Below are 277,676 nucleotides of genomic sequence, written 5' to 3'. Positions count from 1 at the left end.
CGGCGGTGCCTTATAACAGCCCAGATGGTCAAGAACCGGATGGAAGTTTGGACGAGGTGCCGGATTGGGACAACTCGAGGTGGTGCGTCTTTTCCAGAAGGAAGAGTTGTGGTTCTTGATCCCTCATGTTCTCGAGCTGGGGATCAAGGTCCCTCAGGAGGAGTCAGATCAGGAGGGAGTGGACCCCGTCATGAATGGCCTGAGGGATCCAGCGAAAGCCTTCCCTTTTCATAAGTCTGTTATAAAGCTGGTCATCAGGGAGTGGGACACTCCGGAGATGGGCCTAAAGGTAGACTGGGCAATGGCTAAGCTGTATCCTTTGCCTGAGGACACGCTTGAATTGTTGGCACTTCCTAAGATGGACGCGTGGGTGGTCACTAAGAAGACCACTATTCCGGTAGCTGGCTCAGTGGCTATTTTTCAGCTCATTGTTGCCAGAATGTCTCAGGAATGCAGGAAACAAATGGTGATAGTGTTATGCCTTTGTACAGTCCCTGCACTCAAATCACATGCAATATATTGATTCATACTCATCAATCATTAGAGCCTGTTCTGATCCATACCTGTCTATTTGCAGTACAAAGTCTTCCGGAGATCTAGCTAACTTGCCTAAAATTATCTTTCCACAGCCTGGGAGTTGATTCTCTGGGCAGAGCAGCACTTGGAGCAGCTGGCAGCATCTCACATCACTGGAGTGAACAACGTTCAGGTGGATTTTCTCAGTTTGAGAAAAACCCGGGGAATGGGAGCTGTCGGAAGCAGCAATGTGTCTCATTCACAGAAGATGGGGGTATCCCGACCAAAAAAAATACCAAGGCGTCACGGTTTTACAGCTGCTGAACAGAACACGGTACAGAAGGAATCAGAGCTCTGGTGCTGCCGTGGACTCGAGGCATTCTTTTTCTTCCCTCCGTAGACTCTGGTGGACAAGGGATTACAGCGATTAGAGAAACATCTGGGCAATGTGATCCTGGTAGCTTCAGAGTGGCCACATCGACCATGCTTCCCAGATATGATCAACAGGGTCATAGAATAGGCCCTTGAGGTTCAGACATCGTCGACTCTCTTCCACCAGGGCCCAATATGTTTGGTTCAGGTGGCTCACTTTTGTCTCGCGGCTTTGCTGCTGAGAGGAGACGAATGAGCTAGAGGGGATATTATGAAGTGGTTATTTCCACCTTATTTCAGGCTAGATGACCTTCTACATCCTTGACGTATGTGTGAATTTGGAGGATCTTCCAGTCCTGGTCTGCTTTTGGCAGAGCCTCAGCCTGTTCAGGTTACGATGTCACATATTTTGGCTTTTCTACAGAAAGGTTCTGGTCAAGGGACTGGCCTTTAACTCTGAGAGTTCAGGTAGCAACATTGGTTTGTTTCTGGGGGTAAGGTGCAAGGGTATCCTCTGTCCTCACATCCGGGTGTTATACGCTTCCTTCGGGGAGCTAAGAACTTGCGTTCTCAGATGTGGAACATTTTTCCATCTTGGAATCTGAATCTAGTCCTTAGAGGATGTGTGAGGCTCAGTTTGAACCACTAAAGAGAACTGATTTCAGAGCTTCAGGCGCTGTCGTATCAAGATCCCTTCCTACAGATGTCAGATTTGGGGGTATCTTTATGGATGGTGCCTTCTTTTCTGCCTGAGGTAGTCTCTACATTCCATCTTAGACAGTGGAACATCCAGCTTTTCTGGATTTGGATTCCTCTACGCCTCACACAGGAGAGCTTAGGCTCTTAGATGGGAGGCGTGCATTATTGAGGTATCTAAAGGTCACTTATGATTTCTGTAGATCGTATCACCTTTTTGTAGGTCAGATCCCTTCTTTGTACTGTGGAGTGGTCCAAAGAAGGGGGAAGTAAGGCGTCTAAGGCTACAATTGCGTGGTTGCTGAAGGAAGCAATCGAGTCGACACATTCTTCATCGTGGATTTGACTCAGGAACTTCTTATATTTACACTTTCTTAGATCTCTCAGCTACATTTGACACTATCAACCATGACATACTTCTTTCCTGCCTCACCAATATCTGATTAACGGGCACTGTACTTCAGTGGTTCAAATCATTTCTCCTTAACAGAACTCAAGCTGTCATAGTCAACAATACCCCCTCAACCTGGTTTCCATTAGACTGGTGTTCCACAAGGATCAGCACTCTCTGCAATCTTGTTCAATATATACCTTTCTCCTCTATGTAAACTTCTATCTACTCTGGGTGTTTCCTACTGTCTCTACGCAGATGACATAAATTTGTTTTTTCCCCACACGCCATGACTGGTCCTCCACAGAAATATTTTTTATAATGTGTTTATCATACATCAAAACCTAGTTATTTCACCGTAAACTCAGCCTAAATCTATCCAAAACAGAAATCATGAACCTAGGAAATCCTTCATTTACACATATTCCCACTCTTATCACTGTTGACATCATTATCAATATTACCAACAAAGTTCGTAATCTTGGGGTATATTTCGACTCTCAAATCAATATGAAATCCCACATTCAATCAGTAGTCAAATCCTCTTTCCCCAAGATCTGCCTCCTAAAGCACATAAAACCCTTGCTTGAACATGATGCCTTTCGTACCAACCTTCAATCCCTCATCCTAACTGGTCTTGACTACTGTAATTCCCTCTATATCGGTCTCCCAATTTCTTACTTATGTCCATTACAACTGGTTCAAAATTCTGCCACCCATCTACTTTCAGGTTCCAAATTCTCTGACCACATCACTCCTGTTTTACACAATCTTCATTGGTTACCCATTAGCTGGCGCATTCATTACAAGCTACTTACCATTATCCACAACTTAATTCATAACACAAACTTCTGGCTATCTTCCACTTTGCACTTATATACTCCAACCCGGGTCTTACAGTCCCAGAACCAAATGGTATCTTACAGCTATCCTCTCCAAAACTCATTAGACTAGCAACCCCTTGCGAACAATCTTTCTCCATAGCAGGCCCCATCATTTGGAATTCCCTTTCCACACAGATCCGTCTTCTAACTTGACCCCAAGGACTTCAAAAAGGCACTAAAAACCCATCTATTCAAATGTGCCTTCCCAGAATAACATTTTTTCAACTCTCCCCTTATTCATCTTCCTCCTACCTCCTCTCCACATTCTCCATTTCTTTTCTCAACCTCATTTTTATTCCTACTCCTTTTAAACGATTTTTGTATTTGCTCTTATTTATTTATTTTTTTCTGTTTTTATTATGCTTGCTTTATATCATGTTATTGTTTGTCCTTATTAATTTTATGTATGTTTTTATTGTAAACCGCCCAAACCTTGGAGGGTGTGGTATATACGTATATTTTAAATAAATAAATAAAGGGCGCCTGTTGCCAGGGGGTTTAGCGGCGCACTCAACGCATTCTCGGGCGACTTTCTGGGTTGAGTCATAACAGGTGTTTCCGCATGAAATTTGCTGGGCAGCTACTGGGAAGTCGTTGTATGTTTTTTCCTAGGCATTATTGCTTGGATGTCAGGGCTCGTAATGTTGCTTTGTTTATAGTGCGGAATTGTTGGAGGTTTTCAATCTTGATCGCTTATGTTAAATTTGGGAAACAAGTTTTCCGTTGTCTTTTTGGGCAACTTCACTTCCTTCCGGTTCATTGGAGGGGAGGGAGTTTACTTAGAAATTTATAGTTGTTGCTGTCATCTTTTTCCTGGGTGGTAACTCCAAATATGGAACGTAATATCGTAACTACAGGATGGGTTATTTTTCCCTATATGCAACACCTTGCACTTGTCTACATTAAATTTCATCTGCCATTTGGATGCCCAATCTTCCAGTCTTGCAAGGTCCTCCTGTAATGTATCACAATCCGCTTGTGATTTAACTACTCTGAATAATTTTGTATCATCTGCAAATTTGATAACCTCACTCGTCGTATTCCTTTCCAGATCATTTATATATATATATATATATATATATATATATATTGAAAAGCATTAGTCCAAGTACAGATCCCTGAGGCACTCCATTGTTACCCTTTTCCACTGAGAAAATTGACCATTTAATCCTACTCTCTGTTTCCTGACTTTTAGCCAGTTTGTAATCCATGAAAGGACATCGCCTCCTATCCCATGACTTTTTTTAGTTTTCCTAGAAGCCTCTCATGAGGAACTTTGTCAAACGCCTTCTGAAAATCCAAATACACTACATCTACCGGTTCACCTTTATCCACATGTTTATTAACCCCTTCAAAAAAATGAAGCAGATTTGTTAGGCAAGACTTCCCTTGGGTAAATCCATGCTGACTGTGTTCCATTAAACCATGATGGTGCAGCAATTACTACCCTTAGCAAAAGGCATGGAAATTACTAATCTTAACCGTTAAGCCTCTATGCTTTTAATGCAACTGCAACATTGCTCCCTACTTCGGTAGGGGGAAAGGGAAATTGAATTCAGACAACAATCAAGAGGGCCCCAACTTCTATGGTCTGGGATACTGATACGCAGACATGAGGGAAAAAACACAGGACTGCTTCTACGGCCAAGTCCATAAGCAAAGCACGTCAAGTAGCACTGTTTGATTTTTCAAGAAAGCTCATCACCCAGTAAAAAGATGTTGCTAGCTGCAATGTTTATAGGTTATCATAAGGCTAGGGATAGCTGCACGGAGCAGCAGCTACTACCTTAGGAAGTTTGCTGGGCAGACTGGATGGATCATTTGGTCCTTTTCTGTCGTCATTTCTCTGTTTCTATGTCTCTCTTTGCAACTGCTCACCTTGAAAACAGTTTTTCTGGTAGCAATCTGTTCTGCAAGATGGGTCTCCAAGCTGCAAGCTCTTTCTTGCCCTGAGCTGTTTCTACAAAATGATGCTGTGGGGGGCGGTACAGCTTAGGACTGTATCTTCCTTTTTGCCGAAAGTGGTTTCGGAATTTCATTTGAATCAGTCTAGTTCCCTGTCCACGCTGGACAGGGATAGGGATGAGTGTGATTATCATCTGTTGCATTCCTTGGATGTCAAGCGGCATCTGGTGTACTTGAAAATGACTTGCTCTTTCAGTAAGTCTCATCGACTGTGCTCCATGGTGGAGGTAAACGAGGAGAACCATCGATGCAGGCGACTGTAGCCCATTGAGTGAAAGAAGTCATCACGGCTGCCTATGTGGATGCAGATGTTCCATTGCCTTGACAGGTCTGGGCGCATTCCACTAGAGCTCAGGTGGTTTCGTCGGTGGAGCTTCGGTGATTGTCTCCCGTTGAGATTTGCTGAGCAGCGATTTGGTCACTGTCTCCAAGCATTACCGCTTGGACACTAGGCTTGGGAGGGCGCGGCTTTCGCACGTGCCATGTTGACGGGACCACAGATCAGAATCCCACTCTTTTCGGGAGTAGCTTTGGTACATCCCACCGGTGTGGATTGGCCTGCCTGAGTGCAGAGGAAGGAGAAATGACTTCTTACCTGATAATTTCCTTTCCTCAAAGGAAGGCAGGCCAATCCACAACCCACCCTGGGCTGCCTACTTGCTTTTAGTGTGTCCCTTATATGTGGACAATGAACAGTATTATTTCTGTTCATTTGTTTGAAGGACTGGTGACATAACCAGCCCCTCAGATTAGTTGGTGTTAATGTTTTTGCTGAGCTCAGTGTTTCCCGGTAGGAAGCATGAGTGATTGACTGTTAATGGTCATGTTCAAATATAAATAGTTTGTCTACAGTTTGGCTTTTCTAGAGATACTTACAGGCTGATGTCAGGGCAAGGCTATATGTCAGTGCATCAGCTTTACTCTGCCCTCATCTGCTGGTAGGAGTGCATAACCCACTGGTGTGGATTGGCCTTCCTTCTTTAGAGGCAGAAATTTATCAGGTAAGTTGCAATTTCTTTTTGTCCAAGATCACACAGAGTATCTGTGGTTGAAGCAGGACTGGAACCTTGGTAGCCCAATGCTGTAATCACAAGGCCACTCCTGCCATTCCTTAAAGCGTCTTGCATCTTGTATTCCCCAGATCAGTCCAGATGTGTGCGTTTTTCCTCCACGTCAGCAGATGGAGACAGAGAAGAAAAGCTTTTACTGTAGCAGTAGTTCATTAGTGTGCACCTGCAGTCACTTCCTCTCTTGGTGCTATGCCATGGCTCCCAGCTGGCTTTCCCCTCCATGCTTCTCCGTGGATTTCCAGGATTGTTTCGACTTCCACTGAATCCTCTGGAAAGCTATTCCATGCGTCCAGCCCCCTTTTCCTCAAAGAAATAAGGAGTGGTTCCATGGGACTGGAGAAGGGTGGATAAAGTGCTTCTTCATGAAAGTGGTAGCGGAGAGGCGGTTGGAAACTACAGGCTGGTTAGTCCTCCACCCCCACTCCCCTTTCATAGTGGGAACATTTAATAGAGACTCCTGAAGGAAAGGATGGTGAACCATATACAATGCAGTGGGTAGCATGGTTTTTTACCAGAGGCCGATCATGTCAAGTGAACCTGATTCTTCAATTGAGTTACAAAGGAATTAGATCAAGGTCATGGGCTGGAATGTGGTGTAGTTGGATTTCAGCAAAGCTTTTGAGACAGTCCCACATAAGAGGCTCATGAATAAATGAAGCAGCTTGGGGTGGACTCAAATGGTTGCATGATAGGTGACACGAGGATGGTAGTAAATGGAATTCACTCTGAGGAGAGAGTGGTGGTGGTTGGCCTGTTTCAGGGATCTGTTCTAGAGCTGGTTCTGTTCAGTTATTTTTTTTTTTGTGATTATTAGATGACACTGGCGAATACAGGCAGATTCAGTGGGCCCTGCCAGTGGTGTGGACTGATGCAATGCCGTTTTTGGTGCACAGAGAGGGAGCAGGCAGAGCTGCAAATCTTCACCGAGAGTGCTTGGGGCCATACTGGGCCTAAGGAGCCCTCTCCAAAAAAAACTCCAGGGGGAGGATGCATTGGTTCCGGCACGCCCCCACAAAGAAGAGACCCGAACCTGATTTGCATCTGGATTTTTGGGTTGGAAGTACTGGGGAAGGACAGTGTAGCAGATTTCCCGGATAGCCCTCTGGAGGATCTCCCCTGGGGTTGAAGACATGGATCGGGAGCCCTTGGAAGAGGGGGGAACTTCCTGCAGCTGAGGGGGGGTGACGGTGGTTCATCTTTTTTAAGAGGGAAGAAGCGTCCACTATAATTGCTCAGGTCCTGGTAAAGCTCGGGATAAAGGACAAGCAGCTGGAGTCTGACCGTGAAGGAGAGGATCCAGTTTTGGAGGGTCTCGGGTCAGCAAGACCATCTGTACCCTGAATTACAATCAGTTTGGTTTTGGCCAGATTCGGTTCCGGTTTGTGAAATGTGATCCAGTGTTTCACTGTGGAGAAACATACTGATCTCAACGAACTGGTTCTGGACCCTGCGATGTAAAAGTGGATAGCGTCAGCTAGGCTGACCTGGCTTTTATAGCTGATGCCTTGTATGATTGGATGTTGGCCAGGCCTATGATTTCAGTGGTTTCGGCTAGGAGACTGCTCTGGCTGCAGATATATGATGCAAGTCTTAGCTTGGTAATCGTCCCTTTCGAGGCCAGCTACTTTTTTGGAGAAGATGTGGACAAGTTGGTTAAGCACCTTGGAGCGTTGAAATCCCATAAATTGCCAAATCCCAGAAGGTCTGAAAATCTTTCCCTAAGGGGTTCTTCGCAGCGTCTGCATCCAACTTGCTCTCTTGGTCCACTCTCTGGAATAAGTGCAGAAAATCCTTAGGGGTGAGGGGTAAAGCTTGAGCTCAGCACAGGAACAGCCTTCGCTATGGAGGGGTAAAGCCAAGATAAGCACAGAGGATCCTTAGGGGTGAGGGGTAAAGCTTGAGCTCAGCACAGGAACAGCCTTCGCTATGGAGGGGTAAAGCCAAGATAAGCACAGAGGATCCTTAGGGGTGAGGGGTAAAGCTTGAGCTCAGCACAGGAACAGCCTTCGCTATGGAGGGGTAAAGCCAAGATAAGCACAGAGGATCCTTGGGGTGAGGGGTAAAGCTTGAGCTCAGCACAGGAACAGCCTTCGCTATGGAGGGGTAAAGCCAAGATAAGCACAGAGGATCCTTAGGGCAGCTTTCAGTAGGTAAACTGGCAGTCAGCTAAGGTACCACAATTTTGAGAGTGGAAATCCCGCCCCCCCCCCCCCCCCCCCCGGAAAATTTCAAATGCTGCTTACCCACTTATAAAGTATAGATTTTTAAGAGACAGGACAGGAAGCAGAGTGCATGGAGAAGTGGTGGGGAGAAGGCGTTGAACAGGTGAGGAAGATCCGGTGCGAGGATTTTGGTCAGGTAGCGGGTGCAGACAGAAGATGCTGGGTATTGCAAAATGCCTGGAGTGAAGGGGAAATGCTGGAGAGAATATACTGGGCACGGTGGACATGGGCGCAAAGTGAGAGGGATGCAGAACTTGGCCGAAGGTGAGGGTGGATGCTGTGCAAGGTCTGCCACTGGATCGGCAGACGTATAAAACTGAAGCTTTGCCTAGGGTGCCTGATCCCCTCGGACTGGCTCTGATCCTTAGATGGGAGGTGGGGTAGGGGGCAGGCCCTACGGTACTGTAATAAGAAGAGATGCCATGGACTTCCTCTGCTGCTGCCCATTTGTAAGAACATAAGAAAATGCCATACTGGGTCAGACCAAGGGTCCATCAAGCCCAGCATCCTGTTTCCAACAGTGACCAATCCAGGCCATAAGAACCTGGCAAGTACCCAAAAACTAAGTCTAGTCCATGTAACCATTGCTAATGGCAGTGGCTAATCTCTAAGTGAACTTAATAGCAGGTAATGGACTTCTCCTCCAAGAACTTATCCAATCCTTTTTTTAAACACCGCTACACTAACTGCACTAACCACATCCTCTGGCAACACATTCCAGAGTTTAATTGTAGCTGAGGTTAAAGGCAGACGGTGCTGATTCCACCTGGCTGGAAAAACCTTGAGGTGGAACCTTGTGTGCAGAGGAAGGGGCCCCCACCTGCCTGCTTTTCCGTTGCTTTCCCTCCACCCCTGGCTGTGATCTGTCTCCGCGCCCAGGGCCAAGAAGCAGACATGGCGACAACCAAAGCGTAGGTGGGAGCTGGAGCTGTGCCATCTGATCCTGAGTATTGCGTGTGGGTGCCAGAGGTGTAAATCCCAGTCCAAGGCCACAGCAGTGTCAGCTGTGCTCCTTTGGTCTCCTGCCTTGCAAGGGGACTGGATTTAAATTCAACATCAAAATAAAAATGATTAAATAATTTCTTGGCGTCCCCTCTCTCCTGCTCTATAACGTTGCCAAAATCTGTCCTTTCCTTTCTGAACACACTACCGGATCCCTTAGCCAGTCTTTCATTTCCTCCCGTTTACACTATTGCAACCTGCTCCTCACAGGTCTCCCAGAGAGCGAGCTCTCCCCACTGCAATCTATCCTAACTTCAGCTGCGTGACTGATCTTTTGCCAAAGTTGCTATGCTCACACAACTCCTCTTCTGAAGTCCCTGCATTGGCTCCCACCTACTGTTCAAGTTCCTCTTTCTAACCTACAACTGCCTTCCCTCTGCAGCACCTCACTACCTCGCCTCTCTCTCTCTCTCTTTCCCCGCCTCCTGGTGAACTCTGCTTGTCAGATAAGTCACTCCTATCTGTGCCCTTCTCCTGGGCTGCAAATGCCTGACTCCGTGCTTTCCAGCTGGCTGTGCTGTGTGCTTGGAATAGTTTGCCTGAAGTGGTGCGTCCTGCTCCCTCTTGCCATGTTTAAATCCCAGCTTATGCCACACCTTTTTGAAACTGCTTTTAAATCTTATGCCTGAATGTCTGCTTTTAGTCTTGTACCTAACCTTCTTTTCTACCACTGTCTTGCATTATGAAATACCCCAAGTCTCTTGCCCTGTATGTATGTTTCTTATTAGGTTGTAAGCTCTACCTAGCAGGGACTGTCTTTTGTATGTTTGTATGGTTCTGTGTATGTCTGTAGTGCTATAGAAATGTTAAGTATTAGTACTACTGAAGTGGGGTGGGATAGCTGCATGGGTGGGGGGTGTCTGATTTATAATCAATGGTACCTTGCCCCCAACCAAACTTAAAATCATCAGTAGTTAAGCAAGGGAAGCTCTTACAGATGACATAAAAATTGCTCTTTCTGTTTGTAATGCTATGAACTGTCCTCTAGCTCTTGCCGTGGGCTGGAGGCTGGGGCCCTGGTGTGGCCCCTCTTCCCCTGGTTATTTTCGGTATAAGAGGCTTCTAACAAAACTAAAAAGTCATGGGATTGGAGGTGATGTCCATTTATGGATTGCAAACTGGTTAAAGGACGAAACAAGAGAAGAGGATTAAATGGTCTGTTTTCACAGTGGAAAAAGATAAACCGTGGCATGCCTTAGGAAGCTGTACTTGGACTGGTGCTTTTTAATATATTTATAAATGATCTGGAAAAGGGTATAAGGAGTGAGGTGATCAGATTTACGGATGACAAAATTATGTAGAGTAGTTAAATCTCAAGCGGATTATGATGAATTGCAGGGGGACCCAATTTTAACATGGACAAGTGCAAAGTGATGCATATAGGGAATAGTGCATATAGGGAATACCGTTTCCCTTACCCCTGCCTCTAACGCAGGGGTAAGGGTAAGCGGTAAGTTAGCAGGTTAAACGCGCGGCAAAACTGCAGGTTAAAAAAGCGATAGTTGGGGCGCGCGTTACTGTATGGGAGGGAATAGCTAATTCGATCGTCTACATCTAATATATATGCCGCGGGCGGAAGAGGTTACCCGGTGATTTAAAGAGGCGGTAAGAATGGGTTAAAGGGGATAGTGTATCGCGGGTTGGACTAACGCGGCCGAAAAGTGAGTAGAAAGCGGGTTAGAAGCAGGGTAACCGCGGCCGCACTTTACTGTTTTGACCTGAATGTTAGGTTCTATCTTAGCAGTTACCACCCAGGAAAGAGATCTAGGTGTCATAGTGGATAACACATTGAAATCGTTGGCCCAGTGTGCTGTGGCCATCAAGAAAGCAAACTGAATGTTAGGAATTAGCAGGAAGGGAATGGCGAATAAAATGGTGGCTGTCAAACTGCCTCTCTATTACTCCAGGCTGAGACTGCATCTTGTATACTGTGTGCAATTCTGGTCACCGCATTTCAAAAAAGATATAGTTGCACTGCAGAAAGTGCAGAGAAGGGTGACCAAAATAAGGGGCACAGAATCTGCCCTATGAGGAAAGGCTAAGGAAATTAGGGTTGTTCAGTTTGGAGAAGAGATTTGGGGGGAGGAGGCTATGATACACAATCAAGAAAGGACTTGAACAAGTTAATATAAAGCAGTTATTTACTCTCTCAGAATAGGAGGAGGGGGGCCACTCCATGAAGTTAGCAAGTAGCTCATTTAAAACAAATGGAAGAAAATTATTTTTCACTCATCATATAGTTAATCTCTGTAATTCATTGCCAGAGGATGTGCAACTGGGTTTAAAAAACGTTTGGTTAGATTCCGTGTGGGAAAAAAAAAAATCCATAAACTGCAATTAATTAATTAATTAATATACAGACCTTCATGACAGGTGTCATATCAAATCGGTTTACATGGAACAAGGGGAAAAAAACATTATTATCAATCATTTAACAGTAAAATAATCAGAGGAGGTAAAAAAGTTACATATAACAAGGAGATCGAACTTGGGAATAGAAGAAAGAGAATGACAGAGGGATAACCATTGTGATAAAAAGGGTATCACTATGTAAGTTGTCCTGTAGGCTTGAGATGTGGAGTTCCGAAAGTGAATAGATTAAGGGAAAGCTTGGCTAAATAGCCAGGTTTTAAGTTTTTTTCGAAATGTTTGTAGGCAGGGTTCCTGAGGTAAATTGTTCCAAATAGAGGGACCTGCTATCGAGAATGCTCTTTCTTTGGTTGCGGTGTGGCGTGAAGTTTTGTTAGGAGGTACATGGAGAGATCCTTTGTATGATTCTCTGATGGGTCTGGATGAGGAATGAAGTTTGAGGGGGAATTGGAGGTCCAACAGGTGTTGTTTGTGGATTATGGTAAGGGATTTGTGTAAGATTCGATAGTTTATTGGCAGCCAATGTAGGTTCTTTAAGATGGGGGAGATGTGATCTCTGCGATTTTTTATTAATTTTATTAATATTAATTAAACAATAGTACTGTGAGGTTTATTTAATGTTTGGGTACTTGGGACCTGGCCTGATCCCTCTTGGAAACAGGATACTGGGGTTGATGGACCCTTGGTCTGACCCAGTATGCCATATCTTATGTAATCTGGGCCCCGTGTGCACCGCTGTAAGCACGAGCATCAGCTTCTTGGAGGGTTTCCACTTATTAGGCTGATGGGGGAGGCCAGGAAACGGCGGGACTCTCCGCTATGAATACGCATCGGGGGGCAATAGCTATGCTTTGCCTATTGAAAAAGTGGTTCGGTCGCCTGCGGGGGCTGGAGCCGATCCCTCGGGACCTCAGCATGAATATGCATCACATATCTTTACATACGCGTGCTCCGCAATGTGCATGCTTTGCGTGACCTTGAAAAGCCGCCTTGGAACCGGTTTCTATTTGTTAACCTTTATTTCCGGGCCTGCGATGAACAGCCACTTATTATCCGCCCGGCGTGCAAATACGGTTTTACGCCCCACGACGTCATGCCCTATCTCCAAACCTGCACAAGAATCTTCGCCCCCCCCCCCCCTAATGACGTCACGCTCCCTTGACGCCCCTACCATTCTCTCCAGCTCTTGCACAATTACCCCCTCCCTGGCTGCACGTAGTCCATGCGCCTCCCGCCCCGCCTACCCCGCGCCAGCCCATGATCTATCAACACTCTCGGCCATGGACGCCGGGCACGCTGACTCTGGCCAACCGCGATCGAGCTTCGACCTCCTGATAGCCAATCAGCGCTCGGCCCACCGCGCGGTTCTCAGGCCTACCTTTCGGCAGCCTGCCGCCAATCAGCCCGGCGGCGTGAATGAGCGGTGGCGGCGGCAGCCAATCCAAAGTCGACGGGACGTATCTGTGGGAGTCTTCCTGACGGAGGAACCAGCAGCCAATGGGCTTGGCGGGAAGTCAGTGGCGGGCGCGGCTCCCCGAGGCCCCGCCCCATCGCTGAGCTGTGATTGGATGGTTACATTGTAACGCTGGGCTCAGTGTTACAGTGTAGCTGCGGCCGTGTTAAGAGAGCTGGGAGAGGAGCTTGGGACGTTGCAAGGACGCGGGTGCAAGAGGGTCCTAACCTTGCACTGACTGTGGTGCAAGGACCCCTTCCCCCCCCTCCACTGACAGTGCACAGAGGAGCAATAAACCTCCCTGAGTCTAGTGGAAAAGGGCCCTCTCCCTCACCGATTTTAGTGTCCTAGTGCAAGAGGGATCCTGCACACCTCCACTCCCCATTGACACTAGTGCAAGAGGAGCTGTACCCACCCACCCCCTTCCCCTAGTATTGGTCCAAGAGGGTCTCTGTCCCTCTCTCCCTCTACCTCTGTCCCCTCTCGGACTCTCTAGGGTCTCAGGCAAGGGCTTATCCGCCGCCATGCCCCTGGCTCGCAGCCTGTCCGTCACCTCATTGACTGGCCTGGAGGACTGGGACGATGACCTGGACCTGGAGAACACCGTGCTCTTTGAGGTGGCCTGGGAGGTGGCCAACAAAGGTCAGTGGAGGGAAAGGAGGAGGGGGTGTAGATGCCAAGAATAGGGGAATATCTTCATTATTAGGGTTTTACATTGGTGGTGGGGGAGTATTTGCATCATTAGTCTCTTAGATTGCAGGGATGGGGAGTATCTGCATTATTACTTAGATTGGAGTTGAGGCATTATTACTGTCTTGGGATGGGGAGTATCTGCACTATTACTGTCTCAGATTGGGGGATGGGGTGCAGGTCCCACTTGTGAAGGAGGACGTAGGGGTAGAGATTTCTGGTGATATGGGCATAATGCTGAGACGTGGTTATGGATCCTGTAGATCTTTTGCACCTATCACATCATAGGGAAGTTGGACATTTATGCTCTCCTCGGAGGTGCACATGCTGGAGCTCGGGCCCCTACACCCTACCAGGTGTGACTAGGCACAACTGGTTTTCCTGTCTCCAGTGCTTTACCCTTTCTCTGCACCCAGTATTTTGCTGTTACAGGTAGAGCAGATGAAAGCCGAGAACAGACCCTGCGGGAAGGCAGTGGTGTGGATAGTAGAGTTTGATTCTCAGCAGAATTTAAATGGAAAAGCCAGAGGGGGATGCCAGCAGTGCCCTGTCCTAGTGCCAGAGAGGGGACTCCGGCAGTGTGAGCCTGCTCCCAGCAGTGCCCTGTCCTAGTGCCAGAGAGGGGACTCCGGCAGTATGAGCCTCCTCCCGGCAGTGCCCTGTCCCAGTGCCAGAGAGGGGACTCCGGCAGTGTGAGCCTCCTCCCGGCAGTGTCCCGTCCCAGTGTCAGAGAGGCAGTGTGAGCCTCCTCCCGGCAGTGCCCTGTCCTAGTGCCAGAGAGGGGACTCCGGCAGTGTGAGCCTGCTCCCAGCAGTGCCCTGTCCTAGTGCCAGAGAGGGGACTCCGGCAGTGTGAGCCTGCTCCCAGCAGTGCCCTGTCCTAGTGCCAGAGAGGGGACTCCGGCAGTGTGAGCCTCCTCCCGGCAGTGCCCTGTCCCAGTGCCAGAGAGGGGACTCCGGCAGTGTGAACCTGCTCCCGGCAGTGCCCCGTCGCAGTGTCAGAGAGGCAGTGCCCCGTCCCAGTGCTAGAGAGGCAGTGTGAGCCTGCTCCCGGCAGTGGCCCCGTCGCAGTGCCAGAGAGGCAGTGTGAGCCTGCTCCCGGCAGTGGCCCCGTCGCAGTGCCAGAGAGGCAGTGTGAGCCTGCTCCCGGCAGTGCCCCGTCCCAGTGCCAGAGAGGGGACTCCAGCAGTGTGAGCCTCCTCCCGGCAGTGTCCCGTCCCAGTGCCAGAGAGGGGACTCCAGCAGTGTGAGCCTCTTCCCGGCAGTGCCCGGTCCCAGTGCCAGAGAGGGGACTCCAGCAGTGTGAGCCTCTTCCCGGCAGTGCCCCGTCCCAGTGCCAGAGAGGGGACTCCAGCAGTGTGAGCCTCCTCCCGGCAGTGTCCCGTCCCAGTGTCAGAGAGGCAGTGTGAGCCTCCTCCCGGCAGTGCCCTGTCCCAGTGCCAGAGAGGGGACTCCAGCAGTGTGAGCCTCCTCCCGGCAGTGTCCCGTCCCAGTGCCAGAGAGGGGACTCCAGCAGTGTGAGCCTGCTCCCGGCAGTGCCCTGTCCCAGTGCCAGAGAGGGGACTCCAGCAGTGTGAGCCTCCTCCCGGCAGTGTCCCGTCCCAGTGTCAGAGAGGCAGTGTGAGCCTCCTCCCGGCAGTGTCCCGTCCCAGTGCCAGAGAGGGGACTCCAGCAGTGTGAGCCTGCTCCCGGCAGTGCCCTGTCCCAGTGCCAGAGAGGGGACTCCAGCAGTGTGAGCCTCCTCCCGGCAGTGTCCCGTCCCAGTGTCAGAGAGGCAGTGTGAGCCTCCTCCCGGCAGTGTCCCGTCCCAGTGTCAGAGAGGCAGTGTGAGCCTGCTCCCGGCTGTGCCCTGTCCCAGTGCCAGAGAGGGGACTCCAGCAGTGTGAGCCTCCTCCCGGCAGTGTCCCGTCCCAGTGTCAGAGAGGCAGTGTGAGCCTCCTCCCGGCAGTGTCCCGTCCCAGTGTCAGAGAGGCAGTGTGAGCCTGCTCCCGGCAGTGCCCTGTCCTAGTGCCAGAGAGGGGACTCCAGCAGTGTGAGCCTCCTCCCGGCAGTGTCCCGTCCCAGTGTCAGAGAGGGGACTCCAGCAGTGTGAGCCTCCTCCCGGCAGTGTCCCGTCCCAGTGCCAGAGAGGGGACTCCAGCAGTGTGAGCCTCCTCCCGGCAGTGTCCCGTCCCAGTGTCAGAGAGGCAGTGTGAGCCTCCTCCCGGCAGTGTCCCGTCCCAGTGTCAGAGAGGCAGTGTGAGCCTCCTCCCGGCAGTGTCCCGTCCCAGTGTCAGAGAGGGGACTCCAGCAGTGTTCTGTGCAGGGATGTGCAAAGTGTTTTTCTTTTCCTATTTTGTTCTCTCGGCCCTCCTATTCCCAGTTGGTGGCATCTACACTGTGATCCAGACGAAGGCTAAGATCACCTCGGACGAGTGGGGGGAGAACTACTTCCTGATCGGCCCTTACTTTGAGCATAATGTGCGGACCCAGGTGGAGCTGATTGAGGCCCCAAACCCGGCTATCAGGCGCACCCTGGATGCCATGAACTCCAAGGGCTGCAAGGTAAGAGCAGGCCTGGGGCCTATCCCCCCCCCCCCCCCCCTGTGCTCTGTCCCTGCTGGGATGCTTCCCCTGTCGTTGCCCCCAGCCATAGTGTGGACAGGGGCAGGAGCTGCCCCGTCCCTATCTAGGGGAGCTCCTAAATATAGAGCCGGCTGGTGAGCGGCAGTGCGCGTGAGCCAGGGATCTGGTTACTGCACAGCGTCCCTGCTAAAGGTCAGCCTGCCACCCCTACGCTATTTCCACTCCCCCCCCCCCCACCAGCACCACCACCACTGGGGTGGAGGGCTGCCAGCGAGGTAGCAAAGCAAGAGGGGAGGCCTGGACGTGACTCAGCTAGTCAGAAGCTTCTTGGATATACCCCGCCCAGGGCAGGATGAAATCAGCTTGCTTTCTATGCTGTCACTCATTTAGTGGCTCCCCCCATCTTGTGCCCAAAAGGACCCAGGGGCCCCAGGCCTCTGTCTGCGATGTGCTGCCAGGCCACCATATTCCCCCCCCCCCCCCCACACTTACCTGATCTAATACAGGGGCCCCAGCCAGTCTAAAGGGGCCCCGGGCGCACATCCCGCCAGGCCGCCTTCCTCTTCCCCCACACTCCAATAGCAAGGCTCCAGCGGGTCCCTTCAGGCAAGCCAGGGGGGGCCCCAGGCTTCTGCCAGGCCCCCCCCCCCCCACCCCAGACTGGCACATGGGACCCAGCTGCCGGACGTCCAGCTGTGACCTGCTCTATGCCCCCCCCCCGTCAGCACAAGGTTCCAGCTCTCTGGGAGGGCCTTCCCCTCTTGCCACCCCTGATTTGGTGTAGGGGCCCCAGGCTTCCTCTAAAAATGCCGCCAGGAAGGGGCCTGGCCAGGGTACTGCGGCAGCTCCTAGGGGCCACTGCAGACCTTCCCTCTTCCGGACCGGGGGGGGGGCTGGCTGGGATCTGAAGGCTTTTTTTTTTTCCCCTCCACCCTCTCTCCCGGTCTGGGTGCTGGCAGCTGTACTTTGGTCGCTGGCTCATCGAGGGCAGTCCCTACGTGATCCTGATTGACATCGCAGCCACGGCCTGGAACCTGGACCACTGGAAGACGGAGTTCTGGGACAGCTGCACCATCGGCATCCCCTGGTACGACCGCGAGGCCAACGATGCAGTGCTCTTCGGATTCCTCACCGCCTGGTTCCTGGGAGAGGTGGGTATGGAGTCCGTCCGTCCGTCTCGTCCGACTCCGCTGCCTCACTTCCCCTAGACCTGCTGGGCTTCCCAGGCTCTGGGCTCATCTCTCTCCTGGCCCCGTACTGCACCCCCCCCCCTCCCTCCAGGCCCGGATTCCTGTATTTCCCCAGGCTTTCCCTCCCCTCCCTAGCCCCAGGGTCCTTGCTGTCAGCCAGAGGAGGGCATTAATCATCTCTCAGGAGGGAAGTTGCACAGCAGCAGCGGTTGGCATATAGCTATAGGAAGTGGGCATTGTGTCATTCTGGCTGACACCAAGGCTGTCTCCTTTGCGCCCCCCCCCCCCCCCCAGCTGTCTCTGCCAAGGAGAGGTTGCCCGTCAACCCTTCCTGCCGTGTGTTGTCCCCCCTGGTCTTGTGTTTCCAGCTGAGAAATTGGTTTTGGTACATGAAGCGGGCACTGCCAAGGCACGTGCCATGGTGTGCCCACGTGAATAACCTGGCCCAGCCCTCCTGGTCACAGGAGTCCCAACTCGGCTGCGCCTGGTAGAAGGCGGACTTAAGGCCGGTTCAAACTGTCCTGTTGCATTTCCAGTATGCAGCTCAGAGTGAAGATGACAAGCCCTTCATCCTGGCTCACTTCCACGAGTGGCTGGCCGGCGTGGGCCTCTGCCTGTGTCGGATCCGGAAGCTTCCGGTGGCTACCATTTTCACCACCCACGCCACGCTTCTGGGACGCTACCTGTGTGCCGGCAGCGTCGACTTTTACAATAACCTGCAGAACGTAAGTCCTCTCGTTAGCCCCCGCCGGCCTGGCAGACGACGGGATGGAGCTCTGCGTCTTTGGGGATCTGGTGGGTGCCATCCTCGTCTCTACTGATGCTCCATTTTCTGTGCCCCCCACCCCCCTGCAGTTTAATGTTGATAAGGAGGCAGGAGACCGACAGATCTATCACAGGTACTGCATGGAGCGAGCAGCTGTCCAGTGCACGCATGTCTTCACCACAGTGTCGCAGATCACCGCCGTGGAGGCGGAGCACCTCCTGAAACGCAAGCCCGGTGAGAAGGGGGCGGGGTTGACCGAGAGTCTTCACCAGCCTGGGGGATGGTTTGCTGGAGGATGTTCACGAGGACGCTTCCAGAGTTGAAACTTGCATGGCCAGGGGAGCGGGAGCGGCAAATTATTGATGGGAGCGTTCAGAAGGGTTAAAATGAAATGCTTTTAATCGTCATGGAAGGGGGGGGTCTCTGGGATGGGGTTTCCATAACCCTTCCTGTCCCTGCTCTCCCAGCTCCTGGCATGGTTGAGCTTCCTTCGGGCCCAATAGACACAGAATTAGAAGAAAACCGTCAGTCTATAATAATAATAAAACCTGTATCTCATCTGATTTGTGACCCGAACAAGAGAAGCCTCCGGCCTTTCCTGAGTTGTAGATGAGGGCTGCTAGCTCTCTGAGCAGGCCAGGAGGGTAACCCACGTGTCTGTGTCTCTCCTCCCTCTCTGCCCAGATGTGGTCACGCCCAACGGTCTGAATGTGAAGAAGTTCTCTGCCATGCACGAGTTCCAGAACCTGCACGCTCAGAGCAAGGCCCGGATCCAGGAGTTCATTCGGGGCCACTTTTACGGGTGAGGCTTGGTTGCGGGTCTCTTGACCTTCGCTGGCGCGGGGCCGCGCCTTCCAGCCCCGCGCTGGCTGGCGGCAGCAGTGCGCTGTGTCTTTGAGGCCCGCGGCTCTGCGGTGGGAATGGGCTCGCCTGGCCCCCTTGTCTCGCCTTCTCCCGGGTCTGTGCCTCGCGTGCTTTCGCAGCGCGGGATGGCGGATTGTTATCCCCAGCATCCAGCAGAGAACCTGCAGCGGGGAGGGGAGGGATTGGGGTGATAAATGCTACGGGGGCCTGAGAGCTGCTTCTCTCTCTCTCTCTCCCTTTCACAGTCACCTGGACTTCAACTTGGATAAGACCCTGTTTTTCTTCATCGCCGGACGCTACGAGTTCTCGAACAAAGGGGCCGATATCTTCCTGGAGGCCCTCGCCCGTCTCAACTACCTGCTGAGGGTGAGAAGGGAGGGAGAACGGGCACCAAGACGCAGGACTCTGTAAGAGGGGTGGGGCAGACAGAGATGATGTCCCTGTTAGGGGGTGAGATGGACAACATCGCTCTTGTCCTGAGCCCGGCCTGCAAAGCTCCCCTGATGCTCTGTTCTCCCTCCCGCAGGTGAATCAGAGTGATATCACGGTCGTAGCTTTTTTTATCATGCCAGCCAGGACCAACAATTTCAACGTGGAGACTCTCAAGGGACAGGCTGTGAGGAAACAGCTCTGGTGAGTGCTCCTGCTTGTGCGCTCTCTCGGGAGGAGACCATTGTGTGATGACCCGGCTTGTGTGGCGGGGGAGGAGGAGGCCCAGGATAACGGCCTGCCCACTCCCTCTTGGGTGGGTGCCTGGGTTGCTTCCAGCCTGTGCGCTTTCAAGGGCCCCCTTTCAGCATGGAGCCAGTTACTTCTTCCGGGAGCCGAGCTATGGGCCCAGCAGTGTTGTTGCTTCACTGGGGACTCAGCTGACCTTTTGCCCTGCAGCTTTAAAGCCCCCTCTGCTGGTGAGCCCCCCCTCCCCCCCCCCAAGCAATGGTGCCCAAGCAGGAGTTTTTATGCTGTCCACCCTGGGGTCTAAAATCTTGGACCTGCCCCCTCTCTCCTCACCTGCTCTCATCCGTGTTACGATCCCCCTCACACCAACAAGAACCAGTGAAGCTGCCTCCGCCTCCTTTATTCATAAAATCTCTCTCTCTTTTTATTAGGGATACAGCCAATGCGGTGAAGGAGAAGTTTGGGAAGAAGCTGTATGAATCCCTCCTGGTGTGAGTGTCAACACTGCCCCCTATTGGAATGGGGGGTGTCTGCATACAGGTTTCCTTGTCCTCCTCTCACTCCCCCACACCTGCCCACCCAACATACTCATTTCTCATGCAATTTCCATGCTTCTCTTCCCAGCTTTTCCAGCCCTCTATTCTAGGGGGAACGAGCCCTGGGAAAGGGCTCCCCCCACACTCCTCAGAAATAAACGTGGGGACGAGGACAGGTACCCAAGCTTAAAGGGCTGGTACGAGAAGCACTCCTGAGTGTCCTGTGGGTTCTCTTCACCTGGCATGAGGAAGATTAAGGCGTACATATTTGGCTCCCCCAAAGAGACCCTCCCTCATTAGGATAATGCCAGCTATGGCATGTAAGGGTTCCCCCTATTAGACACTGCTCCCTGAATGGGACGGATAACCTTGCCCCAGGGAACCTCCAACCCCACTCCGGAAGGACAGCTTAGGACAGCTCTGTCCTGTAGGAAGCCGTGACTCTTCGGCTGTCCTGCTCTCTCTTGCAGTGGTAACTTGCCAGATATGAACAAGATGCTGGACAAGGAAGACTTCACCATGATGAAGAGAGCCATCTTTGCAACACAGGTGCGACATGTCTTGCTGGGGTGAAGTGGGGGAAAAACTAGGCAAGACAGACAGACAAATTGCTCACACCCCTCCAGCTCTGAATTGGGTCTCCATGCTGGTGAGGAGTAGCATGTCATGCTTGAGGACATGGTGGCAGTGTGTCAGGGTGATTAGTTGGTTGCATGGTCAAATGTTTGGCCTATTGAGTGAATGGCTTTGTGTTTGGGCTATTGAGTGAAAGGCTAGTAGTTAGGTTGAATAGGCGATATAGTCAAGTGTTTTGGGTGTTGAGTTAATAACTGGTGGTTGGTTGATTGAGTGGCTGGTTATATGGCCAGATATATGGTTGGGCGGTTGTGTGTTTCAGTTGTTGAGTGACTGGCTAGCGGTTGGTTGAGTGGGTTGCATTGTTAAGTGTTTGGGTGATGGGATTGTTGGCTGGTGGTTGGTTGATTGGGTGGCTGCTTATTTGGGTTGTGAGGTGAGTGGCTGGTTGGTTGGTTGGGTGACTGTAGATTCCTGTTCAGCTTCACTGAACATGGCTGGAGGGGCTCAGTTCTTCCCTTTTCCCTTTCATATTAGTACAATCCAACTCCTGACAAAATGTACCCTGTGGATAAAGCCTAATTAGGTGATAAAATCCCTCTGCCCCTTTGTCGAAAGTCATCATCCCTTACATAAGAATCTGAGAGTGCTAACGGTGTCTTCCCTGGTTCCTAATTAATAATGGTTACGATCTCCTGTAGTTCAGAGCTGCCTTCCTTCCCAGGCAAGAAAGCAGCACTGAGAACTGACCCTAAAACTCTCCTCTTCCAGCGGCACTCCTTCCCCCCTGTCTGTACCCACAACATGCTGGACGACTCCACGGACTCCATCCTCACCACCATCCGGCGGATCGGTCTCTTCAATAGCAGTGCCGACCGGATCAAGGTGAGAGGGGACGGGGTGGACGGAGCCAGAACAGACCGTGCCGGGGGTGCAGGCTTCCTCGCTCACGTGCTGACTTGGCCTTTCTTCCATCGAACAGGTCATATTCCACCCCGAGTTCCTCTCGTCTACCAGTCCGCTCCTGCCTGTCGATTATGAGGAGTTCGTCCGGGGGTGTCACCTGGGAGTCTTCCCTTCCTACTACGAACCCTGGGGCTACACGCCAGGTAAGGTACCAGCCGTGCAAAGGGAACATAAACATCCATTCCCTCGCCTCTCCCTCTCTCTCCTCCCTTCCCCCATCACCTTCTTATCTCTGTGATGTGGTGGGAAAATGATTTTCTTTTTTTTTTTTTTTTTTCCCACCTCCTCTCCCCGCACCCCTTCACCCAGCTGAGTGCACTGTGATGGGGATCCCCAGCATCTCCACCAACCTGTCTGGCTTTGGCTGTTTCATGGAGGAGCACATCGCTGACCCCTCGGCCTACGGTGAGTGTCGGAGGACTCCTGAGGAAATGCAGGTTCAGATTAATTAGCAAGGCTCCTTCCCCCATCAGGCATCACAGGGAGATGGTGGTCTTAGACTAACTGGGCCCGTTAATACTATCAGGGATGTGTCAGTTACAGCAGGTATTACAGACGGGAGGGTGAGGGAGAAAGTTCTGAATTCTTTGTGTTCTGTGTTTTATACAGGGACAAATCACAAATGTCCTTATCTACTTCTCCATACATGGTACCAAACTGTCAGATTAGCCAATTCTGTGACATCACTCCATTGATCTAATAGTGATTGGTGGATAAGACTGGAGAGTTAGAATGTATGGCATTGTATGAGGTTCTAGGCATCTCAGCAGTGTGGTGGAAGGAAGATTAACCAATGGGACACTGATACCACAGTGAAAATTATATTGACATGGCAGGGCAGATCACATTGTGTGGGTTGCACTATATGGAAAAGATGGCATAGTAATGAGCAGAATAAGTCCTGCAGGAAACAAAATACACTTGTTTTGAATTCTTATGGATAGAAATTCCATGTGTGGTGAGTTAAGAGTACAGCAGTGGGTGTTTCCCTGTACGTACCAGGATCAGTCCAGACGGTGGGTTATGTCCCCCGTCCAGCAGATGGAGTCAGACAAGGCTTCGGAGGGTGCTGGCATATAAACCAGTGCGCACCCTCTGTGAGACCTCAGTATCTTTCTGACTCCAGCAGATAGGAGTAGGGGAACCTTGGCTTCCCCTGTCTGGAGGATAGTTCCTTCTCTTTGCTATTTCTCTTACTTTTACTCTCTCTGAGGTTGGATCAAGTTATTTAAAAAAAAAAAAAAAAAAAAAGTTGGAGGTTAGGGAGGTTCTATTGGTTTGCAGGCAGTGCTGTCCTGTCTCCTCTCCCATCCCTTTCTCCGAGGGGTAAGTTCTCTGATTGGAATTTCCATCTGGACTGATCCATGGTACTACAGGAACGAAAATTAGCAGGTAAGGAATAATTTTCTTATACTACCAATCACCTGGCCACGATGAAGAAACAGACTGTGAAATGCTAGTTGAACTTAGAAAGGCAAATACATCTGGCAACACAATAATAATGGGAGATTTCAATTACCCCAATATTAATTGGATCAAATTTCTCATCAGGACAAGCCAGAAAGGTTAAGTTTTCTTGATGCCTTAAATGATTGTTTCATGGAGCTACTGATCCTAGAACCGATGAGATGGGCAGCTACTTTAGATCTCATCCTGAGTGGATCTGGTGCAAGGGGTTACTGTGGTGGGGCCGCTGAGCAATAGCACTCATAATGCAATTAAATGTGATATAATCACCGGAAGGAGGGCATTAAGTAAAGCTGCTGCAGTAGCATAGAATGAGGAAATTAGTTAGAAAAAGAAAACCTAAAAGGAATGGTTGCAAATGCTAAAAGTTTGCATGAAGTGTGGATGTTGTTTAAAGATACCATTTTGAAAGCCCTGATAAAATATATTCCATGCATTGAAAAAAAAGAGGGAAGGAAGCGCAAATAAGTTAATGTGGTTTAATGGTGAGGTAAAAGAGGCAGTTAAAACTAAGAGCATCATTCAAAAAAATGGAAAGCAGACCCAAACGAAGAAAGCAGATAAGAGCATAAGCACTGGCAAGGTAGATGTAAAACAGTAGTAAGAGAGAAGTTGAGAAGAAGCTTTCCATAGATGCAAACATTAATAATAAAATCTTGTTCAAATACATTTGAAGCAAAAAGCCTGTGAGGGATTCAGTTGGGCCTCTAGCTGACCAAGAGATAAAAGGGGTGTTTAGAGAGGACAAGGAAATAGGGAAAACCTGAATGAAGTCTTTACTGAGGAGGATGGTGGGGCCGTTCTCATGCCGGAAACATTCTTTAATGGTGGCGATTTCTGAGCAACCAAAACAAAACTGTGGGATAATGGAGGATGTCATAGATCAAACTGACAAACTAAAGCTTGGCAAATCACCAGGGCCTAATGGTGTTCGCCCCAGAGTCCTAAAAGAACTCAACAGGAAATTACTAGCAATCCCTAACCTCTCGCTAAAAGCAGCCAGGATACCTAAAGAGTGGAGGGTGGCCAGTGTGACGCCAGCTTTTAAAAAGGGCTCCGGAGTGATCCGGGAAACTATAGACTGGCGAGCCTGACGTTTGGTGCCAAGCAAAATAGTAGAACTGTTCTTAAAAGCCAAGTCACTGGCTATATAAATAAACCTGGTTAATGGGGAGCCTGCTTGTAACAAGGGGAAGCCTTATCTTGCTAATCTTTTAAGCATTTTTCAAGGTGTAGATAAAGGCACTCCATGAAGTTAGCATGGGGCACATTTAAAACTAATTGGAAAAAGTTCTCTTTTACTCAACGCACAATTAAACTCTGGAATTTGTTGCCAGAGGATGTGGTTAGTGCAGTTAGTACAGCTGTGTTTAAAAAAGGATTGGATAAGTTCTTGGAGGAGAAGTCCATTACCTGCTATTAAGTTCACTTAGAGAATAGCCACTGCCTTTAGCAATGGTAACATGGAATAGACTTAGTTTTTGGGTACTTGCCAGGTTCTTATGGTCTGGATTGGCCACTGTTGGAAACAGGATGCTGGGCTTGATGGACTCTTGGTCTGACCCAGTATGGCATTTTCTTATGTTCTTAAGATGTAGTGTAGTTTGGATTTTCAGAAGGCATGTGACAAAGTCCCCAGCGAGAGAGACGTCAGGAAATTGAAAAGTTGTGGGCTGGTAACTGGTTAAAAGACAGGAAACCGGGTGGGACTAAATGCTCAGCTTTTCCCGATGGAGCAAGGTCATTAGTGGAGGACCGCAGGTCACTACTGGGACCTGTGCTGTTTAACATTCATTGATGAGCTGGAAAAGGGATTGGTAAGCGAGGCGGTCACATCTGCCAATGACACACAAAAGTATTCTAAGGTGTTAAAACTGGAGGAATTAGAGGGACTCTGGGAGTCTAGGAGGCTGGGCATGTAAATGGCAAATACAATGTCCCTGCATGCACCTAGATCGATCCAGACTCCTGGGTTTTGCCTGCCTTCCAGCAGATGGAGACAGAGAGAGTTGCACTGGCACATAACCTGGTGCACCGCCTGCAGTCCCTCAGTATTTTCTCTGTCTCCAGCAGATGGTGGAGGTGCAAAACCTGCAGACTGAATATTAGTTTACTAATATTTTCTCCCTCTTTTTCTTTTTTTTTTTTTAAGTTAGAGAGGAGATTAGGAAAGAAGAGGAAGTCCTCCCAGGAGGTTGGCAGGTCCTGGTGAGGCCATCCCTTCTGGTCTTGAGGTGGACGAGCAGGGGGTTGGGAATCCTTGTTGGCTCGGTCCTTTTCGCCGCCGGGGGTGGATAACTGGCCAGTTTCCTCACCCCTAGGAGGATGGTCCGGAGCCTCCTGCCCAGCTTCAGGGAAGTGTTCTTAGCTTTAAAGTTTACAAAAAGGAAAAAGAGGATCTCTCTTTTTTTTTTTCTTTCTGTGGTGGTGTCCGTGCAGCGGAACAGATCGCGGGCAGCCCGCTAGGTGCTCAGTGCGTGGTGGCGGCGGTGAAAAAGCAAAGAGAACGTTAGGAATGATCCGAAAAGGAATGAAGAATAAAACAGAAATTCCTGTTCATACCTCAGATCAGTCCAGACTCCTGGGTTTTGCCTCCCTGCCAGCAGATGGAGACAGAGAGTTTCACTGACACTGTCTCCAGCAGATGATAGGAGTAAAACCTGCAGTCTGGAGTTTAAAAATAAATAAATAAATAAATAAATAAATAAAGATAGAAAGATGAGGAGAATGCAGAGGACAATCCACCTGATAGAGCAGGGGATTGGTGGCTGCTCTTTTGATTCTGCCCAGGCCTTTAGGAGGGTTTGATAGCCAGTGGTGCTGGCTTCCTCATACCCTGCCTCTTCCCCCCCCCCCCCCCCCCAATGGTAACTCTATTGCTACATTATTTACATGGAGTAAATAAACGTGGATAAAGGTGAGCCAGTTATTATACCGGTAGTTTATCTGGATTTCCAGAAAGCATTTGACAAAGTCCCTCATGAGAGACGACTTAGGAAATTACAAAGTCATGGGATAGGGGGCAGTGTCTTTATTGTGGATTGCCCACTGGTTAAAAGATAGAAAGCAGAGAGTAGGGCTGAATGGTAAACTTTCCCAATGGAGAAAGGTGAATAGTGGAGGGCCCCGGGGATCTATTCTGGGACCAATGCTTTTTAATATATTTATAAATGGCTTGGAAATGGGAACAAGTAGTGAGGTGATTAAATTTGCCGATGACACAAAATTATTCCAAGTTGAGAAATTGCAAGAGGACCTTGCAAAACTGGGAGACCGGGCATGCAAATGGCGAATGAAATTTAATGTGAACAAGAGCAAAGTGATGCACTTAGGGAAGAGTAACCCAAATTATAGTTACGCAAAGCAAGGTTCCATATTAGGAGTCACCATTCAAGAAAAGGATCCAGGCATTGTCCTTGATGATACGTTGAAATCTTCTGCTCAGTGTGCAGCAGCAGCAGCCAAGAAAGCAAATAGAGTGCTAGGGAGTATTAGGAAAGGAATGGAGAATAAAACAGAGAATATCATAATGTCTCTATATCAATCCATGGTTGAGTACTGTGTGCAGTTCTGGTCCCCACGTCTCAAGAAAGATAGAGCAAGAATTAGAAAAGGTACAGAGAAGGGCGACCAAGATGATAAAGGGAATGGAATGAGTCCTCTGCAGAAAGGGTAAAGAGGTTAGGACTCATCAGCTTGGAGAAGAGACGGCTGAGGGGAGATAGGATAGAGATTTTTAAAATAATGAGTGGAATGGAAGGAGTAAACATTAAGCAGTTGTTTACTCTTTCAAAGAAGTTACTGAGTAATACATTTAAAACTAATGAGAGAAAATATGTTTTTACTCAATGTATAATTACATTCTGGACTTCATTGCCAGAGGATGTGGTGAAAGCTGCATTTAAAAAAAGGTTTGGACAAGTTCCTGGAGGAAAGATCCATTAACAATTATTCAGGTAGAGCTGCAGAAATCCACTGCTTATTCTTGGGATAAGCAGCTTGGAATCTTATCTACCTCTTGGGATCCTGCCCAAGTACTTGTGACCTGGCTTGGCCACTGTTGGAAACAGGATACTGGGCTTGATGGACCCTTGGTCTGACCCAGTATGGCAAGCCTTATGTTCTTATGAACATGGGAGAAGTTTATAAAATCAGGAGTGGGGTGGAACAGGTTAATAGGGAAAGGTTATTTACCCTCTCAAATAATACTAAAGCAAGGGACACCCCACGTAGCTAATGAGCAGCAGATTCAGAACGGATCAAAGAAAGCGCCTGGAGTGAAAAAAGTTATATCAGGCTCTATTGTGGGATCTGTTGCCAGAGACTGTGGTCAAGACATAAACCTATTATTAGCCAGGCAGAGTAAAGAAAGCCATTGCTATCCCGGGGGAGCGAGTGTTTTAGGATCCGTTGGATCGTTTCACAGTCACTTGGTCTGTTGTGCCACCTAATGGATGGAAGCTCACACAGCAACCAAGTCTGAATGAACCCTTCGGGCTTTGGCGCGGCTGAACTGCGGCATACGTAATACTACTTCAGGAACCCCCAGTGTATAGTCGTATGGATAGAAAAATGGCTGGTGTGTATTCATCTTTATAGCGACTGCAATAAAGCATGGTTTTTATCCAGCCACTTTTCTATCCCTACGGATAATGCACATCTCCCGGACGCTTAGCATCGGAGCCCGAGGGTTTGCAGCTCCCCGTGAGTCTCTCGCTCCTGCCTGGTCTCCCCTGACAGTACAGGGTGTCGCCAAGGCCTTTGATGAGAGGAGAGGGTGAGACGCTCCCTGGCCTGGACATGGTCAGGGGTGTATCTCTTTCTTTTCTTCACATGCAGCTCGGTGTGTCTGTCTCTCTCAAAGCTGACTGTCTCTTCTCCCCCCTCCCCCCCACAGGAATCTACATCTTAGACCGGCGCTTCCGGGCGCTCGATGACTCCTGCACGCAGCTCACCTCCTTCCTGTACAGCTTCTGCCAGCAGTCGAGGCGTCAGCGGATTATCCAGCGCAACCGCACCGAGCGTCTGTCAGACCTGCTGGACTGGAAGTACCTGGGCAGGGTGAGGGGTTCTTTTTCTGCTTTGCAGCGGAAGGTGGGGGTGGGGGGCGGGTTGCACCCTGGTCTCTCCCGACTGTCCAGGATGTTTTGGGCGGAGCCCACAGAGTCTGCTGCTCTCGAGGGGCCGGCAGCCTTACTGCCCTCCCGGGGGGAGAATTCTCCTGCCCTCGAGGATCTATTGCTGCCTTTCCCCTGGCACCTTCCATCCCCTGTCCTTGCCCAGCTGCTCCGGGCAGGGACGGTTGAGGATAGGTAGGAAGTGGTCAACCGCAATGTGGTCACCAATGCCTGCTTTTTTTTTTTTGTCTTTCTCTTGCAGTATTACATGTACGCCCGGCACATGGCACTTGCCAAAGCTTTCCCTGATAATTTCTTCTACGAGCCCCACGAACCCACAGCAGTAAGTACCAGTGGGGGCAGGGAAGAGAGGTAGACGTTGCCGCTCCTGTCCCGAGCCTACTGCTGGGGGGGGGGGCCCTCTCTCTCGCATGCGGCGGTGGAGCTGCTGGTTGGTGCCACGAGCAGCTGCTCCAGGCTGAGGAAGCAAGGGAGAAAATGGATGGAATCCAGCAGGCCGGAGCCTAACCCTGCCCAGTCCCAGGCCATGCGGCTCCCAGAGAGCAGGGAGAAGTGGACAGAGGGAAAGAGGGGTTGTCTATTAGCTCCAGCTTCTAATTCCCAGGCTACTGTGTGACCCTGGTGGATTCACTTTATCTCCCTCCGCTCTAATCCCCGGCTCTGTCACTGACTCTCTGTGTGTGACCCTGGGGGAGTCACTTTATCTCCCTGTGCCTCAGCTCTAATCCCCGGCTCTGTCACTGACTCTCTGTGTGTGACCCTGGGGGAGTCACTTTATCTCCCTGTGCCTCAGTTCTAATCCTTGTCATCCTTACTGACTTATTTTCTTTTTTATTACGCTCTTCCAGGCCCAAGGCTTCCGCTACCCCCGCCCAGCTTCTGTCCCCCCTTCGCCTTCCCTCTCCCGCCACTCCAGCCCCCACCACAGTGAGACGGAGGAGGATGATGAGCGCTACGACGAGGAAGAGGAGGCCGAGAAGGATCGCCAGAACATCAAGCCCCCGGCGATGGCCGTGGGCAACGTGCCGGAGTGGCGTAAGCGCTCCAAGAAGGGCTCGATCGATGCTAGCACTTCCAGCAATGCCAGTACCCCCACCAATCCCAGCAGCCCCAGCGACCTCAGCAGTGCAGCCAGCTCCCTTACAGAGGAGCGCAACTAGGCCTCACCTGCTCCCCAACGCCAGCACTTGCCCTGGCCCCTACTCACCCCCCCCCCTTCTGTTTGGGTTTGAGGCTGTCCACACACCCCCCCCCTCCTCCCTCCAGGCAGCCACGCTCCTGCTCTGCGGGCATGGACTCTGCACCTGGCGCAAACCCTCTGGGCGTGGGTCACCCAAGCTCTGTTCAGCAAGCTAGCATCTGCTAGAGGCTGGGCAGCAGTGGACCCTGCCTCTTTTCTCCCTCTGGTAGGTCTTCCTTCTCAGTCCTGTCCTCTGCCCTCCTGCCATCCCATTTCTCTCCTATGGGTTGGGTCTGGGGGACGACAGAAGGGGTTTTTAGTGATGGCTGCCAGGGCCTACACTGCAATGCATGGTCTGATGTCTGTGTGCTGCAGGTTGACTGGAACTGTGCCCCCTTTCTGAGCTGCAGTGGAGGTGCTGGGAGGGCCACCGGCGGGGGAGGGTGCAGCCTGGGCACGCACCTGCAGGCGGTGGTGGACTTGGTGAGGGACTGAGAGGGGCAGAGCCCAGGCTGCACTAGGTGGTCCCAGGCGGGTGGCGTTCTTACCTTTCCACCATGGCTGCTCTGGTGTGCCTTGAGCTGAGGTTTACATCTATCCAAGTGCGTGGATGAAGTCCCGTTTGCTGCTGTCTCTGCACTGGGCACTCGTGTGTGGCCTGGCGTAGGGTCCTGGGCTGCTGGGGGGGTGGTAAGAGGCACTGGTTGTGCTACCCTCACTGCTGTGTTTGCACTGTCGATGAGTCCCGGAGCCTGTGGCACTATCCTACCCCAGGCTGCTGTAGTGGATGCTGTAAAAGGAGCTGGGGCCTTTTTCCCCCCTCCATGGCCAGAGACGATTTCCTGCAGGGCAAGCTTTGGTATCCCAGTTCCACTGCCTGAGTGGTGACCTGGGCACCGTTAAACAGAAATCTGGTGGGGGGGGGGGGGAATGAAAAATAAAATTATTTAAGAATACGTGTTACAAGCTGGCTCAGTGCTTTCTGGTTGGTTACCTGCCTGTGTTTCTCTCCACAGCCTCTGTCTGGGTGGGGGTGGGGCTGGGTTCATCTGTTCCCATCGGACTTTATCCCCCGGGGGGGGGGGGGGGTGCCCGCTTGCCCCATGGGAGAGCAGGGGGGGGGGGCAATGGCAGAAGAATGGCCTGGAGCTCTAGGCTGGGGTCACAGGGTTCAGCTGGCATTTGGCATGGCCTAAAACAAAGATACACGCATGCCTCCCCCCCCCCCCCCTCCTTGTGCAGGGCTGCAGCTGCCAGAGAAGTCCCATTTCTATGGTGGTGGGGGGGGGGGGGGAAGGGAGAGGTGCTCTGCATCTAACCTGTCGTGGGGTGGGGGCTAGTGCTACTGCAGGAAAGGGAGCTGGGATGAGTGCCTGCTCTAGATGCGAGGAGGTACTCGGCCAAGCAGGGACTCATACGAGGGAGACTGCAGCTCCCTCTCACTGGGATAGAGCTGGGACTAGGACCCAGGATCCCTGACTCCTGCTCCTGCAAGCAAAGGCAAGGTGGCCCTTGCAAAACTCTGGCTCTCATCAAAGCAGCATTTCAGTGGCTTCTGGCAGCTGCTGGTTTAGAAAGCAGAAACGATTCTGACAGCGCAAGGGGAAAATGAGATGGACAGACCAGGCCAAAAGAAACCCACAAAACGGGGAGACCTGAAGGCATGGAGACAAAAGGAAAACCATCTCAGGGAACATCCTGATCTGGGGGTCTCATAGGAGGAGGAGGTTTATCACTGTCCTGGTGTTAGGGGCAGGGAATGTCCTGATCTGGGGGTCTCATAGGAGGAGGAGGAGGTTTATCACTGTCCTGGTGTTAGGGGCAGGGAATGTCCTGATCTGGGGGTCTCATAGGAGGAGGAGGTTTATCACTGTCCTGGTGTTAGGGGGCAGGGAATGTCCTGATCTGGGGGTCTCATAGGAGGAGGAGGTTTATCAGTGCCCTGGTGTTAGGGGGCAGGGAATGTCCTGATCTGGGGGTCTCATAGGAGGAGGAGGTTTATCAGTGTCCTGGTGTTAGGGGGCAGGGAATGTCCTGATCTGGGGGTCTCATAGGAGGAGGAGGTTTATCAGTGTCCTGATCTGGGGGTCTCATAGGAGGAGGAGGTTTATCAGTGTCCTGGTGTTAGGGGCAGGGAATGTCCTGATCTGGGGGTCTCATAGGAGGAGGAGGTTTATCAGTGTCCTGGTGTTAGGGGCAGGGAATGTCCTGATCTGGGGATCTCAGAGGAGGAGGAGGAGGTTTATCAGTGTCCTGGTGTTAGGAGCAGGGAATGTCCTGATCTGGGGGTCTCATAGGAGGAGGAGGTTTATCAGTGTCCTGGTGTTAGGGGCAGGGAATGTCCTGATCTGGGGGTCTCATAGGAGGAGGAGGTTTATCAGTGTCCTGGTGTTAGGGGGCAGGGAATGTCCTGATCTGGGGGTCTCATAGGAGGAGGAGGTTTATCAGTGTCCTGGTGTTAGGGGGCAGGGAATGTCCTGATCTGGGGGTCTCATAGGAGGAGGAGGTTTATCAGTGTCCTGGTGTTAGGGGGCAGGGAATGTCCTGATCTGGGGGTCTCATAGGAGGAGGAGGTTTATCAGTGTCCTGGTGTTAGGGGGCAGGGAATGTCCTGATCTGGGAGTCTCATAGGAGGAGGAGGTTTATCAGTGTCCTGGTGTTAGGGGCAGGGAATGTCCTGATCTGGGGGTCTCATAGGAGGAGGAGGTTTATCAGTGTCCTGGTGTTAGGGGCAGGGAATGTCCTGATCTGGGGGTCTCATAGGAGGAGGAGGTTTATCAGTGTCCTGGTGTTAGGGGGCAGGGAATGTCCTGATCTGGGGATCTCATAGGAGGAGGAGGTTTATCACTGTCCTGGTGTTAGGGAGCAGGGAATGTCCTGATCTGGAGATCTCATAGGAGGAGGAGGAGGTTTATCACTGTCCTGGTGTTAGGGGGCAGGGAATGTCCTGATCTGGAGATCTCATAGGAGGAGGAGGAGGAGGTTTATCAGTGTCCTGGTGTTAGGGGCAGGGAATGTCCTGATCTGGGGGTCTCATAGGAGGAGGAGGTTTATCAGTGTCCTGGTGTTAGGGGGCAGGTAATGTCCTGATCTGGGGGTCTCATAGGAGGAGGAGGTTTATCAGTGTCCTGGTGTTAGGGGGCAGGGAATGTCCTGATCTGGGGGTCTCATAGGAGGAGGAGGTTTATCAGTGTCCTGGTGTTAGGGGGCAGGGAATGTCCTGATCTGGGAGTCTCATAGGAGGAGGAGGTTTATCAGTGTCCTGGTGTTAGGGGCAGGGAATGTCCTGATCTGGGGGTCTCATAGGAGGAGGAGGTTTATCAGTGTCCTGGTGTTAGGGGCAGGGAATGTCCTGATCTGGGGGTCTCATAGGAGGAGGAGGTTTATCAGTGTCCTGGTGTTAGGGGCAGGGAATGTCCTGATCTGGGGATCTCAGAGAAGGAGGAGCTTTATCAGTGTCTTGGGGTTAGGAGGCAGGGAATATCACTGGGCCCCAGGCAAAAATTCTTTCTGATGTCAAATGTGATTTGTGATGACAGTGGACAACTTATCATCTACTGGGTAAAATGTTTTATGAAGGTGGCAGTGGCATAAGCTCTTTTGTGATGTGACCATAGTATCACCCATGGACAAAGATGGCAGTGGGGTAGGTGTGTGTTGATGTCATCACCCACTCACAAAGCGGCCTTTGGCTACTCCCTTTAGGAATTCCTTCCTCTTGTAGAGTCCCAAGGCCAGCAGCAGTGGAGTTGCAGAGGACTTTTAGCCATCATTACTTCTGTAGTCCTACCCCCAACCCATAAACAATATCTTTCAAAAAAAAAAAGATACTATGGTCAACTGAAGAAAACTAAAAGGAGCAGCTGTAAAGGGGAAGAGTTTACATGCGGCATAAAAATAGTTTAAACACACCATCTTGGAAGCTCAGAGCAAATGTATTCCATACATTAAAAAAGGTGGAAAGAGCCAAACAACTGCCACCATCAGCAGCTGAGAGAGGCTATTCTAGCCCCAAGAACATCTTCCAAAGCCCTGGCAAAGGAATCTAAATGAAGAAAATAGAAAACAGCATAAACACGGGCATGTGTGAAAAAAAGTATTGAGAAGGAAGGCAAGGACAAGAGTGTGGGGTTTTTTTTGGGGGGTTTTTTAAGAGAAGCTTATGGAAGCAAAAGCTCCTGTTAAAAATGTTTGCCCAGCTCCTTTTGAAGCAAAAAGCTTGTAAGGGAGTGAGCTTGAACCTTAGAGGATGGAGGAATAAGAAGGGGCACTCACGTAGGAAGAGGTCATAGCTTCAACCTTCACTCAGACAAGAGAGAAGGGACATACCCAGGCCAGAACTGATCTTTAAAGGTGCTGATTAAGAGGAATTTAAACAAAGTGCAGTGAACAGGTGGTGTAAAATAGGACAAGCCTGACAACTAAAGAATAGCAGATCAGCTGGACAGGATTGCTTACCTGCCAGAGGACTGAAAACTGAAGTTACAGATGTGCTCTTATTATTTGTAAGCCATCTTTCACACCATTTTTTTTTTTAATTTAGATTCCACTTTTTCAGTCATTTCAAGTAGATTGTAAACACTTTGCATTCAGGTACTAATCTAAATTTGTACTTGAGGCAATAGAGGAAGGGACCTGCCCAAGGTTACAAGAAGCAGGAGTGGGATAGAACCCTGGTGTGCAAGCCCCTCCTCCTCCAGGAACCTCCAGACTGGTGAGGATGCTGTCAGCAGCCAACATAGTTTCAACTATTATAAAAGAAACACAGTTACTAAATCTATATTCATATGTTAATAGGACAGAGTCAACAGAGATGTCTTACCCCAATCTGCCCTTTCTATGAAGGTAAGCTAGTTGCTCTGCTCCTTGAGAGCCGCACACAGGCCAGGTTTTCTAGACTGCCCTCCTGAATAGGCCCGAGACTGGATATTCAGAAAAGCTGGGCTGTATGGTGCTGTTGAGAGCTGGAGTTGGCCACCCTTGTGTATCTGGCACATGACAGATACACATGGGTGAGAGGAGAGGATCACCTTGCTGGTGACTGAAAGGAATCAGTAAGTTTTTGCTTGGGACATTGCCCCAATACTTTTAAAAAAAAGACAAAGTTAACTAATTTGGGAATATTATTTAATGTGTTTATTCACTGCCTGACTATTAGAGGCACAAACAAGTTAGACTGTTTGTATTTTTAAATAATCAGTCAATAAGGTAGCAGTAGGTAGTGTGTTTATTTTTAAAAGGCTGCAGAACTGAGTGTTCTCCAGCCTTTTAAAGAGCTGAGTGGTTGTATTTAACACTAACTAACTGAGTGTGTGTAATGAAAAAACACACCCCCACAAAAAAATAAACCACCCAAAAAGTAGCCAGAAGCTAGAAATAAGCTAGGAGCAGTGTATACTAAGTAAAAAAGTTGAATAGTTCAGCTCAGTTACTCACGTTGGAAAGGTGTTGAGGTAGTGTGATTTGGTTTGAATAGGTACCAACATTTGTTAATCAAGAGAGCAGTGAGTCACTCAGGCTAACTAACTGAAGGTAGACTGTATTTCCCAACCTAGCTCATCCCTTAATTTATAGGTAGGTGCTACTTTCACAAAAAAAAAACAAAAACAAAAAAAAACCACCAAAAACTTTGAGAATTCAATCAGACCCCAGTTGGCCACTACCAGACACATAGTGAATTCACTAATACATTTAAAGGACGTTAGACACATTCCTACTCCCATAGCAACCTAAAACTTAAACTAGGAATTTATCAAAATTGAGATGAAGGCAGCAGTCCAGCAGCAAGAGGGGGGCTTCCCAGTCTTTTGCATCGAGTGTCACATGTATGATTTTTTACCCACCCGTGAGAAGTTGCACATGTGCATGCGATGCAAAGAGCTCCTGACCCTCAGAGAACGAGTCCGATCTCTGGAGGCTAGAGTGGCAGACCTAGAGGAGCTGAGGCAGACAGAGAGGGATATAGATGAGACCTTCAGGGACATAGTAGTCAAGTCCCAACTTCAGACTGGCAGCCCTGGTGCTGCCTTGGAGGAAGGTGGTCTCATGATGGGAGAGCACCAACCAGGTGCAGCAGGAAAGGATCCTGTAGCAAGGACCTGCTCTCCAGATGATGCATTGTCCTTTCACACTGAGGATCTCCCCCCCCAAGGCCTACTGCCCAGGAGGGAAGGGTTAGGTCAGCCGTTGTAGGTGGTGATTCGATTATTAGGAATGTAGATAGATGGGTGGCTGCTGGGCGTGAGGATCACCTAGTAACATGCCTACCTGGTGCGAAGGTGGCGGACCTCATGCGTCACTTAAGATAGGATTTTAGACTGTGGTGGGGAGGATGCGGCTGTCATGGTACATGTGGGCACCGATGACATAGTAAAGTGGGGGAGGGAGGTTCTGGAAGCCAAATTTAGGGTCTTAGGTAGGAAGCTGAAATCCAGAAACCCTAGGGTAGCATTCTCTGAAATGCTCCCTGTTCCACACGCAGGTCACCAGAGGCAAGCAGAGCTCCGGAGTCTCCATGCGTGGATGAGACGATGGTGCAAGGAAGAGGGATTCAGTTTTGTTAGGAACCTTTTAGGAAGGGGGGGGGGGGGGGGGGGGGGGGGGGGGGAGTCTCTTCCAAAGGGATGGGCTCCACCTTAACCAGGGTGGAACCAGATTGCTGGTGCTAACCTTTAAAAAGGAGATAGAGCAGCTTTTAAACTAGAACAAAGGGGAAAGCCGACAGTCACTCAGCAGCGCATGGTTCGGAGAGAGGTATCTTCAAAGGATACTAATGATGCATTAGAATTAGGGCATCCCGACAGTGAGGTTCCAATAATTAGAAAAGTAGTCCAAGTGCCTGTAACTAAAAACTCAGCTGAGCTAAAAAAGTCTAACTTATCCCTATCAATTAAAAAGCAGAATGAAAATACAAACAAAAAACGTTGAAATGTTTGTATGCTAATGCCAGAAGTCTAAGAAGTAAGATGGGAGAATTAGAATGTATAGCAGTGAATGAGACTTAATTGGCATCTCAGAGACATGGTGGAAGGAGGATATCCAATGTGACAGTGCTATACCGGGGTACAAATTATATTGCAATGACAGAGGAGCACCCAGGAGGCGATGTGGCGCTTTATGGCCGGGATGGCATAGAGTCCAACAGAATAAACATTCTGCATGAGACTAAATGCACAATCCAGTCTTTATGGGTAGAAATCCCGTGTCGGGGAAGACTATAGTGATAGGGGTATACTACTGTCCACTTGGTCAAGATGGTGAGACTGACAGTGAAATGCTAAGAGAAATTAGGGAAGCTAACCAAATTGGTAGTGCAGTAATAATGGGAGACTCCAATTACCCCAATATTGACTGGGTAAATGTATCATCGGGTCTCATGCTAGAGAGATAATGTTCCTGGATGGAATAAATGATAGCTTTATGGAGCAATTGGGTCAGGAACCAACGAGCGAGGTAACCATTTTAGATCTAATTCTCAGTAGAGCACAGGACTTGGTGAGAGGTAACTGTGGTGGGGCCGCTTGGCAATAGTGATCATAATATGATCAAATTTGATTTCATGACTGGAAGAGGAACAGTGTGCAAATCCAAGGCTCTCGTGCTAAACTTTCAAAAGGGAAACTTTGATAAAATGAGAAAAATTGTTAGAAAAAAAAAACTGAAAGGAGCAGCTACAAAAGTAAAAAAATGTCCAAGAGGAGTGATCATTGTTAAAAAACACCATTCTAGAAGCACAGTCCAGATGTATTCCACACATTAAGAAAGGTGGAAAGAAGGCAAAATGATTACCGGCATGGTTAAAAGGGGAGGTGAAAGAAGCTATTTTAGCCAAAAGATCTTCATTCAAAAATTGGAAGAAGGATCCAACAGAAGAAAATAGGATAAAGCATAAATGTTGGCAAGTTAAATCTAAGACATTGATAAGACAGGCTAAGAGAATTTGAAAAGAAGTTGGCTGTAGAGGCAAAAACTCACAGTAAAAACTTTAAATATATCTGAAGCAGAAAGCCTGTGTGAGGGAGTCAGTTGGACCATTAGATGATCGAGGGGTTAAAGGGGTACTTAGAGAAGATAGGGCCATTGCGGAAAGATTAAATGATTTCTTTGCTTTGGTGTTTACTGAAGAGGATGTTGGGGAGGTACCCGTAATGAAGGTTTTCATGGGTAATGATTCAGATGGACTGAATCAAATCACGGTGAACCTAGAAGATGTGGTAGGCCTGATTGACAAAACTGAAGAGAAGTAAATCACCTGGACCGGATGGTATACACCCCAGAGTTCTGAAGGAATTAAAAAAATGAAATTTCAGACCTATTAGTAAAAATTTGTAACTTATCATTAAAATCATCCATTGTACCTGAAGACTGGAGGATAGCAAATGTAACTAATATTTAAAAAGGGCTCCAGGGGCGATCCGGGAAACTACAGACCAGTTAGCCTGACTTCAGTGCCAGGAAAATTAGTGGAAAGTGTTCTAAACATCAAAATCACAGAACATATAGAAAGACATGGTTTAATGGGACAAAGTCAGCATGGCTTTACCCAGGGCAAGTCTTGCCTCACAAATCTGCTTCACTTTTTTGAAGGAGTTAACATGAAGATAAAGGTGAACCGGTAGATGTAGTGTATTTGGATTTTCAGAAGGTGTTTGACAGTTCCTCATGAGAAGCTTCTAGGAAAAATAAAAAGTCATGGGATAGGTGGCGATGTCCTTTCGTGGATTGCAAACTGGCTAGAAGACAGGAAACAGAGAGTAGGATTAAATGGACAATTTTCTCAGTGGAAGGGAGTGGGCAGTGGAGTGCCTCAGGGATCTGTATTGGGACCCTTACTGTTCAATATATTTATAAATGATCTGGAAAGAAATAAGACTAGTGAGAAATCAAATTTGCAGATGACACAAAAAGGTTCAGAGTAGTTAAATCACAAGCAGACCTTGTGAGACTGGAAAATTGGGCATCCAAATGGCAGATGCAATTTAATGTGGTTAAGTGCAAGGTGATGCATATAGGGAAAAACAACCCATGCTATAATTACACAATGTTGGGTTCCATATTAGGTGCTACAACCCAAGAAAGATCTAGGTGTCATAGTGGATAACACATTGAAATCGTCGGCTCAGTGTGCTGCAGCAGACAAAAAAAGCAAACAGAATGTTGGGAATTAGAAAGGGAATGGTGAATAAAACGGAAAAGGTCATAATGCCTCTGTATCGCTCCATGGTGAGACCGCACCTTGAATACTGTGTACAATTCTGGTCATCGCATCTCAAAAAAGATAATTGCAATGGAGAAGGTACAGAGAAGGGCTACCAAAATAAGGGGAATGGAACAGCTCCCCTATGAGGAAAGATTAAAGAGGTTTGGACTTTTCAGCTTGGAGAAGAGATGACAGAGGTGTTTAAAATCATGAGAGGTCTAGAACAGGTAGATGTGAATCTGTTATTTACTCTTTCGGATAGTAGAAAGACTAGGGGGCACTCCTTGAAGTTAGCATGGGGCACATTTAAGACTAATCAGAGAAAGTTCTTTTTCACTCTATGCACAATTAAACTCTGGAATTTGTTGCCAGAGGATGTGGTTAGTGCAGTTAGTATAGCAGGGTTTAAAAAAGGATTGGATAAGTTCTTGGAGGAGAAGTCCATTACCTGCTATTAAGTTCACTTAGAGAATAGCCACTGCCATTAGCAATGGTTACATGGAATAGACTTAGTTTTTGGGTACTTGCCAGGTTCTTATGGCCTGGATTGGCCTCTGTTGGAAACAGGATGCTGGGCTTGTTCTTATGCTTTCTGAAAACGCCAAAAAGAGTACCTCAGGAGACACTAAGGAAATTAAGATCAGGATAAGCAGCCATGTTCTATTGTAGATAGGGTAAAAACCAGTTCCTAACCCACTCCTGGAGGAGTTGCAGCCAGTGGTGGGTTATAGGACATCCAGAATGAATATAAGATCAGTTTGCATGCACTACCTCATCCCATACATATGCATTGTGGACAGCCTGAAAACAGACTGGCTGGGGCTGCCTAGGCCCCCTGGCTTTTAAACCATTTTCTACAAGACTGGCTAACTTTATTCCCCCCCCCCTAGAGAAAGCTGAAATATCAGATAATGGAGGAACCCCCCCCCCCCAGGATCTGTTCTGCAACTGCTACTTAAACATTTATAATTGAGGTAGAAATGGAAACAGAGGGAGATGATCAAACTTGCTGATACAAAACCTATTCAATGTTAAGTCACAAGGAGCATCTAATCTGTCAAATTAAGTTTTGTGAACAAGTGCAAAGTGATGCACTTAGGGAAAAGCAACCCAAATTCTAGCTACAGAACACACAGTTCCCCCTTAGAGTCACCACCCCCAGAAATGACGTAGGCATTATGGTGAAGCTCTCCTTGGTGGGCAGTAGTGACCAAGAAAACAAAGTAGGATGGGAAGAATGCAATAGAATAGGATACCTCTTGTATCACTGCTGTGGAAACTTGCCTATTGTGTGCAGTTCTGATCTCTGCCTCAACAAAAAAAAAGTAGTGCATGTCAGAATTAGAGGTAGCAAGAAGAGGTCAGAACTCTTCAAATTAGAGGAGATAGGATAGAGGTCTATATAATGGAGTTGAATGCATTAAAAAAAAATCAGTTTACTCTTTCAAGAGAGACTAGGAGACATTAAAAAAAAACTAATTTTTTGTTCTCAATGCATAATTAAGCTCTGGAATTTGTTGCTGGAGGATGTGGTGAAAGCTATGGGTATAACTGGGTTTAAAAGGCTTAGACAAGTTCCTGGAGGAAGGAGGCCATAAGCCATTGAGGAGGACTTCTTCCTTATCCCCGAGATAAGGAGCATGGCCTTAAGGTTTTGGGGGATCCTGCCAGGTACTTGCAACTTGGATGGGCTGTTGTCAGAAACAGCATACTAGGGTTGGATCGACCTTTTGGCAAATTGTATATGCTTAAGGTGTTCTCCTGGGACACCTGGAGCCCCATATCCAGGTTTAGCCAAAAGCTGTGCTGAGGCTAGGCAAAGTCCTACAGTAATGCACTGCAACCACTAGGGGCACTCACTCCAGGAGAGGATGTGGGGGGTAAGTTCAGAAAGGGGACTTAAGACTAAATTAAGTGACCTTATCTCACTGTTTACATCTAAAGCAGAGAAGGTTATGCAGTGGAAGGAGAGAAGCTAAGCCTGTCTTGGATTTCCAGTAGTTGGACTGTTGCATTCAAAGAGAATAAGAATGCAAGGCCCAGCATGTTCTGGCAAGTGAATTAAACCCCAGGACTGGGCAGTGGTCTCTGCAGATACCTGTTGGATATAGCTGCATGTCCAGCATCTCACAGGAGCAGTTCAAATGTTTGTGATATTCTCCTCCTGCTTTATATGGAAAGACATCCCTCCGGCTTGCACGAAGGATCCCCTTCACTACAACTAGAGGAAATTGGCCCTGCTTTTCCTCCCAACTCCACAGAAGCAGACAGACAAGACTGTGCCAGAATTTCTTTTATTGTAATTCAGTAACAGCTCCTTACCCCCACCACTGTGCAGGGGAAGGGGGACACTTATACCCCTCCCATCTAGTCGCTGTCCTCGCCCAGTGTCAGCTTGTCAAAGAGGTACTCCCCCATGCCCACTTCTGCCGCCTTCAGCCGGGCCAGATTGGTGCGGTGGTCTCCCAGCTTCTTGATCAACTTCACCTCTTTGTCCAGGAAGTGGGACTCTAGGAAGTCACACATCTGTCCAGAATTATAAAAGATGAAAAAGGAGATAAAGTCAGCCAGATGGCATGGAAGGCTATAGCTAGGGTCTCCAGTCACCCACCCCTGCAGTAGGGCAAACCCCTATATGCTCCATAACATATGGACTGCGTTCAAGTCCAATTAAGTGGCTCCAAATCCCTCTGAACTGAGCACATGACTAAGTTTAGAGTTCAGGCCCTTCCTACATGTCCCTTTGCTTAGGCACATCTGGGCTATTGTGTGCCTAGTGGTGTCCGCTGCATTTGTCCCTTGGTCAAGTACCTTTACCATAGCTGGCACCAAAGAGATACATACGTGGGGATCAGCATGGTCCATGGCAACCTTGTGCAGGTCCAGCAGTGCCTGGTTCAGAGTCCTCTCCAGTTTCAGGGCATGCTCCATGGCCTGGGTCCCATTCCCCCATGCATCCAATTCAGGCTTCTGCAACAGAGCATCTTCGTAAGCAGCAGCACAATCCCTAGATAAGCAAAACGCTGCTGCCCAGGCCTATAGAGTCAGCCAAAAGCCAAGACAAGCAGCAGCACCACAAGAGGTCCTGGATGGCTGCAGCCATTTTAATATTGCACCCAATCTAGTGGCACTGAGTTAGTAATGGGCAGAAATCAAAAGGGTCACCAAGAGCAGGAAACATTTTTTGCTCCTGTTAAGATCAGACTGGGTTTGGCAGCCCCAATCCTGTCCTGAAAGGGTAGAAGTGCATGACATGGCATCACCCCCCTCCCCTTGTTTTACCTTCACATCTTGCAGGACCACTCGCCCCCCACGCTTGTTCTGGAACTTCAGGAATTTCTCTGACTGCTCTCGCTTCTCCTCAGACTGCTCCCGGAAGAAGCTGGAGAACTTAGCCAGGGCCACATCATCCCGGTCAAAGTAATAGCCCTACAAGAGATGAGAACAGCAGCAAGTCAGCAGCCTCCCCATAGAGCATTAAGAGCCCTCCAGCAGCAGCACAGGCCCAGCCTCCCAGGAGCTCCCCCCACTTTTCAGGTCTAATACCATCAAAGGGGGATGGGGAAGGAGGAGCCATTACAGGCCTGGCTGGCTTCCAAACTACCCCCAGGAAAGTGGCATAGAGCTGGAGACTGAAGTTAAACACCCCTCCCCCATTCTTCTAAATGGCAGAAGAGCTACATAGACATGCGGGGGGGGGGGGGGGGGGCAGCCCTTCCCCATGCACTCTACTTCAATAGATTGTTTCACTCTCCAAAAGAAGAAGAAGAAGAAGATTTCCACCCTTGCATTGGAGCCTCCAAGGTCAAGAAGCCTTGTGTATGAAGGTATGACCCCCATAGCAGCCACACTCAGATGGACGTTTAAATAGCTAAACTAACAATCCAGCAGCACCTCCCAGGAACAGAAAAGCACTGAGTTTCCCCAATCCTGGGGAAGGGGGGGGGGGGGGGGGAAGACGAGAACCAGCTAAAACCTTACCACAAGCTGAAGTGGGAGGCAGTGCAGAGGTGTGCAAGGGGCCCTTCCCAGTCCCATCTTCGTGGGGGGGGGGGGGGGGGGGGAGAAGGAGAGATCACACTTACAGGTTGGCAGCTTTAATTTCTCCGTCCTCCCCAGAGGAGCAGCACTGAACCTTGTTTACAGCCTAAACAGAAGGCAAGACGAGGAAGCTCATCCCCTCCCAAACTGCTACCTTCAGAAGAGGGCGGGACCAGAGCAGCCTCAGCCCTCCCACCCACCACAGACTACACGATCGCGAGCTAAACGCGTGAGCTTGGAAGGGAGGGGGGGGGGGGAACAGAGGCTCCCCAGAGGGGCCTGACCCCCACAACCAGCAGTCTCCTCGTGCACGCGCTGCACGCACCCGCGGACAGCGCCCTCGCCCCGCTTACCAGGGCCAGGTAGGTGTAGGAGGCCTGCAGCTGCAGGCTCACCAGGCGGTTCACGCATGCCTCGCTCTCCTGGTGGTAGTTCTGGCGGATCTGGGAGCTCATACTGGTGGCTGCTGGGAGAGACGGTAGGAAAGCTGCAAAATAAAAAAGTGTGGGGACCCCGGTCCGTCCAATCACTGTTGAAGCAAGACTCGGGGAGGCTCTCTCTGGAAGGGCACCCTCTGCTGGGTCCCTTTATAGCCCAGGGAGGAGGTGGCTGTTCGCAGTCCCTCCCCTCTGTCCACCCTCGAAACGTTTCCTTTAAAGGGGCGGGGCGGCTTTCGGCTGCCCCAAAACCAGTGAGCCTTGAACATTGAACCCCCTTCCCCACTAGGGGCACCGGAGAAGAGAACGATGTTCCCCAGCCGAGCTTTGGAAATAGCCCCCCCCCACCCCCTTACCCCTGCTAGGAGAGCCAATGAAATCCCCAGAGCCGCAGGCAGACACAGGCTCCCCAGGAAATCAGAGAGCAAATGACTTTTATGTGTGATACATGTAAAACTGGCATGCAAATAAAGTTCATCTGAATCGGACTTTCAGAAGAACACAGCCTGAGCTTGGTGCTCCCTTTCGCCTCTGCAGTACCTAGAGCTGTAAGTGTGTGACAGGCAAGCAGCAGCTGGGAGCAGGGAGACAGAGAGACACTCTGAGGTGACTCCCTACCGGAGGTGTCTCTGCTCTGTATCTCCCTGCTGGGAGAGAGAGAGAGTAAGTGTGTGAGTGAGAGAATCTCTGCCCTCTGACTCCCTGTGGATGATGTCTCTCTCTCACTCTCTCTGCCCTGTAACTCCCTGCGCATGATGTGTGTGTGTGAGAATCTCTGCCCTCTGACTCCCTGTGGATGATGTCTCTCTCTCACTCTCTCTGCCCCGTAACTCCCTGCGCATGCTGTGTGTGTGTGTGTGAGAATCTCTGCCCTCTGACTCCCTGTGGATGATGTCTCTCTCTCACTCTCTCTGCCCTGTAACTCCATGCGCATGCTGTGTGTGTGTGTGTGTGTGTGAGAATCTCTGCCCTCTGACTCCCTGTGGATGATGTCTCTCTCTCACTCTCTCTGCCCTGTAACTCCCTGCGCATGATGTGTGTGTGTGAGAATCTCTGCCCTCTGACTCCCTGTGGATGATGTGTCTCTCTCACTCTCTCTGCCCTGTAACTCCCTGCGCATGCTGTGTGTGTGTGTGTGTGTGTGTGTGAGAATCTCTGCCCTCTGACTCCCTGTGGATGATGTCTCTCTCTCACTCTCTCTGCCCCGTAACTCCCTGCGCATGCTGTGTGTGTGTGTGTGAGAATCTCTGCCCTCTGACTCCCTGTGGATGATGTCTCTCTCTCACTCTCTCTGCCCCGTAACTCCCTGCGCATGCTGTGTGTGTGTGTGTGTGAGAATCTCTGCCCTCTGACTCCCTGTGGATGATGTGTGTGTGTGTGTGTGTATCTCTCTCCCGGCTGGTGCTTTGTTTGTATATGTTGAGGGGGGGGGGGTCACTTCTCTCTGACTCCATTCCCCCCCCCCCCCCCCCGGCTCACATTGGCACAGTTTTACTGTTTACAGTTTCCCTTCCTGGAGAGTGGCGGTGGAGCAGTAAGCTCAGGCTGTGGGCAGGCGGGCTGAGGTTTTAGCTCTGCTGGACATTGCCAGATGTCTGCATGTGACTGTACTTCCTCGCAGTATAGTGAGGGGGCGCAGGAACAGCTTTACTTTGAGGTTCAGCTTGCCTCCGCCCCTCCCCCCCTCCTCCTCCTGGGTGGATTTTTTATTTTATTTTATTTTTTTGCTGCGTTATGTCACAGGCAGGAGGAGGAGGAGGAGGGAGTGGAGCCCTGGATCACAACAGCTCGGGTTTTGTGCTTCCTGATGGGCCATGAGTCAGCAGGTTAGGAGGACCCGTGCAAGGGGCATTTGGCACCCTAGGCAAACCTTGCTTTTTGCATCTCCTCTCCCTACCCCCTCCTACCGGTGGCACCCTCTAGATCTTGTAACCTCTGCCCAACATCACCTCTTTCTCTCTGATTCCTGCCCATAGTGCCTGCATTTCGTCTTTCCTCCACTGCATTGTTCCCCCCTCTCTCTCTCTGTCACCGTCCCTCCACACCCTCCACTAAAGCTGCAGCTTCCGGTTTCCTCCTGCATTCCTCGGCCCGCTGGCAGGATGGGCTCCGCCAGTGTCCCAACTGGCCTCAGACTGCTGGCGTTTTGCCCCTCTCAAAATGGTAGCCCTTTTAGCTGAGCGCCCAATTCACCTAATGGAAGCACCAGCCCTAGCTTTGGGGCTCCTTCAGGGGTACCTGGCTGGGTGCGAATCCTCTTTTAGGTGTTTGTGGGTTTGAGATGCCACAAGGAGAGCTCGGGGGGGGGGAGGAGGGTAACCAAGAATCAGAGGTGGGGCATTAGGAGCGGATTCCAATCTCCAGGTGCCAGGAATGTGGGCTGACAGCATGCCTGGGGTACACACACTGGAGCAGCAATAAGAGAAAGGGCCTGACAGACAGGCAGCTGGTGTGCAGGGCCCCTCCCACAGGTCTGACAGTAACATTACTGATGGGGGAGGAGGAGTAAGGGTACCCTGAAGGTGAATGTGTCTCTGGTCCCTGCTGAGCAGGCGAGGCTCCCAGCCTTGCACGCTGGGACAGCTCACAGCACTAAGTTCGTGCCCAGTCACTGGAGGCAACAAAAAATCCCCTGCTTTATACCTTCTGCTCTATTGTCTTTTGTCAAGGGCAGGCAAGGGGTGTTAGCAGCACCAGTAGTGCCTAGGGGCATCCAAACCTTAAATCTGTCACTGGGCGGCAGGTGTATCCTGTTTGTACACAAACCCGCCAAGGTGACACCCTGGGCGAGGGGTGCCGTCCAGAGCCAGTTCTCTTCTGCCCAGGTGTGGCTGCTGCACGACAGCCCTGCTCTAGCCACAGTCAGACCGGTCTGGGGGAGATCAGCTCTTCCCCTCGGCAGAAGGAGTCGTCCCCTGTCCCAAGCAGCTGACTCTGCTAGTGATCCAGCCAGGATCTGGGTCAGCGAGCACTGGTGGAGTGTGAGCTGGGGGGGGGGGGGCGGGAAACTGGGCACCATTGGATTAAACCCAGGCCTGGCTCGACCCAGGGGGGCACCCTTCCAGGAGGCAGTTGGTGCTATTTATTTGGATTTAGCGCAAGCCTGGTTCATGATCTGTTTTGTACAGGAGCTGAGCCATGGGGGGTCCCCTCACTAGAGAACAGATCTGGGATTGTGGTGCTACAGACTGCATGGCGAGGGCGAGGGCAGTCAGAGAGCAGGAGGGTAAGTTCAGGTGCGGGTAAACTCCAAATTCAGGAGGCCCAGAGTAGCCCAGTACCCCGCCCCAACACACACCCCCACCCCTGGGGGACACCCTCCCTCCTCCATGGATCACAGTTTAGCAGTTCGGAGAAAGCAGAAGTGGCGTGGCTGAGAGGGCTGAGAGTCACAAGGCTGCAGAGGGAGGAGTGGCGGGGATTGACTGCTGACACCATTTTTTTCCAGGGCCAAGGTGCTGATTCAAACAAAAACATAGAAGTTCTCCCGCCCCATAGAGAGTTTATCTGCTGCTCTGTGTACAAGGTCATCCTTAAAGACAAGGGGAGAGGCTGTGGGGAGCTCCTGAGGGAGTGTGCAATGCTCTTCCTCGCCTGCCTCTAATGATTGACTCAGGGCATGGCTGTGGGGGTCTCCTGGGGTAGGTGATAAGCTTTGGGGCCCCCCATGCTGATATGTGACCCTGGGCATGGCAGTGGAGAACTCCTGGGGAAGCATCTGGCACTGCTGGGTGACCCAGGGCATGGCTGCAGGGGACTCCTGAGGGAGAGTGCTAAGCCGCTCTCCCTCACCCCGTCTGGACCAGTCCTAGGGTAGAGCTGTGGGGCACTCCCAAAAAGTCCCCTACCCATCTGTTCTCACACAGGACCAGCTTTACCGCCTTCCAGCTGGCACTCACCTTTCCCCACCCCAGAGTCCCACGCAGGCGCCAGTGGTTGAATTAGCACAAGGAGCTAGCCTTGTGAGCGGTAACGCCGCATCAAGGCTTCAACCCAGTTTCCGTCCATTCACACCGCAAGCATTGCGCATCCCAGGCATACAGAGAATGAGGACACGAGAGGCGAAGCAGGGGGCCCTAGGGAGTTTATTGGGGAGGAGAGAGGCAGTAATTCAGGTGGAAGGAGCCGCCGGAGCAGCTCAGCCATTGAAGCTCTTTTATGGGGCGGGGCACTGGGACCCGCAGACCCCAGGAAGGGCAGTCCGAGCCACCACTGGCCGAGAGGCCGAGTCCCCGCCAGCCACCCCTCTGCTGGCCGAGAGTCTGGGGGAGGGAGTCTGCTGCGCCGCCAGCCTCAGCCTCTTCAGCTCCTCCCTGACCAGAAGTGGACCCCCAGGAGCCCTGTATATACCTGCTCCCCTACTCTGATTGGTCAGTTACTCGAGTGGGGGGTCTTAGATTATGTAGTCCTCCAATCATCCTCGAGGAAAAGGTAAACAGCTCGTGCCAGCTACAAAGGGAACAGGTGATGGGGGGGGGGAAGATTCTAGAAGGTCTGCTTGTTCCCGCCACCCAATTTTGTCAGGAAAGGGTCCGTCAGGGAAGAGAGTCCCCTCTTCCAACAGCCAAAACCCTCATGTGTCCCCCCACCCAAACACACACACACGCACGGGGCAACACGGTCACGGCAAGGAGCGCCTCCGAGGCCTTCCCCCACGGGAGAAGCGCAGCAAAATGGCTGCTCAGATCTGGCTCCTGCTTTCAGGGATTTTAATGCCACACACAAAGGAGAAAAGGTGTGAAAGAGGATGCTGGGCTTGATGGACCTTCCCCGCTCACCCTTATGAGGCTTTCATTTCCTTTTGGTGGGGGGAGGGGATCATCCCACCCAGAGGTATTTAAGGTTCAAAATATTTCTGCCTAGCCTAAAAGAAATGTGCAACTGTAAGTAACTGGTCCTTTCCCCTGCTTGAACATAGAAATTCAGAAAAAGAAATGGCAGGATACTTGCACACTTAAGACAATGTAAGTCTACAGCAAACTTCGGTCTTTATTAATAAATTGTAGCTGGCTTGAGGCTGAATTGTCACACTGCAAGTCCCAGAATGCAGTGTGTGTGTGTGTGTGGAGGGGGTTTGTCATAGCTGGCTGATCTCCCCCCCCCCTGTAAATAACCTGAATTTAGGGGTAGGGGCATCTCAGTGTCTAGATCCTGCTGGAATCCAAGGCTAGGGGCATTGGGTGCTGTGTAAGGGGGGTGCAGGGCCCAGCCCACATAGCTCCAGGATATGCAGTGAGATTGTAACAGGATAGGTGACAATGACAAGGTAACATTATAGAACTGGACTAAGGCGGAACAGGATAGGTACCAATGATACGAGGTAGCAGCAGTGTTGGGATACAGTATAACAGATCACAGCACCATAACACAAAGGGCAGATGCTCGCACTAGCCCAGGACAGCCAAAGCTAAATGTGAGCCAATGAAGCCCAGTTTCACCATGTGGGGGGGAAGGCTCAGGATTTAAATAACTGCAGCAGATAACCCTGGGTGGAGGCTGTGAGGCAGAGCCCACACATCGCCAGAAGTAGACTGCTACAGGTAGGTTTAGCCACCACCGGTACCTGTTTGCCAGTAGGGACTGTGGGCAGGTGTCCAGGCCATATTCTGTGACCCATAGTCAGTTCCCCCTAACCCTCACCTGAAGCAGCTGCTGTCAGCCCAGTTCTTCCCTGATTTGGTGTTACGCATAGGCAGAGTACTTAGTAGGGTCCTCAGCTGATGGAGGTGCCTTGCTTGAGGTCTTGTTTTATGAGTGAGTACTGGATGCCAGTTTACTGTCTCTGCACTTCTGGGCAAGATGAGGCTTCCTTGCAGAGGCAGGCACAGCTTCTGGCCCTTAGGGGCTGGTCAGTCTGTCAAAGGAGGTACAGGGAGGGGATTGCTGTGGTCATGTACTCTATGCCCATCTCCTTAACAAAAAGGACAGCAGAGCAGGACAACAAAAAATGAAAGAGGAAGTTGAAGTGCTGAGTGGGGTGCATGGGTAACTAAAGGACAGTTAGCAGCAGGGCTGGTGCCCATGCACAAATAAACTGGAAGCAGGTCAGGTGATACTGAAGGCAGCTAGCAAAGCAGAGTCTAAGAAGAGTGACCACAGCTTGGCGTTTGACATGCAGGTCCTACTCCTCCAATTGTGATCTGCCTTCATCTGCAGAGGTGGGGAAAATAGGTAAAAGCCTCCTAAGCCAAGCCAAGGGGAATCTTAGCACCAGCAAGGCTGCAGCTTCCCTACCGCAGGGCACAACATGAGAAGCAGTTTTGTGTGGTCTGCCTCCTTCTCAGGGGGGGGGGGGGGGGGGGGGGGGAATAGGGTTGGAGTAGAGGACCTTGACTGATAACCAAAGTGCAGCTTTAAGATAAACTCACCCCCACCATGAAGAAAAAAACCCCAGCCAAGTTTAAATGCTAAACACACAACTTTATTGGAAAAATCATGTTTGACAAACAAGCCGTCACCATAGATAGAGCTGGGGGATGACGGGTGCATCCACCCCCCCTCCTCCAGAACCAGGCAAGGCCACTTTAGCTGCTCTTCATGCTGTGCTTGTCAAACAGGTACTCGCCCATGCCATTCTGGGGCACCCCCAGGAGCTTCAGGTTGGTGATGTAGTCGCCCAGCTGCTTGATGGCCTTCACCTGCTCCTCCAGGTACTCATTCTCCAGGAAGTCACACAGCTGCAGTAAGAAGGACAGAGAAAGTTGTTACTGTGTGCTCATTACCCCTGGAAGAGCACTGTGTGAAAGCTTAGTCCCCGTCATCTCAACTGAGTATTCCTGCAGTGCCCCCATCTATGCTGATCTATAGGAGAAGATTTCCCCCTCACACCTGGTGCCCTGGGCAAGCCTGAAGTGCTCCACTATATCCTCCCCCCCTAGTAATGCAGGAAGCAGCTTGATACTCACTTGGGGGTCAACCTTGTCCGAAGCCAACTTGTGCAGGTCCAGCAGGGCCTGGTTCACAGTCTTCTCCAGCTGAAGGGCAGCTTGCATGGCCTCCAGGGTGTTACCCCACTCGTCACGCTCTGGCTTCTGCAAGATAGAGGGGGGGGGGGTGGTAGCCATAGATCACCCTTCAGATATAGGCAACGTATACAGGTGTTGCAGCCATGCCCACCGCCAGCGGGTTTACACCTCCCACTTTTTTTTTTTTTTTTTTTTTAACAGACAAACACCACTCACCTTGACGTCCTGCAGCACGGCCCGGCCTCCTCGCTTGTTCTGGTACTTGAGGAACTTCTCTGCATGCTCCCGCTCCTCGTGGCTCTGCTCCTTGAAGTACTCGGCCACGTGGTGCAGGGCCACATCGTCCCGGTCAAAGTAGAAGGACTGGAGAGAAGACAGAGAGGAGGTTGTTAGTGCCCGAACCCCCTTACCCAGTCCCGGGGAGGTGATACCCAAGATCAGGAGGGAGCCCTAGACCGGGAGTTAGTTTTACTGCCTCCCCGCCCCCTAGGGCTAGCACCCGCCCCCTGTTTACAGAACAGGAAGACACCGACCTCAAACCTTACAAACCAGAATAATCGGTAGCCGAGGGCGCTTCCCTGACCTTTGGGCAGCCCCGCCTCCCTGGAGAGGCTCTCCCAACAGGTTCAGACAGGTAAGGGGAGGTGGGGAGGAGCCCGCAGAGAGCAGGCTCCGGTAAACAGCAGCTTAGGGGAGGAAATCGGGTTCAGGCCAGCAGCTATTTAACTCCTGCATGGCGCATCCCCGCTGCAATGGGACCAGGAGAAGGCAGAGAGAGACCCTAAAAGCAGGGGTCGAGAACCCCACCCAGGAGCTGCTGCAGCTCGATCTCTAGAGACCCACCCCACTCAAAGGAGGGCACAGGGACAGACCACCCTTCCGAGCCTAAGCACCATGGTAGAGAGCAGCCTGCGGGAGACACCATGGAGGGGAAAGAGGCAGAAGCCAAACTAAGCCTAGAGGCGGAGCCCACCCCCCTGCAGAAGGCAGGTAATAGGTGTAGAAGGCAGGCGGGGAAGATACCTTATCCCCTGGGGTAGAGATAGGAGGAGAGGGGACATCACGCACCATGAAGATGTAGGGATCGGAAGATCACCTGCACCCCCGGCTGCTCGGATGGGGAGCCAGGAGCACCCAACCCCCCGGGGCACTTACCATGGAGAGGTAGGTGTAGGAGGCGTACAGCTCCAGGTTCACCATGCGGTTGATGGCTGCCTCGCACTCACGGTGGAAGTTCTGGCGCACCTGGGACTCCATAACGGCGTTTCGTTGGTTCGGGTGGCGAAGAAAGAAGACAAAGAGCGGAGGGCTGCGGGGAGGACTCGGAGGCGGTTCCGTTCAATCACTGTTGAAGCAAGAACACAGCTCAGAGCCGGAATCTGGGAGAGAGACAAAGGAGCCCCTGCTTATATAGCCCGGGAGGAGAGGCGGGGCCAGGGCTCCCACCAATCGCAGAGCCCCACGCCCTGCACCCTTTCCCTTCCCTCTGGGTGAGATCACCCCCAGGCTCTTCCGTCCATCTGCCTCTCCCCCTCCGCCCCCAGTTGTGTGCAGAGCAATAAACAAAAAGAGAGCTCCAATCCCCACCGATCCTAGGCCTTTTGCCATCTCATCACTGTGGCATTGCCTCCCCACTCCTAGCAGGAATGGGGTCAAAGTCAGAGGTGCACAGGCAGCTTGCAAGGGAATTGTGTGAGCCTCAGGCCTATTTCAGACCATACGAAAGTGCCCGGGAGAGGGGCACCAGCCCGCTCTCCCACCGAAAGAGACAAAGTAACTGTGCCCTGCATCCCGCAGGGAGCACAGAAGAGAAGGCCTGAAGAAAAATCACACGAATGTGATGCAGCTGACAAGGAAGGTACACTCCCTGCGCAGAGGCTAGGGAGAAAGACGAGGGGACCACTGCCAGGCATGCACCTGTGCACTGATGGGAAAGAGGGAAGGAGGGAGGGGAAACCGTAACCCTGGCGGGGGGGCTGTGGGGTTTGTGTGAGCCTCAGGCTGGTGCCGCTAGCCAGAACGACAAGTCCCACAATGCACCCAGGAGGTCGCTCAGCATCCGAGGCAGATCATTTTCTTGGCATTACAGTTTTACACTTGATACCAAAGTACCACTCATAACTAGTAAAATAAATAAGGCGAAAAAAAATGACCAAAAAAAATTAAAATAAAAGTAAGGCCACTGGGTTAGTGACAGCTCTGTGTGTGCTGCAGGAGGCATTTCTTGAGGGGGGAGGCAGAGCCCCTTCCAGTGGCCCAGAGGGGTGGGGAGCGCTGACCCTGCAGAATAACTCACAGAGAGCAAAATATCAGAAGTACAGGTGCCAGGGCATCAAACCCAAGTCTAATGGCCACTGACCAGGCACAGGTGACAGCTAGCCCTCATTCCCTCACTCCAAGGAGTGAGGGAATGAGGGCTAGCTGTCCCCTCACTCCCCCACCACTGAGGATCCTCTGTACCTGCTTCTCCCACATATCTCTGGTCCACCTGGGGGTGAGAATCCCCAAAGCACCGTCAGCCCCAGGATTCCTCCAGGTAGACAGGGTTTTAGGTCAGGGTTCCCCACACCCCATAGGCAGGGCTGGAGGCCCACGCAATGGCTCCTTCCAGGACAGTGAGGCGGCTCTCACAAGGTAGTCAAGTCACTGTGATGCAGCAGAAAAGTCCGAGGCGCACGAGGGCCAGTGCAAGCCCGACATGACTCAGCAGGATGGAAGCCACGTGGAGCAGGGACAGAGCAATCCTCGACCTGAAGGCCAGGATCCCGAGAGCCACAACAGACCTTGACTGTGGCTCCTTTTGTAAAAGGAATTTACTGAAGGCAGAGCTGCCTGCTAGAATGGCACGCCGGTCCCTCCCTACACACAGCACGCTACACTCACCAGACACACAGCCACATACAGTCATGCATAGTGCACTACACCCACACACACTATAGACCCAGCCACAGAAAAGCTACTGAAGAGCTAGCAGCGGAAGAGAATTTGGGAAGTCTATTCAATGGTGTCTTAGCCTCACTGATGGGGAGAGAGATGCACAAGTAACACCGAGAAACACGCACGAGCCACAGACACAAGGACCTGCCCACGCAGCCCCTGCCTGCGCTCGCTGCCCACTATTGGCTTTTGGTTTCTGAGCCTCCAGAAAATGTCTTCAGGACAATTCCCACCCAGACAATGAAGCATTTCTGAGCCGGGCTCATTCTGTCCGTACTGGAGGGGTGGGCTCGGAGGTCTGGGTGGGGAGCTATGCCGTTTATACTGGAAGGGGCAGATTGAGAGACTGGGGCGGGGAAGGGTTGTGGCTCTGAATGCTGAGCAGGTTTAGGTAAGGTGGGGATGGGGATGGGCAGAGAACTGAAAGGACTGCAGGTGCCTACAGCACTGAAAACTCATTTGTTTCAAATAGCTTTTAAAGAGATGGAAACTCCTTAGTTTGGAGTAATAATACTAGATGGGCTGTTTTTCTTTAGTTATGCTTTATTAATGTTTTAATTAATACCTTTACATGATTTTCTGATCTTTGAAGTTTTAATAATGTAGCCGCCAATTCTTCTCTCATACCATCCTAATTTATGTTATTGATAATTATTTCATTGTATTTTTATTCTTACTTTACTGCATTTCTGTTTTATTTCGGTTTATTTTTAATTATTTTATTTTACTTTTATTTTATCATTGTAAACCGCTTTGAACAGTCTTAGTACTGGTAAAACGGTATAGAAATGTGTTAAATAAATAAATAAAGGGAGGGCCATAGGCAACGCCCAGTGGTGGTGGCAGTGTTGGGGGGGGGGGGGGGGGTTCAAGGATGCGAGAGATCCACCAAGGTATCACAGGGCATGGGCAGGGCAGAGAGAGCATGGGGGAGCCCCTATTCTCCAGCCCTGCTGCGGAGGGGGTCGTGCAGTGAGGAAAACAGGGGTGCGCCAAGACAGCGGTGGGCCCTGTGCTGGGGGCCTCATTACGCGGTATCATCCCACAATGAGGGCTGGGAGCTGAGGCCCTTGGAGCTCCTCAACACGGCAAGCAAACCCCCAGCCCTGGCTGCAGGCGTTTCAGGATCCAGCAGGCTTAAGCGCCATCATTTTTAGCCCCCCGAGGAGCCCCCTTCAGTCACGCAACCCAAATCAGCAAAGCCTTCAACCCAGGAGGTGCACGGTGTATCCTCATCGAGCAGACTGCCTCACTTCGGTCCCCAACGCAGCAGCTAAGAATAAAAAGGCCAGAAAATATCCATAGAAAGGGTGCAGAGGACAAAAAATAAAAACGGAACTGGAAACCACTAACGCCCAAGAAGAAATAAGAACAAAATCATCCATCACAACAGCAAGTAAAACATACTAAGAAAAAGAGGACTTCAACTCAGACAAATAGAACAATATCTAATCATTAAGAAGAAGAAGGATTGAAAAAAAAGGTTTCCAAAAATCAACTATTTCAAAACCACAGACATATCAAGCACCCAATAATTAAAGCTAATAGGATTAACCCAAAGCGTCCCCCCTCCATAGCTGGAAACGTTTGCTTTCCAGTCACCCTTTCGCTCTCACTGACACACACATTTATTCACACGCACTCACCCTCACGCACCCTTCTACTTCCTCCCTCCCCTCTCACTCAACCCCCTCCCTATCATTCAACCCCTTTCTCTCTCAGTCACTCAACCGCTTACCCTCTTCCCTCCCCTTTGTCACTCCCCCTCCCACTCAATCCCCTTCCCTTCCCTCTATCACTCGCCCCTCACTTCCACTCACCATTTTCCCTTGCCTCATTCCTACCCCTTTCCTCTCAGTCACTCCCCCCTCACCCCTTCCCCTCCTACCCCTCAATCACACCACCCTTCCAATTCACTCCCTTTATTTCCTTCCCTCCCCTTCCTTCTTGGTCACTCACTCTCTTGCTCCTATTCAATCCTTTCTCTCTCCTCTGTCACTCACCCTCCCATTCCCTGTCAGTCACTCACCCCCTTCTGTTTCTCATTCTCACCCCCTTCCCACTCACTCCCACTCATTCCCTTCCCTCTGTCACTCACAGCCTCCCCCCCACCCCCCCGCTCTTTCCCCTCCCCTCACTCACCCTTTCCCTCCCACTTATTCACCTCTTCCCTTTCAGTCACCCCTTTCCCCTCCTTCCCTCTCTCTTCCTTTCCATGCCTCCCTTTCACCCCCTCATTCATTCCCTTACTCATACCCCTTCCTTTTTAGTTAGAACCCATTATTACCCACCACTCCTCCCCAGGATGTCCTACTCAGCCTGCTGCCAGGTTACCATCACACCTACAGCAGCACAGGGCCTCTCCTCACTGGCAGGGAGGGAATCTTGCCGGCACACTGTCACACCGGATCTCTCCTTCTTGCTGATGGGGGTGGGAACCCCATTAGTGTGCCATTGAACATGGTATCTCCTCACTGGTGGGGGGTGGGAAGACCTCCAGTGCACCATCGCACATGGTATCTCCTCACTGGTGGGGGATGGGAAGACCTCCAGTGCACCATCGCACATGGTATCTCCTCACTGGTGGGGGGTGGGAAGACCTCCAGTGCACCATCGCACATGGTATCTCCTCACTGGTGGGGGATGGGAAGACCTCCAGTGCACCATCGCACATGGTATCTCCTCACTGGTGGGGGGTGGGAAGACCTCCAGTGCACCATTGCACATGGTATCTCCTCACTGGTGGGGAGTGGGAACCCTGCCAGCGTGCCATCGCACATGGTATCTCCTCACTGGTGGGGGGTGGGAACCCTGACAGTGTGCCATCGCACATGGTATCTCCTCACTGGTGGGGGGTGGGAACCCTGCCAGCGTGCCATCGCACATGGTATCTCCTCACTGGTGGGGGGTGGGAACCCTGCCAGCGTGCCATCGCACATGGTATCTCCTCACTGGTGGGGAGTTGGGAACCCTGCCAGCGTGCCATCGCACATGGTATCTCCTCACTGGTGGGGGGTGGGAACCCTGCCAGTGTGCCATCGCACATGGTATCTCCTCACTGGAGGGGGGTGGGAACCCTGCCAGTGTGCCATCGCACATGGTATCTCCTCACTGGAGGGGGGTGGGAACCCTGCCAGTGTGCCATCGCACGTGATATCTCCTCTCTAGTGGGGGTGAGAACCCCACCATCGCGCCATCGCACATGGTAGCTCCTCGCTGGTAGGGGGTGGGAACCCTGCCAGTGCGCCATTGCATAGGGTCTCTCCTTGTGATCAGCCTGCTTAATTGCTTGATGTTTTGTGTCATCAAGGGGGACAACTTGGCCTTTGATGACGTCGGGCAGGCAGATCAGAGCATCAGCAGGCCACACATAATGCAGCATTAGCAAGGGACAGGTGGGCCTGAAGAAAGGTCTTAAGGGCCCAGATTTGACCCATAGGCTGTAGTTTGCCCACCACTGCTGTAAGAGACATTCCTGGCAGTGCTGAGGAGCTTTATGGGGTGTGTGCAGAGACAGCACATGCCAATATCAGGGGAGTGGGAAGGAGAGGAGGTGGTGCTATACACATGATAAGAGACAGCCCGCCCTCCTCAGGGTATTTCTGGCCCTTTGTACTGGGTGCTGAGTGAAATCTTCCGCATGGTCTGTCCTTCATACGTGGGCTTGGGTGGCACAGCGTGCTCTATGGCAAAGCCCCACACTGCCAGATGCTGCAGGTTGCAGGTGAGTGGAGCGGACAAGGCAGAAGGGTGCCATGCTATGAACCTGGTGCTATTTAAAGCCATAAACCCATCCCGGACTCCTGAAAGGTCTGAGCGACAGAGAGGGAACCACGCTGGAAAAATCGGGCAAAGGGCAGTGCGCTTTGGGCAGGGATGGGGGTGGCAAGGCACAGGGTGGGGCTGGAAGGTTGGCACTGAGCCAGGACTGGAGTCACAGGCCTCAGGTCTCACATCACTGCAGTGCCAGACACAGGGGATTACTGGAGGTCTCTCGGAAGTGCAACAAATCAAGAGAGAACAATTGGAAAGCAATGACTACAAATGCGCAACAAAATCCCAGGCCTGCAGGCCCTAATGGTGGAGGCGGACTTGGACATTGTTGCAATTACAGAGACTTGGTTCACAGATTCTCCAGACTGGGATACGGCCATACCGGGCTATAACTTGTTAAGGAAGGACAGAGAGGACAGAAGAGGGGGAGGAGTAGCTCTTTATGTCAGAAGCAATATCCAAGCAGCTGAACTGCAAGGGAAGTGGGATAGGGAAGAAGCATTATGGGCCATCCTAAAACAAGATGATGTGGCATCCATTTTTACCGGAGTGGTTTACAGGCCTCAGACTCAAACAGAAGAACTGGACAGAGATCTGGTCGAAAACATCCAGAGGGTGGGAAGGAAGGGAGAAGTGGTGATTGTTGGAGATTTTAATCTGCCGGACATATACTGGAGAATCCCTTCTGCGTAATCTAACAGAAGTAGAGAGATAGTGGATGCCCTGCCAGGGGCTCTGTTCAAACAAATGGTAACGGAACCCAGGAGGGAGGGAGCTGTACTCAACCTAGTGCTCACTAACGGGGGGAATGTCTCTAATGTCCGGGTGGGTGCCCACCTCAGCACCAGGGATCATCAGACGGTATGGTTTGATATCGCAAATAGGATATGGAGAAGTCACACGAAGACCCGAGTTTTGAATTTCAAAAATACGGACTTTGTAGAAATGGGGGCATATCCGGAGGTAGGACTAGAAGACTGGGAGAAAATGGGCGAGGTGGAACAACTGTGGGCCAAACTAAAAGGAGCAATTACAAAGGCAACAAATACTAACAGGCCGATACAGTACAGTGCGCTCTGGTGGAGCGCACTGTTAACCCGCGATTGGACGCGCGTTTTCGATGCGCTAGCTTTACCCCTTATTCAGTATGGGGCAATAGCACGTCGAAAACGCGCGTCCAACCCCCCCGAACCTAATAGCGCCCGCAACATGCAAATGCAAGTTGATGGCCCTATTAGTTATTCCTGCGCGATTTAGAAAGCAAAATGTGCAGCCAAGGCACACATTTTACTTTCAGAAATTAGCGCCTACCCAAAGGTAGGCGCTAATTTCTCCGGGCGCTGGGAAAGTGCCCAGAAATGCAGTAAAAACTGCTTTTCTGTGCACCCTCCGACTTAATATCATGGCGATATTAAGTCGGAGGTCCCGAAAGTTAAAAAAAGTTAAAAAAAAAATAAATTTGAAATTGGCCTGCGGCTCGCGGGTTGAAAACCGGACGCTCAATTTTGCCGGCGTCCGTTTTCCGAACCCGTGGCTGTCAGCAGGTTTGAGAACCGACGCCGGCAAAATTGAGCATTGGCTGTCAAACCCGCTGACAGCTGCCGCTCCTGTCAAAAAAGAGGTGCTAGGGACACGCTCGTGTCCCTAGCATCTCTTTTTGCCGCGGGCCCTCATTTAAATACAGAATCGCGCGCACAGGAGAGTGGCCTGTGCACGCACCAGGAGAGTGGGCGTTCGCCCGCTCTCCCGCAACTTTTACTATATTGGCCCGTATGTTAGAAAAGTAATCAAAAGCAAAAGAAATAAGAAACCGATCTGGTTCTCAAAGGAAGTGGCTGATAAAATAAAAGAACAACGTTCAAGAAATATAAAGGATCCGAAAGGGAGGAGCACAGGGAAGAATATCTGGTGAAACTGAGGGAGACGAAGAAAGAAATCAGGAAAGTAAAAAGTCAGGTGGTAGGAAGGATTGCCAAAGAGGTAAAGAGAGGTGACAAAGCCTTTTTCAGATACATCAGAGAAAGGAGAAAGCTCCGAAGTGGTTTAGTGAAACTGAAAGGTAACAAAGATCAATGTTTGGAGAGAGACAAAGAAATGGCCGAAATATTAAACAAATACTTCAGTTCGGTGTTCACTAAAGAAGTCCCCAGAGAAGGACCGTCACTTGTTATCAAAATCGTAGAAGGGGGGTAGAGTAGATGAAACTCCATTTATGGAGGAAGGGTTAGGAAAACTGAAAGTGGACAAGGCCATGGGGGCAGATGAGGTTCATCCCAGGATACTGAGGGAGCTCAGAGATGTGCTGGCGCCGCCGCTGTTCAATAGATCTCTGGAAACAGGAGTGGTGCCGAGTGACTGGAGAAGAGCGGTGGTGGTCCCGCTTCAGAAGAGTGGGAGCCGAGAAGAGGCGGGAAACTGCAGGCCGGTTAGCCTCATCTCAGAGGTGGGAAAATGAATCAAGACTCTGCTGAAGGAAAGGATAGTGAACTATCTACATTTAGAATTGCTGGACCCAAGGCAACATAGATTCACTACGGGAAGCTCCTGTCAGACAAATCTGATTGATTTTTTTGATTGGGTGACTAAAGAATTGGATCGAGGAAGAGCGCCTGATGTGATCTATTTGGATTTCAGCAAAGCTTTTGTTACGGTCCCGCATAGGAGGCTTGTGAATAAAAGGAGAAGCTTGGGAGTGAGCGCCAAAGTGGTGGTCTGGATTGCAAACTGGTTGATGGAGAGAAGACAGCGTGTGATGCTAAATGGAACCTACTCTGAAGAGAGAGCAGTGTTAAGTGGAGTGCTGCAGGGATTGGTGTTGGGACCGGTTCTGTTCAATATCTTTGTGAGCGACGTTGCAGAAGGGATAGAAGGTAAAGTTTGTCTTTTTGCAGATGATACTAAGATCTGCAACAGAGTGGACATGCCGGAAGGAGTAGAGAGAATGAGAAGAGATTTAAGAAAGCTTGAACAGTGGTCAAAGATATGGCAGCTGGGATTCAATGCCAAGAAGTGCAGAGTCGTGCGTCTGGGGTGTGGTTATCCAAAAGAGCTGCATGTGATGGGGGGTGAAGGGCTGATGTGCACAGACCAAGAGAGGGACCTTGGAGAGATCTGAAGATGGTGAAGCAATGTGACAAGGCGATAGCTAAAGCCAGAAGAACGCTGGGCTGCATAGAGAGAGGAATCACCAGTAAGGAAAAGGAGGTGGTGATAATCCCCTTGTACAGGACCTGGGTGAGGCCTCACCTGGAGTTCTGTGCTCAGTACTAGTGCCCGTATCTCAAAAGGGACAGAGACAGGATGGAGGCGGTCCAGAGAAGGGCGGCCAAAAGGGTGTGGGGTCAGTATGAGAAGACTTATGAGGAGAGGTGAAGGATCTCAATATGTAGACCCTGGAGGAGAGGAGGTGCCGGGGAAATGTGATACAGACCTTCAGATACCTGAAAGGTTTAATGATGCACAAACATCAAACCTTTTCTGTTGGAAAGAAATCAGAAGAACTAGGGGTCACGAAATGAAACTCCAGGGAGGAAGACTAAGAACCAATGTCAGGAAATATTTCTTCACTGAGAGGGTGGTGGATGCCTGGAATGCCCTTCCGGAGGGGGTGGTAAAAACCAAAACAGTGAAAGATTTCAAAGGGGCACGGGATAAACACTGGGGATCCCTAAAGGCTTAGAGGATGGGAATGAGGAAAAGCGTGCATGGGGGTAACTCGCTGGTGCGGCGGTTACTGCCCTTAATCAATAAACCTTCTTACTGCTGACGCAACTCCATCAGTGCTCTCTGCTTCAACGGCAGGGGGGAAAGGGGAATTGGGTTTGTACAGCAACCAATGAGCGCCCCGACTTTGACAGTCTGGGAAACTGATACGTATGCGGGTGACTTGTATGGTGTGGCAAAAACTACCATAAGCTTGCTGGGCAGACTGGATGGACCATTGGTCCTTTTCTGCTGTCATTTCTGTTTCTATGACTCCACCTCACCTTAGGCAGTATTTCTCTCACCCTGGGCTCTTCCACTGCCCACCCCCACACACTGCATGTTGGGCCTGAGACTTGCGCATATGAAAGCCATGGCAGCATAGGAGTGGCACACGGCACATACAGGAGCCATGGCAGTATACAGGAGGTACACGGGACACAGTGCTGGCCTTTGGGTAGGGCATGGTAGGCAGTCGTTTGTGGTGCTGGGAGGTGATGGATCCCACGGGTGCCAGTGGCATCCCCTGTTATATGGAAGAGCCACCAGGGTGCAATGTTTTGCTTGGGGCACCTTTTGTGCTAGAGCCGGCGCTGACAGCACGTACGAGAGCCATGGCAGCCACACGGGAGGTACACGGCACACCCAGTGCACAGAGAAGATGCTGATGTACTTACTTGGGATATTCTCAGAGGAGGGAGGAGAGGCAGGTGCAGGCTGATGAAACCTTGCTGTAAGCTGAGCCCCTGACACCTGAGCAGGCCAGGGGGGTCAGGTAGACCTTGCCAAGTCACGGTGACAGCAGGAGAGTGGGGAGATGGCTCTTCTCCGCTTACACGGGCAACCACGCGTGTTCCTGGAAATCCTGGGGCGGTGGAGGAAGGGGAAGCAGAGGTTCCAGAAGATTCCCTCCTCGCGCTCCCATTCTTGGTATTATGATGCAGCTGGCGAGCGGCTTGTGGGAAAGGACTGGGGACTGGAGGGGTTACCATGGCCCTTTTTCAAGGGTTCCCAGTAGTCAGGATCTTTCTCTTGCTTCCTGTTCCTGCACAGTGGCAGTTGCTGCTGAAGCTCTGGCTGTGTTCTCACCGATCGCGCCACCTGCAGCCAGTCACTGTCTGCTGGTGTCATGGGTAAGGAGAAAGAGCCTCGGGTGGGCAGCCGCCGGAGCAAACAGTGCCCAGGGCAAGGGTGAATTTCGGTGCCCACCTCCCCTTTTCGGCCTTGATGTTCGCATACTCACAGACTGACATTCAAAGGGCAGTGTGGACCCCCCCCCCCTTTCCCCCCCCCTAGCTGGGCAGCCCGGCCATTGCCTGTTTCCCCCTACCCCTTGCATCATCTCTGCCTGGAGATAGGGGCCCAGCAGAACAAGACTGGGCCTCCCTGACCCAGATCAGCCCAGTCAGGATCTGTTCAGATGGCATGCCCCCCCCCCCCCCAGGTATGACCGGGGGGTGGTAATTCTTATTTCGTTATAAACAGCAAGCACATAATATACAATCTTTCCATTATTTATTTCTTTATTTGTTGAGTTTTATATACCGTCATTTGGTAGAGCCATCATAACGGTTTACGAAAATATACATTACAAGAACAGACATAAAGCACAGGGCGGGCCAGGGATGCAGCAGGAGCTGAGCTCACCTGGGCAAGGTGAGTCAGCAGAACCTCCCTGCTCCGCCTCCCTGCCCGGGGACTTGGCTCCCGGAGGCTGGGATTGGAGGATGCAGGCGTCAGTCACCGCCCACGCCCTGTGGCTTCAGGTATATATAGGGGCTCCCACCAGCCCCCTGGCTTGTACTCTCTGAGTTTGTCTTCTTGCTTCAACAGTGTTTGAACGGAAGCAGCCTCAGGGTGCTCTCATTAACTTTTTGCTCTTTCTCTCTTTTACCAATTAAAACTGTTCCCTGCTGACATGGAGTCCCAGCTGCGCCAGAACTTCAGCCATGACTGTGAAGCTGCCATCAACCGTATGGCGAACCTGGAGCTCTATGCTTCCTATGTCTATCTCTCCATGGTGAGTATGTCTTGTTTTTCCATGCTACCTGCTTTTTGGGGGTGTGCATGTACCTCTTATCTCTTTCCCTGTATGGGTGGGGAGAGACTGTATCTTCTGTATTTCTCCTGGATGCCCCCTGGGGAAGACTGCATTTCCTATGTTTCTCTCTCCCTGGAGAGAGCATGTGGAGGGCTAGGTGCTGTCTGTTTTCCTCTCCATGGTGACTGCCCCAGGGGGAGCCTGTATGGGAAGGGGGAGGGGCTATATGCCTTCTATGTCTTCCTCTCCATGGTGACTGCCCCAGGGGAGTGTGTATGCTTTCTATGTCTTTCTCTCTATGGTGACTGCTCCTGGGGGAGCCTGTATGGGGGGGGAGGGCTATGTGCCTCCTATGTCTTCCCCTCCATGGTGACTGCCCCAGGGGAGTGTGTATGCTTTCTATGTCTTTCTCTCTATGGTGACTGCTCCTGGGGGAGCCTGTATGGGGGGGGAGGGCTATGTGCCTCCTATGTCTTCCCCTCCATGGTGACTGCCCCAGGGGAGTGTGTATGCTTTCTATGTCTTTCTCTCTATGGTGACTGCTCCTGGGGGAGCCTGTATGGGGGGGGAGGGCTATGTGCCTCCTATGTCTTCCTCTCCATGGTGACTGCCCCAGGGGAGTGTGTATGCTTTCTATGTCTTTCTCTCTATGGTGACTGCTCCTGGGGGAGCCTGTATGGGGGGGGAGGGCTATGTGCCTCCTATGTCTTCCTCTCCATGGTGACTGCCCCAGGGGAGTGTGTATAGGGGGGAGGGGTAGGTGCCTCCTACGTCTTTCTCTCTCTATGGTGATTGCCCCTGGAGAGGCAGGAAGTAGTAGAATTAGGGGTCATGAAACTTAAAATCCAAGGGGGGAAAACTCTGAACAAACATCAAGATTTTTTTTTTTTGGTGGATGCCTGGAATGTCCTTCTGAGAGGCGATAGGGTGCATGGAGTAGCAGTTACTGCCATGGGATACTGGATGGACTCTTGTGTGTTTTTTTTTCTACTGACAATACTATACTATGTTCTTGCTCGCTATGAGCTACTAATAACTCAATGCTATCTTCTCTCCAGTCCTATTACTTTGACCGGGATGACGTGGCCCTGCACCACGTGGCCGAGTTCTTCAAGGAGCAGAGCCACGAGGAGTGGGAACATGGGGAGAAGTTCCTAAAATACCAGAACAAGCGAGGCGGCCGGGCCGTGCTGCAGGATGTCAAGGTGAGGGTCACAGGGAGGAGTACCATGTAGTCCAGGATCTGGGGAGCAGCTATGCTGGAGGCTTAGGGAGGTCTGAAGCTGGAAATCAGAGGCTAGACTTGCTCTTATCCTGCTGGACCTGACACTGTTCTCCCCTCCTGTCTTGCAGAAGCCAGAGCATGACGAGTGGGGTAACACCCTGGAGGCCATGCGGACTGCCCTTCAGCTGGAGAAGACTGTGAACCAGGCCCTGCTGGACCTGCACAAACTGGCCATGGACAGGAGTGATCCCCATGTGAGTATCCTCTAGAAAGAGGATGGTGGAGGGAGCCCCACACCTAACTCACCAACCTGATGGGGGAACCCCCAGCCTCTTGCCTTAACTTCTGGCTCAGGCTGCAAGGGTCTCTACTTTCCATTTCTCCCTATTCTTGCTGGGGGGGGGGGGGGGGTGAAAGGTCAAAGTGGGCTACAGGGGCAGAGTTGAGAAGGCTCTGGGCTTCTGGAGGGAAGGGCAAGCTACCCCAAACCAATTGGAGGGGGTGGGGCCTGACCTGAAGCAGTCTAGAAGCCATTACTGGTGGGAGGGGGCCCATCTACTGGGCCAGACCAGGGAAGGGATTAACCCTTCTCTCTCCCTCTTACTGCAGCTGTGTGACTTCCTGGAGAATGAGTACCTGGAGGAAAAGGTGAAGGCCATCAAGAAGCTGGGCGACTACATCACCAACCTGAAGCTCCTGGGGGTGCCCCAGAATGGCATGGGCGAGTACCTGTTTGACAAGCACAGCATGGAGAAGAGCAGCTAAATCCAGCCTGGGGGGGCTCACTGTGTCCCTGCTCTGGTATGGTAAAGGGGGTGGCATCTGACTGTAAAGCTTCCAATAAATACTCTGGCATTATTCTGGTCTCTGTCCTCTTCCTCTGGTGGGGTGAGTCTCTATGGGTGCAGCCTTTAGTCCTGTCCTCTGCTGAGGGGGGAGAGCCACTCATACTGGCTCTTGAGTTGACAATCCTACTAACGCAACAGCATTCTCTACCCCTGCTAAACTATATTTATGTTGCAATCCACTACATTAGCCTACCCTGTCCCTCTGTTCAGAATTTGGCACACAGGCCAAGGTGTGATCTATAGCCAGGGTGATGGAGGTAAATAGCCCCTGGATCCATTACTTCACAGCCCTGCACCTCAGTCTCCTTTCAGGCTGTCAAGAAATCAGTTTTGGAATGGTGCTGTCGTCATGGCAATAGGTGGGAGTCTAACCCTGGGATTGTCCTCATTTGTAACAAAATTATCCCCCTTCTTGGTAACACTTACAGGAGATACATACAGACCATGGCTGGAGAGAGGAGGGTCCCATGCATGCTGCACCACCAACCTCATGGGCAGTAGATGCTAACAAAGCTGTGCCTGCTGGCAGGCACAGTGGAGCTCACTGTGGCCGCTTGGCTTGCTGGGCAGCCTGGATGGCCCAGATTGAGCTTCCATTGTAATGGGAAGGAGGCAGATCTAGCTGTGGAGGTACCTGACTTCAGGGATGGTATGAAGGGGGTGTGCCCTATCTCGGCGTCAACCCTGGGCAGGAGAAGCTTAAAGTGCTGTGCCAGCAGCTTTTTTTTGTCTGTGCTCCAGTGCTAAACAAGAGGTAGGTAGGATGATTTGGGTAGCTTCACCCCTGCCAGCCTTTTCAATTAAGCTGGCAAGAAGTTAACACTTCTGTATAACTAGGACTCGGGAGATGAACAGGCTCCTATTGAGGGGAGCCCTAGCTAGTACCTGGGCATCTTCCTGATGGAAGGGGTTGGTAGGGCTCACCTTTCCTCCTGCTCCCTTCCCTCTATCTTCTGAAACAGAAGAGAAGTGACACCTGATCCTGGTGTTTGACAGATGTGTGGTCTGGCAACCATCCAGGGGCTCAGCCCTGTCCCTCCATCAGCCACAGAGGGGGCACCCACTGCTCCTCCCTCTAGGCTGTCTCTGGTTTAGGGGGCTGGGTGGCTCGTGTCTGAGAAGCCCTCTGGTGGGTTACTTAAGATGTGATCCTGTCTGGGGGTATTATGAGAGGCAGTCTCAGACTTTCAAGCCTCTAGGGTCTGAGGTAGTGTGCGGGGATGTCTTGAGTTCAGAGGCTGGGTTTCTCTGGTGCTCTATAATGGGGGTTTTCAAGGCTTTACAGCTATCATGATGGAAGGCCGCTGGCTTTAGAGGGGCTGTGCCAGTCTCTCTGCAGCACTGTGGCATCTTTTGAGCCACTTAAGTGATGGAGCAGAGGGAGTAGCTTTGGGTGTACTGGGCTACGGTGTCTCTAGGATTGGAGCTGCTCCAGCCTGTCTGGTTGACAGTCGCTGTGTCCATGAACCCTGCCCACAAGTCCTGATCGCTGTGCTTGCTCAGGCATGCAGGTATCTCTGCTAGTGTCACACAGACAGGAAGGGGCACCACAACTCCCAGAATGCGTGTTCTTTATTTTATTTACACATGAACAGGACCTCCTCCATTCCCAGCACACAATCAACCTATGTTAAGACATTATCCCAAAAATCTGCAAGGAAGCCTACCAAAGGCCTCTCCTCACACGTTAAAGGTACATGATATAAAGCAGCACTCCACCATCCCAGGATGCACTGGGATTAGCTTGTTCCATCACAGAGGCCACACCCTCCTCCTGAGAAGCTCCTCCTGGGCTGGATCCTAGCTTGTTGGTTTTAGAGAGAGGTGGGGCTTGAAGGATTCCCACCTGTGAGTGCAGCACCCTAAACCCCAGGAGCGGCCCACGTGGGAGTGCTGTGCCGAAATCACCAGGAGCATCCTCTGTGTATCTGATCTGTTGTGGTAATGATACAGGAATTAGCTAGCAAACCCTCGCAGGTACTACTTGGCACGTGGGACCTGGGGTGTTCTAGTGATCCATGTCTGATAGTAGTAGATTCTTGCTCTTGCTGATCGGTGTCCTCCCTAGTGGGATCTGGTGCTGTGCTAGTGAGCCAGGTCTGGTAGCAAACGGATTCTTTCCTGCTGAATAACTACTTGGTTTTGAGTTTCCCGCCCCAGAATTAGACCCAGAGGGTGCTCCTGGAAAAGTGAATGAGGCAAGGTGTTCCACACGAGGCAGCTCGTGCATCCCTTGGGCTGGAGCTGAGTGCCACATTTCTGTATGATTCCCCCCCCCCCCCCCCCCCCCCCGTGTGCCAGGCTCTGCCACGTGGCCCCCTCCTGTCACCTACTCGCACATCCTGCCACAGAAAACAGTGCCAACAATTAAACACAAAATGCAAAGGGAAGCCCTCCACAAAATGAGGGCAAGACGAGACAAGACATCTTATGCTGATAATAACGCCACTCGTCCAGACTGGGCTGTGGGCTTGGTCCTCCCACAGTCTTCTGCTGCTGAGGTGCAGAGGGCAAAAGGTAAAATGTAATCCATTCTGGGAATTCTGCCAGTCACCTGCACGGTAGAAAAGAGAGGGAAGAGGGGATCAGCACCGCCAGCTGCTGAGGGTACAGGGTGTGTGCCCTGGGGAGGGAGGTGGCTGGAGGAGGGGCTCTCGGCTACAGTTTGTATGGTTCTGGGGTATTTTGTCCCTCTGGGATCCCCAGAAGTCACAGTGTCTTAAGCATGAGGGTACAGTGCAGCCACTCCTGGGGAGCATTCCTGAGCTAAAACAGGAGGGTCGAGGAATTGCTGCTGGGGCTCGGGTGTTAGGATGGCGCTGAGAAGCGGTGGGTTAGTTCAAGGGCTCAGTGAGTCAATGCTGGGAGACAGGAGATTGATCAGGGTCAGGGGCTGGGAGGCAGTGGGTCTGTATTGAAAGATCAGAGGGTCAGCACTGGAGGGTCAGGGGGTCTGTATTGAAAGATCAGAGGGTCAGCACTGGAGGGTCAGGGGGTCTGTATTGAAAGATCAGAGGGTCAGCACTGGAGGGTCAGGGGCTGGGAGTCAGTGGGTCTGTATTGAAAGATCAGAGGGTCAGCACTGGAGGGTCAGGGGGTCTGTATTGAAAGATCAGAGGGTCAGCACTGGAGGGTCAGGGGGTCTGTATTGAAAGATCAGAGGGTCAGCACTGGAGGGTCAGGGGGTCTGTATTGAAAGATCAGAGGGTCAGCACTGGAGGGTCAGTGGGTCTGTATTGAAAGATCAGAGGGTCAGCACTGGAGGGTCAGTGGGTCTGTATTGAAAGATCAGAGGGTCAGCACTGGAGGGTCAGGGGCTGGGAGGCAGTGGGTCTGTATTGAAAGATCAGAGGGTCAGCACTGGAGGGTCAGTGGGTCTGTATTGAAAGATCAGAGGGTCAGCACTGGAGGGTCAGGGGCTGGGAGGCAGTGGGTCTGTATTGAAAGATCAGAGGGTCAGCACTGGAGGGTCAGTGGGTCTGTATTGAAAGATCAGAGGGTCAGCACTGGAGGGTCAGGGGGTCTGTATTGAAAGATCAGAGGGTCAGCACTGGAGGGTCAGTGGGTCTGTATTGAAAGATCAGAGGGTCAGCACTGGAGAGTCAGGGGGTCTGTATTGAAAGATCAGAGGGTCAGCACTGGAGGGTCAGTGGGTTTGTATTGAAAGATCAGAGGGTCGGCACTGGAGGGTCAGTGGGTCTGTATTGAAAGATCAGAGGGTCAGCACTGGAGGGTCAGGGGCTGGGAGGCAGTACACTTACTTACCTCTCTTTCATCTCAGCTGGTGGCACGGGGTGTTACTGGGGCACTGTGGGGGGGAAAGAGAGAGAGAGAGTGCATGAGATGGGTGGGGGAGAGTGCAAGCCTGGCATTGTCTGGTGGGGTCTGCCCCCCTCTCCCACCTTGACATTGGAGTATCTCTGACCTCCAGCTGTGCCCTTACCTCTGACCTCCAGCTAGTAGACCCCCACCCCCCCTGCTGTACCTGACCTTTGACCTCCAGCCGACAGTCCTTGCCCTCATCTGTACCCCTACCTCTGCCCTGCAGCTGACAGTCCTTGCCTGCTGCTGTACCCTTACCACTGACCTCCAGCCAACAGTCCTTGCCCTCATCTGTACCCCTACCGCTGACCTCCAGCCAGTAGGCCTTGCCCCCTGCTGTACCCTTACCTCTGACCTCCAGTTTGCAGTCCACCTCTGCCTCCCCCAGGTCATTAATGGCTTTGCAGGTGTAGGTGCCCCCATCAAAGGGACTCGGTTTCCGGATATTTAGGGTCAGCACCCCCTGGTTGTGCTTCATCAGGAATTTGGGGTCATCTCTGATCTCCATCTTGTTCTTCATCCAGATCACCCGAGGCTGGAAGAGCAGGGGGAGGGAGGGAGGAACAGTGAGTGGGAAGGGGAGGCATGAGAGCAGGAAATGACCCTACTGGCCCATCCAGTCTGTCCACACTTCTGAGGAGAGAGCCCGGCTGCCAGCCCTAGAGTGTGCCAGCCCACAGGATATCCTGGGCAGATCAGCCCCAGCTCCCCTCCCAGCCACAAGATCCCCCAATCATCCAGTCCTCTGGGTGAAGCCTCACCAATGGGGGCGGGGAGGGGAATCATCACCTTCCCTTTCCCTGCTGGTTAGGCCTCTCCTTGACCACCCCAGCATCCCTCCGGCTCTGGCCACAACCGCCTCAGTCTCGAGATCACCGCCTGGTCTCTCTTCTGGTTTCTCACCCCCAATCCTATACCGCACCTTCAGCCTTCTGTGCCCCAAATACAAAGGGGGGGAGCGCAATCACATTCACAGTTTATGCTCTCCTGGCTGTGCTCCTAGGGGGGGGGGAGAGGGGTGACACTCACCTTGGGGTGTCCTCGGACTGCGCAGTTCAGAGCAGTGGAGTAACCTGCCACCACAGAGCGATCCACCAGAGGCGTGAGGAACTTCGGAGCCATGCTGAAATTGTGTTCCTGGAAGTCTGCAGGCTTGTAGATGAGACCTGGGAGGAGAAATATCTCATTTCAGCCTCTGGGGGGAGTCACTTTATCTCCCTGTGCCTGAGCTCCAATCCTCGGCTCTGCCACTGACTCTCTGTGTGTGACCCTGGGGGGAGTCACTTATCTCCCTGTGCCTCAGCTCTAATCCCCGGCTCTGTCACTGACTCTGTGTGTGACCCTGGGGGGAGTCACTTTATCTCCCTGTGCCTCAGCTCTAATCCCCGGCTCTGTCACTGACTCTCCATGTGACCCTGGGGGGAGTCACTTTATCTCCCTGTGCCTGAGCTCCAATCCTCGGCTCTACCACTGACTCTCTGTGTGTGACCCTGGGGGGAGTCACTTTATCTCCCTGTGCCTGAGCTCCAATCCCCGGCTCTGTCACTGACTCTCTGTGTCTGACCCTGGGAGGAGTCACTTTATCTCCCTGTGCCTCAGCTCTAATCCCCGGCTCTGTCACTGACTCTCTGTGTGTGACCCTGGGAGGAGTCACTTTATCTCCCTGTGCCTCAGCTCCAATCCCCGGCTCTGTCACTGACTCTCTGTGTGTGACCCTGGGGGGAGTCACTTTATCTCCCCGTGCCTCAGCTCTAATCCCCGGCTCTGTCACTGACTCTCTGTGTGTGACCCTGGGGGGAGTCACTTTATCTCCCTGTGCCTCAGCTCTAATCCTCGGCTCTGCCACTGACTCTCTGTGTGTGACCCTGGGGGGAGTCACTTTATCTCCCCGTGCCTCAGCTCTAATCCCCGGCTCTGTCACTGACTCTCTGTGTGTGACCCTGGGGGGAGTCACTTTATCCCCTGTGCCTCAGCTCTAATCCCCGGCTCTGTCACTGACTCTCTGTGTGTGACCCTGGGGGAGTCACTTTATCTCCCTGTGCCTCAGCTCTAATCCCCGGCTCTGTCACTGACTCTCTGTGTGTGACCCTGGGGGAGTCACTTTATCTCCCTGTGCCTCAGCTCTAATCCCCGGCTCTGTCACTGACTCTCTGTGTGTGGTCCTGGGGGGAGTCACTTTATCTCCCTGTACCTCAGCTCTAATCCCCAGCTCTGTCACTGACTCTCTGTGTGTGACCCTGGGAGGAGTCACTTTATCTCCCTGTGCCTGAGCTCCAATCCTCGGCTCTGCCACTGACTCTCTGTGTGTGACCCTGGGGGGAGTCACTTTATCTCCCTGTGCCTGAGCTCCAATCCTCGGCTCTGCCACTGACTCTCTGTGTGGGACCCTGGGGGGAGTCACTTTATCTCCCTGTGCCTGAGCTCCAATCCTCGGCTCTGCCACTGACTCTCTGTGTGTGACCCTGGGGGGAGTCACTTTATCTCCCTGTGCCTCAGCTCCAATCCCCGGCTCTGTCACTGACTCTCTGTGTGTGACCCTGGGAGGAGTCACTTTATCTCCCTGTGCCTGAGCTCCAATCCTCGGCTCTGCCACTGACTCTCTGTGTGGGACCCTGGGGGGAGTCACTTTATCTCCCTGTGCCTCAGCTCTAATCCCCGGCTCTGTCACTGACTCTCTGTGTGTGGTCCTGGGGGGAATCACTTTATCTCCCTGTACCTCAGCTCTAATCCCCGGCTCTGTCACTGACTCTCTGTGTGTGACCCTGGGGGAGTCACTTTATCTCCCTGTGCCTCAGCTCTAATCCCCGGCTCTGTCACTGACTCTCTGTGTGTGATCCTGGGGGGAGTCACTTTATCTCCCTGTGCCTCAGCTCCAATCCTCGGCTCTGCCACTGACTCTCTGTGTGTGACCCTGGGGGAGTCACTTTATCTCCCTGTACCTCAGCTCTAATCCCTGGCTCTGTCACTGACTCTCTGTGTGTGACCCTGGGGGAGGAGTCATTTTATCTCCCTGTGCCTCAGCTCCAATCCCCGGCTCTGTCACTGACTCTCTGTGTGTGACCCTGGGAGGAGTCACTTTATCTCCCTGTGCCTGAGCTCCAATCCTCGGCTCTGCCACTGACTCTCTGTGTGTGACCCTGGGGGGAGTCACTTTATCTCCCTGTGCCTGAGCTCCAATCCTCGGCTCTGCCACTGACTCTCTGTGTGGGACCCTGGGGGGAGTCACTTTATCTCCCTGTGCCTGAGCTCCAATCCTCGGCTCTGCCACTGACTCTCTGTGTGGGACCCTGGGGGGAGTCACTTTATCTCCCTGTGCCTCAGCTCTAATCCTCGGCTCTGCCACTGACTCTCTGTGTGTGACCCTGGGGGGAGTCACTTTATCTCCCTGTGCCTCAGCTCTAATCCTCGGCTCTGCCACTGACTCTCTGTGTGTGACCCTGGGGGGAGTCACTTTATCTCCCTGTGCCTGAGCTCCAATCCTCGGCTCTGCCACTGACTCTCTGTGTGGGACCCTGGGGGGGAGTCACTTTATCTCCCTGTGCCTGAGCTCCAATCCTCGGCTCTGCCACTGACTCTCTGTGTGTGACCCTGGGGGAGTCACTTTATCTCCCTGTGCCTCAGCTCTAATCCCCGGCTCTGTCACTGACTCTCTGTGTGTGGTCCTGGGGGGAGTCACTTTATCTCCCTGTGCCTGAGCTCCAATCCTCGGCTCTGCCACTGACTCTCTGTGTGGGACCCTGGGGGGAGTCACTTTATCTCCCTGTGCCTGAGCTCCAATCCTCGGCTCTGCCACTGACTCTCTGTGTGTGACCCCGAGGGAGTCACTTTATCTCCCTGTGCCTCAGCTCTCATCCCCGGCTCTGTCACTGACTCTCTGTGTGTGACCCTGGGGGGAGTCACTTTATCTCCCTGTGCCTGAGCTTCAATCCCCGGCTCTGCCACTGACTCTCTGTGTGTGACCCTGGGGGGAGTCACTTTATCTCCCTGTGCCTGAGCTCCAATCCTCGGCTCTGCCACTGACTCTCTGTGTGTGACCCTGGGGGGAGTCACTTTATCTAGTCTCTGTCTCCGTAGCTCTGGCAAGTCACAGCCAGGCCCCCTTCTCCCCCGTCTTACCTGTCTTATGAATGTAAGCGGTGTTCTTGGACACGCCTGGTAGGTCGCTGAGACCGCACACGTTCTCGCTGAACACCCGGAAGTAATATTCATTGCCCATGATGAGGTCAGAGACCGTGCAGCGGGTCTGGCGATTGTGCTCATAGACGGTGAACCATTCCTGGATGGGGGTGGTGAGGAAGGGGAGAGGGACAGTGAGGCGAGGAGGCCATTAACCAGAACCGGACTGCAGCGCGCCCCTGCACCAGCAAGGCCAGAGATTGCAGGCCAACCCGCTGCCTTCTCCTTCTGAAATCCCGGCTACCATCGTGGCTACATCCATCTTGGAAATATCCTGGTGGGGGGGTCTTGGCAGGGCGAGCGAGAGCCTCAGAGCCCATGCAGGTCCTCTCTCTAGCTGTGGCTGCAAGGCTGGTGGAGGATTTATGGGGTGGTCAGAGGTGTGGCGTGGAGGAGAGGCAGGAGACTTGAGAAGGGGGGGGGGGGGGGGATACTGGTCTGGGCTAGAGCGACTTGGGAATCCTGCGTCGTCTTTATTTTAACATCTTGTACGTTATTGTATTTCCCTTCCTGCAAGGACTGGCCTGGATGCACTGGAGACAGAGTCGGCGCTGCCTGCCCCATCTCCTGGCAATGGACGAGGCGCACCCCACTGCTGAACTGGCAGGTGAGGGAAGTGGTTGCTTTCCTAAGGTTTGTGGAGGGCTAGGGCTCTCCCTGCCCCATTCCCACCTCCAGCTGTCAAGCTCCTGCCAGTTCTCTCCAGCTGAGGCTTAATCTCCACTCCACACCTCCTGAGGTCGCCTTCCTGCCTTTGGCCTCGCAGCCGCAGCTGAAGAAACTGCTGTGGTCTCCGAAGCTCCTGCATTCCCAGAGGCCTAATGCATTCTGGGATCCGTAGTCCTGCTTTTCCAACCACTTAGAGCCAGCAAAATGCACTGGGATGCAGCCCCCACCCCCCCCCTTCCCTGCTAACTTCACCCCAAGGCTTTATGCAATCTCACGGGTCCTGCTTGAGCTGAGAAGCACAATGATCAAAGTCCATAGTGGCCCTCCCCTCCCCATGCACGGGTGGCCTCGCCCTCCCCTCCCTTACCATGGTTTTCTTGTCTGCCTTCTGGATGGTATAACCAGTGATCTCTGAGTTGCCGTTGTCCTTGGGGGGCTGCCACTCGATCAGCGCATTAAAGCCCCAGACCTCCTTCACGGTGACCGCAACGGCAGGACCGGCCTTCTCTATGGGGGGGGGGGGGGGAGAGAATAAACCAGAGTGAGGAGGAGAGGGAGACACAGGCAGAGATTGAGAGAAGGATTGAGAAATACAGGGTGAAGGGGGGGAGCGGACAGGGCCGGACCCTCTGTAACATCCTTATAGAGAGCGAGCGAGGCCGATGGATACGGGGATGTGAGGGAGCAGAGTCAGTCTCCGTGCTTGGGGAGAGAGAGGGGGGTGTCCGTCTGATCCTGCTCTATGGCTTGGGGGGGGTCCATAAATTCTTGGGATGTGCTCTGCTGCGTGTGTCAGCGCTGGCCCAGCACACAGACGTCCCACTTGGGCCTGAGGGCTGCCCTGGAGCCCCTCCCCCCCCTTCCCCCCCCGAATTCGGCGGCCGGCACTCACCCACCACCCGGATGTTCACGGTGGCCTCGTCCTGCATGTTCTCGATCTGCACGCGGAGCTGGTACTTTCCGGAGTGCGAGCGCTCGGCGGATCTGATGAAGAGGATGGTGTCCACCTCCGAAGTCCTCAGGTTCACCTGCTTTGGGTCCAGTGGCTTCTCTTCCTTCGTCCAGGTGACCTTTGGCCTGGGCTTCCCCTGTGGAGCAGTAACACGCACTCAGACCTTTTTTTTTTTTTTTTTGGCGTCGAGGACACCACCACCACCACATCGTACACTGGGGTTTATCTCATGAAAAGGTTGTGAATACAGCCCTTGGCATCGTGAAGGCGCACTGGGTTTCCAGCAAGGTTGGACATCTGTCAGCTAAGAGCGTAAGGAGGTGCCACGCTGGTCCACGGAGCCCGCCATCCTGTCTCCTAGGTTGCCCGGACTCACCCAGCACACTCGGCTTCAGCTCTGTCCGTCCAACACGCTCTGATCCTCCAAGTGCATTTCTCTAGGAAGGACTGCGCCTTCCACGTCTTACAGACGAGCTTTTAAGGACCAGGGAGACGAAACGCATTCTCAATTTCATGTTCCAGGCGGAAACGCCTTCCCGATTTGCAATCGATTTCCAAAGAATCCTTTGAAAGAAAGCTGCCCCTGGAGACTGAGAATATCTTCCAAGCTTTCCCCATGAGCGCTGTCCTTCTGTTTAGCACAAAGGAGACCATTCGGGCTGGCGACTTTCTCTCTGACCCGACCCTGTGAGCGAGGGGCAGGGACGAGGAAACCCGGCATTGCCCTGGAGGAACCCCCGCAGTGTGAGCTTCCTCCCAGCAGTGCCCTGGAGGGACCCCGGCAGTGTGAGCTTCCTCCCAGCAGTGCCCTGGAGGGACCCCGGCAGTGTGAGCTTCCTCCCAGCAGTGCCCTGGAGGTACTCCAGCAGTGTGAGCTTCCTCCCAGCATTGCCCTGGAGGAACCCCCGCAGTGTGAGCTTCCTCCCAGCAGTGCCCTGGAGGGACCCCGGCAGTGTGAGCTTCCTCCCAGCAGTGCCCTGGAGGTACTCCGGCAGTGTGAGCTTCCTCCCAGCAGTGCCCTGGAGGTACTCCAGCAGTGTGAGCTTCCTCCCAGCATTACCCTGGAGGAGACTCCAGCAGTGTGAGCTTCCTCCCAGCAGTGCCCTGGAGGTACTCCAGCAGTGTGAGCTTCCTCCCAGCAGTGCCCTGGAGGGACCACCGCAGTGTGAGCTTCCTCCCAGCAGTGCCCTAGAGGGACCCCCGCAGTGTGAGCTTCCTCCCAGCAGTGCCCTGGAGGGACCCCCACAGTGTGAGCTTCCTCCCAGCAGTGCCCTGGAGGGATCCCATCAGTGTGAGCTTCCTCCCAGCAGTGCCCTGGAGGGACCCCGGCAGTGTGAGCTTCCTCCCAGCAGTGCCCTGGAGGGACACCCCCCCCCCCAGCAGTGTGAGCTTCCTCCCAGCAGTGCCCTGGAGGGACCCTGGCAGTGTGAGCTTCCTCCCAGCAGTGCCCTGGAGGGACCCCGGCAGTGTGAGCTTCCTCCCAGCAGTGCCCTGGAGGGACACCCCCCCCAGCAGTGTGAGCTTCCTCCCAGCAGTGCCCTGGAGGGACCCCGGCAGTGTGAGCTTCCTCCCAGCTGTGCCCTTGAGGGACACCCCCCCCAGCAGTGTGAGCTTCCTCCCAGCAGTGCCCTGGAGGGACCCCGGCAGTGTGAGCTTCCTCCCAGCAGTGCCCTGGAGGGACACCCCCCCCCAGCAGTGTGAGCTTCCTCCCAGCAGTGCCCTGGAGGGACACCCCCCCCCCCAGCAGTGTGAGCTTCCTCCCAGCAGTGCCCTGGAGGGACCCCGGCAGTGTGAGCTTCCTCCCAGCAGTGCCCTTGAGGGACACCCCCCCAGCAGTGTGAGCTTCCTCCCAGCAGTGCCCTGGAGGGACCCCGGCAGTGTGAGCTTCCTCCCAGCAGTGCCCTTGAGGGACACCCCCCCCAGCAGTGTGAGCTTCCTCCCAGCAGTGCCCTGGAGGGACCCCGGCAGTGTGAGCTTCCTCCCAGCAGTGCCCTGGAGGGACACCCCCCCCCAGCAGTGTGAGCTTCCTCCCAGCAGTGCCCTGGAGGGACACCCCCCCCCCAGCAGTGTGAGCTTCCTCCCAGCAGTGCCCTGGAGGGACCCTGGCAGTGTGAGCTTCCTCCCAGCAGTGCCCTGGAGGGACCCTGGCAGTGTGAGCTTCCTCCCAGCAGTGCCCTGGGCTTCCCATTACCTGGAATGGAATCAGCAGATTAATTTGCTCTCCCACTTTCCTGATGTAGGTTTGCCTGAGCTGCCGAGGCAGACGGATCTTTGGTTGTTCTGAAATTGAAAGCAGAGAGAGAATGAATTACACAGACAATGACAGACAGGGACAGAGAGGGGCCGATGCAAAAAGACGTGCGCTGAAAACAGGCGCGCGTATCGCGCGCCCGCTTCCCTAACACGCAGGCAGCCACATCCCCCGGGCGCCCGCTGCAGTATTTAAATGAGGGACTGCGTAAAAAAGGCCGCGCGAGGGGAGAATTGTGCATCCCTGGTGCTCAAATGCATCAGGAGCCCACAGTACGCGCGATGGTTTTCCTCCCGCTTCTTCAGGCTGATTTTGCTGAGGTTGCTGAAGACGCTAATTGCCCCTTGCTCTGGGCGCCTGAACTGTGCGTCCAGAAGAATTTTTATTTTTTAAATCAAGTCAACATACAGTTACTTTTCAACGTCACAAGTAGTACATTTAAGGGTCACAATGATACTGAGCAGGAGGAACCAGAGAGGACCGTGTTTTTAATTTTCTCACAACCCTTGACGCGCGGATTGACTCAACGCCACCTCCGGGGCTGCAGTTAATTTCGCTGCGTTAAAAAGCGCGTGTTGGGGGCCCAGCAATTTCCTGCATCAAGGGGGTAATAGCTAATAGCCTCGTCTACATGAAATTTACACGTGATGGGCGCTATCGGCTACGCATTTGTTTGGGCACGCTGACCTCCTTATTGCATTGGGTGCTAATCTAGCGCGCCCAAAATGCGCGTCTAACTGCGTGTAAACCCGTGAGTTAGGCTGGGCGCTCTTTATTGCATCGGCCCCAGAGTGAAGAAGGAGACAGACAGACAAAGGATGTGGGGCATACAGCTGGAGAAGGCAGTGGAAGCGAGACAGACAGATGGGAGATGGGCAGACAGACAGGCTGAGGCAGGTAAGGATGTAGGGTAGGTGTCAGAATAGAGGGGTGGATACGGAAGGATGGCAGGGGATACTCACCCAGGATCTCCCGGATGGTCACGGGCTGGGCTAGGGTGGCAGGCTCGCTCTTCCCGGCAATGTTCACTGTCCGCACCCGGAAGGTGACCTTCTGTCCTGTGGGCAGACCCTTCACCGTGAACCCGCAGCGTTCCACCAGCTGATCATTGCCCACGATCCACTCCGAGGCTGCACAGACAGAGAGGGAGACATCAGGGTGAGATCCTGCCCTTCCACCTCCCCGGGCATCTCAGCACCAGAGGAGGACAGACATCAGGGTGAGATCCTGCCCTTCCACCTCCCCGGGCATCTCAGCACCACAGGAGGACAGACATCAGGGTGAGATCCTGCCCTTCCACCTTCCCGGGCATCTCAGCACCACAGGAGGACAGACATCAGGGTGAGATCCTGCCCTTCCACCTCCCCGGGCATCTCAGCACCACAGGAGGACAGACATCAGGGTGAGATCCTGCCCTTCCACCTCCCCGGGCATCTCAGCACCAGAGGAGGACAGACATCAGGGTGAGATCCTGCCCTTCCACCTCCCCGGGCATCTCAGCACTAGTGGGAGGGAGGGAGAGAGGCCAGGAGCAGCCTGCTTGGCAGGAAGAGCCACATGCCTCCCTGTTTCTCTCACTGTGATGGTGGTGATGGGGACAGGAAGGGCATTGGGTCTGGTTCCTTCCAGTGTGTCACAGTTGCCCCTGAGGTTGAAACCCAAATTCTTTTTCCAGAGGGTCCCACTGGTCTCTCCTCCTCCCCTGGTCCTGAAAGGCATAAACACTGCACAGGAAGCAAAAGCTTTTCCCATGTAAATAAAGATCTCAAACTCGAGGTCATGGCACGAGGCTCCAAGGGGGGCAGACTGAGGGCCAGCGTTTCCCGGAAAGGGTGGCGGATGCCTGGAATGCCCTCCCGGGGCAGCTGCTGGAGGGATGAACCCAGAGGTGCATGGGGTGGGCGGTGGCAGGGGGTCGCCAGGGGTGAGGGTGGCAGTGCAGGGCCATCAGTGGGAACCTGGTGCCTTTCAGAAACCTTCTGGGTCCCAGTCTTGAGGAAGCGTCAGCAATTAGCACAAAGACGGTTTATGCTGCATGCGACATTTATGCTTCTCTGGTTTGGGTTCTGCTTTACAGCTTGGTTTTTTTTTTTTAAATATTTTATTTTTAAGTGTAAAGAAATAGCCTCGACACAGGCATACGGCTGACACAGGGCCAGGGTGGGGTTTTAATTCCTATATATCTGAGTAGAACTTTGCCTTGATAATATAATTCCTGTACTCCCTGTACTTTTTAATGTAGACATCATTCGTTGTTTTCTCTAGAACATTCCTAATCCTAACTTTCTGCGGTTTCCTGAAGCTCTGGTTTTTGAATCACAGGTCGGTGGAGGTTAGCTTGGATCTGCGGCCGCACCTTCGTGTTTTGGGGCCAGGAAGCCAGCTCTGGAGAGGAGACGGTGAGCGTGTTTAGGGTAAGAACTAAAAGGGGACCACACGAGCAGAATGAGAGGGGAGCAATCCATGCCAGCTCTTATGTATAAGGGAGACCCTGCTCCCCTCCACATCTTATTCCGATTTACCCAGCCGGTGTCGAGCTCATAGTAAGAAGTAGGAAAGACCTGGGTACCAGCTTTATTCCATCCCGCTCCTGCCACTGTCTGGTTGGATATCATCCCAAGGAGCATATGGGGAAATGAAATGGGCACGAAAGAGAAGAAGCGAAGACAAAAGCAGGTAAATTGGAAGGTGTGTAAACTTTTTTTTTAGGGAGCAGAGCCTAGGATGTGGACATGGGCTGCAATTAAAGCAGCTGGGTCTGTCTGGCAGGCTGGGAGTACAGTAATAACTTTAAGTGCTAGAGCAAATGCAGGCGCTCAGGGAGCCGGGTCTGTCTGGCAGGCTGGGAGTACAGTAATAACTGGATGTGCTAGAGCAAACGCAGGCACTCAGGGAGCCGGGTCTGTCTGGCAGGCTGGGAGTACAGTAATAACTGGATGTGGTAGAGCAAACGCAGGTGCTCAGGGAGCCGAGTCTGTCTGGCAGGCTGGGAGTACAGTAATAACTGGATGTGCTAGAGCAAACGCAGGGAGCCGGGTCTGTCTGGCAGGCTGGGAGTACAATAGTAACTGGAAGTGCTAGAGCAAACGCAGGCACTCAGGGAGCCGGGTCTGTCTGGCAGGCGGGAAGTATAGTAGTAACTGGGTGTGCTAGAGCAAACGCAGGTGCTCACATAGCCAGGTCTGTCTGACAGGAGACCATGGAGGAGATATTTGCAAGTCAAGCTTTGTGATTTAACATTAGAAGGGAGGGGCACTGGGGGTGAACTAAACAGTGGAACTTGCACCCTCAGTTACCTAACGTCATGCAGAGAATGAGGATCTCAGAAGCTGTCCTGGATAAGGAGCTAGTGGTCACCCTCTGAACTCTGTCCTTAGAAGTGTGGACAGAGAGAACTGGGCAGACTGGAGGGACCATTTGGCCCCTTTTCTGTTATCATTGTTAGTATGAACACTCACAGCCCTCCACGCAGTACTCGATCAGGTATCCATCGATGCCACCAGCTCCAATGCGGTCTGGGGGTCTCCACTTTAGGGTGCAGGTGGTGTCGGTCACATCTTCCACTGTTAAGTGCTGGGGTGCACTGGTGGGGGCTGTAAGACAGAATGCCATGAAAAGGGAGTCAGTAACCAAGAGAGACTCTTTCACCCCATGCCCACAGTCTCTCCAATAGAGAGCTCCTGCCCCAAAGCCCACAGTCTCCCCACACCTCCTGAAGTTTCCCAGAACTAGGGGACATTGCCATGCTCCAACGTTTCATGCCAACAGTAAAGGTTCCTGAGCAGGAGGTTTACAGTGATGCCCTCCTACCGCCTTTCCCACTTCCACTTACAGCTCACCCTCATTTCTTACCACGCCACCATTTGTAAGTCCCCAGCACCAAATGGTTTCTTCCAGAGCAAGTGGTGCATGGGACTGTGATCAGTCTGACTGTAATAACCACCTCCGGCAACTTCCTCTGGTCCTTCTAGTGACCAGTTCCTGGCACTGTGCGTGTGACAGCAAGTCCAGCTCAGTACACCAGTGATGAGATTAGCGGCCGGGGGGGGGGGGGGGGTGAGCTGCTGGTCTACCTCTGACGGCTGCTCCGACTCACCAATTGGCATGAAGGGCTTGGAGACCTGGCCCTGCTGGGAAATCCCGATTGAGTTGACAGCAAATACCCGGATCTCATACATGATCCCCTCAATCATCTTGGTGGACTCGTACGAGGTCTCAGGATAGACTTCAAAGTTCATCTTCATCCATCGTTGGCTTCCTTTCTTCTTCCTCTCAATCAGATAACCTGAGGGAAGAAGGGAGGGACGTTAACCCACCTTATCTCAAACCAGCTCTTAGACCCAGGCCTCCCCCCACCCCCCCAACCAACAGTGTACCCCTCAGTGACACAGATTAGCAAAGGCTGGGCACCCAGGCCTTCAGGAGGTGGTGTAACCTGGGCAAACTCACTCTCCACTGATGCGTAACTTGAGGAGTCAATCTGTATTATACAAAGAAATGTGACGGCAGATGAAGACAAACCATATTGGCCTATCTTGTTTGCCCAACTGATTTAGTAAGGACTGCTTGGCTGGGTGAGGTCTCTGCCGAGAGGAGCGTTTAGGTCTCTCTCAGTGGTCTGTCTCTTCAGTCTGGTGAATCTGAGATCATACAGGATGGACTTACCTGTTACTGGTTGGCCGCCGTTGAATTTTGGAGGGTCCCAGACAACACTGGCCCAATCCTCACCAACGCTGGTGATTCGCACTGCTTCAGGGGGATCAGGGACATCTGCAAGAGAAGGGAGAGGGGGGATGCATTGGATCAGAGTCAAGGAGGGTTCAGTGGGTTCAGGTGTATGAGCTTCCGTGGTGGGCTCCACAGATCCTCCTATGTGAAAACTAAGGGTTTCCACAGGGAGGTCTGATGAACAGAGGCAGCAGGAGATGGCCCTCAGATCCAGCTCCCAATTCAGGGTAACCGCAGTTTAGTAAGGTCTGTGCACAACCCCTGCAGACCCCCTCCCCCCCACCGTCGTCTCCTACTCCCCCACCCCCCCAACACCACACACACTACACTTCTGCCCTTACCCACGACCTTGATAATAATGGTGGCTTTGTCCTCTCCCACAGGGTTGGTCACCACAATATCATATTGTCCTTCATCTGCTCTCTCTGCTCCCTCAATCACAAAACTGCTCAGCTCCTTACGGATCTCCACGCGCACCCTGCCCTCGATTTCCGTGAATTCCTGGTAGAGAGAGGAGAGGTGGGGAGGGGGAACATGAGACGGAAAGGTTAAAAAGATGAGGAAGAGAGAGCAAACAATGGGCAGGGGGAAGAGAGGTGGAGCAGAAGCACCTCACAGAGTAACCATGGGAGGGGAAGGAGGAGGGGGAGGACAGAAGGAGCATTAGGGGGGGGGGGGGATGAGGAGCAGGGGAAGCTTGCAGTCATGGAGGGTGCTGTAGCCTACCTTGGATGCTTTAAACCACTGGATGGTGGGGGCAGGCTCTCCGGTGATGGGCACGTCCAGACGCAGCTTGTTGCCCGCCACGACCACGATGGTGTTGGTGTGAGTGCTGCTTGAACAGTCCAGGTGGATTTTAGGAGGCTCTGAGTTTCAGGAGATGGGGGTGAAGTGATTCATTAAAGAAGTGGGAGATCCCTAGAACTCCTCAGCAACTCTCATCCAGCCCAGCCCACACCTGCCTTCTCCATAGCAGAGACGTACGCCTAAACTCCTGACCAGGGTACGGCGGTAGGTGGGAGCTCCCACCTGGGGCACGGTGTCAAACAGGGCTCCAGCCCGTGTCACTGATAGTGACAAGGCCTAATGTAGCTCTGTTTACAGAGGTGGACTTTATTCAATAGATTTAGGTGCAGAGCAGGGAAGGACCCTTTGACATAAGTGATGCAAACAGAAGATCCTTAGGTGTGAGGGGTAAAGCCTGGGATAAGCACAGATTATGCTTAGGTGTGAGGGTAAAGGCAGGGATAAGCACAGAGGATGCTTAGGTGTGAGAGGTAAAGCCTGGGATAAGCACAGAGGATGCTTAGGTGTGAGGGGTAAAGTCTGGGATAAGCACAGAGGATGCTTAGGTGTGAGGGGTAAAGTCTGGGATAAGCACAGAGGATGCTTAGGTGTGAGGGTAAAGACTGGGATAAGCACAGAGGATGCTTAGGTGTGAGGGGTAAAGTCTGGGATAAGCACAGAGGATGCTTAGGTGTGAGGGGTAAAGTCTGGGATAAGCACAGAGGATGCTTAGGTGTGAGGGTAAAGCCTGGGATAAGCACAGAGGATGCTTAGGTGTGAGGGGTAAAGCCTGGGATAAGCACAGAGGATGCTTAGGTGTGAGGGGTAAAGCCTGGGATAAGCACAGGATGCTTAGGTGTGAGGGTAAAGCCCGGGATAAGCACAGAGGATGCTTAGGTGTGAGGGGTAAAGCCTGGGATAAGCACAGAGGATGCTTAGGTGTGAGGGGTAAAGCCTGGGATAAGCACAGAGGATGCTTAGGTGTGAGGGTAAAGCCTGGGTTAAGCACAGAGGATGCTTAGGTGTGAGGGTAAAGCCCGGGATAAGCACAGAGGATGCTTAGGTGTGAGGGTAAAGCCTGGGATAAGCACAGAGGATGCTTAGGTGTGAGGGGTAAAGCCTGGGATAAGCACAGAGGATGCTTAGGTGTGAGGGTAAAGCTTGGGATAAGCACAGAGGATGCTTAGGTGTGAGGGGTAAAGCCTGGGATAAGCACAGAGGATGCTTAGGTGTGAGGGTAAAGCTTGGGATAAGCACAGAGGATGCTTAGGTGTGAGGGGTAAAGCCTGGGATAAGCACAGAGGGTCCTTAGGTGTGAGGGGTAAAGCCCGGGATAAGCACAGAGGATGCTTAGGTGTGAGGGTAAAGCCTGGGATAAGCACAGAGGATGCTTAGGTGTGAGGGGTAAAGCCTGGGATAAGCACAGAGGATGCTTAGGTGTGAGGGGTAAAGCCTGGGATAAGCACAGAGGATGCTTAGGTGTGAGGGGTAAAGCCTGGGATAAGCACAGAGGATGCTTAGGTGTGAAGAAAAAGCCTAGGATGGGGACAGGTTTTGTGGTGTTTTGTCAGGAATGGGCAGAATACACAGGTACCATGGTCCTTATCGTCTTCATATTCTGCATTTATATGGGACTCTCTGCCTCCTTCATCCCCACCTGCATCTTCCCTCCCACAGCATGCCTCTGTCCTGACATTTGGAATAATATCTCCCCCCTCTGCCAGCATACAACCTGTTGGTACCCTGCAATAAGGACATTGTGCAATGAGAGAGGGGAGGAGGAAGGAAGTGCTGTACAGACTGACGAGTCTTACCTTGACGGGGTACAAAGTCAATTTTAACCTCTGGAGAAAAAGAGAGAAACTGAAAGTTACGTGTTTACAAAAACAAGCAGGAATCATTGAATTTCCTGTTTGAACAGGCCAGGAAACGCAAACTGTGGGACTGCTCTCGGATATGGTGAAGTATGCTAGGGTCGGTTTCGGGTATGGTGAGGTGTGCCAGGATCAGGTATAGTGGTGTTTGGCTGGTTCAGTGTGAGCTGGGCTGAGGACAGGAGGTGTTGTAGTTCATTCAGGGGGAACAATTCCACACATGGTGAGATATGGTGGGATCAGTTTCAGGTGGGATGAGCTTTCTATATATAAAGCTTGAACTTGAGTACATTTACTAGGGTTTGCAGTAAATGAAGTGGGACTGGTTACAGTTAGTGGCTTTGCAGTGGATATGGTGGGATTGGTTACAGTTAGTGGCTTTGCAGTGGATATGGTGGGACTGGTTACAGTTAGTGGTGTCTGCAGTGGATATGGTGGGACTGGTTACAGTTGGTGGCTTTGCAGTGGATATGGGACTGATGACAGTTAGTGGTGTCTGCAGTGGATATGGTGGGACTGGTTACAGTTAGTGGCTTTGCAGTGGATATGGTGGGACTGGTTACAGTTAGTGGTGTCTGCAGTGGATATGGTGGGATTGGTTATAGTTAGTGGTGTCTGCAGTGGATATGGTGGGACTGGTTACAGTTAGTGGTGTCTGCAGTGGATATGGTGGGACTGATGACAGTTAGTGGTGTCTGCAGTGGATATGGTGGGACTGGTTAGTTAGTGGCTTTGCAGTGGATATGGTGGGACTGGTTACAGTTAGTGGTGTCTGCAGTGGATATGGTGGGACTGGTTACAGTTAGTGGTGTCTGCAGTGGATATGGTGGGATTGGTTATAGTTAGTGGCTTTGCAGTGGATATGGTGGGACTGGTTACAGTTAGTGGTGTCTGCAGTGGATATGGTGGGACTGGTTACAGTTAGTGGCTTTGCAGTGGATATGGTGGGACTGGTTACAGTTAGTGGTGTCTGCAGTGGATATGGTGGGATTGGTTATAGTTAGTGGTGTCTGCGGTGGATGCATTGCGATTGGTAATAGTTAGTGGTGTTTACAGTGGATAGGGTGGTTTGGTTACAGCGAGCTCAGTTTGCAGTGGACATATGGGATTGAAAATTACCCAAGAAGTTGAGTTTAGCAGAGAGAGACAGAGCATAGCCGTCAGGGATAAATGTATAATCGGCTTCATCCTCTGGCCTTACATCATCAATCACCAGGGTGTGGAACCTACGGGGAAAGCACACAAGCTGTTACCCATGTTCAGCAGTGCAGCCACCACATCTCACCAGGATAGCCACAGAGAGAGAGGCCGAAACGGGCTCAGTTATGAAATGTGATTTGATATTCAACAGGAATCCAGCAGTGCCCCATCAATGGTGGAGGGGGTTCCCAGAAGTTTGTTTTCTCCCAGCAGTGCCCTGCCAGTAGTGGGGGAGGGGTATCAGGCAGTGGGAGCTTCCTCCCAGCAGTGCCCTGCCAGTAGTGGGGGAGGGGTATCAGGCAGTGGGAGCTTCCTCCCAGCAGTGCCCTGCCAGTAGTGGGGGAGGGGTATCAGGCAGTGGGAGCTTCCTCCCAGCAGTGCCCTGCCAGTAGTGGGGGAGGGGTATCAGGCAGTGGGAGCTTCCTCCCAGCAGTGCCCTGCCAGTAGTGGGGGAGGGGTATCAGGCAGTGGGAACTTCCTCCCAGCAGTGCCCTGCCAGTAGTGGGGGAGGGGTATCAGGCAGTGGGAGCTTCCTCCCAGCAGTGCCCTGCCAGTAGTGGGGGAGGGGTATCAGGCAGTGGGAGCTTCCTCCCAGCAGTGCCCTGCCAGTAGTGGGGGAGGGGTATCAGGCAGTGGGAGCTTCCTCCCAACAGTGCCCTGCCAGTAGTGGGGGAGGGGTATCAGGCAGTGGGAGCTTCCTCCCAGCAGTGCCCTGCCAGTAGTAGGGGAGGGGTATCAGGCAGTGGGAGCTTCCTCCCAGCAGTGCCCTGCCAGTAGTGGGGGAGGGGTATCAGGCAGTGGGAGCTTCCTCCCAGCAGTGTCAGCAGGGATTAGGTGGTTACCTGCCCTTGTGGGTCATGGTGATCCGTTTGCTGGGCTTGATCTCTATTCCATTCCGGTACCATTTGCCAGTCACTTTCTCGTCAGAGACCTCACACTTAAACACGGCCTGTTCCGTGGCCTTCACCGTCAGGTCGGCAATGTCCTGTAGTACCTCCAGCTGCTTTTCTGCAGGCAGAGAGGGAGAGAGACAAGGGTGAGGGAGGGAGAGAGGGTGGGATAGAGAGAGAAGCAACTGTAATGGGAGAGAGAGGGACAGAGAAGGGAAAGAGAGAGTGAGGGGGAAAGACACAGAGAAAGGGAGCAAAAAAGAGAGAGGTATTGAATAAAGGGGAGATAGGGGAAAGAGTGAGGAAAGGATGGGAGGGGGAGAGATAGATGGGGAAGGAGAGAGAGAGAGAAGGGATGGGGGGGGAGATGCTTTGGGTGGGATCCCGTGAGGCTTTCCTCCTGCTCTGTCTCATGGGAGCAGACCTGGAGGAATCGGGCCCCTCGCCGTCATTTCCCAACCCTTAGACACAGGCACCCAGAGAAGCGGCCGTCTCACCTACCTTCCACCACCACATCCGCTTCGCACTGCCCGCCGTTGGTCATCACCTTGTAGCGCCCGCTGTCCTCCAGGTTGGCTTCGTTGATGATCAGGATGTGCTTCTGCCCGTCCTTCTTGAAGCGGTACTTCAAGGTCTCCTCACGGGTCAGCTCCACGCCGTCCTTCATCCTACGTGGCAGGAGAAGGGGAAGAGGGGGATGGAACCAGGCTCCTCGTGGCAGCTGCCATCAAGGATGGGTGGGGCATGACTTGTAGAGCAAAATACCCCGCTATAGTGCGCCAGACCCAGAGCCTTCCCACAGGAATACCCCGCTATAGTGTGCCAGACCCAGAGCCTTCCCACAGGAATACCCCACTATAGTGTGCCAGACCCAGAGCCTTCCCACAGGAATACCCCGCTATAGTGCGCCAGACCCAGAGCCTTCCCACAGGAATACCCCGCTATAGTGCGCCAGACCCAGAGCCTTCCCACAGGAATACCCCCGCTATAGTGCGCCAGACCCAGAGCCTTCCCACAGGAATACCCCGCTATAGTGCGCCAGACCCAGAGCCTTCCCACAGGAATACCCCCCCTATAGTGCGCCAGACCCAGAGCCTTCCCACAGGAATACCCCGCTATAGTGCGCCAGACCCAGAGCCTTCCCACAGGAATACCCCGCTATAGTGCGCCAGACCCAGAGCCTTCCCACAGGAATACCCCGCTATAGTGCGCCAGACCCAGAGCCTTCCCACAGGAATACCCCGCTATAGTGCGCCAGACCCAGAGCCTTCCCACAGGAATACCCCGCTATAGTGCGCCAGACCCAGAGCCTTCCCACAGGAATACCCCGCTATAGTGCGCCAGACCCAGAGCCTTCCCACAGGAATCCCCCGCTATAGTGCGCCAGACCCAGAGCCTTCCCACAGGAATACCCCGCTATAGTGCGCCAGACCCAGAGCCTTCCCACAGGAATACCTCGCTATAGTGCGCCAGACCCAGAGCCTTCCCACAGGAATACCCCGCTATAGTGCGCCAGACCCAGAGCCTTCCCACAGGAATACCCCGCTATAGTGTGCCAGACCCAGAGCCTTCCCACAGGAATACCCCACTATAGTGCGCCAGACCCAGAGCCTTCCCACAGGAATACCCCACTATAGTGCGCCAGACCCAGAGCCTTCCCACAGGAATACCCCCCTATAGTGCGCCAGACCCAGAGCCTTCCCACAGGAATACCCCCCTATAGTGTGCCAGACCCAGAGCCTTCCCACAGGAATACCCCGCTATAGTGTGCCAGACCCAGAGCCTTCCCACAGGAATACCCCGCTATAGTGTGCCAGACCCAGAGCCTTCCCACAGGAATACCCCGCTATAGTGTGCCAGACCCAGAGCCTTCCCACAGGAATACCCCGCTATAGTGTGCCAGACCCAGAGCCTTCCCACAGGAATACCCCGCTATAGTGTGCCAGACCCAGAGCCTTCCCACAGGAATACCCCGCTATAGTGTGCCAGACCCAGAGCCTTCCCACAGGAATACCCCGCTATAGTGTGCCAGACCCAGAGCCTTCCCACAGGAATACCCCGCTATAGTGCGCCAGACCCAGAGCCTTCCCACAGGAATACCTCGCTATAGTGCGCCAGACCCAGAGCCTTCCCACAGGAATACCCCGCTATAGTGTGCCAGACCCAGAGCCTTCCCACAGGAATACCCCGCTATAGTGTGCCAGACCCAGAGCCTTCACACAGGAATACCCCGCTATAGTGTGCCAGACCCAGAGCGTTCCCACAGGAATACCCCGCTATAGTGTGCCAGACCCAGAGCCTTCCCACAGGAATACCCCGCTATAGTGTGCCAGACCCAGAGCCTTCACACAGGAATACCCCGCTATAGTGTGCCAGACCCAGAGCGTTCCCACAGGAATACCCCACTATAGTGCGCCAGACCCAGAGCCTGCCCACAGGAATACCCCGCTATAGTGTGCCAGACCCAGAGCCTTCCCACAGGAATACCCCACTATAGTGTGCCAGACCCAGAGCCTTCCCACAGGAATACCCCGCTATAGTGTGCCAGACCCAGAGCCTTCACACAGGAATACCTCACTATAGTGTGCCAGACCCAGAGCCTTCCCACAGGAATACCCCGCTATAGTGTGCCAGACCCAGAGCGTTCCCACAGAAATACCCCACTATAGTGCGCCAGACCCAGAGCCTGCCCACAGGAATACCCCGCTATAGTGTGCCAGACCCAGTGTTCCCACAGGAATACCCCACTATAGTGTGCCAGACCCAGAGCCTTCCCACAGGAATACCTCACTATAGTGCGCCAGACCCAGAGCCTTCCCACAGGAATACCCCGCTATAGTGCGCCAGACCCAGAGCCTTCCCACAGGAATACCCCACTATAGTGTGCCAGACCCAGAGCCTTCCCACAGGAATACCCCACTATAGTGTGCCAGACCCAGAGCCTTCCCACAGGAATACCCCACTATAGTGTGCCAGACCCAGAGCCTTCCCACAGGAATACCCCACTATAGTGTGCCAGACCCAGAGCCATCACATGGAAATATGGTGCCTCATCAGTTCAAAGCACGAGGAACCCTTACCACAGGGGTGTATCACTCACCACATAACCTGGGCTCCCTCCTCTGACACTGTCACCTCCAACTCCAGCTTATCTCCCACAAACACCTGCTGGTCATCCAATGGCTTTTCAATCGTCACTGGGGGCTCTGGTTGGAAACAGAGAGACTCGGGGTGGATGAGCCATGCAACTCACTACCTGTTTGTGCAGCAGTCTCTCTGCCTTCAGAGTGAGCAGCTCCCCCTTGCCCTCCCCCATCCTCCCACTTACCTCTCACAAAAAGCTCGGTGTAACACTTCTCTTCCCCACAGACACACTCATAGGCTGCATCATCTGCCAGTGTACACTTGTTAATGGTGAGCACCCGCTTCAGGCCCACATTCTCATAGACGAACCTGAGAAGGGACAGAGAGTGTGGCCGTGAGTGGAGAATGAGGGGGAAAGGCAGGGCCTGCCCCCAAGCAATCCACCAAACCTTCTCTAAGACAAATTCACTCGCTGCTACTATCCCTGACCTCTCCCACTGCAATGGAGTCTCACTCAGTCCTCCCATCCCTGACTGCACACACTGCGACAGTCTCACTCACTCCTCCTATCCCTGACCTCACACACTGCAGTGGAGTCTCACTCACTCCTCCCATCACTGACCCCAGTCAGTCTAGTGGACTCTCACAGTTTGCCTTACTTGGCACTGGGACGGATCTCCTGCCCGTTCTTCAGCCATTTTACATGGACGTCCGGGTTACCGATCTCCACATGCATCTTAATCCTTTGACCTTTATCCACCTGGTAGCAGGAATCCAGCCTCTTAGTGAAGGCTGTGGGCGGAAGACAGTGCCATGCTCATGTCAGGCTTGGATCCTCTTTCCTGGCCTACCCCCCTCCTCTTCCCCCTCCCCCAGGACTCATCTCAACTCAATATGCTGCTCCTTTCACCTCCAATGTAATCAGAGCACTGATACCTTTATCACATGGATGGAAGAATTATCCAGAGCACATGGATTATCCTCGCTTTGGATCATTTTTGCTTTGGCCCTAATAACAAAACAAATATACCAACCATGTCTGCAAGGAATCCCATTTCCTCCAGGAGCAACCAGGACTAGCAGGGTGGGATGAGGGAGGGGAAAAGGCGACTAGACGTTGCCTTTCAGAGCCCCAGCAGACATCGTTTTCCTGGGGTTTAATTTTGATGCAGACCCTTTTACCAAACTTGGCTCTTCCTTGTCTTCGCGCCAGTCTCCCTCGACTGTCTGGGGCGATGTGAACGTTAATGTCAAGAAAACCAGGACGTTAACTGGGAGGACCATGACCAGGGCTGCCACATACTTGTAAAAGACAAGCTACTTTGACTACCAAGGATGTGGTCGTGCTGCTACATTATTAGCCCAGAAACGTTTGCCTCATGAAACGTCAGCTAACCCAATCAAGGTGCCTTCTCTGCCCAATCACTTTGATGACATTCCCTTGGGGGGGGAGGGGTTTGGCTAACGTTCTGCTCTTTGGCTGCCCTCTACCAATGAACTGGCGGATGTGCGCTCCTGCCCACTCACCGTCGCTCTTCTTGACCACCACCTTCACCTTCTTGAGACGTTTCAGCATGCCTCGGAGGTCGGTGACGCCATACTGGAAGGCGATCCGCTCGTACTCGCTGGGCTTGGCATTCTTCAGCATCTCCCAGACATCCGGGGGTATCCCTTCCATCCCTTCCTCCTCCTGCTTTTTCTTCTTCTCCACCTCCCTGCGGCAAGAAAGAGGCTCAAGGTTTTCCGGGAGAACGGCCATGCCACCGCGGTAACACCTGCCTCTGACTCATGCAGCGACTGGAGATGGTTGGGGTTGACCAGAGTCTACGATGCTCCTGACACACTGAATCAGTGAGAACGCCGGCCTGGTTCGGCGTGATGTAAGAACTGCTAGCCACAGTGACTGAACTCCCAGCCAGGATAAAGGCCCAGGCAGGGAAGCTTGCATGCTGGAGATAAATGAACGGCTGTGTAGATGGCGTTGACGTGAGCGTTTTGGCTTCCTGGATCATGGATCATGGATCATGGATCAAGGATTGCTAAGCAGAGATGGGATCCACTTGTCAAAGAAGGGGGGGGGGGAGGGGCACGTTGTCTTGCAACCCAGAATGGCAAACCTACTGAGGAGGGCTTTAAACTAGAATCATCGGGGGATGGGTGAACAAAACCTTAAGGTAAGTAAAACATTAAATACTCACACAGAGATGGGGAAAAGCACAATAGCTGGAAAGCTCTGTACACTAATGCTCATAAAGTCCCAGATCTACAGGCAGTCACAGAAGAAGCTGATTGAGATATAGGAGCTGTCACGGAGACCTGGGATATAGGGCAACCAGCTATTCAGGGAGGAAAGGAGGAGGCCTGGCATTATATACATAAAGAACAGCCTTAAAGCAACAGTACTGCTGGGCTTAGGTAAGGAGGTGGCACTGTGGGTTAGTCTGGAAAGAGGGACTGGAACATCTATTTATACTGGTGTAATATACCGACCTCCATCCCAGACAGAGGGGATGGTATGGATTTAATGGAGGATATGCAGAAGATTGCTGTGAAAGGGGAGGTGCTGTTGCTAGGGGACTTCAAGCTGCCAGATGTTGACTGGGACATCCCAGCTGCAGTATCTTCTAGAAGCAGGAGATCCTGGAGTCTCTGCAAGGAGAACTGTTCTTTCAACTTGTAACAGAACCCACACGGGAGGGGGCGATACTGGACCTGCTGCTTACCAATGGGGACAGTACTTCTGATGTTGTAGTGGATGATCATCTGGGAACCAATGTGGTCCAATATTAGGACGCAAGAGATGAAGGTTCATTTTAAGGCGAGGGTCCTAGACATCAGGAAAACTAATTTTCTCAAAATGGGGGAGTACCGCAAGGAGTCGTTGGCTGGATGAGAACATCTAGGGGAAGTAGAAGGGCAGTGAGCAAAACTAAAAGGAGATGTCACAAGGGCAACTAATCTTTTTATTAGGAATGTAAATAAAGGGAGGAGGAAAAAGAGACCTTTATGGTTTCCTAAAGAAGCAGCTGAAAAGGTAAGGGAGAAAAGGTTACATTCATAAACTACAAGAGATCGCAGAAAGAGGAAGACAGGCGACAATATCTGGGAAGCTAAGAGAAGCTGGGAAAGGATTCAGGAATGCGAAAATTAAAAGGAAAATTGCAAATGCTGTAAAATAGGGAGACAAGACTTTTAGAAGGAAGTGCAAAAGTGGCATTGTGAGACTCAGAGGTGAAGGGGAGGAATATGTAGAGGCTGAGGAGGAAAAAGCAAAATTGCATAACAAATATTTCTGTTCAGTGTTCACTGTGGAAGGGCCTGGAGCAGGACCACATAAAGCAAACACAAATCAGATTGGAAGTGAGGTAAACCTCAATCGATTTTCAGATCAGTGTGTCCATGAGGAGGTAACTAAACTTAAAGTAGATAAGGTGACGGGGCCGGATGGGAAACACCCGAGGGTACTAAGGGAACTTAGAGATGTCCTGGCAGCTCCGTGCTGACCTGTTCAATGCCTCCTTAGAGTCTGGAGGACTGGAAAAGGGCGGATGTGCTTCCTGTTCATAAACGTGGAAGTAAGGAGGAGGCTGGGAAGTACAGGCCGGTCAGTCTGACCTCTGGGGTGAGCAAACTAACGGAATCGCTGCTAAAACAGAGGGGAGCGCGATGTTTGGAATCCAATGGATTGCAAGATCTGAGGCAGCAGGGAGTTAGCAGAGGTGAATCTTGTTAAACGAATCTGATAAATTTCTTTGATTGGGTGATCAGAGAGTTGGATCAGAGGCGAGCGCTAGATGTAGTGCACTTGGATTTCATCACAGAAGACATAAATAAGTTGTGCACCCTTGGGATGGATCCTAGTGTGACCGACTGGGTTAGAAACTGGCAGCGTGGGAGATGACAAAGAATAATGGAAAATGGCGTTTTCTCTGAGGAGGGGGTTGTTACTAGCAGTGTTCCTTAGGGATCGTTCCTTCGACTGGTTCTTTTCAACATTTTTGTCAGCGGCGTAATGGACGGGTTGTCGGGAAAGGTTTATATTTTTGCTAATGATACCAAAATCTGTAACAGGGCGGGCAGCCAGGAAGGCGTGGAAAGCATGAGGAGGGATCTAGCGAAGCTCGAGGAATGGTCTATGGTCTGGCAGCTCAGATTTAATGCTAAACAATGCAGAGCAATGCATTTAGGATGCAAAACCCCAAGGGAAAGTCGCAGTATTGGAGGTGAAATTCTTCTAAGCACAAAGGAAGAGCAGGATCTGGGGGTGACTGCATCTGATGATCCTGAGGTGGCCAAGCAAGAGGATAAAGTGACGGTAAAGATGCCTGGCTGCATAGGGAGAGGACTGGTCAGCAGGAAAAGGGAGGTGACATTGCCCCTGTACAGGTCCCTGGTGAGACCTCACTGTGCCCAATGCTGGAGACCGCACCTTCAGAAGGATAGGAACAGGATGGAGTCGGTGCAGAGGGGGCTACTAAAATGGTCCGTGGTCTTCCTTCTAAAGCACATGGGGATAGCCTTAAAGATCTAAACCTGTACACCCTGGAGGAAAGGAGATAGGAGAGATATGATAGAGACATTCAAATATCTCCCAGGTTTCCATTCACAGGAGCTGAGCCTTTTTCAACGGAAAGGAGGCTCTAGAACGAGGAGGGGTCATGGGATGAGGGTGAAAGGGGGCAGACTCAGGAGTCATCTTAGGAAATATTTCTTTACAGAGAGGGTGGTGGATGCGTGGAACGGCCTCCCAGTGGAGGTGGTGGAGATGAGGACAGTATCTGAATTCAGAAAACCATAAGATAATCACAGGGGATCTCTAAGAAAGTGATGAGAATTATAATGCTAAATGAATATGACGGATGGACAGACTGCATATGAGGCTGCAGGCCTCCTCAGCCAGTGGCAGCTGCAGGAACCTACTTTCCTGAGGCATACACAGGCTAATGGCAGGATGTACGCTGATACGCACCTTTTCTTTAATAAAGCACTGAAATCCAGTTCTCCGGCATTATCATCCTTGGTATCTCCCCTGAAACAAGAAGAGAAAGGAGACAGTCAGACAGCATCAGTAGGAGGTGCTGTAGGGAATGGTGCAGGAGCACTGGGTGTGGGAGGAGTCACAGCTCCTGCAGTCCCAGGCTCTCCCAGCAGGAGATGCTGTAGGGAATGGTGCAGGAGCACTGGGTGTGGGGGAAGTCCACAGCTCCTGCAGTCCCAGCCTCTCCCAGCAGGAGGTGCTGTAGGGAATGGTGCAGGAGCGCTGGGGTTGTGGGAGGAGTCACAGCTCCTGCAGTCCCAGGCTCTCCAGCAGGATGATGCTGGTAGGGAATGGTGCAGGAGCACTGGGTGTGGGGGAGGGAGTCACAGGTCCTGCAAGTCCCAGCCTCTCCCAGCATGGAGGTCGCTGTTGTAGGGAATGGTGCAGGCCACGCTGGCTGTGGGGGGGAGTCACAGCTTCCTGCTAGTCCCAGCCTCTCCCCAGCAGGAGGTGCCTGTAGGGAACGGTGCAGGCGCGCTGGGGGGTTGGGGAGTCCACCGCCTGCAGTCCCAGCCTCTCCCGAGCAGGAGGCGCTGTAGGGAATGGATGCAGGAGCGCTGGGGGGTGGGAGTCACAGCTACCAATGCACGTCCCAGCCTCTCCCAGCAGGAGATGCTGTAGGGAATGGTGCAGGAGCACTGGGTATTGGGGGAGTCACAGCTCCTGCAGTTCCCAGCCTCTCCCAGCAGGAGAGTTGCTTGTAGGGAATTGGTGCAGGAAGCTGGGTGGTCGTGGAGGTCACAGCTCCTGCAGTCCCCAGGCTCTCCCAGCAGGAGATTGCTGTAGGGGAATGGATGCAAGAGCACTGGTGTGTGGGGGAGTCACAGCTCCTGCAGTCCCAGCCTTTCCCAGCAGGAGGTGCTGTAGGGAATGGTTGCAGGAGCGCTGGGTGTGGGGAGGTCACAGCTCCTGCAAGTCCCAGGCTCTCCCCAGCAAGGAGGGCTCTGTAGGGAATGGTGCAGGAGCGCTTGGGTGGGGGAGTCACAGCTCCTGCAGTCCCAGGCCTCTCCCAGCAGGAGGTGCTGTAGGGAATGGTGCAGGAGCGCTGGGTGTGGGGGAGTCACAGCTCCTGCCTCCCAGGCTCTCCCAGCAGGAGGCGCTGTAGGGAATGGTGCAGGAGCGCTGGGTGTGGGGGAGTCACAGCTCCTGCAGTCCCAGCCTCTCCCAGCAGGAGATGCTGTAGGGGAATGGTGCAGGAGCACGGGTGTGGGGGGAGTCACAGCTCCTGCAGTCCCAGCCTCTCCCAGCAGGAGGCGCTGTAGGGACTCATTGCTCATGGCAGCTAAGAGTGGAAAGGTAATGGGAGGTGACGTGCTCACGTTCGTTTGAAGCTTTCTAAGATTCCTCCTTTCTCCTCTGTTCCACTTGTTCCTAGAAAGAAAAGAGAGATTTCATTTTAATAAGAGCTTTGTCTTCTGGACGGAAGGGCCTCATCTGGTCGCTCTGCCAAGGCTTTAATTGTGATTATTTCTGTACCGAAAGCCATATGTGGTTGGGGGGGAGAGGCAGAATGGTCCTTGGTAGAATGGAGAGGCCAGGAGCGGGGAGAAGGTCAGAGCCTAAGTGAGGTCCAACACCTCCAGACCGGCTACAAGGACCACCATGGTCCCCCTGCCCCAGCTCTAGCCGAGCCCCTCAGGGCTCCCCGAGTCTACAGCTTACCGTGAACATCAATACTGAAGTTGGAGCTGTCACACTTGTCCTTGGCCAACACCTCGCACCTGTAGCCCCCGGAGTCCCCTGGCACTGCCTTGGTAATCTTCAGCTCGTAGGTGTATATCTGTGGAGAGAGGCCGGCAGTGAGGAAGGGCAGGCTGTGGCCACCGGCGGCTCCCAGATGGATCCTGGGAGTCTCTAGCTGGCCTCAGGGCTGCTCCAAGGCAAATATTTGTGATGATCTGGGGACAGGAAGGATTTGCTGACCCAGCTCCGGATGCAAGACAGAACCCCCCCCCCCCCCCATCGAGGAGGAAGCTGTAGGGCTGCTCTCCTTGGGCCTCTGTGTCTCTCAGGACAGGAACCCCTCCCCCCCCCCCCAAGCACCTCTCACCTTCTTCTCATTGTCGCAAGATTCATTGAACTGGAAGCGAGCGCCACTCTTCACCCCGAGTTCCAGCCATTTCCCCTTGAACCATTTGATGGTGGGCTTCACACTCAGCTGGCTGGAGTCCACCTGTGCTTGTATGACAATATCGGTCCCTGAACGGAAGAGAGAAGAGCTGAGGAGCCTCCTCTGAGGCATCGGGATCCCTCGCCCCTCCCTGCAACATGCATTGACCTACCCCATAGCCATCGCGACCCCTTGCCCCTCTCCATAACCTACATAGAATGACTCGGAAGCCATCCAGACCTTCCCTGCAGGAACTCACCAGTATCTATGGAGACATTCTCTGGTTTCTGAACAATAAGGCCAGTCAGTTCTGGTCGGAGCTCCTCAGGGTTTGAGTCTGTAGAGATAAGAAGAGGTAAGCAGCTTCAGCGAGAGGGCAAGGCACAACACTCCAGCATACCCCAACAAACAGCCCCTTTCAAAACCCGACTGCTTCCCACTCCCACCAACTCTCTGGGCCTCCCAAGGATTACAGAGGCAGGACTGGGACACAGGAAGTATGAGAGAATCCTCGAGCTGGCATTATTGGCTGCCAGGGAGGAGATAAAGCACCCTGAAGGTCACAGAGGTCATCAATGGAAGGCTGGAAATACGGAACCCAGGAACTGGTAATGCAGTCGTATCTCGGTGCTGGAGGTCTCTTGGTGCTGTGATTCAGCGCAGGTAATGCAGTTGTGTCTCAGTGCTGGAAGATCCTGGGTGCTCTGATTCAGCGCAGGTAATGCAGTCGTGTCTCAGTGCTGGAAGTCCCCGGGTGCTGTGATGCAGCGCAGGTAATGCAGTCGTGTCTCAGTGCTGGAAGTCCCCGGGTGCTGTGATACAGCGCAGGTAATGCAGTCGTGTCTCAGTGCTGGAGGTCCCCGGGTGCTCTGATTCAGCGCAGGTAATGCATTCATGTCTCAGTGCTGGAGGTCTCTTGGTGCTGTGATTCAGCGCAGGTAATGCAGTCGTGTCTCAGTGCTGGAAGATCCTGTGTGCTGTGATATAGCACAGGTAATGCAGTCGTGTCTCAGTGCTGGAAGTCCCCGGGTTCTGTGATGCAGCGCAGGTAATGCAGTCGTGTCTCAGTGCTGGAGGATCCCGGGTGCTCTGATTCAGCGCAGGTAATGCATTCATGTCTCAGTGCTGGAGGTCTCTTGGTGCTGTGATTCAGCGCAGGTAATGCAGTCGTGTCTCAGTGCTGGAAGATCCTGTGTGCTGTGATATAGCACAGGTAATGCAGTCGTGTCTCAGTGCTGGAAGTCCCCGGGTGCTGTGATACAGCGCAGGTAATGCACTTGTGTCTCAGTGCTGGAGGATCCTGGGTGCTGTGATACAGTGCAAGTAATGCAGTCGTGTCTCAGTGCTGGAGGTCTCTTGGTGCTGTGATTCAGCGCAGGTAATGCAGTCGTGTCTCAGTGCTGGAAGATCCTGTGTGCTGTGATACAGCACAGGTAATGCAGTCGTGTCTCAGTGCTGGAGGATCCCGGGTGCTCTGATTCAGCGCAGGTAATGCATTCATGTCTCAGTGCTGGAGGTCTCTTGGTGCTGTGATTCAGCGCAGGTAATGCATGTCGTGTCTCAGTGCTGGAGGATCCTGGGTGCTGTGATACAGCGCAGGTGTTGCAATCGTATCTCAGTGCTGGAGAATCCTGGGTGCTCTGATTCAGCACAGGTAATGCAGTCGTGTCTCAGTACTGGAGGATCCTGGGTGCTCTGATTCAGCACAGGTAATGCAGTCGTGTCTCAGTGCTGGAGGATCCTGGGTGCTGTGATTCAGCGCAGGTAATGCAGTCGTGTCTCAGTACTGGAGGATCCTGGGTGCTGTGATTCAGCGCAGGTAATGCAGTCGTGTCTCAGTACTGGAGGATCCTGGGTGCTCTGATTCAGCGGAAGTAATGCAGTCCGTGTCTCAGTGCTGGAGGATCCTGGGTGCTGTGATACAGCGCAGGTAATGCAGTCGTGTCTCAGTGCTGGAGGATCCTGGGTGCTGTGATTCAGTGCAGGTAATGCAGTTGTATCTCAGTGCTGGAGGATCCTGGGTGCTCTGATTCAGCGCAGGTAATGCAGTCGTGTCTCAGTGCTGGAGCATCCTGGGTGCTCTGATTCAGCGCAGGTATGGCAGTCGTGTCTCAAGTGCTGGAGGATCCTGGGTGCTCTGATGCAGCGCAGGTAATGCAGTCGTGTCTCAGTGCTGGAGGAATCCGGGGTGCTCTGATTCAGCGCAGGTAATGCAGTCGTATCTAGTGCTGGAGGATCCTGGGTGCTCTGATTCAGCGCAGGTATGCAGTCGTGTCTCAGTGCTGGAGGATCCTGTGTGCTCTGATTCAGTGCAGTTAATGCAATCGTATCTCAGTGCTGGAGGATCCTGGGTGCTCTGATTCAGCGCAGGTAATGCAGTCGTGTCTCAGTGCTGGAGGATCCTGGGTGCTCTGATTCAGCGCAGGTAATGCAGTCGTGTCTCAGTGCTGGAGGATCCTGGGTGCTCTGATTCAGCGCAGGTAATGCAGTCGTGTCTCAGTGCTGGAGGATCCTGGGTGCTCTGATTCAGCGCAGGTAATGCAGTCGTGTCTCAGTGCTGGAGGATCCTGGTTGCTCTGATTCAGCGCAGTAATGCAGTCGTGTCTCAGTCTGGAGGATCCTGGTTGCTCTGATTCGCGCAGGAATGCAGTTGTGTCTCAGTGCCTGGAGGTCTGTGGCTCTGATTCCGCAGGTAATGCAGTCGTGTCTCAGTGCTGGAGGTCTCTTGGTGCTGTGATTCAGTGCAGGTAATGCAGTTTGTGTCTCAGTGCTGGAGGATCCTGGGTGCTCTGATTCAGCGCAGGTAATGCAGTCGTGTCTCGTTGTTGGAAGTCCCTGGGTGCTGTGATACAGTTCAGGTAATGCAATCATGTTTCAGCACAGAGTTCCTATTGTTTTATAATGGTGTCTGAATTTGGTTGCCCCTCTGTCACAGGCTCAACAGGAAAGATCTCTCCCCTCTGCTCCCCAATCCTGGCCCCCTCTGAATTCTGCTATATTAAATCATTCATGTTTGTGTGCACAGATCTTACCATCCTCGGGCAGTTCCCCATCTCGGGCCCCTGCAAGTCAGACAACGAGAAGAGAGATAGGTGAATAGGCGCGTGTGTGTCTGACTGGTGTGCTGTCTCTTCTTCTGAAAGCAATCTTGCCCCAGTCTCACTGGTCCCTCCTGGCATCGGCGGACCCTTGGCAAGAGGGGTGGTGACACATTTCGACGCGTTGGACCTTCTGCCACTATGACATCAGTTGTTGAGGAGAAACGTGCTGGTAATACTGCCACACCCCTTTTCCATGACCTCACAGCAGGAGGTCCAAATCTAAATCAACAACCCCTCTTCCCCCCCCCCCCCCAGCCCTGGCCACATCTGGGTCAGAGATGGAAGCCATGTCCTGCCTGGACTACTGCGATTTCACAGAGCATGTGAGAGATGGGGAGATCCTGGGGATAGTGTGATGTCACAGACCCTGGGAGTGGTGGGAGAACTAGGGAGAGTGTGACATCACATAGTCTGTGAGACGTGAGGGGTATGGGATGTCACAGAGTGTTTGAGAGGCAGGAGATTCCAGGGATTGTGTGATAACACAAAGTCTGTGAGCAGTGGGGGGCAGCGTGAATTCACCGCGATTTTTGGGTGACAGGTGACCCCAGGGATTGTGTGCCATCACAGAGCTTGTGAGAAGTTTATGGTTTATGTTTACTATGCACCCCTGTTTTATGTGAACCAGCATGATGTGACTGCGGTCTCGAATGCCGGTATATAAAAATCCAAAATAAATAAAAATAAATAAATAAGTGGAGGATATGTGATGTCACAGAGCCTGGGAGAGGCTGGGGACCCCAGGAATCATGTGACATTGCACAGCCTGCGAGCTTTCTAAAAATGGGGTGCTTGAAACTGGCAGAGCTGACCCCAGAATCCTTTTACTGGATCTGGACTTGCTGGCAAGGGCATTGTCATCTCACGTGGGTGATGAGCTCCCTGGTGTCTTGCAGTGAGAGCTGGGGCACCCATTGAAGCTGTGCTGGCCCTGTCCCCAGGCCCTAAAACAGGCAGAAGCAGGATCCTCTTAGGCCTGGAGATTTGGGTGCCTTCAAACTTCTGCCACCCTATGCAGTTGTCCTAACTGCTTGGCTGGCTGTCATGACATGCGTGACCAGAACAGTACCGGGCTGTGGAGAAACATGATACGCATGTAACAGAAGAGTACCCCGCGCTGTGGAGAAAGATGAACACACATACAGAACGGTGCCGGGCTGAGGACAAACAATAGGCACATGACAGAACATTACTGGGCTGTGGAGCAACACATGTGACAGAATGGTTCCAGGCTGAGGATCAACGATATCCACGTGACACAATGCTACAGGTTGAGGATAAACATGATGCACACATGACAGAACGGTATCAGGCTGTGGAGATGCACACGTGACAGGACAGTACTGGACTGAGGATAAACAATGACAGAACAGGATTGGGTTGAGAATAAACAGAATACAAATGTGACAGGACAGTACCTGACTGGAGAAACATGACACATACATGACAGAAAGGTTCCAGGCTGAGGACAAATGATATACATGTGACAGAAAGTGCCTAACTGTAGAGAAACATGATCCACACATGACAGAACTGTACCGGGCTGAGGATACATATGACAGAACAGTACTTGACTGGAGAAACATGATATACATGTGACAGAACGATACAGGGCTGAGGTGAAACATGATACACACGTGACACAACAGTACCGGGCTGAGGAGAGACACGATACACACGTGACAGTATGGTACCGGACTGAGGAGAGACATGATACGCATGTGACACAACAGTACCGGGCCGAGGAGAGACATGATACGCACGTGACAGTATGGTACCTGACTGGAGAAACATGATACCAGACTGTGGACATACACCCATGACAGAATGGTACCAGGCTGAGGATAAACATGATATGCACATGACAGAACAGTAACAGGCTGAGGATAAATGATACATGTGTGACAGAAAGTACCAGGCTGTGAAGAAACATGATACATATGTAACAGAATGATACCGGGCTAAGGATCAACATGATACACACATGACATCATAAACCAGAATAGATACAGAGGTGAAGGCCAGATGGATTGCAGTTGGCCTCTACTGGCTTGAGAAGGAGGACCACCATCCTGAAACCTTCTCCTGGCCTGAGAAGGAGGGCCGGCTCCAATCCTGAGATCTTCTAGTCTGGGAAGGAGGACTGTCCCCCATCCTGAGAACTCCTGGCCAAGGAAGGATGGCTACTCTCCATTCTGAGACCTTCTCCTGGCCTGGGAAGCAGGGCTGACCCTTATCTTGAGACCTTCTTCTGGCCAGGGAATGAGGACTGTCCCCCGAACCTGAGATCTTCTAGCTTGGGAAGGAAGGCTGTCCCACCATCCTGAAACCTTCTCCTGGCCTGAGAAGGAGGGCCGGCTCCAATCCTGAGATCTTCTAGTCTGGGAAGGAGGACTGTCCCCCATCCTGAGTACTCCTGGCCTAGGAAGGAGGGCTGAAACCTTCTCCTGGCTAGGGAAGGATGACTATTCTCCATCCTGAGACCTTCCCCTGGAATGGGAAGGAGGGCTGTCCCCCACCCTGTGACATTCTCCTGGTTTGGGAAGCAAGGCTGACCCTTATCCTGAGACCTTCTCCTAGCCTGGGAATGAGGGCTGTCCCCCACCCTGAGACCTTCTGGCCTGGGAAGAAGGGCTGTCCCCCCATCCTGAGACCTCCTGGCCTGGGAATGAGGGCTGCCCCCCACCCTGAGACCTTCTGGCCTGGGAAGCAGGGCTGTTCCCCCATTCCTGAGACCTCCTGGTCTGGGAAGCAGGGCTGTCCCCCCATCCTGAGATCTTCTCCTGGCCTGGGAAAGAGGGTTGTCCCCCCATCCTGAGACCTCCTGGTCTGGGAGGCAGGGCTGTCCCCCCACCCTGAGACCTTCTGGCCTGGGAAGCAGGGCTGTCCTCCCATCCTGAGACCTCCTGGTCTGGGAAGCAGGGGCTGATCCCTCACCCTGAGACCTTCTCCTGGCCTGGGAAGGAGGGCTGTCCCCCCATCCTGAGACCTCCTGGTGTGGGAATCAGGGCTGGCCCCCCATCCTGAGATCTCCTGGCCTGGGAAGCAGGGTTGACCCTCATCCTGAGACCTTCTCCTGGCCTGGGAAGGAGGGCATCTTCCATCCTGAGACCTCCTGGCCTGGGAAGCAGGGCTGACCCTCATCCTGAGACCTTCTCCTGGCCTGGGAAGGAGAGCTGACCCCTCATCCTGAGACCTTATCCTGGCCTGGGAAGGAGGGCTGTCCCCCCATCCTGAGACCTCCTGGTGTGGAAATCAGGGCTGTCCCCCCCATCCTGAGACATCCTGGCCTGGGAAGCAGGGCTGACCCTCATCTTGAGACCTTCTCCTGGCCTGGGAAGGAGGGCTGTCCCCCCATCCTGAGATCTTATCCTGGCCTGGGAAGCAGGGCTGTCCCCACATCCTGAGACCTCCTGGTCTGGGAAGCAGGGCTGTCCCCTCATCCTGAGACCTCCTGGCCTGGAAAGGAGGGCTGTCCCTCATCCTGAGATCTTCTCCTGGCCTGGGAAGGAGAGCTGACCCCTCATCCTGAGACCTTATCCTGGCCTGGGAAGGAGGGCTGATCCCTCATCCTGAGATCTTCTCCTGGCCTGGGAAGGAGGGCTGTCCCCCCATCCTGAGATCTTCTCCTGGCCTGGGAAGGAGGGCTGTTCCCCACACTGAGACCGTCTCTTGGCCTGGGAAGGAGGGCTGTCCCCCCATCCTGAGACCTTCTCCTGGCCTGGGAAGCAGGGCTGACCCCTCATCCTGAGACCTTTTCCTGGCCTGGGAAGCAGGGCTGTCCTCCACCCTGAGACCTTCTCCTGGCCTGGGAAGGAGGGCTGACCCCTCATCCTGAGACCTTCTCCTGGCCTGGGAAGCAGGGCTGTCCCCCACCCTGAGACCTTCTCCTGGCCTGGGAAGGAGGGGCTGACCCCTCATCCTGATACCTTCTCCTGGCCTGGGAAGGAGGGCTGACCCCTCATCCTGAGACCTTCTCCTGGCCTGGGAAGGAGGGCTGACCCCTCATCCTGAGACCTTCTCCTGGCCTGGGAAGGAGGGCTGATCCCTCATCCTGAGACCTTCTCTTGGCCTGGGAAGGAGGGCTGATCCCTCATCCTGAGACCTTCTCTTGGCCTGGGAAGGAGGGCTGACCCCTCATCCTGAGACCTTCTCCTGGCCTGGGAAGGAGGGCTGTCCCCCCATCCTGAGATCTTATCCTGGCCTGGGAAGCAGGGCTGTCCCCCCATCCTGAGACCTCCTGGTCTGGGAAGCAGGGCTGTCCCCTCATCCTGAGACCTCCTGGCCTGGAAAGGAGGGCTGTCCCTCATCCTGAGATCTTCTCCTGGCCTGGGAAGGAGAGCTGACCCCTCATCCTGAGACCTTATCCTGGCCTGGGAAGGAGGGCTGATCCCTCATCCTGAGATCTTCTCCTGGCCTGGGAAGGAGGGCTGTCCCCCCATCCTGAGATCTTCTCCTGGCCTGGGAAGGAGGGCTGTCCCCCCATCCTGAGACCTTCTCCTGACCTGGGAAGCAGGGCTGACCCCTCATCCTGAGACCTTCTCCTGGCCTGGGAAGGAGGGCTGATCCCCCACCCTGAGACCTTCTCCTGGCCTGGGAAGCAGGGCTGACCCCTCATCCTGAGACCTTCTCCTGGCCTGGGAAGGAGGGCTGATCCCCCACCCTGAGACCTTCTCCTGGCCTGGGAAGCAGGGCTGACCCCTCATCCTGAGACCTTCTCCTGGCCTGGGAAGGAGGGCTGATCCCCCACCCTGAGAACTTCTCCTGGCCTGGGAAGGAGGGCTGACCCCTCATCCTGAGAACTTCTCCTGGCCTGGGAAGGAGGGCTGATCCCTCATCCTGAGACCTTCTCTTGGCCTGGGAAGGAGGGCTGATTCCTCATCCTGAGACCTTCTCCTGGCCTGGGAAGGAGGGCTGACCCCTCATCCTGAGACCTTCTCCTGGCCTGGGAAGGAGGGCTGACCCCTCATCCTGAGACCTTCTCCTGGCCTGGGAAGGAGGGCTGACCCCTCATCCTGAGAACTTCTCTTGGCCTGGGAAAGAGGGCTGATCCCTCATCCTGAGACCTTCTCTTGGCCTGGGAAGAAGGGCTGACCCCTCATCCTGAGACCTTCTCCTGGCCTGGGAAGGAGGGCTGTCCCCCACCCGGAGACCTTCTCTTGGCCTGGGAAAGAGGGCTGATCCCTCATCCTGAGACCTTCTCTTGGCCTGGGAAGGAGGGCTGACCCCTCATCCTGAGACCTTCTCCTGGCCTGGGAAGGAGGGCTGATCCCTCATCCTGAGCGTCTCTTGGCCTGGGAAGCAGGGCTGATCCCCCACCCTGAGACCTTCTCCTGGCCTGGGAAGGAGGGCTGATCCCTCATCCTGAGACCTTCTCTTGGCCTGGGAAGGAGGGCTGATCCCCCACCCTGAGACCTTCTCCTGGCCTGGGATGGCTGTTGCTTCCTATCAAGCCTCAGAGGTGTCAGGCATTGGGTGCAATGATACCAAAGTGGCTGCAGAAGGCCTGTGGGGGGCTTACATCATGACCCAGTCCATGAAACATAAAAACCCAGCAACCATGGAGTGGTAGTGGGCAGTGATGGGCCCTGCTCCTTCCCAGCAATGCCTTTGCCTCCCTCCAGCAACCCAAATGCTCAAATCTCGGAGAGGGGTGAGATCTGTCTCTCACTCTGCTTCCAGGGGTTTCTCAATAAGTCTGGCAGCTGCACACTGCGGATGGGGAACGATTAGGAGCAGATGATCAACAGATGACCTATTTGACTTGAAGCGATCATGGGCTGGTGGGCTTGGAAGGAAGAGGTGAGGGTGCGCTGAAATAGGATGATGATTACTACCTGGACACATTGTACCCCCCCCCAGCCTGAAAAAGCCGAGGATTAAAGCTGAGGCACAGGAAGGTAAAGTGACTCCCCTCAGGGTCACACACAGAGAATCAGTGACAGAGCCGGGGATTAGAGCTGAGATACAGGGAGATAAAGTGACTCCCCCAGGGTCACACACAGAGAGTCAGTGACAGAGCCGGGGATTAGAGCTGAGGCACAGGGAGATAAAGTGACTCCCCCAGGGTCACACAGAGAGTCAGTGACAGAGCCGGGGATTAGAGCTGAGGCACAGGGAGATAAAGTGACTCCCCTCAGGGTCACACACAGAGCGTCAGTGACAGAGCCGGGGATTAGAGCTGAGACACAGGGACATAAAGTGACTCCCCCCAGGGTCCCACACAGAGAGTCAGTGGCAGAGCCGGGGATTAGAGCTGAGGCACAGGGAGATAAAGTGAATCCCCCAGGGTCACACACAGAGAGTCAGTGACAGAGCTGGGGATTAGAGCTGAAGCACAGGGAGATAAAGTGACTCCCCCCAGGATCACACACAGAGAGTCAGTGACAGAGCCGGGGATTAGAGCTGAGGCACAGGGATATAAAGTGACTCCCCCCAGGGTCCCACACAGAGAGTCAGTGGCAGAGCCGGGGATTAGAGCTGAGGCACAGGGAGATAAAGTGAATCCCCCAGGGTCACACACAGAGAGTCAGTGACAGAGCCGGGGATTAGAGCTGAAGCACAGGGAGATAAAGTGAATCCCCCCAGGGTCACACACAGAGAATCAGTGACAGAGCCGGGGATTAGAGCTGAGACACAGGGACATAAAGTGACTCCCCCAGGGTCACACAGAGAGAGTCAGTAACAGAGCCGGGGATTAGAGCTAAGGCATAGATAAAGTGACTTGCTCTGGGTCACATAGAGCTGGGATTTGGACCCAGCAGGGCTGGTGCATTTGGCACCTTAAGCAATTCTTTAGTCATTCCCACCAAACTCCGAAATTACCTCCAGCACAACACGCCCTCCTACCAACAGCAATACCCCCAGCTCAGCACTCCCTTCTTTGGAGCTATTGGCTCTGGCACAGTACCCCCCTGGGCCTCATGCTGGTGGGATTTTGCCTTCCCCCAAAATCTTCATGCTCTAGGCCAGTGGTTCTCAACCAGTGTGTCGTGGCTCCCGGTGTCTCACTACCCCGCTTGGGCTGCCCTTCTCCCCAGGGGCAGGGCCGAAGAATGGAGTGATGCTGCATGCCACCGCCGGAGGCCAGGCCGCCAGTGGCTGAAGAGTGGAGAGACGTTGCACGCCGCCGGAGGTCAGGCTTATTGGGCCAAACAATGAGAAGAGGCTCCATGTGATCTTGTGTGTGTGTGTGTTTGTGTGGTAGAATGGGTGCCTGGGTGTGTGAGTGGCAGCTTTGTGTGTGTGTGTGTGTGTGGTAGAATGGGTGCCTGGGTGTGTGAGTGGCAGCTTTGTGTGTGTGTGTGGTAGAATGGGTGCCTGGGTGTGTGAGTGGCAGCTTTGTGTGTGTGTGGTAGAATGGGTGCATGAGTGGCAGTGTGTGTGTGTGGTTGTAAGTGACAAAGTATGTGTGAGCTTGTATGTAAGTGACAGCATGTGTGTGATTGAGAGAGAGACTGGTCAGAGGTGATGTGTTTCTGTGAGAGAGAGACAGACTGGTCAGGAAGATGACTGGTGTGTGTATGTGTGTGTGAGAGACAGAGACTGGTCAGCGAAGTGACTGGTGTCTGTGTGAGAGAGACAGAGACTGTCAGGGAGGTGACTGGTGTGTGTGTGTGTGAGAGGCAGAGACTGGTCAGGGAGGTGACTGGTGTCTGTGTGAGAGAGACAGACTGGGCAGGGAGGTGACTGGTGTCTGTGTGAGAGACAGAGACTGGTCAGTGAGGTGACTGGTGTCTATGTGAGAGAGACAGACTGGTCAGGGAGGTGACTGGTGTGTGTGTGTGTGAGAGAGACAGAGACTGGTCAGGGAGGTGACTGGTGTCTGTGTGAGAGAGACAGAGACTGGTAAGGGAGGTGAATTGTGTGTGTGAGAGACAGAGACTGGTCAGGGAGGTAACTTTGTGTGAGAGAGAGACAGAGACTGGTCAGTGAGGTGACTGGTGTCTGTGTGAGAGAGACAGAGACTGGTCAGGGAGGTAATGTGTGTGTGTGATAGACAGAGACTGGTCAGGGAGGTAACTTTGTGTGAGAGAGAGACAGAGACTGGTCAGGGAGGTGACTGGTGTCTGTGTGAGAGAGACAGAGACTGGTCAGGGAGGTGACTGGTGTCTGTGTGAGAGAGACAGAGACTAGTCAGGGAGGTGACTGGTGTGTGTGTGTGTGTGTGTGAGAGATAGAGACTGGTCATGGAGGTGACTGGTGTGTGAGTGTGTGTGAGAGACAGACTGGTCAGGGAGGTGACTGGTGTGTGTGTGTGTGTGTCTGTGTGTGAGAGATAGAGACTGGTCAGGGAGGTGACTGGTGTGTGTGTGTGAGAGACAGAGACTGGTCAGGGAGGTGATGTGTGTGTGTGAGAGACAGAGACTGGTCAGGGAGGTAACTTTGTGTGAGAGAGAGACAGAGACTGGTCAGGGAGGTGACTGGTGTGTGTGTGTGAGAGACAGACTGGTCAGGGAGGTGACTGGTGTGTGTGTGTGAGAGACAGAGACTGGTCCGGGAGGTGACTGGTGTCTGTGTGAGAGAGACAGAGACTGGTCAAGGAGGTGACTGGTGTGTGTGTGAGAGAGACAGAGACTGGTCAGGGAGGTGACTGGTGTGTCTGTGTGTCTGTGTGAGAGATAGAGACTGGTCAGGGAGGTGATGTGTGTGTGTGAGAGACAGAGACTGTCAGGGAGGTGACTGGTGTTTGTGTGTGTGTCTGTGTGAGAGATAGAGACTGGTCAGGGAGGTGACTGGTGTGTGTGTGTGAGAGACAGAGACTGGTCAGGGAGGTGACTGGTGTGTGTGTGTGTGTGAGAGACAGAGACTGGTCATGGAGGTGACTGGTGTCTGTGTGAGAGAGACAGAGACTGGTCAGGGAGGTGACTGGTGTCTGTGTGAGAGAGACAGAGACTGGTCAGGGAGGTGATGTGTGTGTGTGAGAGACAGAGACTGGTCAGGGAGGTGACTGGTGTGTGTGTGTGTGACTGGTGTGTGTGTGTGTGTGTGAGTGAGAGAGAGAGACAGAGACTGGTCAAGGAGGTGACTGGTATCTGTGTGAGGAAGAGATACTAGTTAGGGAGGTTGCGTGAGACAGAGACTGGTTGTGACTGGTTGTGGGCCCTAAGGAAGAGGACCGTGAGGACAGAGCTTCAGCAACCACTGCTGCTTCTGGTGAGTGCTATTGGCCTGCCAGGGAAAGGAGTAGGAGAGTTGCTGGAGAAGGTAAGTAAAGGCAGCTTTTAAAGTTTATTTTTCTTGATTGACTGCCATTTTAATTATTGGGTATTATGTGATGTGTCTGCTGTTTTGAAATATTTTATTGATATTTGGACATTTAAATAATTTTTATGAGTTTTTAATCGTTGGATGTTATTCTGTTCATCAGCTGTTTTGTAACATTTATTAGTATAGTTTTACAATTATTTCTAAGTGGGTATCTATAGCAGCTTGGCTTGCTCTATTTTCCTAATAGGAGGTGTATTAGTGTTCAGGGCTTGGTTAAATATTTGTAGTGGTAAATTACCGTCTTTTCATAAGGAGGGGTATTGTGCCTGCCAGTAAAGGGAGTTTGTTTTGCTTTTGCTGAGATGTCATCAGAACCAGAATATCTTGCTTGCATGGTGAGTTGTACGGGTAATGCCCTAGTTCTGCTCTGCACCCATTTTTGGGGGTCGAGGGGGTTCCTGAGGATGTAGAATGTATGTTTACATTTTACCCCATGACGGTCATATGTTCAGTGTGTCACGCATGTGAGAACCATCTGTCAGGTGTGTCCCGGCCGAAAAAAGGTTGAGAACCACTGCTCTAGGCGACTGCCTAGTTTCCCTAATGGAGGCATCACCCCTAGCACCCAGCATTCTTCCTGAGTTCCATTCCCTGCTGTAAATCTGGTGCTATTTATTAGAGAGATGGTCTTACCTTTGGATGCTGGAGCTGGGGCTGGGGCGGGAGCTGCTCCCTTTTTAGGGGCTGGAGAGACAGAGACAAAGAGATTTGTGTTATGAGTGAGAGAAGCAGGCTATCTCATTACTGTGCTTCTCAGCCTTTCAGAGCCCTAACAGTGCTTCTGTGTCTGCAGATCTGTTGCAGTCTCTGAAGACAAAGTCACATGGGAGATTCTCACAGGCTGAGACTGCAGCACCATGCAGAGAGCAGGGGACTGAAAATAACAGAGACTGCAACACAATGCATAGAGCACAGGGGTTGAAAATACCAGAGAGACTGCAGCACAATGCATAGAGAGCAGGGGACTGAAAATACCAGAGAGCCTGCAGCACAATGCATAGAGAGCAGGAGTTGACTATATCAGAGAGACTGCAGCACAATGCATAGAGAGCAGGAGTTGAAAATATCAGAGAGACTGTAGCACATTGCAAAGAGCCCAGGAGCTGAAAATACCAGAGAGACTGCAGCGCAATGCTAAGAGAGCAGGGGACTGTAAATAACAGAGACTGCAACAGGGGACTGAAAATACCAGAGAGCCTGCAGCACAATGCATAGAGAGCAGGGGACTGAAAATACCAGAGAGCCTGCAGCACAATGCATAGAGAGCAGGAGTTGACAATATCAGAGAGACTGCAGCACAATGTAAAGAGCCCAGGGGACTGAAAATACCAGAGAGATTGCAGCACAATGTATAGAGAGCAGGGGATTGAAAATACCAGAGAGACTGCAGCACCATGCATAGAGAGCAGGGGACTGAAAATACCAGAGAGACTGCAGCACAATGCATAGAGAGCAGGAGTTGAAAATATCAGAGAGAATGCAGCACAATACAAAGAGCCCAGGGGCTGAAAATACCAGAGAGACTGCAGCACAATGCATAGAGAGAAGGGGACTGAAAATACCAGAGAGACTGCAGCACAATGCATAGAGCACAGGGGTTGAAAATACCAGAGAGACTGCAGCACAATGTAGAGCCCAGGGGCTGAAAATACCAGAGAGACTGCAGCACAATGTATAGAGAGCAGGGGATTGAAAATACCAGAGAGACTGCAGCACAATGTATAGAGAGCAGGGGATTGAAAATACCAGAGAGACTGCAGCACAATGCATAGAGAGCAGGGGACTGGAAATACCAGAGAGACTGCAGCACAATGCATAGAGCGCAAGAGTTGAAAATATCAGAGAGAATGCAGCACAATACAAAGAGCCCAGGGGCTGAAAATACCAGAGAGACTGCAGCACAATGCATAGAGAGCAGGGGACTGAAAATACCAGAGAGACTGCAGCACAATGCATAGAACACAAGGGCTGATGATACCAGAGAGACTGCAGCACAATGTAAAGAGCCAGGGGTTGAAAATACCAGAGAGACTGCAGCACAATGTAAAGAGCACAGGGGTTGAAAATACCAGAGAGACTGCAGCACAATGCATAGAACGCAGGGGACTGAAAATACCAGAGAGACTGCAGCACAATGCATAGAGAGCAGGGGACTGAAAATACCAGAGAGCCTGCAGCACAATGCATAGAGAGCAGGGGCTGAAAATACCAGAGAGACTGCAGCACAATGCATAGAGAGCAGAGGACTGAAAATACCAGAGAGACTGCAGCACAATGCATAGAGCGCAAGAGTTGAAAATATCAGAGAGAATGCAGCACAATACAAAGAGCCCAGGGGTTGAAAATACCAGAGAGACTGCAGCACAATGCATAGAGCGCAGGGGCTGAAAATACCAGAGAGACTGCAGCACAATGCATAGAGAGCAGGGCCAAAAATACCAGAGAGACTGCAGCACAATGCGTAGAGAGCAGGGGACCGAAAATACCAGAGAGACTGCAGCACAATGCATATAGCGCAGGGGCCAAAAATACCAGAGAGACTGGAGCACAATGCATAGAGAGCAGGGGACCGAAAATACCAGAGAGACTGGAGCACAATGCATAGAACGCAGGAGTTGAAAATATCAGAGAGACTGCAGCACAATACATAGAGCGCAAGGCTTGAAAATACCAGAGAGACTGGAGCACAATGCATAGAACGCAGGAGTTGAAAATATCAGAGAGACTGCAGCACAATACATAGAGCGCAAGGCTTGAAAATACCAGAGAGACTGCAGCACAATGCAGAGAGCGCAGGGGCTGAAAATACCACAGAGACTGCAGCGCAATGCATAGAGCACAGGAGTTGAAAATGTCAGAGAGACTGCAGCACAATGCAAAGAGCCCAGGGGCTGATGATACCAGAGAGACTGCAGCACAATGCAGGATAGAGTTTGTGTGTGTGTGTGTGATGTCATAATGAGGTCACAGCTGTGCTAGACCAATGGGAATGCAGCATGGCTGCCTCCGTGAGCTTAGAAGATCAGATTGCCCCGGCAGTTACGAGAACTGAAGACTCCACCAAACTGAGTTTTGCTTGGGAATCTGGACAGAGCCTCAAGGAATGCCAGTGCGGCTCAGGAAACAAAAAAGCAGTCCTGTTCCCCACATATGCTGCAGGGTGGCCACACAGCTGGAAGCCCCAGATGTGGTTTTGTTTTTCCTGGCTTTGTCCTAATCCTTAGAATGAGACTCTCCCCTATTGCCTGATGACATCCTGAGCTTCAGGCTCCATTTCCACCCTGCAGTGACTGTGTACAGCATTTATTTATTATTATTTATTAAAGGCTTTTCTATACCGAATTTCTTGATACAAATCAAATCAACTCGGTTTACATCAAACAATTAGGAACTATAACCAACCAAACAGTAAATACAATTTGAAGGAGAGTAAAGTTACATTATAACAAGGATGTATAACTTGGAGGAGGAAAAATAAGAGGGGGACGAGAGATTAAGATATACATTGGGGTATGCGAAGGTGCAGATAGAATACCTCATGATAAATTTGTAAACATTCTCTTAAAATTCTCTTAAAAATTTATATACACGGTTTAGAATTTGTAAAGTGTATAGTTGCTAGAACTGTTGTAAGTCAGGCTGTTGTGCTGGTGTCGGAGAAGGCTCGGCAGAACAGCCATGTCTTTAATTTCTTTTTAAAAGTTAGTAGACATGATTCCTGCCTGAGGTCCGGAGGCATGGTGTTCCAGATAGAGGGACCTGTGATGGAGAATGACCGGTCTCTGATATTTGAGTGTTGTATAGCTTTGATAGAAGGCACATGTAAGGATCCCTTACATGTGCCTTCTATCAGCATGTGAAGTTTAGCTGAGAAACTGGCATGAACTATGAGTGTCGGCAGCGAGACACTCGCACACAGCAGCTGCAGGGAGTCTCGCAGGAAACCCACAGACAGGCAGCCCTTGCAGAGTTCAGTGTACAACCCCCTGCAAGAGTAGTTTCCTATTTTCCAGGCTGCAGGAGTTATCCAGTATGGTAAGTAAGCACAGACAAAAAAACTCTCCGTTTCTGATCTTTTTCTATCCTTCCTCTCCCCCACCTTCTGCTTGGTGGTGGCTTCTAACAGTGTTCTGGGGGTGTGTGCGAGGGTGTTTCTCTGTGTGGAGGTGTGCACGGATGTTTCCGGCTCATTCCTGGCCTGCTGCAGGTCACTGCCTCCTGCCTATCCTGCTCCTGAATGCACTGGTGTGCATAGCATTACACCTGTCCTGCTGCTGCCACCCCAAGAATGGAGCGGCTCATTATGGGCCAGAGATACCTCTCCAGCAATTAAAATAGAAAATCTTCTAGGATATGCACCCAGCAGCTATGGGAGAGAAGTGGGTCCTGAAATAGCGCCTGGGGCAGAGTGCTGAGCTGGGGCATACCTCTCAGGATTAAAAACGTCCCGCTGGGAGCTGAAGTGACTCCCTCCTTTCTGCTTAACTGTTAAGAGTTGAGTTCTCTCCCCCCCCCCCCCCCCACTTCCACCACCAAGGAGTCCAAAGCCCAGACTCAGCTGCTTTGTGTGCCCCCGCATTCATGTGTGTGTGTGTGTGTGTGTGTTATTTACATTCTGTTACAATGCCACAGACCTCAGTTCCTAACCCAGTTCCCCACCGCAGGACCCATCGCCAGGCTGCTCATTTTAGGTGGGAGCCTCCTGTGCCTGACCCTATCAAAAGCTTTGCTGAGATCCAAATAAAGCGCATCCAGCACCCACCCTCGCAATCTAATTCTGTGGTCACCCAAAGAAATCAGAGCTGGCAGGGTATAGCCGTGCTGCTCCGGATCCTGCTGCCCTCTTCTTACACTCCATTCTCCTTTCCTTCATTACTTTTCCCCACCACAGAGGTCAGGCTAACCAGCCTGGAATTTCTAATTTCCCCTCTGGTACCACTTTTAGGAGGAGGGATAACATCCTCCATGCTCCGCTCCTGTCTCCAACAGTCGATTAAACAGATCCTTCAGAGGACCCACCAGAACCTCTCTGAGCTCCCTTCCTATCCTGAGATGTAAACCATCCGGCCCCGGGGTTTGGCCACTTTCAGTTTTACTAGTTCTATTCAAAGCTGCCCTCTACGCAGAGCGATGTCTACCCCTCTATCTGCCCACTAATGGCATTCCTTCAACAATCCTTTCTTTGGTGAATAAAGATCATATTTCTCCTCCTTGTGCTGACACCTCGCTTTACCACCTCAGCAATCTTTTCTTCATCAACTTTTCCAGATATTCTAGCCTGTGCTATTCTTTTTGAGATCCCCCTTGCACTTTGTGAATATGGATCTTTTCACCCTTACTTTGTAAAGGGTAGTGTAAGAACCCATCACCCAGCGACGGGGCCCGGAGTCTCGGGGATGTGCATGGAAGACTCCACCATCTCTGGGGAGGGCAGTGGAAGGACCCTGTGGCTCTCTCTCCCTCCTGTAATGAGGGTTTGTCTAATTGCCGCCACTCTTAGCCAGCCTCGGTTAGTAAAAAGATCTGTCAGGTGAAAGAAAGGCCGCAGAGAAGGACAATGTCTCTGACACCTGCTGCAAATGCTGTTACGATTAGTGAGGCCTCGCTGGATGTCTCTGGGAACTATGGCTATCATTGCTTCTAAGGGCTATGCAGATGTTTATACTCAAAATGCTTACGCGCTGAACCCATGAGAACTGTTAGCCAAGGTCAGACAAGAAACAGGGAGTAGCAGGGCAGGGAAGCAAACTCCAAACCGTCCCAAGGTTTGGGAAGCAGATGTGCTGAACTGTGCTGAACTGTGCTAAGAGCAATGGGAGGGAGGGGGACAGTGTTAGGAGAGTCCTAGAAAATCCAGCAGAGCTGTAAGGATCTCAGCGTCATTCTTACTCGGAGCCGAGACTGCAGACCGATTCCTGGGGCCCATTTCAACCGTCATTAGGAAGGTAAGATTTGCTATCGTTATTTGTATCTTCTAATACTTTTCTAGTAGTTATTGTTATTATTTTTGCTTGCAACCAACTCTCTAGTGCTTGCTGTCATTCATCAGATAAACTTCCATCAATGCCTGGATCCTGGTGCACCGACTCCGTGCACGTGTTGCATGTATGTTTGTGTATCGGAGACGTCCCGAGGTCACTCCCATTCCTGAGAACTAGCCCCGAGGTAGACAGGCAGAGCACCTCGGGATCGTGTGACTTTGGAAGCTTCTTGAAAGGTTGGTGTGTTTGAAGACCCGAGGTCGATGCTATGTGATCCACCCATCTCCACACAAAGCGCACATTCCCCAGCCTCGGCCCAGTGCCTCGTTAGCCCTGCTAGCCCACTCGAGCTCCCTGACCTTTCCAGGCTGCTCTCACATTGCTGCCTGTTTTGGGGTCTCTCCTATTAGGGGCAGGGAGAGCAGGGGACCTGCGATATAATTAGCTGCTCTGGCTGGGGAACACACACACACACACACACACACACACACTCTCTCTCACACTGTGTAACCCTACACTATGCAGTTTTAATGCCTGAAAAGCTCAGCACTTAACCCCTGGAGCTCTCAGCCATGCTCCCACAGGGCCATGTCGCCGGCCTCTGAGGTAATTGTGACCTCAGGTTTCTGTCATTGTGTTGCCACAATGGTGCATTGTGGGGAGGGGGGGGGGGGAGAGAGGGGGGATATGGCAAGACCCTAAGAGAACTAGGTGATCACCTAGAGGGCCAAACGCTGCCAATGCCAGGCCTGGGGCCGGAATCGCTGGTGGACCTCATGCCAGAGCCAATGCTCTGCTGAAGGCAGGGAAGCTTTGCCTAAGGCACCTAATGTGCTTCCGCCAGCCCTGAAAGCAGCTCTTGCTATGTGCCATGCAACTGCCCTAAGGGTGGGGGGATAGCAGGAAATGCTGCAGGGCAGGGGTGAGGAGCACTGGCAACACATCTGCTCCATTTCCTACAGCGCCTCCTGCTGGGAGAGGCTGGGACTGCAGGAGCTCCCCACACCCAGCGCTCCTGCACCAATCCCTACAGCGCCTCCTGCTGAGAGAGCCTGAGACTGCAGGACCTGTGACTCCCCGCTCCACACCCAGTGCTCCTGCACCATTCCCTACAGCGTCTCCTGCTGGGAGAGGCTGGGACTGCAGGACCTGTGACTCCCCCCCACACCCAGCGCTCCTGCACCATTCCCTACAGCGCCTCCTGCTGGGAGAGGCTGGGACTGCAGGAGCTGTGACCCCCATACCAGCGCTCCTGCACCATTCCCTACAGCGCCTCCTTCTGGGAGAGGCTGGGACTGCAGGAGCTGTGACTCCCCCACACCCAGTGCTCCTGCACCATTCCCTACAGCGCCTCCTGCTGGGAGAGGCTGGGACTGCAGGAGCTGTGACTCCCCCACACCCAGCGCTCCTGCACCATTCCCTACAGCGCCTCCTGCTGGGAGAGGCTGGGACTGCAGGAGCTGTGACTCCCCCACACCCAGCGCTCCTGCACCATTCCCTACAGCACCTCCTGCTGGGAGAGGCTGGGACTGCAGGACCTGTGACCCCCCCACACCCAGCGCTCCTGCACCATTCCCTACAGCGCCTCCTGCTGGGAGAGGCTGGGACTGCAGGAGCTGTGACCCCCATACCAGCGCTCCTGCACCATTCCCTACAGCGCCTCCTTCTGGAGAGGCTGGACTGCAGGAGCTGTGACTCCCCCACACCCAGTGCTCCTGCACCATTCCCTACAGCGCCTCCTGCTGGGAGAGGCTGGGACTGCAGGAGCTGTGACTCCCCCACACCCAGCGCTCCTGCACCATTCCCTACAGCGCCTCCTGCTGGGAGAGGCTGGGACTGCAGGAGCTGTGACCCCTCCACACCCAGTGCTCCTGCACCATTCCCTACAGCGCCTCCTGCTGGGAGAGGCTGGGACTGCAGGAGCTGTGACCCCCCCACACCCAGCGCGCCTGCACCATTCCCTACAGCGCCTCCTGCTGGGAGAGGCTGGGACTGCAGGAGCTGTGACTCCCCCACACCCAGCGCTCCTGCACCATTCCCTACAGCACCTCCTGCTGGGAGAGGCTGGGACTGCAGGAGCGGTGACTCCCCCACACCCAGCGCTCCTGCACCATTCCCTACAGCGCCTCCTGCTGGGAGAGGCTGGGACTGCAGGAGCGGTGACTCCCCCACACCCAGTGCTCCTGCACCATTCCCTACAGCACCTCCTGCTGGGAGAGCCTGAGACTGCAGGAGCTGTGACTCCTCCACACCCAGTGCTCCTGCACCATTCCCTACAGCGTCTCCTGCTGGGAGAGGCTGGGACTGCAGGAGCTGTGACTCCTCCACACCCAGTGCTCCTGCACCATTCCCTACAGCGTCTCCTGCTGGGAGAGGCTGGGACTGCAGGAGCCTTTGCTAGGCTTGTGAACCTCCAACCTAACGTTGAGTTGACCGCTTCCTGTGAATTCTGTGCTCTCCTCCCTGCAGGCCCTGCGGTCAGTGGTCAGAATGCCGTACCAAGAATTCAACCCCTGCTAATGTTACTTACAACCCTTGACCCTTGTCCAACTGTTCTTATTTCTCAGGGCAATGATGTGACTGTCATAGAGTGCAAGGGAGAGGTGTGTGGGGATATGGCTTGCGGGTACAGAGGTGCAACGACAGTTACTTTAGGTCTCCAGGCTTCGTCCTTCCTGGCATTGGGATCTGGAATTAGGGTTTCTACCCAGCTCCTGGAGTTTATGCTATATCCTTGTTATTTGTGAACCGGAGTGATATGTATTGTATACAGGAACTTCCGGTATATAAAAACCAAAAATAAATAAATAAATAAAATGATAGCTCTCTGCTAAGGAAGCCAATGTGACCCAGTGAACAACCATGAAAGTATGTTGCCCGGTGCCTGGGCTGTACCTGTCTCATGGTGCTCAGTGCCTTGGCTGTATCTGCTTTATGGTACCCCAGAGTCTGGGCTGAACCTGTCCCATAGTGCCTCAGATTTTGGGCTGTATCTGCCTTACGGTGCCCCAGAGTCTGGCTGAACCTGTCCCATAGTGCCTCAGATTTTGGGCTGTACCTGTCTCATGGTGCCCCAGATCTTGGCTGAACCTGTCTCATGGTACCTCAGAGTCTGGCTGAACCTGTCCCATAGTGCCTCAGATTTTGGGCTGTACCTGTCTCATGGTGCCCCAGAGTCTTGGCTGAACCTGTCTCATGGTACCTCAGAGTCTGGCTGTACCTGTCCCATAATGCCTCAGATTTTGGGCTGTACCTCTCTCATGGTGCCCCAGAGTCTTGGCTGAACCTGTCTCATGGTACCTCAGAGTCTGGCTGTACCTGTCTCATTACCATGAGTCTTGGCTGAACCTGTCCCATGGTGCCCCAGTGACTGAGCTGTACCTGTCCCATAGTGCCCCAGTGACTGGGCTGTTTCTGCCTTATGGTGCCCCAGTGTTTGGGCTGAACCTGTCTCATGGTACCTCAGAGTCTTGGCTGAACCTGTCTCACGGTGCCATGCTGCCTGTAGCCTGAGCTGTACCTCTCCTATGGTGCCTCAGAGTCTTGGCTGAACCTGTCTCATGGTGCCATGCTGCCTGTAGCCTGAGCTGTACCTCTCCTATGGTGCCTCAGAGTCTTGGCTGAACCTGTCTCATGGTGCCATGCTGCCTGTAGCCTGAGCTGTACCTCTCCTATGGTGCCTCAGAGTCTTGGCTGAACCTGTCTCATGGTGCCATGCTGCCTGTAGCCTGGACCGTACCTCTCTTATGGTATACCAGAATCTGGGCTGTACTTGTCTCATGGTGCCTTGCTGTCTGTAGCCTGGGCCGTACCTCTCTCATGTTGCCCCAGAGTCTGAGCTGTATTTGTCTTATAGTGCCCCAGAGTCTGGGCTGAACCTGTCTCATGGTGCCACGCTGTCTGCAGCCTGGGCTGTACCTGTGCCCAGAGAACCCTCGGCCTCAGGAGCCATCAATGATCCATCCCACAGAATCATGCATCATATAGACTGTACCTCATTACCTATGCTGAGACATCTCTGCTCCTCTCAGGTACAGCTCTCTTTCTAATATACAGCTTTTTCTGCTGTACAGCTCCTTCTCTGATATATACAGCTCTCTCTGATATACAGCAGGCTTTCTGATGCAGAGCCTCTCTCTCTGATATACAGCTCCCTTTTCAATATAGAGTCCTCGCTCTGATATACAGCTCCCTCTTTGCTGTAGAGTCCTCTCGCTCTGATATAGAGTCCTCTCACTCTGATGTACAGTTCCCTCTCTGATATAGAGTCCTCTCTTTCTGATATACAGCTCCCTCTTCGATATAGAATCCTCTCGCTCTGATGTACAGTTCCCTCTCTGATACAGTCCTCTCTGATATACAGCTCCCTCTTCGATATAGAGTCCTCTCACTCTGATATAAAGCTGTCTCTGACATACAGTTCCCTCTCTGATATAGAGTCCTCTTGCTCTGATGTACAGCTCTCTCTGACGTAAGCTCCCTCTTCGATATGGAGTCATTTCACTCTGATATAAAGCTGTCTCTGACATACAGTTCCCTCTCTGATATAGAGTCCTCTCTCTCTGATGTAAAGCTGTCTCTGACATACAGTTCCCTCTCTGATATAGAGTCCTCTCACTCTGATATACAGCTCTCTCTGAAACAATAACATAGTGAATGACTGAAAGGAAAGACCAAGCTGGTCCATTCAGTTTTGAGTAGAGATGAATGTGCACCAGCTCCCTCTCCCTGCTCTCTTTCTCTGACATACACCTCTCCTTTCCTTTCTCATACATGTGTGCACAGAGGTGCATGTAGAAGGTCCCAGTGCATGTGTTACATTTTCATGTAAGTGCTGAGCCGCGTGCTGTCATCACCCTAGACCCTGGACAGCAGGTGCTTCTTAGTGTCAGGGATGCTGTTAAAGGTTAGGGTCTCTTCCCTGCACAGGGATATGAGGTGGTGTTGCTGGGGGTGTCACAGCCTGCCCTCCCTCCACTGTCCTGCAGGTACTGATAGTGACACGGTGACAGAAGGGTGGGCCACTGCAGGCACTGTTGTAAAGTGTGGCAGACATGAATACCAGGTAAGGAAAACCCCCAGGCCCTGATGGTTCTGATAGAGAAAGAGCTGGAGTTCTGGAAATGGGTGACAGCAGCTGCCGAGAAATGCTCTGAGAATGCAACACCCAAACTCTGTGTCACAAGGAGAAAGTGGGTAGGGGAACCTCATCACCCAGGTCAACATGAAGATGCTGATCCAGTCCTTGTTTAGTAGGAAACTACATCTGCCAGAATGCACTGGGGCTAAACCCAGCCTGGATCAGCCTGTTTGGAGTGACCTCTGATCCCCATCCCTGTGAGAAAACTTGAAATGGATTGCCAGAGACTGACATTAACATGGAATTCTTGCAGTGCTGTGACATCATCAGAGTGAGCCACTACCCACAATACTCTGGGGGTAGAGCAGGCAGCCTTCTGACCAGGGGAAGAATTGTGTTTGTGGGTGGGGGGAGGCCGTAGGAGAAACAACAAATCAGGGAATCCATCTCACATGCTAGGACTCCAAGCCAGCCAACAAAGGTCAATCCTTGATTCCTTGCCTGGTTTTACCACACTGCATGCTGAAAGGGTAGTTCCTTACTTTTCATCTGTACCGCATCTCCCTACATGCCGCAGTCGCTGGTATTTTCAAGCCCCTGTGCTCTCTGCAATGTACTAAGGTCTTGGCATTGCGCTGTGGTCTCCTATATTTTCATCTCCTATGCTATCTGTGTTCTGCCGCAGTCTTGCTGGTATTTCCAGCCCCTGCGCTCTCTGTGTTCTGCCGCAGTCTTGCTGGTATTTCCAGCCCCTGCGCTCTCTGTGTTCTGCCGCAGTCTTGCTGGTATTTCCAGCCCCTGCGCTCTCTGTGATGTGCTGCAGTCTTGCTGGTATTTCCAGCTCCTGTATGCTCTGCCTTATTCTGCAGTACCTTTGGTATTTTCAGCCCCTGCGCTCTCTGTGTTGTAGTCTCTTTTGTATTTTCAGCCTCTGCGCTCTCTGTGTTGTGTTGCAGTCTCTTTTGTATTTTTAACCTCTGCGCTGTGTTGCAGTCTCTTTTGTATTTGCATTCCCTGCGCTCTCTCCATTGTGCTGCAGTCTCTGGTGCTTTCAGCCCCTGTGCTTTTTGCATTGTACTATGGTCTCAGTGTTGTGCTGCAGTTTCTGGTATTTTCACCCCTATGCTGCCTGCATTGTGCTGCAGTGTCCTGTATTTTCAGCCTTAGCACTCTCTGTTTTGTGCCACAGTCTCTGGCATTTTCAGCCCCTGCGCTCTCTGCCATTTTCAGCCCCTGCGCTCTTGCCTTGTGCCGCGGTCTATGGCATTTTCAACCCCTGCGCTCTCTGCCTTGTGCCGCGGTCTCTGGCATTTTCAACCCCTGCGCTCTCTGCCTTGTGCCGCGGTCTCTGGCATTTTCAGCCCCTGTGCTCTCTGCCTTGGGCCGCGGTCTCTGGCATTTTGAGCCTCGGCACGCTCTGAGTTATGCTGTGATCTCTGGCATTTTGAGCCTCTGAGCGCTCTGCATTCTGCCACGGTCCCCGGCATGGGGTCTGAGGGCTCAGGATGCCTCTGGGGACGGCACAGCTCAGAGGTCCCCTGGGGGAATGTCACAGGTCTCCAGGCTGCAGGATATCCTGGGGGGCGAGGTGCACTCTCGTCCTGTGTTCAATGTTTTCCAATGCAAGCACATGCACCCGAGCGCACACGGTAAGTGGACGCCCCCGGTGACAGGTGCAGAGGGTCCCTGCTTTTGCAGCCCCTTTGTCCCTGTCTGCGCCGAGATGAGACCTTACCTGGTTTGGTGGGCACGGGCATAGCTGGCTGCGTCGCCCTCTCTCCGTGAGTGCTGGCACGCTGTCCCTTCTTCAGGCCTGGCTGGGACTCTTTAAAGACCCGTCAAGCTCCCCAGAGAGTCACCTGACCCCGGGCCCCCTGCCAAATTCCTGAGCTCTGCCATAACCTTCCTTAAATCGTGGGGGTGGGAGGGGGGACAGTGTCTTGGCCTTAATTTTAGCAGGAGCGAGGCGTGGGAGAGGGGCTCCCAGGAATATGCGGCAGGGTGCAGGCTGCAGCTGCTTCCCCACCAGGGCAGAGGTAAGGGGCATGACTGGCAGCCTCATTCCTCCCCCGACCCTGTGCATGGCTGTGACACCTGCCCAGGCATTGCCAGGGCTGTGGAGTTTGGGCTGTGGAGTTTGTGCATCTTCTCTTTTGTAGGGAAGTCTGCAGCTGTCTGACGTTAGGGTGGCGAGGGGGAGGGACTCCCCGGTCAGTGGCGTATCTGCCCCCTGGGGGGGGGGGGGAGGGTAAAAGTGATGTCTCGCACTGTACAAGAGCGAGCGCCTGGCACACGGGAGCTGCCATGCTGGGTCTGATGTAGAAGTGGTGGGATCAGTCAGGGCCTGCTCCAGCCTGCAAGCCCTGGGGCTACCACATATGGGACGCAGGGACTCGGAGACGTCTGGCAGGAGAGGGACTCCTCAAGCTGTTGTGGTGCCCTCTGTGGGCTCTCTGAGGCCCTTTCGACGGGCTAAGAGCAGATTTCCAGCAGGGCCCAGGGTCACCTGAGCCAGACAACATTGAAATAATGTGGCTGAGATCACTTAAATGAAAGGGGCAGGAGGACAAAACCAGAAAAGCAGAGAAAGCTGCACCCTTTCGGCTGCATCAGGCCATCGACCCCACACCACTCCCCCCAGTTCTGAGCTGAGGGCCCTTGATAAAATCCGCCAACAGGACGTTTTCTTCCCAAATTGCACAAGAGAACACATCCCAAGCTTACAAATCCATTGTCATTCTACAGTAATTGAGTGCACAAAGAAAGTCATCTATCAGTAAGTGTGAGTTCTCACAGTGCAGAAACATACGCACACAGGCAGCCCCCACAGGGCGTCATAGAGCTGAGATATTCACACACAGGCAGCCCCTACAGGGCATCATAGAACTGAGACATACACACAGGTATCCCCCACAGGGAGTCACAGAGCTGAGACACACACAGGCAGCCCCCACAGGGAGTCATAGAGCTGAGACATACACACAGGTATTCCCCACAGGGAGTTATAGAGCAGAGACACACACAGGCAGTCCCAAAGGGAGTCATAGAGCTGAGACACACACAGGCAGCCCCCACAGGGCGTCATAGAGCTGAGACACACACACACAGGCAGTCCCCACAGGGAGTCATAGAGCTGAGACACACACAGGCAGCCCCCACAGGGAGTCATAGAGCTGAGACATACACACAGGTATCCCCCACAGGGAGTTATAGAGCAGAGACACACACAGGCAGTCCCAAAGGGAGTCATAGAGCTGAGACACACACAGGCAGCCCCCACAGGGCGTCATAGAGCTGAGACACACACACAGGCAGCCCCCACAGGGCGTCATAGAGCTGAGACACACACACACAGGCAGCCCCCACAGGGCGTCATAGAGCTGAGACAGACACAGGTATCCCCCACAGTGAGTCAAAGAGCTGAGACATACACACACAGGCAGTCCCCACAGGGAGTCATAGAGCTGAGACATACACACACAGGCAGTCCCCACAGGAAGTCATAGAGCTGAGACATACACACACAGGCAGCCCCCACAGGGCGTCATAGAGCTGAGACACACACAGGTATCCCCCACAGGGAGTCATAGAGCTGAGACACACACACACAGGCAGTCCCCACAGGGCGTCATAGAGCTGAGACATACACACAGGCAGCCCCCACAGGGAGTCATAGAGCTGAGACACACACAGGTATCCCCCACAGGGAGTCATAGAGCTGAGACACACACACACAGGCAGCCCCCACAGGGAGTCATAGAGCTGAGACACACACAGGTATCCCCCACAGAGAGTCATAGAGCAGACACACACACACACAGGCAGTCCCCACAGGGAGTCATAGAGCACATAAATATACACACAGGCAGCCCCCACAGAGAGTCACAGAGCAGAGACACACACACAGGCAGCCCCCACAGGGAGTCATAGAGCTGAGACACACACAGGTATCCCCCACAGTGAGTCAAAGAGCTGAGACACACACACAGGTATCCCCCACAGAGAGTCATAGAGCAGAGACACACACACACAGGCAGCCCCCACAGGGAGTCATAGAGCTGAGACACACACAGGTATCCCCCACAGAGAGTCATAGAGCAGAGACACACACACACAGGCAGTCCCCACAGGGAGTCATAGAGCTGAGACACACACACACAGGCAGTCCCCACAGGGAGTCATAGAGCTGAGACACACACACACAGGCAGCCCCCACAGGGCGTCATAGAGCTGAGACATACACACACAGGCAGCCCCCACAGGGCGTCATAGAGCTGAGACACACACACACAGGCAGCCCCCACAGGGCGTCATAGAGCTGAGACATACACACACAGGCAGTCCCCACACGGAGTCATAGAGCTGAGACACACACACACAGGCAGTCCCCACAGGGAGTCATAGAGCTGAGACACACACACACAGGCAGTCCCCACAGGGAGTCATAGAGCTGAGACACACACACAGGCAGCCCCCACAGGGCATCATAGAGCTGAGACATACACACACAGGCAGCCCCCACAGGGCGTCATAGAGCTGAGACACACACAGGTATCCCCCACAGGGAGTCATAGAGCTGAGACACACACAGGTATCCCCCACAGTGAGTCAAAGAGCTGAGACATACACACACAGGCAGTCCCCACAGGGAGTCATAGAGCTGAGACATACACACACAGGCAGTCCCCACAGGGAGTCATAGAGCTGAGACATACACACACAGGTATCCTCTACAGGGAGACATAGAGCTGAGACACACACAGGTATCCTCCACAAGGAGTCATAGAGCTGAGACAGACACACACAGGCAGTCCCCACAGGGAGTCATAGAGCTGACATACACACACAGGCAGCCCCCACAGGGCGTCATAGAGCTGAGACACACACAGGTATCCCCCACAGGGAGTCATAGAGCTGAGACATACACACACAGGCAGTCCCCACAGGGAGTCATAGAGCTGAGACATACACACACAGGCAGCCCCCACAGGGCGTCATAGAGCTGAGACACACACAGGTATCCCCCACAGGGAGTCATAGAGCTGAGACATACACACACAGGCAGTCCCCACAGGGAGTCATAGAGCTGAGACACACACAGGTATCCCCCACAGGGAGTCATAGAGCTGAGACACACACACACACAGGCAGTCCCCACAGGGAGTCATAGAGCTGAGACATACACACACAGGCAGTCCCCACAGGGAGTCATAGAGCTGAGACATACACACACAGGCAGTCCCCACAGGGAGTCATAGAGCTGAGACATACACATGCAGGCAGCCCCCACAGGGAGTCATAGAGCAGAGACAAACACACACAGGCAGCCCCCACAGGGCGTCATAGAGCTGAGACATACACACACAGGCAGTCCCCACAGGGAGTCATAGAGCTGAGACACACACAGGTATCCCCCACAGGGAGTCATAGAGCTGAGACATACACACACAGGCAGTCCCCACAGGGCGTCATAGAGCTGAGACACACACAGGTATCCCCCACAGGGAGTCATAGAGCTGAGACAGACACACACAGGCAGTCCCCACAGGGAGTCATAGAGCTGAGACACACACAGGTATCCCCCACAGGGAGTCATAGAGCTGAGACACACACAGGAAGCCCACACAGGTGCTCTTCTTTTGTGCTTCGAAGAATTTCCCCTCCAATACTGTACATTTGCCTTGGGTTTTTGAATCTTAAATGCATTACTTTGCATTTTCTAGCATTAAATCTTAGAAATCAAGGTAAGAGGGTCCTAGGTGGCAATGGAGAGAGTGGGGATGCTAGGCAGATGAGGATATAGTGGAAAGAGAGAAGATTCTGACACTGTGGAAAGAGGGCAGAGATTGGGCGATGCAAGGATACTGGGATGATGCTGGTATATTGGGCATGAATTTGAGGGAAGAGGGAGAATGCTTTGGGGGGACAGGGAAGGTGAGATGCTGGGCACTATGGCCAGGGGATGGGGGGATGCTGGGCAGAGGGTGAGGGAGGGGATTGAGGGGGTGCTGAGTCAGAGGCAGGGAGTGCTATGCTGGAGCCACTGCCACCACTAGGTAAGCTGATGGGGAGGGTGGACGGGGGTGACACATAACTGAAGGATTGCATAGGGTGCTTAATACTCTTGCAGCAGCCCTAAGACACAGAGAGATGGGCATCCCCCACAGGGCGTCATAGAGCAGAGACTCACACACAGGAAGCCCTCACAGGGAGTCATAGAGTAGAGCCAAACACACAGGCAGCCCCCACAGGGAGTCATAGAGCAGAGACTCACACACAGGCAGCCCCCACAGGGAGTCATAGAGCACATAAATATACACACAGGCAGCCCCCACAGGGAGTCATAGAGCAGAGACTCACACACAGGAAGCCCTCACAGGGAGTCATAGAGTAGAGCCAAACACACAGGCAGCCCCCACAGGAAGTCATAGAGCAGAGACTCACACAGGCAGCCCTCACAGGAAGTCACAGAGCAGAGTCACACACACAGGCAGCCCCCACAGGGAATCATAGAGCAGAGACTCACACACAGGCAGCCCCCACAGGGAGTCATAGAGCAGAGACTCACACACAGGCAGCCCCCACAGGGAATCATAGAGCAGAGACTCACACACAGGCAGCCCCCACAGGGAGTCATAGAGCACATAAATATACACACAGGCAGCCCTCACAGGAAGTCATAGAGCAGAGACTCACACAGGCAGCCCTCACAGGGAGTCACAGAGCAGAGTCACACACACAGGAAGCCCCCACAGGGAGTCATAGAGCAGAGACTCACAGATGCACACCTGGGTCCACAAAGCCTGCGCATGTGCACCCACAATTAGAAACCCTGGTGTCTCCCTTTCACCGGGCCCCTTGCATGGGGGCAGCATTCATGGAGCAGTCACTGCATTCACTTCAGGTGTGAAGCCACCTCATGCAGGAAGCTCCAGCGCCTCCTTTTCTTCTGAGGGTCAGGCAGACATTTCACAAGATGGCACACAGGAGACAGTGGCCCTGCAAAGAGCTTAAGCTGCTGCTAAGATATCCCAAGTTGTATATTTAGACTGGCCAGCAGCCACCTGCTGTCATAATTTACAGATTCTCACATCTGCCAGCAGGGAGCAAAGGCATCCAGTGAGGGCAGACAGGAAAGGGAGGCAGCCTGGGGCACACAAGCAGCCTCAGTCACGGCACCCCTGCAGGCAGAGGGGTAGTTATAGAATGCACATGCATCCTCGTGGCTCCCATGGCCCTACAGCCCTCTCCATAAAGGGGTCCCAGGAACCGAGGCTTCCTCGGGGACCTGTAGACCACCACCCAGCAGGATCCCAGGGGCTATATGGCCCCTGCAAACTCAATTGCTGTTTCACCAACCACCACAGGGTGACAGCATGATGCAGTGGTGCCACCCTGTGGTCTTTAGTGGTATTACAACTAGTGAAGTAATGTATTTCTATATTACTATCACTCCTCTATTTGTAGTACAACTAAAGGCCACCTGATGGTACCACTGAGACACATATCACAAACAATACTCAGTTTAAAATCGTCAGCTCAATACTTTAAAATCATCGGTTCACTGTGCTGCGGCAGTCAAAAAAGCAAACAGAATATTAGGAATTATTAGGAAGGGAATGGTTAATAAAACGGAAAATGTCATAATGCCTCTGTATCGCTCCACCTTGAATACTGTGTACAATTCTGATCGCCGCATCTCAAAAAAGATATAGTTGCGATGGAGAAGGTACAGAGAAGGGTGACCAAAATGATAAAGGGGAATGGAACAGCTCCCCTATGAGGAAAGGCTGAAGAGGTTAGGGCTGTTCAGCTTGGAGAAGAGACGGCTGAGGGGGGATATGATAGAGGTCTTTAAGATTAAGAACTTAAGAACTTAAGAAATTGCCATGCTGGGTCAGACCAAGAGTCCATCAAGCCCAGCATCCTGTTTCCAACAGAGGCCAAAACCAGGCCACAAGAACCTGGCAATTACCCAAACACTAAGAAGATCCCATGCTACTGATGCAATTAATAGCAGTGGCTATTCCCTGTGGGCCTGATTTTAAAAAGCATTTACTCAAGCAAAACTGGTTTTTGCTCGAGTAAATACACTTTACTCAAGTAAGTGGGCTTTTCAAAATTGCTACAATATATGTCATTGAATTGTCCATAGGATTTACTCAAGTAAGTGCACTTTACTCGAGTAAATAGCTTTTGAAAATTGCTACGATAGTATGTCACATTTACATGCGAAAATGACCCCCTAAGTAAACTTGATTAATAGCCATTAATGGACTTCTCCTCCAAGAACTTATCCAAACCTTTTTTGAACCCAGCTACACTAACTGCACTAACCACATCCTCTGGCAACAAATTCCAGAGCTTTATTGTGCGCTGAGTGAAAAAGAATTTTCTCCGATTAGTCTTAAATGTGCTACTTGCTAACTTCATGGAATGCCCCCTAGTCCTTCTATTATTCGAAAGTGTAAATAACCGAGTCACATCTATTCGTTCAAGCCATCTCATGATCTTAAAGACCTCTATCATATCCCCCCTCAGCAGTCTCTTCTCCAAGCTGAACAGTCCTAACCTCTTCAGCCTTTCCTCCATAGGGGAGCTGTTCCATCCCCTTTATCATTTTGGTTGCCCTTCTCTGTACCTTCTCCAGTGCAACTATATCTTTTTTGAGATGCAGCGACCAGAATTGTACACAGTATTCAAGGTGCGGTCTCACCATGGAGCAATACAGAGGCATTATGACATTTTCCATTCAATTAACCATTCCCTTCCTAATAATTCCTAACATTCTGTTTGCTTTTTTGACTGCTGCAGCACACTGAGCCGACAATTTTAAAGTATTATCCACTATGATGCCTAGATCTTTTTCCTGGGTGGTAGCTCCTAATATGGAACCTAACATCATGTAACTACAGCAAGGGTTATTTTTCCCTATATGCAACACCTTGCACTTGTCCACATTAAATTTCATCTGCCATTTGGATGCCCAATCTTCCAGTCTTGTAAGGTCCTCCTGTAATGTATCACAGTCTGCTTGTGATTTAACTACTCTGAATAATTTTGTATCATCTGCAAATTTGATAACCTCACTCGTTGTATTCCTTTCCAGATCATTTATATATATATATTGAAAAGCACCGATCCAAGTACAGATCCCTGAGGCACTCCGCTATTTACCCTTTTCCACTGAGAAAATTGACCATTTAATCCTACTCTCTGTTTCCTGTCTTTTAACCAGTTTGTAATCCACGAAAGGACATCGCCTCCTATCCCATGACTTTTTAGTTTTCGTAGAAGCCTCTCATGAGGGACTTTGTCAAACGCCTTCTGAAAATTCAAATACACTACATCTACCGGTTCACCTTTAACCACATGTTTATTAACCCCTTCAAAAAAATGAAGATCATGAGAGGTCTAGAATGGATAAATGTGAATTGGTTATTTACACTTTCGGATAACAGAAGGACTAGGGGGCATTCCATGAAGTTAGCATGTGGCACATTTAAGACTAATCGGAGAAAATTATTTTTCACTCAACGCACAAACTCTGGAATTTGTTGCCAGAGGATGTGGTTAGTGCAGTTAGTGTAGCTGGGTTCAAAAAAGGTTTGGATAAGTTCTTGGAGGAGAAGTCCATTAACTGCTATTAATCAAGTTTACTTAGAGAATAGCCACTGCTATTAATTGCATCAGTAGCATGGGATCTTCTTAGTGTTTGGGAACTTGCCAGGTTCTTGTGGCCTGAATTGGCCTCTGTTGGAAACAGGATGCTGGGCTTGATGGACCCTTGGTCTGACCCAGCATGGCAATTTCTTATGTTCTTAGTGCTGCCATCTTGTGGCAATTTGTGAAAAAGCAAAATTGCATTTATTTTGGGCAGGGCCCACTCAAAAGCAGCCCTGGGACCCTGAAGGTCGAAGGCTTCCCATGTGTCCTATAGCCCTCTCCTTACAGGAGACCCAGGGGGCTGCTGCCTGTGTGGCTCTCATTAATGTATTTAGTGCAATATTTATAAATCACCTCTTCTGATGAGACTACAAGGTGGTGAGAATTAAACATAAATAGAAAATAACATAGAGAATGGACAGCCACAATCAAAGATATAAATTATATCTAGGAAATGCTTTACATAATTTTTGAGTGCAGTATAATCCTCTGTTAGCCTAAAATCTAAAAGTAAAGTGTTCCATAAAACTGGACCTATACAAGAGAATGTGTGCTACTTAATCTCTATCAGATTAACAACTGTTCTTTTTCTATCTATAGCGCCCCACTATTTGTAGTACCACCAAAGGACACCAGGTGGCTGCACTGCATCACAGATCATGCTGCCACCTTGTGGCGAACTGAGAAATAGCAAATTACATTTATCTTCAGCAAGAGCCACACACATATATTATATAGTATAATGGATGGGCTTGGGTGGACGGATGGGCTTGGGTGGATCATGGCCTACCCACTTTGGGCTCAGACCCAACCAACCAGAAGAGGCCTGTTGGAGCAATGCCGTCGCGGGATCCCATCCCCGCGACAGCGAAGAGGAGGGCCGGAGCTGCAATGCCACCGCGGGATCCCATCCCTGTGGCAGCGGGAGTAGGACTCTGGTTGTACCTATTGAAAAGGCCCTGTGTGTGTTTGGGTGAGAATGGGAGCTTGAATGTGTGGATGTGGGTTAGAATGGGAGCCTGAGTGTGTGCATAAGAATGGGAGCCTGGGAGGAGGGGGAGTGAGAGCTGGTTTGTGTGTGTGTAGAGAATGTGAGCTTGTGTGGGAGGCGAGCATATGAGAGTGAGAGCTTGTGTATGTGAGGGAGTCTGTGAGAGAAAGTGCGTGTGTGTGAGGAAGGAAGGGAAGAAGACAGTAGGAGAAGAGAGACACTGAAAAGGAATTAGGAAATGAGCGACAAGAGAAAAATAGGAAAAAAAAGAGACTGGGACCAACTGGTTAGAAAAATACAAAGATCGGACAAGAAAGGTAAAAAATATTTTGAAATTTTAGCAATTGGAATCTGCCGTCTTTGGGAATGAGCATTTCTTATATTTTTGTATTTTGCTCAATATTCCACTGTTCAGAATCTGGTTTCTTAGGCTTTCTATTTTGGTTTTATCTGCATGTTACTGTTTCTAATTTGTAGTCCCTTATTTCTATATTAGGTAATGGTCGGTCTCTGTTTTGCCTGTGTGTGTGTGTGTGTGTGTGTGTGTGTGAGACTGAAGTGCAGTATTTCTGCTGGCATGTAGTTTCACTGAGGCAGCACAGCTTGTTCTGTAACTCCAGTAGGTGATGTATTAATGTTCTAGGGCCTGGTGGAGTGTTTGCATTGCTGCTTTTCCATAAGGTTGTTATTTGAGTCCTGAGAGTCAGTGCTGTGACTGTATGGTATGGCAAGATTCTAGATGTCTCTTTTTTTGCAGGAGTTCATTACTTCACAAAATGTTTAGCAGTGGAGGGATATTTTTTTTGCTGAGGTGACATCAGAATTTGAATATTTTTTTTCATGTTGGTTGTAATGTGAATTGTCCTAGCTCTGCTCTGCACCTGTTCTGATGATTAATGATAGTTTATTGTTGTTACGATGATTTCTGGCCTTCTGCAAAGAGGATTCATGAAAGAATACATTCATTTTTGTTTTGTTACATGATTGATTGGAGCTGTTTGCTTTCTTTGCTTTTCACATGATATACTTGTGCATTTATAAACTGCAATAAATATAAAATAAGTTAATACAGATTAATAAGGAATTTTTAATGCTGGTAAGTGCTTGAAATAATTGAGGTAAAATGTTTTAAAGTTTCACGCATGATGCATAATGGCTGTTGCAAACTACTTAGAAAGCCACAGTAGTGTGCAGTATATGGCATTATTTATCAATAAGAATACAACTAGTAGGTCTCTGACCTGCATGCCTAAAGCCCACCCATGTTAACCTTGTGCCCACCCAAAAAATCAGTTCTGCCTAAGCCACTGACATATATTACTTTAATTTACTGATGCATGAATTTCTTAATATATATTAATGATGTATGAATTATGTTTGTTATTATTATTGTGCCTTTTTTGTAAGCCGCTTTAGATTGTACTTTGGTACAAGGACGCTGGTCTAGAAATGTTAATTAACACAATATAGTCCGGCAGCGTCCTCTGGGATCTCCTCTGTGAGGGGGGCTGTGGGACACACGGGCAGCCCCGGGCTTTTGAGGATGCCAAGCCTGTCTTGTGCGTCCTACCAGCGATGGTCCCAGGGCCTACCGCCTGTGCAGACCCCGCTGAAAGGCCGTACTGAGCAGTGTCTGTGAATGTGACTCGGTGGTTCCACCTGCTGGCCTTTAGTGGTAATTTCTCTTTTAAATGCGCCGGCCAATGACTTGATGGCAGCTGTGCATGCTCTCTAATGGCACCACTGAGCGTTGCCCAGCACTGACTCATGCGGTGGTGCTGTAGCTGTCGGTGGGATTACAGGCAGCGCCTCTTTACCACTTGGCTTCATGGTAGGGGACTTTGGTTCTGGACCCCAGAGCTCTCTAAATCTGATCTCACTCGGAGCCCTGAGCCACCAGCAGTTCATGCACTGGGTTACAACATCATTCTCATCAAATTCTTTTCTCCCTTCCCCAAATGGAGGAACAGCCTAGTGGTTAGAGCAGTGGGCTATGAACCAGGAGACCAGCGTTCAAGTCCTGTTGTTGCTCCTTGTGACCTTGGGCAAGTCACTTTACCCTCCATTGCCTCAGGTACAAACTCAGATTGTCTATCCTCTGGGGATAGGGAAATACCTACAGTAGCTGAATGTAAACCCATGTGATATCTCAGATCAAATGTTGGTATAATAAAATAAATAAATCCAGTCTGCCCAGCAAGTTTCTTATGGTAGTAACTGCTGCTCGTGCAGGTTACTCCCAAGCCTTATATATTAACAAAGCAACATTTTTACTGGGTGAGGCATGGAACATTTTATTTCTGACCTGATATGTACTTTTTTTTTTATAATGTAAATATAATTTTGAAATCTCGGCGGGTCCAAAGATTGAGAAACAGACCTGCTCGCTCCTCCTTCCTGTGACAGTCTGTGGCACAGGGCAGGGACGGCCAATTCCTGACCTCGAGAGCCACAAACAGGCCAGCTAGGACATCCACAATGAATATGCATAAGCTAGATTTGCATGCACTGACTCCACTGTATGCAAATCTGTCTCGTGCTTATTCATTGTGTATATCCTGAAAACCAGACCTGTTTGTAGCTCTTGAGGACCAGAGTTGTCCACCTCTGGCAAAGGGGGTGGATGCAGAGCTAAAAACAGTGGAATTGTAGACCCTCAGTATGGTCCTGGGTGGATGACCCATCCCCTGCAGATTGTAACTTTTTCACTTGTAATCCATAGTTTCTCTGATTGCTCTTACTTAGGAAGAAATATCTAATTAATATTTAGATTTGCGCACGATGCAGCATTGGTTATGGTTTGTAGTTTCAAAGGCTGAAGGCCTAGTGAGGGGATAGAGGTGCAGAAATTAATTACTGCTGCAAGGGGTGGATGTCCTGCTTATCTCTCCTCTTATGCTCCTAAGGAAGGCAGAGTGAAGGGAGGGAGGGGAATTAAGCCTGCAAGGGGTGGATCTTGTGCTGGTCCTTTCCCCTTACACTCCCGAGGAGTGGGGGTGAGGTTTGGGCAGTCTCCTGCAGCTCAGATCTATTTTAACCTTTCAGCACAGTTCTCCCTTGAATTACAAAATCAGCATCAGCAGGGGCTGCTTTACCTGGGATAGAAAGGAAGGAAGTAAAGGTGAGAGGAAAACAGGTTCTGCTTATCAGCGCTTTCTGGTATTCTCTTTAAATAACTAGAAAGCAGTGGTAAATGCATTTCCCTTCCCTCGTATCCCCTATTATAATCCATCTCTGCAGCACTCTCAGTGCTGGCCTGCAGCTGAGGTCTCCGATCCATTCAGGGCCTGGAGTCCAGCCCCTTGCCCCAGTCTCCAGCACAGTCGGTGCTGCAGAGATCCTCCCTGGCCTGAGACTGGCCCATGAAAAGCTGGCACTGTACAAGAGGCCACGTCGGCCCTTGTGGAGGTGGGATCTGGGCAGGCCCAGGTCCCGGCTCTGTATCATGGGGACCCTGGAAGGCTTCAGGGGGTTCTGGCAGGGCTGCAGCTCAGTCCTATTTCTCCCAGAATATGCTTACAAATCATTACAGCAGGGATAGATTTCAGAATCTGTGACTACATAAAATAAATTAATTACATGGAACTGTCATTTCAGTACCACATAACATGTAAAGAAATGTAGCCCAGGACCCCAGAAACTGGGATCTCTCCTACCACTGTCAGCAGCTGGAATTAGTGCTTTTGAAGCCTATCTCTCTGTACAGAGTTAGTACAGGCCTCATCCCCCACCTCAGGCAAAGGGGAATAAGAAAGACATCTGAGCTACACAGAGCTGTCTTATCTCATTACAAAGCCATAGGCAAGAACAGAGGACCAGAGGGAGGCTACACACACAGATGTGCAAAACGTAACAACTGGAACGGCCCCCTATGAGGAAAGGCTAAAGAGGTTAGGGCTCTGCAGCTTGGAGAAGAGACGGCTGAGGGCTTTAAAGTTATTTACCCGTTCCCATGGCGCCAGGACTAGAGTAGCACTGGAAGTGCTGAGTGCACGTTTTCGTGCACTCGTGAAATTTAAAGCTTGCACAGTCGGTAAAAAATGATCGCAGCGGGTTGTGGCTCCCTGACATTTCATTATTGATGGCGACCTTTGATTTCTGCTCATTTGCCCCACCCCCACCCCTCAGTTTTCCTCCAAATATTGAAACAGCCTAGAACTGCCAGTTGCACGTTTTCGTGCTGTTTACTATACAGAGCTGACATCCGGTGTCAGCTCGTGCTGTCTCATGGCTTACATTCTCTCCTTCCTATACAGATCACTTTTTCCGATTGTCATTGGGTTTTTTAGTCACTTCTCTTCTGCTTTTTTTCCTTTCTCCCTTCTCATTGTTTCCTCACACAAAAGAATTTCTGGCTGTGTCTAACTTTCTTCTGGGAAATAGAGAGTTGATAAGTTTGCTTGATTTTCAGAGATTTGGAACAGGTTTATTAGAAACAGAAAAATGTGTTCTTCAAAGCTGGCCCCCCAATTATTTTTCTTTGTATTATTCATTTATGGCACAGTGGGTGAACAGCTGTTCCCGACGAAAGCCAAGTAAGTACAGCCAGAAATAGAAAGAGTTTGGATAGGAGACGAAGCAGGATGAGCGGAAAGAGAGAAACATTCAGTGGCACCCGTGCTGCCGGCTGCTCTAGGGTATGACCATATGTGGAGCAAAAACTGAAGGGGGTAGGGAGATAATTTTCAGAAAGTGAAGGTTGTCATATAATCTTATTATTGTTAGTGATGACATGCAAGGGCTTGAGTTCACTTTCCCAGGGCAGTGGGTACAGTAGAGCAGGTACCTGTATAATAAGAATATTTCAGATGAGACATGCAAGTATGTTACCAAGTTATATCACAGAACACATGGTGCAGTGCCTTACAGAAAGAGAAGGGGGGAAGGTGTGATGAGAGTCAAGAGGTGAGAAAGATCTGCATCTGCCTTCTGTTTAGGGATTGCTTTTGATGGTTTTAGCCTTTGTTAGACAAAAGCTGTAATTAGGTCATTTTGAATCTTTTTGTATTGTTTGAGATGATTGGATGAATTCTTGGATGTATATTCAAGTGAATCAATTTGCTCAGTTCCTTATCAAACTTGTCTACCACTAAGAGAGCTTCTTTCTTTGCAATTTACGGAAGAATCTGTCCAGGCTTGATTAGATCAAGTTGGGTATCATACAGTGCATTGAGGCCCACCCTGAATTGCATTGTGGATATGTATGTAACCGAGAGCCATTCTTTGGTTACCAGCAAACCCTGGAAAGCATTAGGTAGAATAGGTTAGTGGATGGGGGAGGACCCATTCAGATTGCATTCCCTCCTTTTGAGGGGGCCTGGGAATGGCTGTCCCCCTTAGGAGCCTTTATAGCAGTTCTCTCCTGAGAGTATGGAGGCAGTCGTGTATAATATTTGAAGCGTTAGGAGGTAGTAAGGACCTTAACCATTATTGAACATTTTGGGCCCAGTCAGAGGAACCAAGCTAACCGAGCCTGGGATTCCTGACCAGGGTCAGGAGGGTGTTCCTACCAGTCTGCTCCCTAGATGGTGTGGATATTCCTCCAGGTTGTATTTGGGATTTTGAGCTTTTCATGGTAGGAGCCTCACTGGACACCTGGGCCTTTCTCAGATTCAGGGCACAAGGAACCCTGTGTGGGGGATGCCTAGGAATAGGGAAGACCTGCCCCAGAGGCGGTGACCCGTTGTGGGGAGTAACTCCGGTGTTATATTCAATTGAGAAAAAAGGGACATTAAATTTAACCATCCAGGAGGAAGATGTTTGGCTGCCCTTCCCTGCTTGCAGTGGAGCAGGTAAGAAAAACCTGCAGCCAGAGATCCCTCCCATAAGGGATCCAGAGGAGAGTCAGAGACTGAGAGAAATCCTGCTAACCAGGAGTACAGGAACGTCAAAGATCCTACAGGACACCAAACCGGAGCCTTCAACCCCTGGGGAAAGAAGAGCTATTACTCTCTGTGCAAGGGCAGGAGTTTTGGCCACCCGTGGAAGGGGTTTTCCTGCCCATGGGGACCTAACCTAGGAGGGTGGTAGGATCCCCTGCCCATACAAAGATTCCTGCACAGATAGAAGGGATTGAGAAGGGAAAGAGGGTGGTGCTGGAACCATATCTTATACAGTACATTTGTTTGGACACTAACCCAGTGCATCCAGCATCTTTATTTGGGCACACAGCACAGAGGAAGATAAATGACCCCTCTCCCATGGATAAACAAGAGAATGTCAGCCACCCTTGCACTGGGATCTGAAAGGAACTCTCCCCTCCAAGCCAAAGGATCCACACCCGGGGGGAAGGGATACTTTTATGACCCCACCCATGCAGGATACACACTCCGGCATGGGGTTACATGTAAAATACTGACAGTCCTAAATGATGAAACGTCGCCGAGCTGCAACCTGCTGCGATCACATACACCGATTGTGCGAGCCTTCACACTTCTCGAGTGCATAACAACGTGCCTGCGGCAGTTCTAGTGAACCTGTTCTTCAGTGTGAAAAATGTCATCAAATACCTGTGAAAACAGCTGTTAAAATGGGAGAGAAAGATTTTTCAATTTGCATTGTATGTAATTCTTAAGTTTTCTTTCAATTATAGAGCCTGAAACCCAGATGCACATCTCGGGTGGTAGCTCTTTCTGGCCCTTCTAGCAAATTGGAGAAAGTATTTTTGCAGTGCACAATTAACCTGTGGAATTCATTGGCGGAGGATGTGGTGAAAGATGTTAGTGTAGCTGCATTTAAAAAAACATTTGGACAAGCTCCTGAAGGAAAAGTCCTTGACTAGATATTAGCCAGGTAGACATGGAACAGCCAGCGCTTATCCCTGGGAGTGAGACACATCAACTATTGGGGATCGGCTGAGTCCTTGCTGGTGACCTGGACTGGCCACTGTCGGAGACAGGATCGATGCTGGGCTCGATGGACCTGTGCTCTGACCCTGCATGGCAATTCCTATGTTCTGACAAAGTAATTGGCTGCTCACAACTGCATGAGCTGCATCCTGTTAGCAGCACCAGAGCCTAAAGCGCTGTGAAATGATCTCAATTTCCCATCGATATCAGATTGAGTGTTGCTATTCTGCTAGCTTGTTACCATGCATGGAAAATTAGAATTTGGAAGTCTGTCATGAACATGGAGAACTCTCTCTCTCTGTCTGCACTTCTAGCTCTCTTTATATCATCCGTTCTGAATAACAAAGCAAACACTAAGATGGCGGTTTCCTTGTGATATCTGAGGAAGAGACGGGGCCTCGCAGCTTCAGAGATTTGCTATTTACAGTTGAACTTATCAAAACGTTTAAAGCACAAGATCCAATCGGTACACAGGGCTTTGACCTCCTCACTGGAAAAGGCGTAGTTGAGTGGCTGTCAGCTGCGGGCTGGGGGCCTCTGTCTCTTGCTTACAAGGCTCGGAGCCCAGAAAAGGTGAAAGAGGAGGTTGCTGGCTCCTTAAGACTAAGGCTGTGGGCTCGAAGCCCACAAAGTCAGCAGCGGCCTGCATTCCAGCCTAGCCCAGAACAGGGGGGGGGGGGGGGGGGGGGGAGATGTTTTGTGAAATTTTTGACCATTTTTCATGGTAAAAAGTAGGGAACCCCCCACCTGTAACAGAGAATTTTTAGCAGCAACTGATCCATCCAGACTGCCCAGCAAGCCTCCCCATGGTGGTAGCTGCCGCGCCGTGCAGGTTACCCCCATGTATCAGACAGTGCTGCTTGACGTGCGTTGCTTTTGGACTTGGCCGTAGACGCAGTCCTTTTTTTTTTTCCCCTTATGTCTGCGCCTCAGTACTCCAGACCGTAGAAGTCGGGCCCCTGAGCTTTTTGTCTGAATCCCAATTCCCTTTTTCCCCTTTCGGGAGAGCGTGAGCGTCCTAGAGAGGGTGAGCGTCCTACAGCCCCTGCTCTTTGAGAGATCCACTGGGGTAGACTACCATGGACGTTTTTTTTCTCAGAGGAGTCCGAACAGGGTTTGCCCTTGGGGGATGGTCTCCCCCCGATGTTCTTCCACCCAAGAGTGTGGCAGGAGCCAGAGGAGGTGGAGCCTGGGAATGTTCTTTGCATGGAGGGGGATGACCCTAAGGTAGTTCGCCTGTTTCAAAGGGAGGAGCTGGGCCCTTTGATACCGCTCGCCCTGGCGGAGTTAGAGATAGTGGTTCCGCAGGAGGAGACGGATCAGGACGCGGTGGATCTGGTGATGGCTGGCTTGAGGGGCCCGGCTAGGGCTTTTCCTTTCCATAGGATGGTCAAGCAGTTGGTGGTCAGGGAGTGGGACACTCCCGAGACTGGCCTTAAGGTTAGTAGAGCCACGGATAAGCTTTATCCCTTACCCCGAGAATACTCTGGAACTCTTGAGGGTGTCCAAGGTGGACGCTTTGGTGTCGGCGGTCACAAAGAAGACCACCATTCCAGTAGCTGGTGCGGCAGCTCTGAAGGATTTACAGGACAGAAAGCTCAAAGTACACTTTAAGAGGATTTTTTGAGGTTTCTGCTCTTGGCATCAGGGTGGCAGTGTACAGCAGTTTCATGCTCTGAGCTAGCTTGAGATGGGTGCAGCAGGTACAACGTACCAAGGATCTGTCGCTCCAGGAGTCTGAGCAAGCGGAATGCTTGGAGGCAGTGGTCGCTTATGGGGCCAATGCTTTATATGATCTTATTCGCAGTTCTTGAGTTCAATGGTGTCAGCAGTCTCTACTAGCAGACTTTTATGATTGCGAAACTGGTCAACGGATGTTTCATCAAAGGCACAGCTTGGGGCGCTCCCTTTTAAGGGCAAGCTCCTTTTTGCAGAAGACTTGGAACTGCTGCTAAAGCATCTGGGAAATAATAAGGTGCACAAGCTTCCCGAAGATGAGCCCAAAGGGTCCAGAGGATTTTTGCTGGTTCATTCTCGATTTTGGAGTCAAAGGCGTATCTGTCAGAGCAGAGTTCCGGGCGCGGGTCAGAGACAGACCTCGGGGAGATCTCAGTCCTGGTTCCAGTCCTTTCGTGGATGCAGAACAAACAGAGAGGACTTCAGCCAAGGGCCAGAAGGAGCTAAATCCGCACAATGAAGGGCGGCCGACCCACTCCTCAGTTCCAACCATTGGAGGTCAGTTGACTTTTTTACGAGTGGGTCAAGATCACATCGGACCAGTGGGTTCTAAGCGTGATAGGACAAGGCTACGCTTTGGAATTTTCTTGGCCGCTAAGAAACCTTTTCATGGTGTCTCCCTGTGATTCGACAGCGAAGAAACTTATGGTTCGACAGACCATCCAAAGACTGAGAATGCTGGGGCCATTGTTCCCGTCCCCCAGGAGGAGTGGGGGACAGAGCGATATTCCATTTATTTTGTGGTGCCAAAGAAGGAAGGGACCTTTCATCCAATTCTGGACTTGAAGAAGGTAAACGTGGCTCTCAAGGATCCCCATTTCCGGATGGAGACTCTCAGGTCTGTCATAGCGGCAGTGTGCAGCCAGGAGCCCTTGGCATCTCTGGATCTGATGGAAACGTATTTACACATCGGAATACACCAGGTTCATCAGAGATACCTCAGGTTTATGATCTTCGGGAAGCATTTTCAATTTTGCACTCTACTGTTCGGTCTAGCTATGGCTCTGAGGACTTTCACCAAGGTCATGGTGGTGGTGGCAGCAGCAATCAGAAAGGAGGGTGTGCTGGCTCATCCGTATCCGGATGACCGGCTCATCCGCGTGAAGTTGGAGGAACTTTTCAGACAGGCGGTGGAAGTGGTCTTGCGCTGCTTGAGATCCTTGGGTTGGATAGTGAATCTGGCCAAGAGCGGCCTTTCTCCTTCACATGTCCTGGAATTCTTAGGCACATGATTCGATAACTGTGTAGGGAAGGTCTTTCTCATGGAGGAGCAGATTGGCAAGTTGCAGTCACAAGTCTGGAGACTGTTGGAGGTCCAAGTTCCCAGGTATGGAATTACTTGCAGGTCCTCGGTTCCATGGCCTTGATCTTGGAGCTGGTCCCATGGGCGTTTTGCTCATATGAGACCTCTACAGAGAGCACTGCTTTCCCGGTGGGATCAGAGGTCAGAGCAGTTTCATCTTCCTCTACCACTTACAGAATTCACCAGGTCCAGTCTTTCGTGGTGGCTTGGCTGGGACCATTTGTGTTGCGGAGTGGACCTAGAGGTCCCTCAGTGGATGGTGGTAACTACCGACGCCAATCTCTCTCATTGGGGGGCTGTGTGCCAGTCCCAGTCAGTACAGGGCCAATGGCTGGCAGAGAAAAAGTTCTGGTCCATCAATCGCCTAGAGACGAGGGTGGTGCAGTTGGATCTACAGGAGTTTCTTCCTCTCTTGCACAACCGCACAGTCAAAGTCCTGTCGTACAGTGCGACGATGGTAGCCTACATCAACCGCCAGGGAGGTACAAGGAGTCGGTGGCTCAGGAAGCGGAGATGCTGATGTCCTAGGCAGAGTGGCATTTGGCTTTAATAGCGGCCAGGGTCCAACAATGTGCAAGCAGATTTCCTCAGCTGACAACAATTGGACCTCAAAGAGTAGGAGATGTCAGAAGAAGCAATGACCCTCATATCGCACAGATGGGGCGTACCTCATGTGGATCTGATAGCAACTTGGAAGAACACCAAGGCACCGTGCTTCTTCAGTCACAGATGGGAACACAGAGCGGAAGGGGTCAGTGCCCTGGTGCTTCCTTGGCCACAAGACGTTCTAATCTACGTCTTTCCTCTGGTGGGCAAGAATCTATGGAGAATGGAGATCCACATAGGAAAGGTGATTCTCGTAGCTCCGGCATGGCCACGAAGTCTTGGTTTGCAGATCTGATCAATAGGGATGTGCAGAGGGACCGCATACGTTACATTCAGTATTCGTATGCGTGGGGGGGGGGGGGGGGGGCAGATACTTTGCATTCGGCAAGGGAGAGCCCCGATCCATTCATGCATTCCATTCTTATTCGTTTCCCGGCTAAAATTTAATTAACTACAACCCCCCCACCCTCCTGACCCCGCCCAAGACTTACCAAAACTCCCTGGTGGTCCAGCGGGGGTCTGGGAGCCATCTACTGCACTCACGCAGTCGGCTGCCGGTATTCAAAATGGTGCCAATAGCCTTTGTCCTTACTGTGTCACAGGGGCTACCGGTGCCATTGGTCGGCCCCTGTCACATGGTAGGAGCAATGGACAGCCGGAGCCAGATCGCTCCCAGACCCCCGCTGGACCACCAGGAACTTTTGGCAAGTCTTGTGGAGGTCAGGAGGGTGGAGTTTTGTTTAAATTCGCTCCTTTAGACGTCCGAATAATTTGCTTCCCCACGAATACAACGAATATGGCCCTATATGTTGCGGATTGCCAATACGTTGCAAATGAATGCTCACCCCTACTGATCAATCTAGCAGTGGACGGCCCCCTGAGGCTGGGCCATCTTCCACACCTTCTTCAGCAGGGCCCAATATTTTCAGATCAGGCGGATCGCTTTTGTCTAGCGGCTTGGCTTTTGAAAGGAAGCAGTTAAGGAAGAAGGGATATCTGGAGGAAGTTATTTCGACCCTGCTGCGGGCTCACAAGACCTCTACTTCCTTGGCGTATGTCCGGGTTTGGAGGATCTTTGAGTACTGGGGTAAGGAGCAAGGGGTTGATCCTCGGAGAGCATCGGTGATGCAGATTCTGGCTTTTTTGCAGAGAGGCCTAACGAAAGGTTTGTCCTTTAGTTCCTTGAGAGTGCAGGTGTTGGCCCTGGGCTGTTTGCAAGGCAAGCTTCATGGAACAACCCTAGCGGCGCATCCAGATGTGGTACATTTCCTCAGAGGGGCAATGCACTTGCGCCCCCCTGTTCGTAAGGTGTGTCCTTCTTGGAGCCTTCACTTGGTCCTCAAGGGCATGTGTGCAGCGCCGTTTGAGCCTCTAAAAAGGGCCACCATAAAAGATCCCTCTTTTGAAGGTGGTTTTCTTGGTGGCAATTTGTTCAGCTAGAAGGGTGTTGGAGCTTCAAGCCCCGTCATGTAGGGAACCTTTTTTGTGGATTTCGGAGTCTCTTTACGGACGGTTCTGTCTTTTTTTGCCGAAGGTCGTTTCGGCATTCCGCTTAAATCAGTCAGTGGAGCTTCCAGCTTTTCCAAATCTGGAGGTTGGTGCGCCTCATGCAAAAGATTTGCGTCATCTGGATGTAGGAAGAGCTTTGTTGCGATATCTAGAGGTTATGAACAGTTTCAGATTGTCGGATCACCTTTTTGTGCTATGGAGTGGTGCAAAAAAGGGTCAGAAGGTATCAAAAGCCACGATTGCGAGTTGATTGAAGGAGGCTATTGGTTCCGCATACATCTGTCGAGGTCGTCCTATCCCGGAGGGGTCAAGGGCTCACTCTACCCAATCCCAGGCGGCCTCCTGGGCAGAATGTCAGCTCGTGTCACCACAGAAAATTTGCCGGGCGGCTACTTGGAAGTAGACATTACCGATTGGATGTCCAGGCCTTGGCCATCAGCAATTTCCGTGAAAGTGTATTTCGAGCGGGATTCTCACAGTCCCACCCCGGTTAGGGAAGCTTTGGTACATCCCAGGAGTCTGGACTGATCCGGGTACGTACAGGGAAAGGAAAATTGGTTCTTACCTGCTAATTCTCGTTCTTGTAGTACCACGGATCAGTCCAGAGTCCCGCCCGGTGGAGGAGAAAGCATTTGGAGAGTCCACTTGATCTGGCTACTAAAATCATTATGAAAGATTCTGAAGATCGGCACAGGTTTCTCATTGGTTCTTTCGAGAAGGCTCCTTATTTGCTTATTTTCAAATTATTCCTCTTCCTCTGCTCGGTCCAGGGAAGATTATAGAGGTGGTTTGTTAGAAGTTTGTTAAATATTTTCTGCTTGGGTACTTAGTGTGCCACTGGGTTATGTACAGTGTCAGTGAAATGTCCTCTGTCTCCATCTGCTGGCAGGGAGGCAAAACACAGGACTCTGGAATGATCTGTGGTACTGCAGGAACAAAAATTAGCAGGCAAGAACCAATTTTTCTCTCTCTCCTCCTTCCTGAGGCTGAAGATAGAGAAATGTGACAGACAAGCTTTAATACCACTCGGCTGCAGGCAATTCCCCAGGTGCCAGCTCCTCTCTCAGCCCAGGCCACAGATCCACCCCCTGCAGGAATAATTACCCCTCACTGTGCCTTCAGCCCTCACCGCTCCTCCCTCGGGGGTGTTAGGGGAGAGATCAGCATGAGATCCACCCCCTGCAGGAATAATTACCCCTCACTGTGCCTTCAGCCCTCACCGCTCCTCCCGCGGGGGTGCTAGGGGAGAGATCAGCGTGAGATCCACCCCCTGCAGGAATGCAGCACCTCCCTCATCCCCAGCCAAGGCTTTAGCCATCAAACCGTTATTTCTCCTGGGGGGAACAGATCTTTCTGACCGTAGTATCAGCACGAAAACCTGAGCCGTGTCCCTGACCTGTGCCTCTACTTGTTTGATACCCCTTCTTTTCTTCCATGGTGGTCATTCTGTACATTACTTTGGCAACGCATGCAAAACTGTCCTGCAACTAAAGAAATCGGAATCTGAACAGCACAAGATCCCCGGGGCATTTATCTGTGCACCCTCCCAGCATAGGGGGAAGCGGTCAGAGGATCTTCCAGCTGCAGCCTGCATCCAGGCTCCTGGGGCAAGGTCTCGCCCTGGAGACAGGGGCCTGGAATATTACTTGGGGGGGGGGGGGGGGCACGCAGAGATCCCGCCCTTGCCCTCTCTCCTGCAAACCCAGGGGCTTGCTGCGGTCCTCCTACTCCCAGTGCTGTTCCTAGCCGCCGGCCTCCACAGGGCAAGTAGCAGCCATCGCTCTCTGTGTGGCACTGCCACCTGCTGGCTGCTTCCCAGAATGCAGGGCAAACTGCACATGCCTTCTATAGAAATCACAAGGCCTGCGGATTTCGTCATTTCATTTGACCTGATGCCTTTCAGGCAGCTTGGGTTGGAAATATGCAGAGGGAAACCAGGGGGGGGGGGGGGGTTCTTCCTTTCCGGTTCCATGGACCTTGGAGGAGCCTCGCCCCAGGGTGGCAACCCCCTTCAGACATGGCCCCATGTACCATTTTGGGCCAGCCTGACCCCACCAGTCCCGAATTTCAAAGGGCTTCTGGCATGGAGGTCAAGTGATGCTGGGGGTGGTTGGAGACTACAGCTCCCTTACGGCCATAGCCCTCCCCAGAATCCTGCATATTTCTCTTTCATCCTCCACCCACACCCAATGCCCCCCCTTCTTTCCAGCAGCTTTACCAAGGCCCTGGCAGCCTCCTCCCGGCCCCCTCCTGAGATGGCAAGGAACTGCCTACGTAATAAAGGAAGGATTGCAAGGTTCATTTTAGAAAAGGTCATTAAAAACAATTTTATTTGGTGGCAGCAGTAGGGCCAAGATCTGTGTGCACATGAAAGGATGCACGCGGCCCACGGAGCCAGCAGCCCTTTCGGAAGGACCCAAAGACGCTAAGGCACCACGAGAGCCACCCATGCCCCGTCACCCCCCCCCCCCCCCCCACCCCTCCCAGCACAGGCCGCAACCCTGCTGCTCCCCACGGACAGGAAGCTCAGCCGCACACCCACCTCGTGCTCCTGCTACCCCTACTACCCCTCCTGCTACCCCTCGATAACAGGGGCCGGGACCCCCAGATGGGGGGGGGGGGGAGGGTGCTTTACACGCCCCTGCCCAACACTGCAGACAAGGACATGGCTCCTGCGAAAGAAGGCGGGCCAAGGCCTGGTGTCCAGGGAAAGGGAGGCAAGAGAAGATAAAACACCACAAACGCAGCCGCTCAATCCGTCCCCTCCAGGCTCGGCTGCCGCTGCCTGCTGCCCTGGAATTCACAACCGCCTTTCTGGAAGAGTTTGTGACGCATCAGTAGCAGGGGCAGCAGTTCTGGAAGGGGGTGCATGGCCCCTGGCCCTCTAGAGGGGAGAGGTGGGGGCCCGGGCCGGAAGCTCACTCCTTCACCAGGCGGTAGGTATGATACTGCGTGCCACAGGCGCTGGTGGAGACCTCGAAGACGTAAGCCACACACAGGAGAAGCTCTTGTGTGTCCCGGTTAGTGACCACCTGCAGGGGGGGGGGGGGGAGAGAAGCGAGAAGAGGAGGGTTTGTGCGATGTCTGTAGGGGGAGGGAGGAGAGGAGAGAGAGGGGGATTGGAGAATAGGGAGAGCAAGAAAGGTCACGAAGGGTGTGTCGGAAGCTAGTGACCTGGAGAGGGGGTTTGGGCTGGCGGTGAGATAATGGAGGATCTCTGGGAGAGAGGGAGGGAGGGAAGAGGGAGAAAGGGGACAAGGTAGCGATGAGAGGGGACATGGAAGGTGGGGGTTACCTGTAGGATGGTGAAGTTCTCCAGCACGCTGTTCATCATGTATTTCTCAGGAAGCTGTTTGAGCTTGTGGATGAAGTTAATGAGGTATTCACACATGGGGGAGCGATGGATGCGGTACATGAAACGTCCATTCTCAAACTGTGCGTACTCAGTCTGCGAAAAGAGGAGACTCCAGCAGCGGAGGAAAGCCCAGCAGAGTGGGAGCGACCCCCCTGGGAGAGGTGATGATACACCCCAGGGTTCACCAGACGCTCTCCTCTCAGCTATTAAGTAAGCAGTCCCTCCTCCACCCCTCTCCTAAATATGAGTAACAATCGGGGACAATTCTCACCTTTCCAGGTCCCTAACAAGCAGCTCTCCCCCTCCCATGTCATTAGTAAGCAGGCTCCTCGCCTAGGAAACCGCCTGGCCCAGGCGCTCGCTCACCTCCACCTTCTCCACCACTTGCTTTCCGAAGGAACAGACCTTGGAGGAGCAGGCAATGATCGTGTCCTCGAGTCCCTCGTATTGGCTGCTTACCCCATAGAAGACTCCAGGCTCGTCCGGGACCCCCGTGTTCAAATCGGCCTGTTTTAATGGAGAGAGTGCAGGACAAATAAATCCAGTCCACCCTCTCCGGGCAACAGCCGGCAACTCTCGCCGCATGGAAGGACACTTAAGTGGACACAGAGGCCTTAGGGAAGCAATGAGGTGTAGGAGCACGGGTGTGGGTTGGGGGGAGGGGAATGTACATGTGTGCGACTACAGGGCTCACCCAGAACTTGACCAGGAAGAAGGCGCTGGGGGGCCCCCTCTCATACAGGTCCTTCAGGCCTCCCTTTTTCTCAGGGAACTTGTCGTAGATCTGCCGCACGTCCACGGACTCCAGCAGCGGGTTGCCGTGTGCAGAGCTCCCTTGGCTGAGGTGCACAAAGAGGTGTCTGTTGTACTGGTTCGGGAAGAAACAAGAAAATCAGTGGGCAGAGACGAGGGGGGGGGGAGGGGAAAGAGAGGGGAGCAATTTCACAAGATGTGGCCACAGAAGGAGCAGGGACCACCGACTGCACCGCAGAGAAGGGGAAGGAGTCACCTATTGCCATGGAGAGAAGGAGCAGGGGGGGTCTCTCGCTGTGCTGGACAGAAGGAGCAAGGGTCACTCACTGTGTCGGTCTCTCCCTGCTGCTCCATGAAGGCGGAAAACTCGACCAAGTGCAGTCTGGCTGTGCCAATGCCACATCCGTGCCACGCAAGGCTGCTGGGCACCAGAGGGAGGCTGTCGGCAACGTTCTCGTACCCTGCGAGCAAAACAAAGCCATACTGACCATGACCCAGAGCTCCATACCTGTCCCTGACCCACAGCACCGGGGGGAGGGGTCCACGGCATACCTGGAACAGCCAGAGGAGGCTGCAGAGGAAAGGTCATCTGTGAAAACATCTTTGCACTGTAGGGAAAAACCATAAAAAACACGAAATCTGACACGGAGCAGTCAGCAGCAATCCAGCGCCCACCCGTCAGTGCCGCTCGTGGGCGTAGGAGGGTTGGCGGCACGGCAGGAGGCCGCGGCGACAGCAGAGGGTACTTACTCCTCCGTGGGATGAGGCGGCACGACACCTCCAGGCCAGAAGGGGAAGAAGTCTGTGGACTGAAACCCAAATCCTTGCGTTAGTGGGGGGGGGGGTCGGATGGGACGTGGAGGGGCGCACGACGAGGAGGCGGAGGTGGCACAAAGCTGTACGGAGCACAGCCACGGCCACTACGAGGCCAACCGGTGGCAGGCTGCATCGTGGGCCTCCCCTTCCCATGTCCCCAGTCCTCTATGCTCTGAAAGGCTGAGGGAACGAGGAGGCGAAGGGGGAAGGCTAGGCTGGGTGGGGGTCGGGGGATCTCGCTTACCCCAGGGATGGAAGGGGGCCTGGACACACCCACTTTGCTCTGGATGGTGGTGGCAGAGACTAGCTGGGTAGAGGACATGGACGTCATGCTCTGGAGAACTTTGTCCTTCACCACCTGCTCCTGCAAGACAGAAGGGGATAGAAGCGAGACAGTGGTACACGAATGGGCCGAGTGGTACCACATGGCCATATCGGACCAGCTGCTGGGTCTGATCCCAGCATTTCCCTGGGCAAGTAACTCTCTCTCTCTCTCTGCTGTCATATTTTTCTGTTCTTTAAGTTTTTATAATGTAGTCGCTATTTTATAATGTAGTCGCCATTTCTACACTCTTATTATCCTAATTTATGTTATTGATAATTATTATGCTGTATTTTTATTCTTATTTTTTGTTGTAATTTTTGTTTTTATTTAGTTATTCTATTTTATTGATTTCTATATTTTATTTAATTATTGTAAACCGCTTTGAACAGTATTAATACTGGTAAAACGGTATAGAAATATGCTAAATAAATAAATATATATTTCCCCAGATTCAGAATCAAAGGGACTTCCCTGGCCTGACAATTTCTCCAAGCAACACAGAAAGTGGTTAAAAAAAATAAAAGAAAATATTTCTCATAATAATACAATAAAATAAAGTGACACCATGCAGACAGGACAGTAAGAGGGTTGGCTCCTGGGTTCTGGTGCTGGTTCAGATTGCCCCTGCTCAGATCCCGGTTCTGACCCCACAGATTTTGCGGCTCTGACTGCTGTTTCTCCTCTTTCCCCCAGGATCAGACGCAGTTTGTCCTGCTCCTTCCTGGGTGGGAAGTCCTGGATTTTCTCTCTCTTTTCTCAGTGCAGGAGGAAATGCATTTCTGCTTCTCTTTCTCCGGTGCTGCACTGCAGGCAGAGTTGGGCTTCTTGGGGTTTGCAGCTCACTTTCTGTCTGCACCTTTCTCTTTCTTATTCTGTGTTGGATGAGGGTCTGTCCGTGTCCTGCGTGGGTGAGTGAGGTGAGGGAGGCTGCTAGTGTGGAGGTTCTGTGCAGGGATCTGTCGCAGCCCGGTCAGTTCTGTTTCCCTATAGGAGGTGTATTGGGGTTCTAGATCCCGGTGCTCCCTTTTCCTAGGTAGGGCTGTTGCTGTGTGAGCCCTGGCAGTTAATGCTGTTATGGTGCATTAGGTTTGCTCTGCAGATGCTGTTATTTGCAGGGCTTTGAGTCATGTCACAGCGTGTCTAGTGGTGGCGGAAGGTGGTGTCACCGTCACTGACATGACCCCAGAATCAAAATACTCTCTTTTTTTTTTTTTAAGTTGTAAGGGGAAACATCCTAGCTTTGCAGTAATACCGCAAGAAAGTTCTTGCTGGCTGTGCCTGTTCATTTTTTGCAGCGTTCTTACGTGACCCAGCTTGGTCTCGGACACATTCCTGTGCCAGGGCCATGTGCGGGCGGACGGGTGCTGAGCAGGGAAGGTGGATGCAGATTCAGCAGGACCACTAACCTTCAGCTTGGACTGGACCTCCCGGGACCTCCTGCGAGCCAGGACCTGTATATGACTGGAGACCTGCACAAGGAGGACACAGAGGTGGGAAAACAAATGAACCAAGACTGTGGCATTAAAAAGGCCTACGGCCTTTCAGGTCCCGAATTGTTCCTCCTCCTCACCACCCAGCCCTGACGGTTTCTCACGCTGGCCCTGCACTCCCCACCAAAGCAGGGAATGGCAGCTACAAGTGCCAATTCCGGAAAAGGCAGAGCGAGGTGGGTCCGTGCATTACTGCCAGCCCCACATAAACAGAGCAAATTCGGGTGGTGAGGTGGGGAGTGCGTGAGAGAAAGGACGTTTCCCCACTAGGGAGGGGAAAGGGTGCCCTAGGGTAAGTCCAACGTGCAGTAAATCTATGACCAAGGGTTACGGTAGGGGTGGGTGGGATGGGGGCGTCTTCAGGACCAGGACTCCCGCCCCCCCACCCAACAATAATGTTCTAGGTATGGGAGGAGCTCATGAGTGAAGGCCATGCGCCAGGGCGGGAAGAGCCAGTTCCAACGAGGAGAGGAGAAAGAGGGAGGAAGGAAGCCCAGGCAGTACTAAATCCAGGACAAAGCGGTCCAGTCTGTGCTCTCCTACCTGTTTCCTTGTGCGTGTTTTCCCTGTCCGGAGCTTGATGTACCGGGCTATCAACTCGTTACGGCCTGAGAAAGAAGAACATTAGACAGAGAGGGAAAGAGAGACACATATGGAGCAAGAGAAAAGGAGGGCAGGAAATGTCAATGGCGTCACCCTCTTAGATATCTCTTCCCCATGTCATTCACTCCCATCGACCTCAATGGCGTCACCCTCTTAAATATCTCTTCCCCACATCATTCACCCCCATAGACCTCAATGGCGTCACCCTCTTAAATCTCTCTTCCCCACATCATTCACCCCCATAGACCTCAATGGCGTCACCCTCTTAAATCTCTCTTCCCCACGTCATTCACCCCCATAGACCTCAATGATGTCTCCCTCTTAAATATCTCTTCCTCACGTCATTCACCCCCATAAACCTCAATGGCGTCACCCTCTTAAATCTCTCTTCCTCACGTCATTCACCCCCATAGACCTCAATGGCGTCACCCTCTTAAATCTCTCTTCCCCACGTCATTCACCCCCATAGACCTCAATGATGTCTCCCTCTTAAATCTCTCTTCCCCACGTCATTCACCCCCATAGACCTCAATGATGTCTCCCTCTTAAATATCTCTTCCTCACGTCATTCACCCCCATAAACCTCAATGGCGTCACCCTCTTAAATATCTCTTCCTCACGTCATTCACCCCCATAGACCTCAATGGCGTCACCCTCTTAAATCTCTCTTCCCCACGTCATTCACCCCCATAGACCTCAATGATGTCTCCCTCTTAAATATCTCTTCCCCACGTCATTCACCCCCATAAACCTCAATGGCGTCACCCTCTTAAATCTCTCTTCCCCACATCATTCACCCCCATAGACCTCAATGGCGTCATGCTCTTAAATATCTCTTCCTCACGTCATTCACCCCCATAGACCTCAATGGCGTCACCCTCTTAAATCTCTCTTCCCCACGTCATTCACCCCCATAGACCTCAATGATGTCTCCCTCTTAAATATCTCTTCCCCACGTCATTCACCCCCATAAACCTCAATGGCGTCACCCTCTTAAATCTCTCTTCCCCACATCATTCACCCCCATAGACCTCAATGGCGTCACCCTCTTAAATCTCTCTTCCCCACATCATTCACCCCCATAGACCTCAATGGCGTCACCCTCTTAAATCTCTCTTCCCCACGTCATTCACCCCCATAGACCTCAATGATGTCTCCCTCTTAAATCTCTCTTCCCCACGTCATTCACCCCCATAGACCTCAATGATGTCTCCCTCTTAAATATCTCTTCCCCACGTCATTCACCCCCATAAACCTCAATGGCGTCACCCTCTTAAATCTCTCTTCCCCACATCATTCACCCCCATAGACCTCAATGGCGTCATGCTCTTAAATATCTCTTCCTCACGTCATTCACCCCCATAGACCTCAATGGCGTCACCCTCTTAAATCTCTCTTCCCCACGTCATTCACCCCCATAGACCTCAATGATGTCTCCCTCTTAAATATCTCTTCCCCACGTCATTCACCCCCATAAACCTCAATGGCATCACCCTCTTAAATCTCTCTTCCCCACATCATTCACCCCCATAGACCTCAATGGCGTCACCCTCTTAAATCTCTCTTCCCCACATCATTCACCCCCATAGACCTCAATGGCGTCACCCTCTTAAATCTCTCTTCCCCACGTCATTCACCCCCATAGACCTCAATGATGTCTCCCTCTTAAATCTCTCTTCCCCACGTCATTCACCCCCATAGACCTCAATGATGTCTCCCTCTTAAATATCTCTTCCTCACGTCATTCACCCCCATAAACCTCAATGGCGTCACCCTCTTAAATATCTCTTCCTCACGTCATTCACCCCCATAGACCTCAATGGCGTCACCCTCTTAAATCTCTCTTCCCCACGTCATTCACCCCCATAGACCTCAATGATGTCTCCCTCTTAAATATCTCTTCCCCACGTCATTCACCCCCATAAACCTCAATGGCGTCACCCTCTTAAATCTCTCTTCCCCACATCATTCACCCCCATAGACCTCAATGGCGTCATGCTCTTAAATATCTCTTCCTCACGTCATTCACCCCCATAGACCTCAATGGCGTCACCCTCTTAAATCTCTCTTCCCCACGTCATTCACCCCCATAGACCTCAATGATGTCTCCCTCTTAAATATCTCTTCCCCACGTCATTCACCCCCATAAACCTCAATGGCGTCACCCTCTTAAATCTCTCTTCCCCACATCATTCACCCCCATAGACCTCAATGGCGTCACCCTCTTAAATCTCTCTTCCCCACATCATTCACCCCCATAGACCTCAATGGCGTCACCCTCTTAAATCTCTCTTCCCCACGTCATTCACCCCCATAGACCTCAATGATGTCTCCCTCTTAAATATCTCTTCCCCACATAATTTACTCTCATAGACCTCAATGGTGTCACCCTCTTAAATATCTCTTCCCCACATCATTTACTCTCATAGACCTCAATGGTGTCACCTTCTTAAATATCTCTTCCCCATGTCATTCACCCCCGTAGACCTCAATGCTGTCACCCTCTTAAATATCTCTTCCCCACGTCATTCACTCCCATAGACCTCAATGCTGTCACCCTCTTAAATATCTCTTCCCCACATCATTCACTCCCATAGACCTCAATGCTGTCACCCTCTTAAATATCTCTTCCCCACATCATTCACTCCTATAGACCTCAATGGTGTCACCCTCTTAAATATCTCTTCCCCACATCATTCACCCCATTGACCTCAATGGCGTCACCCTCTTACTTTTTATTTCATCTCTGAATCATTCACTCCCCAGACCTCAGGGTTGCTCCCCCTCCCCCACCTTGTACACAGCAATATAAGCAGTGAAGTGTGGAGAATCCCCTGGTTAGCCGCAGGATGGGAGCAGCCTCAGGCAGGGGTGCAGCTGTACGAGTGAGAGATGGATGGGCGGGCGGGAGGGAAACATTCCAGTGAGTGTTAAGCCTTTGTGCCCTGGGGCCTTATCTCTGCAGGAGAGCCTGGCAGGGGGACCCTTTCCAAAACTCCACTTCTCCCTAGGAGGCCAGCAGATGGAACCAGGCCAGCAGGAACAGGGCCTCCCGGTTCCATGGACTTTAATTTCTTATTGATTACAGAAGCTGCTGTCTGGAAACTTTTCTGGGATAGGAGAATGTGGTGCACAAAAAAAGCCCCTTCCATCCCTGCAGGGGCAGGTAAACGTTATCTCAGAGCTAAAGCCCCCTCCCCCTCTATCCACAGATCTCTAGGGTTGGTCAAGAGGCCCTTGGTGTTTGCACAGTTTAGGCCTAGAGGGCTTGGCTGAGGCCCCCTGCATGGGAAGCAGGCCCGAGGGGGGGGGGGGGGGAGATTACTGAGGAGGCAGCTGGGAAGAAAAGGATGGGAGGGAAGGCGAGGGAGGGCGGGAGGAAATGCCCTGGAGCCAGAAGAAACAGATACCAGGCCAGACAGCTGCTTCAGAGGTCACAGGTCTTTGCTTGTGCCTTCATGGGACTCGCGCCGTTGGAAGGCAGCACCTGCCAGGCGTGGCTGCCAGCGAGGGGAGCAAGGAGGAGGCGTGAAAGATGATGGAGGAGGAGGGAGAGGAGGTGACAGACAGACGATGTTTGTGCAGTTATCAGCAGCATCTGGAAGGCATTAGATGGGCTATTAATGGCCTTAATCCTCCTCCCACCCGCCATCAAGATGCAATGGGTTGGACTAACCTTTACCAGAAGCAGTATATCAGAATATCGTTCCTGTTAAACAATTACACAGTGCTCCGCCTCCCCCCCCCCAAAAAAAAAGCAGAGAAATAGCAGGTACAAGATAACTGGAAGGGAGGGTCCAATGTCTTATCTACTGCTAGGCTTGGCCATGCCAAACGTCATCCCAACACCCGCTGCCCACCTCATGCCCACGCTATCCTAAAATAAAGGACTGAGGGGAGATTGGAGGTGTGTGTGTGTGTGTGTGGGGGGGGGGGGTCTGCACGTGACGTGCATTTCAAGCCCCCCACCATGTACAGCATTTGTCTGCAGTACATCAGGGTCTGGGTTACCAGAAGCCACCTCCTTCCCGAGTTAGGGCAAGGCCTGGCTTCGGCCTTCCCTGCTAGTCCACGCTCCCTGTGCAGCTGTGGCTAGGAGGGTATGGAGAGCAGCTGGAGGGTCAACCAGCTTGACTGCAGGGATGCAGCGGGGGTCTTGGGCACCTCCCCTCAGTCTCTAGCTCTCCCTGCATTTCCCACCCCCGCTCTTCTCTGACCACTTGTAGGCCAGCCAAACTTTTATAACAAAAGGAGTCTCGGTCAACCTGGTCCCAGGACAGCACATGCAGATTTCCCCCCCCCCGCAGGGTGCAAGAGAGGCAGCACCAAGCACATCCCAAAGCCTTCAGGGTCCTGTAATCCCAAGTCTCCTCCTGGGCAGACAGCAGTATGAATCTCGCAACATCACCCAAACAGCCCCTCGCCTCTCTTCGGCCTCCACCCATCGGACCTGAGGGGGGGGGGGGTGGGATCATTTGGAAGGCGTATATCGCAGTCTGCGGTGGGCACAGGCAGGGCCGTCACCCCCCTAAAATTTGGGCTTGCGTGTTCACAGACGAAGGCAAAAGGACAACGCGGTGCCCCCGCTGGCCCATTCCTTGGAGCAACAACCTTGGGCAAATCAAAAGCTCGTGGATCCTGTGTCTTCACAGCAGCAAAGAGAGATGCTCCGGTCTTTACGAAACGAGTCTGCCCCCCTACCCTACGAGGAGGTCGGAATCCAGCGCTCCTTTGGGTCATCCACCCCCAGCTCCTTCAGGGCCCAGGTGCCCCTACCGCGGATGTGCTGCACAGGCTGGAGACCCCAGAAGAGGGAGACTTGCAGGTCGATACTCTAAGGCCGCGGTAGAAAGAGTGCGGCAGTGCCTGGCGCACCCTCGTTCCCCGCACGCACAGTTCTCTTCACCTACCGCTCAATACTCTCTTCTAATTGCATGCAAATGCAAGCCGCGGCTGCGAAGTGTTAGGGACTACGAGGGGGGGCGGAGTCAGCCAAATGTCCTCCTGTCCCCCACTCCCTCCCACACTGCTGCAAGGGGTGCATGCGGAGTTTATCTGGCCAGGCGGGTGCTCAGTCACAGACGTTCCCCCAAGGCCCTTTCCCCTCCGTTCATACTGAGACTACCCTCCCGATCTCACCCACCCTCCCTCTCAATGGTCCGGTTCCTCCCCTTCTCCAACCCTCCTCCTGTCTCCCTCTAAATCCCCCTCATCCTCCACCTTCCCTCCCTGGGCAAGTGGCACAACGACAGAATTTTATTTCCAAGAATCACAGGGGAAACACCCCCCCCCCCCCCCCACTCAGGAAAGGGCGAAAGAGGAACAGAGGACGGAGAGTCACGAGAGTGAGCGAGCGAGGGAGTGACACACCAAGAACCTTCTGGAACATCAAGCACTGGAGCCCTGGCCCAGAACAGCCAGTGGTCCAGGGGGCGCAAGCTGTAGGCAGGATCTCTCGGCCTACTCTTTGCCTGGCTGCCTCCCCCTGCAGACTATCTTCAGTCTCTTCCGCTGTTCTAATGTCTTCCTTAAGTGCCTGGATTTCTGATGGAAACTTGTCCTCCTCCCCCCTGAAGGTCTAATGCCAGTGGGGCAACCATTAGCCCACCCTGCCTCTCACTTCCCCCTCTACCCTGGCAGGCTCTGGACAAAGACAAATGACTGTGAGCCGGCTCAGAGGGGGTGGAGGGGAAATCCCACTGGCTCCCTCTCAGGCCACTCACCATACATCTTGCCCTCGTCGGACAGGATAATCTTGCGTCGGCCACAGGGCGGGTAGATGGCCAGCGCCTCCTGGAAGCTCTGCTCAATGTCTGGGCTCCACACCCCCTCGGCATCGTTGTCCAGGCCCTTCTCCGCGGGGTCCCCCGTGCTCTCCTCGGGGCTGCTGCCCTCGCTCCACCCGCTGGGCTCCATCCTTCCAGCCGGAAGGAATGGCCGGGGGAGGGGCTGCCAAGAAGTGGCTTTAACCCTCGGGCTGGGGGAGGTGGTGGATCCTGAAAACACAGAAGCAGGAAAGTTGAGAAGGGATTCAGGCCTGTTGGGCTGGGCTTCTCCTCTTCGCAGAGGAAGTTCCCCACCCACCAACTAAGGGGGAAGAAGGGAGGGCAAATGGAGGGCAGATGAGAGAGAAGAAGGAGACAGGGAAAGCCTGGCAGCTCCAGAAGCAGGATGCTGGGATCCAATCCCGCCAAGCCAAGAATGGGCCTGGACTCACGGCCTTGCAAAGAAAGGCCCCCCCTACTATCTGCCCTATGCCATGGGCGGCGCACAGGGACAAAACCCACTGTGCTGGGGCATGGGGGGGCACCTTTGCTGGGCAGAAGTGAAGGGGAGAGCTGGAGACTGACTGGGATCTGTGATACTGCCCCAGGAAGGCAACTGGTCAGGCACAGAACGGGCCTCATGGTCCTGATCTGCTGTCAGATCCTGGAGCTCTATAGAGGGGCCGGCCAAGAAGGGGGAAGGAGAGAAAGACAAAAGGAGAGAGAGACAAGGGAGAGACAGGAGGGTGCAGGTTATCGCGGCACCAAACTGACAGATTCTGCAGCAGGGTGTGAAATTCCAGGCCCAGGCTCACTGTGGAGGAGCTGGGCCTGTGATTCATCCAGCCATGACAGGCCAAGAGGACACCTGGTCACCCCTTACAGTCCAGATTCATTTTACATCTCAGAAGAGAGTCTGGAGATTCAGGAGACTAAAGCTACATCTATAACGTCTGCACCACTGACCGATGCTATTGCAGGCTGGGAGTGTCAGCGAGTGGCTGGGCTGAGCCTGTGGCCCTGCAGGCTGGGAGAGTCAGCGAGTGGCTGGGCTGAGCCTGTGGCCCTGCAGGCTGGGAGAGTCAGCGAGTGGCTGGGCTGAGCCTGTGGCCCTGCAGGCTGGGAGAGTCAGCGAGTGGCTGGGCTGAGCCTGTGGCCCTGCAGGCTGGGAGTGTCAGCGACTGGCTGGGCTGAGCCTGTGGCCCTGCAGGCTGGGAGAGTCAGCGAGTGGCTGGGCTGAGCCTGTGGCCCTGCAGGCTGGGAGTGTCAGCGAGTGGCTGGGCTGAGCCTGTGGCCCTGCAGGCTGGGAGTGTCAGCGAGTGGCTGGGCTGAGCCTGTGGCCCTGCAGGCTGGGAGTGTCAGCGAGTGGCTGGGCTGAGCCTGTGGCCCTGCAGGCTGGGAGTGTCAGCGAGTGGCTGGGCTGAGCCTGTGGCCCTGCAGGCTGGGAGTGTCAGCGAGTGGCTGGGCTGAGCCTGTGGCCCTTTCAGGAAATGGATGGGATGGGCCGGGCTACTGCCCCTCTCCCTCACCTCCCAGCTAAGTACCCCCCCCCCCCCCCCGGTACCCTCTCCATCCCTTCCCCCTCCCCCTCCCCACCCTCATCCCAAATCCCCCCCAGACACAGCTTCTTAAAACGGGGGCACTGCTGGAGTGCCCTCTGCCCTCCCTCACCCTGCCAGGGCTGCTGCTGGCCAATCCTAGCCTCCCAACAGGGGCTGGAGCTTTGGTGAATCAGCTTCACGGGATCTGCTGCCACCATAGAAGAGAGAGAAAATCCAGGACGTCCCAGCCAGGAAGGAGCAGGAAAAACTGCGTCTGATCCTGGGGGAAAGAGGAGAAACAGCAGCCAGAGCCGCAGAATCCATCACCGGGCCAGAGAGAGCACTCCCCAGCTGATCCAGATAGCAGGAAATCCCCTGGAGAAAAGAACAGAAAAGCAAATGCAAAGTACAGCTGCAGAGAGTCTCAGGGAGGAGACGACATTACTGCAAGATCCCCAAAGTATTAATACAGCATGGACAGATGAAGAGCAGATCTCATCAGAGCCCCATGCAGGCGTCACACTGATACATGTAAAGCATGAATACAGCACGGACAGCTGAAGAGCAGATCTTCAACACAGCCCCATGCAGGAGTCACACTGATACACATAAAGCATGAATACAGCATGGACTGCTGAAGAGCAGATCTCATCAGAGCCCCATGCAGGGGTCACACTGATACATGTAAAGCATGAATACAGCATGGACAGCTGAAGAGCAGATCTCATCAGAGCCCCATGCAGGCGTCACACTGATACACGTAAAGCATGAATACAGCACAGACAGCTGAAGAGCAGATCTCATCAGAGCCCCATGCAGGCATCACACTGATACATGTAAAGCATGAATACAGCACGGACAGCTGAAGAGCAGATCTTCAACACAGCCCCATGCAGGAGTCACACTGACACACATAAAGCATGAATACAGCATGGACTGCTGAAGAGCAGATCTCATCAGAGCCCCATGCAGGGGTCACACTGATACATGTAAAGCATGAATACAGCATGGACAGCTGAAGAGCAGATCTCATCAGAGCCCCATGCAGGCGTCACACTGATACACGTAAAGCATGAATACAGCATGGACAGCTGAAGAGCAGATCTCATCAGAGCCCCATGCAGGCGTCACACTGACACACATAAAGCATGAATAGAGCACAGACAGCTGAAGAGCAGATCTTCATCAGAGCCCCATGCAGGTGTCACACTGATACATGTAAAGCATGAATACAGCATGGACAGCTGAAGAGCAGATCTCATCAGAGCCCCATGCAGGCATCACACTGATACATGTAAAGCATGAATACAGCATGGACAGCTGAAGAGCAGATCTCATCAGAGCCCCATGCAGGGGTCACACTGATACATGCAAAGCATGAATACAGCATGGACAGCTTTGAAGTGTGTAGGTGTGTGATTGGGGGAGAGAAGGGATTATAAAAACAAGCTGTGTGACTTCAATATTCCAAAAACTATTAAAAAAAAAATACAATAAAATCAGCACACACACACACACACACACCACACACACTCTCACACACACACACACTTTCTCTCTTGTATATTACTGAAGACGACTCATGAATAAGATCAGAAGGAAGCTGCCTCTGGATCATCTTGCTGCTACAGGGAAGCAGAGGTTTCTGGCCACCTGTGGTTTAAACAATTCAGCCAGAGGGCAGAACAGATCAAATCTTCAGGTTTGTTTTCCTTCCTCCAAAGCCCCTCCAAGTTCTCTTGCTCCTAGGGAAGAGTGAGGCCTGGGACTCTTCCTTGTGCTGGGGCTGCGCTGTTCACAATCAGAAACTGGCACACAGCCAGGAGACGAGGAAGGCGGGGGCAAAGCCTTGGACAGATAAATGGGCCCAAGGGCAGAGGGAAATGGACAAGATAACTAAGCTGCCCAGAACATAGGATGCCACGGCATTGAAATATGTTAAATAGATAAATGAGAAAATAAAATATCATTGCAGAATAGAAAGGGGAGAGAAGGACAAAGAAGGGGATAATCTCAGGCAGTTCCTTCTACCCCCCTCCCCCTTCTCGCTCCTCCTCTCCCTCACCACCTCCCTGAGCTGGTTTTTCTCCTCTGGCTCTGATTTTATCTGTATTCAAAACACAAGTACAATAGCAACCCCCCTCCCAGCCATTTACCAGAGATCCAGTGGAAGGGGGGAGGATTTCTCAATGTCCTAATCCATCAACAAGTGCACAGCCTGAGCAGACAGGCCCTGGGGCTCAGTCACCAGTGAGACAGGAGGAAGGGGGGCAGAGGCAGAGAAGGGTAGGGAGGGAGAGGCACAGAGTGCACATGTAGCACCACAACAGCACTAACTGCAGGACTCACAGCAACAGCCCTACCTAGGAAAAGGCAGCACCGGGCCCTAGAACCCCAATACACCTCCCACAGGAAAACAGAACCAGCTAAACTGTGACCGATCCCTGCACAGAACCTCCACACTGGCAGCCTCCCTCATCTCACTCACACATGCAGGACACGGACAGACCCTCACCCAACACAGAATAAGAAAGAGAAAGGTGCAGGCAGAAAGTGAGCTGGAAACCCCCAGAAGCCCAACTCTGCCTGCAGTGCAGCACCGGGGAAAGAGAAGCAGAAATGCATTTCCTCCTGCACTGAGAAAAGAGGGAGAGAAAATCCAGGACTTCCCAGCCCAGGAAGGAGCAGGAAAAACTGCCTCTGATCCTGGGGGAAAGAGGAGAAACAGCAGCCAGAGCCACAGGATCTGCAGGGTCCTGCCACCGGGATCTGAGCAGGGGCGATCCAGGCCGGCACCAGAACCCAGGGACCGTCCCTCTTCCTGTCCCGTGGGCACTGTGTAATCTTATTGTCATGATGCTGTATTTTTTTCTTTCATCTCTGTTATTTTATCCACTTAATACTAGGTACAGATTGTCTCAGGCTAATGAAGATTTCCTGTATTGGAGACGGAGATGGTTTCCAAAGGAATACAGTGGTGGTAGCAGCCTCAGTGCCCCTGAATAGGGGGAAGACGTAAGCTGGAGCTAAGGCCTGGTACATCTGTGGGCACCAAGTTGGGGCCGGCACATGGAGGGCACCGGGCTCCCATAATGCACTGAAATTAGCCTGAGTTACTTTTAGTCCCAGAACCCAGCTGAAGGCGGGTTACGGTTTGGGTCCTGATCGGTCCTGACTGTGGGTCAACATGCGATTAGGGATTTGGATATGCGTTTTGTGTTTGGGTAGTGCCTGTGGTGCGAGGATTGCACTCTACTACTCGCTGGCTCTTAACCTTTCGGAAATATTTATTTCTGTTGTATGCTGTGACCTGCTCTGTGCACCCGTGCAAGGAAGGGTGGACGATGGAGATGAAATAAAATGACACCCAGCGAAAGCAAAACAGGACAAGGAAGAGAGGGAGAAGAGAGGCAGAGCTGCAGCCACACAGACCAGCACATTGTGACAAATTACTTTCTCTAGGTGCATTTCAATGACGCCCCATTTATAGGAACTTTGATAGTGACACAGTGACAGAGCCTCCCCACGATAGTGGCACAGTGACAGAGCCTCCCTGTGCCAGTGCCTCCCTTTGATAGTGGCACAGTGACAGAGCCTCCCTGTGCCAGTGCCTCCCTTTGATAGAGGCACAGTGACAGAGCCTCCCTGTGATAGAGGCACAGTGACAGAGCCTCCCTGTGCCAGTGCCTCCCTTTGATAGTGGCACAGTGACAGAGCCTCCCTGTGACAGTGCCTCCCTGTGATAGTGGCACAGTGACAGAGCCTCCCTGTGCCAGTGCCTCCCTTTGATAGTGGCACAGTGACAGAGCCTCCCTGTGACAGTGCCTCCCTTTGATAGTGGCACAGTGACAGAGCCTCCCTGTGACAGTGCCTCCCTTTGATAGTGGCACAGTGACAGAGCCTCCCTGTGCCAGTGCCTCCCTTTGATAGTGGCACAGTGACAGAGCCTCCCTGTGCCAGTGCCTCCCTTTGATAGAGGCACAGTGACAGAGCCTCCCTGTGCCAGTGACAAACCTCCCTTTGATAGTGGCACAGTGACAGAGCCTCCCTGTGCCAGTGCCTCCCTTTGATAGTGGCACAGTGACAGAGCCTCCCTGTGCCAGTGCCTCCCTTTGATAGAGGCACAGTGACAGAGCCTCCCTGTGCCAGTGCCTCCCTTTGATAGTGGCACAGTGACAGAGCCTCCCTGTGCCAGTGCCTCCCTTTGATAGAGGCACAGTGACAGAGCCTCCCTGTGCCAGTGCCTACCTTTGATAGTGCCACAGTGACAGAGCCTCCCTGTGCCAGTGACAAACCTCCCTTTGATAGTGGCACAGTGACAGAGCCTCCCTGTGCCAGTGCCTCCCTTTGATAGTGGCACAGTGACAGAGCCTCCCTGTGCCAGTGCCTCCCTTTGATAGAGGCACAGTGACAGAGCCTCCCTGAGCCAGTGCCTCCCTTTGATAGAGGCACAGTGACAGAGCCTCTCTGAGCCAGTGCCTACCTTTGATAGTGGCACAGTGACAGAGCCTCCCTGTGCCAGTGCCTCCCTTTGATAATGGCACAGTGACAGAGCCTCCCTGTGCCAGTGCCTCCCTTTGATAATGGCACAGTGACAGAGCCTCCCTGTGCCAGTGCCTACCTTTGATAGTGGCACAGTGACAGAGCCTCTCTGTGCCAGTGACAAACCTCCCTTTGATAGTGGCACAGTGACAGAGCCTCCCTGTGACAGTGCCTCCCTTTGATAGTGGCACAGTGACAGAGCTTCCCTGTGACAGTGCCTTCCTTTGATAGTGGCACAGTGACAGAGCCTCCCTGTGATAGAGGCACAATGACAGAGCCTCCCTGTGCCAGTGACAAACCTCCCTTTGATAGTGGCACAGTGACAGAGCCTCCCTGTGACAGTGCCTCCCTGTGATAGTGGCACAGTGACAGAGCCTCCCTGTGCCAGTGCCTCCCTTTGATAGAGGCACAGTGACAGAGCCTCCCTGTGACAGTGCCTCCCTTTGATAGAGGCACAGTGACAGAGCCTCCCTGTGATAGAGGCACAGTGACAGAGCCTCCGTGTGCCAGTGCCTCCCTTTGATAGTGCCACAGTGACAGAGCCTCCCTGTGCCAGTGACAAACCTCCCTTTGATAGTGGCACAGTGACAGAGCCTCCCTGTGCCAGTGCCTCCCTTTGATAGTGGCACAGTGACAGAGCCTCCCTGTGCCAGTGCCTCCCTTTGATAGAGGCACAGTGACAGAGCCTCCCTGTGCCAGTGACAAACCTCCCTTTGATAGTGGCACAGTGACAGAGCCTCCCTGTGCCAGTGCCTCCCTTTGATAGTGGCACAGTGACATAGCCTCCCTGTGCCAGTGCCTACCTTTAATAGTGGCACAGTGACAGAGCCTCCCTGTGCCAGTGCCTCCCTTTGATAGAGGCACAGTGACAGCGCCTCCCTGTGATAGAGGCACAGTGACAGAGCCTCCGTGTGCCAGTGCCTCCCTTTGATAGTGGCACAGTGACAGAGCCTCCCTGTGCCAGTGCCTCCCTTTGATAGAGGCACAGTGACAGAGCCTCCCTGTGATAGAGGCACAGTGACAGAGCCTCCCTGTGCCAGTGCCTCCCTTTGATAGTGCCACAGTGACAGAGCCTCCCTGTGCCAGTGCCTCCCTTTGATAGAGGCACAGTGACAGAGCCTCCCTGTGATAGAGGCACAGTGACAGAGCCTCCCTGTGCCAGTGCCTCCCTTTGATAGTGCCACAGTGACAGAGCCTCCCTGTGCCAGTGACAAACCTCCCTTTGATAGTGGCACAGTGACAGAGCCTCCCTGTGCCAGTGCCTCCCTTTGATAGAGGCACAGTGACAGAGCCTCCCTGTGCCAGTGCCTCCCTTTGATAGAGGCACAGTGACAGAGCCTCCCTGTGATAGAGGCACAGTGACAGAGCCTCCCTGTGCCAGTGCCTCCCTTTGATAGTGCACAGTGACAGAGCCTCCCTGTGACAGTGCCTCCCTGTGATAGTGGCACAGTGACAGAGCCTCCCTGTGCCAGTGCCTCCCTTTGATAGTGGCACAGTGACAGAGCCTCCCTGTGACAGTGCCTCCCTTTGATAGTGGCACAGTGACAGAGCCTCCCTGTGACAGTGCCTCCCTTTGATAGTGGCACAGTGACAGAGCCTCCCTGTGCCAGTGCCTCCCTTTGATAGTGGCACAGTGACAGAGCCTCCCTGTGCCAGTGCCTCCCTTTGATAGAGGCACAGTGACAGAGCCTCCCTGTGCCAGTGACAAACCTCCCTTTGATAGTGGCACAGTGACAGAGCCTCCCTGTGCCAGTGCCTCCCTTTGATAGTGGCACAGTGACAGAGCCTCCCTGTGCCAGTGCCTCCCTTTGATAGAGGCACAGTGACAGAGCCTCCCTGTGCCAGTGCCTCCCTTTGATAGTGGCACAGTGACAGAGCCTCCCTGTGCCAGTGCCTCCCTTTGATAGAGGCACAGTGACAGAGCCTCCCTGTGCCAGTGCCTACCTTTGATAGTGCCACAGTGACAGAGCCTCCCTGTGCCAGTGACAAACCTCCCTTTGATAGTGGCACAGTGACAGAGCCTCCCTGTGCCAGTGCCTCCCTTTGATAGTGGCACAGTGACAGAGCCTCCCTGTGCCAGTGCCTCCCTTTGATAGAGGCACAGTGACAGAGCCTCCCTGTGCCAGTGCCTCCCTTTGATAGAGGCACAGTGACAGAGCCTCTCTGAGCCAGTGCCTACCTTTGATAGTGGCACAGTGACAGAGCCTCCCTGTGCCAGTGCCTCCCTTTGATAATGGCACAGTGACAGAGCCTCCCTGTGCCAGTGCCTCCCTTTGATAATGGCACAGTGACAGAGCCTCCCTGTGCCAGTGCCTACCTTTGATAGTGGCACAGTGACAGAGCCTCTCTGTGCCAGTGACAAACCTCCCTTTGATAGTGGCACAGTGACAGAGCCTCCCTGTGCCAGTGCCTCCCTTTGATAGTGGCACAGTGACAGAGCTTCCCTGTGACAGTGCCTTCCTTTGATAGTGGCACAGTGACAGAGCCTCCCTGTGATAGAGGCACAGTGACAGAGCCTCCCTGTGCCAGTGACAAACCTCCCTTTGATAGTGGCACAGTGACAGAGCCTCCCTGTGACAGTGCCTCCCTGTGATAGTGGCACAGTGACAGAGCCTCCCTGTGCCAGTGCCTCCCTTTGATAGAGGCACAGTGACAGAGCCTCCCTGTGACAGTGCCTCCCTTTGATAGAGGCACAGTGACAGAGCCTCCCTGTGATAGAGGCACAGTGACAGAGCCTCCGTGTGCCAGTGCCTCCCTTTGATAGTGCCACAGTGACAGAGCCTCCCTGTGCCAGTGACAAACCTCCCTTTGATAGTGGCACAGTGACAGAGCCTCCCTGTGCCAGTGCCTCCCTTTGATAGTGGCACAGTGACAGAGCCTCCCTGTGCCAGTGCCTCCCTTTGATAGAGGCACAGTGACAGAGCCTCCCTGTGCCAGTGACAAACCTCCCTTTGATAGTGGCACAGTGACAGAGCCTCCCTGTGCCAGTGCCTCCCTTTGATAGTGGCACAGTGACATAGCCTCCCTGTGCCAGTGCCTACCTTTAATAGTGGCACAGTGACAGAGCCTCCCTGTGCCAGTGCCTCCCTTTGATAGAGGCACAGTGACAGCGCCTCCCTGTGATAGAGGCACAGTGACAGAGCCTCCGTGTGCCAGTGCCTCCCTTTGATAGTGGCACAGTGACAGAGCCTCCCTGTGCCAGTGCCTCCCTTTGATAGAGGCACAGTGACAGAGCCTCCCTGTGATAGAGGCACAGTGACAGAGCCTCCCTGTGCCAGTGCCTCCCTTTGATAGTGCCACAGTGACAGAGCCTCCCTGTGCCAGTGCCTCCCTTTGATAGAGGCACAGTGACAGAGCCTCCCTGTGATAGAGGCACAGTGACAGAGCCTCCCTGTGCCAGTGCCTCCCTTTGATAGTGCCACAGTGACAGAGCCTCCCTGTGCCAGTGACAAACCTCCCTTTGATAGTGGCACAGTGACAGAGCCTCCCTGTGCCAGTGCCTCCCTTTGATAGAGGCACAGTGACAGAGCCTCCCTGTGCCAGTGCCTCCCTTTGATAGAGGCACAGTGACAGAGCCTCCCTGTGATAGAGGCACAGTGACAGAGCCTCCCTGTGCCAGTGCCTCCCTTTGATAGTGGCACAGTGACAGAGCCTCCCTGTGCCAGTGACAAACCTCCCTTTGATAGTGGCACAGTGACAGAGCCTCCGTGTGCCAGTGCCTCCCTTTGATAGAGGCACAGTGACAGAGCCTCCCTGTGATAGAGGCACAGTGACAGAGCCTCCCTGTGCCAGTGCCTCCCTTTGATAGTGCCACAGTGACAGAGCCTCCCTGTGCCAGTGACAAACCTCCCTTTGATAGTGGCACAGTGACATAGCCTCCCTGTGCCAGTGCCTACCTTTAATAGTGGCACAGTGACAGAGCCTCCCTGTGCCAGTGCCTCCCTTTGATAGAGGCACAGTGACAGCACCTCCCTGTGATAGAGGCACAGTGACAGAGCCTCCGTGTGCCAGTGCCTCCCTTTGATAGTGGCACAGTGACAGAGCCTCCCTGTGCCAGTGCCTCCCTTTGATAGAGGCACAGTGACAGAGCCTCCCTGTGATAGAGGCACAGTGACAGAGCCTCCCTGTGCCAGTGCCTCCCTTTGATAGTGCCACAGTGACAGAGCCTCCCTGTGCCAGTGACAAACCTCCCTTTGATAGTGGCACAGTGACAGAGCCTCCCTGTGCCAGTGCCTCCCTTTGATAGAGGCACAGTGACAGAGCCTCCCTGTGCCAGTGCCTACCTTTGATAGTGGCACAGTGACAGAGCCTCCCTGTGCCAGTGACAAACCTCCCTTTGATAGTGGCACAGTGACAGAGCCTCCCTGTGCCAGTGCCTCCCTTTGATAGAGGCACAGTGACAGAGCCTCCCTGTGCCAGTGACAAACCTCCCTTTGATAGTGGCACAGTGACAGAGCCTCCCTGTGCCAGTGCCTCCCTTTGATAGAGGCACAGTGACAGAGCCTCCCTGTGCCAGTGACAAACCTCCCTTTGATAGTGGCACAGTGACAGAGCCTCTGTGGGATAGGGTCACAGTGACACAGCCTCCCTGTGCCAGGGGGAAGCTCCCAGACCCTCTTTTTCTCTCTCTTTCTTTGGAATATGGGAATCACCCAAAACCCTTGGCAGTGCATTAGAACAGTTGCAGCTTTACCGTGCTACCTGTGCAGCAGCCAGCCCATGTTACCACCGACAGGGGATTAACTACCCCAGCCCCCCTCCGCTCCTGGCAAGCTGCCAACCCAAAGCCTGCTCCAGAGGTCCCCAGTAAAGCATCCTGGGACGTTACCAAGGCTTGGAGCTCCTTCACCGCTGTTTAAAATGAAAGTGGCCCGGTTCGGTTTTGGAATGGGGGAGGGGCAGAGCTCCCCTGCTTCCAGCCCCTCACCGCCCGGGATGCCCCTGGGCTTTCCACAGAAACCTCACACCCGTTTGGGACATGGATTTCTTTCAAAAATCGAGAACAGCACACAGGCACAGGAGTTTCACTTTCCCCACTGAACTCCGAGCCCCCCCCCCTCCCCCAATACCGTCCATTGAAAAAGATCCACTTCACTTTACATTAAAAACTCAGATCCACCCCACCTTAAACCCCCCCCCCCCCCCAACATCCAGGGAGAAACTTTACATTAAAAACAAAGATCCGCTCCACCTTAAACCCCCCCAACATCCAGGGAGAAACTTTACATTAAAAACAAAGATCCGCTCCACCTTAACCCCCCCCCCCCCAACATCCAGGGAGAAACTTTACATTAAAAACAAAGATCCGCTCCACCTTAAACCCCCCAACATCCAGGGAGAAACTTTACATTAAAAACTCAGATCCACCCCACCAACATCCAGGGAGAAACTTTACATTAAAAACAAAGATCCGCTCCACCTTAAACCCCCCAACAACCAGGGAGAAACTTTACATTAAAAACAAAGATCCGCTCCACCTTAAACCTCCCCAACAACCAGGGAGAAACTTTACATTAAAAACAAAGATCCACTCCACCTTAACCCCCCCCCCAACATCCAGGGAGAAACTTTACATTAAAAACAAAGATCCACGCCACCTTAAACCCCCCCACCCCAACATCCAGGGAGAAACTTTACATTAAAAACAAAGATCCGCTCCACCTTAAACCCCCCAACAACCAGGGAGAAACTTTACATTAAAAACAAAGATCCGCTCCACCTTAAACCCCCCAACATCCAGGGAGAAACTTTACATTAAAAACAAAGATCTGCTCCACCTTACACCCCCCACATCCAGGGAGAAACTTTACATTAAAAACAAAGATCCACTCCACCTTAAACCCCCCAACATCCAGGGAGAAACTTTACATTAAAAACAAAGATCCGCTCCACCTTAAACCCCCCCCCCCCCCAACATCCAGGGAGAAACTTTACATTAAAAACAAAGATCCACGCCACCTTAAAACCCCCCCCCAACATCCAGGGAGAAACTTTACATTAAAAACAAAGATCCGCTCCATATTAAACCCCCCCAACAACCAGGGAGAAACTTTACATTAAAAACAAAGATCCACTCCACCTTAACCCCCCCCCCCCCCCAACATCCAGGGAGAAAACTTTACATTAAAAACAAAGATCCGCTCCACCTTAAACCCCCCAACATCCAGGGAGAAACTTTACATTAAAAACTCAGATCCACCCCACCAACATCCAGGGAGAAACTTTACATTAAAAACAAAGATCCGCTCCACCTTAAAACCCCCCCCCCCCCCCAACATCCAGGGAGAAACTTTACATTAAAAACAAAGATCCGCTCCACCTTAAACCCCCCAACATCCAGGGAGAAACTTTACATTAAAAACAAAGATCCGCTCCACCTTAAACCCCCCAACATCCAGGGAGAAACTTTACATTAAAAACAAAGATCCGCTCCACCTTAAACCCCCCAACATCCAGGGAGAAACTTTACATTAAAAACAAAGATCCGCTCCACCTTAACCCCCCCCCCCCCCCCCCAACATCCAGGGAGAAACTTTACATTAAAAACAAAGATCCGCTCCACCTTAAACCCCCCAACATCCAGGGAGAAACTTTACATTAAAAACAAAGATCCACTCCACCTTAAAAATACCCAACTCGACCCAGGGGACCATTAAAAAAGCTCCATTCACTATAAAAACCCCGAAACCCCCCCCCCCCCCAACAACAGCAGGGAAAAGTTTTCCAAGTTAAAAAAAATATCCCCCCCCCCCTTTAAAAGCGGTGTAGAACGCGGGCGCCTTAACCCACCACAAGGGGACTTTCAGCAAAGCCGGGGGTACTTCCAGAGGAGGGGCTGCTCCTTCTGCCCGGGGGCAGGATCCAGGCTGGGGGGAAGAGGGGGCCTGGGCAGGCTCATGGTCAGACTTGTACAGAAAAAGAAGAGGAGGAGAAGAAGACCAGACCCCGACAACGCCCCCCCCCCCCCAGCCATCAGAGGCCAAAAGGTTCTTCCTCTTCCACCCCATCAAACCTACTGCCCTCCTCTCTTCCACCCACGTCTGGAGGAGGAGGTCCTGAGGAGTAAAAAAAGGAGGGGAGGGGGGAGCTCAGGAAAGGAGTAAGGGGGGGGGGGGGAGGAGGCAGTAAGCAGAAAAATATCCGAAGTGGCTTCCACCTCTAGGACAAAGAAGCACCAGGGAGAAGGGGGGAAGAGGGGATGCTCAGCCTGAGAGAGGAGAGAGACTTTTGGGCTTACCTTGGCAGGGGAGGGTGAGGAGAGGGCAGCAACTGGGGGGCTCACATGAGAGACTGAGGCAGCCCCCCTGGGCTGGGAGGCAGGGGACTGCTTCCTGCCCCCCACCCCTGCTGGGGATCAGGAGGGAGCCCGGGGCTGGCTGGTATTTTGGAGAGGTGACAGCTTTTCAGAGGAATCCCAGGAATGAAGCTGGAGCAGAGCAGGCCAAGGGAATGAGCTCAGTGAGTCAGGAGCGCTCCCGGGGCGGGGCCAAGAGAGGCGAGGGGAGGAGCCTCCTCACTCCGGCCCGGGGGGAGAGGCTCTGTACAGGTGAGGCGGGGTTATAAGATGCTGGGCCACCGCCCACTCCAACACAGAAAATCTCATAGAGAATAGACGGGACAAAAAGGAGCTGACCCTGCTGGGAGGAAGCTCACACTGCTGAGGTCCCTCCAGGGCACTGCTGGGAGGAAGCTCACACTGCTGAGGACCCTCCAGGGCACTGCTGGGGGGACGCTCACACTGCTGAGGACCCTCCAGGGCACTGCTGGGGGGACGCTCACACTGCTGAGGTCCCTCCAGGGCACTGCTGAGAGGAAGCTCACACTGCTGGGGTCCCTCCAGGGCACTGCTGGGAGGAAGCTCACACTGATGGGGGTCCCTCCAGGGCACTGCTGGGAGGAAGCTCACACTGATGAGGGTCCCTCCAGGGCACTGCTGGGAGGAAGCTCACACTGCTGTGGTCCCTCCAGGGCACTGCTGGGGGGACGCTCACATTGCTGGGGTCCCTCCAGGGCACTGCTGGGGGGATGCTCACACTGCTGGGGTCCCTCCAGGGCACTGCTGGGAGGAAGCTCACACTGCTGGGGTCTCTCCAGGGCACTGCTGGGAGGAAGCTCACACTGCTGGGGTCTCTCCAGGGCACTGCTGGGAGGAAGCTCGCACTACTGGGGTCCCTCTAGGGCACTGCTGGGAGGAAGCTCACACTGCTGTGGTCCCTCCAGGGCACTGCTGGGAAGAAGCTCGCACTACTGGGGTCTCTCCAGGGCACTGCTGGGGGGACAATGCTCCCAGTGCTGGAGTCCCTCCAGGGCACTGCTGGGAGGAAGCTCACATTGCTGGGGTCTCTCCAGGGCACTGCTGGGAGGAAGCTCACACTGCTGGGGTCCCTCCAGGGCACTGCTGGGGGATGCTCACACTGATGGGGTCCCTCCAGGGCACTGCTGGGAAGAAACTCACACTACTGGGGTCTCTCCAGGGCACTGCTGGGGGGACAATGCTCCCAGTGCTGGGGTCCCTCCAGGGCACTGCTTGGAGGAAGCTCACACTGCTGTGGTCCCTCCAGGGCACTGCTGGGAGGAAGCTCACACTGCTGGGGTCCCTCCAGGGCACTGCTGGGAAGAAACTCACACTACTGGGGTCTCTCCAGGGCACTGCTGGGGGGACAATGCTCCCAGTGCTGGGGTCCCTCCAGGGCACTGCTGGGAGGAAGCTCACACTGCATCTCTCTTTACAGATGGTGGTGCATGTGCCAGGCTCCAGCACTGGGAATCAGGCTGGCACTGCGCCTGGCAATTAGGGGGTCTGGAAAACTGCCCTGGGTGATTCCTCAGTTGGCACAATATAACGTATCAACACCTGCAGGGAATGCAGCCAGGATTGGAAAGTCACCACACATCTGGCAAGAGCCCTAGAAACACACAAATGAAGATCTGGATAATCACAGATCCCCTGTCCCTGCCCCTCCCTGACTCTGCACACACAGCAGTGCCCAGACCTCCCCTTCCAACACCTTGTGCTAAATTAAACCAGAGATTCCAGTCAGACTCGCTGATCCTGCTCCAGGACACCTACTTTGGGGACACTGAACAAAGCACCAGAAGTAGAACATTAGTAGGGCTTCTAACTTCCCTCCTTAAAATAAGAGCCCCATATAGACTATTCCCTGCCCCCTAACACCAGGACACTGATAAACCTCCTCCTTCTCCTATGAGACCCCCAGATCAGGACATTCCCTGCCCCCTAACACCAGGACACTGATAAACCTCCTCCTCCTATGAGACCCCCAGATCAGGACGTTCCCTGCCCCTAACACCAGGACACTGATAAACCTCCTCCTCCTATGAGACCCCCAGATCAGGACGTTCCCTGCCCCTAACACCAGGACACTGATAAACCTCCTGCTCCTATGAGACCCCCAGATCAGGACGTTCCCTGCCCCTAACACCAGGACACTGATAAACCTCCTCCTTCTCCTATGAGACCCCCAGATCAGGACATTCCCTGCCCCCTAACACCAGGACACCGATAAACCTCCTCCTCCTATGAGACCCCCAGATCAGGACATTCCCTGCCCCTAACACCAGGACACTGATAAACCTCCTCCTCCTATGAGATCCCCAGATCAGGACATTCCCTGCCCCCTAACACCAGGACACTGATAAACCTCCTCCTCCTATGAGACCCCCCAGATCAGGACATTCCCTGCCCCCTAACACCAGGACACTGATAAACCTCCTCCTCCTATGAGACCCCCAGATCAGGACATTCCCTGCCCCCTAACACCAGGACACTGATAAACCTCCTCCTCCTATGAGACCCCCAGATCAGGACATTCCCTGCCCCTAACACCAGGACAATGATAAACCTCCTCCTCCTATGAGACCCCCAGATCAGGACATTCCCTGCCCCCTAACACCAGGACACTGATAAACCTCCTCCTCCTATGAGACCCCCAGATCAGGACATTCCCTGCCCCTAACACCAGGACACTGATAAACCTCCTCCTCCTATGAGACCCCCAGATCAGGACATTCCCTGCCCCTAACACCAGGACACTGATAAACCTCCTCCTCCTATGAGACCCCCAGATCAGGACATTCCCTGCCCCTAACACCAGGACACTGATAAACCTCCTCCTCCTATGAGACCCCCAGATCAGGACATTCCCTGCCCCTAACACCAGGACAGTGATAAACCTCCTCCTCCTATGAGACCCCCAGATCAGGACATTCCCTGCCCCTAACACCAGGACAGTGATAAACCTCCTCCTCCTATGAGACCCCCAGATCAGGACATTCCCTGCCCCTAACACCAGGACACTGATAAAGCTCCTCCTCCTATGAGACCCCCAGATCAGGACATTCCCTGCCCCCTAACACCAGGACACTGATAAAGCTCCTCCTCCTATGAGATCCCCAGATCAGGACATTCCCTGCCCCCTAACACCAGGACACTGATAAACCTCCTCCTCCTATGAGACCCCCAGATCAGGACATTCCCTGCCCCCTAACACCAGGACACTGATAAACCTCCTCCTCCTATGAGACCCCCCAGATCAGGACATTCCCTGCCCCTAACACCAGGACACTGATAAACCTCCTCCTCCTATGAGACCCCCCAGATCAGGACATTCCCTGCCCCTAACACCAGGACACTGATAAAGCTCCTCCTCCTATGAGACCCCCAGATCAGGACATTCCCTGCCCCCTAACACCAGGACACTGATAAACCTCCTCCTCCTATGAGACCCCCAGATCAGGACATTTCCTGCCCCTAGCACCAGGACACTGATAAACCTCCTCCTCCTATGAGACCCCCAGATCAGGACATTCCCTGCCCCTAACACCAGGACACTGATAAAGCTCCTCCTCCTATGAGACCCCCAGATCAGGACATTCCCTGCCCCCTAACACCAGGACACTGATAAACCTCCTCCTCCTATGAGACCCCCAGATCAGGACATTCCCTGCCCCTAACACCAGGACACTGATAAAGCTCCTCCTCCTATGAGATCCCCAGATCAGGACATTCCCTGCCCCCTAACACCAGGACACTGATAAACCTCCTCCTCCTATGAGACCCCCAGATCAGGACATTCCCTGCCCCTAACACCAGGACACTGATAAAGCTCCTCCTCCTATGAGATCCCCAGATCAGGACATTCCCTGCCCCCTAACACCAGGACACTGATAAACCTCCTCCTCCTATGAGACCCCCAGATCAGGACATTCCCTGCCCCCTAACACCAGGATACTGATAAACCTCCTCCTCCTATGAGACCCCCAGATTAGGACATTCCCTGCCCCCTAACACCAGGACACTGATAAACCTCCTCCTCCTATGAGACCCCCAGATCAGGACATTCCCTGCCCCCTAACACCAGGGCACTGATAAACCTCCTCCTCCTATGAGACCCCCCAGATCAGGACATTCCCTGCCCCCTAACACCAGGACACTGATAAACCTCCTCCTCCTATGAGACCCCCAGATCAGGACATTCCCTGCCCCCTAACACCAGGACACTGATAAACCTCCTGCTCCTATGAGACCCCCAGATCAGGACATTCCCTGCCCCTAACACCAGGACACTGATAAACCTCCTCCTCCTATGAGACCCCCAGATCAGGACATTCCCTGCCCATAACACCAGGACACTGATAAACCTCCTCCTCCTATGAGACCCCCAGATCAGGACATTCCCTGCCCCCTAACACCAGGACACTGATAAAGCTCCTCCTCCTATGAGACCCCCAGATCAGGACATTCCCTGCCCCTAACACCAGGACACTGATAAACCTCCTCCTCCTATGAGACCCCCAGATCAGGACATTCCCTGCCCCCTAACACCAGGACACTGATAAACCTCCTCCTCCTATGAGACCCCCAGATCAGGACATTCCCTGCCCCTAACACCAGGACACTGATAAACCTCCTCCTCCTATGAGACCCCCAGATCAGGACATTCCCTGCCCCCTAACACCAGGACACTGATAAACCTCCTCCTCCTATGAGACCCCCAGATCAGGACATTCCCTGCCCCTAACACCAGGACACTGATAAACCTCCTCCTCCTATGAGACCCCCAGATCAGGACATTCCCTGCCCCCTAACACCAGGGCACTGATAAACCTCCTCCTCCTATGAGACCCCCAGATCAGGACATTCCCTGCCCCCTAACACCAGGACACTGATAAACCTCCTCCTCCTATGAGACCCCCAGATCAGGACATTCCCTGCCCCCTAACACCAGGACACTGATAAACCTCCTGCTCCTATGAGACCCCCAGATCAGGACATTCCCTGCCCCTAACACCAGGACACTGATAAACCTCCTCCTCCTATGAGACCCCCAGATCAGGACATTCCCTGCCCATAACACCAGGACACTGATAAACCTCCTCCTCCTATGAGACCCCCAGATCAGGACATTCCCTGCCCCCTAACACCAGGACACTGATAAACCTCCTCCTCCTATGAGACCCCCAGATCAGGACATTCCCTGCCCCTAACACCAGGACACTGATAAACCTCCTCCTCCTATGAGACCCCCAGATCAGGACATTCCCTGCCCCCTAACACCAGGACACTGATAAACCTCCTCCTCCTATGAGACCCCCAGATCAGGACATTCCCTGCCCCTAACACCAGGACACTGATAAACCTCCTCCTCCTATGAGACCCCCAGATCAGGACATTCCCTGCCCCTAACACCAGGACACTGATAAACCTCCTCCTCCTATGAGACCCCCAGATCAGGACATTCCCTGCCCCCTAACACCAGGACACTGATAAACCTCCTCCTCCTATGAGATCCCCAGATCAGGACATTCCCTGCCCCCTAACACCAGGACACTGATAAAGCTCCTCCTCCTATAGGATCCCCCACCCTTGAATTCATTGCTGAGTTGTGGGCAGGTAATATCCCGTTTTAAGGCTGCCCTGGTGTAGCACTTTGCAGAAGTGCACCCTTGCTGTAGATGTGTAACGCTAGGGGGGGGGGGAAACCCTGCAGTGGGCAAGGAGCCCAGGGGTCCCCGCTGCCTGCAGGTCCCGCTCTGAGCCAGAGAAGTGGAGCCGGCATGGGAAAGGCCCAGCGCGGGCTGTTGCCGGGGGACTGGGACCCACGTGGGGCCTCCCTCTGTGATGTCGGGGCCGCCCAGGATTCCGCTTCTGGAGTCTGAACTGCGGCCGTTGAGTCTTGAAAGAAAACCGCGGAGAGTGCAGGAGGAATCGGCGCGCTAGAGGGGGATCGGGGACTGATTTGTGAGTGCTAAAGGGTGGAGGGAGGGCAGCTCGGCTTGGGCTTTCGTTCTGGCTCTGGCAGGGAGGGAAGGGATCGGGGATACTCCCGCATGAGGGACAGGTGGGGGAGGGAAGGGATCGGGGATACTCCCGCATGAGGGACAGGTGGGGGAGGGAAGGGATCGGGGATACTCCCGCATGAGGGACAGGTGGGGGAGGGAAGGGATCGGGGATACTCCCGCATGAGGGACAGGTGGGGGAGGGAAGGGATCGGGGATACTCCCGCATGAGGGACAGGTGGGGGAGGGAAGGGAGGGCTCCTCGGTGCTGGTCCGGACTCACTCTCGCCTCTCTCTCCCGGTCTCCCACAGCTCTGGGCCTGCCCCGGGATGCTGCCGCTGCCGCTGCTGGGGCTCTTGCTCCTGCGGCCCCTGCTCAGCTCACCGGCGTTACTGTCGCCGCGCATCCGGGAAATGGAAAGCCTGTTCCGGGACCTCGGACAGCTCCTCGAGGGAGGCCCGGTAAGGATCGGAGGGTGACAAAATGCGGCTTCCCTGGTCCCAGCTCCGGGGGGGGGGGGGGGGGTGTGGATCCGAGACACCCCCGGCTCACCCCTTGCAAATCCCACGGCAGATATGAGGCACCCCTAGCTCTCTCTGCAAATCCCTGGAGGGATCTGTTGTACCCCCCCATCTTAATATATGCAAACCTCAGGGGGAATCGGATGCAGCCCCAGCTGCCCCCCCCCCCCCCAAGTCTGAGAGTCTTCTCAGGAGTGCGGGTTGCGGTTCCAGCTCTATCCTTCCCCTCACACCATGCTCCAGGAGCTTTCTAATCTAGGAGCAAACTGGAAGCCCTGTGAAATGCTGCCACTCGTCCAGGAAGTCAACCATCCCTGCCCCTGCAACTGGGTTGCTCTCTCTGTCTCTGCCAGTTTCATTTGGTTTTCTGGACCTCCATAATGTCTGGTCAGGAACAGTCAGAGGCACTGCTAGGAAAGCACACATCAGGATCCTCTCTCTCTCTCTCTCTCTCGCTGCAGCATTAGCACTCATATGCATAAGAAACCGCAAGACTCTCTCTGCATAAGATGAATGGTCACCTACCTTGGACACAATCCAGAAAAAAGCCTGACGTGGATGGGGGGTAGGGGGAAAGGGATGGGGGTATTTTGGATGATCAGAGCTAAACCAGGGACCTGCTTCTGATTTATTCAGAGAAAGAACCCATTCCAGTGAAAAAAAATGCTCCCCAAACTAGACTACTTCTCTTTTTCTCTTTCAATATGCCAACAGGAAGAACCAAGCACAAATATGGACATCTTTGATGATTCGGTGGACTTCAGGCAGCTACCCCCAAACTACCACAATGAAGAGCAAAAAGAAAAACGCCTGGGCAATGCCACCATTTACAGCCGCAGGAAGATTGACAAGGTAAGAGACCAAGTGAGCAACAGATGCAGCTGCAGAAAGATGGACAAGGGGTCAGAAGGCAATGCTAATCCTCTACTATACACTTTTTCAAGTTATTCTGGATTTTTTTCTACCTGCATAGAAATGTTCCTTCATTCCAGGGTCTTATTCAAGAAACATGTTTTTATCCATAGGCACAGAATGAGAAAAAGTTATTTTTTTTTTTAAAGCCCATAATTATTAAGTTAATTTGTATTTACAATTTGTTAAGCAATTGTAAAGTAGAAAATATAGCTACCGATTTATCTGGCGTGGACTGCACCTTGAGAGGTGCCATAGGCCCAAAGCATTGCTGTCTGTTGCACTTCAAAAAGAAATATTAGGCGGGGAGCCTCTGTATAGTGACCCAACCACTGTCTCATTCTCCTTCGTGACAGGTGACCAACAACCAGACAGGGGAGACGGTGATTTCCCAGAAGACATTCACCTCCATAGAAAAGGGGGACCGAGGCCTCATGGATGAATGGAAAGTGAGTACTGCAAGATGGGTTACACTCTTCCCCTGCTGTCATTGGTTGTCGTCTCCACATATTAAATCACCATATCTGGTCATTCTACAAACCAGAGTTTTCAGCACCCCCCCCCCCCTCTTTTGAAAGAAGAGGAAAAGGACCCAATATTATGCTTTTTAACTTCTTCAACTTGTAGGTGAATTATGTCATTATTTTTACAAAATGTCATCAGACTGCATCTTGTTGTTTGGAGTATAAAGCAGGGAAAATGATCTGCTCTGTGGGATTGGGTTATATCTTGGCCTGCAGATGTTTCCTTTGCAGAGGAAGAAAATTATTTTTTTTTGTCTGACCTTCTGTTTGCATGATAGCACTCATCTGCACAACAGCACCTAGCACCCAGGAGAAAGGAAGGTATTTGTGTAATATATGGAGAAGAGGGAAGAGAGCTTATCCCAGGACAAGCAGGATGCTAGTCCTCACATATGGGTGACATCGGTAATGGAGCCCTATGTACGGAAAACTTCTGTAAAAGTTTCTATGAAACTTTTGACTGGCACCAGAGTGCCTACTGAGCATGCCCAGCATGTCATGATATTCCCTGCCACAGGGGTCTCCCTTTAGTCTTCTTTTTTCCGCGAAGCAATTAGCCTCGCGGTTATCAGGAGTCCTGTGGGATTCTCCACATATTTTCCTTACGGAAAGCTTTAAAAAACTTCAAACGCAGAGGGTCTCCCTTAGTTTGATCATCGCGGTGAGTTTTTCCCGTTCTCGCGGTTCCGTGCCGTTTTTTGACTAAAAACAAAATTTACCTGAGCCTTAGGCCGTCGACGGCTGCCCGGCCACAAAATGGCTACAGGTTTTAAAAAATGTCCGAAATGCGCGAGAAATATGTCTATTACAGACCCTCACCAAGACTGTGTACTTTGCCTTGGTGAAGGTCATGATGTAAAAAATTGTCCCTTATGCGCTACGATGACCTCGAAAGGTCGACGTCTACGGATGGACAAGATGGAGCAATTATTCAAAATTCAACTGATTACTGCTCCATCTACTTCCACACAATCGTCTCCGGCTGGGGCGATTAGGAAAGTGGTCTTGAAGAAACGTCACTCCGGTGACTCGGGAGACGCTCCTTTTTCCTCCCCCTCACCATCGTCCAGAGCGTCCACATCGAGTAGCGAAAAAGGGCGCGAAAAAGATAAACATCGCCATCGGCATCGCAGGCCGCAACCAGCAACCATCGCTCCGATACCCGGCGAGCCATCGGCGGAAGACGGGGCACCGAGTAAGAAAGCCCGGCTCCAAAGTAAGGCTTCCGAGCCACCGACAGGCCAACCCTCGCCGATTCCGGCGGAAGGAATCGTACCTCCTCAGGGCCCTGAGGTCGTACTACTGTCGCCACCACCGCCTCCCCCCATGGGTGCTCTGTTCACATCATCCATGCGGGCGGAACTTGACAGTTACATACGTCAAGCGGTTAAGGATGCCTTTATCGAGGCGATGCCACGACCTGCCACTCCGGTTCTGCCATCGACACCGGTCATAGGAGGATCTCCGGTTCCATCACCGATTCCTTCACTACCGATACCAAGGAAATCACCGCTCTCCTCGATGGCGCCGATTCCATTGCCGGTTCTACCTAGGCCGCAGCCACCGGATTCAGCATTGCCGATTCCCCGAGTACCATCGATTCCACCACGGCCATCGATCCCGATGGCACCTTCGATGCCTTCTCAAGAGTCCATTTTTCAACCATTGATGGACAAGCTGGACTCACTAATACATTGCTTCTCATCTCTACCACATCCTATAGATGTAGATGACAGTCAAGAGCCAATACCAGGTCCTTCGGGTGTCCCACCACCCCTCAGACCTCAGACTCCACTTTCTGAAATGCCAACTAAGCCTACTAGGCCGTTGGAGCTCCCTCTGGATGATAGTGACGAAGAATTCTCCTCGGATGAAGACCTCCTTTCTGAGCCTTCTCCCCCAGAAGATAGAAGAAAGTCACCACCGGAGGATCTCTCTTTCTCCAACTTTATTAAGGAGATGTCTCAAACAATTCCCTTTTCTCTCATCTCTGAAGTGGACAGCAGACAAAAAACCTTGGAGGTGCTTCAATTCGTAGACCCTCCCAAGGAAATTCTTGCTATTCCTGTTCATGAAGTTTTACAAGAACTTATGTACAGGATATGGGAACACCCTGGGTCGGTGGCAGCTGTTAATAAGCGGGCGGATGCCACTTACCTAGTACAACCCATCCCGGGGTTCCAAAAAACTCAACTACCGCATCAGTCAGTGGTGGTCGAGTCGGCCCAAAAGAAGGCCAAAAGATTAAAGCAACACGCCTCCATACCTCCTGGAAAGGATAATAGGTTCTTGGACAATCTTGGTCGAAAAATCTTCCAAGCTGCTATGCTGGTAGCTAGAATAAATTCATACCAGCTTTTTATGAACCAGTACCAGCGTGACCTATGGAAGCAAGTTGAATCCCTGTCTCAGCAGTTACCTGACCATCTTCAGGAAGGTTTTCAAAACCTAGTACATAAGGGCCTAGAGGCAGGGAAACACGAGGTTCGGGCCACGTATGATTCATTCGAGACAACCTCCAGATTGTCTGCAGCTGGAATAACGGCGAGAAGATGGGCCTGGCTTAAATCATCAGAGCTCAGACCAGAAGTACAGGAGCGCTTGGCGGACCTGCCTTGCTTAGGTGAGAACCTCTTTGGCGATAAGGTCAAGGAGGCAGTAGCCACCATCAAGGACCATACAGAAACCCTCAAACAGCTTTCTCAGCTGCCACAAGAGGTACATCAACCTTCTAGGAGGCCTCCAAGAAGGGAACAAAGAAAGCCATATTACCGCCCTAGGCGGTATTATCCGCCAGTAGCCAGGCCCAGACAACAAAGACCTGCTCAACGGCCTCAGCCTCGCCAAAGACCTGCTAGGCCTCAACAACCTCCGCCTGCGGCGTCCACTTCCGGATTTTGAAGTTCAACCAGAGGGCATGAGTCATTATCAAAATCCCTATCCACAAGTACCGGTTGGAGGCCGAGTTGCTCACCATCTTCAAACTTGGACCTCCATCACTACAGACCAATGGGTACTCTCAATCATATCTCAGGGGTACCACTTGGACTTCCTCACTGTACCAAAAGACAATCCCCCTATTCCGTCTTGGACAGTGTCTCATCATTACACAATCCTGCAAGCAGAATTATCTACCCTCCTGACTGCCAGGGCCATCGAAAGAGTTCCCAGGCCTCAGTGGGGCACAGGATTCTACTCCCGATATTTCCTCATTCCAAAGAAAACCGGGGGTCTACGTCCTATCCTGGACCTAAGAAATCTCAACAAATTTTTAAAGAAGGAAAAATTCAGGATGGTGTCCTTAGGCACCATGCTACCTCTTCTTCAAAAAGGAGATTGGCTCTGCTCTCTGGATCTTCAAGACGCTTACGCTCACATTCCCATATTTCCACCTCATCGACAGTTCCTACGATTTCTGGTACAAGGTCAACATTTCCAATACAGGGTGCTACCTTTCGGCCTTGCCTCAGCACCTCGAGTGTTCACAAAGTGTCTAGCAGTAGCGGTGGCACATCTTCACAAGCAACAAGTACATGTGTTCCCCTACTTGGACGATTGGCTCATCAAGAGTCATACACAGAGCGGAGCTGTCACTTCTCTCCATCTCACAATAAGATTGCTTCACTCCTTGGGATTTCTCATCAATTACGACAAATCCCATCTCCACACCATCTCACCAGTTGCAGTTCATAGGTGCAGATCTCCACACCATCACAGCAAAGGCTTTCTTCCGAAAGACCGGGCTCAATCGCTCGTTCTCCTAGTACATTCTATTCGCAATCAATATACAGTCACAGCTCATCAGTGCCTCATCCTACTCGGACACATGGCCTCAACAGTTCACGTCACTCCCATGGCCAGACTGACCATGCGACTAATGCAATGGACACTCAAATCTCAATGGATTCAAGCCATTCAACCACTGTCCACTCACATCCAGATAACACCAGAGCTGAAGTATTCCCTTCTCTGGTGGACATCACCACTCAACTTGCTCAAAGGCCTACCTTTTCAACAACCAGTTTCACAAGTGACTTTAACTACAGATGCGTCCACCTTGGGATGGGGAGCGCACATTGCTCATCTGAAAACACAGGGCAAGTGGACAAAGCAAGAAGCTTCCTTTCAGATAAATTTCCTGGAGCTTCGAGCTATACGCTATGCTCTATATGCATTCAAGGACTGCCTTTCACACAAGACTGTTCTGATCCAAACGGACAATACAGTAGCCATGTGGTACATCAACAAACAGGGTGGTACGGGCTCGTACCTCCTTTGCCAGGAAGCGGCTCAAATATGGGACTGGGCCCTAGCACACTCAATTCTACTACGGGCCACCTACCTAGCAGGCATCCACAACACAGTAGCGGATCGCCTCAGCCGTCGCTTTCAACCACACGAGTGGTCCCTCGACCCAGCGTTAGCAATCAAGATATTTCAACGCTGGGGTCAACCAACAATAGATCTCTTTGCGTCACATCTGAACTACAAGGTGAACAATTACTGCTCTCTCCTCTTCCGGCAGAACAGCTTACCAAAGGACGCGTTTGCCCGCCATTGGAACTCAGGCCTGTTATACGCGTATCCACCAATACCGCTCATAACCAAAACCTTAGTAAAGCTACAACAGGACAAGGGGACAATGATACTCATAGCCCCATATTGGCCTCGACAAGTATGGTTCCCCACACTGCTAGATCTCTCAGTCAGGGATCCAATTCGCCTGGGAGTAGCTCCCAATCTCATAACTCAGGAACAGGGTCAGTTGCGCCATCCCAACCTTCAATCCCTGTCCCTGACAGCATGGATGTTGAAAGCCTGATCTTACAACCATTCAACCTTTCAACTAATATATCTCAGGTACTTATAGCTGCACGTAAACCTTCCACTAGAAAGAATTATTCCTACAAATGGAAAAGGTTTACTTTATGGTGCACTCAGAAAGATTTAGATCCTTTCACTTGCCCCACTACCTCGCTACTAGATTACCTTTACCATCTCTCAGACTCTGGTCTTAAGACGTCATCTGTAAGGGTACACTTAAGTGCAATCTCAGCTTATCATAACAAGCTAGGAGATGCATCGATCTCCACGCAGCCTCTCGTCAGTAAATTCATGAGAGGCCTAACTCACATTAAACCTCCAATTCATTCCCCAAGCATTCAATGGGACCTGAACGTAGTTTTAACCAAGCTTATGCGTTCTCCATTTGAACCCATAAATACCTGTGACCTTAAATTCCTTACTTGGAAAACGGTATTTCTTATAGCCATTACATCAGCTAGAAGGGTCAGTGAACTGCAGGCCCTAGTAACTTACGAACCCTTCACGAAGTTCCTTCATGACAGAGTAGTCCTCCGTACACATCCAAAATTCCTTCCTAAGGTTGTCACGGAATTTCATTTAAACCAAACCATAGTTTTACCTACATTTTTTCCTAGGCCTCACTCTCACCAGGGAGAGAGAGCCTTACACACTTTGGACTGTAAGCGTGCGTTATCTTTCTATTTAAACCGCACTGCAGCCCAAAGAAAATCAAATCAGCTGTTTGTGTCCTATGATCCAAACAAACCAGGTAAAGCAGTGGGTAAGCATACTCTGTCAACCTGGCTAGCAGATTGCATACAATTTTGTTATGAAAAAGCAGGCCTTACTCTCCAAGGGCGAGTAAACGCACATTCAGTCAGAGCAATGTCAACCTCAGTAGCACACCTTCGCTCTGTACCTATTCTGGACATTTGTAAAGCAGCAACATGGAGTTCTCTTCACACCTTTGCAGCTCACTACTGTCTAGACAAAGAGGGAAGACAAGATTCAGCATATGGACAATCTGTCTTAAAGAACTTGTTTCCAGTTTAACCCCAACTCCTTCTTCATCCAACCTGCTGGGATTTCGACTGATTCATTCCAATAACAATACCTTACAGTCGTTTCAGCACCGAATGAATCAGCCTCTAGCTCGCTAATCACCCATATGTGAGGACTAGCATCCTGCTTGTCCTGGGATAAAGCAAAATTGCTTACCTTGTAATAGGTGTTATCCCAGGACAGCAGGATGTAGTCCTCACGAAACCCACCCGCCACCCCGCGGAGTTGGGTCCGATACGTTTTATTGTTTTATTTTTGGCTAACGCTATTTGCTACAAACAAAGACTAAAGGGAGACCCCTGTGGCAGGGAATATCATGACATGCTGGGCATGCTCAGTAGGCACTCTGGTGCCAGTCAAAAGTTTCATAGAAACTTTTACAGAAGTTTTCCGTACATAGGGCTCCATTACCGATGTCACCCATATGTGAGGACTACATCCTGCTGTCCTGGGATAACACCTATTACAAGGTAAGCAATTTTGCTATATCTGCCTCACCCAGTTCCACAGATCCTTCCTTCTCCATCTTATCTGACTTTCAGGCCAATTCAGTAAAAGTCGCCGCTCTCCTGGGCGCGCGATTCAGTATTTAAATGAGGGCCCGCGGTAAAAAGAGGCGCTAGGGACACTAGCGCGTCCCTAGCGCCTCTTTTTTGAGAGGAGCGGCGGCTGTCAGCGAGTTTCACAGCTGACGCTCAATTTTGCCGGTGTCGGTTCTCAAACCCGCTGACAGCCACAGGTTCGGAAACCGGACGCCGGCAAAATTGAGTGTCCGGTTTTCAACCCGCGAGCCGTGGGCCGATTTAAAAAATTTTTTTTTTAAATTTTTAATTATTTTTTACTTTGGGACCTCCAACTTAATATCGCCATGATATTAAATCGGAGGGTGCCGGCAGAAATTAATGCCTACCTTTGGGTAGGTGCTAATTTCTGAAAGTAAAATGTGCGGCTTGGCTGCACATTTTACTTAGTGAATCGCGCAGGAATAACCAATAGGGCCATCAACATGCATTTGCATGTTGTGGGCGCTATTAGTTTCGGGGGGGATGGACGTGCGTTTTCGACGTGCTATTACCCCTTACTGAATAAGGGGTAAAGCTAGCGCGTTGAAAACGCGCGTCCAAACGCAGGTTAACAGTGCGCTCCGCACTGTACTGTATCGGCCTGTTTGTTCTGGAAAGGTGCCTGAACTGGCCCTTACCTCCCATAGGCTCAGGTACTCTGTGTACACAAATTACAAGCTGAGGCACTTTGACCTGGGAGGAAGTTAACTCAGGCTTAGGCTGTTTAACAGAGAGAAAGAGACAGGAGCTTTCACCATTGTACACACAGCCCTCCAACAGAATTGTTACTTCCCCCTCTAGAAGTATTCCACAAACAAACATTCACATTCTCATAACTCCACAACCTTCCTCATGGAGAGGATCGCCAACCTTTGGCCACTCTCCATGTAGGTTAGGGTAACTTATAGTGGGGTAGCACATATGACTGGCATTTCATCGCATACACGTGTGTGTTTTCCAGAAGAGTCCGGAGAGAGAGAGGAACCGCTCCACTAAGCTTCAGGCTCTGAGAAGACCTCTAAAGTCCCTCCAGGGGCCCTTCCACCCACGACTCGCCTTTGTCATGATGCGCATCCCACGGACAACTACAAGAGCCAAGCTGCCCAGCCCTGACATGTTCTCAGAGCTGAAGCGTGTGCTTCAGAGGCAAAGCATGGGGGCAGCCCCATCTCAGCAAATGGTGGCCACACAATCCCCAGCCAGGTTCGAGGACCAGAGGAGGTGGCCAAGTTTCCTATGCCTGCTGAGGAAACTGTTCAGCTTTCAGAGCTAGAAGATCTTTTTGGCAATTGGGCTGATTAAATTACGTTTTATATATTTACTGTTTCATGTACACCCAGGAAGCTCCTTTAAGAAGGAGAAGTCATGCTGTATAATGGAGTTTTGAAATAAAGCATTAACAGCAGAAAGGGAAGAAGTGAAATTATGTGACACGAAGAGCACAGCTTAAAAACACACACACACACCCTGTGCGGGACAGGAGAACCCTGTAACTTTCTTACAGAAAGCAGTGAGGCCAAAAGATACTGAAATCTGCAGAGAGTTGAGGCACAGCAGGACCCTCGGGGTGGGGAGACACAGATAGAGAAATCTCCAGGGGGGGCTGGGAAAATATAGAAAAGGATAGATCCTCCTGTAAAATCTTTATAAAGAGAGGAGGGAGGGGGCTGAGGGATACAGAAAGGGAAATCTCCAGGGAATACACATGGGGAAGGGGTTTGGGAAAATGCAGGATTGGACAGTACCCTCCCATAACATTCATACAGGGAAAAGGAGGACTGATAATGCAGGATATTTTTGGGAATATAAAGACTTAGAAGCCCAATTATACAGATCTTTTTCCTCGTGCTTCTTCACACACAGCCCCATCATGTCCAGTCTGTACCCTAGTGCAGGAATCCAAGCACCAGGCTGCTAGGGAAGATGGGCTGGGGGCCAATGGCTAGGGCCCTGTGGGGATCCTGCCCTCGTGCCCAAGGACTAGTGTGCACAAAAAAGAGGTAAGATGAAAATGAAGAGGAAGATAGTAAAGGTAATCCACATTTAGAATGGACTGGGTTACTCTTAAAATCTTCAGTCCCAGTGGGGAGCCACAGCCTTTTGAGACATTAATGCTGGAATCGGTGGCAAAGCAATGGGCATTAAACTGGCACTCTAGATGTGCCTTCTGATCCATATCTGCCTCCATATTCTCTGGAGGGGTCTGATCATTTATCAAGGTGTGCAAAAGAAGCCATGTTCAGACACTCTGGGCTTTTCTCTTTCATGTTAACCCAGCTTTAACCCCATCTTCACGTGTCAGAAGCTGAAGAGCGGGTCGGACTTTGCCATGATCAAAATGGCATCTTTCCTGCCGCCAGTCCTGTGCAGAGATGACAAGCTTGGCTATCACACCAGTGACCCTGAGCCTCGGCGATTGACAGGTAGCCACCTGGCAGTGCTAGCTCTCCCCAGGGCTGCCAAGCGATTCACAGGCAACGCCAGGGACTCCAACCAAAGGCTGACCGCAGCTGGCAGTCCGCTGGGAGGATGAGGGCCTGCTAATGGACAAGGACACAGGAGACCCAGTTGGCCGGAGCCAGTTAGATTAGCAGCTGGCTAATCAGATGGGTCAACTCTTGTGGCCTGGGAGTTTTTGAAAAGCTTTAGTCTCCTTATTCTAAGCACTAAAGCGCCCCTTATCAGGTACTCCTTCACTTTCTTTGTGTTCTGTGTTTGTTTCTTCCTTGTCTGTTTTTCAATTGTTTTGATGTTTTCGCTGTTGGATGCATACTTTGAGGGGTTCTTTTTTGGCAAAACTGTCTCCACTTGCTATCACTTAAACTAATTACACCTGTTCTCGCCTTCAGCACCTTGTGTCTCCTTTCCGTTTCCCGTGTCAGTGGCAGCACGGGCCAGAGCAGCGCAGATCGACTTGTCTACTGCTTGGGAGGATGCCTTCCCAGTTTCACTCCCGCACGCAAGTGCTCCCCGATGGCAGGAGGGAAGGCTGGTACAGGAGAGGGCACCCGGGAAGTAGCAAAGCGTGCCACCATCCTAGAACCCTGCTTTAAGCTTGCAACAAGGGTCTGTTTCCCCACCAGGACCCTCCATCACTTGGGTCCAACCCCCAGCCAAAGCGCTGCAGGTTGCGTTACTGCATGGTTGAAGCTGGCAAGCGTCTGCTCCCGTTTGGCTCACTTTCAAACTACATTGCAAACGTCTAGATATGAGGGCAGGAGGAAATGGGGGGAGGAGGGGCGCAGGGCTGCCTCCTGCCCAGCAAGTACCCTGGAGGAGCCCCTGAAGGCGCTCTCAGGCCTGCTCCGTCTGCAGTTACATTTACAGACTCACTCCAGGCCACCAGCCTAGGATGATCCAGGCCTGCTGGGAGTTGTAGTTGTGCTTTTACTCAAGGCAAAACCAAGGGGAAACTCAGAACTACAACTCCCTGCGTGCACTGTGGCAACCGCAGGCCTGGATCGGTCTTTACTCCGTTGATTTGGGCCCGTGTGCCTGACGTGACAGCTTCCCCCCCCCCCCAAAAAAAATCTAAATCTAAGTCCGGTCTCACAGACTGATAACGTGTCGCCTCGTCATAGCCAGCGCGGGGCGAGGATGTCCGCCTCCTCCTCGGGGGTCACACTCCCGACCCCGCCGAGGTCTGACAAGACGAAGGGGAGGGAAGTAAAGAGGTACCGTCAAATGCCTTCCCGCCCAAAACCTCGGTTTCTCATTGGCTGAGCCTTCCCCCCTTCTCCGCTGTCATTGGCTGATGGTCCCGCGTCGCTTCCGCCCTCCCGCCGGCGCTTCCTTTTACCTGTCCAAAAGCCCTCTGTGCGCAAGGGTTTCTTTCTTGCGTTGTGATAGGCCGCCTTGAGCTGTCAAGCAGACAGGCGCGCGAGAAGAGGTGGGCGTGGAAAGCATGCTGGGTGGGGCTTCTTTTGGCGGGAAACGGTGAGTAACGCTATGTGCAGACCACGTTCTTAAGCTTGTATTACTAGTACTAGTGCTCCTTATAGAAAACGGATAGATCACAGCCGTAAAGTATTACGCCTATATAAAGAGGTTATAGCACCCCAACTACTATTACTCCAAATCCAAAGAGAATCTGCAACAGCCCTAATACTATTACTCCATTATACAGAGGATATGCCACACTTCTATCACTACTACCAAAAGGATTTCCTTATCAGCTCCCACACCAGTCCAGACAAGTGGGTTTTGCACCCTTACCAGCAGATGGAGGCAGAGAATAAAAACTTTTCAGACAGTAAAATATAACCTAGTGTGCCATCTGCAGTCCCTCAGTATTGCTCCAGCAGATGGTAGAGGTGTAAAGTCAGCAGTCTGGAATTGATCATTAAAAAAAAAAGGGTGCTGTAGAGGACAGGCCCCCAGGTAGTGCAGGGGATTGGTGATGGTGGGGAGATTGAGTGGAAGGAGGGAGTGGTCTGGCTTTCTCCTTGTCCCCACCAGCTCTCATTTGCCTCTCCCTCAGTGCCTGAAGTCAGCGACAGGAAAGAATTCATTTTTATTTCAGTTTTGGAGGGGATTGTTTCTTAAAAATAAATAAATAAATAATGGGCACCAGGCAGACAGGCCTGCTTGGCGCAAGGAGCCATCCTAGCACAGAGTGAGGCTGCTGTGTTGGCAGGATAGTGGCTGAGATCCATCGCAAGATTGCGTCTTTGCTGTTTGGGGAGTTCATCGCGTTCCAGCAGCGCGTACAGGTACATTCGCCAGCATGGCAGTATCCGCAGAGCGCAGGAAAAGCTGCTGTTCGTATGGAGATACGGTTGTCCTCTTCAGGGCTGGGTGGCAGGCGTGCAGCAGCGGGGAAGGCAGCTCAGGCTGTGTGACTGCAGCTTCAGAAAGGAGAAGGTCCAGGGCTGGCACGTCCTATTAGGCGAACTAGGCATTTGCCTCGGGGTGCTGACCCGTAGGGGGCGCTGAAGAACACCCATGTGGGGCCACGAGCGGAGCCTATCCTGCTCGCGGCAGAGCAGAGATTCGGCGGGTCGCAAGCAGTGCCCACCCTGCTCACCGCCCAGCGAAGCATACACTTGGCAGACACGAATGCGGTAGGAGCTGGGGTGGGGGGTGAGGTGGGCGCAAGGCAGAAGGCTCGCCTAGGGTGCCTAATACCCTTGCACCGGCTCTGAGAAGGGCCCAATCAGCTGCATCGGGCACGCCTGCTCTCCTCTGCAACGTGGGAACGGTGGCGATCTTGGAGTCTGTTCGCACAGTGCAGGAAAGATCGGGGGAGGGACCTGCCTTTCCTCCCTTATCTCCTGCTATGCCTGATCTTGACAATGTCCAGGAAGGGTCAGGTGGGTGAGGATTCGTCAGGGGATGAGTCTGGCTCCAGGAAAGCTTTTTCCACGGAGTTTGTACTTTTAATGCACAAGGTGTTTAAAAGCATGAGAGGTCTAGAACGGGTAGATGTGAATCGGTTATTTACTCTTTCGGATAGTAGAAAGACTAGGGGGCACTCCATGAAGTTAGCATGGGGCACATTTAAAACTAATCGGAGAAAGTTCTTTTTTACTCAATGCACAATTAAACTCTGGAATTTGTTGCCAGAGGATGTGGTTATTGCAGTTAGTATAGCTGTGTTTAAAAAAGGATTGGATAAGTTCTTGGAGGAGAAGTCCATTACCTGCTATTAATTAAGTTGACTTAGAGAATAGCCACTGCCATTAGCAATGGTTACATGGAATAGACTTAGTGTTTGGGTACTTGCCAGGTTCTTATGGCCTGGATTGGCCACTGTTGGAAACAGGATGCTGGGCTTGATGGACCCTTGGTCTGACCCAGTATGGCATTTTTCTTAGGCCTTTTTTGGCAAAGAAGAGGCATCTTGGAAGCGCTCACTCTCAGAGCCTCCGTGAGTTTCCCACCGCGGAGGGGGGGCAGTCTAGAGGGCCTCAGCGCACTTCCAATAGGAAATAGCATAATTGGTGGGGCATCGGAATCTGAAGGCCTTGAGGGGGAGGGGGAGCCCTCGCCAGAGCCTCTAGCGGACAAAGAGGAGGACAGTGAGCCTTAAAGACGGGGGGGGGGGGATCGTTATGGTAGAAGGGGACGACCCCAAGGTGGTCTGGCTCTTCCGGAAGGAGGAATTATTTCCCCCCGAGTCCCCAAGTTTTGAAAGAGCTGACGAGTCCGAACATGAAGGCAAGGACCCCATCCTGGAAGGGCTTCAGGGCCCAGCGAGGGCTTCTCCCTTCCACCGTACTATGGGTAGGGGAGTGGGATACACCTGAGGCTGGTTTAAAAGCTGGCAGAGTGACGACGAAGCTTTACTCCCTGCCGGAAGATGCGCTGGAGCTCTTGCAGCTGCCTAAGGTAGATGCATCGGTCTCAGCTGGCGACTAAGGCCACCATTCTGGTGAGGAGGTCGGCTGCTCTGAAGGATGGTTCCAGACCGGACGATGGAGCTGCTGTGTGCAGCAACGTCAGGGGACGGGAGCAGAGTCCTCTCTCTTCCAAGCAGGCCGAGCATTGGGAGGCCGGAGCAGCCTCTAGTGTGAATGCCCTTGTACTTGCTGTGCCCCTCAGCCCCAGAATATGTTGCCGGCGGTTTCGATCAGAAACCTCCCTGTGTGGTTACCCCTCATTGGTCGGCAGAGATCTGGTCCAAGTCGCAGCCTGGCAGCCTCCCTTCAAAGGCAAACGTTTGTTTGGCGAGGACCTGGAACAGCAGGTGGGGGAGTCAAAGGGGCCCTGCATTTCCAGAGGAGAAGCCAAAAGGAGGCAAGGAAGTATCGCCCAGGGAGGGGCCCCTCCTCGCAGAGACAGGAGTCCGGCAAGAAAGACGCAGTCCTTCGAGGTTCACCTAAGCCTGCCTGGGGATCCTCCCGGAAAGAGGCTGGAGGAGGTGGAGCGGTGACCCTCACACTTTCCCCTCGCTTTGGGGAGAGTGTGCCGAGCGGTCTTCCGGGTTCCCGCCCACTAGAAGGGAGCTTGGGTACATCCTGTGGGTCTGGACTGCTCTGGGGTATGAACCGGAAAGGAAAACCGGTTCTTGCCTGCTAATTTTCGATCCTGGAGTCCCACAGATCAGTCCAGAGCCCTGCGCTTGGTGGAAAGACCGCTCTAGCCTGTGGGTAAGAAGTTGATTTTTGTTGGGAGTTTTCAATTTCATTTCTAGTCTGAGGGGCTTGATGTAGGAGCTTACCTGGGGGGGGGGGGGGGGTTTGGTTCATTCGCATCTTGGCTTGGGTACATTGTGATACTGAGGGACAGGAGGTGGCACACTGGCTTAAGGAACACGGTTTCAGTTAAGCTTTTCTTCTCTGTCTCCATCTGCTGGTAGGGGAGAAAAACCCAGGAGTCTGGACCGATCTGTGGGATTCCAGGAACGAAAATTAGCAGGTAAGAACCAATTTTCCTATTCCACCCCTACTTATGAAAAGAAAGTATACCATAGCCTTAATATTACTACTGCTGCTGCTAGTACTACTTATATAAATATCACAGCCTTACTACTACAATACTCCTTATAGAAAGAGGATATATCACAGCACTAACACTACTACTACTACAATACTCCTTATAGAAAGAGGATATATCACAGCACTAACACTACTACTACAATACTCCTTATAGAAAGAGGATATAATCACAGCACTAACACTACTACTCCTATAAAGAGGATTTACCACCCAAACAACTATTACTTCTTATACAGAGGATATACCACAGCCCTAATACTACTACTACAATACTCCTTATAGAAAGAGGATATATCACAGCACTAACACTACTACTACAATATTTATTTATTTATTTATTTATTTAAAAGTTTTTTATATACCGCACATGGGGTCACTTACGTGTCCGTCTAGGCGGTTTACAATTTACATACACAATAAAAACAATTTGAACATAAGACACAATAAAACAAAAATAGTTCTTTCTTTACAAGTATCAAGCAGATATGGGTAATTCAGAGTAAACATTTAAATAGTGGTACTGAGATTGTATGCTTCATTAAATAGAAAGGTTTTAACCATCTTTTTGAATTCATTTCGATTAGATGTCATTCGGATACTGTCTGGTATAGAGTTCCACAAGGAAGGACCAAAAACTGAGAAAGCTCTGTTTCTTGTTAGGGCTAAGCTAGTAGATCTGACTGACGGAATTTCCAGTAAACATTTGTCTGTGGAACGGAGCTGTCTTGTTGGTTTATATATGTGTAGCATAGAGCAGAGCCATATAGAATTGGGGTTATAAAGTAGGTTGTGGATAGTGGTTAAGATTTTGTATTTTATGCGGTGAGTAATGGGAAGCCAGTGTAAATGTTGGAGTACTGGGGAGATATGTTCTCTTTTAGGAAGGTTGAAAATCAGTCTAGCAGTAGCATTCTGGATAAGCTGAAGTGGGCGTAAAGATGATAGTGGGAGTCCAATGTATAGTGCATTACAATAATCCAGATTTGATAATATTAAAGCTTGTGCTACGGTTCGGAAGTCTGATGACAGCAGAAGTGGCTTTAGTTTTTTTAACATGTGTATCTTGAAAAATGATTTTTTGACTGTTTCTGATATGTGTTTTGATAGAGATAACTTAGAATCTACTGTTATGCCAAGGTTTCTAGCATGGTTAGTTATTGATATAGATTGTCCATCAAAAGTGAATGTTTTTGGAGGGCGTTGAGTGGAATCAGGAATAGTAGATAAGTAAATTAGTTCTGTTTTCGCTGCGTTCAGTTTGAGTCGATTGTGAGCTAACCAGGTTTTTATTGTTTCTAGATAAATTTGAAGTAGTGAAAGTGTTTTGGGCCATGTTTCAGTGAAAGGTAGGATAAATTGGATATCGTCTGCGTATAGTTTGAAATTTAAGTTTAAACCATCTAGAAGTCGACAAAGAGGTAAGAGATAGATATTAAAAAGTAGTGCAGATAAGGATGAGCCTTGTGGGACACCCGTATTAGTTGTGTACCAGTCAGATTTTGATTTTCCTAAGGATATTCTCTGTGGACGGTTTTGTAGAAATGATGTAAACCATTGTAAAGCTGTATTTGTGATCCCAATTTGCTGTAGGTTAGACAGGAGTATGGTATGATTTAAAGTATCGAAGGCAGCGGATATATCTATCATTACCAGTATGTAATTTACGTTTGCATCGAATCCTCTGATGATGGTGTCAAAGACAGATATGAGAAGGGATTCAGTACTATGTCCTTTCCTGAAACCGTGTTGGTTTTGATGAAGAATGTTATTTTCTTCAATGTACGATGAAATTTGGTGAAGTACAACGGATTCAATTATTTTTGCGATGGATGTTAATGTGGCAATTGGACGGTAATTTGATAAGTTTAAAGGATCTTGATTTTTCTTTTTGGTATAGGGGTGACTGATGTTTTTTTCAGGGAGTCGGGAAAGATTCCTTGGGATAAAGATGCATTTACTATTTGAGATATGAAAGGGGCAATGTGTTCTTTACTTGATTTGAGTAGGAATCCTGAGCACGGATTAAATGGACTTTTTGATGGTTTAGATTTGGTAAGTATATTTATGATTGTGGCATCATTTATGTTTGTGAATTCTGAGAAGTTACAGGCACAGATTGGGATGAGTGATTTTGGCAGTGGGAGGTGTTTAAATTCTGAAGAGATTGTCTCAATTTTCTTTGTAAAGAATTGTGCTATTTTATTACAGAGATCATTTGTTATCATAGCAGGTGGTTCTGATATAGTTGTTAATTCTCGTACTATGGTGAATAGAATTTTTGGGTTTCCGTATGCTTTTTTCAGTTGGGTCGCGTAGTAGGTTTTTTTGGTTTTTATTATTTCTTTTTTGTATTTTTGAAGCAATGTAAATATTCTTGTTTTCTTTCCGGACGAGGGTTCTTTCTCCATCTTCGTTCCAGGTTCCGTAGCTTGCGTTTTATTGTTTTGAGGGATTCGGTATACCATGATGATGTTTTCTTGTTGGTATTGTTAACCATCTCTAGAGGAGCAATAATGTCCAGAGTTTCTGTTATGCAGTCATTCCAGTAGTTTATCATGTTATTAATTTGTGTGTGAGGATTTTGATTGATTTTTGGAATCAATGTGTTTATGAAAGCTTCTGTATTTAGTTTCTTTTGTCGTAATTCTGAGTGGGTCTTTTGATCATTTATGTGTGTATTTAAAGGTTTTATTTTCCCTGTAACTTTTATTAAGTAATGATCTGACCATGGTATTGGGGTGATATCAAGTTTTGGATTAAGAAAAGAAGGATTAATGAAAATTTGATCTAAGGTGTTGCCTTGTCTGTGTGTTGGAACGTCTATAAGAGGGGTGAAGTTTAAGCCTGACATAGCTTCTATAAGATTAGTAGTTGAAGACTGATATTGTTGATTGTTAAAATGCAAATTAAAGTCTCCTGCAATTACCGTCTGTTCTAAGTTGCAGGGTAGGGTAGTGATTATTTCAAGGAGGTTGGAAAGGTTATTGGCAAGGTTCCCAGGGGGGCTGTATATTAAACAAAGGTTTGTTATCTTTGTGCTGATCAATAGAGTTTCTATATTTGGATCGTTAAAAGTAAGAGTTTTCTTATGGGGGGAGAGAGAGGATTTTACTATTACTAGTAATCCACCTCCTCTTCTGTTTAGTCTCGGTTGAGATATGGGGATATAACCATCTGGGCACATACTGTTTAATATCACTGTGTCGTGATCGTATAGCCATGTTTCTGTGATTAAGATTATGTCGGCAGCTGTAGAAGTGATTAAATCATATATGATTGGTATTTTTTTCCTTGTAGATTGCGCATTTATTAATAATATAGTTACTGATGTAAGTATTAGCATTAGTTGGTTTATGGTGTTACTGTTCATGGTTGTAATGGGTCGTAGGCAATGTTGTCTTATGGGTTTGGGTTTTGTATGTAGAGAACCGTATCTTCCGTTTCCATTGATGACTGGGATATTCATGATGCTGCGGAAAGAAAAGGTAGTGAGAGATATTAAAGTGAGTTAGTAACAACAATGGTGAAGGCGCGCACGAAGGGGCGCACAAAGGGGATTGCCCCTTTGTCGCACTCCTTCGTGCGCGCGACGCCCCGGCGCGTGCGCCTCTGGCGTTCCTCTGGGACCCTTATGCCGACGCCTCCTGGTGACGTCGGAGGTAGGGCGGGGTTAGACCCGCGCGGCACAAGGGAGGGCAAGATGGTCTCAGCCCAAAACAGGTTGTCAGCGTTCAGCTGATGAAAATCAGATGAGGCTCCTGCCGTTTAGCTAGGAGCGGCGTTCTGGAGTCCAAATTGAAGGTAGGAGCAAGTCCAGCGTTCCTCCTTATAGAAAGAGGATATATCACAGCACTAACACTACTACTCCTATAAAGAGGATTTACCATCCAAACAACTATTACTCCTTATACAGAGGATATACCACAGCCCTAATACTACTACTACAATACTCCTTATAAAAGAGGATATATCACAGCACTAACACTACTACTACAATACTCCTTATAGAAAGAGGATATATCATAGCACTAACACTACTACTACAATACTCCTTATAGAAAGAGGATATATCACAGCACTAACACTACTACTACAATACTCCTTATAAAAGAGGATATATCACAGCACTAACACTACTACTACAATACTCCTTATAGAAAGAGGATATATCATAGCACTAACACTACTACTACAATACTCCTTATAGAAAGAGGATATATCACAGCACTAACACTACTACTACAATACTCCTTATAGAAAGAGGATATATCACAGCACTAACACTACTACTCCTATAAAGAGGATTTACCACCCAAACAACTATTACTCCTTATACAGAGGATATACCACAGCCCTAATACTACTACTACAATACTCCTTATAGAAAGAGGATATATCACAGCACTAACACTACTACTCCTATAAAGAGGATTTACCACCCAAACAACTATTACTCCTTATACAGAGGATATAAGACAGCCCTAACACTACTACTACAATACTCCTTATAGAAAGAGGATATATCACAGCACTAACACTACTACTACAATACTCCTTATAGAAAGAGGATATATCATAGCACTAACACTACTACTACAATACTCCTTATAGAAAGAGGATATATCACAGCACTAACACTACTACTCCTATAAAGAGGATTTACCACCCAAACAACTATTACTCCTTATACAGAGGATATACCACAGCCCTAATACTACTACTACAATACTCCTTATAGAAAGAGGATATATCACAGCACTAACACTACTACTCCTATAAAGAGGATTTACCACCCAAACAACTATTACTCCTTATACAGAGGATATACCACAGCCCTAATACTACTACTACAATACTCCTTATAGAAAGAGAATATTTGACAGCGGTGGCGGTGGAAGAGGAATTAGATTCAGATGACCACTAACATGGGCCATGACCTTTACGGTCTGGGGTATTGATACATAGACATAAGTGATAAACTATAGGACTGCTTCTAAGGCCAAGTCCGTAAGCAAAACACATCAGCACTGTCTGAATTTTCAAGGCGGCTCATCAAATAACTGCACGGAGCGGTAGTTGCTACCCTTAAGAGAAATATGGGGTAACCTGCACAGTGCGGCAGATACTACCATAAGAAGCTTGCTGGGCAGACTGAATGGACCATTTCTGCCATCATTACTATGTTACTTTCTAGTCCTAATACTACTAGTACTCCTTCTATAGAAAATATACCCCAGCCCTAATATTACAGCTGCCACTACTCCTTATATAAAGGAACTCAAAACTGAAATTTGTAACCTATCATTAAAATCATCCATTGTACCTGAAGACTGGAGGGTGGCCAATGTAACCCCAATATTTAAAAAGGGCTCCAGGGGCGATCGGGAAACTACAGACCAGTGAGCCTGACTTCAGTGCCAGGAAAAATAGTAGAAAGTGTTCTAAACATCAAAATCACAGAACATATAGAAAGACATGGTTTAATGTAACACAGCAAGCATGGATTTACTCAAGGGAAGTCTTGCCTCACAAATCTGCTTCACTTCTTTGAAGGAGTTAATAAATATGTGGATAAAGGTGAACCAGTAGATGTAGTGTATTTGGATTTTCAGAAGGCGTTTGACAAAATCCCTCATGAGAGGCTTCTAAGAAAACTAAAAAGTCATGGGATAGGAGGCGATGTCCTTTCGTGGATTACAAACTGGTTAAAAGACAGGAAACAGAGAGTAGGATTAAATGGTCAATTTTCTCAGTGGAAAAGGGTAAACAGTGGAGTGCCTCAGGGATCTGTACTTGGACTGGTGCTTTTCAATATATATATAAATGATCTGGAAAGGAATACGACGAGTGAGGTTATCAAATTTGCGGATGATACAAAATTATTCAGAGTAGTTAAATCACAAGCAGATTGCGATACATTAAAGGAGGACCTTGTGAGACTGGAAAATTGGGCATCCAAATGGCAGATGAAATTTAATGTGGACAAGTGCAAGGTGTTGCATATAGGGAAAAATAATCCATGCCGTGGTTACACGATGTTAGGTTCCATATTAGGAGTTACCACCCAGGAAAAAGATCTGGGTGTCATAGTGGATAATACATTGAAATCGTCGGCTCAGTGTACTGCGGCAGTCACAAAAGCAAACAGAATGTTAGGAATTATTAGAAAGGGAATGATGAATAAAACACAAAATGTCATAATGCCTCTATATCGCTTCATGGTGAGACCGCACCTTGAATACTGTGTACAATTCTGGTCGCCGCATCTCAAAAAAGATATAGTTGCGATGGAGAAGGTACAGAGAAGGGCGACCAAAATGATAAAGGGGATGGAACAACTTCCCTATGAGGAAAGACTAAAGAGGTTAGGACTTTTCAGCTTGGAAAAGACACAGCTGAGGGGGGATATGATAGAGGTGTTTAAAATCATGAGAGGTCTAGAATGGGTAGATGTGAATCAGTTATTTACTCTTTCGGATAATAGAAGGACTAGGGGGCACTCCATGAACTTAGCAAGTAGCACATTTAAGACTAATCGGATAATTTTTTTTTTCCACTCAACGCACAATTAAGCTCTGGAATTTGTTGCCAGAGGATGTGGTTAGTGCAGTTAGTGTAGCTGGGTTTACAAAAGGTTTGGATAAGTTCATGGAGGAGAAGTCCATTATCTGCTATTAATTAAGTTGACGTAGGGAATGGCCCCTGCTATTACTGGCATCAGTAGCATGGGATCTTCTTGGTGTTTGGGTAATTGCCAGGTTCTTGTGGCCTGGTTTTGGCCTCTGTTGGAAACAGGATCCTGGGCTCGATGGACCCTTGGTCTGACTCAGCATGGCAATTTCTTATGTTCTTATGATATACCGCAGCCCTAATACTACTAGTCGGCTCGTCAAGTAAGTCTTGTTGAATCCAGAGAAAGGCTCTTCTGTGTGTCTGGTCCTTGCCTCTGGAATGAATTGCCTGGGGAATTAAAGCTGAATCGTTTGTGTAAGATTGAGGTTCTTGGTAAGGGCAGCTAGCACTTAGCTTTTATTTGAAGGCGGCACATTGTATTATGCTGTAAGTGATAAATGTTATGCTTGAAGCCACATTGCTTTTATATATTTCGTAGAGTAAGCAGATCATTTTATTTTGGCAGTGGTATGTATTTATGTCTTGTTTTTTCCCTTTCTTTTAGTGATTATTGTTTATGATGTACTTATTGTTTTTATTTGCTTAATTTGTGGGCAATGACTTTTGATGCTTTCATGTTTTTTTCTGTTTTCACAATTTTAAACTGATTTTTATCATTTCAGGAATATTTTGTTTCATATTATTGAATAAGTTATGTGTTTTCCTTTGTAACCCACCTAGTATTTTAGATAGGTGGGATATAGATTTTTGAATACATAAATAGGACAAAGAGTACATGCCACTTCCCTAATTACTCCTTCTATGAAGAGGATTTCCAAGTCCAAACAAGTGGGGCTATGCTTCCCAACCAGCAGATGGAGGTAGAGATCAAGAGAGTCGCTGAGCTCACTCCTAGGTATCCATGCTGAGCTCAGCCTGCCAGCATGCTCGGTCTCCAGCAGATGGTAGGCGAGCAGCCTGTGGTAGGCTGAAAAGGAAGCTTGGGAACGACTTCTGAGGTGAAAATGCTCTCTCCCTCCCCTCAGTTGCATGGGATCCTTGGTCATTTGAAAGAAAAAGAAAAAAAAAAAAGGTTGGATTTGTCTCCTGAGCAGAGAGCCTTGTTGCTCCCTCACTTATTTGAGAGAGGCAGGACCAGATGGCTTCCGGGGGGAGGGCTGGTGGGCTACACTCCCCCCCCCTTGCTTTTGGATGTGTCTCCATCTATTCTGAAGCCCCACTTCTTCACTTGCTGTCTCCCAGGCTCTTCCCTGCAGGCTCTGATGCTGCTCCTTTAAGTTGGGGACTGTTTGCACCAATAAAGTAGTACAAAAACAGAACAAGAGAAAACTAGTGGATGGTCTGGGCCGCGGCGGCAGTGACTATCGGGCCTTCAGCTATCGGCCCGGGGCTTGAGGCTGAGCGAGTTAGCCGGATTGGGAAGGATTGAAGTTTTCGTTTTCTGACCGCCCGCGAGTTACGTGCGGCAGGGATAAATGCCGGCTCGCGGGAAGTGTACTGCGTTGTGCGAGGCTCAGGGCCTTGCAGGAGCTCCAGTGGCCATTTTAAAGCCGCAGTGCAGCAAGGGTGAATGTGGGCTCCCTTCCCTTCCCCTAAGCCCTGTTGGGCAAGTGAGAGATGCTGTGCTGGCTTTCCAGTCGGCTGCTCCAGGGTCCGATGGAATAAGACGCGTGTTGAAGACGGGCGCTCGTACTGAGCACCCTGTTTTCCCTAACACGCAGGCGGCCATGTCCCCTGGGCGCCCGGCTGCAGTATTTAAAATGAGGGGTTGCGCAAAAAAGGCCGCGCTAGGGGAGAATTGTGCATCCCTGGCGCTCAAATGCATGGGGGGGGGGCGCCCACAATACGAGCGTCCGTTTTCCTCCCGCTTCTTCAGGCCAAGTTCTGTCTTATTTTGCTGAGGTTGCTGAAGACGCTAAGCGCCCCTTGCTATGGGCATCTAAATTGTGCATCCAGAAGAATTTTTTTTTTTTTTTTAAATCAAGCCAACGTACATTTATTTTTCAACACTGCAAGCAGTAAATTGAAGTATCACATCAATACTTAGTAGGGGGACACACTAATGGTAACACAGAGAATTGTATTTTTTAAAATTTCTCACGAGCCCTTGACGCGTGGATTGACGTAACGCCACCTCCGGGGCTGGAGTTAAATTTGCTGCGTTAAAAAGTGCGCGTTGGGCGATCAGCGATTTTTTTGCATCGAGGGGGTAATAGCTAATAGGCTCACCTACATGGAATTTACATGCGATGGGCGCCATCGGCTACGCGTTTGTTTGAGCGCGCGTTTTGGACCCGCTAATCTCCTTTTTGCATCGGATGCTAGTCTAGCGGGGGGGGGCAAAACATGCGCCCAACCAAGCGTAGTCCCGTGCACTAGGCTGAGCGCACTTTATTGAATCGGCCCCCAGATGCATTGCAAGCCTATCCTAAGTTCAGTGTTTCCACCTTCCTCAAGAGAATCTTTTTTTTTTATAGGTGCTTTATCTGTAACTAGGGTTCCCTGTTACATACCCAGATCAGTCCAGACGCCTGGGTTTTGCCTCCCTGCCAGCAGATGGAGACAGAGAAAGCTTTGCTGGCGCTGCCACTTAACCTCATGTACCACCTGTCTCCAACAGATGGTGCAAAATCTGCAGCTCTGAAGTGGTCTTTGGGATTTTTTTTGGTTTTTGGATCGTGGTGGGGTCCTTCCCTGGCTGGTTGAGGCGGACGAGCAGGGGTTGGTGACCCTTTAGTAGGTTCAATCCGGGCGCGTGGGGTGTAAATCTAGTGGTCCAGATCCCTCCCCTTCACGAGGCTGCTTTGTGGCTACAGGCTCGGGGACTGATTCCCCTTGTGAAGCTGTAGGCTTCCCTGGCTCTTATTTTTTCCAGGGTTGCTTGCTTCATAAAGTTTAATAAGATAAAAAAAAGAAAAGAAAAGTAGTAAGTGTTTGTCTGGCAAATTCTCCTCCTTGGCACTGGTTAGAGGTTTCTTCAGGACCGTGGTCGGCGATGGGGCGCAGTTCGGCCTGCCCTGGGTGCGGCTCAGCGTGTGTCCATGTAAACAGGCAGGGCCTGTGTTCCTTGTGCACCGCGGTGGAGGAGGGGCCTTCAGAGGTTTGCAGCAGGGCGAAACGCCCACGGTTGTCTTCTCTGTTGCGTTTGGAGGCCCGACAAGGAGATGAGCCTTTTCCCCTCAGCACGGGAACGGCAGCCATTTTTAATTCTTCTTTGGCCGTTCCAGTGCACACGGGGTAGGAGGAAGGGGGGAGCATCTCTGCATCTGTCCCTGGCCCGTGCCAGCCCCGAGGGGGATCGGTTTGACTCCGAGGGGGCTGAGGAACCCAGTCGTGCTGGCTCTGCACAGCCTCAGCTGTTTTCAGCTGATTTTGTGTTTTTACTGCTTGAGGACTATTTGGCCAGAAAGCAGACACGTCTACCCACTCGCGATTGTGGTGGTCGGTCAAGGGGGCGCCTGAGGGATCTGGTGTCGGCTCGAGGCTCGGCCGGGCGCTTTCTGGATGCTCTGGAGGGGGAGGATTCAGATGATTCCCCGGTAGGAGCGGGGATCCCTCTTGGGCAGGATTTGCCTGCGGACCCTGGCCCGGGGGCGCCTGACCAGGCCGAGGATGCGGATAATATTCCAGTTTCTGAGGGCGATGATCCGAAGGTGGTACATCTGTTCCGTAAGGAGGAGTTAGGCCTGCTGATTCCACAGGTGCTTCAGGAGCTGGGTCTTAAGGTGCCGCAGGAAGATTTGGACCTGGAGGGCGCTGATCCGGTTCTTGATGGTTTTAGGGGTCCGCCAAGCGCTTTTCCTTATCACAAGTCAGTGAGGAAGCTGGTGGAGAGGGAGTGGGATGCTCCCGAGGCCGGTTTGAAGGTGGGGAGGCCTATGTCAAGGCTCTATCCCTTGCCTGAACAGACGTTGGAGCTCTTAGCCCTCCCTAAGGTGGATACGGCAGTCTCTGCGGTTACTAGAAAACTACTATTCTGGCTGCGGGATCCGCAGCATTAAAAGATCTTCAGGATCATAAGTTAGAGGTCCTTTTGAAGAGGATCTTTGAGGTGTCAGTGTTAGGTCTTCAGGCTGCTGTTTGTACAAGTTTTATGCAAAGGGCCTGTTTGTGCTGGGTTCAGCAGCTTCAGGATCCTCAGGCAAGTTCAGGGGCCGATGCCAGTAGAGCGGATTGTTCCGGCAAAAAGAGCGAGGCGGTATAAGCGACTCTAGGAAGCCTTCTCAGCTTGAAGGCAGTGATTCCAGTTCAAAGGAACAAGAGCGTCTGGGATGGTACTCCATTTATTTTGTATCCCGAAGAAAGATGGGTCCTTCCATCTCCTACTGGATTGGAAGCTGGTCAACGAGTTCTTGAGAGTGACTTTTTTTCGGGATGGAAACTCCAATTGGTGATTGTTGGCAGTACAAAAGGGGGAATTCTTAACCACAGTGGACCTGATGGAGGCTTATCTTCACATTCCAATAAGGTCAGATCATCAGCTCTTTCTTCGGTTTGTGGTTCCGGGTCAGCTTTTCCAGCTCCAAGCCACTACTATTACTACTGGCACCAAGGACCTTTTCAAAGTTGATGGCGGTGGTTGCAGAGGTTTTGCGCAAGGAAGGAATCTTGGTATTCAAGGTGCAGTCTCACCATGGAGCGATACAGAGGCATTATGACATTTTCCGTTCTATTAACTATTCCCTTCCTAATAATTCCTAACATTCTGTTTGCTTTTTTGACTGCCGCAGCACACTGAGCCGACGATTTCAATGTATTATCCACTATGATGCCTAGATCTCTTTCCTGGGTGGTAGCTCCTAATATGGAACCTAACATTGTGTAACTATAGCATGGGTTATTTTTCCCTATAGGCATCACCTTGCACTTGTCCACATTAAATTTCATCTGCCATTTGGATGCCCAATCTTCCAGTCTTGCAAGGTCCTCCTGTAATGTATCACAGTCTGCCTGTGATTTAACTACTCTGAATAATTTTGTATCATCCGCAAATTTGATCACCTCACTTGTCGTATTCCTTTCCAGATCATTTATAAATATATTGAAAAGCACCGGTCCTGGTACAGATCCCTGAGGCACTCCACTGTTTACCTCTCTCCACTGAGAAAATTGACCATTTAGTCCTACTCTCTGTTTCCTGTCTTTTAACCAGTTTGTAATCCACGAGAGGACATCGCCTCCTATCCCATGACTTTTTAGTTTTCGTAGAAGCCTCTCATGAGGGACTTTGTCAAACGCCTTCTGAAATCCAAATACACCACATCTATCGGTTCACCTTTATCCACGTTTATTAACCCCTTCAAAAAAATGAAGCAGATTTGTTAGGCAAGACGTCCCTTGGGTAAATCCGTGTTGACTGTGTTCCATTAAATCATGTCTTTCTATATGCACTCCTTATATAAGGAGGATATACCATACCCCTGATACTATCACTATTACTTATCCGACAGAGAACATACTATGATTTGGCACACACAGATCATGCACTATACCCCTACTATTATGATGTATTTATTCTAGAAGGAGGATAGATCACTTCCTTACTACTAATACTATTTATACCAAACCCCTAAAAGGCTGTTATTACTTACCCCGCAGAGAGAATCCTCCAAGCCAGATATTCTATACAACCCTCCTAATAATACTGATATTATACAGACGTAATCCTCCGATCTGTCACCGAAAGATTATATGCCATATTCCCGGCACTACAGAGCTCATCCTCTAATCCAGCGCAGAGATGTTGGACCTGCTTCTCCCTTGTGATGGGAGCAGCCACTAAATGAATCCACTAAAAAGGTCTCACCTACAACCTGCTTCCTAGGCTTCATTTCAATATCTGTGTGGCTGTCAGCACGGAGCATGGCCAGGCCGAATGCCTGGTTCTGCGAGAGCGAGACTTTCTGAGCCCGAGCAAAATATCTGCGCTACCTTTTAGCTCACGTTTTCTTCACTCGCGCGGTAAAAAAAACAAAACGGAGTTGCTCCTGATAGAGTAACTGACGGCATGCTAATGCATTGGGAGTTAAAAAAACAAAACATGCAAACCCAACAATGCATAGAAGACGTGGCTCAGTGTGCATAAAATATGATTTAGTGCATAAAGCACTCCCCGCACCACGAACTCCCCGTAGACTAACGCTTTACCCCATCCGGGACCCGGAGTGACTTTTCCAGCATTACGAAAACGTGCGAAAACTCTGCACCGGGGGGGAATAACGCCTGCTCAGAACCCCTGGACCAGAGAGCAAACGATATGCGCACAGTCCCATGCTAACCTCCGGGCGCCCGTTAACACTGCTTCCTACATCAGGCCAGGCAGGAGGCTTTATTCAAAGGATACTTGTTGAGGGGGGGGGGGGGTCTGCTTTCCACGTGGCCACCGTGGCACCTCTCATCTTTCAGCTGTCACCATGTCAGGGCCGTCAAGTTTTAAAATGCAGCTTGCCCAAGCTGACTCTCCTGTCGTAGCGCTGAGCGTTTACTCTAGCAGCGTTGTTGACCAGAGCGCTATGATTTTTTTCCACCTGTGCGCGCGTGTCTCTCTCTCTCTCTTACTTGTACTACGAAGGTCGCTGCTGAGGCTGCAAACTTTTCTTTTGCCAGTGCTACAGCGAGGCAGCTCTTCCTTAGGCCATGGACGGGCCGCAGCTTGGCGGGGAAAGCCGCACCACCACCCAAGAGGAGTCGTCTCCCAGCCTTCCTGAGGTCTCAGTGGCCCTGGGGCTCTCCATAGCCCTGTCACCAGAAGGTAACATCACCAGCCAGCTAACGCCAGCTCAGCAGGGGGTGCTCTGGACCAGTGCCGGCTTTTTTTTTTTTTTTTTTTTTTTAAACCTCCCCTCTCCAAGCCAAATATCAAATGGGGCATAAGGTGCTATGGCTGGTGGCCGTGCCATCCTGCCACTAAAAATAAACCGAGGGGCAGAGATCCGAACGTGAACTGGAGGTGGCTAATGGAAGAGACGAAGGAGGGGGGGAGGTGGCGGGTGGACAAGGATACAAGTGGCAGGGAGGGGAGAAGGCAAACACAGGGGAAGAATTCCCACCCGCTCTACTTATTGACCTACCAGTCGCCACTGTTTCTCACGCCACTATTTTGGCTGTGAGCAGTGGCCACTCCTTTCTTTTGGCTGGGAGTCAGTATAGGGGAGGGGGGGAGGGGTTTAACACCCTGCCACTTGACCCCACTGGGGACCCAGGCGTCAATTAGCCACATCCCTTGCAACTCGCGGTCTCGTTGGCCACGCTGCATTGATACGTGGCCACACATAAGGCCAACAGCTTCCCTGCTGGCAATTGTCACCAGGCAGTCTTTTAATTCAAAGAATTCCCTGCTCAGCTCAGTGTTCTGTGCTTAAAATCCCAGCCGAGGCAGGGTCTGGGCTGCCTCTGCATCTTCTCGTTCACGTGATTGCTCGTCCGTTTCCGTGCAGTATTTTGAGTGCGTTTCTGCCACCGTGCACCTGTGCGCATCCCTCCCTTCTCCTGCCTTCCAGGATGCGACTGATCATCATGCACCCCCTTTTCTTCTAAACCATTTCCCTAGCCGGTTCCCGAGATGTCACAGACGAAGCCTCCCATGGGTTCCCATGTCCCGGTTGCTGCTCAGAAGCGGTCATGCTAGAATATGCATTCCAGGCCTGCGATCCAGAAGGTACCGGTAAGGCAAGATCTCCCATCGTGACACTATGGGTAAGGATGGGAGGACTCGGCCTGCCTGGACTGTGGGGGTGGGGAGCACCAGGGGTGCACTGCCAAGCTCAAAGTGGCTCCCCGGAGAGACTCTGCCAGAGCAGCTCCTGCTCAGACCTTGCAGAAAAGCCTAGGGTACAGGGTATTGGCAACGTGTGCTAGAGAGAGAGAAGAGTGTAAAAGATCGTAGAAAAACTAGAACTCAAGCCAGATATGAGCCAGTGTGCCCAGAGGTGAAAAGGTCACTCCCGTACTCTCCAGGGACAAGTTAAGGGGCTCTTGAGACTGCTTCTTGTAGGAGGCTGGCACTGGGGCAGAAAACGTCCCGAGCCAGGAGCTTCATTCACAAATAAAAACCACCCTGTAGCGGAATCCAGAGATACTGGTAGAAGCACGTAAGATGGTCGACATGTAGACCGTTTTGAACTAAATTGAACCAGGTGATAACAGCAGTGCCAGAGATAAAATGATGTCCTTATTGAAGAGGTCCTGGGACTAGTAATACTCTGCCCATTTTACTATTGCCTGCATATTTGGGTTCCTGTTCATAGATCAGTCCAGACAAGTGGTTTTATGCATCCCTACCAGCAGATGGAGGCAGAGAACAAAACTTTCAGGCACTGCTACATAACCGAGAGTGCCACCTCGGTATTTCTGTCTCCAGCAGATGGTAGAGGTGCAAACCTGCAGTCTGTTAGTTAAAGTAAAATAAGATTAGTTTAGGATCAGAGAGAAGATAGAAGACTGAAGACGGAGCTCCCAGATGTGTTACCATCCCCTATGGTTAAGCAGGCCAAGCGAGGGGGGGGGGTTGGAAATCTCTGGCCAGACTCAACCCTTGATTCCAGGGGAAGTGAAAGCCAGGGGTCCTGATTGCCTTGCTCCCCCTGAGGTCCTCTCACCCAGGCTGACTGATTGCAGCATCCTGGAGCAGGGGTCCCCAAACCTGTCCTGAAGGGCCACTAGCCAGTCGGGTTTTTGGGATATCCACAATGAATATGCATGAGAGAAAATTTGCATGTTATGGAGGCAGTGCATGCAAATTTTCTCTCATGCATATTCATTGAGGATATCCCAAAAACCCGACTGGCTGGTGGCCCTCCAGGACAGGTTTGGGGACCACTGTAAGCTTCCAGAAACAGAAAAGTAGTATTTTCATTTGCTTATACTGTTCTATGTGGCTCAGCAGGATGTTCCTTTAAGAACTTAACTTAAAAAAAAAGCTCAGAAGCCCTTTATTTTTTTCTCTGTTGGGGTGCCTGAGGTGTGTGTTGGCTTAGTAGGAAACTGCACAGCTGGGGCTGGTTTTTTTTTTAGCATCTGAAGCCAGGACAGTGGCTTTATTTTCTCTTGCTCTGGGTTATTTTTAGCCATGAGCTATGTTGCATGCAGGAAAGCCTGTAGGGGGAGGCACTCTTGCCTCAGTGTGGCCCTTCTTTGCCCTGCCTGTGTCTTTTTTTTAGTTTAATATTCACACTTTTTTCAGTACTTCAAAGTGGATTACATTCAGGTATTGTAGGAATTTCCCTATCCCCAGAGGGCTTATAATCTAAGTTTGTACTTGAGGCAATGGAGGGTAAAGTGATTTACACAGGGTCACAGGGAGTGACAGCAGGACTCAAACGCTGGTCTTCTGCTTTATAGCCCTCTGCTCTAACCACTAGGCTACTCCTCCACTCCACTCTTTGGAGGCGAGGGAGCCTCGGCAAAAGGATCAGGGGTAGACGGTGCACACGTGCTGCAGGTCCTGTGCAGGAGGCCCTAGGTGGGTTGATAGAGATGGCGGCCATTTTAGCTCCACATGGCAGGAGCCCTGACAATGAATAGGGAAGGCAGGGACTCCCCTCCCCCGCTTTCTCCTGTGCATCAGAGGGCCTGGAGGAGGGGGAGATGTGCCAGCGGATGCCGGAGAAGACCCAGCGCCCGTGGAGCAGGGAGACTGCTGTGGATTTTCCGTGGATTTTGTTTTAGTAATGCATGAGGCCTATCTCGCCAAGCAGGAGCTGGTGGCAAAGAGGTCAGCTTTTCATACAATTCAAGGCAAGGCTAAGAAAGCTCGGGCTGAGGCGCCTCCCAGGATGGGGGCATTTTGCGTCTGTTGGGTCTAGATTGATCACAAGGGGAAGATCTTTCCTCCGAGGATTCTAATGGCGTTGATCCACAGGACCTGAAGGTGGACCAGGGCTCTGGTCAGGGAATGGATCCAGTGACTAATCCGCTGGGAGACCCAGATGCAGACGAGGTCCGTCTGGCAGAAGGGAATGACCCGAGGGTGGTCAGGTTATTCCGTAAGGAGGAATTGCGGCCTCTCATCCCTCAGGTTTCTGGAGGAGCTGGGGATTAAGGCTGCACATGAGGATTCCGACAATGAAGGGGTAAACCCGGTGGAGGGGCTGCGTGGACCTCCGAGGTCATTCCCTTTGCCAAAGCAGATAAAGAAGCTGATTGACTGGGAATGGGATTTCCCAGAAGGAGTGGTTTGAAAGTGGCCAGGGCTATGGCCAGGTTGTATCCCCTGCCGGAGGACGCATTAGAGCTGTGGAAACCGCCAAAAGTGGATGCGGTGGTGTCAGCAGTCACAAAGAAGACGACAATTCCTGTGGCAGGGTTGGCGGTCTTGAAGAGATCCTGGTGAAGAAGCTGTTCGAAGTCTCGGCTCTGAGCCTTAGGGCTGCAGTCTGCGCTAGTCTAATGCAGAAGGCCTGTTTGTGCTGGGTGCAGAATGCGCAGGTGAAGGCAGCAGAAACCTCTGCGGAGCCTGGCCAGGATGCTCGGAAGCGGGGTTGCCTGCGTGGCCGATGCCCTCTATGATATGCTTCGGCTAGGAATATGGTGTCCGCAGTAACCGCACGAAGGCTTCTGTGGCTATGTAATTAGTTGGCGGATGTTTGGTTGAAGGCGCAGCTTTGTAATCTCCCCTTCAAAGGAAGGTTATTGTTTGGGGAGGACCTAGAGAAGCTGATGAAGCATTTGGCAAATTCTAAAGGGAATAGGTTGCCCGAAGATAAGAAGGGAACTAAGAAGACCTTCTCGCCTCGCACTAGCTTCCATGAAATGAGGAGATTTCGCTCCAGCAGAGGTTCTTCAGGCTCTACGCAGAAGCAGGGTTCAGGAAGGCAGCAGTCCTTTTGAGGAACCCATAGACCAGCCAAAGAGAGTTCTGAACAGGGCTCCGGAGGTGCGAAGCCCATCCAATGAAGGCAGGCTGGTCCACTCCTCCCTGGTGGCAGTCGGAGGAAGATTATCCCAGTTTTACAAAGAGTGGACCAGATTCACTTCAGACCAGTGGGTGTTGGAATAAGGGACGGCTACGCTTTAGAATTTTCTCAACCGCTAAAAGACACCTGCTTGGTGTCTTGTTGCACAACACCTGACAAGCGGGTGGTGATGCGGGACACTCTGCTGCGGCTGCAGTGACTGGAAGCCATCCTCCAGGTGCCGCAAGAGGAACACGGTCAGGGAAGGTATTCCATGTACTTTGTGGTTCCCAAGCAGGGCTCATTTCGACTCCTTCTGGATCTGCAAAGGGTCAATGCGGCATTGCGGGTGCCATATTTTTGGATGGAAACATTACGAACGGTGATTGCAGCGCTGCGCAAAGGGGAGTTTCTGGCCTCCTTGGATCTTACGGAGGCATATCTATCTCCGCGTTCCCATCAGAGCAGACCATCAGACATTTCTATGCTTCACGGTGCTAGGGGATCATTTTCAATTTCGTGCTCATCCCTTCAGGCTATCTACTGCTCTGAGAACGTTCACAAAGGTGATGGTGGTAGTGCAGTGGCCCTCCAGAAGAAAAGGGATACTGGTGCATCTGTATCTGGACGATTGGCTCATTCGGGCAAAGTCGGAGGTGGAGTGTCTGTTCCATTCAACGAGTGACAGAGTATCTGGAATCCCTGGGCTGGGTGATAAACTGGGCAAAGAGCCATCTGGAACTGTCCCAGTCCTTGGATTATCTGGCAACCCGATTCGACACCCAGTTAGGCAAGGTGTTTCTTACTCCGGAAAGGGTGCTCAAGTTGCAGTCGCAAGTGGTTCGACTGAAGGACCTGTCGGTCCCCAAGGTCTGGGATTATCTTCAGGTGCTAGGGTCCATGGCTTTTGCGTTGGATTTGGTGCCATGGCTGTTTGCGCACGTGTCCACTTCAGAAGGCACTCCTGTCCCGTTGGAATACAATGTCAGAGGAGTTTCAGATGCCATTACCACTCCAGGAGGAATCCAGGTCAAGTATCTCATGGTGGCTGTTGTGGTCCAATTTAGAGAAGGAGTGGATTTATAGGTTCCGAACTGGGTGGTAGTAACCACAGATGCCAGTCTGAGCGGTTGGGGAGCGATATGTCAAGGATCTACAGCCCAAGGGGAGTGGTCTACGATGGAAGCGTCTTGGTCAATCAACAGTCTGGAAACAAGGGTGATCCAGAGGGCGCTGTTGTTCTTTCTTCCTCTGATTCAGGGACGGTGGTACGTGTGTTCTCGGACAATGTGACGATGGTGGCCTATATCAATCGACAGGGTGGAACAAAGAGTCGCTTGGTGGCTCAGGAGGTTCACAAAATCTTTGCCTGGGTGGAACTTCATCTAGCAGCACTTGCAGCCTCTCATGTGGCAGGGGTGGACACTGTGCAGGTGGATTATCTCAGCAGACAACAACTGGACCCGGAAGAATGGGAGCTGTCAGCAGAGGCCTTTGTGCTGATTCGGCGCAACCCCAGTTCGATCTCATGGCAACGAGGAAGAATGCCAAGGCAACCAAGTATTTAAGCCGCCAAAGGGAGTTCAGCTCCGCAGGGATCGACGCCCTAGTTCAGCCGTGGCCAGAAAGGCTCCTGCTATGTGTCTTTCCTTTGTGGCCACTCGTAGGTCGGGTATTGTGTCACATCGAGCGGCATCAGGGATGAGTGATCCTGGTAGCGCTGGAGTGGCCACACCGTCCGCGGTTTGCAGATCTGGTTCAGCTAGCGGTAGACGGACCTGTTCGGTTAAGCCACCTGAGAGGAGTGCTACATCAGGGACCCATCTTGTCGGAGTGGACAGTTCACTTCTGTCTAGTGGCTTGGCTTTTGAGAGGTGACATTTCCGCTGGAAAGGATATTCCGAGCCAGTGATTACTACTCTTCCTCAGACTAGAAGATCCTCCACTTCTTTGGCATATATATCAGAGTCTGGAAAATGTTTCAGTCCTGGTGTGGGGTCCATGATGCTGATCCTTTGCAAGCGAACGTTGCCCAGGTCTTGGCCTTTTTGCATTAGAACTTGTCAAAGGGTTTGGCCTATAATTCCGTCCGAGTCCAGGTAGCAGCCTTGGGTTGTTTCAGAGCGAGATTGCAGCGAAGACCCTTAGCATCTCATCCTGACGCAGTGCGTTTTCTGAAAGGAGCGAAGCATTTGTGTCCTCCAGTCGGTAGACTTTGTCTGTCCTGGAATCTTAACTTAGTCATGCGAGTACTGTGTGGTCCTCCCTTCGAACCTTTGCGAAGGGCTACTTTGAATGATCTTACCCTGAAGGCAGTGCTTCTGATTTGCTTGGCGAGACGGATTTCTGAGCTCCAAGCCTTATCATACAGAGAGCTTTTTTTTGCGAATTTCTGATGAGGGGGTCTCGTTGCGGGCGGTTCCTTCTTTTTTTGCCCAAGGTAGTGTCGTCTTTCCATCTTAGCCAGACGGTGGAGCTGCTGGAGTTCTCTCACCTGACACCTGATTCTCCCCCATTGCAAGGGAGCTTCATCTTTTGCATGTGCATCGGGTTCTCTTCAGATATCTCAAGATGACCAATGGATTTCGGTGCTCGGACCATCTTTTTGTATTATTCAGTGGACTAAGGAAGGGTTGCAAAGCGGCTAAGAGTACGATTGCAATAGTTGCAGCTTATATTAGTAAAGATTGGTCAATCCCCGAGGGATTGCGTGCACATTCTGCTAAGGCACAGGCAGCCTCCTGGGCGGATTGTCCGTTAGTGTCGCTGCAGATTTGTCGGGTGGCAACGTGGTCCTCTTTGCACACTTTTACCAGGCATTACCGTTTGGATGTCAGGACCCAAGAGGAGGGCGCTTTTGGCGAGAGTGTACTGCGTGCAGGTCTTTCAGGATCCCACCCAGGTTAGAAGGGCTTGAGTACACCCCACTTGTCTGGACTGATCTGGGGTATGAACAGGAAAGGAAAATTGGTTCTTACCTGCTAATTTTTGTTCCTGGAATACCTCAGTTCAGTCCAGAATCCCGGCCCATTATTATGCTTTTCGAAAGGCCTCTTCTTTCTGGACACTCCTGGTGATGCAGGCTTAAGTTGTGTGCTGCAGAATAATATTGTATATAGTTCTCACTTGTTTGAGACTCAAAATTCTTTTTCTTGCCCTTCGTTCAGGGGTCAGTTTGGTTGGGAGTTTGCAACTTGTGCCCCAGCACTTTTAGAGGAAGAGATCCTGGAGGTTGGGGTTAGACATCTTGGCTTGGGTACTGCAGGGGGCGCTCTCAGTTATGTAGCAGTGTCTGAAAGTTTTTGTTCTCTGTCTCCATCTGCTGGTAGGGATGCATAAACCCACTTGTCTGGACTGATCTGTGGTATTCCAGGAACGAAGATTAGCAGGTAAGAACCAATTTTCTTTTCCTCTGGAGGTTACGAACTTGGGCTACTGTCCTCCGTTCACGACCTCAGATCGTTTTTCTGCCAAGGCTGTTTCTACTCAGGGATAATTACTCAGAGCACTGGTTTTAAGTGTGCCCTCCCCCAAGGATGTGTGAAAGGCTCTCAGTTTTTCGGTTTTACTGGCAGGAAAGGTGTTGGCTTCCAAGATCCTGGAGTACCTGCAGTGCGTGACCGGGCAGAGCCCTGAGGGAGAGGAGCTCCACTCTCTCTATCACAGGCTGGATCCAGGCGAGAGTGGGGTCTCTGTGGATCTGAGGACATTTCACACTGTTATGAGCGAATGGATCGAAGAGCAACGCCAGGAGCGGTGAGTGCTTTGTCTGTCCGGGAATTCGAAGGGAACAGTTCCTGTTCATACTCCAGATCAGTCCAGACAAGTGGGTTTAGCATCCCTACCAGCAGATGGAGGCAGAGAACAAACCTTTGAGGCACTGCTACATATCCGAGAGTGCCACCTGAAGACCCTCAGTATTTCTCTGTCTCCAGCAGATGGTAGAGGTGCAGTCCTGCAGTCTGTTAAAAAAAAAATAGCAAGAAAAGAAGACAGGATTTGATGCAGTGCTTCCTGAGGTGTCAGGTACCTTTGTGGACCCTCCCGCAGGTGGAGCCGGGCGAGCAGGGGGTTGACTATCCCCATCTGGCTTTAGCCCGCTACTTTCGGAGGGTCTGATAGCCAGGGGACTGGCTCCTTCGTTCTCTCCGAGGTCTTCTCCTTCAAGCCGCCTTCCTCCTGGCAGGAAAGTATCACTGCTTCTTGAGTAATTAAGTTTAAAAAAAAAAAAAAGTAGTTGTTAGAAAGAGGAGCTTCGGTCGGGGCAGCTGGGTGCAGGGGCTGTTTGTTCTTCAGCGGGAGCTGCCGGCGCTGGAAGGAGGGAGATTTTGAGCTGCTGTGGCCGCTGGGGGATCCCGGGGGCTGACAGGCAGGTTGCTCAGGCACGTTTTTCTTCTCCGCGCACTGAGTCGGGCCTGTGCAGGCACGCGGCTCTGAGGTCAGACCATGTGCTCAGCCTGTGTGCGAGCACCTGAGCAGGGTTTTTTCTTCCACTAGGCCGCTGATTCTCTAGGGGATTCCAGGAGGCTGACAGGCTAATTGTTTAGGCGCAATTCTGTTGGGCCTGTGCAGACGTGCGGCTCTGAGGGCAGACCACGTGCAAGCACGGGAGCGGGGTTTGTCTTCCACTAGGCCACCACTTCTCTTCTTTGTTTAATGGCGCCGAAGCCACCCATGGCAGCCTGTAATGCGTGCGGGTTGTGGTCCATGCAGCTGAATGAGGTGTCCCTGTGTTCCAGTTGTGGCGGAGGGGGTGAGGGAGCCTCCGCAAATGGGGCCCCGGACAAGAGGGACACCAAATCTTCGGGGCCCGTGGCAGTGGTTCCGGGGGTACTGGAAGGGTTAGCCGTGTCCTCTGAGGGTCGCAGGCAGAAGACTGCAATCTCCAAGGCGCCCAGGGATTCTTCTCCAGCTCTTTTTCCCAAGAGACCGTCGGCAGCATGGGACCTTAGCATGGGAAGCAAGTCAGACGGGAGCGACCTCAATGAGGACAACAAGGATCCATAGGAGTTTTCACCGGATTTTGTTCTACTCCTGCATAAGGCCTTTCTGGCATGGAAGGGAGCAGGAGGAAAGCGTTTCAGGGAATGACAGCCGCGAGGTCCTTCCAAGAGACCTAGGGAGATCTTGTCGAGAGGTTCTGGGGGTTTCTCATGCGTCTGAGCCTGGGGCATGGTTTGGGAACAGAGTGTGATCCAAGGAATTTGGATGGCTCGGATGATCCTCAGGAAAATCCTGCAAGTGCCCCTATAGGGGGTGATCCCAGCGGGGTGGATCCTGATGCTGACCTGGATGCAGATCCAGATAAGGATGACCTTGATCCAGACAAGATGCTGGTGTCAGAGGGAGATGACCCAAGAGTCATCTGCCTGTTTAGGAAAGAGGAGCTACATCACATGAAGCCTCAGGTTTTGGAGGAATTGGGCATCGAGGTCACTCAAGAGGATTCAGACAATGAGGGAGTAATCCAATCCTGGCGGGACTGAGGGATCCTCCTAGTGCCTTTCCCATTGCCTAAGAAGATTAAAAAATTGGTTAATCGGGAATGGGATTCCCCGGAGGCAGGTTTTAAAGTGGGCAGGGCAATGGCGAAGCTATACCCGTTGATGGAAGAGATCTTAAGACCTGTTGAAGCTGCCGAAGGTGGATGCGGCGGTCTCCGCCGTCACCAAGAAAACAGCTATTCCAGTGGCGGGTTCAGCTGCTCTGATGAATGTTGAGGATCGGAGACTGGAGGTGCAGTTAAAATAGATGTTTGAGGTCTCTGCCTTGAGTCTCTGGCGGTGATCTATGGCAGTCTGATGCAGAGAGCCTGCTTATGCTGGGTTCAGAAGGCTAAAGAGCAGAGTTCTACTCAACCCAGCAGCTCCATGCAGTTGGCGTGCTTGGAAGCTGGAGTGGCTTATATGGTGGATGCGCTATATGATTTAGCGTGTATGTCTGCAAGAAGCATGGTTTCGGCAGTGGTGGCTCGCAGACTGTTGTGGTTATGAAATTGGTTAGCGGACACATGGTCCAAGTCCCAGCTGTGTAGACTCACCTTCAAAGGGAAACTTCTGTTTGGGGAGGATCTGGACCAGCTGATGAAGAGCTTAGGAGAGTTGAAAGGGAATAGGTTGCCCAAGAAGAATTGTGGCAAGAAGAATTTCACGGCCCGTTCCCGGGACACGTGACGTTTTCGTTCAGGCAAGAGTTTCTCGTCATTTGGACAGAAGCAGTCTTCGGAAAGACAACTGCCCTTTCAGGGTTCCCGAAGATCCTCCAGAGACTTCGCTGGTCAGGGGACCAGGGGAGGAAAGTCAGCGCAATGAAGCCAGAGTGGTCCATTCTTCTGTGGAAGCTGTGGGGGGAAGATTAGCCCGCTATTATAGAGAGAGGTCCTAAGTGACCACTGGTCCTAGGACCACTGATACCCAAAGTCTGGGAATATTTGCAGGTTCTGGGTTCCATGGCATCCACATTGTGTTTGGTTCCATGGGCCTTTGCTCACATGCGACACTTACAGAAGGTGCTCTTGTCCAGGTGGAATCTGTTGTCCGAACAGCATCAACTGCCTTTACCGCTACAGGGGGAGTCCAGGTCCAGTCTCTCGTGGTGGCTGTTGCACCGCAACTTGGAGAAGTGAATGGATCTGGAATCTCCGTACTGGTAGTGTTTACTACTGACACCAGCCTCAAGGGTTGGGGGGCGGTCTGTCAGGGACGGTTGGCTCAAAGTCTGTGGATCCCAGCGCAGGTGGCCTGGTCGATCAACCACCTGGAAACAAGGGCGGTTCGCAGAGTCTTGGAGGTGTTCCTGCCTTGGATCAAGGCTCGGATGGTGAGAATCTTTTCCAAGAATGCGACGATGGTGGTGTACATCAATCGTCAAGGAGGCTCAGCATCTCTTTGCGTGGGCAGAGCTTTTCCTCAAGGGAACTGCAGCGTCTAACGTCACGGGAGTGGACAGTGTGCAAGCAGACTTCCTCAGCAGGCAACAGTTTGATCCAGGGGAAGGAGTTGTCCCCAGAAGCGACAGGTGGGGCGACCCCCAGGTAGACCTCATGGCCACATCTCACAATGCCAAAGTGGCCTGATTCTTCACTCTCATACGAGAAGCCGGGTCGGTGGGAACAGATGCGCTAGTGTGCCCGTGGCCGAGAGAGTTCGGCTGTATGTATTCCCTCCCTGGCCTCTCATCGGACATGTCTTGTGGCACATAGAGACGCATTCAGGGAGAGTGGTTCTGGTAGTGCTGAAGTGGCCACTCTGACTGTGGTTCATAGATCTGGTGTGTCTAGTGATGGAAGGGCCTCAAAAATTGGCCCATCTCCCAGGGGTTCTTCGTCAAGGGCCCATATTCTCGGATCAGGAGGATCACTTTTGTTTCGCAGTTTGGCTTTTCAGAGGCGGCAATTGCAACTAAAACGATATTCAGAGTTGGTTATTTCCACCCTGCTCCAGGCTCGAAGGCCTTCTACTTATCTGGTTTATGTCAGGGTCTGGGAGGTTTTTTGTTTTTTTAATTTTTTATTTATAGAATTTTCAAATTTACTACAAAGAAAACTGATTACAAGCATCCAAACTGATATAACATTTAGAGGTAAACTAATACATCAGTTAACTTCTATAACCAAAGAAAAATTTTAGTGAAACCTCTTAATCATGAGCTTAATAATCAGAAACCAAAATTTCAGAATGCGATAATAATGCAACATTACTGCCCTTTCTCTATTCTAGTACTGGTTCATCAGCAAGGAAACTTTTAAGATGCTCTGGATCTACATATTGAAAATTTTTCCCCTCCAATTTTATAACACATCTGCAGGGGTACTTCAAAAGGAAAAAAAAACCAACCCATATCTATTACTTCTTGTCTCAATTGCAGGAATTTCTTCCTGCGTAGCTGCGTACGTTTTACTAAATCATGGAAAATCCAAATTCTTTGACCATAAAACAATTTCTGTCTATTACGGAAAAAGAATTTCATTACATTGTCTTTATCTGTTGAAAGCGCAAATTGAATCAAAAGTATACCTCTATTTTTAACTTCAAGGTCCTCATGGGACTTTTGTAACAAATCAGAGATGTTTAAGGAATTATCTTCCTCTACATTCTTATATTCTGCTCCCTCTCCTTGTTGAGCTGATTGAAATTGCTCTTGTCCACTTTTTCAATTACCCACATGAAAAGTCTTATAATAACAGGTAAACATTTTTCAGGAATATTTAGAACTTGTGTAATGTAATTCTTAAATAATTCCATTGGATTTATTTGTTTTATAATAGGAAAATTAATAGCTCTTAGATTCAAAGGTCTAATTGAGTTTTCTAGATTTTTGAGGGAGGTTTTTGAGTCTTGGTGTTTGGAGCAGCGGTTGGATCTGCTAGGTGTGGACATTCCTCACATTTTGGCCTTTTTGCAACAGGGGTTATCAAACGGCTTGGCCTATAACTCGCTTCGCATGCAGGTGTCAGCCTTGGGTTGCCTTAGGGGCAAGATGCAGGGAGCGCCTTGGCTTCTCACCCTCTCATTCGTTTTCTGAAGGGCGTTAAGCATTTGCGTCCTGCAGTGCATAAGGTCTGCCCGGATTGGAGTCTTAATTTGGGTCTGAAAGTGCTCTATGGGCCTCTGTTTAAGCCCATGCGAGGAGCTTCGCTAAAGGACCTCACCTTGAAGACAGTGTTTTTGGTGGCCATTTGTTTGGCCAGACGGATTACGGACCTACAGGCTTTATCCTGCAGAAATCCATTACTGCGTATTTCCAATCATGGGGGTTTCGCTGCGTACAATTCCATCCTTCTTACCAAAGTTAATAAGACTGTTGAGCTGCCGGCCTTTCCAGAGTGGTCTCGGGATTCGCCGCGGTCTAAGGAACTTCATCTTTTGGATGTACACCGGGTTCTGTTATGGTATCTCAAAGTCACTAACAGTTTTCGACGATTGGATCATCTCTTTGTGTTGTTCGGTGGAGCAAAGAAAGGAGCCACGATTTCATGTTGGCTAAAAGAGACCATTTGTTCAGCTTATATTTGCAGATGTGGAGAAGCGCCGTCAGGTCTGCGTGCACCTTCTACAAGAGCACAAGCTGCCTCCTGGGCGGAGTGTCAGTTAGTTTCGCCTCAGGAGATATGCAGAGCCACAATTTGGTCTTCGCTCTGTACTTTCACCAGACATTACCGTTTGGATGTTTGGGCGCCCAATGTAGGGAAGCTTTGGTACATCCCAGGAGTCTGGACTGATCTGGGTATGAACAGGAAAGGAAAATTGGCTCTTACCTTCTGATTTTCGTTCCCGGAATACCACAGATCAGTCCAGAGACCCACCCCTTCGATGCCGAAAGACTGAATTTCCTGTTTATATTCTCAGAGTGTATCTGCAAATAGTAAATAGGTTAAGCGGTTATTGGTCCTTGCGAGGAAGTGGGGGGCTCCAGTTAAGGAGGGCTCCAACCCTGAGTTAACTGTTTGCCCTGGTTGAGGGATCAATTTTGGCTACACATTGGCTTGGGTACAAGTCAATACTGTGGCACTCTCAGTTATGCAGCAATGCCTCAAGGTTTTGCTCTCTGTCTCCATCTGCTGGTAGGGAGGCATAAACCCACTGGTCTGGACTGAACAAAAATTAGCAGGTAAGAACCAATTTTCCTTTCTGGTGGGGGGAGAAGGGGGTGGGAGAACAGGGAGTCTGGAACCCCTCCCCCCCCCAAAAAAAAATTCACAAACTGATTTCCCTTTGTTTTCTGTATTTTGATGAAATAGTTTAATCAAGTTGTAAATTTGGAATGCAAAGAAGGGCTGAAATTCCTGGAAGTGTTGATTTCTGCTCAGCCTTACTGACGTGATAACCCCCCCCCCCCCTTTCGCAAGAGCACTGTGACTGCGAGAGCAGAGCCCCCAGAAAATATTCAGTTTAAAACAAAACTAATTTGGGAAGGCTTTCCCCTGCACACAATGCCGTTCTGGGCTTTCTACTTGAGATGTACACCCAGGCCAGCTGCTCCCATGGGTGCCCAAGGGTGAGAAGCACCAAGGACGGGGGGGGGGGGGGGGGTGCTTACGCATCCCGGCCGAACGCCAGCATGATCAAGGCTCATCTCTGCTTTATCCAGGGCCTACGAGGGGGCAAAGGACAGAGACGGCGTCACGGAAAACGCTGGACTGCCGCGGCCTGGTAAGGTCCTGTACCGTTACAAGGAGCCAAGGCGGGCTGTGTCTCGTTAACACTAGTCATCCGTCCTCTGACTTCCCCAGAGGCTAATTAAGCAAGAAGAGCCAGGGCTGCTGTTGTGTATTAATCAGCAGTGTCTGCGTGTCTTCAGAGGACTGCACACCGGCGGGTCACCGAGTACACTCTGGCTTGAATTACTTAAAAAAAACAAAACAAAACACAGACATGAAACAGTCCAAAAAAAACCCCACAATTATAACTGCTCTGGAAACACAGTGAGGCCAAGAAGCACTTTGGGGCACGCTGGCATAAGGCTTGAATGGTGCATTCTGTGCTGATTTGTCTTTCCTCGCCCCCTGTCTTGTTACAACGAGAGGCTTCTTAGAGAAAACCCTAAGGCCCCGTTTGACTGCTCCTTGTTATACAATAAGGCATAGGGGAAGATTCTGGCCATCCCCGTTTCTCTTTTGTAGGGAATGGGTCGGTTTCTGGTCCTGCGCAGCTGGAGGGCTACGGCGGCGATATTCCGAAATTCAGCTTGTAAGTACCACCCTCGGCCTTCCTGTCTCTCCCCACCGCCCACTAGAGATGTGAATCGGAACTGGAATCCGAACCGATTCTGGTTCCCGATTCACATCTCTCCCGCCCACAGCTTTCCTTCCACAGCTCTTCCCATCATCTACCTCCCTTTTCTCCCTGGTTTTCGGGGGGAGGTTGGGGGGGTGTCTTTCAGAGGGGAGGCCGTGGACCTCATGAGCCGGATTAAAGACTTGGAGCATGCCAACAGAAAGCTGGTGACCGAAAACGCCAAGCTGCAACGAAGCGTCGAAGTGTCAGAGGAGGCCAGTGCCCGCGTCACCGAGGAGATCGGCCACCTGAGGAGCAAGCTGCGCATGTGAGGCCCCGGGGAGGCTGGCGAGAGAGGGGGGGGGGGGGTTTCCCTCTGTCTGAGGTGCCACCATTAGTGGAAGGGTACTGGGATCGCCAGGATGGTTCCCGTGTGGGCAAGTATTGGAAAGGTCTGCGTTCAGCGCCCAAGAGATTCGGGAGGACAGAGGAGGGGGCAGTAGCAGGTTCCCCCTCACAATTTCAGTGCTCCCCCCCCCCCCTTCTTTCCTCTGCAGTTCCCAGCAGGCACTGCAGCATGCCAAGTCTACAGCCAGCGAGCTGGAAGAGCTGAAGACGGTGGTGAAGACCCTGGAGGAGGAGAACTGCCAGCTTCAGGCTCAGAGTCGGCTGCTGGTAGGTTCACTGGATACAAAAGCAGGGGGGGCCTTTGGCGTTGGAAGGGTCACGTCCTCACGTTATGTAATCTGCTCTGTTTCGCCCAGCATTCTTAACCCGCCAATGAGAAGCTCCCCCAAGTCCCCTTCCTGAGGTAAAACCAGCCTTCTGTGTTTCTCGGCAGGAGAAGGCGCAGCAGTGCCTTAGTAGCCAGGCGCATAATCTGCAGGAGGAGGTGAGATCCGACAGGCCTTCTGGCAGAGGGAGGGGGGGCTGTGGGAGGGGAATGGGCTCATCGCTTGCTGGCAGCTGGAGAAGGGATCCTGGGGTGCCTTTGAGCGGGCTCATAAAAAGTGCCAGTGGCTTACTTAAGGGTCAGACTGTGCGAATTAAAGCCCTATGCCGAACCTGTCCCCAAAGTCAAAATTGCCCAGCTCACGTCCTCCTTGGAGGAGAGAGGGGAGCTCACCTATGGAAACTTTCCTTTACAAAATTGCACCATGTGCCTTCCTGGATTTTATGTTCGATCTCCCAGCCCATTAGTTCAAGCAGACAGAACGCTTTGCATCCGTCATCCTGTTCCACAGGGGGGGGGGGGGGGGGGGTGTGACGGGGCCTTGCCATATGCTGATCCCCCCATGCTGGGGGTGCTGAGATTGGATTCGGTTAGGCCATCCTCAGTTGTCTGGGTGGGGGGGACGTTGGCCGGCTGGAGGTCCCCCTTGTTGCATGCCCAACGTAATGCCGAGGCTGCGGCTGTTTTCCAGAACGAGAAGCTGCTGGCGGAGAGAGAGTGGACGAGGGGTAAGCTCGACGAGCTGGCTGCGGAAACCGTGGAGCTGCAGGTACGGGCCCCCTGTCCTCTGCGCCCGCCTCTTCCTGCAGAACTCTCTCTCTCAGGCGGGAAGGAAAAAAAAAAAAAAAAAAGCCGAAAACGATCTGCTGGTGTGGAAACGAACCCACTCTTCCAAAGCTGGAATGCCTTTGGGCTTTTGATTTATTTACCTGCCTCACGGCTATGAACTCCTTAGCTTTACACAGGCTCAATAAGCACAAGACATTCTGTCAGCAAAATTAAGCACCTGGCATTGAGGCATTCTATCGTCCTGATCTGTTCGAACAATATCGGAGTAGGATCTGAGGCACCAGCGAGGACTGGCTGACTCTTCTCTCTCTTCCCTAGCACCAGCTCAGTGACTGCGAGAGCCTCCTCACCCACAAAGATGGCCTTCTCGGGCAGGTGAGCACCCCAGGGGCTGGCAGCTAGACAGCAACCAGTGTTTCAGCCTTGGGAAAGAGGTTTCCCTGTACATACCCAGATCAGTCCAGAATCCTGGGTTTTGCCTCCCTACCAGCAGATGGCGACAGAGAAAGTTTCACTGACACTGTAACATAACCCAGTGCGCAACCTGCAGTCCCCTCAGTATTTCTCTGTCTCCAGCAAGATGGTAGACTGTGCAAAACCTGCAGTTCTGCAGTCAGGAGACTTTTGGATTTATGAGCCTTCCTCCCAGGGGGTTTTTGGGTCCTAGTGGGTCCTTCACTGTCTGGTCGAGGTGGACGAGCTGGGGGGGTTGGTGATCCTTTTGTATGCTCGCTCCTTTCTTCCGTGGAGGGTAAATCTGGTGGTCCAGATCCCTCCCCTTCACGTGGATGCTGAGGCAGCTACAGGCTCAGGGCAGCTGTTTTCTTTTAGTTGGTCCCTTTTTTAATTTGGAGGAGTCTCTGGTTCTGGTAGAGGTCTTCTAACAGTTTTAATTTGCTTATGCGCAAAGCGTGTGTAGCGGGATGCTGGCTCTTGGTCCCAGTCTCCATGGATTCTTGGCCAGTCAAGAGGCCTGAGCTGTTGAGAAGCTCTTCAGGCCGATGATTTTCGTTACTGGATGTTAAATGGATCCAGGCCTAAATGTGCTGAAGGTGCAGGCAAACTTTACTTAGCCGTGTGGTAGGCTGCTGCAGCGGTTCTTTTCTCATGTGCGTAGGTGTGTGCGCGCATTCTCACCGTGTGGCGGTTGCATGTCTGGGACCTGTGCGCGTAAGGCCACAGCCTAGATTTCAGCATGTACGTCTGCAACCTAAACTTGAGCGCGTATTTGCACAGGTACTTGAGAGGAGGGCAGAGTGGCAAAATCAGTTGGCGCAGGGCCAGTGGTTGAAACAGGAGGCCTCATGGCCTATCAATCGGTTAAAGACAAGAGCGGTGCATTTCACGTTGCTTGCCTGTCTGCCAAGATTACGCGGCCTTCCAGTGCGGATCCTATCAGACAATGTGAAGAAGGTGCACTACATCAACCATCCAAGATGGAACCAAGAATCAGGCAGTGGCTCAAGAGGCCCGGTAGTTGATTCTCTGGGCAGAACAGCACTTGGACGGGCTGGCAGTGTCTCATATCGCCAGAGTGAACTACGTTCAGGCAGATTTTATCAGTCAGAGAAAGCTAGACCCCAGGGAATGGGTGCTGTTGGAGGCAGTGATGTGGCTCATTCACGGAAGATGGGGATATCCAGACCAAAGAGAACACCAAAGCATTGTGGTTTTACAGCTGCTGAATAGAACACAGTATGGAAGGAATCGGAGCTCTGGTGCTGGCGTGGACTCGAGGGATTCTTCTTTGTCTTCCCTCCCGTGGCCTCTGGTGGACGAGGGATTACGGCGGATAGAGAAACATCCAGGCAACGTGATCCGGGTAGCTCCAAAGTGGCCACATCGAGCATGCTTTCCAGATGTGATCAAATTGGCCATAGACGGTTCCCTGAGGTTCAGACATCGGTCAACTGTTTTCTACCAGGGTCCAATATTTTTGGGTCAGGCGGATCACTTCTGCCTCGCGGCTTTGCTTCTGAGAGGAGACAACTGAGATGGAGAGGATATTCTGAAGCGCTTATTTCCACCTTCTACATCCTTGACGTACGTGCGAATTTGGAGGATCGTCGAGTCCTGGTCTGCTGTTGACGGAGTGCAGCCTCAGTCTGTTCAGGCTATGGTGTTGCATATTTTGGCTTTTCTACAGAAAGGTTCTTGTCAAGGGACTGGCCTTTAACTCTCTGCTAGCAACATTGGGTTATCTCTGGGGTAAGGTGCAAGGGTATCCTCTGTCCTTTCATCTGGATGTTCTGTGGTTCCTTCAGGGAGTTAAGAAAGGAAAATTGGTTTTTACCTGCTAACTTTCATTCCTGGAATACCACAGATCAGTCCAGATGAGTGGATTTATGCATCCCTACCAGCAGATGGAGTCAGAGAACAAAACATTTTGAGGCACTGCTAATTAACCGAGAGTGCCACCTGCAGTCCCTCAGTATTGACCTGTACCCAAGCCAAGATGTGTAACTCCAAACCACCATGATCTCTTCCTTGAAAAGAGCTGGGGAACAAGTTGGAACTCCCAACCAAAAGTGACCTCTAAACTATGGTCAGGAAAGAAAATGTTTTTAAATCTCAAAACTGCAAGAACTATATACAATTATCTTCTGCAGAACAAAAATAAATTCTGCATCACCAGAAGCATCCAGAATCAGGAGAGGTTGTTCTAAAAATGAATCATAATCAGAATGGGCCAGGAGTCTGGACTGATCTGTGGTATTCCAGGAATGAAAATTAACAGGCAAGAACCAATTTTCCTTTCTTGTTCATACCCAGATCAGTCCAGACAAGTGGGTTGTACCCAAGCCCCATTACACTGGGTGGGATCCTGAAAGACCTGCACGCAGTACACTTTCCCCATAGGCACCCTTCCTCTGGGGCCCTAACATCCAATCGGTAATGTTTAGTGAAAGTGTGCTAAGAGGACCAAGTTGCTGCCAGACAAATCTCCTGTGGCGACACCAACTAATACTCCGCCTAGGAGGCTCCCTGAGCCCTGGTGGATTGCGCCCGCAAACCTTCAGGGATCGTCCGACCTTTACAAATATAGGCTGAAACAATCGCCTCCTTCAGCCAATGAGAAATCGTACTCTTAGTCGCCTTACTACCCTTCCTTGGTCAACTGAATAACACAGAAAGGTGGTCAGAAGTCCGAAATTCATTAGTCACCTTGAGATATCTTAGGAGAACCTGACGCACATCCAAAAGATGAAGCTCCCTTGCTTGGGGAGAATCGGGTGTCAAATGCAAAAACTCCAGCAACTCCACAGTCTGGCTAAGATGAAAGGCTGACACCACCTTGGGCAAAAAGGAAGGAACCATCCACAACGAGATCCCATCTTTGGAAATCCGCAAAAATGGCTCCCTGAAGGATAAGGCTTGGAACTCAGAAATCCATCTCACCAAGCAAATCGCCACTAGAAACACTGCCTTCAGGATAAGATCCTTCAAAGAAGCCCTGCATAAAGGCTCGAAAGGAGGGTCACACAAGACTCGCAGAACCAAATTGAGATTCCAGGATGGACAAAGTCTACGAACTGGAGGGTACAAATGCTTTGCTCCTTTCACAAAACACACTACATCCGGAGGCAAAGCTAAAAGTCTTCCCTGTAGCCTTCCTCTAAAACAACCTAAGGCTGCCACCTGGACTCGGAAAGAACTATAGGCCAAACCTTTCGATAGCCCCTCCTGCAAAAAGGCCAAAACTTGGGCCACATTTGCCTGCAAGGGATGAGTGTCATGGGCACCACACCAGGCCTCAAACACTCTCCAAACTCTGATATATGCCAAAGAAGTGGAGGATCTCCTAGCCTGAAGCAGAGTAGAAATCACCGACTCAGAATACCAATTCAGACAGAAACATCACCTTTCAAAAGCCAAGCCGCCAAACAGAAGCGATCCACCTGTTCCAACAAGATGGGTCCTGACGCAGCAGACCCTCCACATGGCTTAAGCAAATAGTTGATTTGACCAGGACGCTTCCACCGGGAAGCAATGCTCTTGGGCCGCTGATCCTTGACACACCGCTCCCCAACCGCTGAGACTGGCATCCGTGATCACTACCACCCAGTCCGGAACCTCCAGATCCACTCCCTTCTCCAAACTTGACCGCGATAGCCACAAGAGACTGGACTTGGCCTGTTCCTGGAGTGGTAACGGCACTTGAATCTCCTCCAACATCAGATTCCAATGGGATAGAAGAGCTTTCTGTAAGGGACGCATGTGCACAAAAGCCCATGTCACCAGATCTAGCTTAGAAGCCATGGACCCCAGAGCCTACAAATAATCAAAATCAAAATCAGGTTCCTTAAGATGATTCACTTGCGACTGCAACTTGAGAATCCTTTCCAGGGTGAGGTACACCTTGCCCAGCAGAGTGTTAAATCTCGCACCCAGATAGTCCAAGGACTGAGATGGGACCAGCTGACTCTTTGCTCGGTTTATCACCCAGTCTAGGGACTCCAGGCTCTCCGTCACGCACCGAATGGAGGCAAAGCACTCCACTTCCAATTTCGCCCGAATGAGCCAATCATCGAGAAAAGGATGAACCAGTATCCCCTCTCTTCTGAGGGCCACCACCACTACTACCACCATCACCTTTGTGAACGTTCTCGGCGTGAATCGCAGAAATCTCTGATGATCTGCCCTGATGGGCATATGGAGATATGCCTCTGTCAGATCGAGAGAGGCCAGGAACTCCCCCTTGCGCACCACTGCAATCACTGTTTACGTCTCCATCCGAAAACGTGGGACCCGCAATGTCGCATTGACCCTTTGCAGATCCAGAATGGGCCGAAATGAGCTCTCCTTCTTGGGAACCACGAAGTACACAGAATACCTTCCCCTGACCATACTCCCTCGAGCGGCACTGGGAGAATGACTTCTAATCGCTGCAGGCATAGCAGAGTATCCCATACTGCCGCTCGCTTGGTGGGCGAAGCGCAACAGGACATTACGAAGGCCTCCTTGAGGGGTTGAGAAAATTCTAACGCATAGCCGTCTCTTATTACTTCCAGCACCCACTGATCCGAGGTAATTCTGATCCATTCCTCGTAAAACTGGGACAACCTTCCTCCGACAGCCATGAGGGAGGAGTGGACCAGCCTGTTTTCAGTGGGCGGGCTTGGCACCTCCAGACCCCTGTCCGGAACCCTCTCTGGCCGTTCTATGGGTCCCCCAAAAGGACTGCTGCCGTCCTGAACCCTGCTTCTGTGAAAAACGGGACGAACTTCTGCTGGCACGAAATCTCCTCATCTCACGGAAGCGAGAGCGAGACGGAAAGGTCTTTTTAGTGCCCTTCTTATCCTCGGGCAACCTATTCCCCCTTACGAGTCTGCCAGATGCTTCATCAGCGTCTCCAGGTCCTCACCAAACAATAACTGCCCCTTAAAGGGAGATTAGCAAGTTGCACCTGCGACCAAACATCCGCCGACCAATTGCGTAGCCAAAGAAGCCTTCGCATGGCCACCACAGACACCATGTTCCTAGCCAAAGTGCGAAGCAAATCATAAAGGGCATCCGGGCACATAAGCCACACCCGTGGCCAGGTGAGCATCGTGGCCAGCAGCCCCAGGGGTACCTCCGGCAGACTCCTGCGCCTTCTGCACCCAGCACAAACAAGCCCTCTGCATAAGGCTGGCGCAGACTGTAGCCCTCAGGCTCAGAGCCAAGACCTCACATAGCCTCTTCAACAGGATCGCCAGCTTACGATCCTAGACATCCTTCAAAGCCGCTGACCCTGCCCCAGGAACGGTCGTCTTCTTAGTCACAGTCGATACCGCCGCATCCACCTTCGGCAGCTTCCACATCTCTAAGATGCTCTTGGTCAGGGGGTGCAACCTGGCCATAGCCCTGGCCATCTTCAATCCGGCATCCGGGAAATACCACCCCCGGTCAATCAGCTTCTTCACCTGCTTCGGCAAGGAGAACGTCCTCGGTGGTCCACGCAGACCCTGCAACACCGGGTTTACCCTCTCCATGTCGGAGTCCTCCTGCGTCACACCCTTAATCCCCAGTTCCTCCAGAACCTGAGGGATGAGCGGTCGCAATTCATCCTTGCGAAATAACCTCAAGCATCCCCTTCCGTCAAAGGGACCTCGTCCGTATCCGTGACCCAGCCCCCCGGATCCGTGCTCTGACCAGCGCCCTGGTCCACTTGCAGTTCCTGCGGATCATCGCCCGTCGGATCAGCGCTCTCGGAATCCTCGGAGGAAGTATCATCACCAAGCGAACGCTCGAGACCCAACAGGCGCAAAATGACACCCCCCCCTTCCGCGGAGGCGCCTCAGCACGAGGCCTCTTAAGGCCAACCCGGACCGGCTGAGAGGCTGGCCACTTATTCGCCAGCTCCTGCCTGGTGAGATAGGCCTCGTGCAGCAGCAAAACAAAATCCGCAGAAAAGCCACCACAGGTCGCCTGCTCCGCAGTCACCGAGTACTTTCCTGCGCTTGCTGGCGCCTCTCCACCCCCATCCGATCCCTGAACCACAGGAGAGAGTGGGGGAAGGGAATCCCTGCTTTCCACATCCAAGGCAGGGCTCCTGCCACATAGAGCTAAAATGGCCGCCTTCTCTGTGCCCCCTCCCCTCAGGGCCTCCTGCACAGGGTCTACAGCCCGAGTGCAGCCTCTGCCCCTGGGAGTCTGTGTCGAGGCTCCCTCGTCTCCAGAGACACAGTTTGGGCAGAGAAGGGCCGCATTGAGGCGAGAATGCCCCCCCCCCCCCCACACAGGCCCGACAGGATTTCCCGCTCTTAGCAGGAGTCGGCCTGGCACACGGGACTAACAATAATCTGAGGAGAAAAAATAAAGCCACCGCTGTCCGGGCACTGAACAGACAGCACAAGCCTCTCCTCCTCGCGACTCTGAGCTGATAGAGCCTCAGCAAGAGAAAAAAAAAAAATAGCCGCACTGATATCCCTGAAAGGCACCCAGCCTCCCCGGCCCCTCAAGGAAGGACAGAAGAGGATACTCTCCTGCTTCTGGGACTCCAGGACGCTTCCACAGGCCGGCTTCGGCGGGAGGCCCTCAGGGGGAGCGAGGGAACCAGGACCCCTGGCTTTCCCTCCCCCTGGAAACAAGGGCCGAGCCTGGCCGGGAATATCCAACCCCCTGCTCAACTAGAGGGATGGACCACAAAGGTACTCAACACCTCTGGGAGCTCCGGATCTTCTTTTCCCTACTCTATACTAACTTTTCTTTTTATTAAGTAACAGACTGCAGGTTTGCATCTCTGCCATCTGCTGGAGACAGAGAAATACTGAGGGACTGCAGGGGGCGCACTGGGTTATGTACAGTGTCTGTGAAACTTTCTCTGTCTCCCTCTGCTGGCAGGGAGGCAAAACCCACTTGTCTGGACTGATCTGGGTATGAACAGGAACTTGTGTCCTCAGGTGCGGAACATTTGTCCATCTTGGAATCTGAATCTAGTCCTTAGAGGATTGTGTGAGGCTGTGTTTGAACCACTAAAGAGAGCTACGGTTAAGGACTTGACTCTTAACATGGTTTTCTTGGTGGCTATTTGTTCAGTCAGGAGAATTTCATAGCTCCAGGTGCAGTCGTGTCGAGATCCCTTCCTACAGATGTCTGATTCGGGGGTATCTTTATGCAGGTGCCCTCTTTTCTGCCTGAGGTAGTCTGCCTTTCCATCTTAGTTAGACAGTGGCGTTTCCAGCTTTTCCAGATATGGATTCCTGTACACCTCATGCAGGGGAGCTTAGGCTCTTAGATGGGAGGCGTGCGTTATTGGGGTATCTAAAGGTCACTTATGATTTCCGCAGATCAAATCACCTCTTTGTAGATTGGATCACCTCTTTGTACTGTGGCGTGGTCCAAAGAAGAGAAATAAGTCATCTAAGGCTACAATAGTGTGGTGGCTGAAGGAAGCGATCGAGTCAACTTGCATTTCTAAAAGGCGCCCGCTGCTGGGGGGTTTAGGGGCTCACTGGATGTTCTCAGCGACTTCCTGCCCTGAGTCACAACAGGTGTCTCCATATGAAATTTGCAGGGTGCTAGGCCTTACCGCTTGGATGTCGGGGGCTCCCGCTTCCATGTGCTTAAGGTGAGAGTGTTCTACGAGCGGAGCTCTGCAGGTCCCACACATCCCGGGAGTCTGGACTGATCCGGGTACGTACAGGGAAAGGAAAATTGGTTCTTACCTGTTAATTTTCGTTCCTGTAGTACCACAGATCAGTCCAGACACCTGCCCATTTACTGGGGGGGGGAGAGTCTGCCACTTGTACTGTTGCTTTGCATATAGTGCGGAGTTTTTGGAGGTTTTCAGTGCTGATCACTTATGTTAAATTTGGGAAACGAGTTTTCCGTTGTCTTTTTGGGCAATTTCACCTTCTTCCAGCTCGTTTGGAGGGGAGGGAGTTTGCTTAGAAGTTTATGGTTGTTGCTGTCATCTTGGCTTGGGCGCAGGTCAATACTGAGGGACTGCAGGTGGCGCACTGGGTTATGTACAATATCCGTGAAATGTTCTCTGTCTCCCTCTGCTGGCAGGGAGGCAAAACACAGGAGTCTGGACTGATCTGGGGTACTACAGGAATGGAAATTAGCAGGTAAGAAACCATTTCCTTTCCAGTTCTCAGGCTCGTGTAAAGCTCTCAGAGCTGCTACAGTGAGGCCAGCTTTGTCCCAGGAAGACCGAGGGCCTCTCGGAGATACCTGTCCTGGGGGTGGTGACGAAGCTGAGGGCTCCAGAGAAAGAGCAGCTGACTGCACTCCCTGGAAGCGAAGGGAGCACTGGGAGAGTTAGTTACATAGAGGGGACAAGGCTTGCATCTCCTCAGGAGACAAGCAGGCCCCCAGCCATAATAGACTACCCGTGCGCGGTATCCCACAGGCCTGTAAAGCCCAGCGGTGCCCCGTGTGTGGCAGGGAGCTGGACCTCTTCGTACCAAACCATTCTGCCCGTTTCCCCATTTGTGGTTTCCTGTCCGCGTGCTCAGAGGGGTTATGCCTAAGCCAGGAGCAGATGCTTTGGGGTGTAAACGCCGTACGTTGCTTTCCCCTCAGAGCATGAGCCAGACGGAAGAGCTGAAGGAAACACTGGAAGAATACCAGGAAGTGATTCAGGTGATACGAGGCATTCCCTTAACCTCATCCCTGGCCCCTCCATGAGCATATCCTCTCCCCCACCCAGCTCCCCTTTCTCCTGGATCCCTTCTTCCCTTCCCAGGCACCCTTTACCTTTCTCTGTCCCCTGGGGCCACCCTCCCAACTCTCCCCTGGGTCTCCTCTCTCTCTCCTGGGTCTCCTCTTCCTCTCTCGTTTTCTGCTCTGCACATCCAAAGCACAAGCCGCAGCCTTACTGCCGTCTTGTTTTATTTTAGGGGGCGCGCAGATGCCGACGTGGCACCCCCAGGGGTAGTCAAGGCTGTGCAGCATGCGAGCTCATCTCCCTTGGGTTACTCAGCGGAGCTCAGGCGGGGCATCGATGCAGTAGCCGACCAAAACCCCTAATCCCCCCCCCCCCTTTTATTCCCATCTTTCTCCAGGAGCTGAAAATCGAAATTATCCAGTTACAGAAGCAGCTCTCCCAGACCTGCACAGATATACTCCCGTGCGTTGGCATGCCCGGCCGTAACAAGAAGCTAATTCAGATGGGAGCGGGGCGCTGGAGAAGCGACAGCATGGCTGCATGTGTGAATGGCCCAATGTACGAGAACAGCAGCATGGGGGGGGGGGGGGGGTCTGTGCGGGCCTAAGGAGGTCTCTCTCTAGGGCCCTTCTGGAGGGGATGCGTGAGGGTGATTCCTCCCTTCCTCCTTCTAAGGATACTCTTATTACTTGCAATGGATGGAGAAAGCCTGTCTTCCTGCTCCTCATATATTGAGTCCCCCCCCCCCGCCCCTCAGAACCCCACAAGGTATTGTCTCACATTTCCTTGTGTTGAAGGTTTCCAGAGGCAGCCTCGGCCTCCATCAGGATAGCGGTTCAGTCGCTGTGCATGGAGATAGAGGAAATCCAGCAGGTGAGGGGAGCGGGCAGCTGGTGGGCACCCCCACCCGATGTGTACGAGCCGGCTCACAGGGAGATCTACCCTTCGTAAGCACTCGCGCCGCCAGGGGGGGGGGGGGGGGGCTCTGTGTAGTACAACACCACAGGTACAAAGCCAGGGAGCATGGGAAGCACCAACGCCTCACCCCAGATCTCACAAAAAAGGGACGTGGCCTTTTGTAACGTGGATGCAGCTGGTTTGTCTTCCCCCTGTAGGTTAGGTGATTGTACAGAGCCTCTGACCCCCTCCTTCTTAGCAGGGGGTGAGCTGTGGCCGGGATGGGGAGCAGGCCAGGGAGTGGCACAACCAGAATGCTTGGCCACCTTCGAGGCTGCTCGATTTCTGCTGGCTGCGCACAAGGTTCATCAACACCGAGCCCTGCAGTGCAGACGTGGGAGGGGATTGGGCCTCAGCACAGGCCTCCCTCCCCTGTCCATGGCTGTGATGTAAAATGAAAGCCATAAGCTGCTGCTGCGATAACCGTCCCTCTGCCTCTTCCTGCAGGGCAGGGATAAGGAGGCCGAGCTGATCAGTCCCCTGTGTGGGATGCTGCCATGGCCTAGCAGTGCCATTGCCACCAAGTTGGAGGATGAACTGCTGAGCCTGTGTGAAGAGATGAGCAAGGCAGGCCCCTGGGAGGGCACCGCAGAGCTGGTGAGTGGGAGGAGAGGATCCGGGTCCCTGGGAGGGCACCACAGAGCTGGCGAGTGCATGTGAGAGGAGAGATCCAGGCCCCCGGGAGGGCACCACAGAGCTGGCGAGTGGGAGGAGAGGATCCGGGTCCCTGGGAGGGCACCACAGAGCTGGAGAGTGCGTGTGAGAGGAGAGATCCAGGCCCCCAGGAGGGCACCACAGAGCTGGAGAGTGCGTGTGAGAGGAGAGATCCAGGCCCCCGGGAGGGCACCACAGAGCTGGTGAGTGCATGTGAGAGATCCAGGCCCCCGGGAGGGCACCACAGAGCTGGAGAGTGCGTGTGAGAGATCCAGGCCCCCGGGAGGGCACCGCAGAGCTGGAGAGTGCGTGTGAGAGATCCAGGCCCCCGGGAGGGCACCACAGAGCTGGTGAGTGCATGTGAGAGATCCAGGCCCCCGGGAGGGCACCACAGAGCTGGAGAGTGCGTGTGAGAGATCCAGGCCCCCGGGAGGGCACCGCAGAGCTGGCGAGTGCATGTGAGAGATCCAGGCCCCCGGGAGGGCACCACAGAGCTGGAGAGTGCATGTGAGAGGAGAGATCCAGGCCCCCAGGAGGGCACCACAGAGCTGGCGAGTGCGTGTGAGAGGAGAGATCCAGGCCCCCGGGAGGGCACCACAGAGCTGGCGAGTGCGTGTGAGAGGAGAGATCCAGGCCCCCGGGAGGGCACCACAGAGCTGGCGAGTGCATGTGAGAGGAGAGATCCAGGCCCCCGGGAGGGCACCACAGAGCTGGCGAGTGCATGTGAGAGGAGAGATCCAGGCCCCCGGGAGGGCACCACAGAGCTGGCGAGTGCGTGTGAGAGGAGAGATCCAGGCCCCCGGGAGGGCACCACAGAGCTGATGAGTGCATGTGAGAGGAGAGATCCAGGCCCCCAGGAGGGCACCACAGAGCTGGCGAGTGCATGTGAGAGATCCAGGCCCCCGGGAGGGCACCACAGAGCTGGCGAGTGCATGTGAGAGGAGAGATCCAGGCCCACGAGAGGGCACCACAGAGCTGGCGAGTGCATGTGAGAGATCCAGGCCCCCGGGAGGGCACCACAGAGCTGGCGAGTGCATGTGAGAGGAGAGATCCAGGCCCACGAGAGGGCACCACAGAGCTGGCGAGTGCGTGTGAGAGATCCAGGCCCCCGGGAGGGCACCACAGAGCTGGCGAGGTGCATGTGAGAGGAGAGATCCAGGTCCCCAGGAGGGCACCACAGAGCTGGCGAGTGCATGTGAGAGGAGAGATCCAGGCCCCCGGGAGGGCACCACAGAGCTGGCGAGTGCATGTGAGAGGAGAGATCCAGGTCCCCCGGGAGGGCACCACAGAGCTGGCGAGTGCATGTGAGAGGAGAGATCCAGGCCCCCGGGAGGGCACCACAGAGCTGGCGAGTGCATGTGAGAGGAGAGATCCAGGCCCCCGAGAGGGCACCACAGAGCTGGCGAGTGCATGTGAGAGGAGAGATCCAGGCCCCCAGGAGGGCACCACAGAGCTGGCGAGTGCATGTGAGAGGAGAGATCCAGGCCCCCGGGAGGGCACCACAGAGCTGGCGAGTGCATGTGAGAGGAGAGATCCAGGCCCCCAGGAGGGCACCACAGAGCTGGCGAGTGCGTGTGAGAGGAGAGATCCAGGCCCCCGGGAGGGCACCACAGAGCTGGCGAGTGCGTGTGAGAGGAGAGATCCAGGCCCCCGGGAGGGCACCACAGAGCTGGCGAGTGCGTGTGAGAGGAGAGATCCAGGCCCCCAGGAGGGCACCACAGAGCTGGAGAGTGCGTGTGAGAGGAGAGATCCAGGCCCCCGGGAGGGCACCACAGAGCTGGCGAGTGCGTGTGAGAGGAGAGATCCAGGCCCCCGGGAGGGCACCACAGAGCTGGCGAGTGCGTGTGAGAGGAGAGATCCAGGCCCCCGGGAGGGCACCACAGAGCTGGCGAGTGCATGTGAGAGGAGAGATCCAGGCCCCCAGGAGGGCACCACAGAGCTGGCGAGTGCATGTGAGAGATCCAGGCCCCCGGGAGGGCACCACAGAGCTGGCGAGTGCATGTGAGAGGAGAGATCCAGGCCCACGAGAGGGCACCACAGAGCTGGCGAGTGCATGTGAGAGGAGAGATCCAGGCCCACGAGAGGGCACCACAGAGCTGGCGAGTGCATGTGAGAGATCCAGGCCCCCGGAGTGCACCGCAGAGCTGGCGAGTGGGAGGAGAGGATCTGGGTCCCTGGGAGTGCACCGCAGAGCTGGTGAGTGGGAGGAGAGGATCTGGGTCCCTGGGAGGGCACCGCAGAGCTGGTGAGTGCGTGAGAGGAGAGATCCAGACCCCCGGGAGGGCACCACAGAGCTGGTGAGTGGGAGGAGAGGATCCGGGTCCCTGGGAGGGCACCGCAGAGCTGGCGAGTGGGAGGAGAGATCCAGGCCCCCGGGAGGGCACCGCAGAGCTGGCGAGTGCATGTGAGAGGAGAGATCCAGGCCCCCAGGAGGGCACCACAGAGCTGGCGAGTGCATGTGAGAGATCCAGGCCCCCGGGAGGGCACCACAGAGCTGGCGAGTGCATGTGAGAGGAGAGATCCAGGCCCCCGGGAGGGCACCACAGAGCTGGCGAGTGCATGTGAGAGGAGAGATCCAGGCCCCCGGGAGGGCACCACAGAGCTGGCGAGTGCATGTGAGAGGAGAGATCCAGGCCCCCAGGAGGGCACCACAGAGCTGGCGAGTGCATGTGAGAGATCCAGGCCCCCGGGAGGGCACCACAGAGCTGGCGAGTGCATGTGAGAGGAGAGATCCAGGCCCCCAGGAGGGCACCACAGAGCTGGCGAGTGCATGTGAGAGGAGAGATCCAGGCCCCCAGGAGGGCACCACAGAGCTGGCGAGTGCATGTGAGAGATCCAGGCCCCCAGGAGGGCACCACAGAGCTGGCGAGTGCATGTGAGAGATCCAGGCCCCCGGGAGGGCACCACAGAGCTGGCGAGTGCATGTGAGAGGAGAGATCCAGGCCCACGAGAGGGCACCACAGAGCTGGCGAGTGCATGTGAGAGATCCAGGCCCCCGGAGTGCACCGCAGAGCTGGCGAGTGGGAGGAGAGGATCTGGGTCCCTGGGAGGGCACCGCAGAGCTGGTGAGTGCGTGAGAGGAGAGATCCAGACCCCCGGGAGGGCACCACAGAGCTGGCGAGTTCGTGTGAGGGGAGAGATCCAGGTCCCCAGGAGGGCACCGCAGAGCTGGCGAGTGCGTGTGAGAGGAGAGATCCAGGCCCCCGGGAGGGCACCACAGAGCTGGCGAGTGCGTGTGAGAGGAGAGATCCAGGCCCCCCGAGAGGGCACCACAGAGCTGGCGAGTGCGTGTGAGAGGAGAGATCCAGGTCCCCAGGAGGGCACCGCAGAGCTGGCGAGTGCGTGTGAGAGGAGAGATCCAGGCCCCCGGGAGGGCACCACAGAGCTGGCGAGTGCGTGTGAGAGGAGAGATCCAGGCCCCCCGAGAGGGCACCACAGAGCTGGCGAGTTCGTGTGAGAGGAGAGATCCAGGTCCCCAGGAGGGCACCACAGAGCTGGCGAGTGCGTGTGAGAGGAGAGATCCAGGCCCCCCGAGAGGGCACCACAGAGCTGGCGAGTTCGTGTGAGAGGAGAGATCCAGGTCCCCAGGAGGGCACCGCAGAGCTGGCGAGTGCATGTGAGAGGAGAGATCCAGGCCCCCGGGAGGGCACCACAGAGCTGGCGAGTGCGTGTGAGAGGAGAGATCCAGGCCCCCGGGAGGGCACCACAGAGCTGGCGAGTGCGTGTGAGAGGAGAGATCCAGGCCCCCGAGAGGGCACCGCAGAGCTGGCGAGTGCGTGTGAGGGGAGAGATCCAGGTCCCCGGGAGGGCACCGCAGAGCTGGTGAGTGGGAGGAGAGATCCAGGCCCCCGGGAGGGCACCGCAGAGCTGGTGAGTGGGAGGAGAGATCCAGGCCCCCAGGAGGGCACCACAGAGCTGGTGAGTGGGAGGAGAGGATCCGGGTCCCTGGGAGGGCACCGCAGAGCTGGCAAGTGGGAGGAGAGATCCAGGCCCCCGGGAGGGCACCACAGAGCTGGCGAGTGCGTGTGAGAGGAGAGATCCAGGCCCCCCGAGAGGGCACCACAGAGCTGGCGAGTGCGTGTGAGAGGAGAGATCCAGGCCCCCGGGAGGGCACCACAGAGCTGGCGAGTGCGTGTGAGAGGAGAGATCCAGGTCCCCCGGGAGGGCACCACAGAGCTGGCGAGTGCATGTGAGAGATCCAGGCCCCGGGAGGGCACCGCAGAGCTGGCGAGTGGGAGGAGAGATCCAGGCCCCCAGGAGGGCACCACAGAGCTGGTGAGTGGGAGGAGAGATCCAGGCCCCCGGGAGGGCACCGCAGAGCTGGCGAGTGGGAGGAGAGGATCCGGGTCCCTGGGAGGGCACCGCAGAGCTGGCAAGTGGGAGGAGAGATCCAGGCCCCCGGGAGGGCACCGCAGAGCTGGCGAGTGCATGTGAGAGGAGAGATCCAGGCCCCCGGGAGGGCACCGCAGAGCTGGCGAGTGGGAGGAGAGATCCGGGCCCCCGGGAGGGCACCGCAGAGCTGGCGAGTGCGTGTGAGAGGAGAGATCCAGGCCCCCGGGAGGGCACCACAGAGCTGGCGAGTGCATGTGAGAGATCCAGGCCCCCGGGAGGGCACCGCAGAGCTGGCGAGTGCATGTGAGAGGAGAGATCCAGGCCCCCGGAGTGCACCGCAGAGCTGGTGAGTGATGTGGAGGAGAGATCCAGGCCCCCGGGGGCACCACAGAGCTGGCGAGTGCATGTGAGAGGAGAGATCGGAGGGCACCACAGAGCTGGTGCATGTGAGAGGAGAGATCCAGGCCCCCGGGAGGGCACCACAGAGCTGGCGAGTGCATGTGAGAGATCCAGGCCCCCGGGAGGGCACCGCAGAGCTGGCGAGTGCATGTGAGAGGAGAGATCCAGGCCCCCGGGAGGGCACCGCAGACTGGCGAGTGCATGTGAGAGATCCAGGCCCGGAGGGCACACCAGAGCTGGTGAGTGCGTGTGAGAGGAGAGATCCAGGCCCCCCGGGAGGGCACCACAGAGCTGGTGAGTGCATGTGAGAGGAGAGATCCAGGCCCCCGGGAGGGCACCACAGAGCTGCGAGTGCGTGTGAGAGGAGAGAATCCAGGCCCCCCTGAGAGGGGCACCACAGAGCTGGCGCGTGCATGTGAGAAGGAGAGATCCAGGTCCCCCGGGAGGGGCACCATCGGAGCTGGCGACGTGCATGTGAGAGGAGAGATCAAGGCCCCCGGGAGGGCACCACAGAGCTGGCGAGTGCGTGTGAGAGGAGAGATCCAGGTCCCCCGGGAGGAGGGCACCACAGAGCTGGCGAGTGCATGTGAGAGGAGAGATCCAGGTCCCCGGGAGGGCACACAGAGCTGGCGATGTGCGTGTGAGAGGAGAGCTCCAGGCCCCCCGAGAGGGCACCACAGAGCTGGCGAGTGCATGTGAGAGGAGAGATCCAGGCCCCCGGGAGGGCACCACAGAGCTGGCGAGTTCGTTGTGAGAGGAGAGAATCCAGGCCCCCCGCGAGGGCCACCGCAGAACTGGGGCGAGTGCATGTGAGAGGAGAGATCCAGGCCCCCGGGAGGGCACCACAGAGCTGGCGAGTGCATGTGAGAGGAGAGATCCAGGCCCCCGGGAGGGCACCACAGAGCTGGCGAGTGCATGTGAGAGGAGAGATCCAGGTCCCCGGGAGGGCACCACAGAGCTGGCGAGTGCATGTGAGAGGAGAGATCCAGGCCCCCGAGAGGGGCACCACAGAGCTGGCGAAGTGCATGTGAGAGGAGAGATCCAGGCTCCCCCGAGAGGGCACCGCAGAGCTGGCGAGTGCATGTGAGAGGAGAGATCCAGGCCCCCGGGAGGGCACCACAGAGCTGATGAGTGCGTGTGAGAGGAGAGATCCAGGCCCCCAGGAGGGCACCACAGAGCTGGCGAGTGCATGTGAGAGGAGAGATCCAGGTCCCCGGGAGGGCACCACAGAGCTGGGCGAGTGGCATGTGAGAGGAGAGATCCAGGCCCCCGAGAGGGCACCACAGAGCTGGCGAGTGCATGTGAGAGGAGAGATCCAGGCCCCCCGAGAGGGCACCACAGAGCTGGCGAGTGCATGTGAGAGGAGAGATCCAGGCCCCCGAGAGGGCACCACAGAGCTGGCGAGTGCATGTGGAGAGATCCAGGCCCCCCGGAGAGGGCACCACAGAGCTGGCGAGTGCATGTGAGAGGAGAGATCCAGGCCCCCCGAGAGGGCACCAAGAGTGGCGAGTGCATGTGAGAGATCCAGGCCCCCCGAGGAGGGCACCGCAGAGATGGGAGTGCATGTGAGAGGAGAGATCCAGGGCCCCCCGAGAGGGCACACAGAGCTGGCGAGTGCATGACTGAGAGGAGAGATCCAGGCCCCCGAGAGGGCCACCACAGAGCTGGCGAGTGCATGTGAGAGGAGAGATCAGGCACCCCGAGAGGGCACCGCAGAGCTGGCGAGTGCATGTGAGAGGAGAGATCCAGGCCCCCGAGAGGGCACCACAGAGCTGGCGAGTGCGTGTGAGAGGAGAGATCCGGGTCCCTGGGAGGCCACCGCAGAGCTGGCGAGTGCATGTGAGAGGAGATCCAGGCCCCCGAGAGGGCACCACAGAGCTGGTGTATGGTTACTGGGGAGGAGGAATTTTTGGGGAAGTCATGCACCGTAGTGGATATCATGTGGCATAGAACTATTATTCTGTGCTGCTCCGCTGGATGTTTGCAGCTCCTTGTGATTTCCTTCTGCAGGTAAGACAGATCAGGCAGGATGACAGAGGCACTGTTGTCCAGGGTTTAAACAGCTCACTGGTGCTGGGAACGCACAGGACACGATGGTGGACATGCAGCTCGGGGTAAGCTGACCTAAGTTTAGGGTATTGGGATCTGAGCGGGTCTTAAGGAACCTAGCCAAGACATCAAGAGAGCATCCAGTACAGCTGCTTGGTGCTGAAATGCATTAGAAAAGAGGGTTCCTAGTCATACCCCAGATCAGTCCAGACTCCTGGGTTTTGCCTCCCTGCCAGCAGATGGAGGACAGAGAAGAAAGCTTTACTGGACCCTGCTACATAACCTAGTGTGCCACCTGCAGTCCCCTCAGTATTTCTCTCCAGCAGATGGCAGAGGTTTAAAAACCTAGTCTGGAGGTTAGGGGGTTGTTAGGTTCCCTGGTGGGGGCCATCCTCCCTGGTTGAGGTGGATGAGCAGGTGGGGTCGGTGACCCTTGGAGCTGGCTCATGCCTGGACACTGAGGGGGGGGTTTCAATTAGCTGATAGTCCAGTTCCCTCGCTCCCCCGGAGAGCCCTCTGGAACCAGCAGCCGCTCTGCCGCATTCAGGAAAGTACTGTTTTGTTTTTATCCGTCAAGGTAAAAAAAAAGAAAAGAAATCCTAACAGGTGGCTTGGAGAGGAATTCTCGACTCTGGGCGGGCCTTGAATGTTCGCTAGCTCTTGCCAGACGCAGGTGGGAGCTGGCAGTAGCGGGGGCTCCCAGCCTCGACCAGGCCGCCGTGGCGAGCAGGTAAGAGGCGGGGCCGTGTGCGGGTCGCAGGTGGCGCTGGCCTAGGATCGTGGCAAGGCCAGCCGCTCGCGCGGGAATCCGCCTGCTCGGCCTCCGGCAAGGGGTTTCTGCGCGTGCTGCATCTCCAGGGGAGGGGGCAGCTCAGAAGGCATGTGCTCGGTTTTCGGTGCGGCACAGTGCCGACTTCGATTTGGCACGTAAAAGACCAGCGCGGTCGTTGGCAGCTGCCGCAGATTCTTTCCCCCCCCCCCCCCCCCCCCATGAACGCGGGGAATGGCGGCCATCTTGAGTGCATTCGCAGCAGCACGAGAGGCTTCCAGGGAGCCTTCCCCTCCCTCTCTTGGCGCCGGCCGTGCAGAGTCCTGCAGTGAGGCAGGAAGCCGCTGAAGCTGGAGGGCCCGGATGCACGAGGATTCTGGGGATTCCCCAAGCCCCTTGCCTCAGGCTTTTGTGGTACTTCTCCACAGAGCCTACCTGGCTGAAATAAGGCAGCGGGGAAACAGCGGCCTTACCCAGGGGTCAGCGGTATAAGGTGGCCGACGACATGCAAAATGGACAAGATGACCAGACCAGAAGGCCATCGGCTCACATCTGGAGGGTGCTCCATTTGAGTCATTGCGGAGGACAACTCTAAAGGATTTGACCCTGAAAGTGGTTTTCTGGAGATTTGTTTGGCCAGAAGAATTTCAGAGCTTCGGGTGCTGTCTCGCAGAGCTCCCTTGCTTCAATTACAGAGAATGGGGAGGCCTTGCGAATGGGGGCTCTCATGTCTGCCGAAGGTTGTTTCAGCCTTTCATCTTAGTCAAACGGGGCAACGTCCCGCCTTTTTGTAATTTTGGATGCAGGCGGGCATCGTCGAGGTAGCTCAAGGTTGTCCCAACAGTTTCCAGAGATCAGATCATCTCTTTGTGCTTTGGCAATGGACCAAGGACTGGGTGCAAAGCATCCAAGGCTACTCTTGGGTGCTGGCTGTAGAATGCGAGTGGCTCAGCGAACATTTTCAGAGGTCATCTGGTGCCAGAGGGTCTAAGGGCTCACTTGACTTGGGCGCAGGCAACCCCCATGGACCGAGGGGTCAGCTGGTGGTTTCGCCCCAGGAAATCTGTGGGGCAGCTTACTTGGAAGTAGTCGCACCCATTCTCCAGCCACCGATCAGTTGGATGGTCAAGAGATCCGGACAACCAGTCTTGGAGGGAGCGTATTGCGAGTGGGGCTATCACATTCCCGCCCAAAATAGGGGAGCCTGGGAACACCCCAGGAGTCTGCGACGGATCTGGGGGGTATGAACAGGAAAGGAAAATTGGTTCTTGCCTGCTAATTTTCATTCCTGGAATACCCCAGGTCAGTGCAGAACCCGGCCGTTCAAGGACGCCCACTCATCCTAGCAGTATGGACTGGTGCAGAGTACTTTGGGTTTAAATGATGTTCTGCTTAGTGTTTTTTTAAACGCATTTTCAGTAGAGGCTCCGCCTCCCTTCTGGGGTCTCGGTTTCATCATCGTTATTTCTCATCTTGGCTTGGGTACAGGTCATACTGAGGGACTGCAGGTGGCTCTCTAGGTTAAGTAGCGGTCCCTGAAAACTGTTTAGTTCTCTGCCTCCCTCTGCTGGCAGGGAGGCAAAACCCAGGAGGCTGGACTGATCTGGGGGTGTGAACAGGAACAAGTTTTAGCAGGTAAGAACCAGTTTCCCTTTTCTAATTTACAGAAGAGCATTAACAAAAGTAGCAAACAGGTTGGTTGTGACCGCTGTTTCACCCATGGCGCCACCTGCATTTCCAGCATTTGGCACATGGGTTAGAAGAGGCAGGCGAGGGCCCTGTTAATCCGATGCGGCTGCCTGGCCCAGTGCAAAGCCACCTGGGATTCCCACCTGCACCTGCTGAAGGCGCAGCTGCAGAGATGCAGACAGCAAGAGCAGCAGCGGCTGCAGCCAAGCACAGACACAGGGAAAAGGTAGGAGAGCTCGCTCACCAGGAGAAGGGGGTGAGGGGGTGTGCATACAGACGGGAGGGCAGGGCTCCGAGGAGGGGGCCCTCACTCGGCCCCAGTGGCATGGAACGTCTCCCCTGTTGCACTGCTGGGTGACAATAGTACCCTAGGCCTGGCATTGTGGGTCAAAGGGTCCGGAGCCCCCCCCAGATTGTGAGGTGCCATCACATGCCCAGTGCGGTAGGCTCGGGGTCCTAGATCAGCCTTGTGGTCTCCCAAGCTGAACCTGATTTGATCCTGTTGTGGGATGCAGTGCAGGGAAGGAAGAGAGGCTGGACCCGAGGCAGAGCAGCGGAGCGCAGACCTGTGAAGAAGGCGGAGGCCAAGACAGCAGCCAGGAGAAGGTAGAGGGCAAGCCCCCGTTACTTGCTGTCCTGAACATGCTCGAGCACCGTGAGTAGGTAAACCCAAGAGGGAGACCCCAGCGCAGTGCAGAACGGAGGCCACAGACCCCAAAGATGGGCCCAAGAGAAAAACCGGCCAACGTGGAACGCCAGAAGCAGGGGGGGGGGGGGGGTTTCCACCCACAGACGACCGTTAATCACTTCTATAGCACTATTAGATGTACAAACCCCTGCGTCTACACCGCTCTCCTATTCCTCCCAATAAGAGAATCTGACAAACACTTCCAGCATGGCCCAGGACATGACTAACATCTGAATGTTTTACTCCCTCCCCACCCCCCACAAGGTTCTATACCCTGCCTGCTCCTGGGCTGAGCACCTGGAGCCTGCCATAGGGAAAAGGTGAGTGCACAGGCTCTCAAATCCAAAATGCATGGGCGTGTGGGGAGGTCAGGCATGCAAATGCCTCAACCAGGGTACCAACAGGGGCTGCAGGCACCCCAGAGGGAGGAGGCTCTGGGATTTCTGCTTCCCTTATTCCTCTAACCCCAACCAGGGAGGAAGACGTGCCAGCTGGGGGTGCTTTGCCCTCAGCAAGGACTCACACCCCCAAAGCTTAGCAAATCCTGCAACAGCCTCTGCTAATGCCCTGGGTGCAGGGCCCCGTCCGTCTGGCGAAGGCTTCCCTGCGCTGAAATCCAAGGACAAACCTGGCAAGCCGCATACCCTCCTAGCAGGTCCGAGCTTGCCTTTAGCAATTGGCAGTGGCCATCTGGTGATATTTGTACGGCTCCTTTAGGTCGGCCCTGTTGGCTGAATTACTCTGATGGCTTAAACGTCAGGTTGTAGAACAAAGCTCAGGCTTTGATCAGTGCGAGACCGCGCGAGGACTGCAGTGCCGGCAGCGAGGCGAAGCACGTTGGCCAATCAGCATTGCCAGAGCTGTGGCTCCTCTAAGAAAAATTGCTAGCTTCAGCCACATCTCGGGGCTCCCTGAGGAAAGGGCTGGTTTAACACACAGAAGGTTCTCAAACCATAAAATGAGCAGCTAGGTTAATGCCCGCTGTCCCTTCCCCTCCCCTCCCGCCGTTTGCTGCTCTTCAGGACAGTTCACAGTTGATCTGGCTTCTTTCCTCCTCAACAGGACAGAAAGATCGGGTGCAGAACTGGCCTTGCTCCCGGTGAGGAACCAGCTCGTACTGCTTTCCAGGTAGGTCCTCTGAGCCTGGGCTTGGCCCTGTGGGCATTCCTGGTTGGTTTATCGGGGGGGGTACACAGAGAGCAGCCCTCAATCACAGAGAGTGAAAGGGGTGCACGGCCCCACGCCAGACACAGCACCGGGCCAAGCTGTTCATGGTAGATCCAAACCAGCTGCCACTGGGAGGGCGAGCACAGCCTTCAGGTTATGGGCCCCCTCGCATGACTTACAGGGGGCCAGAGCAGAGTGGTTTCCAGAAATTGGGTGGGCACGGCCAGAGCCCTGCCTTTCAGCATTGTACTTCAGGGCATGCCCAACCAGTTGGGGTTTCAGAATATTTAGAAACATTTGTATTACGTAGGAGGTGGTGCATGCAAATCAATCTCATGGCTATTCATGAGAGATAGCCTCAAAACCTAACTACGGTTTGAGCCCTTGCACTATTTGCTTCCCTGCCGCTAAAGTCCACTTGCCTGACTCCATTCCACCAGGGTTCTCCTCCTCTACCAGCAGATGGAGTCAGAGAAGTAAAACCCGTTTGTATATCATCCCTCTTAGGCAAGCGGTATTTCTGTATCAAAGCAGATAACGGATGAAACTTCCTGCTGTGCGACATCCAAATCTACCCCCATCATAGCTTCTGGACTGGCCTGGGCAGGTATGCTAAGATGGACGTAGATTCGGATGTCAAGCTGGCTTCTGTTGCTTTGGGGACAACATCCCCTTTGGCTGAGGATGGCAGAGTCACCCTGTGGCACAAGGGCCAGAATACAGAACAGACTCAGCTTTGTTATCCCTCGGAAGCTTAAAGCAGCTGAGTCTTGCCACATGGACCACAGCCCCTATGCGGCCATGGCAGTGGAGCCCTCTGTTGCAAGGTTACAATTCCTGGGTTTTGCCTCCCTGCCAGCAGATGGCGACAGAGAAAGTTTTATTGACGCTGCTACTTTACCACGTGTGCCACCTGCAGTGCCTCAGTCAATCTGTACCCAAGCAAAAATTCGAACCACCAAAAATTTGGAAAGCTTTAACACTACTCAACAATACCATAACTCCATGCTACACAAAACCGAACGGACAACTCTCCCCGCCTCAACAGCACGGGTGGGTTCTGGACTGACCTGTGGTACTCCAGGAACAAACATTAGCAGATAAGAACCAATTTTCCTTTCCCTGTACGTACCCGGATCAGTCCAGATTCCTGGGATAGACCAAAGCTTCCTAACTCATGGTGGGACCTGGAGAGTCCTGCTCACAGAACACTTTCACCAAAAGATGGGGGAAGCTGTATCTCCCCCATCCAGGCAATAGTGCCTTGCAAAAGTATGTAACGAGTTCCAAGTTGCTGCCTTGAAGATCTCCTGCGGAGAAACAAGCCGAGCCTCCACCCACGAGGCCGCCTGAGAACGCGTAGAATGAGCACGCAAACCCTCCGGAACCGGACAGCCACTAGTAATGTAATCAGAACCAATAGCCTCCTTAAGCCATCAGGCAATAGTAGTCCTAGATGCTTGAAACCCCTATGCGGAGCACTCCACAGGACCAAAAGGTGATCAGATCTCCTGCAGTCATTAGTTACCTTGAGATACCTCAACAAAGCTCTCCTCACATCTAACAACTTGCTCCCTCACCTGATGAGCAGAGGCGTCCACCCCCGGAAAAGCTGGAAGCTTTGTCTGATTGACGTGAAACGCCGCTACCACTTTAGGTAAAAAGGAAGGTACTGTCCTCAACGACACTCCCCGAGTTCGAAATCTGAAGGAACGGATCACGGCAAGACAAAGCCTGCAACTCAGATATTCTCCTAGCCGAACATATGGCCACTTGAAGATAACTTTAAGAGTCTCCGACCAATTCCCATTCGCCCGGATCGAACACTATGCGTCTCAAGTAATCCACTTGAATGTTTTCAACTCCGGCGATGCGAGACGCTGCTATTCACTCCAGGTGTTCCGCCCAAAGAATCAACTCCTGAGCCTTTGTTCGACTCCTTGTTCCAGCCTGCCAAATTATATAAGCCACAGTCATCGCATTGTCTTAAGAACCCTCACTGATCAACCTCTAAACAGTAGAAATTTCTGAAAGGCTAAGCGGTCTGCTCTGGTCTCCAAAACAGTCGATAGACCACGCAGACTCTTTCCCCGACCAGGTACCCTGAGCCGACTGATGTGACAAACTGCTCCCAAACCAGAGAGACTGGCATTGGTAGTAACTACCACCCAATCCGGGACTTCGAGGTCTACATCCCAACGAGACTCGAAGATAGCCACCAGGAGAGGTTCACACGACCACCTCAAGTGGCAATGGCAGCTGAAACTCCTGCAAGACTGTGTTCCCACCGAGCCAAAAGAGCTCTCTGCAACGGTTCCATATGAGCAAACACCCATGGCACCAACTCCAGAGTTGAAGCCATAGAGCCCAGAACTTGCAAATAATTCCAGATCTTGGCATTAAGCGCCAAATCTGCCCTGCGGTTTCAGGGCATGCTCCTCTGTGAGATACACTTTGCCTACTAGCGTGTCAAACCGAGCTCCCAGATACTCCAGAGACTGCGTCGGCAACAGGTGACCTCAGTCACATTCACCACCCAGCCGAGTGACTGGAGAAGGCCGAGAACCTTCTGAATCGATTGGTGACAAAGAATCTCCGAGTTTGCCCCGATAAGCCACTCGTCCAGATAAGGATGCACCAGAACCCCTTCCTGATGAAGAGCCGCTGCCATCACCACCACTTTGGTGAAGGTTGGGTGGGGCTGTGGCCAACCCAAAAGGAAGGGCCTGAAACTGAAAACACTGCCCCGGATTCATGAATTGCAGAAACCGCTGAGAGCCTGGATGAATAGGAATATGCAGATACGCTTCTGTTAGATCTAGAGATGCCAGAAATTCTCCCTTGTGAACCACCGTCACCGACCTTAGGGCTCCTTCCGAAACGCGGAACCTTGAGAATGGGTCGGAAAGTGTTTTCCTTCTTTGGGACTATGAGTAAAGGGAATATCTTCCCCATGCATCTCTCCTCGCAGGGAGCCGGAAATCCCTGCCCTCTGCTAATGCAGATGGTCCAGCGTCTCCCGAACCATCAAATGTTTGTCTAAGGAACCGCAAGGGAAAACCAGAAACAAGTCACGGACGGAACGAGCAAATTCTAAAAGCATAGCCGTCTTTTTTTTTTTTTGCAAATTTCAAATTTGATACATTCAAATTTTTTTTAAACATAAATACAGGAGTAAGAATAAACTCTTCATATATTTATCCTTTAACCATAATTTCTAATCATAGAAATATCTATGAAACATAAGTTCTTTTCTCCCTGTTACCAAACTAGTAGGGGGCGTACCAGAGCAAGTACACACAAAAAAAAGAAGAACAAATTCTAAACTTTACAAAGAGAAAGACTACAGAGTATTTCCTTTCTTAAACTACAACTATTAGTAGATGCAGATACCAGAATCCAAGACGATGTAGGAACCAATCATACACAGCATCCGCCCCCATAAGCCACTGCCACCTTATGCCACTCCTCGCCTGACTGCGGCAGGCTTTCATGCACCCGCTGCACCCAAGCGCACACTGCATAAAACTAGTACAAATAGCAGCACGCAAACCCAGAGCCGAGACCTCAAAAAGCCACTCGAGGAGTACTTCCAATTTACGATCCTGCATGTCCTTCAGCATCACGGACCCTACCACCAGGAGAGTCATCTTTTTGGTAACCGCCGAAACTGCAGCATGGACCTTAGGAAGGGCAAAAAGAGCTCCAACATCTGCTCCAGCAATGGAGAAAGCCTTCGCATTGGCCCTTCTCACCTTTAAGCCGGAATCGGCAGTTCCCCACCGATTTGTGATATGCGCATCCCATCCGGGACCAGATCCGCACCCTCCAAATCAGAGTCCTCCTGGGGAATTTTAACCCCAAGCGCCTGAACAGCCTGAGGAAGTAAGGCATCTAGCTTTTCCTTCCTAAAAAGACTGATTACTTTTCGGGTCATCCCCCTCAGGGACCGGGATTCCCTCCGGACCATCCCCTTGACCCATACCCTCCTGCCACCAATCTACCAGCAAATCGTCAGAATCCTCCGACTCATCCCCACTTGGGCCTGATCCCAAATGAGGACCCAACAATCTCCGGACAGAGGAAACACGTTTTCTGATAGCATGATCCTGCCTTGGCCCTACAGCACACCCCATCAGGTGGCTGGGACAGAGAATCCACACCAGCACAAGCTGCCTGCTGCTTGGCGAGACTCATGCAAGCAGCAACACAAAATCCGCTGAACACTGTCCTGCTGCGCCGGCCCCCGCAGGATGGGAGCCAGGGACCAGCAGTACGGGCCCCTCTTCCGAGGCCCTCTGGTCACGTCCAGAGACAGAACAAGCAGGAGACCAACGTGGGGTGGGGGGGGGCGGATATACCACCCACCCGTCTGTGCGGGCACAGCCGAAAGTGAATCCAGAATGGCCACCATTCCCGCACTGAGCAGGAAGGGATCAGCACCCAGGAGCGATGCGAAAGCAGTGGCCCTTTTTCGCACCTGCCGGGACCCTAGCAGGAACCCTCCTCGCCCTCAGAACATACAGCACACAAAAACCAAGCCCCACACACATGACAAATTGACCCACGGCCCATCGCGATCGGGGAGAAAGCTATCTGAGCGCACAATCGGGGGAAAAAAAAAAAACAAAAACCTACCTCAGCACAAGAATACCCCCCCAAAAATAAAAAATACACACCAGCCACCAAAGCAACAAGAAGGAAGCCGCCTGCACAGCAGAGCTGTGCTACTGCCTTAAGCTTTTTTTTTTTTTAAACTTTATTTCTTTCCCCAAAGCTGGGAAACGAGAGGCTTCAAAGAGGAATAGACTGCCTCAGAATAAAAATATCCCAGGCCTACCGCTGCAGGATCTGGACCACCAGATTTACACCCCACAGACGCGCCGGCCGAGCACCCAAAAGGGTCACCAACCCCCGGCTCGTCCATCTCAAACACCCCCCCGGGAGGAAGGCTCAAAAAGAAAAAAAATTGTCCAGACTGCAGGTTTTGCACCGTTTACCATCTGCTGGAGATAGAGAAATACCGAGGGACTGCAGGTGGCGCACGCGGTGTCTCCATCTGCTGGAAGGGAGACAAAAACGCAGGAGTCTGGTCTGAATATGCACAGAGAACTGGTAAGTTTTGGTCTTGACGGCAATTGTGGGCAGGTTGGGGAGGGGGGCAACTGTCATGGATTTGATGGCAATGAAGCAAAACAACAAGGTCCCGCGGTCCCTCCGAAGAGAGTTAGGATCCGAAGGGTTGGATACACTGACACAGAGGTGGCCAAAGGGAATCCAGCTGTACGTGTTTCCTCCATGGACTAATGATTCAGAAGTTAGAGCGACATCAAGGACCTGGAGTCCTAGTGACACCAGATTGGCCAAGGCAGCCCTGGTACTTGATTTCATCAACCTCAAGTGCAAAGAACAGACTAGGTTCAACCCATGTTTTTTATTACTATGGTGGTTTCATTTTTTCACTTGGGAGCAGTTGATGGAGCTACCTTCCTTTAGAAGGCCCAGTTCAGGAGAACCTCATTATTTAGACGTCTAGAGAGGTTCTTGCAGGAGGTCGTCCATCTGTTTATTCTTTTTTCAGGTCAGACGGCGAGAAACTGCGACAAGTCCACATTAGCCGGATGGATCAGGAACTCTATTGCCTCAGCTTATTATTTCTTGAGAGATTTGATTAGAGTACAAGTGACGTCATAAGCAGAACTTCACTTGGTCTTCCCGAAAGACATTTGTAAGGCATTGACCTGGTCTTCCTTACATTATCTTTTCCAGGCACTACAGATTGTATGTTCCTGCCAATCTATCTCCTTTGGGGTGGGCGTTCTAAGGGCAGGCTCCCTCCAGTGTTGGGTGGCCTTGGGTACATCCCATTCGTCTGGTGGAAAATAAGGAAGGAAAAGCTGGTTCTTACCGGCTAGTTTTCTTTCCTTTGAGTCCTACCAGATCAGTCCAGGATCCCACCCGTTTGACTTTAGTCTGTAGCCTGCCTTGGGGATCTTTCAGATCTGTGATATATAGAGTTATTCATTGTTATAAGGTTGCGTTTATGGGCCACCTCATTTGGAGACCATTTGGGGTTTGACCTCCCTGCTCGTATAGGGGGGGAGTTTCATATGCTGTCTGCTTTGATATAGAAATGCCGCAGAGCTACAGGTGGGCACATCAAAACAGTTTAATATTTCACAGACTCCATCTGCTGGTGGGGGAGCAAAACCCACTAGCCCGACAGGACTCGAGCAAAGAAATTAGCAGAATAAGAACTACATTTTTCCTTCCTTCTCCCCAGGTCCCCATCCGACCCAGCCTGTCAGCTCTGGCTGTTTCTGACGCAGGGCACCGCACTGCTGGGGGTACTTTTACTGCTGCTGCTGGCTACTACCTGCTTCTCTCTCCGGCAATGGGGATTCACATCTGGACCATGATGAGGGGGGCCTTCTGGCCTCATATCCAGCTGCGGTACCTGAAGCCTCCACCTGTCTGAGAAGCCCAGCATGGCAATGGAGGGGAGCCAGCCGTCCCATGCACCGAGGCCAGCCAGGCTGCGTAAGCTCGCCTCACGGCATTTCACCCGTCTGCCTGCTCACCCCAAACCAGTAGCCAGTAAGATGAGCTCTGGGTGTTGGTGGTTGGTGTTCTGTACCCTGCAGCATGTGCAGACGCAGGCAGCGAGAGCTATCAAACTTGGGGCTGACCACGGCCTTGAATCTGATCCGTCGCCAGGGCAGCGCAATGCCGCTTCAAGTCAATTTCTGCGCGATCTCCTTCCCTTCTGTATGCCAGGCTAGCTTACACGCATTTTTTTTTCTGGCAGAGGCCCCACTTTGTGTAGCTCCCCTCCCTACTGAGATTCGCCTCAGAAGATACAAAGGCCTTCAAAAAACCTCCTCCAGACGCACTTACTGCTGCGTTCTCTGGGTCAGCACAAGGCTTGCTCCCCTCCTCTGACAGTGTTGCTCTTTTGTTGAGCCTTGAGAGGAATGTCTAATCTGTTCTTGTGTGTTCTAATACTTTGTTACAATATTGTGTTTTTGTACTCCTAGGTAATAAAAATACTTTCAAATAAAATAAATAGGGGCAGTGGCTAGCAGATGTACCTGTAGGTAATGGTGCAGGGCGATATGCAAGGAATCATTTTTGGAGAGGGGAGGAAGGCTGGCTGTTCCCTCCTCCTCCTCTGGATCACCAGCGCCATAAGCCTTCATTCACAACCATCTGGTATCCAGCCCCTTTTCTAAACCCTCTTCCCTTCTAGTCCAGCCATGGGAGTACCAGAGACTGGAGGGAGCTGGTACATGTACCTCAAAAGTCTGTCCACCAGCTGTCAAGACGAGCAATGGCCGACACTACGTCCCCTGGGAGGGCGTCAATGCTCTTTCCGGGCCAGCCAGGGATGCCAAGTCAGTCAGCTGGCAGCGCCCAATGTGGGGGCCAGCCCCTATGTGACACACTGTATTTGCTAGAAGTGTAAAAAATGATCTTAGTGGGGGGGGGGGGGTAATAAAGGGCATGAACAATCCTGTGGCTCCCCCTTCGATGCACAGAAACAAAGGTACCTAGTGTACATGTAAGCGTGTGCAAGAACCTATGAGGGTACACATACTGGCCTGGCACTCTCCTGCCTGAGAGGGTTTAAGCACACCGAGCCTGCTAGGAGGAAAATGCCTTTTTATTAAACAATTCCAATTTCCGTAGCACCTTTTACCCAAGTAGGAGCCAGGCTCCCTTTAAAGTCCCAATAGTTTACAAACCAAACACCTCCACGGTTTACAGCCTGGCTGGCTTGACAGCCTCCAAAAGAAACAAAAGCATCCCCATTCTGAGCACAGCTGGGTAGACTGAGGCAGACAAAAAAACAACCTGTGCCAAGGCCAAGTAGCACGTGAGCAACAGGAGATAAGGAACTGAGCTTGCGGCCCAGTGAAACTCATGGGCACAGAACCTAAGGCAGATAAATAATCTGGTTCAAAATTAGACAAATTTATGGCGGACGGATCCGGCACAAGCTATGCAACAGAATAGTCAGCGGAGTTACCGGGGGGGGGTGGGGGGGGGGGGGGGGGGGGGGGGGGGGGGGACGACAGACACTGCTACACGTGGCCTGTTACTTATCTCCTCCTGCTGTAGGGAGTCAGGCGCTGGGGCTGGATAACCTGTAGGTGATCAGGTCTTTTTCAGATTCACAGCTGAGGGAGCCGCTCAGAACAGCAGCTCCTGCCAGACTAAGAAAAAGGAGGGGGGGTGGGCTATGGGGGTCTGATTTCAAGATGGCACTTCCTAAACTCAGAAATTACTCAGCCTGCCATGTTACCCCCACCCCCCCCCCCCCCACCGACCCCTCTCCCCCAGGGAAAAACGTTTCACTAGTAGAAAGCATATTACCGGCAACAACGAGGAGCACCGTTAAAATCCAAAAGGGAAGAGGTCATAGTGAAGGGGGGGGGGGGGGGGGGCACCAAGAGGAGGGGGGCAGGGAAGGGGAAACCATAAAAGTGAAAGCAAAATAGATCCAGTACCCGAGCAGACCTCTCCGAGCTGGCCAAAACGTTCCCCTTCTTGTCCATCTCCGCACCCGAGGCTCACATACTGAACATATTCCTGCTCTCCTCGGGAAGCTAGATGGGTTACTTCCTGCCCTCCCTAGTGCTTGCTGGGCATCGATGGGCCAGGAGGATAGAGGAGTCTCCAGTCCTCCCCACTTCTGACATCAGTATTCCTTCCATTCCTTGGTCTTTTCAAGTCCCGCATTTCCATGCTTCCCATATGGCAGGGGCAGGGGGGCAGGCCTCAGTCACCTCAGAGGATGCTGCATCTCCTGGAAGATTTCTTCTTCTTCTTTTTCCCGTTGGTGATCTTCTCTTTATGCTTCCGGATCTCCCGAACAAGCGTTTAAAAGGCATCTTCCACTCCCTGCCATCACCAAAAAAAGCAAAGGGGTGGGGAGAAGAGAAAGTAAGGTTGCCGCTGGGTTTCCCGAAAAAACAGCCACCCTCTATTACCCATGCAGCGCTCCCCGAGCACCTAAACAAGCGAATACTCAGGACCACCAAGGACGCTGGACTAAGCCAGGCTAAAACCGACACAATGTGACCCAGCCAATTACTTCCATGGTAGCTCTGTCAGACCACAGACTCGGTCCAGACCGGAACACGCTCGAGATTTCAGTTTCAGCCGTGTGAAACTGTGTCCCGGGCCCTCCCGTGTTACAAAAGGAGGCGATGGCATTCTCCTGCCCGTACCTGTCTGGTCTTCGCCGAGGTCTCTATGAACGGAATCCCATAGCCCCTCGCCAGCTCTTGCGCCTGTTCATATCTATGGTCCGAGACGGCAGGTCACATTTGTTTCCGACTAACACCATGGGGACGTCATCCGAATCCTTCAACCCTGTTGATCTGCTCCCTGGAAGCAAGGCATAGAACCACAAGGGGTGAAGACCGCCCTCAAGTCACACGTGAGCAGCAATTAGAGATATCCACAAGCCCCAAAGCCTTTCAATGTCTTGTTGCTAGCTGTGATCTATGACACTCATTAGACATGGCCACCTTAAGCAGACGAGCCACCTACTGGTAAAAACCAACAGATGATGCATGCAGCGAGAATTCACATATCATAAAACACCCCCCCTCCTTCTCAAGAACTGCTCCTTCTCAAGCTTTGATGGTTCTTAGGTGTCTCTAGGTATGCGAAATGCTAGCACAAGAGGTCAGGAGATGGCACTTACCTGTAGTGGTGGACATCCTGGAAGGACTTGATATTGTTGATGGCAAAGACACAGAGGAAGCCCTCCCCGGTGCGCATGTACTGATCCCTCATGGCGCTGTACTCCTCTTGACCAGCCGTGTCCAGAATGTCCAGGAGGCAGGTCTCGCCGTCTATCACCACCTGCTTCCGGTAGGAGTCCTGCAGGAGAGAAAGAGGAGAGTGGGAAAGACTCAAGCCACTGCTCCCCCCAACATGCACATGGCTTCCCATGGAAAAGAGAGTCTTCTTTTCACCCTAACAATGCCATGCCCAGCTCCATTGTGGCAGAAGGAAGCCGGAGACCCCCCCCCCCGAGAGTGAGAATTTAAGAGTGCTGCCGTGCTGGTTCCTCATTAAAAATATGTACTACAAGCAGACCGATGACAGCAACGTGAGCAGAGACCTGGCCAAGTGTACATCCCTGACAAGACTCGAATGATGGGAAAGAAAGGAGACATGGATCCGTTGGTAGCAAGGATGTCAGTAGAAAACATTGATGTTTTAGGGTGGGGGGGGGGGGGGGGGCTAATGCTTCACTCTAAGCCTTGGGTTTGCCCATGACCTCTCCTTATATAACATTATGATGCACTTTACCAAGTTTGGTTACAGTGCTGAGCTGACTTGGGGTCTCTCCTTGCACTGTGGGGATCGTCTCTCTCCCTGTGCTGTATGGGTTATAGCACTGACGAGGTGGGGTGGGGGGGGGGGGGGGGGGGGGGGGGGGTGTTGGTTCTCCCTGTACATTGAAGGGTCCCAGTGCTGACTTGGGGGAGGGTATATTGTTTCTCCCTACACAGTGTGTGTTTGGGGTCTCTCCCTGCACAAGAAAGTCCCGCATTGTCTCGGAGGGCCACTTACCTCTATAGTGGGGTCATATTCATCACGAAGTGGTTCTGAATGAGCTGGATAGTGAGCGCACTCTTCCCCACACCACCTGCTCCCACTACCACCAGTTTGTACTCGGTCATGGTGCTGCCTTGTGCCCTGGTGACAACTAGAAAAGGAGGCAGGGAGAGGTCAGTATCAAAGAAGACACCTGTATGCAAACACAAAGCCAGGGCTCACACCAAGGATAGGGAGGAGGAGGATAAAAATCCCACGTTGTACTTCCAGGCACTGGGAGGAAGGAGTAAAGTCACACACAGCTCCCACCAAGGTGGGGGAATCCAGACACAGCTCACAGGGGGGGGGGGGGAGGAAGAGTGGGTTACAGTCCATGCTCCCTGGGGATGGAGGGGTTCACACGCAGCTCACACTGGAGGAGAGGGGGGTCACACTTCATGCACCCAGGGGTGGAGGGGTTCACACCCAGCTCACACTGGAGGAGGGGGGGGGGGTACAGGCCATGCCCCAGGGGGTGGAGGGTGGGTGTCACACCCAGCTCACACTGGAGGAGAGGGGGGGTACAGGCCATGCTCCCCGGGGGGAGGGGGGGGGTCACACCCAGCTCACACTGGAGGAGAGGGGGGGTACAGGCCATGCGCCCCGGGGGTGGAGGGGGGTCACACCCAGCTCACACTGGAGGAGAGGGGGGGTACAGTCCATGCCCCAGGGGTGGGGGGGGGGTCACCCAGCTCAACTGGAGGAGAGGGGGGTACAGGCCATGCTCCCCGGGGTGGGGGGGGTCACACCCAGCTCACACTGGAGGAGAGGGGGGGGTACAGGCCATGCTCCCCGGGGGTGGAGGGGGGGTCACACCCAGCTCAAACTGGAGGAGAGAGGGGGGGGTACAGGCCATGCTCCCCGGGGGTGGAGGGGGGGGTGTCACACCCAGCTCACACTGGAGGAGAGAGGGGGGGTACAGGCCATGCCCCAGGGGTGGAGGGGGGTGTCACACCCAGCTCACACTGGAGAGGGGGGGTACAGTCCATGCTCCCCGGGGGTGGAGGGCGGGGGGGGTACACACCAGCTCACACTGGAGGAGAGGGGGGGTACAGTCCATGCTCCCCGGGGGTGGAGGGGGGGGTACACACCCAGCTCACAATGGAGGAGAGGGGGGGTACAGTCCATGCTCCCAGGGTGGGGGGGGTACACCCAGCTCACACTGGAGGAGGGGGGGGGGGGTGGTACAGTCCATGCTCCCCGGGGATGAGGGGGGTCACACCCAGCTCACACTGGAGGAGAGGGGGGGGTACAGTCCATGCTCCCCGGGGATGAGGGGGGGTCACACCCAGCTCATACTGGGCGGGGGTAAGGGGAGGGAGTTACAGTAGACGCTCCCGGGAGGTGGGGGGGAGGAAGGGCAATACATCGATCTCTTTTGGGAAGGGACGACGACACAGTCTCACCTCACCGTCTCCGGTTCCGGGCCGCTCCCTCCCTTCCTCTCACTGCGTCTCCTCCATCCCCGCTCCCACTTCCTGCTGCCGCTCCGAACCGGACGCGTACACAGACCCCTCCCCGATGGACACACCCCGCTGGCCAATGGTGCCTGAATCTGGCTCCGGATCGCCCAATCATCGGGAGGCACCGCCCGCGGTGGGCCAATGAGCAACACACATCGCGCACTGGGTCCGTCCTTCTCCTCGTCTCTTTTTTTTTTTCGTTATGCACCAAGCTTTATTGCATTTTCTAGTGCGGACAGGAACAAAGAGTTCAGAACTGGGAACTTGTCCTTATTACTCTTCTTGTTCATTGTATTTTACTGCTTTTGATGACGTTATTATGTGTTTTTCTTTGCTCTTTCTTGTGACCTTGTACGAATCACTTCATCTGTCACTTTGAGTGTAAGCTCATACATTAATACTTATTCACCATTGCACAGCACTGTGCAGGTCCAGTAATGCTATGACAATTGATAGGCATCACTAAGAAAGTGTCCTGGATCTGAATCTCTTCCCAGGCTGCTCCCTGGCTACTTCATAGAAGGGTCCCATGCAATCACTGCCACAGAGAGCCGTGCATCCATGGAGCCATGGAAGGGAGGGTGCACAGTAGGCTCCTCCTTGGCAGAGCAAAGGAGAGAGATTTTAAGCCAGGACTGGATTCTGATACATTCTGGTAGTGCACTCTCAGCCACAACAACGTATTAAACTGCGGCAGACAAAGACGACAATAGCCCATCCAAGTCTGCGCAATAGCAATTTATTCACCTTTGTTAGCTAAGAACATAAGAAGTTGCCATGCTGGGTCAGACTGAAGGTCCATCAAGCCCAGCATCCTGTTTCCAACAGTGGCCAATCCAGGCCATAAGAACCTGGCAAGTACCCAAAAACTAAGAAGATCCCATGCTACTGATGCCAGTAATAGCAGTGGCTATTTCCTAAGTAAACTTAATTAATAGCAGGTAATGGGCTTCTCCTCCAACAACTTATCCAAATCTTTTTAAACCCGCTACACTATTCAGGGCAACAAAGACTTTGGGAGTATCATTTATGAAGAGGAATGGTTAAAATCAGCAAGGTTGTAAGAGGGATAATCAGCCTCAGGTTTAAAAGCAGCCTGAAAAAGGTGGGTTTTTAGACTGGATATAGTAACAGTAACATAGTAATGAAGCAGAAATAGGCCATATGGTCCATCCAGTCTGCCCAGCAAGCTTATGTTAGTATCTGCTGCGCTGTGCAGGTTTCTCTTAGGGTAGCAACTTGCTGCTCTGTGCACTCTATCCCCAAGCCTTATGATAACCCATAAATATGTACTGCTAACCAGGGCCGGTGCAAGGGGATTGGGCGCCCTAGGCACCTTCAACCTTGCACCGTCCCCCCCCCCCCAAAAGAAAACTCACAAATCACCTAATGGTCCAGCGGGGGGCCCGGATCCATCTGCCATCCGCGAGTCGTCGGCTGCCACTAATCGAAAATGGCGCCGGTGGTCTTCAGCCCCTACCGAGTGACAGTGGGCTACCGGTGCCATTGGTTGGCCCCTGTCACATGGTAGGGGCTAAAGGCCATCGGCGCCATTTTGGTTAGTGGCAGCCGAGGCCCCGGGAGCGGCAGATCGTTCCCAGGCCGTCCGCTGGACCACCAGGGGGGGCATCGGGAGGGTGGCACAGGGGGGGAGGCAGGGCTGGCAGAATTTTGAAAGGGCAATTTTTGCCCTTTCAAAATTCTGCCGCCTGCCGCGGCGCCCCTAAGTTTCGGCGCCCTAGGCACAGGCCTAGCTCGCCTAGTGGTTCCTCCGGCCCTGCTGCTAACAACATTTTTACTGCGTTGATGAGCCTTCTTGATAATTCAGACAATGCTGCTTGACCTGCTTTGCGTTTGAACTTGGCCTTGGAAGCAGTCCTGTGCTTTTACCCTTATGTCTGCATAGCAGCACCGCAGACCGTAAAAGTCTGGGCCCGTGATGGTGGTCACCTGAATCCAGTTCCTCTTCCACACCCCCCCCCCCCCCATCCCCACTTCCATCAAAACAGAGAGCGATGTTGCAGTTGTATCAAAAGCATCAAGGCTTATTGATTAAGGGTAGTAATCCCATGCCTTCTGTTAAGGGTGGTAACTGCTGCTCTGTGCAGGTTACCCCCATGCTCATCAGTTTCCCAGACCATTAAAGTTAGACCAGAGAGGGAGCAGGACGCAGCAGCTCAGGAAGAGTATTTTCCAAGCATACGGTGCAGCCAGGTGGAAATGACGGAGTCAGGAATTGGCGGCAGAGCAGAAGGGCACAGCTAGGAGCGACTTGGCTAATGAGTGGAGTACATGAGGATGGGATAGCGAGATAAGAAAGGAGAGGTAGGGAGGTGCTGCAGAGGGAAGGCATTTGTAGGTGAGAAAGAGGAGCTTGAACTGTATGCAGGAGCGGATAGGGAGCCGATGCAGTGACTTTAGAAGGGGGGGGGGGGGGGTTATGGGAGTGTAGCAACTTTGGTGACAGATAAGTCGTGCAGCTGAATTTCGGACAGATTGCAGTGGAGAGCGACCTGAGGACTGGATAAAGGTTCTGGTAGTGTGTTCAGAAAGGAAGGGATGGATTTGGCAACATAGAGAAAGAAACGGCACATTTTAGCAGAGTTTTAGATAATCGTAGAGAAGGAGAGAGAGGAGTCAAAGACAACTCCTAGGTTATGGGCTGAGGGGATCGGAAGAGAAAGCAGGGAGAGGGGGAGGTGGGCTTGAGGAGGCAGATAAGGAGCTCTCTCTCTTGGCCGCGCTGAGTTTAAAGTGGCAGCGAGACATCCAGGCAGCAGGTATTAAACAAGCAGGCCGAGATCTGAGACTGGATTCCTGATGAAATTTCCAGTGTAGAGAGGTAGATCTGGGATTCAGGATAAATACGTATTGAGAGACCGTCAGAGCACCAAGGGAACTGGTGTACAGAGAGGAGAGAAGAGGGCCCAGGACAGAACCCCGAGGCTCACCAGTTAATCGAGGGATGGCAGTAGAGGAGGATGCACCAGAGGAAACACTAAAAGTGTGACGGGAGAGGGAAGAAGAGAACCAAGACGGGAGTGCAGAATTTGTGCAGAATTCCCCTCCTGCGCAGCTGCACAGAAATTCCATTTTCTGTGCAGAACTTGGCAGGCCCCGGCGTGCTGCGAGCAGAGCCCATCCCACTCACAGCAAAGATGAAGCAAGTGCCGGCGAGAGTCTGTGTGTGTATGTGTGGGTGTAAAACTGCGAGCCTGGGGGGTGAGAGAGAGAGAGCACGTGTGAGGGTGCCAGAGAGAGGGAGCCTATGTGAGAAGATTGTGAAGACGTGTGTATGTGTATGAGAGATTGGGAGGTGGTATGGGTGAAAAAGAGATTGTGTGTATGTGAAGTGCTTGTTTGTGAGAGAGGGAGCCTGTGAGAGGGTGTGTGTATATGTATGAAAAAGAGAGCCTGTGTGAAGGGATGTGTGTGTGAGAGAGAGAGAGGGAGCCTATGTGTAGGGGGTGTGTGAACGAGAGAGGGAGCCAGTGTGCAGGGGTGTGTGAGGGTGCATGCATGAGAGAGAAAGAGAGCCTGTGTGGGTATGTGTGCGAGAGAGAAAGGGAGCCTGTATGAAGGGGTGTGTGTGTGTGCGTGCGCGCGCGAGGGAGAGAGCGAGAGCCTGTATGAAGGTGTGTGTGTGTGTGTGTGTGTGTGTGAGCGTGCGCGTGCGAGAGAGAGAGAGCCTGTATGAGGTGATGTGTGTGTGCGAGATAGAGAGGGGGAGGGAGAGGGACAGAGGGAGCCTGTGTGAGGGGCAGTACTGAGAGAGGAGTCAAATTCTGGGAGTGGAGATAGAGTGAAAGGGACTGAGCCTAGAGGGGAAGGAGAGAGATAGTGGCAGGTGGAGGAGTTGGGGCCTGAGAGGGCAAAGTGGCCAGGGGAGTAGGGAGAGAGGGTGGAAGAGGCACTCTTACCGCAAACCTCTAGGGAAATTCTGCTCAAAATATTGAAAACTCTGCATCTTTAAGTAATCACTTTTTTCCGTATTACATTTCAAATTCATTACTTAAAGCCGTTAAGCCGGTCATGTATATTGTGTCATTTCGACTAATATAAAGTCTGCAGAAGTTTACATTTTTGTGCACAGAACTCCCCCAGGAGTAAAATTCCCCGAGCCTCAGGGTGAAATCCTGAGCCCTATCTGCCCCCAGGTAGGCAGATAGGTCAAGCAGCAGGTCAAAGATCCATTGGAGACATTGGCCGGGGCTGTTTCTGGGGCATGCAGAGGGCAAAACCCAACTGGAGTGGTCTGACAATGGCTTGAGATGAAAGAACGTGGAGAGGGTGGCGGGGAACAGCATGCTGAAGTAGTTTGGAGGTTAAAGGGAGGAGGGAGATGGGATGTTAGGGGGCTTTTGAGGAGTGATGTGGTCACAGCACATCTGAAGGCAGCAGGAACAGTAGCAGTGATAGACTGAGGATGTGACAGGCTCTCGGGCTTCTCAGCGCCCTTGGGTTTCTGATTCTACACTTTTTTTTGCAGTCCCCGGGGACCCACCCAGCCAGTCTGGTTTTCTCAGATATTCACTATGAATATGCATGAGATAGATCTGCATACTATGGAGGCAGTGCATGCAAATCTGTCTCCTGCATTTTCAGGGGGGATGTTCTACTGGCTGGGTGGGTCCCGAGGACCGGACCAAGAACCACTGCGTTCTGATACCCACAACATGGATTTCAAATGTTAGAAGCGGTGCCGACAAATCCCACAATGCACTGGGGATCCATGTTCCAAAGCAGGGGTGAGCAATTCCAGTCCTCGAGGGCCACAAACCTGTCGAGGTTTGAGGATATCCTAATGAATATGCATGACATAGATTTGCATACAACGGAGGCAGAGTGCATGCAAATCTCTCATGCATATTCATTAGGGATATCCTGAAAACCAGACTGGTTTTGTGGCCCTCGAGGACCGAAACTGCCCACCCCTGTTCCAAGCCAGGCCTGCACCAGCCTCTGGGTACTGGTCTGGGTGAGGTGGCAGCCTCAGCTGCACCCCTTTTCTTCCAGAACCTCCCATCGGTGGCAGCGCTGCGTTTGGGCCAAGAGCCGGTACCCCAGGCTGGATGGCTGGAACTTCACGTTGCCCGTGACTCCCTGGTCATGCCTGCCCTGTGCCCCATTCTGATCACAAGGGCCTTTGCGTCTGGGTTGTGGATGCTGCATGAGATTTTCCTCTACTAGAGCTTCCTTTCCATTGAAAAATGCCTCTCAAGCTTTACGTATACGAATGCCTTAATCCCCCTCCCCGTCTCTCCTCAGCTCTAGGGCGTATGTATTGGATCTTCTGATGCCGACCCCACACCATTGCGCTGGCCTCCATCTGGACTGTCTTCGCCCTGTCTATAGCTTTGTGGCGGCACGCCTCCAGGCCGGAGACTAGATGAGACACCCAGGACGTGATGTGGAAAGAGCCTCCAGTGACCCCCCCAGAGATGGGCATTTGGGGTCACTGCACTCTGGGTGCCCTCACAGCACAGTACAGGCTGTTCACTGCTCATCTGCTTACTAACGTTTCCCCCTCATTATCTGCCGTGGTCTCAGGTACCGCTCTGTGCTTCACAGGGGCCTCTTAATTAGCTCTGAGGGAGGAGGATTCATCGTTGAGGCCTCAGAGCTCTCAGGTTGTGCAACTTTCCATGAGCCGTGTCCCAATGTGGGCGCAGCTCTGGGCTCACCAGCGTCATCTCTACGCCAGCCTGCAGCTCGAGTGCGCACATGTGATATCTTGCACGCTTAAATGCTGTTTATCATTTTAGCATTTCTTGCCTTCCCCCCCCGCCGGTCTCGGGGTGCAGTGCAGCCTCCCGCAGCACCCTGTGAAGTCCAGCAGGATGGCCTGGGTGGCTCACGGTTCTGGGCTGAGTGGCCCAGGCAGTACCTTCAGCAGCGGCTCGGTGCCGCTGCAGCAGGGAGGATGGCCGGCGTGGGCCCTGGAAGTTATCGTAGCCTGGGGGTAAACGCCACCAGGACCCCCGCCACTGTCTGCCAAGCAGGCACCAGGCTCTGGTCCTGCAGTTCTGCCAATGACAGAAGACGGCGCCGTTTCAGACTAGATCCGGTGGAACCCCCCTGCAAGCTTTCCGTGGCTGCATCGGACCTGGTGCTGGATCCCTCCAAGATGGCGGGAGATAAGACAACCCCCTTTCCCCCCCCCCCCGGGAGACACACGGCTTTCCCGGTGGGACCCAACAGAGCGTTCCCCGTCCCCTCCTGTGGGGTTTTGGCACCTGGCAGAACCTCCACGATTTATCAGCTGCCACGGGGGGGGGGGGGGGGGGGGGAGAACAGTGGGTGCAGCTGCACGGCAGCTATCAGCCATGTCAGCTTTTGACAAAGTCATTTGTACATCAGGCAACCTGTCTTCACCAAACAAAAGCATTATCAACGAGGAAGGAGTAGGATGGGTGGTGGGGGAGAGGGGAGGGTGTTCACCTCCTTTCTTTGTAACAGATAGGCAGGGAGAGTTTTGGTTGCTGCCACACTGATGTGAGGTGCTTTCGTTGCCCCCGCCCCCCCCCTTGCAGACACTCATCAGCCACCGTGGTGCCGCTCCCGGTGCCACGGCTGCCACCCTGCTGAGACTGCTTCTGCCAGAGGTCACAGTGTGCCCAAAAACCCGGGATGAGGGGCAGGAGAGCTTCTACGGGCTGCAATTAACCTCGCCTGGCACTGGAGAGAGGGGGCACTTACCGAAATGATGACCTCATAAGCCCTGAGACAAATGGGACACTGGCGGGTGGATGATGTCCATTTTTCTCGGCGTGGCAGCTCCCAGGGATGGGATGGGCTTCATGTCCGTGGTCTGTAATCAGCAAAATGATCTTTGGCATCTCAATTTCTCTTCTGCTTTGATTTGAGTATATGCACAAAGCTTTTGAAAGTGTCTGCTATATAGCTACACTCCAACATTCTTAATCTAAGTAATGAGAGAGTGCTGCTGTTATGATCATCATCAGAAGACCCATCTAAGTGTCACACTGATACACATAAAACATGAATACAGCACAGAGGGCTGAAGAGCAGATCTTCATCAGAGCCCCATACAGGCGTCACACTGATACAAGTAAAGCATGAATACAGCACAGACAGTTGAAGAGCAGATCTTATTCAGAGCCCCATGCAGGCGTCACACTGATACACATAAAGCATGAATACAACACAGACAGAGGAAGAGCAGATCTTCATCAGAGCCCCATGCAGGCGTCAAATTGATACACATAAAGCATGAATACAGCACAGACAGCTGAAGAGCAGATCTTCATCACAGCCCCATGCAGGCATCACACTGATACACATAAAGCATGAATACAGCACAGACAGCTGAAGAGCAGATCTTCATCAGAGCCCCATGCAGACGTCACACTGATACACATAAAGCATGAATACAGCACAGACAGCTGAAGAGCAGATCTTCATCACAGCCCCATGCAGGCATCACACTGATACACGTAAAGCATGAATACAGCACAGACAGATGAAGAGCAGATCTTCTTCACAGCCCCATGCAGGTGTCGCACTGATACATGTAAAGCATGAATACAGCACAGACAGCTGAAGAGCAGATCTTCATCAGAGCCCCATGCAGACGTCACACTGATACACATAAAGCATGAATACAGCACAGACAGCTGAAGAGCAGATCTTCATCAGAGCCCCATGCAGGTGTCGCACTGATACATGTAAAGCATGAATACAGCACAGACAGCTGAAGACCAGATCTTCATCAGAGCCTCATGCAGGTGTCGCACTGATACATGTAAAGCATGAATACAGCACAGACAGCTGAAGAGCAGATCTTCATCAGAGCTCCATGCAGGAGTCACACTGATGTACATAAAGCATGAATACAGCACAGACAGCTGAAGAGTAGATCTCCATCAAAGTCCCATGCAGGCATCAAACTGATACAAGCAAAGCATGAATACAGCACAGACAGCTGAAGAATGGCTCAGGAAAGGAAATTGTTTAAAAAAGATATCCTCCCTGCCACCTCTCTCTGCCTCCTTTCTCTTTTCTTTGTCTCATTTTCTCTCTCCTCTTCTCTCTCCTCTCTCCTCTCCTTCCTCTCCTCCCTGTCTCCCCCTCTTTCTTTCCCGCTCCCTTCTCTCCGGGAGGGAGGGTCATGAAATGCTGGGGCTTTGTAAATCAGCCCATTACGCTCTCGCTCCTCATAATTCACTGCATTAGGCGAGACTGAAAGAATGCATAGATCTTCCTTCCTTAAGTGTTCTTCAACGAGGTTTTATTCCCTCAATAAGATTTGATTTTTACTCTGCCTGCATGGAAAAGGAGTAAATTATGCAGCAGGCATTAACCGTCACCACTTTCCCTTTAATCACAATCTTCTGCCTGCAAGAGCAGGACGGCCTCCACTTCTTAATCGTTCAGTGGGGAGGGCAGCAATCCCGGGGTGGGGGGAGAGCTGGGTGCTAGGGGAGCAGGAAGAGGAGCCCAGCCAGGGGAAGAAGGTGGCGGTCCAGGAGTGAGGGCTTGTGTTCCGGAGGGGGGGGGGGGGGGGGGCTTCTGGGAGCTGGAGGGCTGCAGTCCGGGGAACCAGGGGGGGGGGGGGGGCCTGTGAGCTGGAAGGGGAGGAGATGCAGGGGAGTTAGGTAGACAACAGCGGTGGAGGGAGGCTGTTTGCTGGAGAGGGACAAAAGGACGAGGATGAAGAGAGATGAGTTAACCTGGAAACGCTGATTAAAAGCTCCACTCCAGCACCTGAGACCCCCAGGTCCCTGCCCTCTTCCCAGGTCTCTGGCACTGGGTGCCCTGGCAGCTTGCAAGGGTGTGGCTGCTCCCAGGGGATGGAGGATGGGGGGCGCTCACTGTCACCACCTGACCCGGACAGCACCATACAGGAGGGACGCTTACAGCCACCATGTCTGGTCCAGTGACCCCTGAGTGCAGCACTGTCCCACGGGCTCCCAAGGCAGTGGTCACTGGTCTGCAGGAGGCAGTTCTGACAGGACTGTCACTGTCACAGGGCGAGACCCCGTCACCATCGTGGAAAGTCCTTTGCCTCAGAGAGACTCTGTGATGGTGATGGAGTCTCCCTGCGACAGGGTCCCAGGGTGTCACTGTTACAGGAGAGACTTCATCATAGTCACAGAGAGTCCTTTGCTGTCACAGAGAGACTCCATGCATGTCATGCCCAACACCAAAATCCAGCGAGAAATATTTCAGGGAGATTTCCTGTCAGCACTCTTGCATCGTCGGCTCAGTGTGCTGCAGCAGTCAAAAAAGTAAACAGAATGTTGGGAATTATTAGGAAGGGAATGGTTAATAGAACGGAAAATGTCATAATGCCTCTATATCGCTCCATGGTGAGACCGCACCTTGAATACTGTGTACAATTCTGGTCGCCGCATCTCAAAAAAGATATAGTTGCGATGGAGAAGGTACAGAGAAGGGTGACCAAAATGATAAAGGGGAATGGAACAGCTCCCCTATGAGGAAAGACTAAAGAGATTAGGACTTTTCAGCTTGGAGAAGAGATGGCTGAGGGGGGATATGATAGAGGTGTTTAAAATCATGAGAGGTCTAGAACGGGTAGATGTGAATCGGTTATTAACTCTTTCAGATAACAGAAAGACTAGGGGGCACTCCATGAAGTTAGCATGGGGCACATTTAAAACTAATCGGAGAAAGTTCTTTTTCACTCAATGCACAATTAAACTCTGGAATTTGTTGGCAGAGGATGTGGTTAGTGCAGTTAGTATAGCTGTGTTTAAAAAAAGGTTTGGATAAGTTCTTGGAGGAGAAGTCCATTAATCAAGTTTACTTAGGGAACAGCCACTGCTATTAATTGCATCAGTAGCATGGGATCTTCTTAGTGTTTGGATAATTGCCAGGTTCTTGTGGCTTGGTTTGGCCACTGTTGGAAACAGGATCCTGGGCTCGATGGACCCTTGGTCTGACCCAGCATGGCAATTTCTTAAGTTACTATGTTCTTATTGTCTGGCAACGAATCCTCTGAGTGCCCTTATTAACTCTTTGCGCTATGGATTTCGTCTTAATTCCTGAGACGTTAATAGGTCACGGACATCACATCTCCTGCCTGTAGAGAACTTGAAGCTCTATGGCTCCTGAGATCCTCACTCAGCAGAACAGCTTGGGGCAGTGAAGAGCTTCTCAGGTAATATCAGGAGGTCATTCAGCCTGGACAAAGAAGAAAAGCAAGTAAAACTGAAAAGCTCTCTCTCTGACTGAGGACTGCAGGGTAAGACAACCTGAGAGCGAGATCTCAGAGTGGAGGAAGGGACACACATTCAGCCCAAGTTCTACAGAGAGAAGGCCAGCCCGGAATATCAGGGGAGAGGGAAAATGAGTTTGAAAAGGGCTTTAACAAAACAAGATAAGACACAAGCTATGAATTAACTTGCAATGTCCTATTCCTGCACTCTCCTCTGCTTTTGGAATGGCAGATTGGCCAGTGAAAGACCTTAAACAGTTGGATGAAAGAACAAAACAACTTCCTCACGAACATCCAGTAATCTATAAATCAGTGCACATCCCAAGAGCTGAATGGTGCGGGCTTTATAGAAACAGATCCTACATAGGGAACTGCTGTTACAGGCCTCCAGGCAAACCCAAGTGCTGCAGTACGAAAGTAAACGAATGAAATCCGTCTCCATTCTCAACCCTGGGAGCATCGTTTCAGCGCGTGGAAGGAATGGCTGAGAATTTTCTTTCATTTATTTAAAAAATGGATCGCCCCGCTTCCAATTAACGGTTGACACCTTCTCTTACTGGGTCACAACCATTACTACCATGTCCAGCCATCCAGTGCAGAGAGAAACTCAATGGAAACCTTGATTGCGGGCTCACAACGCAGATCTTTCCTAGCTCTGATTGGGGCATAGAATGCGAGAGTGCGCTGGTTCACTCTTTTATGGGCCTGTGCAATAATGCAGAGGTTTTGGTAGAAAACATCGCTAAAACGCTGCACGAAGCGGGGCCTGCGGTGTCCCCAGGCAGCGCTGCCGTTCGTTTTTCCCCGAGAGGAATAAATACAGAACCCTGAAGGTTAGAAAAAAAAACGTTCTCTCCGATAGGGAAAGAGACAATTTCACCTTGCCGGAGAGACCTCTCACCCTGCGAGTTGCAGGAGTACATCGTGCAGCTTCGAGGCCAGCGTGCTCCTTGTATTTGGGCTCTCTGCCTCAGAAAGCAAGAAGCTTGGTCTCGAATGGCCTCTGATCATTTTAGATTCAGTTTGTGGCCGGGTTTTGTTTGGGTAGCATTTGTCATTAATACAACAGGAAGATGTTTCCTTAATTATTATTGGGGTGAAGGGAAGGGGTGTTGGAGATGAGAGAGGTGGAAAGTGAGAATGCTAATTATTGTAGACAGGTAAAAAAAACACCTTAGGGGGTTATAGCAAAGCGGACTTTACAGCCCAGCTGTGATCCAGGCTTTCTTTGGGATATTTTACGTTAAAGCTTCTTAGACATATTATTTATTTATTTATTTTATTTATTAACTTTTATTTACCGACATTCGTGAAGCACATCATGCCGGTTTACAAAGAACTCAGATGAGATACAGTAAAACAATATAGCAATATAACATTATAAACAATATAATATAATATTACTAATCAAAAAGAATAAAGAAAACAAAATATTAAGATCTTTCTTGGGATCTGGCGGATTTTAGAACAATCGACCAAGCTTTCATTCTGACTAATGCACCTCCCGATATGCGGGGTTGCCAAAAACATCGATTACGCATATTGCAATTATTGCAGAACGCAGCGGAGCGCCTGGCGACCAAAACGCCTTTAAAGGAGCATCTCCCTCCCTAACTGCGGCCACTACATTGGCTTCCCGTGATCTTCCGGGCACAATTCACAATTTTTGATTTTGGCTTTTACATCATTAGGAAATGAACAATTGGACTAAACCAGAAATCTGGGGTTTTGGGGTTTTTTTTGCCTTGTCAGCCCTTCCGACCACTGCAGTGGCCCACTCAGCGTTTGCAGGTAATTGCAGCAATAAAGGGAAGCCCCTTGACAAGAGACAAGGAGTCGGGCTTTGTCGGTGGTCGGGGCCCAAATTCTGGGATGAGCTGCGCTCATTACAGGATGCTAAACGTTTTAGGAAAATGCTTAAAGCTGTTTTATGGAAGGACGCATGTAACTGATTTAGATTTTTTAATGGGATTGTTGTGATGGTTTGATTGTTTGTGCTCTATTGCTTTATGTTACTGTTATTCTCCACTTAGCATGATTTTTTACTATAAGCGGATTACATAATATTGTCTGTTTGCCGTGGCAGGTACAGGACATGACCTTGCTGTGTCTTGTTTGCTTGTTGCATTCAACATTTCATTATCAACACAAAGATTTAAACTTAAAATGTGCAAGCTCTGGGCGGATAATAAAGCATGCATACAGAATATTATCCTCTCTTTAAAGCAAACAAGGAAAATCAACTGGGCTGAAGCACAAATATAGTTGGACAGGTAGGGAGTTGTGGATGAAAACCTGGCTCGGGAAAGGTGAACTCAGGACGAGAGACTGAGAACTGCAGCACAGGAGAACGGATTACGGACAAGGTAAAGCAGAGAAATGCAGGTTCTAGAAAATATCAGTGGAAACCGTTACACACCTCCTCACTGGGTGTGATGTGCTGATGTATACGGAAGGCATAGTAAGGTGGAACGGGTCAGGCACTGGACGCTGTGCAAACGCTGTAGCATCTGTGTACCAGAACAGCACTGGGATCCCGACCCTGAGAGAGACCCACAGAGACGTTGTGATCACCCGGGACATCCCCATTCCCACCGATAACAAGAAGCCCAGAGACAGCGGTAAAGCAGAAAAACACAAGGACAGCATCGCTGATAGGCGGGTCGGTACCAAGCGGCTGTTCTGTGGATCGTATGGAGAAAGAGAGAGAGAGAAGATCCTCAAGTAGCAAGAGATGCAATCAGAGACCAAGAAAATGTGGCAGAAAGATACAGAAATATCCCCAATTGTATTGAGCCTCACTGGCCTGATTAAGAAGAATTTCCAGCACATCCAGACCCCTCACCTGTCCATTCCACACCCTGTGAGCTCCAGGCGGAGGCGCTCTTTAGCACAGAGCAAGTATTAAGAAGGGCATTAGCAGTGCATTTGAAAGTGAGATCAGATTCAGTGTAGCCTGGCCTACGAGTGAGGTTTGATCCCAGCAAGGTGAGCTCAAAATCTACCCATCTGGAGACATTATTCTGAAGAAGACTCCATTACTATTGCAAGAAAAGTGTGTCAATCTCAGAAGAGAAGACTGTCACAGAGAGATGCCATCAGTGTCGCAGGGAGATACAATCACTATCACAGGGAGACACCATCACTGTCACAGAGAGACACAATCACTGTTACAGAAAGACATCATCACTGTTGCAGGAAGACGCAATCACTATTGTAGGAAGACGCAATCACTGTCACAGGGAGACACCATTGCTGTCACAGGAAGACCCAATCACTATCACAGGGAGACACTATAACTATCACAGGGAGATACAATCACTATCACAAGGAGATACAATCACTGTCACAGAGAGACACAATCACTGTTACAGAAAGACATCATCACTGTCGCAGGAAGGCACAATCACTGTCACAGGGAGACACCATTGCTGTCACAGGGAGACACCATCGCTGTCACAGGGAGACAAAATCACTGTCACAGGGAAAGAATCCATCATTTAAAAATGGTCTTAATATTTGCCAATTCAAGTCATCTAAACTGGAGAGGTTAATCATCGTCTGCATTTCCTGTGCTAAATTGCTTTTTTGGGATACTTATACATTTTGTTGTAGTTTACATGGGAAGGCGTCTGTTAAAATTAAAGTCAATGATGACAATGGCCTTATGGTAGACTCTGTCACCACAAGGGTTTCTGGGTTCTCGCTCCAGCTCTTCACATCTGGCTGTCAAGAGCTTGAAAGGTCGTCCTGACTCCCACCTTGCCAAGGGCGTCTGCAATTATATCCCGCCAGCAGCAGCTCTCCTGTCTGAAAAAGCTAAGTGGCCCTCGAGGGCTCGGGGAGCACAAGTGCTGATGAAACTTTATCCCCTGCAGCACCCCCCTGCTATTCCAGTCCTGAGACCCTCACACACAGCTCTGCCAATGCACCTCACTCCTGCCCTGCAGCACCCCCTACTATTCCAGTCCTGAGACCCTCACACACAGCTCTGCCAATGCACCTCACTCCTGCCCTGCAGCACCCCCTGCTATTCCAGTCCTGAGACCCTCACACACAGCTCTGCCAATTCACCTCACTCCTGCCCTGCAGCACCTCCTGCTATTCCAGTACTGAGACCCTCACACACAGCTCTGCCAATGCACCTCACGCCTGCCCTGCAGCACCTCCTGCTATTCCAGTACTGAGACCCTCACACACACAGCTCTGCCAATGCACCTCACTCCTGCCCTGCAGCACCCCCTGCTATTCCAGTCCTGAGACCCTCACACACAGCTCTGCCAATGCACCTCACTCCTGCCCTGCAGCACCTCCTGCTATTCCAAAACTGAGACCCTCACACACAGCTCTACCAATGCACCTCACTCCTGCCCTGCAGCACCTCCTGCTATTCCAGTACTGAGACCCCCACACACAGCTCTGCCAATGCACCTCACTCCTGCCCTGCAGCACCTCCTGCTATTCAAGTACTGAGGCCCCTACACACAGCTCTGCCAATGCACCTCACTCCTGCCCTGCAGCACCTCCTGCTATTCAAGTACTGAGGCCCCTACACACAGCTCTGCCAATGCACCTCACTCCTGCCCTGCAGCACCTCCTGCTATTCCAGTACTGAGACCCTCACACACAGCTCTGCCAATGCACCTCACTCCTGCCCTGCAGCACCTCCTGCTATTCCAGTACTGAGACCCTCACACACACAGCTCTGCCAATGCACCTCTCTCCTGCCCTGCAGCACCCCCTGCTATTCCAGTACTGAGACCCTCACACACAGCTCTGCCAATGCACCTCACTCCTGCCCTGCAGCACCCCCTGCTATTCCAGCACTGAGACCCTCACACACACAGCTCTGCCAATGCACCTCACTCCTGCCCTGCAGCACCTCCTGCTATTCCAGTACTGAGACCCTCACACACACAGCTCTGCCAATGCACCTCACTCCTGCTCACAGCACCCCCTGCTCTCTCAGTATTGAGACCCTCACACACACAGCTCTGCCAGTGCACCTCACTCCTGCCCTGCGGCACCCCCTGCTCTCTCAGTATTGAGACCCTCACACACAGCTCTGCCAATGCACCTCCCTCCTGCCCTGTAGCACCTCCTGCTATTCCAGTACTGAGACCCTCACACACAGCTCTGCCAATGCACCTCACTCCTGCCCTGCAGCACCTCCTGCTATTCCAGTACTGAGACCCTCACACAGAGCTCTGCCAATGCACCTCACTCCTGCCCTGCAGCACCCCCTGCTATTCCAGTACTGAGACCCTCACACACACAGCTCTGCCAATGCACCTCACTCCTGCCCTGCAGCACCTCCTGCTATTCAAGTACTGAGGCCCCTACACACAGCTCTGCCAATGCACCTCACTCCTGCCCTGCAGCACCTCCTGCTATTCCAGTACTGAGACCCTCACACACAGCTCTGCCAATGCACCTCACGCCTGCCCTGCAGCACCCTCCTGCTATTCCAGTACTGAGACCCTCACACACACAGCTCTGCCAATGCACCTCTCTCCTGCCCTGCAGCACCCCCTGCTATTCCAGTACTGAGACCCTCACACACAGCTCTGCCAATGCACCTCACTCCTGCCCTGCAGCACCCCCTGCTATTCCAGCACTGAGACCCTCACACACACAGCTCTGCCAATGCACCTCACTCCTGCCCTGCAGCACCTCCTGCTATTCCAGTACTGAGACCCTCACACACACAGCTCTGCCAATGCACCTCACTCCTGCTCACAGCACCCCCTGCTCTCTCAGTATTGAGACCCTCACACACACAGCTCTGCCAGTGCACCTCACTCCTGCCCTGCGGCACCCCCTGCTCTCTCAGTATTGAGACCCTCACACACAGCTCTGCCAATGCACCTCCCTCCTGCCCTGTAGCACCCTCCTGCTATTCCAGTACTGAGACCCTCACACACAGCTCTGCCAATGCACCTCACTCCTGCCCTGCAGCACCTCCTGCTATTCCAGTACTGAGACCCTCACACAGAGCTCTGCCAATGCACCTCACTCCTGCCCTGCAGCACCCCCTGCTATTCCAGTACTGAGACCCTCACACACACAGCTCTGCCAATGCACCTCACTCCTGCCCTGTAGCACCTCCTGCTATTCCAGTACTGAGACCCTCACACACACAGCTCTGCCAATGCACCTCTCTCCTGCCCTGCAGCACCCCCTGCTATTCCAGTACTGAGACCCTCACACACAGCTCTGCCAATGCACCTCACTCCTGCCCTGCAGCACCCCCTGCTATTCCAGCACTGAGACCCTCACTCACACAGCTCTGCCAATGCACCTCACTCCTGCCCTGCAGCACCTCCTGCTATTCCAGTACTGAGACCCTCACACACACAGCTCTGCCAATGCACCTCACTCCTGCTCACAGCACCCCCTGCTCTCTCAGTATTGAGACCCTCACACACACAGCTCTGCCAGTGCACCTCACTCCTGCCCTGCGGCACCCCCTGCTCTCTCAGTATTGAGACCCTCACACACAGCTCTGCCAGTGCACCTCACTCCTGCCCTGTGGCACCCCCTGCTCTCTCAGTATTGAGACCCTCACACACAGCTCTGCCAATGCACCTCCCTCCTGCCCTGTAGCACCTCCTGCTATTCCAGTACTGAGACCCTCACACACAGCTCTGCCAATGCACCTCACTCCTGCCCTGCAGCACCTCCTGCTATTCCAGTACTGAGACCCTCACACACACACAGCTCTGCCAATGCACCTCACTCCTGCTCACAGCACCCCCTGCTCTCTCAGTATTGAGACCCTCACACACACAGCTCTGCCAGTGCACCTCACTCCTGCCCTGCGGCACCCCCTGCTCTCTCAGTATTGAGACCCTCACACACAGCTCTGCCAGTGCACCTCACTCCTGCCCTGTGGCACCCCCTGCTCTCTCAGTATTGAGACCCTCACACACAGCTCTGCCAATGCACCTCCCTCCTGCCCTGTAGCACCTCCTGCTATTCCAGTACTGAGACCCTCACACACAGCTCTGCCAATGCACCTCACTCCTGCCCTGCAGCACCTCCTGCTATTCCAGTACTGAGACCCTCACACACACAGCTCTGCCAATGCACCTCTCTCCTGCCCTGCAGCACCCCCTGCTATTCCAGTACTGAGACCCTCACACACAGCTCTGCCAATGCACCTCACTCCTGCCCTGCAGCACCCCCTGCTATTCCAGTACTGAGACCCTCAAACACAGCTCTGCCAATGCACCTCACTCCTGGCCTGCAGCACCCCCTGCTATTCCAGTACTGAGACCCTCAAACACAGCTCTGCCAATGCACCTCACTCCTGGCCTGCAGAACCCCCTCCTGTTTCAGTACTGAGAGCTCCCTCTGCCCCCACCACCCTACTCACACACCAATGGAGGTTGGAAACAGGGTATAAGATCCTTGTCTATCTTTATAGAGAGAGTGCAAGAGCTGAGGGTTCACAAGTCTCCATCCCCAGGGAGGAGTTTCACTAAAGGGGCCTGAGAGCAGTGATGGAAGTTGGGGAATAAGAGGTCCCCCATTCCCCCAAGGGCCAGATTTAGGATTAGGGCAAATGAAAGAGTGGAGAATGGAAGTAGTCCAGCTGAATCTGGTACATGCCAGTGGTCCCTGTTCCTAAGTCCAGCTGCGTGCTCCCCCCTTCGTTTGTCTGGGGGGCTCAGCCCAAGTATGGAACATGTGTGAAACCCCCGACTCCCTTTCTCCTAAAATCCAATCTGGATCCCTATGGCCCCCCCCTGCCGGAGCCTGACCTTGCTCCCTCCCCTCCCTCCTTGTGCTTATTGGGGGGGGGGGGGGAATTAGTCAGCTCATTAGATTTGGACTCGGTGCTTGTTCCTCCGCTGATGAGTTCACGAGAGGTCTCTAATTGAGCAGAGAGGCCACTTGTGGAAGCTTCATTCGAATGAAAGAGCACTAATGTACAGACAGCTTCCAATTAATTCCCCATGGTCTGGGCGGGGGGGCTGCTCTCTGTCCTGAGTATGCGCATCCATCCTCACACCTGCTCATCCTTGTCCCCATCCTCTCTGGCACTGCCATTGCCACCCCCCACATCACGTTCCCAGGGGCAGCCCTTCACCCCACCTCACCTCACCCCACCTCATCTCACCCCACTCCGTCCCCCCACAGAAGCCAGTAAGTGAGTCCGGCCAGCCCAGGGTTTGGGATTTGCCAGCACCGGAGGTCCTCTTATGAGCATAAGAGGGGCCATGGGCCTGACAGGGGAATATTGTCATATGTCTCTGGACCGTCTCCTCAATTCTAACTTGAGTGGTGTGCAGAAATGATTCCGGTCCCTTCCCCAAAGAGCTTACAATTTCAGACTAGATACTGTGGGATGGGGAGGGGGCAATGTGTGCCATCGGATTGGCCAGGGAGGCTACTTTGTGATGTCATAGCTGCAATGTCCCAGCCAGGAAGTAACCCCAGTGTAACATCACAACCGCCCCCCCCCCCCCCCCCCCCCCGAGAGACAGGGCCATGGAGAAGAGACACCCTGGGCTCACAAGAGGCACAGAACATTGAGAGGAAGCAGCACCCTGAGACACCCAAAGCATGAATACAGCACAGACAACTGCTAAGGGCCCTTGTGGGTGGGAGACGGCAGCGCCCCATGACACCCAAAGTATGAATACAGCACAGATAGCTGTAGCAAACCCTCAGGGGAGAAGACAGCAGTGCCCTGAGACACTCAGAAGTATGAATACAGCACAGACAGTAGAAAAGACACCTCAGGGGAGGAGACATTAGCACCTGAGACACTCAAAGAATGAATACAGCATGGACAGCTGCATAGTAACATAGTAAAACAGTAATGACAACAGAAAAAGACCAAATGTCCAGCCTGTCTGCTCAGCAAGTTTCTTATGATAGTAACTGCCACTGCATGCAGGTTACCCCCATGTTACTGTTAAAGGTAGTAACTGCCGCTCCATGCAGGTTACCCACATGTTACTGTTAAGGGTAGTAACTGCTGCTCCGTGCAGGTTACCCCATGTTTCTGGTAAGGGTAGTAACTGCTGCTCCGTGCAGGTTACCCCCATGTTTCTGTTAAGGGTAGTAACTGCTGCTCCGTGCAGGTTACCTCCATGTTTCTGTTAAGGGTAGTAACTGCCGCTCCGTGGAGGTTACCCCCATGTTTCTGTTAAGGGTAGTAACTGCTGCTCCAGGCAGGTTACCTCAATGTTACTGTTAAGGGTAGTAACTGCTGCTCCATGCAGGTTACCCCCATGTTACTGTTAAGGGCAGAAACTGCCGCTCCATGCGGGTTACCCCATGTTACTGTTAAGGGCAGAAACTGCCGCTCCATGCAGGTTACCCCCCCCCCCCCCCCATGTTACTGTTAAGGGCAGTAACTGCCACTCCGTGCAGGTTACCCCCCATGTTACTGTTAAGGGCAGTAACTGCCGCTCCGTGCGGGTTACCCCCATGTTACTGTTAAGGGCAGAAACTGCCGCTCCATGCAGGTTACCCCCCCCCCCCCCCCCCATGTTACTGTTAAGGGCAGTAACTGCCGCTCCATGCGGGTTACCCCATGTTACTGTTAAGGGCAGTAACTGCCGCTCTGTGCGGGTTACCCCCATGTTACTGTTAAGGGTAGTAACTGCTGCTCTGTGCAGGTTATCTCAATGTTACTGTTAAGAGCAGTAACTGCCACTCTGTGCAGGCTATCCCCAGGTTTCTGTTAATGGTCATAACCGCTGCTCTTGCCAGTTACCCCCAGAAATTGCCCTGAGACCCTCAGAAGTATGAATACAGCATGGACAGCTGGAGAGAGAGAGCTCAGGGGAGGAAACAAGAGTACCCTGAGACACTCAAATTATGAATACAGCATGGACAGTAGAAGAAAGCCCTCAGGGGATGGGACAGCAATGCTCTGAGATACTCAGAAGTATGAATACAGCATGGAGAGTTGGAGAGAGACCTCAGGGGAGGGGACAGCAGTGCTCTGAGGTACTCAGAATTATGAATACAGCATGGAGAGCTGGAGAGAGACCTCAGGGGAGGGGACAGCAGTGCTCTGAGGTACTCAGAAGTATGAATACAGCATGGAGAGCTGGAGAGAGAGCTCAGGGGAGAAAACAAGAGCACCCCGAGGCACTCAAATTATGAATACAGCATGGACAGTAGGAGAAAGCACAGAGGGGATGGGACAGCAATGCTCTGAGGTACTCAGAAGTATGAATACAGCAAGGAGAGCTGGAGAGAAACCTCAGGGGAGGGGACAGTAGCATCTGAGACATCCAAAGCATGACTACAGCACAGACAGCTAGCGAGAGACCTTTTCTTTAGTGCAAGGTGAGATAGTTTCCATGCTTTCTCCATGGGATTGGGTTTTTTTGTGGCTTGCAGTCCACGGGAAGCAGTATGAATGGCTGGCAGCGTCGGCTCTGATTAGGAGGGATGGGGCTGCCTGCGGGGAGGCTCTGGCTCCTGAATACTGCATGAGGGCCCAACAGGATTCATTTGCTGCCCACTCCGTCTTAGGCTCGGGCGGGATCACCGTGCTGCTTCTCAGCCCTTTCTCCATCTTTGAAGCTGGGGGGACCCGCTGCATGCAAAGCTCTGGGGGGAGCTCACCTCCCACGCCTGAGAACCTCCTTCCTCTCATCCTCTGCCAGGCACTGGGATGAGCACATGCGCAGACACACACATATTCACATGTGTGTGCACACACACGCATAGGCGGAAAGAGATGTGCACATGTAAGAGCACAGCACAAAGGTCCGAATGACTGAGGAAGGTCTTCACTTCGATTTCACAGGGACGTCCTGTCCTCCCATACCGCCCCCCCAAAAAAGGGCTCCAACAGGAAATCGTCCTCATGTCTGTCTGGGAAACCTTATTGGTATGCCTGGGGGTCAAACTCAGCCGGACAAGCCGGGAGATCTGAAATTCCCGCTGCTGGTTGCCCCGGATGAATCTGGGGCGTCGCAGGGTGCTGGGGGACCATCTTATGTGGATAAGAGAATGCTGTTACCCAGGGAAGCCTGGCCATGCCAGAGAGCAGAGCTAAACCTGCCCCTGAATAGAGCTCCTCTTGAAGCCCAGCTGGCCGGCCGGGGGCCCAAGATTTGCAGCCGGAAAAGCAGGTGGGGACAGAAAGTAAGGGTTTCAGCACCAGGCCCCTGAATCTAGGCCAAGGAATCGCAGACCTAAGTGACAGGTGTCTACATTTCTGTGAATTTTCAGCTGAAAACTGAGGCCCCTAACAGCGTCTGAACAGGACGCTCCTGAATATCAGCAGCTCCTGACTATCAGCCTGAAAGTGATCTCTGCCCTTCAGTCTCACACCCTGTCTCTCTCCCCCTCTTTCTCACAACCTCTCTATCTTCCCCTGTCTGTCTGTTTCCCCCTTTGTCTATCGCCCCCTCTGTTTCACACCCTGTCTCTCTCCTGCTCTGTCCCACAAACTGTATGTCTCCCCTTCTGTCTCACACCCTGTCTGTCTCCCCCTTTGTCTGTTTCCCCTTCTGTCTCATGCCCTGTCTCACACCTTGTCTGTCTCTCATGCCCTATCTTTCTCTCCCTCTGCCTGTCTCCCCCTCTGTCTCCCTGTTTGTCTCCCCCCTCTGTCTCATACCCTGCCTCTCTCCCCTCTGTCTAACTTCCTGGCTGTCTCCCTCTCTGTCTATCTCCCCCCTCTGTCTCATGCCCTGTCTCACACCCTGTCTGTCTCTCATGCCCTATCTTTCTCTCCCTCTGCCTGTCTCCCCCTCTGTCTCCCTGTTTGTCTCCCCCCTCTGTCTCATACCCTGCCTCTCTCCCCTCTGTCTAACTTCCTGGCTGTCTCCCTCTCTGTCTATCTCCCCCCTCTGTCTCATGCCCTGTCTCACACCCTGTCTGTCTCTCATGCCCTATCATTCTTCCTCTACCTGTCTCCTCCTCTGTCTCCCTGTTTCTCTCCCCCTCTGTCTCATACCGTCTCTCTCCTTTCTAACACCCTATCTCTCTCCCCCTCTGTCTGTCTCCCCTTCTTTATCCCCTTCTGTCCCCCCATCTGTCTCACATCCTGTCTCTCTTTCCCTCTGTCTAAATCCCTGTATGTCTCCCCCTCTGTGTCACACCCTGTCTATCTTCCCCTCCAGCACACTGTCTGTCTCCACCTGTCTCACACACTGTCTATCTTCTTCTTTATCGAACACCCTGTCTCACACCCTGTCTATCCTCCTCTCTATCTAACACCCTGTCTGTCTCCTCCTCTGTCTCACACCCTGTCTATCTTCCTCTTTATCTAACACCCTGTCTGTCTCCTCCTCTGTCTCACACCCTGTCTATCTTCATCTCTATCTCACACCCTGTCTATCTTCATCTCTATCTAACACCCTGTCTGTCTCCTCCTGTGTCTCACACTCTGTCTATCCTCCTCTCTGTCTAACACCCTGACTGTCTCCTCCTCTGTCTCACACCGTGTCTATCTTCCTCTCTATCTAACACCCTGTCTGTCTCCTCCTCTGTCTCACACCCTGTATATCATGCCCTATCTTTCTTCCCCTCTGTCTCCCTGTCTGTCTACCCCTCTGTCTCACATCCTGTCTCTCTTCCCCTCTGTTTGTCTCCCCGTCTGTCTCCCAATCTCTATCTCCCTCTCTCTCCCCCTCTGCCTTACACTGTCTATCCTACCTTCTGTCTCATGCCCTCTGTGTTCTCCCCTGTCCTCCACCTCTCTCTCACGTCCTGTCTGTCTCCTCTTTGTCTCTCACCCTGACTGTTTAGCTCTCTGTCTCATGCTCTGTCTAATACCTGTCTATCTCTCCCTATGTCTATCTCACACCTGTCTCCCCCTCTGTCTGTCTGTCCCTCTCTGACTCACACCCTGTCTGTCTCCCCCTCTGTCTGTATGTCCTCCTCTGTCTCACACCCTATCTCTCTTTCCCTCTGTCTGTTAGTGCACCTCAATCCTGCCCTGCAGCAGCCCCTGCTATTCCAGCACTAAGATTCTCTCTCTCACACACACACAGCTCTGCCAATGCACCTCACTCCTGCCCTGCAGCACCCACTGCTATTCCAGTACTGAGACCCTCACACACAGCTCTGCCAATGCACCTCACTCCTACCCTGCAGCACCCCCTGCCATTCCAGTACTGAGACCCTCACACACA

At 52.2% G+C, this 277,676-nt stretch overlaps 9 protein-coding genes across 23 annotated transcripts; 4 read left to right on the top strand and 5 right to left on the bottom strand.

Moving 5' to 3' along the window:
- Positions 1-13,086: 13,086 nt before the first annotated feature.
- On the top strand, positions 13,087-30,484 carry GYS1 (glycogen synthase 1). The gene is made up of 16 exons (XM_029585066.1): positions 13,087-13,583; positions 15,993-16,174; positions 17,155-17,346; positions 17,922-18,110; positions 18,241-18,385; positions 18,836-18,953; positions 19,261-19,381; positions 19,542-19,648; positions 20,125-20,184; positions 20,700-20,778; positions 21,577-21,690; positions 21,788-21,914; positions 22,081-22,176; positions 28,136-28,299; positions 28,618-28,698; positions 29,225-30,484. Exons 1-16 carry the CDS (start codon positions 13,466-13,468, stop codon positions 29,534-29,536), a joined length of 2,205 nt encoding a protein of 734 aa, XP_029440926.1. The 5' UTR covers positions 13,087-13,465; the 3' UTR covers positions 29,537-30,484.
- Positions 30,485-41,033: 10,549 nt separating this feature from the next.
- Positions 41,034-43,368, bottom strand: LOC115080993 (ferritin light chain, oocyte isoform-like). The gene is made up of 4 exons (XM_029585494.1): positions 43,150-43,368; positions 42,038-42,184; positions 41,600-41,725; positions 41,034-41,281 (listed from the first exon to the last, which is right to left on the bottom strand). Exons 1-4 carry the CDS (start codon positions 43,249-43,251, stop codon positions 41,123-41,125), a joined length of 534 nt encoding a protein of 177 aa, XP_029441354.1. The 5' UTR covers positions 43,252-43,368; the 3' UTR covers positions 41,034-41,122.
- A 6,264-nt stretch (positions 43,369-49,632) lies between these two features.
- On the bottom strand, positions 49,633-51,593 carry LOC115080910 (ferritin heavy chain B). The gene is made up of 4 exons (XM_029585370.1): positions 51,354-51,593; positions 50,415-50,561; positions 50,139-50,264; positions 49,633-49,910 (listed from the first exon to the last, which is right to left on the bottom strand). The coding sequence occupies exons 1-4, from the start codon at positions 51,453-51,455 to the stop codon at positions 49,758-49,760; spliced, it is 528 nt and encodes a 175-aa protein (XP_029441230.1). The 5' UTR covers positions 51,456-51,593; the 3' UTR covers positions 49,633-49,757.
- Positions 51,594-62,423: 10,830 nt separating this feature from the next.
- On the top strand, positions 62,424-64,735 carry LOC115081213 (ferritin heavy chain B-like). Its single transcript, XM_029585742.1, has 4 exons — positions 62,424-62,631; positions 63,711-63,857; positions 64,006-64,131; positions 64,487-64,735. The coding sequence occupies exons 1-4, from the start codon at positions 62,530-62,532 to the stop codon at positions 64,640-64,642; spliced, it is 531 nt and encodes a 176-aa protein (XP_029441602.1). The 5' UTR covers positions 62,424-62,529; the 3' UTR covers positions 64,643-64,735.
- Positions 64,736-66,279: 1,544 nt separating this feature from the next.
- MYBPC2 (myosin binding protein C, fast type) lies at positions 66,280-121,573 on the bottom strand. 2 transcript variants are annotated; one of them, XM_029585732.1, is made up of 30 exons: positions 121,473-121,552; positions 109,310-109,360; positions 99,338-99,367; positions 96,565-96,642; positions 96,246-96,394; positions 95,858-95,975; positions 95,515-95,566; positions 94,127-94,186; positions 90,685-90,872; positions 89,817-89,949; positions 89,402-89,526; positions 89,174-89,279; positions 86,575-86,741; positions 86,026-86,191; positions 85,103-85,209; positions 83,924-83,953; positions 82,050-82,189; positions 81,665-81,824; positions 81,261-81,365; positions 80,692-80,880; positions 80,054-80,188; positions 77,558-77,725; positions 76,536-76,624; positions 74,285-74,480; positions 73,760-73,899; positions 72,664-72,823; positions 69,577-69,713; positions 68,896-69,082; positions 68,491-68,533; positions 66,280-67,279 (listed from the first exon to the last, which is right to left on the bottom strand). In XM_029585732.1, exons 1-29 carry the CDS (start codon positions 121,492-121,494, stop codon positions 68,523-68,525), a joined length of 3,399 nt encoding a protein of 1,132 aa, XP_029441592.1. In that variant the 5' UTR covers positions 121,495-121,552; the 3' UTR covers positions 66,280-67,279; positions 68,491-68,522. The 2 variants fall into 2 exon arrangements, with proteins under 2 accessions (XP_029441592.1, XP_029441593.1); XM_029585733.1 differs by lacking the exon at positions 99,338-99,367 and having other exon boundaries at positions 121,473-121,573.
- Positions 121,574-121,688: 115 nt separating this feature from the next.
- DKKL1 (dickkopf like acrosomal protein 1) lies at positions 121,689-184,678 on the top strand. 2 transcript variants are annotated; one of them, XM_029585741.1, is made up of 6 exons: positions 121,689-121,773; positions 159,952-160,060; positions 175,199-175,348; positions 176,123-176,260; positions 176,677-176,769; positions 184,237-184,678. In XM_029585741.1, the coding sequence occupies exons 3-6, from the start codon at positions 175,217-175,219 to the stop codon at positions 184,546-184,548; spliced, it is 675 nt and encodes a 224-aa protein (XP_029441601.1). In that variant the 5' UTR covers positions 121,689-121,773; positions 159,952-160,060; positions 175,199-175,216; the 3' UTR covers positions 184,549-184,678. The 2 variants fall into 2 exon arrangements, with proteins under 2 accessions (XP_029441601.1, XP_029441600.1); XM_029585740.1 differs by lacking the exons at positions 121,689-121,773; positions 159,952-160,060 and adding an exon at positions 174,706-174,848.
- On the bottom strand, positions 144,680-169,061 carry TEAD2 (TEA domain transcription factor 2). Of its 5 annotated transcripts, none has more exons than XM_029585734.1 (13): positions 168,825-169,061; positions 157,176-157,420; positions 155,463-155,735; positions 149,680-149,744; positions 149,053-149,115; positions 147,566-147,685; positions 147,256-147,314; positions 147,058-147,113; positions 146,833-146,966; positions 146,447-146,620; positions 146,119-146,259; positions 145,693-145,845; positions 144,680-145,429 (listed from the first exon to the last, which is right to left on the bottom strand). In XM_029585734.1, the coding sequence occupies exons 2-13, from the start codon at positions 157,261-157,263 to the stop codon at positions 145,316-145,318; spliced, it is 1,440 nt and encodes a 479-aa protein (XP_029441594.1). In that variant the 5' UTR covers positions 157,264-157,420; positions 168,825-169,061; the 3' UTR covers positions 144,680-145,315. The 5 variants fall into 5 exon arrangements, with proteins under 5 accessions (XP_029441594.1, XP_029441595.1, XP_029441597.1 ...); XM_029585735.1 differs by lacking the exon at positions 168,825-169,061 and adding an exon at positions 168,377-168,618; XM_029585737.1 differs by lacking the exon at positions 157,176-157,420 and having other exon boundaries at positions 168,825-168,990.
- Positions 184,679-203,960: 19,282 nt separating the features above from the next.
- CCDC155 (coiled-coil domain containing 155) lies at positions 203,961-249,344 on the top strand. 9 transcript variants are annotated; one of them, XM_029584897.1, is made up of 19 exons: positions 203,961-204,098; positions 204,897-205,010; positions 211,815-211,995; positions 218,329-218,390; positions 218,861-218,927; positions 219,175-219,282; positions 219,512-219,629; positions 219,796-219,846; positions 220,379-220,456; positions 220,795-220,851; positions 229,489-229,548; positions 229,971-230,131; positions 230,371-230,446; positions 230,978-231,127; positions 237,926-238,029; positions 240,938-241,028; positions 241,375-241,430; positions 242,173-242,238; positions 248,561-249,344. In XM_029584897.1, the coding sequence occupies exons 1-19, from the start codon at positions 203,984-203,986 to the stop codon at positions 248,694-248,696; spliced, it is 1,851 nt and encodes a 616-aa protein (XP_029440757.1). In that variant the 5' UTR covers positions 203,961-203,983; the 3' UTR covers positions 248,697-249,344. The 9 variants fall into 9 exon arrangements, 7 of the variants coding, with proteins under 7 accessions (XP_029440757.1, XP_029440761.1, XP_029440756.1 ...); XM_029584901.1 differs by having other exon boundaries at positions 219,121-219,282; positions 229,971-230,035; XM_029584896.1 differs by having other exon boundaries at positions 219,121-219,282.
- Positions 249,345-249,922: 578 nt separating this feature from the next.
- LOC115080619 (protein ras-1-like) lies at positions 249,923-254,484 on the bottom strand. The gene is made up of 5 exons (XM_029584904.1): positions 254,306-254,484; positions 252,871-253,006; positions 251,993-252,171; positions 251,511-251,670; positions 249,923-251,181 (listed from the first exon to the last, which is right to left on the bottom strand). The coding sequence occupies exons 1-4, from the start codon at positions 254,470-254,472 to the stop codon at positions 251,637-251,639; spliced, it is 516 nt and encodes a 171-aa protein (XP_029440764.1). The 5' UTR covers positions 254,473-254,484; the 3' UTR covers positions 249,923-251,181; positions 251,511-251,636.
- Positions 254,485-277,676: the final 23,192 nt, after the last annotated feature.

The sequence above is a fragment of the Rhinatrema bivittatum genome, chromosome 19 (assembly GCF_901001135.1).
Source record: "Rhinatrema bivittatum chromosome 19, aRhiBiv1.1, whole genome shotgun sequence".
Classification (NCBI taxonomy): domain Eukaryota; kingdom Metazoa; phylum Chordata; class Amphibia; order Gymnophiona; family Rhinatrematidae; genus Rhinatrema; species Rhinatrema bivittatum.
The sequence above is the reverse complement of the archived record's forward strand: the minus strand, read 5'-3'. Positions and strand labels throughout refer to the sequence as shown.

What these genes read in the sequence shown, in the direction of transcription:
- GYS1 (XM_029585066.1), top strand. Translation starts at nt 13,466, where the DNA reads ATGCCCCTGGCTCGCAGCCTGTCCGTCACCTCATTGACTGGCCTGGAG. An exon ending in TTTACAATAACCTGCAGAAC is followed by an intron (nt 18,111 to 18,240) that starts GTAAGTCCTCTC and finishes ACCCCCCTGCAG; the next exon opens with TTTAATGTTGATAAGGAGGC. An exon ending in CTGTATGAATCCCTCCTGGT is followed by an intron (nt 20,185 to 20,699) that starts GTGAGTGTCAAC and finishes TCTCTCTTGCAG; the next exon opens with TGGTAACTTGCCAGATATGA.
- LOC115080993 (XM_029585494.1), bottom strand. Translation starts at nt 43,251, where the DNA reads ATGAGCTCCCAGATCCGCCAGAACTACCACCAGGAGAGCGAGGCATGC. An exon ending in CCTACACCTACCTGGCCCTG is followed by an intron (nt 42,185 to 43,149) that starts GTAAGCGGGGCG and finishes CATCTCTTGTAG; the next exon opens with GGCTATTACTTTGACCGGGA. An exon ending in TGGTCCTGCAAGATGTGAAG is followed by an intron (nt 41,726 to 42,037) that starts GTAAAACAAGGG and finishes GCTCTGTTGCAG; the next exon opens with AAGCCTGAATTGGATGCATG.
- LOC115080910 (XM_029585370.1), bottom strand. Translation starts at nt 51,455, where the DNA reads ATGGAGTCCCAGGTGCGCCAGAACTTCCACCGTGAGTGCGAGGCAGCC. An exon ending in CCTACACCTACCTCTCCATG is followed by an intron (nt 50,562 to 51,353) that starts GTAAGTGCCCCG and finishes TCTTCTCTCCAG; the next exon opens with TCCTTCTACTTTGACCGGGA. An exon ending in CCGTGCTGCAGGACGTCAAG is followed by an intron (nt 50,265 to 50,414) that starts GTGAGTGGTGTT and finishes TCTATCTTGCAG; the next exon opens with AAGCCAGAGCGTGACGAGTG.
- LOC115081213 (XM_029585742.1), top strand. Translation starts at nt 62,530, where the DNA reads ATGGAGTCCCAGCTGCGCCAGAACTTCAGCCATGACTGTGAAGCTGCC. An exon ending in CCTATGTCTATCTCTCCATG is followed by an intron (nt 62,632 to 63,710) that starts GTGAGTATGTCT and finishes TCTTCTCTCCAG; the next exon opens with TCCTATTACTTTGACCGGGA. An exon ending in TGGACAGGAGTGATCCCCAT is followed by an intron (nt 64,132 to 64,486) that starts GTGAGTATCCTC and finishes CTCTTACTGCAG; the next exon opens with CTGTGTGACTTCCTGGAGAA.
- MYBPC2 (XM_029585732.1), bottom strand. Translation starts at nt 121,494, where the DNA reads ATGCCCGTGCCCACCAAACCAG. An exon ending in CTTCAGTATTGATGTTCACG is followed by an intron (nt 95,567 to 95,857) that starts GTAAGCTGTAGA and finishes TTTTCTTTCTAG; the next exon opens with GAACAAGTGGAACAGAGGAG. An exon ending in GACCATCCGGGAGATCCTGG is followed by an intron (nt 76,625 to 77,557) that starts GTGAGTATCCCC and finishes TTTCAATTTCAG; the next exon opens with AACAACCAAAGATCCGTCTG.
- TEAD2 (XM_029585734.1), bottom strand. Translation starts at nt 157,263, where the DNA reads ATGGTGGCAGCAGATCCCGTGAAGCTGATTCACCAAAGCTCCAGCCCC. An exon ending in AGGTCCAGTCCAAGCTGAAG is followed by an intron (nt 147,686 to 149,052) that starts GTTAGTGGTCCT and finishes TCTGTCTTGCAG; the next exon opens with GAGCAGGTGGTGAAGGACAA. An exon ending in CCGCCTCATCCCACGGAGGA is followed by an intron (nt 147,114 to 147,255) that starts GTAAGTACCCTC and finishes TTTTCCCTACAG; the next exon opens with TGCAAAGATGTTTTCACAGA.
- DKKL1 (XM_029585741.1), top strand. Translation starts at nt 175,217, where the DNA reads ATGCTGCCGCTGCCGCTGCTGGGGCTCTTGCTCCTGCGGCCCCTGCTC. An exon ending in AGCTCCTCGAGGGAGGCCCG is followed by an intron (nt 175,349 to 176,122) that starts GTAAGGATCGGA and finishes ATATGCCAACAG; the next exon opens with GAAGAACCAAGCACAAATAT. An exon ending in GCCGCAGGAAGATTGACAAG is followed by an intron (nt 176,261 to 176,676) that starts GTAAGAGACCAA and finishes CCTTCGTGACAG; the next exon opens with GTGACCAACAACCAGACAGG.
- CCDC155 (XM_029584896.1), top strand. Translation starts at nt 203,984, where the DNA reads ATGGACGGGCCGCAGCTTGGCGGGGAAAGCCGCACCACCACCCAAGAG. An exon ending in CGCATAATCTGCAGGAGGAG is followed by an intron (nt 219,847 to 220,378) that starts GTGAGATCCGAC and finishes GCTGTTTTCCAG; the next exon opens with AACGAGAAGCTGCTGGCGGA. An exon ending in AAGACAGCAGCCAGGAGAAG is followed by an intron (nt 241,029 to 241,374) that starts GTAGAGGGCAAG and finishes ACCCCCCACAAG; the next exon opens with GTTCTATACCCTGCCTGCTC.
- LOC115080619 (XM_029584904.1), bottom strand. Translation starts at nt 254,472, where the DNA reads ATGATTGGGCGATCCGGAGCCAGATTCAGGCACCATTGGCCAGCGGGG. An exon ending in GCGGCCCGGAACCGGAGACG is followed by an intron (nt 253,007 to 254,305) that starts GTGAGGTGAGAC and finishes CTCCTTTTCTAG; the next exon opens with TTGTCACCAGGGCACAAGGC. An exon ending in AATATGACCCCACTATAGAG is followed by an intron (nt 252,172 to 252,870) that starts GTAAGTGGCCCT and finishes TCTCTCCTGCAG; the next exon opens with GACTCCTACCGGAAGCAGGT.